General features: G+C 38.3%; 1 protein-coding gene across 1 annotated transcript; it reads left to right on the forward strand.

Annotated features, from left to right (window-relative positions):
- The first annotated feature begins 29363 nt into the window (after window positions 1–29363).
- SEMA5B (semaphorin 5B) lies at window positions 29364–217883 on the forward strand. The gene is made up of 21 exons (XM_070957086.1): window positions 29364–29520; window positions 55517–55616; window positions 69217–69262; window positions 104477–104539; window positions 112230–112328; window positions 113700–113913; window positions 118882–119167; window positions 125677–125812; window positions 128470–128677; window positions 136413–136620; window positions 174404–174521; window positions 181100–181281; window positions 186172–186315; window positions 190263–190410; window positions 193924–194149; window positions 196631–196849; window positions 197998–198168; window positions 198918–199067; window positions 200412–200456; window positions 204629–204834; window positions 217671–217883. The coding sequence occupies exons 1-21, from the start codon at window positions 29364–29366 to the stop codon at window positions 217824–217826; spliced, it is 3282 nt and encodes a 1093-aa protein (XP_070813187.1). The 3' UTR covers window positions 217827–217883.
- The last annotated feature ends 26092 nt before the right edge of the window (window positions 217884–243975 follow it).

Genomic DNA, 243975 nt, shown 5'->3' on the forward strand with positions numbered 1-243975 from the left:
GACTTCTGCAGGGTTTAAAGACTGCACAAGCAGCCCTCTCGTACAATCTCTGGAGAGTCCATTCTCACGCCACCTCCACAGCCTCCAAAAGTTACACAAGAATGGGACACGCTTTAGAGAATAGTTATTGTCATATGTTGGTGAATGCTACATGTCACGCAAAACGTGGTGAGTCATCTTCGACAAGTGTGTTACAGGTTCCCCATTGCTGATCTATTAGTTAATTTGAGCTGCACAAGCAGTGAGCTGGTGTGCACGTACACAGCTCAACTTGCACAAGCAGTGGGCCTGTCCCCCCCTCCCCGCCGCTGGGCTGCCAAGCCTTAAAGGTTGGGGACCGTTGTTTTAGACTAAGAATTGAATAGATTATTTTTGGAAATTTCATTACATTTGAAAGTAATGAAAAAGAATCTGATTACGTTGTTTGGGATCTGGCAATGTCCCTATTTTTAAGAAAAGAAAACTAAAATCACGGATCCTTACAGTCAGTTCATTGGGATAAACAAGACAGGAACCTCATTCTCCATATACTTGCTGTATAAAATTTCTCCTACAAAAGAGATTATTTGGCTCTCTCTGCTATCTCTGCTGTTACACAGAGTGTGTAAACTCTAAAATGTTATTTGTAATGTGAATGTTTGTGGGTTAATATTTATTTTACTGTTCATTAAATTCTGATGCTTAAATGGAGCATTGCATTGCATTTAAAAATCTTATGTGGCTAGAGTGACCGTAGTCAATTTGTGCTCCATGGGGAGCTAATGCTTTTTGCAGCAATTGTGAGAATTAGTTCTTCCACTATCAGCAAGAAAATAAGAGGCTGGCAGATCTGACCTCTGCCAAAACAAGAGACAGATGGAAAAGAAAACTGTGTATGTTTCTCTCTCTCTCAAAAAAAAGGGGGCCCAGGCAATCTTAACTCAGGGCAAGCAAGAGGAGTAGGCCCAGAAGGCGGTGAAGCACAAGCAATTCTGGAATTCTTTCATTGGGGAGTTCTAAACTTTCATTAATAAAAAGTACAGATCAAGAGTTCTAGAATTCTTGTGAGCTTGCCTAAATTGTTCCAGTCCAATCACCTTCCAGTTGAAATCTAACAACCATATTACTCTTACCTTGGTGGCTTTCTGAGAAAGCCTTTTATAAAAGTTGTGATTTTTTTAAAGTTTGGTTAATGAAAGCATTTATTATTTTGACTGTTCACTGCTTTTGGAAGTTCCACATTGGTCAGAGGTTTGGGATGAAGTATTAGTGGCTCCCTAAATTTGTGATTTGTTTCTACTGGGACCTGAAGACAGTTTATACAACTGATGTGAGTTAATTTGGCAAACTCTAGAATAATCTGGTTAGGCCTCCTGTTTTGGTAAATTAGCAGAAAGCTGCTTCGAATAATGGAACATTTGTTTCCTATGATTTTAAAATTATACACATACACACAGTATACTGGATACTGCTCAATGGGATTAATTGTGATTCCTATATTGGAGATGAAATTCAACAGTTGTAACATTAGCCTGTAACGATTCAAACTTGTCCTCATATTTCTATAGTTTGGACTGAAATGATTCATATGAAATCATTTCTGCCCAAACTGAAATTCATATGATTCTGAAATCCATTCTATGTGTTTCCTTTAGTTATAGCTTTAATATTTAGAATTTATCAAGATAAGCAATGTGGAATTTTGAAAGATGGAGGAGGCTTGCCAAAAACGAACAACCCATATAATATTAAAAAGAAGCAAATATACTTGAATTACTAGAGTTGAACAATGTCTGAATTACTTTATTCTTGACAAATGATTAAGGAACAAAACTTTCAAGCAAAGGATCAATGTTTCGAGGGCTCTTCTGTTTGTAATATGATTTTCCAGGCCTTTCCTCCCATTCCCCACTTTTCCCCCACCCTTTCCTTTCATTTGCAATCAATATTTTTAAAGTACTTATTAATGCCAACATATTTTTTGATATAATAACTGATGTATAAAATAATTAAACTATATTAAACACTTTACTGAAAATCTTTTTGATTGGTTTTTCTGAAGGATTAAAGTGTAATTCTTCCCTCCTGTTTTAAAGTGTGAAGATAATTGCTCTTTATCTGTTTGTATTGTGTGTGTGTGTGTGTGTGTGTGTGTGTGTGTGTATATATATATATATATATATATATATACATACATACATACATACATACATACATACATACATACACAAGATACATAGATATAGCTAACCCACTATTATATCTGATCCCACCTGCTTCATAGCTTTGAAGTTTGTTAGATGTTTTCTGCTGGCCTTCACTCAGTTGGCCGCTAAGATTAAAGGGAATTTGGTTTGGTATGGAACACTTATGTTGTTTGGCTTTATTGACAATGTATTAAGAGTTTATTGCATTTTGCTAATTTTCAAAGAGCAATTGAAAGTTCACCTTATTATCATCTTCTCTGTTCCGTTTTTTTGGGGGAGGGGGATTTTTTTCCTTGCAATATAATATTAAAATCCCACATTTCCACAAAATCGGAAATTGCTCAAGTTATTTCCTCAATTTGTGATTTCCCCCCCTTTTAATATGAAGCTCATGTTACAAAGGCACCCCAGGTGGACATGTTTAAATTAATCTTGTAATAATTGATTCAGGAGAGATTTGAAGGACGGAATTTGCATCCAAGCCATTATGAGAGCAAATCCTCTAAGGCCTAGCTGAACAGCTCAGCTCCTGAATAACTTACAACTTTGAAATCAATTTGGCTGTCTGTGCAGGTGGGGCAGAAGGACAGGAAACAGTTCAGATTTGAGAATCTGTTTGTGAAGAATGAACGGTAGCTGGCAGCCTTCAGTGATGGCTAGAGAAAAGGAAAGAAATATTATAAGCGTGTGTGTTCTCTGGAGTTATGACAGTGCAGCCCTCCATCTACAATTCTTTCCGATCATGTTTCCCTTTTGCAGCTATAGAAGGTGACTTTGTATAACATTTCTCCCCACTTTAGACATAGAGATTCTATTCATGTGCCTATAAATGGGCAGAATTAACTGCCCTAAAATGTCTTTAGACATAGCAAATCCATAACTGCATCATGTTGAGTGTGCAAATATTTTAAGTTGAGGTTGGTAGACACTTTTTTGTGCAGAATTACAAAACAAAAGGATGCTCTGCTAAAGCTACTTGAATTAAAGCTGAGATTCTAATTCAGGGAAATGAATACAGTGGTTAGTATTTTCTCAACTTGCCTCCCTGTGGGCTGCTTTTAGAGTGCATGTATGGAAAGTTTTTGGCAGTGAGCCAATTGCCACTTTGGAGACATTTGATGAAGTAGAGGGCTCATTTTCTGGAGCAACTATGTAATTTAGTCTTGATATATTGAAGGCCTTTAAAAGCCCAGTGAATGAAAATGTTGAAATCCTGATTGTATATTGCAACTCTACTGGGAATAATTCATTGCTAAGTACTTAAGCCAAAATTAGTGGAAATATTGAACTGGTGAGGGAAGACCTCAGCAGTATCATTGACCTTATATTGACTACACTTGAGAACAATTTTTAAAAATTAGAATGGAGAAGCTGAGCTATTCAATAGTTTCTTGAACAGAAGCAAAGGTTCTTTTCATACTAGATGTGTTAATCAAGTGACTTATACAAGAATGTGTCATAACTCTTTTGGGAAAGTAGAAGGTAATTAACGCTGTTGACTGTTCTCAGCCATCTACCTATTACATCAAGATAATTCTGTCCAATGAAGTGGATTCGAAATATATTGTAGCACAACAATTTTGCTAGTCTTTTAAATATTAAGAATTGGAAAGTAGTGGTTTTTAGCTATTGCATTTATAACACTTTTCAAATTATTTATAATTTCATTTTCTAGAGCCACACATCGTCACTAACTCTGGATGACTTGGGAAAATAAAAAGCAACCACCACCACCAAGTACAATATTGTCAAAATGCAAAAGTAAAGTAAAAAGTGATAGCTACCAGAGCAGGAGAAGGAAACAAACATGTTGTATATATACAGAATCAACCCCATTGTGGACATACCCTCTGACCTAGTTCACGGCCTGAGCATTCAGGCTACATTTATTAGAATTTCAAATTGCAATTTTGTTCAAAGTATGTTATGTTTCTAGCTACTACATGTTTAAAACCAAGTAGTTCATTGACATATATTCTTTGTATATTCTTTGCTTCTTTGTAGTATTGAGCATTTTATGAAAAGAAGCTGCCATAATTCCTAATGCTTCATCTGAGAAATTGCAGAAGTACATTTAATAGCAGCAATGGAGAATATGGAAACCAGAAAGGCTGTAGGATAATGCTGTTCTATTATTGGGAGGTTTATGTTTAATAAGCATTGAGTTTTATCTAATCATTTCTGATTAGATTCTGTGACCAATAGGAATTATTTCCATAAGCAAGCATTCATCAGAAAGAAGGAGCATAGTATTATATCAGAGCAGAACTCCTAATGCATCATGCCTCTTTCAAAAACAAACAAACAAACAAAAACTGGAAGCGGGTAGGCCTTCAAGAAGACAAATCCCTGATAAGTAAACAGAGACTAATGAAGCCATTCTAGCAACAGCTGTGTATTAAATGCAAGGACTATAAAGAAATATAGATTGATTTTAAACTCAAGTTTTAGAGTTTGTTGCAAAGAATCTAGCAATAGCACTTTGACTTATATACAGCTTCACAGTCCTTTGCAGCTATCTCTAAAAGGTTTACAGAGGCAGCATATTGCTCCTCTGGGTCCTCATTTTACCGACTTCAGAGGATGGAAGGCTGAGTCAACCTTGAGCCAGTGAGAATCGAACTGCCGAACTGCTGGCAACCAGCAGTCAGCAGAAGTAGCCTGCAGTAGTGCATTCTAACCACTGCACCACCACGGCTCTGTATATAGTTGAAAAGATGTCATCTGGGCTTCCTACTTGGCTGTTGAGAGTCAGCCCTTCCTTCCTTCCTTCCTTCCTTCCTTCCTTCCTTCCTTCCTTCCTTCCTTCCTTCCATCCATCCATCCATCCATCCATCCATCCATCCATCCAAGAAAATAAATGAAAATCACACTCTTTGGAGAGACTAACTTGGTTTCACCAGTGAAATAATTTTTTTAAAAAAACGTACCATCCCAGGCACGTTGGATTCTATTTGGCAAATCAAGAGTTGATGTAGTCATTAAGTTTACTGTATTGGATTTCACAGAACCATGGACAGAGAATTGCAAATTTGCAAAGTGTACGTTTTCATCTTTTCCTACTAAAGGAATAAATGGCATCCATTAATAAAATGGGGCAAAGGAACTATGAAATACTGATTTTTAAAAAAAATTATGAAAAAGTTTCATACATTCTCAACCAGCCTTTACAACACTAATATAGTTTATAAGAAGTGTTAATGAATGCATTTGCTTTATGACATCATTACATTATTCCATATGGTTTGTGATTGGCATTGTCCCATGTAGAGAAGGCAAGCTAGACAATACATTTCTGAAATGCAAGGGCAACAAAGAAGTTCTTTCTCTAAGGAAACCCTCCTTTGCACACGTACTTCTTTCTTCTAGAGATCTTTTAATTTGTAGGTTAGAGAGATCTTCTCTAGTTTTTAACAGGATTCAAAGCATTAGAACAAACTAGACATTGGCAGCAGCATTTGTTTATTGATAAAGATAAAAATACTAAAATAATATTGCATATAGCTAAGTTTTTCCCTTATCATCTAAGAAAATAGTAAACTTATTTTGTTGTTGTTGTTGTTGTTTCAAAATTTCTGGAAATGCTGCATTTCTTCAATAAACCATGATTCTGGCTTAATACTGTTGAACAAAACAAGAAATATATGTTATTGTCTATAACCGAAGTAGAATGTAGAAATTGCTAAATAAGGCTGTTGACAGAAGATCATCCATTCACACACATACCCCAATTCTGTTCAATTGTGTCCGATTCTCAGAGACTTTCTGGATAAGTTCCTGTGGTTTTCTTGGCAAGGTTTTTTAGAAGTGGTTTGCCATTGCCTCCTTCCTAGGGCTGAGAGAGAGCGAACAACTGGTCCAAGATCACCTAATTGTCACTGTGTCTAAAGTAGACTTAATCTCATGGTCTCCAGGTTTCTAGCTTCTGTCTTAATCATTACACCAAACTGGCTTTAACCATTAGTATGGATATAGATAGATAGATAGATAGATAGATAGATAGATAGATAGATAGATATAGATACAAATACAGATATAGATATAGATATAGATATATAATTGCTATTGCTATTACTATTCATAATTTGAAAAAACAAATAAAATTAATGATAGCTATGGTAAATTGGAATCTTGCTAGGGTTTTGTAGATTACTTTGTAAAATGGCATTTACAAGCAGGTCCCAAAAAGATATGGCTAGCTAGGATGTTATTTGTTTTGTTTCATTTGAGAGAAAAATAAAACTAATGGCCCTGTTAATCCCAATTTCTGTTATGGTGGACACAAACACACTCAATGGACATATTGTACAGCTTCTTTAATTATTTCTGTCTTAGAATGGTTTATTTAATGGTTGTAAAAAAACAGCTCTTAACACTCTCAAAACATAATGAAATATTTAAACATGTGACTTCTAAATTTTATTGTACTTGCTGTCTCATTTCCAGGCTCATTTTGCTACTGTATTTTAAAGCACTCTTCTTGACCCTGAGGGCTATAAATGTTCATACTGAATGAAATATTAGATTGTCTAGGTTTTTATCTGTTTTGTGAACTTTTGAAAATTACTTTTTAGTTATAATTAACCCAGCTAAGGGGTTAGGCGATCAGGGAAAGAGAATTATTCATTTTGGTTAAAATAAATTTTAATAATTAATTAATGCATTAATAATAAAGATGTAATTAATTAAGATATAATAATTAAGATGTAAGTTTAAGATTTAAATTTTATGTGTAAATTTTATAATACAATCCAACCAAGTTGTGAAGGCCATCTCTGACCATTTTAAGGGAAGAGCTATCCAGAGTCAGTTTTACAATCCTTTCTGTGGCATCATCTGTTTATCTGCAAGCATCTCATGTGCAACACAACACACATGAGAAGATATAATTGCATGGTGCCATAGCTCATGTTATGTTCCAGAGATGGCATTTGTGCATATTTATTTATACACAATGGTTTCAGAGCATAATAAGGAATATGGAGAAATTGTAAATATTATGGTTGATTCCATTGATTTTAATTCTTTGGATGGTATTATTTTACTAAGCTTTGGCTTTGGGTCTTTGTGACAGTTTTATAGGCAAGACAGTATGTGCCTTGGTGGCAAGGGGAAGCAATTTTGATTTGCTTGTTTACTGGCTGTTTGTCTGCAGGGCTATTATGCAACTGTGTATTTCCGAGGAAGATTCTCTCTGCTAAAATAATATCCAACCTATGTGCAATAAAGGATATTGTGGAAAGGCGCCCCATTGGCATGTCAATGCAGAAAGCTAATGTAGTAGAGTGGTCATCTGTTGCTGGAGAATCTACATAGTAAAACTGTAGTGCTGAGTATGACTGGGGATTGGGGTGAGGAGAATAGGAAAGCAGTTGTTTTGTTTACTTGTTTTTAAATGTGGCTCAGAGAATAATTTCAGAAGGTGATGCTGTAAAAACTTGATAGGCTACAGTGAAAGCCTACCTGATTGGAGCGTACTTTTAATATGAAGGCTTTAGCCCATGTGATTCAAAGTTTATTATGAAATAGCTGTTTAAAAAGTATTAAACTTGTAATTTGGCTTTCATGCATGTGCATCTTAATTTTCCTGAGCGCTGCTCCCACTATCCATGGCTGGGTAGTTCCTTCAGCTTTTGACAACAACTGAGTGAGAGCTAAATTCCCTTTCCTGCAGCTTAGCCACGCCCACAATCCCATGAATCCCCAGTCTTCACTCAGTTGCTGACAAACACTGAAGTGACTATTTGGATTTTTTTCCTTAGAAATTCCGTTTCTTTGTTTTCCATTTAGACTCTCCATCGAGTTTACAGGACGCCCTTCCTGTCGTTTTCTGCGCTGCCCGATCCTGTCTTCCCAGGAGCTCAATCTCCTGATGTCCCAGGAGGTTTCCCACCTCTTAAGCATCCGGGCCATAGAACCGGTTCTACCGAGCCAACACCGAACCGGCTTTTACTTGGTCCTCTTCCTCGTGCCCAAGACTTCCGGGGGTTGGAGGGGCATTTTGAACCTGAAACATCTGAATCTGGCGGTTCGCTACCGCAAATTCAAAATGCACTCCCTCCGCTCAATCCTAGCCGGTGTGAGACAAGGGGACCTTCTTCAATCGGTCGACCTGCGGGAAGCCTACTTACACGTGCCCATTCATCCCGACCACCGGCAGTACCTGAGGTTTGAATTTGCGGGACAGCACTTCCAGTATTGTGCGATGCCCTTCAGACTCTCATCAGCGCCCCGCACCTTTACCAAGTTGGTAGGGATGGTGGCTGCAATGCTCCGGCCTCTCCCGGTTCGAGTTCTCTGTTATCTCGATGATATCTTGGTCCTCTCGTCATCACAGGACCAGGCGGTCAAGGACATAGAACTCGTGCTGAAAGCCTTCCAAGATCACGGCCTCACAATCAACTTCGAGAAAAGTCACCTGGTCCCCTCCACACGACTCCTTCACTTGGGGGCGGTGATAAACTTGGTCAAGGGCCAGATGTTCTTATCTCCAGAATGGGTCCAGAGCATTCATGACCTGATTCGGCAGCTCTTGGCCAGGGAGAGAGTACCTTTACTACAGTTATCATGCCTACTAGGGAAGAAGGTGTCCTGCTTCAGCATCGTACTGTGGGCACGCAGACACTCCCGCTCCCTACAATGGTTCCTGCTCCCCTTCCAATGGGCGGGCAAATCCAATTCGAGACTGGAGGAGTTTCTGTCTCCTCAGGTCCATCTTTCCCTCAGTTGGTGGACGTCCCCCTCTCTTCTCAAGGGCTGCAACTTCCTGGAATCAGACAGACTGGTACTCGCCTCCGACACCAGTCTTCGTGGGTGGGGAGTGCACCTTCACAATCTGGTGGCGCAGGGCTGCTGGTCATTGAGCGAACGATGCAGCAGCATCAACCTCCTGGAACTTCGGGTGATCAGATTGGCCTTGTTCCAGTTTCGTGCGGCGGTGGAGGGTCATCACATCCTGATCCTCATGGACAATATCTCAGTCAAGGCACACATGAATAGAGAAGGGGGCACGAGGTTTCAGGCCCTGATGTTCGAGACAGAGGCCCTGTTCAGTTGGGCGGAGCAACACTTACTCTCGATCAAAGCGGACCATATCTCGGGGTCAGCCAATGTCAGGGCAGATTGGCTCAGCTGGGAACAGATAGATCCAGTGGAGTGGCAACTCCATCCTCTTCTCTTTCGGGAGGTCTCCTCTCGTTTTTGGGACTCCTGTGATAGATCTGTTCGCGTCCCTGGCCAATGCTCAGTTGCCCCGTTTTGTGTCTTGTTACCCATCCCCTCTGGTGGAGGACCACAATGTCCTTCGCTGCAAGTGGCCCAGCGGTCTTCTGTACACTTTCCCCCCTGATTCCGCTCCTGCTATGTCATATTCGGAAGTTGCTGTCCGAAAAGGCCAACCTGTTTCTGGTGGCTCCCGCCTCGACGACCGTGGTATGCTAACCTTGTGGCCCTCTCAGTAGACCGCCCATGGGTGATTCCACCGCACCTGATATCTCTGTGCCAGGGGGCCGTCTGTCATCCAGAGCCTCAGTGGCTCCGGTTGGCCGTCTGGCATTTGAACGGGTCATTCTAAAAAAGGACAACTTGTTGGATGGGGTCATCAGTACCATTCAGATGGCTAGATGCCCTTCAACTGCTCGTATCTACGAAGCTTCGTGGAGGGCGTTCTGCCTCTGGTGTTCAGGCCACAATGTTGACCCTACTTCTGCGAAGGTACAAGACATTCTTGAATTTCTTCAAGCAGGCCTAGACAAAGGTCTGGCTCCTTCTACGTTACGACGTCAGACAGCAGCCTTGTCTATGGTGATCATGTGTGCACCGTACCAGTCACTATCACATCACCCGTGGATCAGAGGGTTCCTGCATGGCACTACGAATTTGCGCCCTCCCACTGTGCACCATTATCCGACGTGGGATCTTCCCCTGGTTCTGCGGACGTTAACATCTCCTCCTTTTGAGACTTTGGGGTCCGTCGCTCTAAAATACTTGTCCATGAAGGTGGCCTTCCTTCTGGCGATTACCTCCATCAGGAGGGTTTCGGAATTGGCGGCTCTGTCTATTAGGAAGGATCTTTGCATCTTTCGAGAGGGCTCAGTGATCCTAAGTCTGGACCCTTCCTTCAACCCCCAAGGTGAACTCCTTGTTTCACCGGGCCCAGGAGCTCATCTTACCGGATTTCTGCCTGTCTCCTTATGACCACTGGGAGAAACGTTGGCACACTCTTGATGTACGTCGAGCCCTCCGCCACTACATTTGCCGGATGTCTTCCTTTCGGAGAATGGAACCACTTCTCGTTTCGTTCAACCCGGCCTCAATGGGTCTGAAGATCTCAGCTTCCACAGTTGGCCGGTGGATCAAGGCCTATATTGCCTTGGCTTATGACTTGAACTCCCGGCTGCTACCTGGCAGGATTCTGCCGCACTCCACTTGTAGTGCTGCCACTTCTGCGGCCTGGGCAACACAGGCGTTGGTGGTGGGCATTTGTGGGCGGTGACCTGATTGTCGTTTTCCCCGTTTGATCGCCACTACAAGATAGACACTTATGCTTCAGCGGAGGCCTCGTTTGGCCGTCAGGTGCTCCAGAAAGTTCTTATGGATGAGGACACTGGGGGCAGTCAGCCTCCCGTCCCTGGGGTTTGAGCTTGGGTATATCCCAACCATGGATAGTGGGAGCAGCACTCAGGAAAATGGACGTTGGCTTACCTGAATGTCCTTTTTCTGGGTGCTTCGTACGCTATCCATTCCCTCCCTTGGTTTCTTTTGGCTTCCTGCCTGGTTATTGGTTCCTCATTGTTGGTTGTTGCTGTTAATAAAGTTATAGTTGTTTTACCTTTTACCTTTGCAGTTTTCTGCACCTTCGTGTCAGACTGGGGATTCATGGGATTGTGGGCGTGGCTAAAATGCAGGAAAGGGAATTTAGCTCTCACTCAGTTGTTGTCAAAAGCTGAAGGAACTACCCAGCCATGGATAGTGTACGCAGCACCCAGAAGAGGGACGTTCAGGTAAGCCAACATCAGTTTTCAGGGGCATATTATTTCCGTGGGGTGAGATATTGTAGATGAAAGTGTTGGAAGAAATATCCATCTGGTTCAGTTCCAAGCTGGGAGAAAGACACTGGAAACATGGAGTCTGATTGGAAAGATGGTTTATTGATGAAGCAGAACCACATGGGTTTGTGGGCAGCCAACAAAATGGAGGTTGGAGGGGTTATACCTTCTTTGGGCTTTGTATTTGAGCTTCCTGTTCCTGTGCAAGAACATGTATTCTATTGGCTGTTCTCAGATTCCTATGGGGTCATGTAGGGGTTATGTAGGGGTCATAGCTGGCTCTATAGGCAAAAGGGGAAATGCAAATCCTAGGTGCTTGTCTGAGCTAATTTAGTCAGCCTCTGGTTTATTGTTTATCTGAGCTCCCAGGTGAAGTTTGGATTGCTCTGGGGTGATGCAATGAAGGAGTTTGTGTTCTGAAAGGGTGTTGGGCAATTCCTATTGTGCAGAGGTGGGATTCAAAATTTTTTACTACCGGTTCTGTGGGCATAGCTTTGTGGGCATGGCATGGCTTTGTGGGTGTGGCTTTGTGGATGTAGCAGGGGAAGGATACTGTAAAATTTCCATTCCCTCCCCACTCCAGAGGAAGGTTACTGCAAAATCCCCATTTCCTCCTGATCAGCTGGGACTCGGGAGGCAGAGAATTGATGGGGGTGGGGCCAGTCAGAGGTGGTATTTACCGGTTCTCCAAACTACTCAAAATTTCCACTACTGGTTCTCCAGAACTGGTCTAAACCTGCTGAATATCACCTCTGCTATTGTAACTTAATGGCTTTGTCCTGTTTTGGATCTTGAGTGATGGGCTAATCCTACCATTCTGCCGTTGATCAGACTTTGCTACAGGGAGTTTCAAAATATCCTGCCTTGAATGGATTACCAAATCTGCATTTCTAAAAGGTGCCTCCTCAGTTTCTGCTTAGGGGCAGGGAGATGCTTCCTGCCTCTAAAAAGCATGGTTCTTCATTTCTCATCTAGGAAAATATAATATTCTGCCGTTTTTAATATTTCTCAAAATATTTCATTCTTCTAGGAGTGAGGCTTTCCACAAAACTTTCTGTCAACCCAGTGAAACAATCCAACTTAGATTCTATTAACTTTTGAAATAATAGTATACCAGCAAATATTATGTCTGATGTTTGTTACTCTAAAAGCTATCTAATTTCTCTCAGTTTCTGTTAAGCACTAGTATAGTCTAGTACTTATGAAAGGAGTAAAAATTGAATGTTGTGTTGATAAATTATAGTTAATTTCAGCAACTCTCTGAAGAATTTGAAATAATAACACCTGTGAAAGTCTTATCTGAACATTTGTAACCTCCTTCCACATTTCATCTGAAGAAAGTGTATATATGTATACTCCAGGCTTTAACATAAAGTGACTTTAACATAAGTCACTGTTCTCCTCCCAGTTCATTTTAGGTTTGACAAAAAATTATGGCAAACTTAGAAGTGTGCCCAATGCTTTGTATGCTTTGAATCCGGTGAATAAAATTAATACCCTGGAATAGATTTGGGTGTTTTAAAAAACAAATTACTTTAAATTTGGTATGAAAAAGCTTGACTTTTTCACATAGTTTACTCCGTATAGATTATATTTTAGCTCTGGTTTTATAGCCATGCACTTCTACATTGCAGGCATATAAGTACAAACCTGATACCATACAATATGTGGAGGAATATAATGGATCACAGCCAGTAGTGGGTTCCACTTACCTTCACTACCAGTTCGGAATTGTGAGCACGCACTTGGCACTTCTGCGCATGCGCAGAACCTTCTGCGCATATGCAGAGTATCCGTGATGACGTCCAGGTGGGTGGGCGGAGCCACTACCGGTTTGCCTGAACTGGGGTGAACCGGTAGAAACCCACCACTGATCACAGCAGCTCACATGGTGAAGGCTGCCCCCTTTCAGAAGAACATGTTATGTAAGCCAAAATGTTTAGATTTACTGTATATCACTGATGTTTCTAAAAGAATGGATAGTTAGAGGGGGCATGAAGTGTGGCCAGCCATTTACCTGAATATGTTTATGCTCTGAAGTTAAAAAGATGAAGACCAATTGTTGCAAACAGCATTATATTAACCCTTTGTGATAACATTCATGCATCACCCTTTGTGATAGCATGCATATATATAAGTGTGTACTTTGGCAGCTGTAATAAACAATGTAATGTGCATAGGTGTTAGGGTGCTGGACTGATACTGGAGAGACCCAGCTTCAAAGCTTACCAGTTAGCCCTCGAGCAGTAACTCACCCCAATTCACAGGATGGTTGTAAGAAAAAAATGGGAGAAAGAGGTACTGTGTACACTACATGCTTCTGAATGGAAAGAGAGGTTTTTTAAGGTAATATCCTAGGTGAGATTTTATTCGTTTTATTTGAGGATCTTTGGCTCATTGTTTCCTTGAATCTAGTATATATTATGCACTGTATTTGTTGATATTTTTCTGGGATAACTTTTTGAGATCTGTAGAAAAGTTGAGGCATCCTTAATGATTCCTGCTGCCATTGGGGTTGGGAGATGTTTATGGGTTTTTATGTTGTGGATTTTAAATATATCCCGCCTGGAATCACCTATGTATGAGTTGGGCAGCCATATAAGTTTGTTAAATAAATTGGTAAGTGGTAAAATTTTCCGGTGGGTCTATAATTAAGTCCCAAGGGTGCTTTTTCAAGAGACAACTAACATCAACTTTTTTTTTAAGATGTTTCGCTTCTCATCCAAGAAGCTTCTTCAGCTCAAGAAGTTGGATGAGAGGTGAAATGTCTTCAAAGAAAAAACAGGAACGTCCAGTTGCCTCTTGAAAATACACCTTTGGGAGAAATATGACCTGGATGACTGAGAATCTCCATAGACATCTACAGTATGATTAAGTGTAAATATAAATGTGACAATAAGGAAAGGGTATACACCATTGGAAAAATGCTGTCAAGACGAGAGTATTAATATTTTTCAAACTATATTCCTCCTCCTCCCCCTCACTGATACAGTGATTTCATAAATATATAGAATATTAGGCAGGGATAAATAAGCAATTGGACTGAAAGCCAACTTTTTTTTTTAGCAAGGAACAAATTAGGAGGCTGGAACAGTTTGGCTGTATTTTAGTGCCTCTTGATCATACCCAATACCTTCTGAAATGTTTTACAATAGAAGCTTTCCTGCATCTTCAACCCTATTGATTTACAGGTCAGTATTGAAACAATGTCATTGAGGTTTTATGGTAAGCTGTTTAATTGTGTAAAAGCTAAAGTGAGTTGTGGTTTGCAAATTAAATTGGAGATGGATTTTCTGTGTCTCTCTCTGACATTTAGGCCTCATTGCCTACTTGGTTTTGCTACATTCTTCCTGGATTCCTCTCCCCCCCAAAAAGAACACTTTTACATTTGGATTCTCTTGCTTTGTAAATTTCTAAAAAGCTGAAACAACTAGCATATTTCAGCAAATTGTGTTAGGAAAGTAAGTACAATCCTGAGAATCCTAGAGCCTCATACTGTTACACAACTTGTCTCCTCACCCCACCACCCTAGGGCCGTGATGGCGAACCTATGGCACACGTGCCACAACTGGCACACGGAGCCATATTGGTGGGCACACAAGCGTTGCCCTAGCTCAGCTCCATCATGCATGTGTGCACTGGCCAGTTGATTTTTGGGCCTTCTGGGCCCACTGAAAGTCGGCAAATGGGCTGTTTCCAGCCTCCGGAGGGTCTCCGGGGGGTGGGGAAGGCTGTTTTCGCCCTGCCCAGGCTCCTAGAAAGCCTCTGGATACCGGGGAGGGCAAAAAATGGGCCTATCGAGCCCACCGTGCCATCACTTGCCAAAAGCGCGGGGGAGCATGGAGGCTCGCGTGCACATGCATGGGAGGGGCAGGGTGCATAGAGTTATGGGTGTGGGCACACGCGTGTGTGACCACCCTGCACTCCCTCAGCTTTTGGCACGCAATGGCAAAAAGGTTAGCCATCACTGCCATCTTTTTTGACTTCTGTATTCTAGTGGCTGGGCCTGACCTGTGAAGCAGCATCCCAATTTTAGAAGAACATCTGATTATTACCCCAGAGATTTGAGCCAGGAAGTTAGGTGATTCTGCTGGTGATTTTTTGTTGGGTAGGGTTCTTGTTTTAACCAAGGTATTGTGGATTAAAGCAGAATTACGAGATTTCATTTCATTTTAAGTGAGAGGGAATAAGAGAACAGGGTTCTAATTCCTGTTTATTTACAAATACACATATATAAAAGTTTGGAACAAACTGGTGCCCAAAACAGTCAGTAACATCTCTTTCCTGTCAAGCTCTACTTCTGGTGACTTCATACAGCTGTCATACAGTTTCCTTGGCAACAGTAATGGTTTTCCATTGACTTTTCTAAGTGTTGTCCAATTACCCAGATTAGCTGGTGTAGTCTTTCATCGAAGTATGACTCATGCCCAACCCTGTTGTAAGGAGAGTAGCTACATTTCAGGAGTGATCTAGTTAGCTTTGTTCACTTAGATCAGTGATGGCTAACTTTTTCCAGACCGAGTGCCCAAAGTGTGCGGGTGTGTGCGCCTGAACCCCAAAAATGCAATGTGCCCCCACATTTACCTCTGCACATGCGTGTGTGCCCCCTATGCATCCGTGTGTGCCCCCGTGCATGCACCCTGCCCCCCGCACATGCATGAGCGCCCCCACATGTGCTCTGCCCCATGCATGTGTGCATCCCCTGCATTCAGCCCCATGCATGTGTGTGCCCCCGCACGCACCCCACCCCCCACGTATACACAGCAGAGACCCGAAGACAAGCTGACTAGCAGGAGGCACATGCGCATGCACAGCAGAGCTGAACTGGGGTGACGGCTCGTGTGCCATCAAAGAGGGTGCTGCGTGCCATCACGGACCTAGCTCCTTCTGCCCAATTTCAGACTGGCTGTGCACTGTTATTTAATCTTTCTTATTAGCCAATAAGTATTATTTTCAAAGGATGGAGAGAAGAAGCTTCCAATCCTCAAGGAACTTTAAAGTTCTTTTGTGAAGCTCTTGATCAGCTATCAGGGTTCTCATGCAAAACCATTGTAATTGATCCATTCATGCTGTTAATAGAGAAAGCCTTAATTATAGTATTGTACCGAGCTAGAAAAATTGTATCTCAGGTTTGTTGCTGGGGAAAAAAAGGAGTAGATACCCTCATCAAATCTTTTTTCTTCAGTTGCAGTGATTGTGTGTTGCAGGATGACACAGAAAGTATATTATTCATTTGCTGGATTCTTGGGTATGGAAAATAGTTCAAAGAAGACTGTGACTGGCAGAAACTGTTATCCTAATACCGTTGAAAGAAAAGGAGGAGTTCTGCAGTGCTGGGCAATCTTTCACTTGTGACCTTTCCAAGTGATAGATATTATGTATATTATCCAGAAGGTGAGAAATCTCTTCTCCGCTAATTAAGGACTGGATGTTTTCTATGCCGATGTGGAGTCCAGCAAGTAACATATCTGTGCTGGCTCTTTCCATTCTATCCTCCCCTTCTGCTGCTTGTCACTAGAGCACTTCTGAAGTTTTCCAATTATTAATGAGGCTACTGTTATTAATGAGGCAAAAAGGACAACTCTTGAAAATTGCCCTATGTAAGTAGGAGCTCGGACTACCAGTGGAATGACATGGTTGAATATAGCCTTATGACACCATCCTAAGCTGTGATTTACTTAAAACTTTAGCTTGCTCAGTAAGTCCCAATATCTTTGCTTAGCATACCATGATAAGCCACAAATTGGAGTTTGGAATTCACGGTGGCCTGGTTACTAAATCATAGGCAAGCTACAATATTTGAACTCAGACTATGTATATGTATCTTATAAACATTGGATTTAAGATTGTAATACTCTAATTATTACTGGGTTGTCTTCTTCCTGAAGATGTTATTTATGTGGAAAAAATTATAGTCCATAAAACTAGAGATTAGTATATAGGTTCCCCGTTCACAGGTTTCCCTACCATCATGAGAAATATATGTATTTTAGTTTGCTGATAAAGGCAATCCTCAGTTAACTATGGCAATTGGGACTGAAATTACCATCACTAAGTTATATGGTCATAAAGCATGAAGTCATGATACGGTGCTGCTTAGCGATGGAAGTTCTGGCACTCCTGATTGCCATTGTTAAGCGAATCACTGCAGGATGTTAAGTGAGGATGTCATGTGGTTCAGTAGTGGGTTTCAAATCCTGTCACTACCAGTTCGCTTGTGGGCGCGTGCATACTCGAACCAGTAGCAACCCACCACTGATGTGATTGCTATTTGTGACCTCCTGCCAGCTTCACCATTGACTTTGCTTTTCAGAATAGCAATAGCACTTAGACTTATATACCGCTTCATAGTGCTTTGCAGCCCTCTCTAAGTAGTTTACAGAGTCAGCATATTGCCCCAAAACAACCTGGGTTCTCATTTTATTGACCTCGGAGAGATGGAAAGTTCTGTCAGCCTCAAGCCAGTTGGGGTCGAACTCCTGGTAGTGAGCAGTGAGTTAGCCTGCAGTACTGCATTCTAACCACTGTGCCACCACAGCTCAGAAGCCGGCAATATACAATTGGGTTTTGGAGCAAAAATAATTATTTCAGAAGCAAAATAAAAACAAGACCTTTCACCTAGCCCAGCAAGTAAGCAAGACTTTGAATCTGCTTGCATATCTGTTTATCCCATAACATTTGATAATAAAAATGACTCATAGCTCCTGATTAAATATAATAATTCAGAAAAATAACTTCATAGTCCTAGATGAAGTTTACTAGAAATCTGCAATGGGAAATAAATCTATCCTTATTCATAATGAATGTTACATTTTGGTGGAGTAATAAGAAAAATGATTGTTCATAACATGTCAACCTTATAACTAAAAGCTAATATTGAAGTGGATTTACCACTATTAGACTTGTTGCCTTTGGGGTGTGTTCTTGCATTAAATTTTCTATGCATCTTGTTTATTGGTAGCAAAACTCAGTAGTTTGACACAATATGCCAGTTGTTCGAGGCATATTGATGTAAACCAGAAGCATTGAATTTTTTTTATTTTGATGAACATCTTTTGATCAATGTCCATGCAGAATAAAATATTAAACTTTTATTTATGAATTTTATACCTGGTTTAAAAACTCATAGTTATTGCTGAGCAACTTATTTCCCCTCTCCCCCCAACTTGTTCTCAGGGTTGGATTGCAAAAAATGGAAATGTTTTAGGATGGGATATGGGGGTGAAGTTTGCTTATAGTTAGGAACAGGGTGGATTTGATTTAAATCATGATTTAAATCACTAGTGAAAAGGCTTGATTTAAATCAACTTGATTTAAATCATAATTTTTAAGAGCAACTGTCATCTCTGCTACTCCTTTGACCCATTGTTGACTCACTGATAGTCCCAGTGTTGCAGAATATACAGCCTCATGCTACATAACTAAGCTCCATTTCATGCTGAATAAACTAAATTATTTATGTATCTTAAATAGAAAACTATCTTAGATAGATTTTTTACCTCAAAAGTTTTTTATTAAAATAAATTTGATAAAAATCAAAAAAATCCGATTTAAATCAAAAAAATCTGATTTAAATAAAAAAAATCTGATTTTTTTTTAATTTTTTTTAAAAAATCATTGATTTTTATCCACCCTGATTAGGAAGGAATTCCTTTTCTAAGGCATCCATTGAGGAAAAGAGCAGTCAAATGACGAAATTGTCCCTGATGATGACATTGTGCATATTCTGCAACTTTCTTGCAACTGATACCTGATGCACAAATGGTATTTGTGTGATTGCTTCATCACGGAAGTGTTGTCATTCTGATGTCATCATGGTTTGCTAGAGATGCTACTCTCCTAGCTGTCATGAACAACAACCTTCTGCATTCATCAATTGTAAATATACTGATGATACTTTACACTGAAACTGCATATTTAAATATAACATAGTAAAACTCATATCTGCATCAGTTTAACCTTCAACTCACACAAGAAAGGATCAAGGTTATAAAAAAAAAGTTTCTGCACAGCATATATGGTAGATGAAAAACTCATCAGGAACAGTGATCAGTAAAGTGAGAAATGGCCAAACTTCCCCCGAGAAGGAGTGCTTACATTTTGGAGCCTTTATTTGAGCCTTTGTTTGAGATTAGGAAAATAAGATGTCTCCAAGGCCCTTGCAAAGACTGTTTCATAGAGTAATTTATTATTATTATTTATTATTCATATTTCTATGCTGCCCACATATTGCCCCCAACAATCTGGGTCTTCATTTTACCCACCTCGGAAGGATGGAAGGCTGAGTCAACCTTGAGCCGGTGAGATTTAATCCGCTGATCTGCTGAACTAGCAGTCAGCTGAAGTAGTTGCAGACAGTAATGAGACCATATGAAAAAAAAAAAAAGAAGTCCCTAGGAGCAACCTTAAAGGAAGTTCAACATGATTTTAGGGCATCATGCATTACTCCATGAATATGTTAAGTTGTTGTGTTGTTGTGATTTCTGCACTAAAAAATGTAAAGATTGGACCTGTGTTATGGATGAGATGACATTTTTCATACTTAACAGACTGCAGAGTGTTTTAAAATGGTGGTCCCCAACCTTTCCAGCTTGGCGGATCGGCAAGGGGGGGAGAGGGGATGGTTCCGTGTGAGCAGCAGGCGCATGTGTGCTTGCCTGCTGCTTGGGCAGCCTGGTTCCAAATGGGCAACAGCCCTGGGGTTGCGGAACCCTATTTTAAAACTTAATGGAGAACTGGAGATATTTTTATCCTGTTCTTCAGCAAAGAATTATGACTAGAGTGTGTTACATTTTCCTTTGGACTCATCATGTTCATAATCCAAATTCTACTTGTGTATCTGACAACCCTAGAAACTGGCTTAAAGATACAGTTATCCACTCACATTTAAGATTACAGTTTTTGGTGCTATAAATATAACTGCTGCTCAGAGTCACATTCTCAGGGAGATGGGCAGCATATGAATTTAATAAATAAATAAATGAAATTGATGTATTTGGTGTAGGAATGTACAGAAAATGCAAATGTGTTTTATTTTGAACCTGAAAAAAATACATTGTTTTTTGGAAGCTTTGCTGGCCTGTTGTTATTAGATTCTTATCCCATCTTTATATGGGCAGTGAACATATTTAATAACTCCTTCCTCCTATTTTCTCCACAACAATTTTTGTTTTGTTGGACTGAGAGAAAGGGACTGGCCCAAAGTCACCCATGCCTTAGGGAAGCCTAGAATTCCCAGTGTCCTCATTTCTGAACTAGCACCTGAACTATTACACCAAACCGCTCAGCCATTTGATTTGACATAAGTGAAATTTGGAACATTGCAAGAGAGGTTGTAAAATGGGGCAAAATACACTTAGCAATAGAAATTGTGGGCTCAATTGGGATGCCTATATCCCCTTATAGAGCATTGCACTTGGCTTTTTTTCTGCATTTCCCAAATGCTTCTGCCCAGAACCTGTGTGTTTTGGTGCGCAAAGGACACAAAGCTAGCTGTTCTGTGCATGGTGTGATTCAAGCATGGAATGTTTTTAACACCTCTCTGCTTTGGCACTTCATGTCTTATAATTCTTCTATGTAGCGAGACAAGTCATCTTTTCAGAGAATAAAACTATCTTAGGGTGAATGCATTATATTTGCCATGGTTGGTAGGAAGAAGAGGTCTTTTTTTCTGTCTTTGCTTTTGTTTTACAATATAGCTTTGAAAAGGGCTGACAGGAAGAGCTGAAGAACATCTCAATTGGTGAAAAATGGACACAGGCAAATCACCCCCTTCCCCCTTACCGGTGGTCTGTTTTTTTTATTAAGAAAAGGTTTCTTTTTTAAAAATCCTGTTCAGTTTTCTAGGTGAATCTGTCACTGCACCATGGCAAACCTGTCAGTTTTTATAATATTTGTATTTCTTCAGGCAATGAAGGTTTTTTTTTTTAAAAAAAAAACAAAAGTCCCTTCATTTCATTTCTGCCCATTTGTCCAAATATATTTAGCTTTAATGTCTGGATTTAAAACATTCATTCAGTGAACCACACAAAGCATCCTCTTTTGCTAGTCTTTATCCTTCCTTTCCTTCTTTTCCTCTCTCTTAATTTCAAAATGGAGCATACACTTTCCAATTATGGTTGAAGTCTTCCTATCCTATTGTTTTATTCATCATTGTTACGCAGAATTTATTAAAAGAAAACTGATAGGTATATTGGAGAAAGACAGGAGAATAACTATTCTGCATGTGAAATAGTGATTCAAAACTCATAAGAGTCAGCTTGAAATATTTTTTTTTTAATTCTTCTAATTACTTCTCTGTGAATGCCAAATATTCTTGATGGGTTTTTTGTTCTTCATTTAAAGAAAATTTCTTCAGTCCTAGCAATTAATATGTTACCTTTACAGACAAAATTCTAATTTGTTAGCTTTGCTTTATTTCAATAAAGGAATCAGATTAGTATATATAGAGGGGCTTTGATGAAATAAATGGGACAGCCTTATAGACCTGAAAAATAAGAGTTTGCTAGTTTCATCTAGTAGCTAAAATGACAAAAATGGTGAAATTAGGGTGTATTTTTCTCCCTGTTTGGCCCACCAGTAAAATGCTCATGAGTAGAAGCATGGATGAGATGCCCTTTAAGGACTCTTCCAGCTGTATGATTCTATGACCACAGGATGTTGCTTGCTCATATAAATGGAAATTGCAGGTCTTCATGGATCCACCCATAGAAAGAGAATTGATTGGTGCTTGTTTTCCTGGCATGGGTGGATTGCGTAAAGATGCAGGTGAGTCCACTATTGGGGTCTGTAGAAGCCCCTGACTATACAAAAAGCCGCATTGTTAACGTAATGGTTTTTTTAAAAAAAAACTAGCTTTATTTCCAGCTGCGTTCAGCAAAGGAGGCAAAATGTTTAAGGCTGCCACGTAGAATAGTTCAGTTTATACATGTTTGGCCTGCATGTGTTTGTGTATTGATGTAAATTTAGAAATGATTAATATAATTGAAATAGAAATGTGGTGTGGGAGACTGACAAAGTAACTATGAGCCTGTCTTCTCAGGCTGCTTCTGGGATAACTTCAAGGTCCCCCCTCCCTTTTTGGATCATTCTTACTGTTAAATTGGATTTGGACTAGATATTCTTCCAAAAAGTGTGTCTTCAGATAGAAAATAGCCCTAAAACAGCTTACCAAATGGAATACTACTAGTGCAGCAATAGCAATAGCTATAGCACTTGGACCTATATACCACTTCATAATGTCTTATAGCACTCTAAGGAGTTCACAATGTCAGTGGAATTGCCCCCAACAATCTGGGTCCTCATTTTATCAACTTCGGAAGAATGGAAGGCCATGTCAACCTTGAGATGGTCAAGATCAAACTCCCGGCAGTGGTGCAGAGTCAGTCTGCAACACTTCATTCTAACCACTGCACCACCATGGCTCCTTAGTGTAAGTTGATCTACAGAATAATTCCTGGTTCTTGAATGTTGAAATGGTAGACTTCAAGTACAGTAAACAGACACGGTTTGTCAATACATTTTGCTTAATCATCTCTAAGATTCCTAGTTGATTTTCTGCATTAAAACAGTCTTGTACTTTGAGGAGCATATAAATGAAGAAGCATTGTGTTTCAGCTACCACCCCCTCTCCCTAAAGAAATCCTATAGAATTTCCATATTTATCTAGTATATTTGTTTGTAGCTATACGGTATTTGTGTGTTGCATTTGAGAATTTCATTGTCTTGAGCCTTGCATTGACAAAGCACTGTTATGCACACTGCTTCTCTGGATTACTAAGCATGTACAGAAATACTGAGGACTTTGAATGAAGGCTGCAGATGGCACACGTCAGTAGGGAGTTAATCTTGATGGTCCAAATGTCCCCTTCTGATTCTGTGTTGATGTCATTTAAGAGCAGCACAACAGCTTTTGAATATGGTCTTTTTCAATTTAGGAGAAACTTCAGCACTAAAAACAAAATCTGAAAGGGCATAATTTCAAGCTATGAATTCTTGTCAATCTCAGAAAATTCAGCTTGCCCTGAGTAGTAGAGAGGAACAATTTTTTCATAACGTAATTGTGTCAGGGATCAATTTCACTTGTATAAGTAGTCCCACCTGAATTTGCTTGACAACTAATTTCTGCAGTGTTATTAATTCATTTTGTAAAATATAGCAAGAGTTTATACCTGCAGGTTGGACCTAATCACTTTCCTGAAAGAATTACTGCCATATTCAAAAACTGCTCCATAGAACCAGTCAATTAAACAGTCCTATCTTCATGTTTTGAACCTGAAAACACGAACTTAACTTTGAATGAAGAATTTTTTCTCATTAAAGGAATGCTTCAAAGGAAACATTGTGGTTAGCAGAAGCATATTACTTATTTAGCTTTTCTGTATTATTAATGAGCACATGGCAATGGTGGGTTGCTACCAGTTTGCCCTGGATCAGGCGAACTGGTAGCGGCAGGAGGCTCCGCCCACCTGCCCAGACACTTCTGCGCATGTGCAGAAGTGATGCACATGCAAGCACAAGCAAACCGGTAGCAAACTAAATTGATACCAACTACTGGCACATAGGCTATAGAGCCCTGACAGGAAGCCCTACAGAACAGCAGTGTGTCATTGTTCCTATAACTGTCCCCAGTCTTCTGAAGCTGATGCTTTAGAGATATGTTGTTTGCTGTCCTTGAATCCTGAGAACATCAAAGATACTGAACTTAGTGGCATTCATTGACTAAAACAAAAATAAAGTAGAAAGAATAGTGTTTTGGTGTAATTTCAAAGTCCTAATAGGAGAGAGTTACTAAATGTGAAACTTTGGTGGAGAATTAGTGAATACAATTATATTGATAGCAAAGTAAATCATCTTTTTACAGAGGTTCTGACTTCTGCAATATTTTCATTAAGGATCAGTTATCACTCTCTGGGGGTTGAGGAACTAATCTGGTCTTGGGCTAGATATGTCTGTTTCCCATGGGGACAAATATTTTGTGTAATCCAGGAGAATCCAATGTGTAAATGCTTTTACAGTATATTTCTTTTCAGTCTGTCCTGATGATAGCACAGAAATAAGATATGGCAATAAGGGAAAAGTAGAAAAAACCATTTCTGTTGTTTGGACTGGAACAGCTTTTGTCTTCTGTGATTTTTTTTGTCAGGATTCAGGCATCCCCTTGACTTGAAGGGAAAAGAGATTTGACTTTTTTTATAGAAGTATTTTTCAAAAATGGTGTTTAAAATAAATAAGCTATGCTTTTTTTGTTGAATTAATGTAAGTGGTTGGATATGTGATCCTGGCTGTTCACGCTCCAGTTATCTAAGCATTTTGGTGAAGTTGGAAAGATATATTCAAACAGGTTCAAATTAATGTAATTATGCTTATAAAATTATTTGTCATATACTGGTCATGAACATTATAGTTCTTTTATGAGAAACACTGAATAGATGAGCAGTATTTAAAGATTGTAATTATATTTTTAAGATGGATAGAATTAATTAATATATAATTTGGATATTCTTAGCAAAATGGAAAAGAAAATGACTCTCTCCAGAGAGAATGGGAAATTATATACAGTATAAAATTCTACTGTACAAGATCACAAATTATAAAGAAAACTTGACAGCCCCAGATTACAAAATTGTAACATTAAGAAATGAGATATAAATATTCTGGGTGTGAGATAAAATAAATAATTAAAAAGAATACAAGAAATTACTATTAAAAGTCGCTTCAGAAGGAACAATAGATCTTAAATTACTGACAATAATATCCATGCAAATGGTGGTGTTGATTAAGAAGGAAAATTAAAGGGAATGCTGAATTGATAATTAGTGGTTTAAATTATTCAGTGTACTTAATAATGATGGAATATTTTTATTTTTTCCACTAGTTTTTTTTTTTTTTTTAATTTGATTTATATGCCGCCCTTCTCCGGAGACTCAGGGCGGCTTACAATGCTTTAAGCAATAGCCTTCATTCTTTTGTATATTTTATACAAAGTCAGCTTATTGCCCCCACAAACTGGGTCCTCATTTCACCTACCTTAGAAAGGATGGAAGGCTGAGTCAACCTTGAGCCTTGGAGAGATTCGAACCAGCAGAAATTGCAGGCAGCTGTGTTAATAACAGGGTGCATTAAACCCTTGTACTATCAAGGCTCTTTTTAGTTGAACTTTTGGTATAATTGGACATTTATTTATTGGTAAACATTATAAGTATGTTAAAAATGAATAATCAGTGTGAGTACTGTTCTGAGAATTTTTATACAATTTGCACAATAACTAAATTGGTGTATTCCATTAAGCCAGATTTATTATAACGATGGTTTGTTGAATGAATCACAGTGGGAGTCATACAATACACAAAGTCCAAACCAGGTTATATCCTAGTTTTGTTGATAAATTGTAGACTACTTTTGCTGTTGCAACTTTTAAAAAAGGATGTCCAAAATGCCTCAAGGGAAAAGACCATTTTCTGCATTTAATTTCAGTTTCTTCAACGGTGTTTTAATCTCAGATGTCTGTTATTCCTTTTGGGAATAACAGAATTTTATGATCACTTTCAACACCATTCAAACTTGTCACCAGTTTTAATATCAGATGTCTGTTATACCTATTCCTAACTACTTTTCATAAGATCTATCTAAAATAAATAGAACTGTGGGCAAATAAAAAGAATATAAGAAAGGAAATGAAGAAGAGCAGATGTGTGATTGAAAAAATAAGGTGAAGAAAGGTGCCTTCAAAATGCTCTGTGAAAGTCAAAATCCATGGTACTATTCTAATAGTAGGAGATTGAGCATTCCAAAGATAGAGAATAATGCTTGAAAATAAGGCAGATATTTGTTCCCCTAGTTTTGCAAATGGGAGTGATGGCTTTTTAGGGTGGGTTTAGCTCTCAGTCATACCTGAAAGTGATCATAATTAATATAGAAAAGAATAACCAGTTAATTAGCTTGGCTATACATTTTTAATCTCACCGTTCTGACTTTTTTCCATCTTTATATTGATCAAAGTATTTATTTATTTATTTATTAGATTTTTATCTCAGCTTTATTGTTTTATAAATAACTCAAGACAGTGAACATACCTAACATAGCTTCTTCCCCCTATTTTCCCTGCAATTTTCCCCTGCTTTGTTCTTAGACTATTTGGAAGTAGAGCAAAACGTCAAGAAGGTGGCTTATGATGATGAGTTATTACCTTATTGTATCATCATTCATCATCATTTTAGCCATTGTCTACCCACTGCAGGATGATGGTCTGTTCCGCATGCTTCCAACCAATATGGTCTTGAGCTTTCTTTTGCCAATTGGGCCCACAATATTTGCTGATGTTGTCGATCCATCTTCTTTTGGATCTCTTTCATGGACACTTTTTATTATACCACCATTATTTTACAATTGCTTTCCCTTGATTTACAACCCACTTCAAACCACAGGAATTTCTTGCTTAATTTTAGTGGTTGGTAGCATCAGCCTTGAGTTCCTGTGGTGCCTTGTTATATAGGCATTTTCTTTGATACAGCTTTCAGAGGCAGTAGACCTTCACATGGAGAACTTCTCATTTATTAAAGTGTGTGGACAAAATTTGAACAACCTAGGTTACTCCCCACCCTCATCTGAATTCTATTTAAAGCAAATTGATGATGATTATAACAGTATAACAGTAATTATCACATTATAACAGTAATGTGAAGAATCTCCAGGGTTAGGATTTTTTTTTAATGAAAAAGCAAGTCATTTGGAATATATGGCAAAACTGAATCATATACCTTTAAAAAAAATGTTCCAACTAAGTATCATTTCTTGTTGCCTTTTAAAAAGAAATCTAATTGTCTTTGTTACTGGCACATATATTCAGCTGAATAGTGTATAGATTTTATCTATACACTATTCAGCTGAATAGTGTATAGATTTCAGCGCACAGCGCTGAAAAAGGAAGCTTAAGAAGGTAAGTAGAACAGCGAGCGGGGGGAACAGCTGTGCCGTGTGATTTAGATTTGTAGGATTTCCTGCTTTCTAGCGAATATAAATTGTGCGGCACAGCTGATTGTCGGAAATACTGGTTCATCCAAACGGGTAGCATTTTTTTTTACCTCCGGTTCACATGACCCAGTAGCTTTTATTTCTACCAGTTCTCCCAACACGGTCCAAACCGGTAGCATTTCACCCCTGTTCGGACTTCATGTTAAGGAAAACTGCAGTTTCCTTAACCATAGTTTTAGTAAATCACTATTGGCTATATTCATCCAACATGATAAGCTATAAATGGTGATTTGCAAACCTTAGGAGCTTGGTTTACACAACACCCAAATAAGCCCTGTTCTAAATTAATTGATGTATAAATTTGGTGTGTATGATTAACTAAAGTTTGAATGATTTTCCAGATAATTTGTGTTTGGAACAATAATTGAGAACCTGGTGGTGGATTGAATGATCTCCCAGTAATGAACAAAGTGATATCCAGGCAGATTGTGTTTTCCACTTCTCAGCATTATTTATTAGCAAAATTGGTATATCTTTCTCCTTTTTCTTTTCCCAGTTAGTCATCCTATTCATACAGTGGATGAATACACTTGTATACATGTCACAAATACCACTGGGTAGCTCTGAAGTATTACTGGTGACATGTTTGAATGGTGTTGATTGCTTTATGACTGTTTTATTTGAATGTTATCTAGCATCCCTGGCACTTGTATGCATGTTTTAAATCAGTTTGCCAACACTTACCTCATAGAAGCCATTGTTATTTTAGCAACCTTCACTTAAAAGTCCTGAGTATTACAATGGTTTCCATGCTGACAGCACATTGTCCTGGTGAACAAAACTGCCAATTGCCATTGTGGGTGTCTCCTTGCAGGATTCCTGATGTGAGGGCAGGATATTCATATTGTGCACAGGCCTTTGATTTTCTGCATTAGTCCCACAAACTCTAGACTTTGCAAGGTAAATTGCACTAATCTCTACAGTGGGTCTTCATGCAAGTACCAGTATTGTCCTAAAAAACCTGGATAGTTTTCAAGTGAAGATTATTTTGTCTAGCGTCTTTGATACGGGTGAAAAGTGTTGGTATCCTTAAAAATTTCATAAGGAGGTGTCTTAGAGGGTCAAAATGGTGACCTCAATACTCTTCTCTACTTTGGCAAAAATGGCATTCATTAATATACTGCTGTAAGTAACAGATACTTTATTTTTATCCTGCCTTTATTATTTTTATAAATAACTGAAGATGGCCAACATAACTGACATTGCTTCCTCCTCCTATTTTCCCCATAACAACAACCCTGTGAAATGAGTTTAGCTGAGAGATTTGCCCAAAGTCACCCAATAGTTTTCATGCCTAAATTGGGACTGGAATTCAGATCCTGATTTCTAGTCTGATGCATTAACTGCTAAACCAAAAATAGTTTTTCTATTTTTCCCTTTCATTATAAAAAGATGAAGGAATGAGTTTAAAATAGAGAAATGTTTGGCTCATCACTTACTGGAAAACCACATTTGATAGTGCTTCTGTAATTATCTTACAAATATTCCACACTGCAGTAAATGTAGTAATAGATATGCTGTCTTTGGGTAGGGTGTTGTTGTTTTTTCTGAATACAAAATGCTGAGTTTTGAAAGGGAGGAAATGGAATATTCTGTCAGCAATATCACACTTTTGACAGAATGAGTAAGCACTTGGAATGTGAGTTGAGAGAATAAGTGAATATATTTCACCTCATCCCCAAATTAATTGTGTTTTATTTATTTGTTTGCACAGCATAAACTAACATAAACTAACGTTGAGAGGCTTACATACGCTATTTATGTAAATAAGGTAAAAAAGTAGAGACTTTAAAGCACAAATAACAAAAAACAAAATACAGTGTCATTGATAAATAAGACTTTTCGTTCATTAAACTCCAGAAAGGGACATCTTACAGTATTTGTACCTCATCCCTAGTCAACTATTTAAACATTTACTATACTGAGAATTTGAATATCATTGTAAAGCATTAATGTTCCTGAGAACTGGCTGTGGAGGATGTAAAGCCAATTTAATTTGTATCATTTTTGTAAGAGTCCCTGTTTTTTTCCTTCTTAATGTTTCAGGTATCTTCGAGAGGCCTAATTTGGATGCCGTATCTGCAGCACCTCTTCAATCATGGCTGTTTCAGGACCAAAAGCTGTTCTACTGTCATTTGCAAGTCTTTTCCTTCTCACATTTCACCTCTCTGCGGCACACAGGATTCCTGACTACTCTGAAGAAGACGAGGAGAAGCAGTGTTCCAGAAGAGAGCACCCTATGATTTATTTCGAAGGTGAAAGATCTTTCTTTTTTAATTCTTCTGTCCTAGCTTGAGAAGTGGCAGTTTTAGGTCACTTTGGATTGCAACCTTCAGTAGCCTTTCCTGTTATTTCAATTACAATTCAATTTTTTAATGAAGTGCCAGAGTGGCATACTCTGTCTTGTTTTATTACAGCCATTTTCTTCTTCAGTTCTAAAAGGGCAGAACTTGCTCTTTCAAAAATTATACCATTCGGATCTGTATTTTGCTGTAGAAAGTTAAGCTTCCCCGCTTCCTTCATGAAATAGTGCCTATTTACAATCTGGATCTCTTTCAGTCTCTGCTGCAGAGAGTAATGAGCTAAGATTATTTCTGCAATGAAGTTGGTTCGTTTATGTATTACATTTATATCCTGCCACAGTCTTCCAGGACTTGGTGCTGCAGGAGTACAGAAGCCACTCAAACATAATAAGCTACTAGGTAAATTTATGACCTAGAGTTATGCTGAATGTCTGGGATGGAACACCTGGATTTGTGATGATAGAAGGGGAAGGGGAAGAATTGTGTGTTTTTAAGATTTTAATCTTTTTTAATGAAAATCTTAACACACAATTCTCCCCCCACACCCTTGCCATCACAAAACCTGGTGTCCCATACCAGGCATTCTCCAGAAAGCAACTAAGTTTTAAGCTCTAGAGAAAGGTCATTTCAAAGGCCAATGCCTCTGAGTCTCAGCCTCCCACACCTTCCGAAAGAGAGGAACTACCAATTGCTTTTCTTGGGAAAATCAAATGGATTGGGCTAATTCTAGCAAATGAATACTGTCTTGAAGCTAATCTGATGCCAAGGTATAAAATCACAGTTAAAGCATGGATGTGTATATGTGGTGGAGCATCTAACTGCACCTAGTCATCTGGTCTACCAAACAAAACTAAGCAGGAGTAGATTTTAAAGGAAGAACACCAGGGCTATAAGCTGTTCCTTAAAGTTTAAAAAAAACGCCCTTAAAGAAGGTTATGATAAACCATTTTTATAGTGAATACTGAACACTTATTAGATCCTATCCATATAATTACCAGAGGTCAAGCTTGTCTTGGCTTGTATATTTTATCAGCCCGTGTGGTGGCAAAGAATACTGATAGAGAATTAGGGTGAGCAAAGAGGTTTGCACCTGATACCGTTTGGTAAAATGAATATAGAGTCAGTAAACAGTTATAAACTGGAGGACAGCAGGGCACTGTTTTAAGGCACCATAAAAATAATATTTCCTAAATTTCACCAGCTATAAAGTTTTTTAAATGTTTTCTCCACAGCTACTGTTAAGGATATTCTAGGCTCATAATTGATGTTATGGGTTATTGAGCAGAGTACCTCTTGAGTATGCACATGAAAGCGGCTGAGAGTGAATAAGCACAGTTAATATACTGACACACTGAGTTGTGGTAGTCGTCTCCTTTTAGAAAAAAGTAAAGCAAAGTCCAATAACAATCCAATATACACAGATAAGGCGATAGTTAAAATATCAATTCAGGGATATTCCAAGTACAAAGTCTTCTTACCAGTTGTTGTCATTACACAATAAAACAGTTCTTCTTGAGTTTCAAACAGGAACAAGTTCAGTATTGAAACATTCAATAAATAGTAGAAAGCAACAAGTAGCAATGATCAAACAGTGATCATGCAGAGAGAACAGATAGAGAGTAACAGCAAATAAGCAGATAAAATGGTGTAGTGTTCTCAAGCCATGATTCAGGCTTCCCCTTAAGTACATTGGCTACAGAGCTTAGCCAATCAGGATACAGGATGATGCAATACAGTCTTAAAGCAATATAATACCTTTTGACAAACATGTATTGATAGTTTATATATTGCCTAACTAACCAGTTAGACAATAGCTATTTCCTAACAGCTACAAAAAACTAAACTGTTCCTTCTTTCTTGTAAGGAAGGAGAGAAAAAGACCCAGTATTTAGGCTGCTACATCAATGCTGGTCAGTTTTACCTAAATGGCAAACTACAGTGTTCTTGGCTGGTGCAAAAAACCTTATAAATCAGTTTGCATTTTATAAAAGGACATTTTCTTTTGGTCTCACTATGTAACAGGCAAATTTATGACCTAGAGTCATCTTGAAAATGGCCTTCGTTTCATAAAATGTTGCAACCTATCCTTTGGTGATATTCATCCGATGCTGATATTGTTACTTCCACAAATCCATTTTGAAATGAATTTCTCAAATAGTGAATTGCTAATTTTGCTTTCTGTTTGACACATGCGGATATATCAGTGATTATTTGTTCCTCTATTGAGAACAAGTAACTTATTTTCCCTCATCTTTTTGAGAATGAGAAGTTACATCTTGATATACTACCTGAGTCTTACCTATTGGCATGTGAACTGTTTGCATTTCACAAATGTCAGCAGCTTTTTCTTTTTACTTTAGTTCTTTTATTCTGTTAATTTTTTTAAATGGATTAAATTAAATCAGTGACACATTTGCTTCTGTATAATAACATTTTGTTCCTAACTTTAATTTTCTGGAACCAGGAAAACTTGATTTTTAGAATTGCTTGTTAAGTCACACCATGTGCTTTATTAGAGAAGAGTAAAAAAATAAAACTTATTGTAAGATTAATTGTAGGGGGAAAAAACTATGTCTATGTTCTTTAAAGAAAAAAATTACCCATACATTTGTTGAAACAAAAGGCAAGGCTTGTCAGCTTTGAGTTATCCTAAGACTATTAACAATGTGGCTTAAAAGGATTAATTTAGAACAGATACTCCTTTTATTTGTATTAGTTTTATGCCTCCAGTGAACACTGTACTGCTTTGTATTTATTGTTGGTTGGATTGAGCATGTTTTGTAAATAGCTTCTTAGATATCTGGAGTATCAATGGAAGTGGATAATTTATTTAAAATAAATGCATAAACAAACTACTACAAGCAACACATGCCATTTTAAAAGTAGTTGTTAGTAGAACTATTTATACGATGCAGGCACAGTTAAGTTGTACCTATTTGTAGCCTTCATAGTTACATGCTCTTTGCTGTATTTTCATGATAGAATATATGTGACATATTAGGTGTGGATTTTTTTCACGATCCTAGAAATTTGTTCTAGGAAGAATTGCAACAAGTTGCTAAAGGAATTAACTGCAGAAATCCATTGATGATTATCTGAGCAGAAGGATTAGATAATAAATGTATTCACGTAATAACATTTGATAGTCATTTTTTCCATCACTTGTTCAAAAAACCTAATTTGCACCACTATCTCAGAGATTTTCTTCGCGTCTGAGAAAGTCTTTACACCTGTTTCATTGTTAATTAAAATATAATAGTAAGATTTCTACCAATAATACAATATTATCAGGTTTTTCACATCCTTTTATAAATCCAGATTATGCTGCATGGATTATGGATAGTAATACCTTCTGTAATCTTCATATCAGAGTAGCCGTCAAAATCTCAGTATCTGTATCTAACAAAGATATTGGATGAAATCTTCCGTAATTTGTGGAACTTTTTCCTGTATTAGAATAATTGTTATATAAATGTCATAATCCCATGATTGAGGCCCTTTTCTCCAAAGACTTAATATATATCTCAATTACAATATCAGAGCCAACTTTTTCTAATATATTTTTATACCATTCAGGAGGTATACAGTTGTCAATTATTCCCTTCAGAATTACAGGAGACAGCTAACTCCCTTGAATTGGCATACAAAATGATTGGAAGATGTATTCCATTTTTTAAAATCTATCCACTAAGACAGTGATGGCTAATCTTTTTGCCATCGTGTGCCGGGGGGGAGCAGGGGGGTCGTGTGCGCATGTGCCCACACCCATAATTCTATGCGCCCTGCCCCTGCGCATGCGCACACAACCCCCCTCCCAGCACGGTGGGATCAGAAGTTGTTAAACGGGCTGTTTTCGGCCTCCGGAGGACCTCTGGGGGAGAAGGCCATTTTTGCCCTCCCCAGGCTCCTAAAGAGGCCCTGGAACCAGGTGAGAAAGAAAAATGGGCCTTCCCCAGGCCCTCTGGAGCAGGAAACAGCCTGTTTCCTTATTTCTGGTGGGCCCAGAAGACCCAAAAATCAGCTGGCCAGCGTGCACATGCGCGCCGGAGTTGAGCTCGCATGCCCACTGATATGGCTACGCATGCCACCTGTGGCAAGCGTGCCATAGGTTCACCATCATGGCACTAAGATAACGTTCTCCATTTGTAGAGAATAGTGCCATTACATCATCATGCACATGTCATCATTTTGTGTGCTATGGCTAAGAGTATTGCTAATCCTTTCATGACTTTCTGGTCGATTAAAAAAAATAATTCTGAGTCATCTCCTGGCTAGCTGTAATTTATTGAGTGGGGATTCAAAGGTAAGAGAAGTTGGGAATTTTTCTTCTCTGGCTTTTTGGCTGAGGGCCTCCTGGTGAAGCAGATACCTGAAGAGATTTCTTGTGACTGGACCTAAGGATTCAGGCCCATTGTCTAGGAAACTCTACTCTGTTTCCCCAAAAATAAGACATTCCCTGATAAGAAGCCCCCCCAAAATAAGCCCTCCCCGAAAATAAGCCCTTCCCGAAAATAAGCCCTCCCCGAAAATAAGCCCTTCCCGAAAATATTGAAACGCATGTGCAGCCGGTCCCCACCATTTTCTCTGGTTTAGGGTTAGGGAGACAGAGCTGGAAATCAGGTAAGATGGCAAGAGGAGTCCCGTCTTGCTCCATGCACCCCAAAATAATGAGACCTCCCCAAAATAAGACCAAGTGCTTATTTCAGGGTTAAAAAGATATAAGACAGGGTCTTATTTTCGGGAAAACATGGTAGAAGGGTAAGAACCAGTGAATAAAACTGGAAAATAATATCCAATTTAGACATGTGAAGAATTTTGAAATTTGTGTTCAGTACAAGATGCTCAGTTGGATGATATTCTACTTTTGCTCTAACCTTTGTCTTTCTATGTCTGTCAGTACTTATACATTGTTGAGTTCTAGGTTTGAAATGCAGACGTCAGCCTCATTAACTGGTTGCATTTAAATTTTACTCTCATATTGCTGTTCCATTGCTTTTATTAAAAATAAAAACTATATTCTTGATTTATTTAGCTATGAGTTTGTAATCCAGCACTGTATGCTCCAAAATCATTTGGGTTATGTGGCCCTGGTTGAAAGGGGAAATTTGGAGCCATTCTTTAAATGCTGATTCGTGGGGGAAGAGAGAGAGTCCATGTAGTGTCCCATCCAGATTCCAAGTGAGGGAAACATCTTCCCATTTGAAAACAAATGGTGAATATGTAACTTTTTACCTGGGCAGAACATTTTCACTGAGGCAGAGCCCAACTGGACATTCCATGGTTCAAGAAGACCAGATATGAGGATGAAGATCCCATGTAGACAGATTTGGGTATTGACATTCCTGTCACCAGCTTCTGAATTCCTTTTTTTTTTTTTGCTACAACTTTCCTTCATTCTTTGAAGGAGAAAGAATTTAGCAAGATATGTCATTAACTTCCTGGAAGTATCATGTTTTCAGAATTTACCGTATTTTTTGGACTATAAGACACATTCCCCTCCCAAAAAAATGGGTGGGAATGTTTGTGCATCTTATAGAGCAAATGTTGCAGAAGCCCCACCCACTCACCAGCCTCCACCCTTTAGCCTCTGCCTCCCAGCAATTTGCCTCCTTGCAGCAAACAGCAAACATCCTAGTCAGCTTTAGCACAGCCTGATTTAGTACGAACAGCTGATTGGTGGTTGGATCGGCCTCCTGGAATACCAACAATCAGCTGTTCCAGGCTGCGGGGATTGCTGCTGTCACCGCCCATCGCCACTGCTGTCGGCTGAAAACAGGATGTGCGGACGCCGTAAATGGGGCACGCGGAGGCCAAAAATGGGGCACATGAAAGCGGCGATAGACGATGGCGGTGATCCCTGCAGCCTGGAACAGCTGATCGTCATATTCCAGGAGGCTGATCCAACCGCCAATCAGCTGCTCATGCTAAATCAGGCTGTGCTGAAGCTGACCAGGCTGTTTGCAAGAAGGCAAATTGCTGGGAGGCAGAGGCAGATTTTTTTTTCTTGTTTTCCTCCCCAAAAGCTAAGTGCGTCTTATAGTCCAGAGCATCTTATAGTCTGAAAAATATGATACTTTGCTTGTTTTGGGCCTTTACTTATTTAAACCAAAGAAAGAAAGAAACTAAAGAAAGAAGACAGCAAAACAATAGTAAGGCTTCTTATTCATTGGTATTGGTGTATATGTGTGTGTACCATTTTCTGCAAATTAATAAAGAATTTACTATTTTTCACTGTAGTTATTGATACATATATGTGCCTATAAGATACTTATTAATAAAGTTGCGAGACTGCAATTTTATGGAATTTTATATTGGAGCAAAGATCAGGGTTATTAGTAATTGTTTTCACCTTTGCTGCTGATCTGTATTTATTGTGATGTTATTTTATGTTTTTAACTTCTGTTCAACAATCGTTAAAGATAGGGGAGGGAGGGAATCTAAAAATAAATTAAATATAGTTTCCCATAAGTTTTACTTTTACATTATTATTATTTTGCAGACGGTTCTTCAAAATGTACATGATTGCAGTTTGCAATGAAAAGCATGAGCAATCTGTCCTTTTCTCTGTGCTGATTAATCATGTGCTTTTATAGCTTGTCTTAAAAAATATCTAAAAACAACTTAAACTGCTTAAAAGTGCTGTAGGCATTCTTACATGTCAATAACTGCGCATAGCACTAATTAACTTGCTAGATTGTCAGGTTCTTGGAGAGACTGTTCATTTTATTTAGAATTTGTTAATTGAATTTTATTTGGGAATTTCACTTTTGGCTACCATTGTTGCTTGATAGAATGAAGATAATTCTTCTATTTAAGGTAGGCAGCAGAAACATAACTAGTGTATTTTTTGAACAAACCTTGTTTAGAAGAAGGTAGTTGATCTATGTGATATGACAGCTTTTTAAATAGAGGTGCAGGTGTAGGTGCAGGTTTGTTTTTTTAAATAATAATAATAATAATAAAGTTCTCTGCTAGCTTTTATTGGAGTATTGGTACATTTCTATGCTTGCTTACTAGTAAGAAAGCTCCACTGAAACAATTGTCTTACTTCTGAAGCTAGCATAGATAAGATTATCAGTAGAAAGGTATGGGGGGCACAGTGTATGTATCTTCTATGGTCTTCGGGATATAATTTTAGTGATAATCAGTTGAATGGGGGGACATCAGTGGTGGGTTTCACATTTTTTTACTACTGGTTCTGTGGGTGTGGCTTGGTGGGCATGGCATGGCTTGGTGGGTGTGGCATGGTGGGCATGGCAGGGGAAGGTTACTGCAAATTCCGCATTTCCTCCCAATCAGCTGGGACTTCGGAGGCAGAGAATAGATGGTGACTGGGCCAGTCAGAATTTTTACTACCGGTTCTCCGAACTACTCAAAATTTCTGCTACTAGTTCTCCAGAACTGGTCATAACTTGCTGCAACCCACCTCTGGGGGACATGTATGTGTGCAACTGCTTGGATAAATCCCTGTAGTTTTCTTGGCAAGATTTTGGTTGTGGTTTGCCATTGCCTTCTCCTTCTTTGGACTGAGAGAGTGAGACTGACCCAAGGTCACCCAGCTGACTTTGTGGGATTGGAACTCATGGCCTCCTGGTTTCTAGCCTGGTTCCTTGATCATACACCAAACTGGCTTACTTAGGAGCTTGTAATATACTGTGCAAAAAATAATAATGTGTAAGTAATACATTCATATTTTGTTCCAGAAATAAGTGCAGATAAAATAAAGTTTTCACAGGAGTCTGTACCCATCTTTTTGCAAACATTGCAACTTTTCTTATATATGATCATTTTACATTGCTATATAGCTAAGCTTCCTTCCCCCCCCCCATTTTTACAAAAGGAGGCAAGACTTCCAATGCTGTTTTTAATGAAAAAGCTGTTGTAATTTGGAGAAAAAAAGAAGGTGTGTTTTAGATGCTGTGGTAAAAGAGAAAAAGTTTTGCCTCACATAACAAGTGTCTCAAACTTAAAGGAAAAACAGATTGAGCCCTGCTCTGGTTTTCCTTTAGCCCCTCTGATTTTGTCCCTGAAGTAATATTATTGAAATATAGAGAGACAGGTGATGCTGAGGGGTCTAGGACTTTTAGTCTCCGATTCTTCATTCTCCTCGGGCGTTTCTCCTCCAGTGATTCTCCCCCGATTTATCTCCTCAGCTGGCATGCTTTCAGTCATTTACCCTGGGGAATGGGACACTGGCCCCTGCGTCCCACACCCTTCGACACAGCCCATTAGCAGAAAGAGGGTTTGTCCTGGGTGTTCCGCTCTCTGTGACAGTTACCACCAACCAATTGGCTAGAGGGGTGTAATAGAAATCCAGCAAAAGGAGAGAGGTGTAAAATAATTTGCCAAAATGCCTCCCACCCTCCCCCTCTCTCTTCCCCCCCCAATACAGGGAGGAACAGTTGGTTTACTGGGAAGTAAGCCTCACTATTATTATTATTATTATTATTATTATTATTATTATTATTATTTATTTATTTATTTAATTTATTTATATACCGCCTTTCTCCAACAGGACTCAGGGCAGTGAACAGCCACGGTAAAAACACAACATATAAAATTTAAAAACAATTTAAAAAACATTAAATACTTTTGGCCATCAATTTAAAATTACCCAATTAAAATCAATTATAAATTTAAAACCGTAAGGATGGGGTCAAGCCAGCTGGGCTAGATGGAATAGATGTGTTTTCAGGGCCCGATGAAAAGTCCGGAGGTCTGGTATTGCGCGTATCTCTGGGGGTAGGTTGTTCCAGAGGGCAGGTGCTGCCACAGAGAAGGCTCTCTCCCTGGGGGTCGCCAGCCGACATTGTCTGGCCGACGGCACCCTGAGGAGGCCCTCTCTGTGTGAGCGAACTGGCCGGTGGGAGGCTATTGGTGGCAGAAGGCGGTCTCGTAAATACCCCGGCCCTAAGCCATGGAGCACTTTAAAGGTGGTCACCAACACCTTGAAGTGCACCCGGAAGACCACAGGAAGCCAGTGTAGCTCGCGCAGGAGAGGTGTCACATGGGAGCGCCCTGTCGCTCCCATAATCCCCCACGCGGCCGCATTCTGGACCAACTGGAGCCTTCGGGTGCACCCCAAGGGGAGCCCCATGTAGAGAGCATTGCAGTAGTCCAGGTGGAAAGTGACGAGTGCCTGAGTGACCGTGCGTAGGGAGTCCCGATCTAGAAAGGGACTCAACTGGCGTATCAGGCGAACCTGATAAAAAGCCCCCCTGGCCACGGCCATCATATGCTCTTCTAAAGACAGCCGTGTATCCAGGAGGACGCCCAAGTTGCGAGCCCTTTCTGTGGGGGCCAATGATTCGCCCCCAATAACCAGTGATGGCGCCAGCTGGCTATATCGGGACGCCGGAAGCCACAGCCACTCGGTCTTGGAAGGGTTGAGTCGGAGTCTGTTTCTCCCCATCCAGGCCCGCATGGCCTCCAGGCACTGGGACATCACTTCAAGGGCATCGTTGGGGTGGCCTGGGGTGGAGATGTACAGCTGAGTGTCACCAGCGTACCGATGGAACTCCACCCCAAAGCCACGGATGATCTCACCCAGCGGCTTTACATAAATGTTGAACAGAAGGGGCGAGAGGACCGACCCTTGCGGCACCCCACAAACAAGGCGCCTTGGGGTCGATCGCTGCCCCCCTGCCAACACAGATTGCAACTGGTCAGAGAGGTAGGAAGAGAACCACCGTAAAACGGTGCCCCCCACCCCCAACCCCTCCAACCGGTGCAACATGATACCATGGTCGATGGTATCAAAAGCCACTGAGAGATCTAACAGGACCAGGATAGAGGAGCATCCCCTATCCCGAGCCCTAAATTCAATGCTAGGATTGCAGCATGAACTATTTACCTAGTATTTCAAATGGAACAGTTGGTTTACTCGGAAATGAGAATTCTTTAGAGGACAATTAATAGAAATCCAGCGAAAGGAGAGAGGTGTAAAAAATTTGCCTGCCTTCCTTCCTCCCTCTCTCTCTCCCCCCCTCCCACTGTTACTGAGCAGGCTAAAGCGGTTACTCCGCTCGGAGTGGGCGAGCGACGGCTCCGCTGGATGGGCATCAGCGTGGGGCACGTCCATTACTCCCAACCCAGCATGTGAAAAGACTGCGCAGTCATGACCTGGATGACTGAGAATCTCCATAGATAAATAATTAAAAAAAAAAAACATGGAAAAAGCTCATGCAGGGCACAAAGTACTTCAGAGTATTCATCAGCCTTACTGTAGATTTGTGATAGGGTTGTTTTAAAGATCGGGCACCATTTTGCTTAAATGCAGAAAGTCTGTTGGGTAGTATAAGAATTGGCTGTTTTGGGGCTTTGCCTTATTTCTTTATTTCTGTCCCTGTTGGTTTTAACACAATAATCAAATCAACGTAACAGATAGATGAGATTGCCCTCAAATATAACCAGTCAAAACCGAGTGATTCTTTCATCAGTCAGAAAAATACTTAAGTTCCTGCCATCTTACCGTAAGTCATGATTTTTGACATGCAGAGTAAGTGGAACAGCTGTCATCCAATAAGCATAGTTTCTTTTTCTCAAGAACCCATAAGAGAAGCAAGGAAAAAATGTATTTGAGCTCCATGCTGTGAGCTTTATTCTTTTCTTAGCCTTCACTGAACAATAGACCATAACCTTTGTCTTTGATGCTTTGGAAACTTCACAAGTGTAAAGGAACTTGGTGACAAATAAATGACTGAGAATCAACAACCACAGTAGGGATATGCTTTACCATGTGGCAGGCAGAAAGAAATCCTGAGGCATTTTATTACAGATTTTCTAGCCATTTACAAAACCATATGGAATGTTGTTAATATGAAAATAAAATTAAAATGAAAGAAAGCTGGTAATCCTTCTATGGTTAGAACCACATCTGAAACCATTCTGTGTGACTTTGGAAAGTTGGGAGAATAATTTTTTTGGCAGAAAAAAGTCAGTAAATTAGAATAAAAATTCACTAACATACCAATATATAATATTTTATATATTGTATGTTAATTTTTTTCAGTGCCTATCTCTGAGATTAATCGCATATTTACTTATTAAATTATACCGTGTTTCCCCGAAAATAAGACCCTGTCTTATAGTTTTTTGAACCCAGAAATAAGTGCTTGGCCTTATTTTTGGGGAGGTCTTATTATTTTGGGGCACGTGGAGGAAACCAGAGGAAATGGCGGGGACCGGCTGCACATGTGTTTAAATATTTTTGGGGAGGGCTTATTTTCAAGGGGGAGGCTTACTTTTGCGCATGCGCTCAAAAGCCCGATTGGGCTTATTATCAGGGGATGTCTTATTTTTGGGGAAACAGGGTATTTATTTATTAAATTAATTTGTATTATTATGATTATGATTTGGCGTACAGTCCGCCAGATGTTAAGATAAAAATGTCAAATTCAATCTAATCTATTGAGTTGGGTAGATGTTTAGTCGTGTTAAAAGTATTATCACAGGATGTAAGCTGTTCTGAGCAAAGCTGCCTTTTGCAATTGACTGGTGGTGTTCAAGTGGTGTTCCAGATGTTTTGGGATTGACCCCAAGGTCCCTATTACTATTGGTACTATCTCTGCTTACTTTTGGCACATTTGTTCTACTTCTATTTGAAGGTCTTTGTATTTTATGATTTTTCTCCAGTTCTTTTTCTTCTATTCCGCTGTCTCCAAATACTGCCATGTGCACTGTCCAGACTTCTTTTTTGTCTTTCTTATCAACAATTGTTAAGTCGTGGGTATTAGATGCCAAGTGCCTGTCTGTTTGAATTCTAAAGAGCAATTTAGCTTCTTCATTTTCTATTTCTTTCTCTTATGGTTCCACGAGTTCTTGCTTTCAGGCAAATGGTATTTCTTACATATCTTCCAATGCACTATTCTTGCTACTTTGTCATGCCATTGTAGTCAGTCTGTGTGATTTTGCCACAGCTAACCAGGTGATCTACTGTTTCTTCAGTTTTACTTTAAAGTTTTACTTTAATTTATATGCCGCCCTTCTCCGGAGACTCAGGGTGGCTTACAATGCGTTAAGCAATAGCCTTCATACTTTTGTATATTTATACAAAGTCAGCTTATTGCCCCCACAATCTGGGTCCTCATTTCACCTACCTTTGAAAGGATGGAAGGCTGAGTCAACCTTGAGCCTGGTGAGATTTGAACTTGCAGTAATTGCAAGCAGCAGATGTTAATAACAGTGCTTTAGTCCACTGTACTACAGGCTATTTGCAGAGACCACGTTTGCTGTCTATTGCTGTCGTCTCAATTCTGGCTTTGTATGCATTTATTTTTAAGGCTTGGTCTTGTGCTGCCAAAATTAACTCCTTGGTCTGTTTCTTCAATTTTCTGGCCCTTAGCCATTGCCAGCTCTGGTTATTATCTGCTTTGCCTGCAATTTTTTTTTTTTTTAATGTACTGGCCATGTAATACTTTTTCTTCCCATGTCTCTTTTCTATTCATTATGGTTTGTCACAGCCATCCAGATGTTCAGACTGTATTTGGCATTTTGGTCCACCTATCAAGTCCTTCCCAAGGACCTGGGACAGGCACATGTGGTGTTTGATGGTGTTAGAAGTATTGTCTCAGGATATAAGCTGTTCCGAATAAAGCTGCTTTTTGCAATTAATGGATGGTGAATTTGTCAATGATGATGATGTTCGAGTGGTGCTCCAGTGTTATTATTAATTATTTAGCATAAACCATGATGTGAGCTGATAGAAATAATTTGGCAAGCTGAGCTAGGAAGAACTCTAGAATGAGATAAATCTGGGGAAACTGTCCTTCATTCACAAAACCCCCTCTCATGCAGAGAATGAACTGCAAGCTAGAAATTTTAGGGCGAGCATTTTTAAGAAGGGAAATGCTTCGTGGAAGAAAGCAGGGATGAAATCCAGCAGGTTCTGACAGGTTCTGGAGAACCGGTAGCAGAAATTTTGAGCAGTTCGGAGAACCGGTAGTGGAAATTTTGAGTAGTTTGGAGAACTGGTAAATACCACCTCTGGCTGGCCCCAGAGTGGGGTGGGAATGGAGATTTTGCAATATCTTTCCCCCAGGAGTGGGGAGGGAATGGGGATTTTACAGTATCCTTTCTCTGCAGTGGAGTGGGAATGGAGATTTTGCAATATATTTCCCCCAGGAGTGGGGAGGGAATGGGGATTTTACAGTATCCTTTCTCTGCAGTGGAGTGGGAATGGAGGTTTTGCAGTATCCTTCCCCTGCCACGCCCACCAAGCCACGCCCACAGAACCGGTAGTAAAAAAAATTGGATTTCACCACTGGAAGAAAGTATTTCTATGATCAGAGTCAGTAGACTCCAAGCAAGGATGGAGGGAATAAGCCGGAAGAGGAATCACAAGGAAGCTAAAGAGGAAACATAGAGAAAAGTATGAATGGTAAAGTTAAGGAAAGGGAAATGTGAGTGATCACACTGCTTGTAACTGAAAAAGAAAGAGAGAAAATAATAAATATGGAAGTCATAAAAGATAACTCCCCTATAGATACAGTCTATATTGGAGTCTGCAGAAATTTTTATGCTGGTTTTCATGAAATATGGTTCGTATAATGGATGTCAGTTCAATTATTGGCTGTATTAGAAATGTAATAAATAGTTAAAACCCGAGCCTAGATTTGGAATGTTTAATATAGCCTTATTTTGTTACTGCCTGCCTGTAGTGAAAAGAAATCTTTAAAAAATGATGTTAACAGACCACAGTTCCAGTGAATGGAAGATTACTTTCTATAGATTGTGTGGATCAAGGCAATACCTATCAATATTTTATATGTTTAATATTCAAGATGAATCCCTCTCATTGAATAAAGAAAAATTAAGGATGATCAATTATGTGATTTGATTCAGGCCATAAACTGGGGATAATAAATAAATAAATTAGCTCATCAGATTTAGTGGGACTGAGAAAATAGGATTTTATTGGCATGTAACTCTGTATAGTCTTATGGAAGCCAATCTTGGCTGCAAAGGGAGAAAAAAGTTGAAAAGTAAGCTTTTTAGCATTTCTTGTGTGTATTACATCCATTTGATTAAAAAAATTATAAAAAGGATTACTATTATGTGCTCACTTATCTGGAAATAATCTTCGACTTAGTTACTTCTTCTTAGTTACTTTTAGGGTTGACATTGTAGGGCTGTATCAATAAAGACTGCTAGAAGAAGGTGACCACAAAGTATTTCAAGATATTGTGAATTTTGTTTAGGGAACATTGAGATAAAAAGTTTAATGCTTCATTATAATATGTACATTTTGTCATAGGAAACACAAAGGAAAAGTACATACTGAGTCGGAATGCAATATTAGATGGGGGCTGTGAACAATTTATAATAACAATAGTTAATTAAATTGGTATGTCCTCCTGAACTGTCAATGACTCTTGGCAGTTCATAACAACAGCAAAAAAAATTACAATAAAATCAAGTAAAGATAAAAGAATGGCCAGTGTGATAAAACAAGAGATCTCACTTTCCCTTGCCAAAGGCCTGAGTGAAGAGGCAGGTCTCCATGGCTCTTCTAAACAGCAGGAGTGGAGACCACTCCTGGATCTTGGGTAGGTACTGCTGCAGAGAAGATGCATTCCAAGGCCCCAGTAGTTGGTACTGTTTAGCTGAAGGAATCTGAAGTGTACCAACTCTGCAGGATTGAATCGACCAGGCAGATGCTAGGGAGACATGCAATTCCTCAAATAACCAAACCCAACGTCATGCATATAAGCAAGACCTCAGAAACAGAACTGAGGGGACAATGTGTTTGTATATTTTATGGACTAAACTACCCCCCCCCCAAAAAAAACCCCAACCCAGATACTCATTAGATAGAAAATCCCTTTGTAATGGTAAACCCCAGGTAGGGCTTGATTGGATGGAAGAATCGAATGAAAGTGGCCGTACTCCCTTTTGTAGCCTATCATATCCTAAAATATACGGATTTTAGCTTTTAGCTTTTAAATTTAGGATTTTTGGCCACTGCAAATGCTCTGAAAAGTATCAGACTAATTTTGGATGAAAGCTATCTACAATCCAGCTTTGATTCCCATTGTGTCATTTTTGCAATAGCTTTGTGATATGTCCTTAGTGATTCAGTCTAATTTAGACTGAACATTATTTTGGAATCTCAGTATGACATTACGTACTTTGAAAAAATGAACTTCTGAACTAAGATGTTAGCTTTTCAGAAGACATTAATTGTGAACTGCATGTATCATGATTGTTCTTGAATTCATTCACCCACTAAATGTAAATAGGTTGTTGAATATAAAACTTAAAACCCAAGTAGATGAAGGGTAGATGGAACTTGTTTCTCAGACATGTCAGTAAAATAGAATAGAATAACAGAGTTGGAAGGGACCTTGGAGGTCTTCTAGTCCAACCCCTGCTTAGGCAGGAAACCATATACCACTTCAGACAAATGGTTATCCAACAAATTTCCAGTGTTAGAGCATTCACAACTTCTGGAGGCAAGTTATTCCACTGATTAATTGTTCTAACTCATGACATTTCTCCTTAGTTCTAAGTTGCTTCTCTCTTTGATTAGTTTCCACTCGTTGCTTCTTGTCCTGCCCTCAGGTGCTTTGGAGAATAGCTTGTCTCCCTCTTCTTTGTGGCAGCCTCTGAGATATTGGAACACTGCTATCATGTCTCCTCTAGTCCTTCTTTTCATTAAAACTAGACATACCCAGTTCCTGCAACCATTCTTCATATGTTTTAGCATCCAGTCCCCTAATCATCTTTGTTGCTCTTCTCTGTACTCTTTCTAGAGTCTCAACATATTTTTTACATCATGGTGACCAAAACTGGATGCAGTATTCCAAGTGTGGCCTTACTAAGGCATTATAAAGTGGTATTAACACTTCACATGATCTTGATTCTATCCCTCTGTTTATGCAGCCTAGAACTGTGTTGACTTTTTTGACAGCTGCTGCACACTACTGGCTCATATTTAAATGGTTGTCCACTAGGACTCCAAGATCCCTCTCACAGTTACTACTATTGAACAAGATACCACATACACTGTACCTGTGCATTTTGTTTTTCTTGCCTAAATGTAGAACCTTACTTTTTTCACCATTGAATTTCATTTTGTTAGATAGTGCCCAATGTTCAAGTCTGTCAAGATCCTTCTGTATCTTAAGCCTATCTTCTGGAGTGTTGGCTATTCCTGCTAGCTTGTTGTTGTCTGCAAATTTGATGAGTTCCCCATCTATTCTCTCGTCCAAATCATTAATGAAGATGATGAAGAGTACTGGGCGTAAAACAGAGCCTTGGGGTACCCCACTGCATACTTCCCTCCATGTAGATGCAGTTCCATTGAGGACTACACGTTGAGTGCAGTTGGTCAGCCAGTTACAAATCCGTCTGGTGGTGATGCTGTCTAACCCACATTTTTCTACTTTATCTAATAGTAGGTTATGGTCTACTTTGTCAAATGCCTTTGACAATTAATCAGCAATTTGACCAGTACTTCATTAAGTACTTTTTAATGAGTACCAGTAATTCATTAAGTTCTTTTTTCTCCTTCTTTAAATATATTATTGTTACTTTGAATTATTATTTCAATACAGGGTGGCATACTTTGACTTTTTTAAAAAAAGATTAGCACTGTGCAGCACTTTGGATTTCAAAGGGAAATGTTGCTGAAATATGCAGGCATGCTGACATGGCATCTATTAGCAATTCTTTAAAGCAGCAGCCTCTTTTTCCAGTAGTGGATGCCTGCAATTGCTTTACAATCCTAGTAAAGTCATATTTAATTTAAAGAATAGCAGGTGTCCATACCTACTCCAAAACTTCTTTATCCCTCTGAATCCAAAGTGCTACATGCACATACAAACCACCCCCAAAATCAGGCAAAAAAAAAGACCAGGGCCACATGTGAAGTTCCAATTATTTATTATTTATTACTTATTACTTATCATGCCTCTGCACGGCAAAAAACATGGCCTGTTTATTGAAAAAGTGGGGAGAGTAAGTGAATGAGCTGGCCCTTTTCTTCTACCTTTTAATGCAGCTTTTAGATTGTGGGTTTCGTTTTTGTCTTAGTATCTTATATGTTTCCTTGAAATTAGTTACAGATGGCAGTAGAGACTGTCTAATTATCTGATTTCTAGTGATTGGCTCATATTCATTATCATTGGCCTATGAGCAACTGGGTGTCTTTTGCTCAAATGTATTTATTTATTAAATTTTTATACCATCCATCTCACTGGTACAGTGACTCTGGTCAACAAATGAAGTGGCTTCAAGGAGGAAAACTATTTCTTATAGTTCTTTGAGTATGAGGTATGAACATGAGTCTTGAGAAAGAGAATATACCAGGGGTGAAATCCAGCAGGTTCTGACAGGTTCTGGAAAATCAGTAGCATAAATTTTGAGTAGTTTGGAGAACCAGCAAATACCACCTCTGGCTGGGCCCAGAATGGAGAGGGAAAAGGGATTTTACAGTATCTTTGCCCTGGAGTGGGATGGAATTGGAGATTTTGCAATATCCTTCTCCTGCCACGCCCACCAAGCTACACCATGCCCACCAAGCCACACCCACAGAACCGGTAGTAAAAAAAATGAATTTTACCACTGGAATATACACACCATTCTTAGCTGCTGAATGGTTCTCCCCAAAAGGTTCACATCCTTAGTGACATGTAACTTGGGACTAGTCAGTTTCTGGTAGTGGCCATAGATTTGCAATTGAATGATTTATTTATAACCATTGGATCTGGCAGGCATCCAGCAGTATGTCCAATATGCTTTGTTTTATTGCCAAAGTGTTTATTGTCGAATCAGCCTTATTTCATAACTGTGTTCTCTGATATATAAATCTTTTGCTTGAAGGCTAATTAAAGGGTTTGCTAAAGGTGCTGTCAATTCTCTGGATTTCAGTCTTTAGGGGTTCTGGCCTTTTGATTTCTTACAGCATGTCTTTCAAGGTGTTCTTATTACTTTCATTATTCCTTTCGGCACTGGATTCTCCCCTCTTCAGAAGAAGGTATCACAGTCTGTGTTGACAGTTCATAAATCACAGACTTTCAGCAATAAAGCAGCTTTGGGTGTCCCATATAAGTTTAAGACAGATTTGAAAGGTACTTCAACACTTTGAGTTGGAAATAAAAAGTTTCCTCTTCTCAGTTGTAAGAAAATTGTAGAAACAATTGAAAGCCGTGAAGATACCATGAATTTTCATTTAGATTCTATGCATGATTACCCAGATGTAAGGATGTTAAAAACCTCTCTTCATACCTTGTGTATTTGACATATATTGGGTAACGAATACTAACAATACAATAAATCTGACTTTCTATGGCATGTGATGGGTAGGCATTCCAGGAGTAGGAAGTATCTTGTTAGAAGTTAAATTTAAATTTACTGACAAAGAAATAAAGGGAGACTAGTATAGCTATTTCAAGCTGTTTAGGTCTCATCAGCTAGCCATATCCTTCTGGGTTTCAAACCCGGGCCACTTGCATATTAGGCAAATGTAACCACCTAACTATCCTTTTAGAAGTGCTTCAGCCAAGGATTATAAAACCTGGATGTTGTTGTATAGAGAATATGTACCTTTTGATGGTCAGGGCTCAAACTGTAAGATTTTGGGTTATCAGCATGTTGAATAGGTATGAATGAGCATATCATCATCATTAATCATCATCATCATCATTTTAGCCATTGTCTATTCACTGCAGTATGAAGGCCTCTTCCGCATGTTTCCAACCAATATGATTCTGCTTTCTTTGGTCAGTTGAGCTCGCAATACTTGCTGAGATGGATACCCCTGACTAACAGTGCTCACATTTGCCAACCCACGTTGGACCAGCATCAGAGGTGGGTTTCAGCAGGTTCTGACTAGTTCTGGAGAACCAATAGCGGAAATTTTGAGTAGTTCGGAGAACCGGTAGTAAAAATTCTGACTGGCCCCACCCCCATCTATTCTCTGCCTCCCAAGTCCCAGCTGATTGGGAGGAAATGGGGATTTTGCAGTATCCTTCCCCCGGAGTGGGGTGGGAATGGAGATTTTACAGTATCCTTCCCCTGCCATGCCCACAAAGCCACGCCCACAAAGCCACACCCACAGAACCGGTGGTAAAAAATTTTGAAACCCACCACTGACCAGCATGGCAGATTATGGTCTATTCCTTCCATATGACAATACAACCTCAAAAGTGGCCCTCATTTCCCAGACGCCCTAGGCCAGCCACCCATAGCAGTGCCTGAAGACAGAGGGTGCTAAGAATGAGCATCTACAGTAGGTGTTAATGCTCCTCCTTATTGAACTATTGAAGACGAGCCAGCTAAAAACTTAAAGACACTTGAAAGACATCGTGTGAAATATGCCATAGTAATCTAAACAAAATACAATGTACATAAATATTACTGATCAGATCTGATGTATCAAAAATGCATTCATTTGCTAGTGGACATAGGCCATGACCTAGCTTCATCTTCCTTTTTCATGCTTATAAATAAATTTCAAAAATTGGATAATAGATGCCTTATATCCCACAAACTGAAAACCAGAAAGTATTGTACAATTTTCTTTTTTTCAGTCTTGAGAATGTTCTTTTCCAAATCTCTCTCCCTTTGTGTTTAGAAGTGAGGGACAAGGAAATTTCATAGTTGGAATGTGAGCAGGTCTCTATATTGTCACACAAACTACCTCCCATTTATTATAAACAGAGACTGCAATGATATATAATCATTAGAACTTTCTTTATCATTAAGTTCTCCAGATGCCTCTTTAGTGGCTGGTCATGTTGAGCTTGCTGCATGTAGTGGATGAAGGAGAGAAACACTGAGGGAATGTAAATAAATACATTAATACATAAACTAATATCTCATACATGATTTTGGAGAGAGGTATGAATTTGGAGGAGTAGAAAGTATATTTGCGGTCAGTGACACTCCAGATTAGCCTTTCTCAGATACAATAAAATGTGTGGAAATTCTACTCATATTTCAGGGGAACAGGAATGAGCATATCCTTCATGTTTTTTATGGAGAAGGCAAAAACAATGTGGAGAGCTTCCTCTATCCATGAAGCCTCTCTGTGGGATGCAGAACTCTGGTTTCTGAGGTCTTCTCACATTCCAAAAGATCCCTCTGATAGAAAAGTTCTGTACTACAAGCCATGGCCCACTACACGTTAAAGGGAAAAATGCAGTTAGTACATTTATTCTACTCCCCTGAACACCAATCTTGCTTTTTATAATAACTGAAGAAATAAATTATGTGTCCAATGTGAGTGCTAAAATAGAGTTCTGCAACTGAATATCATGGCATTTAGGGAACTCTGGCTCTTGTTCAAATAAATTTTACTTTTTTCAAAGCAGGACAAAAGATTTCTGATGACATCTGTCTCAGTCTTGAGTATTTTGAAGTACAGTGTTTTGATTATGGCTATTTGTATGTATCTGACGGATATACAGTTCTGTTCACTTAAAAGACCCAGAGGCTGTAATCAACAGCTTCCTTAATTTTGTTATTGAAGAAGGAGAAATAACTAGCTGATGCTGTATAAAAGCCTTTAAGATAATGTTGGACTAATATGTATGATAGAAGTTTTATGTCAGAACTTTAGTGATTTTAAAGTAACCAGACAATTAATCTGAGGATGTAAAGTCATGGGGCCACTTCATATTTTGTTCAATGGCAAGGGAATTTATTAGGGAGTTTACACATAACTTACTGGGGGCATGCAGTATAATAAGTGAGTTGGCAATCAGTTCTCATGGTTGATAGAGAAACTTACAAACTACTTTGTATAAAGTGAGGGAAGGGCATGGATTTTATCAGGTAAAATTTTCCATTTAATTTCTGGTGCTGTACTTGGAGGATATATACATTTGTTCCTCTCAATTCATAGAAGTACAAGATCTAGATGGACCAATAAAGAACAGAAAGAAATATATATTTCATTCATGGCCTCTGTGGCATTAGGAGAGTGATGGTGACTTCTCATATGTTTACATTCTGTGTGGTGTGCATATAATTGGCCACTGTAGCTGTTTTGTTGTGAACAGAAAAATCTTGTGTGTTTGTAGATGTGGTAAACCTGTGTCACAAATTTTGCTGCAATTTAAGTCAATTGCACCTGAGCAATATTGGGTACTGGAGCGGGATGGAGAACATGGCTATTTCCTCTTGGGATAGATTACAAAGACAAACATAAAGAATACTGAGTTGGATTTGTCACGAGTTATTCATTTCTAGGATTCCTGCTTTCTTCCAGAAAAGAGGTATTTTTAATTTTAATTTGTATGAGGATTATAAAGAGTTAGGTAAATGTGGTCTGTTTTTTGAAGGCTTTTAGTCAAAATCAAGGCATTGCTCTAAAAGGGGACAGAAAGAAAAAAAAGGAAGAAATTGAGGTAAGGGAAGCTGTCTCGCCAAGAAAGATGTGAGAGTTCATTGGATTCTTATATGTACATTTCATCTGGTGTAGAGAGGTAAAGTCATCTGATAGATGTGAGGTTTGTTCTTCTAGAAACAAGATGTGTGTTTATTCCCAAGATGTCTTTGGCATCTTGACATTTAATATGGGGTGTCCCCCAAGTGCTTGGTTCATAGCTGTCATATGAGTTTGATCCTCTCTCCCCTCAGAGAATAACATGAGTGCAGAAAGCCTGGTGATGGTGTGAATTGGGGTAACTGGTAGTTTGGACTATCAGGGAAAGACATGCTGTGTTTAATCATCTCCCAACTCTATAAAGGTTTAAATCTATGAAGTGACATGTCATGCAGCCTTTAATTTAGCAATCAAAAAGGGTTTCTTTATATACTTTGCCACCCATGGTCATAAGTAGAACACAGGGCAGTTACCTGTTACTTCTCTGCCTTGACTATCATTTTAAACTATCATAGAGAGAACTGAGCTGCCTACAGTGCACATATATTTTTCACCCCATAATTCTTTACTTGTAACTTTTTTATACTGTTTGTTGTTTAAAGATAGAGACGATAGGAGAACCTCTTAAGCTAATGTGTCAAATGAAAAACAAAGGAGTAGGAACAGCATTAAATTTTCTGCTGCCTTTTCAAAATGGTTTGTCAAAGAAAGGAAGAACACAAATCTATTGGAAATGATCAGAGAAATTGGAGCATTGGAATAGGATCCATAAAACATTTCATTATTTTGAAATGACCCTCTGATCAGAGAACAAAAATGCCCAAACTTCTGGAGAACACATGCATTATCTTGTTCTCCTGTTTAACGCATGCAGATTTTGATTATTAAGCTCCGACAGATCCATGCTTGAAATAAATTTATATTAAAGAATTTAAAAAGAAGGTTAATAAACTACGAGAACACCTTGGTGATATTTTGGCATCTGTTGTGGGTTTGCATATTGCTAAATGTCCTGGCAAATCCTGATGGATTGGAGGAAGATGGTTTCAGGTCAGCCTTGATGAGTTAGTCTCTATTACTTCCTTGTTTCAATTATGACTGCGAGGGCTTGAAAAATTCATGCCCATGGATGGAGAATTCTGAAACAGAGAGACTCACTTTACAATCTAAAGGAAGGAATTTTCAGACACCAAAACATCGTAGATCTAAAACAAGCCTTTTTGGGATTAAGGATTTACTAAATTCTACTTAGAAAGAGCTTCTAGTTCTGCATTTCTAATGTAAAAAAGATAACCATAATGTCATTCATATATATACTGCATATGCATGTGTATGTGTCAGATGGATTTTGTTTTTTAAAAAAGGTTGAATGAAGAAAAATGAAATATCTGGCTATTTTATAATAGTGTTATAGGATATCCTTTAGTTATTGATATTCATGACTCTTATTTTGTACTATATTAAGAGTAGCCAAAGGACACCTGGCATACTGCGAATAATAATTTGCAACACTATTTTTTGCACGGGTTGTCACATTGGGGTTATATCTGGCATCTGGATTCCCAGTTTTCCAGAGAATCACAGGAGTCTGCAATAACAGTACAGGGAGATGATTTAAGGACAGGCAAGGGAGTAGGGATATCCTAGAAGATGACAATTGAGGGAGAGATGGTTAACATTTGGGCATTGAAGCAGCTGGCCTCCCAATGATTGCCTCTAGTCTTATCCTTTAGTTTGTAAAACGGACATAACAAAAAAAAAATTGCTAGTAGAATCAACCATTTTGTCAATTTTTAGCAGCTTAATTTTGGTGTATGGGGTGGAGCTGTGTCAGGTAAATCACACATTTCTGTCTCTGATTTAGTATACTGTGACATACACACTGCTAAATTCATGGCTCTCCTGTTTTAGCAATTGATGGTTTTCTGGCTTCTGCAAATGGGATTCAAAACTCCTACAGCATTGCTTCATCATGCATTTTAAAATTCTCTAGCATCATTTTGCAGTTTCTGCGTGAACTGCATCACGGTTATTACAGAAGCTTTTATATGCAAGAAGTGTCAAATACAGGTAGTCCACAACTTACAACCATTTGTTTAGTGAGTGTTCAAAGTTACAACAGTGCTGAAAAAAGTGGCTTACAATCAGTCCTCACACTTAACAACTGTCACAGTCATGTAATCAAAATTTGGGCGCTTGGTAATTGGCATGTTTATATGACAATTGGTGTGTCCCAGGTTCATATATCACCATTTTTACCTTCCCAGTCAACTTCTGACAAGCAAAGTCAGTGGAGGAAGCCAGATTTGCGAAATGACCATGGCAATAAAGATCATAAAATTGGGCGTGATTCACTTAACCATTTTGCTTAGTGATGGAAGTTCTGGTAACAATTGTGGTTGTAAGTTGAGGACTACTGGTAATAATAAGACTTTATTAAGTTCCTCTTTCATGTGAATCTGTATTACAACCAGTCATTGGGAGCTTTTCAGTAAATCACCATTAGAAGGTTAATAATAGACTCTACTGCTCCTTACCATCCAGCCCAGATGGATAAGCAGATAGGACCTTAAAATATGACCTAAATTTGATAATTGGTTGTTTATGTCCAAATTAGCTGGAGATACTGTGGATAAACAAACATTATTGGGGATGGAAGTTCTCCTTTTGAACAAATGGATGTGATTTTCAACTGTCACAAGGAGCAACTCTAACAGGGAGCTCTTTCACACAGTTAAGGTTTGGGCCCTAGCAAATTTGATGACAATTATCTGTCAGATAGCTAGCTAGCTAGGTGGCTAGCTAGATGATAGATAGATAGATAGATAGATAGATAGATAGATAGATAGATGATAGAATTCTTTATTGGCCAAGTGTGATTGGACACATAAGGAATTTGTCTTTGATGCGAGGGGTCTGTAAATATTTTCACAGCCCTCTTTTTGACTTGTGCAGTATACAGGTCTTCAGTGGAAGGCAGGTTGGTAGTAATTACTTTTTCTCCAGTTCTAATTATCCTCTGAAGTCTGTGTCTGTCTTGTTGGGTTGCAGAACCAAACCAGACAGTTATAGAGGTACAGATGACAGACTCAATAATTCCTCTGTAGAAGGAATTGCTATTGACAAATTTAGTATTGTCGTGATTTTTCTGTGGGACTAACCATGAAAAATATCTAATAGTTGTTGGTGGTGTAAAAAGGAAGGCTGCTAAACATGCAAGATACAGGTACCATATGATATCCTGATATGTTGATTGCTCATTTCAGCTGTTAAATGTGAAATCCCCAGGGGATTAAGATAACATTTCTACCATTAAGAACCAACGTTAAAATGTGCCCCTTTAAAGGACACACAGACATAACCACACACCCATGGTCACCTTCTTAACTCCCTTGAAATTTGACCCATTTCTCTCAGCATTTAAAAAAATTGTAAGGACCCATCTTTTTTAATCAAGCTGTTGGTTGTTAATTGTTTTAGTATTGGAAACAATTTAGTTTTAATCTTTACACTGTGCCTGCATGTGTTTTAATTATACTAGCTGCCTTAAGTGCTCATCTGAGCAGAAAGACAAGATATAAATTGAATAAACAAGTGTTATACTACTTATAATAACCATGGAAAAAATTAAAAGCCCAAACCTCTTCTATTTTTTTAATGATAAGCCAACCTGAAAGTTAATTTTATTGGATTATTTCTTTCCTACAGGAAATAATGCCTTTAAAACACACACACACACACACACACACACACACACACACACACACACTACAATCTGTGGTAACATTTTGAATGTCAGTTGGTAATCTTGAAAATAATTTCATAAGCATTTCTATTTTTATGTGTTTAAGGTTGTTGCATAGGGTTGGATTTTTTATACATACTGTACACTACGCCTTTTTCCAAAGAATACGAAATTAAGACTTCATCTTAAAATGATTTGGTAATAAACATCTTTTAGAAATATAATATTCTACTGTTTTTGCTTCCCCTTAAATAAATCTATCAAACTGGAACACAGAAAATGAGCAGAATTTCTATTATCTTGAAACTGTTATCTTTTCTATTAATGCATGGGGTTATTGTTGTTTTCTTTTGCTTCCTCATTTGTTCCATCTTGGTCAGATCCTTTATAAACCAAATGCTATCTAAAGCACACTTTGAGGGCTTTTAATAGAACTCTATGTCCTATGTTTATATGTGGTAGTGCAGGGTTTTTTTTTTTAATCTTAGAGTGCCAAGAAAGCCTTGTGAAATTTGACAGATTTCACCTACTACATAGTTTAGAAGACTGACCATTGAATTGACTTTATTAGAATTAATTAGAAAACTGAATTGAATTATTATTATTATTATTATTATTATTATTATTATTATTATTATTATTAATTAAATTTATATATTTATATTAAATTAATTAGAAAACCGACAAACCTTGCTATAGTAGCTGCTACCTTGGTGACCCCCCCCTTTATATCAAAGTGGAATTTCATAGATTGTTAATTACCCACATATTGAACGATACTCCGTTGGAGATCCATTAGTTGAATGCCATGTGGAAATCTTGCTCACCAGTGATGTCATTGTTCCTCTATATTTTTTCATTTTTCTTTGCAGATCTGAAGCCTTGGGTTTCAAATTTCACATACTCTGGTGTACGGGACTTCTCTCAGCTTGCTCTAGATGCCAATAGGAATCAGCTCATTGTTGGAGCCAGGTAAATTAGAACCTTTTAATTGGAGCAAGATTGCTTCTCTAGTTCATTGCCTGAATGTTACTGTCTGTAAAAAGAGATTGCTTTTTTAGCCTGCGAGCACACTCCATGTTGCTTTTAAAGCAAAGCCTTAATTTATGTAGAAAGGTTTTAGAAATGCAGTAATGATGTTGAAGAGGAGAAAATTGCCAGTCATTCTTGTGGGGGAAAATGTAAGTAAAATGAGGAATTAATGAAGCAAAAAGCCGTCATTTCCCATGGATCACAAAGGCTATAAAATCTTTTCTCAGGGAGGTGGTGTCCACATGTATGGAAACAGAACTAGATGAAAGAAAGAATTCAGTGCATTAATGGAGAACATGTTCACATATTATGTAGGATAGCCTTAGTATGTCAGGCAATTTGCCTTGGAGAAGTTTTAGTTTGAATGAACTAGAACGATCATCTGTGCTATTGCTACAACACTTTGCAGAAAAGGATTATGCCTCCCCATAACTTTTGCATAACCTATGATTACTAATAATGCCACCTTAAAATTAGCAGTCCCTAGTTTATTCATAAGTAGCATTTATATCCTGACAGCATTTAAGAACTGAAATTACACCTTCCTAAATTCTTGGTATTTCTGTAACTCAAAGTGCCTGAGATATTATCCGGGTAGCATTTAAAGCAGCTCTCTGAAATAGCCCAATCTTCATATTATAGGTGAGATTATCCAAGGACACGTGAGAGTTGTTTAAGATAGGAACAGGTTCCTTCTTGGCTCTTAAATCTTTTCAATGCCTATTGCATTATACAGTCTTCCTCTTGCAAAAATGTTGCCCTGGAGAAAAAAAAAAGTCAAATATCCATTCGTCACATCCTGGTTTATTGCTGGATTTTGTCAAAACCTACTGTAATTGTGAATTCAGATAACTCTAGAATGCCACAGTACCACTCAAGAAGTTCAATATCTACTGTATGGAGTGCTCCATCCCTGATTTTAGGCTCTTGTCTTTTGGATCTGGCTTCATCATTCAGGTTCCCTTGAGGCTATTTGTCACTCTGAAAAGTGGCCCCATAGACCTTTTAAATCTACTTTGAGAGTTTAAAAACAGCATTTAATTCCTCGTTTGTCTAAAAGGACAGCATTTCCGAAGAGCAAGAAAATGACAATTAAAGGGTAGCAATGTGATATTATCATCTTGTTCAGATAGAGCTAATGCTGGGCAGTATGTGTCTAGTGAAAAGGTAAACATAAATCATATAGATGCCTTTTGATAAAGAACATATGTGAAAGATTACACATACTGTGCTGTTTTTTTTCCCTTATTTCTGATGCTTACGAATTGTGCCAAATATTCTAGATCTTGTCGAGACAACAACTAAGATGGGATGCTTAGAAACAAAATGCTTAAGCATGTTTGTATTAAATTGTGCGCATGTACTGGCTTAGACTACTGGATGAAACACTGTATTAATTTGTGGCTGAAACAAAAATGGTACGAAAAACTAAATCTAAGAAAAAAAAGATTTATTTCTCTGGAAAGAGCAGCAGAAGGTGTCATCTGGGATGTTAGATGGTTCAAGAACAGTGGGTAAGAGGACAGCCAGAAGAGATGCCAAGGAAAAATTCTGCAAAATCACTGCTAACTTAAAAGGTTTTGTAAAATATTTCTTTTATATAACGATGATGTATTTTTGGATGAATTATATGCTGCCCATCTCGCAGTTCAAGGTGACTCTGAGCAGCTTACAATGCAATAAAATAAACAAATACCAAAACAATTAACAGATAGTCCTTGACTTCCAACCATTTGTTTAGTGACCATTTGAAATTAGAACAACTCTGAAAACAGTTATTTATGACCGGTTTTTCACACTTATGACCACTGCAGCATTCTTATGGTCACATGTTCAAAATTTAGGAACTTGGCAACTGGCGTATATTTATGTTGGTTGTACTGTCCCGGTTCATGTCACCACCATTTGTAACCTTCCCAGCCAACTTCTTACAAGCAAAGTCAATGAGGAAAACCAGATTTGCTTAATAATGGTACAGTTCATCATAACTGCAGTGATTCGCTTAGCAACTGTGGCAGAAGAGGTTGTAAAATGAGGCACAATTCATTTAACAACTGCCTAGCTTAGAAACAAAAATTTTGGGCTCAGTGGTAGTCATAAGTTGAGGACTACTAGTATGACAATAAAAAAAAATTAAAATTACAAAAAAAAATTAAAATAAGCTAAAAACAAGAAGAACAAGGGTTTGGAGGGGAGAGATGGGGTGCTTTTTCCATTAATGTACCTCCAGCTGGCAGCTTCTTCAGGACTCCATGCCAGTCAGCATAGCCAAATTTTAAGGCTTTTCCTGAAGACTAAAAGGGTGGGGGGAATCTCAACTCTTGTGGCAAGATGTTCCAAAGGGCAGGGACCATGGAAGAAAAGATTCTTGTCCTGGATCCCACTAGCCAAAATTCCTTGCCTGATATGGTTTACAGTAGGTCTCTTCTGCAAGCAAGAGCAGGACGGGCCAATTTATAATATATGAAATATATGAACTCCTATTATGACTTTTGAAAGTGGTCCCAGGAATTAAATGTCTGCATGCTGCTTCATGTCTCTAGATTGTCAACAAAAGCAAACTGGATCAAGGGAACAATCTCAAATTTATATCTCTCTTTTCTTCCAGAAATTCAAATATATAGTATTCCCTCTTCCAGTATAATTTTTCAATTCCCTGGTGGCTTTTTGGCCAGTAAGGTTCTGATGAAAAGAAGTTAGACATTTCTATTTTGCTGGGCAGTCTTGGCCGAGAGTTCTAGTCCTTAAGAACTAAGGTTTGTTTTTGTTTTTTTTTGTCTGATTGGACCTTGGAATTCAGGCTTTCCCTCCCCAAAAGCCTTGGGACAATTGCAATTAATAAGGTAATGTTATCAGGGAAAGTAAAGACAGATAGGCAAATTACTCTTGAATTTTCATTTCAGTGCTGATAAGAGTTCAGCAATATAACCTTAATTTGTATTACCCTTCCTTGTCCCTCTGCTTGCTCCAGATCATTAAAAATTGCTAGCTTTGATATACAAATCTCAACCTCAGATACCCACTTCTGAAGCTTTTTCTGAGTTGTCATTCGTAAAATAAAAATCTTTATTCTTTGTTTGTGTCCTAATATAATAATAATAATAACTTTATTGTCATTGTATGTGTATACACAGTATACCCATACAACGAAATTCACTTAACACTCAAAGACCAAGTCCAACACAAATTTAATTTAATTTAATTTAATTTAATTTAATTTAATTTAATTTAATTTAATAATTTAATTTAATTTAATTTAATTTAATTTAATTTAATTTAATTTAATTTAATTTAATAATTTAATTTAATTTAATTTAATTTAATTTAATTTAATTTAATTTAATTTAATTTAATTTAATTTAATTTAATTTAATTTAATTTAATTTAATTTAATTTAATTTAATTTAATTTAATTTAATTTAATTTAATTTAATTTAATTTAATTATTTAATTTAATTTAATTTAATTTAATTTATATGCCGTCCCTCTCCGAAGACTCAGGGCGGCTCACAATACATTTAAAAAATCATTATAAAAAGACATTGAAAAATTAAAAACATTAAAAACTCATTCACACCATTCATGGCCGGATCTCACCAGATCACAAGAGCGAGATCAACGGCCCCAGGCCTGCCAGAAAAGCCAAGTCTTCACTGCTTTTCGGAAGGCCAAAAGGGTGGGGATGGTCTGGACCTCAGGAGGTAACTGGTTCCAGAGAGCTGGGGCAGCCACAGAGAAGGCCCTCCCCCGCGGGCCTGCCAGCCGACATTGTTTAGCTGACGGGACCCGGAGGAGACCAACTCTGTGGGATCTTACAGGTCGCTGGGAGCTATGCGGCAGAAGGCAGTCTCGAAGATAACCTGGCCCTGAGCCATGTAGGGCTTTAAAGGTAATAACCAACACCAACCATAACCAACCATAACAATCCCCAAACACCCCACCTACCCACCACAAATTCCCCACCCCTAAACCACCCAAACATCCACACAACAGACCATTCAATATCATTTAGTCCCAAACTACATTGGATCTGATAATAGTGTTAAAAAGGAGAACACTCAAGTCACTTATTTGAAAACTTGTTCTTGGCATAAAGGAATGTCTTCTCCTAACCCATCTAGATTCCTTCTTTTGACTCTTGCTTAATTCTGTACATGATGACCATTTTTCTGCTTACTTCCAGCTTCATTATTCCAGTTTTTTAAAATAATTATTATGCTAACTTGTTGATGTTGTGTAATAGTGTTACAAATAATCATAGAGCTGTTCCTTTTCTGCTTCCCTTGCCTCTGGTTAGAACATCATCTTGAATCACCATAATATTGATTGGCTTGCCTGGGTCTTGAATTGAAATTCAGTGAGTTCTTAGATTCCATTCAAGTATTGACTTTTGATAATCTTTCTCTAATAATGTTGCCCACTACATTTCTTCTGTGATTTTCTTGCCTGCAGTAGATCTGATAATCCTCTGATGTGAAAAGTGACTTATTATAGTCCATTTCAGTTTGTTGATTCTCAGAAAGGCTGTGTTTTGCCATTTTTGTTCCGGCCATATGAAATTTCATTCTTCTGACATTTCATGTACCAATGCTATGGATGTCTATGCTGAATTTTCTTTTAGCCTCTGGGCATGTTAGCATCAGGATATCCTTTCAGTTTTAATACATGTAGATCATAAACCCCCTTTCCCAGTAGCTTTCTGAATATCTTCCAACCTGGTGGCGGGGGGGACTTCCCTTTTGGTATCCTGCTGATGATAATTTAACTGAGATTTGAATTTACTATAATAGTCAAAATTAAATTCTGGAGCATCTAATTGGTCCAACTTCCCTTTGCATGTAGATGTAACTTTTCCTGAAAAAAAAAGTTATAGCTGATTATCTTCCCTATTGTCATTTCAATACTCAAGTACTAATAACTTCTTCTTTTGCCCTCAATCTTTCCCAGCATTAGGCTCTTCTCCAGTGAGTCCTTCCTTTTTATTAGGTGGCCAAAGTATTTGATAACATAACGCCACAGTAGAAAAGGCTCATTATCTGGGACCTGCCAAATGTAGATCCTTGGCAGATAGTATCCGCCTGTCTGCTGAATCTAAAAAGAGATTCAGAGATGTCCGAGCTGATATAATTTGAGAGAGGCAATGCCTCAGATAACCTGGTCTCATTACAATAAGGAGTTTTAAGTTTAAAATCAGCATCCTGAATTGAATCTGGCAACCCTCTCTTGAGTACTGTTGTTATTTCTTTCTTTAGTGTATTACCTTGCATCCAGTGGTGGGATTCAGCCAGTTCGCACCACTTTGGGAGAACCAGTTGTTAACTTTCTGAGCAGTTTGGCAAACTGGTTGTTGGAAGAAATCATTAGGGCAAAGAACCGGTTGTTAAATTACTTGAATCCCACCACTGTTTGTATCTAAATGTCAGATGGTGAGAGAACTCTTTGTGTTTGTTTGTTTGTTTGTTTGTTTGTTTGTTTGTTATTTATTTTATTTATTTATTTATTTATTTATTTATTTATTTATTTATTTATTTGACATAGTATGTTTGTAAATTGTCCAATGCATCTGCTCTGTACTCTTAAGTTATTTCCATACTACCAATATCCCAACCTAAAGATAAACAGCTAAACTGCCAATAGTCCCTGTAGCTAAAGAACCTTAGTGCCTGATGTTTTTCATTGAGTGTTTTCCTACAGAGGATGTTGAAGGATCACACCTTAATATTTGTCAGTGCTAACATTTAAAACAGTAAAAAAATGTTCATTTCCTTGTTCCATTTTGTATTATGCTACAGTAAGTTACAATAAGTAAACCTATAAACTGTGAAGAATTTTTCCCTAGATGATATATTAAGAATAAATCTCCAATACTACTAAATATACCTTTTTACATCTCTTGAAGATAGTGTCAGAAAGTTACTTAGTGTTATTTTCCATTTTAATATACATGATATATAGCTATATAAAAATCTTGAGTGCTTACTGGAGCAGAAGTAGATTATCAGTCAATCAAATAATTAATCGTTAGTACAACCACAACAAAATCTGTAATGGTTTGAAAAAGATGTTAAAATGAATAAATCATACAATAGCTTAGTAGCAGCAGATAATTAAGAAACAGCCAAAACTCCCATGATGAAGAAGGGAAAATGTAAAAAGCAGATGTTACTTTCTTTACTGAACACTGATATTCCACATAAGGCTTTTATCATTATATAATTTTTCTGACATTCCAAGAATATAACAAGGAGTCAAAATATCATCACCTTCTATTTGGAACCCTTTCAAAATTTCCCACCAGATTGTCAGTTTGAAATTACAACAATAATTATGTTAAGAAGAAAAAGTTAAAATGGTTACACAGTGCATGTTATTTATAATGTTATCGGAAGTGCCTATAACAAACCATATGAAATTTGTTTGATATGATATCATGACACAAACAGTATTGGACAGAAGTTTGTTTGAAATTTTTCAGAAGGAGTATTTTTTGATGCTGAATGTATGTATCAGCATTATGAGATTGGGTACCATATTTATTTGTTTGGAAATATCTAAACTACTTCAAACGCTGTTTACAAAACATAGAAATAAAACAATTAAAAGCAATTATCCTGTGCTTAAAACTTTGAATGAAACTATTTTGGAAGACCTTCTTAAATTGTTAATTCTTGTATTTAAGAAGGTGAGCCTTAAGCTTAACTAATTTTTATGAAGAAGCAATGCATATCACATAGAACTAGCTTTTTATAGATCTTGAAAACAACTTGGTGGCTTTTGAAATAGTTTATGTAACTCAATAAATATGTCTCATTTTTCCACAGTATGTATTCCTAAATAGACTTTGCACCAAACAGCGCATGTTTGTCACTTGATTGAGTGGGTAACTATAAAAATTGAATGGATGGATGGATGGATGAATTGAACAATCAATCAAACAATCAATCATCAGTGAGTGAGTGAGTGAGTGAGTGAGTGAACATTGGACTGTCAGGAATGATCTTTTTGAGCTATTTTTGAAATCAGAATTTATGTAGTGCATATACAGTAAATATAACCCATTTTGAGGAAATAATGTATAATTATTTATTAGTGTATGTGCTAAAAAATACATGGCTCTCTAAAAAGTTCAGAGGTCTTCTAGCTAGTTGCAGCTGGGTGTGGGTTTTTTTCCAATTCTAATTGGAAAATAATTATTTTGGGGGGGGCGGAATTGTTGCATAGTGAACAGATCAGGTTTTTCACTATTTTCTTCCTTTTTAAAATACAGTACATTATAGCAATGTTGGGCTCTTCACAACAATGACCCCCATATTGGCATTTCAGAAAGCATGCACAAAAGAGGAACTTGTGTTGGAGAGCCCTCTGCGGCTGCAAAAATAAATCAGGCTTTTTGTTCTTGCCATAGGATGGAAATCCACCATACCAACTTGCTCTTCAGGCATGGCTTCCAGGTATAACCTTATAGGTATTCCTGGAAGTGCTGAGTCAAATAGGTATTGACCTGAACACCCTGGGGCTGCCATGAGGTATTTTAAAAGCAAAGACACAAGTGAAGACAATTGTAGCAAATTAGAAACATATACCTGTACCCCCAGTGGATTTCCAAATTTCTTGTAATAGTAACAGTAATAGTAGCCAGTTAAATAATTTTTAGCCAGTATTTGCTAAATTGCATTCAGAGTAAAATGCTAACGTTTGCATGAAGTAGAATCTAGTGGCATTCTTTTACATCCTTTTTTTTTTCTTTTAGAAATAGACATCATTAATGCATTTGTTGGAACTTTGTGCAAAGTGCTCACTATTTCATTTTGAGAACTCGAGAAAGTCAGGAATGCAAAAGCATTTCATATTACGTATTTCCTTCTTCCGGGATTAGGACCTCTCATAGAAAACCACTGTGTGCTTTTCTTGGGGCTGATAGTGTGTGTTAGACTGATGTTTGGAAGAAGGCATTCATCTTCTTAAAGAAGAGGGGAAAATAGGCATTGTGGGAAAAGATCAAAGGTAAATTAATTGACTTTCTTTTCAGTTACCAATTGAGAAAATGTCTTTTTCCAGATCAAATGCTCTTCTAACTGGTTAGGCTTGAAAGGATGGTTGAGGGTTTTTGTTGTTGTTGTTGTTGTTGTTGTTTAGTTAAAAAGGAAATTGCAGCTAAATAACTGCCCCATTGCAAATGAAAGACAAGAATAAAAGTTCATTATGATTTCAGCTATTTACTCAAAATTCCGCCCCCCCAGGAGAACAGTCCAGTCATATTCATAGTTCTCTTTAACTTCTTCCAGAGATATAATTAATGAATAACTGATTAAAATCATTGATACATATTCTTTTTGAGGCATAAACTATGAACATATATGCTGCTATATGCAGCTCTATATGCTGCTATATAGATGCCAAAACACATGTAATAGCAGAGTTTAAAAATGTTTGGGCACTGGCAGAAAATTGAATATAGAATTTGGCAGAGTGAGATAATGATAGCATGATTGACAGAATCAAGATTTTGAAGGAAGTACACTGAGTTTATACAGCATAGGTCAAAATTAAATACACTAGAGTAGGATCATCTGATTTAATTCCCTGAACATTTTGGCTGAATGTGAATCAGAATACTGCCTCCTCTTAGAATCAATAAAGTACAGTAGGGATTTTTGTGTTCAGGAGCATAATTTCATTGTGTTAACGTTGACACAAGTCTTATGACTATAATACAGCTGATAATACACTCAGAATCTCTTTGGTAGTATCTCTTCTGTGAGAGTACAACTGAAGTCCCATAGTGCCTTCTGAAGGCAGGGTGCAAAGATGTTGGAAGAAATCATTTGGGGATGGATTCTTCGGGCTGCTATGATCCTATGTACTGATCATCCTTGACCATTCACTTAGCAAGCCTTCAAAGTTATGATGGCACTTTAAAAAGTGAATTACAACATCAGAATATCCCCATGGTTATGTGATCAAAATTTGGGTACTTGGCAACGGGCATATAATTAGAATGGTTGAATGTCCCAGGATCATATGATTGCCTTTTATGACCTTCCTGGGATGCTTCCGACAAGCAAAATCAAAGGGGAAAACCAGATTTGCTGAACAACTCTGTGATTTGCTTCCTAGTCACATAGCTGCATTTATTTCCTATAATTAGTATGCTATCCATATTGATATTTTTATTACTGTAGTTCTGCTGTATTTCCATCTGATAGCCTTGAAAGAATTAGCTTTAACATTAACATTATTTATTCAGTCAAAATATACAATGTTTCTAGGAGGCGGTCTGTTGCTAGTGCCAAATTCTTCAAATGGGTTATCCAAAACCAATGCATTTAAATAGCATTCTTAACCAGAATGGGAAGGCAAACCTGCTAAACCTCTGGTTGCCCTTCTTAGAGTGAACTGGGACCTGAGGCTTATAAATAGTCACATTTCCCAAGAAAAGTATATTATTTGCTTGATAAATTATGCAGGATAATATTTATTTGCAATAGCAAGACATGAGTGTACAGAAAATGCCCGGTTGAATTGGAATTAAAGCTCAAAGCTAAAAGTATAGTAAGTAAACCAAAATAGGCTCCTAGATTTCACATAAAAAGAAAAGAATATATGCTGAATAATAATGAAAATATAGCTTCGATGGTAATTGCAAAACTTCCACACTCAGAGAAACTGAAAGGACACTGATACTACAGTAGGTAATCATATTATACACACACAGTGGTATGAGTGCATGCACATAAGCACTTGGAGTTTCACATATTTTTAGAGAGTCGCTGAGGCCTCTTGGAGGTTTATCTGTGTCCTCAGGGTCATCTGAGAAGTGCAAATGGGTGTGGAGCCTTCTTGGTTGCAGAATGTTTTTCTTCCCTGTGTTCCTTCACTGTTGAAGACAGGTGCAGGCTGTTAGGGTTGTGTCTGTGTTGTCTGCATCTCAAACTGAAGTGCAAATGGTTCCTGTAGTCTGCAATTTTTTTGGAAATCCATTTATACTCCCACACCATTCGAAGGGTGTTCATTCCAAAGTGCATAGCTAAAAATCTGTGAAGGTTCTCAGTCATCCAGGTCATGGTTGTCCCAAAGGTGCTTTTTTGCTGTGCAATAATGTATCCTGAAATTTTCTTTTTTTAAAGCCACTAAAATAACCAATTACCCTGTTTCCCCTAAAATAAGGCATCCCCTGATAATAAGCCCAATCGGGCTTTTGAGTGCATGCGCTCAAATAAGCCCACCCACCCCCGAAAATAAGCCCTCCCCGAAAATATTTAATCACATGCGCAGCCAGTCCCCGCCATTTCCTCTGGTTAGGGTTAGGGAGACAGAGCTGGAAATCAGGTAAGACGACAAGAGGAGTCCCATCTTGCTCCACGCGCCCCAAAATAATAAGACATCCCCGAAAATAAGGCCAAGCGCTTATTTCAGGGTTCAAAAAAATATAAGACAGGGTCTTATTTTCAGGGAAACACGGTATTATTTACTGGTTAAATTCATACAGCATGGTAAGACATGTCTTATCTCTGGGAATGCAAGAAGCAGAGGAAATGACTCCAAGCCATGGTTTTAACTCTAAGAATACAAGAAACAAAAAAAAGGAATTGTTTTGAGCTTGGAATAAAATTGTTCCACTTGATACATTCTGGTTTCATTTTGTTAAGGGCTGAGATCTGCTGTTGATTGACCCTTGCAGGAATAAATAGATTATTCCAAAAAAGCAAATGAAACAATATAGCACTGCTACCTCAGACTCGGTTAGAAAAGAAATCCTGCCTCAATTTATATTCAAAGTGTAAAAGAAAAGAATGCATACTCCCTTAGATCAATCTTTTTCTCTTTTGAAGCTCTAACAGCACAGGAAAAAGAGCTCAAGAGAAAAAGAAAATCAGGTTTTGTCCGGAAATTATACCGTTTCCACATGACCATTCACAGCATGCAAACATAACAAAATTGAATGAGCTAGCCCAAACCAACATAGTTTTAGCATTTTTAAAATGCTTTCTGAAAATTCCACTGCTATAGGTCATTGTCCCAAAGTCAGCCAATAGGTTCCATCAGCGAGTCTCGATTTAAATCCTAGATCAACACTTTCATCATTGACTTAGACTGGTTGTATATGTGGTTTTATCCCCAAACCGCTAAAATTTTAACCTAAGACTGTCTACTGTTGACCTCACCCCATTCCTAAGAGGTCTGTAAGGGGCTGCATAAGAGCACCAGCGTGCCTACCGTCCCTGTCCTAATGTTCCCTTTATTTGTATTCATTTTATGTATTCAATTCATGCTTATACTTATATATATATTATCTAATGCACACTTGACTAATAAATAAATAAAATATGATCATTCAGAAGAAGCCAAGTCTTTAGTCCTTCAAATTGACGAAAGCAGACAAACACAACATTTTAAATATACAGTGTGCAAAAGAGGTGTATTAATTATGTGATGCAGCAATTGGAGAGAAGTTTGCAGGATGGGTTGACTGCATGCCCAGATACAATTTAAATGCAAGTAATATGCTTAGAACTTGAAATCCCAAGGGTGAAAGTTGGATTCATAAATCACAGCCGTGCTCTTTTGTAATACAGTATCCGGCACTTAAGCAAGTTTTCTTGGCTCTAGAAAAAAAGAGGAGAAAGAAGATCAGGAAGAGGGAGACCGATGAAATGTTAATTATTTCAGAATTAAGTAACATGTGGACCTTGTGGTAGCATTTCCTATCATCTTAAGCTTGGTAATTGAAAGCTGTTCAGATCTGCAGTAGAGACATATTAACTCTATTCTCCTTGTGCTATGGTTTCCATCTAAATGCTGTTTCCAAAAGCTCATATGTGCTTTGAAGGCAGAAAATCTTGGATATAAGAGCCCGGGCTCTGGGTAGTGAAGTAATTGATGGTTTTGAAAAGGTTTGCACTTTTCTCCAGCACTGCTGTCCAGATTCAAATTAGATGTTCCTTTTTTTCACATCCTTGCCTATCTAATTTTTAAGAAAACCTGACTGTGGATCTTCCATATCGAGCATATAATGTGGTTTGCATGAATGGAAGGTACTTAATATTTGGAGCCATTTTAAATTACATCCTGTAGCAGCTGTCTCTGTGTGACAAGTCATTAGTATTCATTTTATTAGTGAATAGAGCGGACTTCATATGTTGACCATCTGTGTGTACTTGACATAAAGAATGCTGTTGTCTTCTGCTTCTCACCCCTCCTTAATTTTTCTGATATTTGAATACTGTCTTTATTATGTGAGGTGGTGATGCTATATTTTGTATATCTTGGTAGACTGTTAAATAAGACTCTTCAGCTCATTGATGAGGTTTCAAACCCCCAAATAATAATGTATGAAAATAATTTGATAACTGATACTTTAAATAATAAACATGTTGATGAGAAAGACAAAAACAAGTTTGAATATTGGACATTGCAGTACCTGGAGAGAGCAGTAGAGAAGAAAAAGAATGGAGAAAATCAGAAAATATAAAGACCTGCAAATAGAAATAGAACAACTGTGTTAAAAGAAAGCAAAGATGGTACCAACAGAATAGGCTCCCTGAGTGCAATCCCAGAACATATGGAGCATGACTTGAATGCCATCAGTATGAGAAAACCACCATCAGTCAATTACAAAAGGCAGCTTTCCATGGAATAGCTTATATCCTGCAACAGTACTTTTAACACTTAAAAACAATTTCTGCCTATACCGAGTCCTTGGGAAGAAATTGATTGGTGGATAAAAATGCTAAACCCAGTTTAAATACCTGGCTGACTGTATGACAAATCATAATAATGGATAGTCTCAAAAAAATAAATCAATAAAACTTGATTAAAAAAAATAATGGATAATCTCATCAAACCTTGGAGATCAATATTGTTTGATTGTTGTGGGGAACCCCGAGTTAGATCTACAGTTTTTCTTGGGTACAAATTTCTTGGTATGGAATTGGAATGATTCTTAAGGCATCAGAGATTTCTGTTTCCTGTATTTGGAGGGAAAATTGTTCTTTATACATAGTGATAACTGTAATTTATTGTCATGATTTTGTTGTACATTGTGATGGGGTAAGCGCCCTTTACTTGCCTCAGCTCCTGCCCACCTAGTAGTTCGAAAGCATGCAAATGTAAATAGATAAATAGGTACCACTTCTGTGGGAAGATAAAGGCATTCCCTGTGCCTTAGCATATAGTCATGGCAGCCTCATGACCACAAAGCATCTTTGGACAACGCTGGCTCCCCCAGCTAGGAAGTGGAAATGAGCACCGTTCTCTAGAGTCAGACACCACTGGACACGGGAAATCTTTATCTTTTCACCTTGTATAGAACAGGATAGAGCCTTTCATAGTTTTCTTTATGTTACATAATTCATTTAAAAACCAGCTTTGTGTTATAGAGCAGTATATATTTGGAATTGTTTGATCCTTCAGGTTTGATTCAGTGCCTATAGAAAATTATGTTCATGTTTTATGATGGTATAATATTTGTGTTTCTTAACTCAGATAAAATATTTTGTATGACTAAACCTTCTCTAATTTCATCTGCTTGCTCACACAGGAACTACCTCTTCAGACTCAGTCTATACAATGTTTCTCTTATTCAGGTAAGTTCAGCCTTTTTCTGTCATTTACTTATTCTGATTATAGAATTAAAAAGCTACATAGCATGTTTTTATAAAATCAATGAACTATATAATAATGGTTATTGGGAATGTGAATTGATATAACCCCTGTTTTGGAAAAATTAGTCTGGTTGATTTGTTTGTAATGTATTTTAAATGTAACATTTTTGTCATTTATAGCCAAGTGTAGTTTACTCTGAGAAGGTAGAGCTGGAGTATGAAAAATGTTCTTGCCCTTTTCTAGCTCAACACTTTAGCTTTGGTCTGTTGACTCAAAGGGGGATAGATGGATGACAAGAAAGGACAACGTGTTAAAAGCAAGGAGGGTTTTGTGATGGATAGCTAGAGCAAGCTTAACTAAAACAATGTAAATACTGTAAATCCTTAGCTTTCCTTAATGCAACATCGGCAGCTTCCAAAGGAGGTCTTCTCTGTACTCGTTCATCATTGCTCTGAGCATTTGTTGGCCCTACTATGAACACAAAATGCTGAGGAGTGAGTTTTGCTAAGTTCCTCAGCTCCTCAACCTGTAAACCTTTCAGAAGGAAATACTGTTCACAGTATATGTCATTCCAGTACTGCCAGCAAAGGCCTAACAAAGTGTAGCAAGAATCAGTGGTCTGAAACTTTTGTAAAGTTTGTTCTGACTTGTTAAAATTATTGTTATGACAACTGCAGTTATATAAATAGAGCTAGGTCAACGTTTATGTTGTTTAATGTCATGAAACTGTACGTGAGTTACAGCTGTGCATGTGGCATATTCTATTGTTTGAGAATTATTGAGGTGGTGTGCTTCAAGCAGGTAATCACAACTCATATTCAAGCTTGTTGGATAGCTGTTGCGAAAGCAAGGCACAATCAGTATCAGCTTTGGGAGATAATAGATTGGTTGCTCTGTCTTGTTCTAATCAAGAGGAAAAGGAGACTGAATTTAGAACAAGATGAGAGATGGTTTCTGATAGTCAGCAGAACGCTGTAGTAAGATACAGATGAAGGCAAAGCTATTCTATAATTCCAGAAGAATGCAATAGTGCTGTGGAAATTGAAATATTTATCTTTGTTTTTTGCTTACTTGAACTGATTCTTAAATAAGGACACAGATTCCAGCACTGTTAATTAAGAATTTTCTGTCACAAATTCTGTCACGTTTGTTGGGAGTGGGTTGAGGAAGAGGAATAACATGCTGTGTGTTCACATACATAAAATTAGTGGAGTTTCTTTAGCTGCTCATTTCAGAAGAATTACTGTTCTACCACTGGTTTAAAATGTTTATTTCATATAAAGGCATTCATTGAATAATTTAATCCTTAATGCAGGAAAAAATTTATTTATCTTTAGCTAAGTGATAGAAACAGTTCTTATTTTTTTCTTGGTTACAATTATCAATAGCAGAGGTACTTGCATGTATGTTCCATGGAAGTTTGATATATTACTAGTAGATCTTCCTCATAACTCAAAGAAAAGTAGGAGTTGCTATTGTCTAACTACAGTATAAACCTGAGTCTCGGAGATCTGGGATTTCTCTTAGCATAATTGAGGCCTCAAGACATTGCATGTGGTCCTCCAACATTTTCTGTATAGCTTTCAGTTTCTAATAAGGAAGAATGGAAGGGTTTTAAGCACATGAAAAACAATCTTAACAACTCTATTTTATTTAATTTTATTAATTATATGTATAACCTGCCTTGTGTCCAGAATCTCCTGGCAGTAAACATCTCATTTCCTTCCTCAGTTTATTTTTCTCATACCTACTTAGCAGGGGTGGGTTCTAAATTTTTTTACTACCAGTTCTGTGGGTGTGCTTATTTTGTGGGTGTGGCTTGGTGGTGGGATAATATGACTGGGTGGGTGTGGCCAACTTTTTTTGTTTTTTTACTTTTAAAAGCATTTTTTCTACAACCTTAAGAGGTTGCAGAAAAAAATGCTTTTAAAAGCCTCTGACGATCAGGCAGCTCAGCTGGGATCGCCAGAGGCTTTTAAAGGCATTTTTTTTTCCTACAACCTCTTTGGCTGAAGAGATTTTAGAAAAAACGCTTTTAAAAGTTAAAAAAAAGCCTCTGATGAGGTGGGCTGGGTAAGCGAGCAGCGACTGGGTTGGGGACCGGTTCAGGGATGTGGGCAGCCAATGTTATTACCGGTTCTCCGAACTACTACAAATTTTTACTACTGGTTCTTGCGAACCGGTGTGAACCGGGAGCAACCCACCACTGCTACTTAGTTGTCTTGAACTATCAAAATGGTATAAATAGTCCACCTTCCTTTATGCTAGTGGTTCTTAAACCGTTTGACCTAATTAGTCCTTTCTCAATCTCAGATAACAACAACAACAAAAACACAACCTCCAAACAGACTCTGTTGTTTTACGTAAGTGCCTTAGCATTATCTGTTCCAAAATGGACCCTTAACTCACAAACAAGCAACAACAAATTGTGTAACCTCAGGATATTCCTAAATTACCCTCAGTTTAAGAAACCTTGCTTTAAACTCTCAGAGGAGATATAGATATTATGCGAAGTTGTACCCCATAACTGTATAGGTTTTTTCATTTCTACCACATACCCCTTTTAGAGAAAAGGGGAATTTCCCTATATTTATACAGTGTATATCTGGTGCAAGCAACCAGAACCACTCATGGATAGACCCAAACAGATATTTTATCTCGCCAGACTGCCTGTCTTCCCTTGGAAAATGACAGATACAGACTTAAGGATTTGATCTCGAACATTTGCTTCTCTGAATGGACTCTAAGTTAGACTGTCTCTTTATTCTCCCTGACGGCCCCCTCCCCTTCAGCCAGGACACTGAATATCCTATCTATCTTTTATTTACACTGGCTACCAGGAGGTACTGCGTGACCTGTTTGTTCTTAGAGATAATAATTGGGCCAAAGTCATCCAAGGAGCGTCCATGGCTGAAGGTTGGATTAAAATCCAAGTGTCCCCAGTTTTCATTCTAAGCTTTAAACACTACAGTACTCTGTACTTGATTTAATATCCTAAATTAAAACCAGTCTTTCTTCTATGCTAATGGCCCCCAATCTTTTGGGCACCAGGGACCGGTTCCGTGGGGAAAGGTTTTTCCACAGACCGGAGGGGGCATGGTTTTGCATGGTGCCTGCATCCCGCAGATGGGGCTTTGCTTTTTTGTGCTGTCTGGTTGCTGGCATGCCATGGATCAGTGCTGGTCCATGGACCAGGAGTTGGGGCCCCCTCTTCTATGCTGCTTAATTTTTAGTGTTATATACAGTCTCCAGCATGGTACAGCATAGTCAAAGGGGGCTCTTGGCCAGAAAAATCTTATGCTCTTATATCTTACTTTGGAAAAAAAATTCAGCTTGATAAGATCATCTGTGATTCAAGATCCATTTTATAATCCTTCAGGGGAAGAGATCTATGGCTATCCAATTGTTGTTGGAATACAATGTCCATCAATCTGACTCTTGATATGGTGTTTCTGGGGGTAATAAAAAATAAAAGATCACAATGGCAATCACAATTACACTTGTGAAAGTGGGTGGAATTTTAATCAAAAAGTTGGGGCTATTATCTTTTTTCTTTTTTCTAAATTTCTCACCCACTGGATTTCAATGTTCATTATATGTGGTTGAGGTTGATTTTGGCCCCAGGAAATCATTTAAATCTTACAGCATTGCTTGAAGCTCTATTTGTCTAAAACGGGTGTCGGCAACCCGCAACTCTGGGCCCATAGAGCTCATGCGGCTCTATGGGCCCCTTGCTGTGGCTCCCTGCCAAACTGGATCCCACCACTGGCTAGCCCTGCCCCTCGCCCTCCCCTCCCAGTTACTCCTCACTTGAGAAGATAAGGGTAACAGCGGCAGATGGAGACTCGCTCCATATTACAGAGCAGGAGCAAAGTGGCCCTGTATTTGCCTCTTCTTCCGGTCCTTGCTGGTGCTGCGAGTACCTCGGTTGCTCGGGGAGACACACGAATTCCTTTCCCCCCCGAGACACTGGCCCGGCCCGACTGTGGCTGACGCTGGTACTCTCATCGTCTCCATGGCCTGCTCACTGCTCTTGCAGCGCCTTGCACAGCACACTTAAATTTAGCGCGCTTCCTCCTGGAGCCCATTACAACGAGGAGCATTGCTGCAGCCGGGCCGGGCCAGTGTCTCAGGGTGGAGAGAAAGTCACGCATCTCCCTGAGTGACCAATGCTCCGCATCATAATAGGCTCCAGGAGGAGCAGGGGATGCGCCATGTTACTGGGTGGGAGTGAGTGATGTCGATTTGGCTACACCCACACAGGTTTTGTGGCTCCCAGTGTTTTCTTTTCTGTGGGAAACAGGTCCAAATGGCTCTTTGAATGTTTAAGGTTGCAGACCCCTGGTCCAAAACTAGTGAAAAGTATTAAAATGAAGCAGATGAATTTTGCTTAAAAAAAATCTTGTTTTATTAAAGGTTCTTGTTAAATTAAAGCACATTTAATATAGATATCATGTGATTTAAAATACAGTTTGATTGAGGCTTCTATTTTTTTTCTGCTAGAATATCCTAGTTTTTCTTGGGTGTTTAAAAAAGCCTTGTTTTCAGGGAACTTCCAACACTGTAAGTCGAGATTTTGTTTGTTCTTTCTCTCTCTCTCTTTTCTGAAAAAAAAAAAAAAAACTTAAAGAGAAATAAAGCAGTTTCAAGCACACAGCTGTCAAAGTAAGTATTTTGAAATATAACTGCTATCTATCAGAAACGATGTTAAAGCTAAGGCTGAGAGATCCTGTTTTTTTCTCCTTTAATCGGAAAGCTAACATTTTCTGCTATTTAGCATATGATAGTCATTCATCATACTTGCTGTATTTATTTATCCTCTCTGTCACTGGGGTGGTGGTGGAAGAACCTCATACCTTTGAACAAAGAAGCAGTGTTATTTTCCATAGAATGTTCCTTTTTTCTTCTAGACAACAGTCAGGATTGTGGTTGCTGTGGAATTTGCTTTTATTATTATTATTATTTTTTAACCCTAGGATATCTCTGACTTTCAGATTAGCTCCCACTCTTCCATATCGATGGGAATATGCCATACACCTCAAAATCCTAACAGGAAAATTAAATACATCCTGCACACTTTCTTCAGTGTGCTGAGGCTTTTAAAAGGGGGTTCAAACCTAATCCTTTGCATTCATACAAAAAGACATTTTACTGCAGGCTCCACAATTAAGAGATTAGTGGAAAGAGTACTTTGAAAACAACATCCTCCTAGCATGTTTTTTTAATGATAAAATTAGAATTGACTGAGTAAAGTGTGTTTTTAATGCGATACATATAAAGAGAGGTTCTCTGGTACATAATTATGTTCTTTCCTTCTGCACATCAGCCCACATCCTCTTGGTTCTTGATGATCATCTATTGGTGGGAGGGGCTGAAGCATGGGGTAGGTACAATCTACTCTCTCTCTTTGACATCTTTCTTTTTTTTTCCTTCTGACATCCTCTTCTCTCTCTTTTCTTTTTTTCCTTTCTTTCTCATCCCCATACATGCTGAGGGAAGGATCGATCACCCCTGCCAAAGTCCCTTGCAAAAGGATTTTGAAATTAGGCTGAGAAATAGTAAGTCTGATTGATTTCAGAAAGGTTCACTCTCTTGTAAATGTGCTCGGGATACAGCAGCCATGGGATTGTGTGAAAAAGATGCAGCTGCTTGAAGGTGCTGTAGACAAATATTGCATTCATACCACATTCATCTCTGTGCATGTTCATTCATTCATTCACACACTCACTCACTCACTCTATTCATTCATTCATTTACTCACTTCATTCATTCATTCATTCATTCACTCACTCACTCACTCACTCACTCTATTCATTCATTCAGTTACTTCATTAATTCATTCATTCATTCACTCACTCACTCACTCCATTCATTCAGTTACTCACTTCATTCATTCACTCACTCACTCACTCACTTTATTCATTCATTCAGTTACTCAATTCATTCATTCATTCATTCATTCAATAAATTTGTATAGGTGCCGAATCAAAATGCAACTCTGGGTACCTAGCAATAAATACAACAAATTTCATAATGATGGAAAACAAACATGCCTATATGCCTATTTGGTCATGCCTATATGACTAAAACTCCACAAAAAACAATTGGCACAATAAACTGCATTCTTGGAGACCCTTTGGGGATTGAATCTGAAGCACAGCCTACTCAGGAATACCACCTTAGGAGGAGGAAGGAGGATTTAGTATGCTTAACACATTGAGTTGTTTATAAAACTAATAAAGGCAAATAAATATAAACAAACTTTGCAAGGCTAAACTTCACATACTAAGATAGAGTTTCTTAATATGGAAACCTCGCAATAACAATGCTCTTGATAATAGATCACACGGTGTATTTGGTAAGGTTCCAAAAGCAGACATATTCATGGTGGGCAGCTAGTAGAACCCAAATTTCTTTTTTATAACCCGCAGAAGTCCTTTTGAATATGTTGATTTCATATCATATTAAGTTGAAAGCTGTCATGCAAACTAAAAATACGCTTTATGAAATAATAAATAAAAACTTTGCGGTCTCTTATCTTCTTTAAAAAATGCTCGGTCTCATACTTTGTTCACATGCCCCACTAAGTTTGCATCATTTCTTTGCCAACTTTGGCCATTGACATCTTCCAAATAATAGGGTGGCCTATGCTGGTTTAGAAGCATTCTCTATTGTTACTGTTTGCCTTCGCTTTGGTTTTAAATATGTTTGGTTTAATTCAGTGACTATGAGTGTTTGTTAAAATGCAGTCAAGAAGCGACACTGAATATCACTCTGAGTTCTTGTCTCCAGCTAGTTTCCTTGTAACCTTCAGGGTGCATTTTACCGCTTCCTAAGCAAACCTGACAGTCCTAATACCAGGTGGACAAGCAAATTGTCATATTGCCTAGGGAAAGAGAGTGGAACCCAGCTGCTGGGAGGAATGGGAGGGGGGTGATTGGAAAGGTCAGTCAGTAGAAAACAGTACCTGGGTTTCAAAGCTTTTTTTTTTAATCAAAAACCAAAAATCAAAGAGTGATTAATGGCCCAACTAATTTGGCTTCATCTACACATTTGTTTGGAGACAGGTCACGAATTGCTTTAAGGAAAAAAAAAAATCCCTATCTTATGGCATTTTTTTTCCAGAAAAGAATGATATTCTGAACATAAGCAATTACCTGAGACATAGCCACCCTTCTTTCTATGTCACAGTGAGTGATGATGCATAATTCCTTATCTAGAACACATATTTCTGTTTTCCCCCTTTGGCAATTATTTATTTATTTTCCCTGCTTCATTGTATTTCCTCATCGTACCTTGAATTTTGTACAAGCAAATCTTCATTCAAAGTCACTATTCCATTATCACTAAAAGAATTGTATCAGAGTCACTCTGAGAGTGAGATAGGTGGTATCTCAACTTGATAAATAAAATATAATAAGTAAATCATTCTATGTTTTCGTATATATTTAATTGGCTAGGCAAATAAATAAATATATCCACTCATGTATTAACAGCAGGAGTGTATTTGAACAGGTAAATGCTGAAGGTCACATATTTAGCAGATGTCCTGTGTAAATGTTGTATCATTTTCTCTGCTTCCACTAACAAAATGCAAATGATTTTGACCTGCACTGCTTTCTGGACCATTATTGTACCCTCTGCCATTCACTACCATTATCCCACCCAGACCATAGTATATTTGCAGGGGAAGGAGGCACCAAAGATCTTAAGAATCAGGCACAAATTACAAGAGTCAGTAAATCTGATTTATCCTATTTTCTTGTGAGTGAAAAATATATAGAACCTCTTTTGACTCTTTGGGATTTCAAGAATGTGTCCACCTAATTTTTGTGGCAATAATACAGAAGCTGTTCACTTTTTTTCTTCTTCTGGGATATTTCTTTGACTTTCTTGGGATTTCCTACTGGACTTACCCTGTTGGACATTTGAAATAAGCCAAATGTATACAGTACCTAGTTGTGAATTAGAAATGAGAGTGATGATAAACTTCATAGCCCTTGCTAGACACCACAAATTTTTCTTACACTTTTTCCTGATGCAAGGGAGCTAAATCATTTAAAGGGCTTACTTAGGCTCATTCCTGCTACATTTTACAAACTGTTTTTATTTGGTGAGCAAAAGGATTAGCTCCACTTTGTCAAAAGGATTTGTTTGAATCAGTGCTAAAAAGTAATTATGAGATACATAGGTTTGGATCCTCAGAGCTTTGTGGAGTCAGTAAGCCTCATTTATCTTATCCTGGTGGGACCTGAACTTGCACAAATGCACATCTGAAATGCTAGCAGCATGGCCACACAAATCCATTACTTATCATTATTAGACATTTTCTTCTGTCTAGGTCCTCGCCATCCACTGACTTGAAATAGTTATGTCTACTGTTAATTTCATTTAAATAACACTGAAAATGTCATAGACTGTCCTTATTCACCCAAAGCCTATTTTGTTCCCTGGAGATTTGTGCTCAGTCTTTTTCTTTTTTTTTTTAATTACACTAAGAGGTATCTATCCAATGTCAAATTTTAGTTATACAAGGTTATACAGCTTACTAGATAGGAAAATGTGACATGTGTAAAGAAAACTCAAATTCAACTAAACCTGAGAATCTAAAATGTTACCATTTCTGGGTTGTTTTCCTTTTGTCCCAGTTGTGATTTTAAAAACATTATTCATTTGCTAAATTAAGCTAACATGGGACATGCCCTTTAGTGACTCTGTACTATACAGTTGAACTTATCCCTTACTGAGTATTCAGTAACAATAAATTCTACACTAAATAGTAAGGTAGAAATGTAAGACAGAATTGAGTTAAATTCCCTCAGTACTGTTTCAAAGGATCAATCTTCCATCTTTACTACATTACATTTCAGCATGACCTTTAAAGGTATATGTTACAGGTATCTTGTTGGAAATAAGTGTGAAATTACAGCAATCTGATCTTGCTGTTTTGCAAAAATACACTTCTCAAAACTAAAATGAAATAAATCCTTAGTTTGTCAAGACACTTACAACTCAATGTCTGTCCTCTGTGTTTGTGTTTTTGGGTACATACACCCCCATATTCGTTAAGGTTTTACCAAAACTAACTCTTAACACAGCAACATTCTTATTTTAGTTGCACTAAAAATAAGTTTTACATATATAACAAATTTGCCATATAACTCAGAATAATAACAGCCTTTTAAAATAGCCTCCACATTATTGTGATTACAAACTTTTTGTTCTAGTTATATACGTACAAGATGTAACTTGTCAATTGAAAAACAGAAATTAAGTAAAACGAGCAGATTAAAGTTCCAGTTGTGTATTATCAATAATGTGTGTTTTGCTTCTTTGTCAATTGATTGGGTAAAAGGCTTACCCTCAATCTTTTAATAGATATTTAATAATAAACTTGCTTTTTTAATATTCAGAACTTCTCTACTTATTAGCTGCAATAACTTGGGTAATATTATTGCAGAGCTACATAATATATTTTGTTTTATAAGTGAAGCTGTTTTTCCACATAAACTGGCTGATTCAGTATTATATAAATGTATTCCATAGTACTTTATGCAGAAGATAGCCTCACTCTAATCACCGGGCCTTATTAGAAGGAAATATATAGGATTGCTATCATAGCCTGTAATAAACCAGTGGTTCTTTAAAGTTTGTCTCTTAAGCTCAGAGTTGAGTTCCAGCATGAAAATAATAACAATTTGGGGGTTTTTTTTAAGAAAAAGGACATACATATATTTACTGGTGTACTTTTACTATGGACAGTTGGCTTAGTTAACCTTGTGAAAGTGAAAATGGAGAAAGAAATGAGAGATTTAAGTCCATTTGGGATTGGCATTAATTTCCATTTGTACAGATCTAGAACCACAGAATCTCCCTCAAACCTTTTGGTTTGAAGAATCTCATATCTCTACAAGGTATTAAACAAATTACAAGGTCTCAGCTTTGTTGACGGTAAATACCATTAATCCTTCTCCTTTAATAATTATTTTCAAGTGACTACCTCACTTTGCAAGAATGTACTCAAAAATGTAGCATGAAGGTTCTCGGCAGATTGAATGATCAAGTGGGTTCTTAATATTCTGTAATTAATTGTACCAGTTAGTGTTGTGTTACCATTGTTTGTATATTAAAATAAGGCATATCAGGTAGTACTTTCTAATTTGAAATAACTAACCAAAAATGTTGTGCAAGATAAACTTTTGTAGATTATAGTTTTGATTTCTAGTGGTGTTGCTTATTTATCCTTATAAGTACATGAAAAGGGGAGAGTGAAGTAGAGGGTAATCGAGTATATCTATATGGGATAGTATTCATTATGAAATAGTCATAGTAGCATTACTGAAACCGTTACCAGTGGAAGAAAAAGCTGTCTCCTTGTTGATCTCCCTAATTAATAGAATCAAGCTTCCCATTTTAGTTCCACAAATCCATGCTGTTATTTTGCTTGAAATTCTATATTAGGAGATATGAGAAATGTTCTTCTTAAGAGATTCTGAAAGTTGCCCTTTCTAATGATGAATGTGTATCTGTTAATTAATTTTCACCCAGATGGAACTGTTTGCCCTATTTTTCCCTATATGGGACAGTGTGAAGATGACACAGTTATTATCTATTGTTATTTGTGAGTCTTCACTGTGCTTATTCTTCAATTAGGAGTTAGTGAAGATGTATGGCATTTGGCAGGCAAGGTGATTTTTAATACACAAGACAAATAAGTGCTACATACACCCAATCCCATTTCTGTACATAACTTGGCCAGGCACATTGGCTCCGGGGGTGTAGACATTTCCACTTAATACCATATATTATTCAAGTCACTCATATAGCCTAGATCCTACACCTCATTCACACTCTGCTACCCACCTAGAAGGTAAAGAAAAGGGTGGCAAATCATGTCCCCATTACAACAAGCAAGGTCATGTTCTTCCTGTCATTCTGTAGGTTGATATTGTTGACTAGGGTCACAAATCTTGGACTGAAGGTTTGATTAAAATGCCAAGAGGAAAAACAGTTTAAGATTATTTTAAAGGTGTCCATGTTTTTGAAACTCAGGTTCTTCTATCTTAGCTTTCCTATCCTTGCCCATAGTTTTTAAATGATGTCTTGTAGTCTGATGGCTGTAAGAGAGAGGGGGGAGAGGGGGAAGAGAGAAGGAAATAATTTCAATATTTACATTTTTTCCTAATTTTTTATTGTGCTCATTCAACAAAGCATAACTAAAACTGACTATGGCTCAATGCAATTTGGATTGACCCTAGGCATAATAGATCTTCTTGTCTTTTTGTATTGGATCTGTGGGCAAGTAGCAATTTGGGAAAAAATAATATGCCACCTTTTTCCAAATGGAAAGCCAATGGGGATATTAGATTTCGTCTGCAGGTGAGCTTAGTTCGTGGCTTCTCTGCAGAGTATAACAGAGTTGGAAGGGATCTTGGAGGTCTTCTAATCCAACCTCCTACTCAACCAGGGGACTCTATACCAGGGGTGTCAAACTCACGGTGTCAAACTTCACGGTGGCATCACATAATGGATCGGGACTTTTTTCCTCTTCGCTAAACCGGGGGTGGCCAGCACATGACGTATCTGGCCCACGGGCCAGGAGTTTGACAGCCCTACCCTATACCATTCTGGATAAATGGCTATCTAGTCTCTTCTTATAAACCTCCATGATGGTGCACCCACAACATCTGAAGTCAACCTGTTGCACTTGTTAATTGTTCCCGCTGTCATGAAGTTTCTTCTTAGTTCCAGGTTGTATCTCTTTTTGATAAGTTTCCATCCATTACTTCTTATCTCGCTCTTAAATGCTTTGTTCCCTCTTCTTTGTGACAGCCCCTTAAATATTGGAATATGCTATCATGTCACTCCTTAGTCCTTCTCTTCATTAGACAAACCAAGTTTCTGCAGCCATTCATCATGTGAATATCATTTTGAAAGACAAGAAATGAAAAGGACAGCTATTACATGAGACATTTTGGGGAAGGTGCATTAGCAAGCCAATTTGAAGAAATTAAGGTATAAAGATTTCAAGATCCAGTGAGCCACTTCGCTACAGGACTGGGCTACTTCAGTAATTGCCTTGGTTTCTGATGTACTGAATTTCAGTAGCATCCTTCCTTTCCTGTTTAGCTACTGATAGAAAGAGTGGATTAATTAAACAAGCAAATGAAAGAAACAAGTGATGAGATTTGAATGTGTTGAATAGAAAGGTAGTCTGTTACAGTGATTTGATTAAGTCTTCTATGTCTTTGAAGGGTGATACAGGTTCCATATAGAATATATTGACATTGTGGTTACAGCTGATTTATATTTTAAATCCAGTTTTCTTCCAAGAGATTAGTGAGTAATCTACTTTATATTCCCACAGTATTCTCTGAGTCAGTTTAAGATGAAAAGTACGGGAACAGTCTGAGATATTCATATGAACTTCATGGCTGAGTGGAGTTTTAAACAAGGGTGTCTCTTTTCCTACATTTGCCTTTCCCATCAATCGCCTTTTGTACCACTGAGTGTATCAATTGATGACCCTGGCCCAGGTACTTCAGCATTATGGAAGGCATGATTAGAGTTTTATCTGTGCTGAGTTGGAATTATTGCTGCAGTAAAGCGCTCTCCTTTTTGAAAACTGTGGTGATTCTTCCATGGTTAAAGCAGAAAAATAGGCACATATTCCATTGGATTCAAAAGAAACTTTGTAAATCCAAAGAGCTACACAATTGAGTTAAATATTTGCAATGTATGAAGGAGGAGAAAAATGTGATATCTTCCATTCTTTAATTATGGTTGCATGGCGCAGAGGACAAACTTCATATGGCTTTACTGAATATAACGTTTCCAAACAATTTTATTACATTTTACAAAACATACACTTTAAAACATAAATTAGCAATTAAGAGAAATAATAAAGAGCAAAAAGAAACAGGGGATAGAAGCATGAAAAAGTATAAAGAAAAAGAAAGGAAAACACACGTTTATTCAAAGAATAACTTTTGACTTCTTCCAAGGATATAAGGAATGCTTACGTTTGACTCTTAATTTTAAAACTATAATAAAGTGTCCATTTGCTCCCCACCCCAAAGGAAAGGAGAAATACATTTTAAAAATATATTTCTCCTTTTTAAATTTTAACAATCTTCAAATCCGTAAGTCAAAATTTGATTTTTCTCGACCTCCTGCAAAAAATCCAGAAAAGGACTTTTGTCTCATGCTGCTTTTTCAATAGGCAACCAAACTGTTTTTTCCTTTAGGTAGAAGAAGAGACAATTTTGCTTCTCATCCAAGGTTTCTTCTTCTTCCTCAAAAAAAAAAGCAGTTCGGTTGCCTATTGAAAAAGCAGCATGAGGCAATGTGACCTGAATGACTGAGAATCTCCTCAGACTTCCAATTACAAATGAATTTCTTAAGTGATTTTTCTCTCATGAGGCTGTTAGCTTGGCCAACCTTGCCAGTTCTGTCATCTTTATTAATCACAATAGAGGAATTGGCTTTACTGAATATAACTATGGATAATGTGTCAGAGATACATGTTTTATGAGATACCTGAGAGGATGAAGTGCTGGCAGAACTAAATAAAGGAAATAAAGGCCAGCTAAAAAAGCTAAGAACTTTTTTTTTGAAATTTTCTAAAATTGTGTTATCTTAATAAAAAATTACTTTGTGAAAGGAATTGCAGAAGATCCTAAGCAATGATTCATAGATGTACCAACTAGGATAACATATCAGTGTACATAAAGAGGCATGAATTTGCTTCAGAGGGATGACTATTCCATTTACTTCTCTCTTCTTTTTCTGTAGAACTATTAGCAGTTTTCTATTAATGTCTTTTGAGGTGGGCAGTTATAGTAAACATTAATCAAATCTGTTTTTATAAAAATATATTGGTTTAATCCATAATTTTCAAGTCTATCAACAAATAAGTTTGGCATTACTTCTGTTGATTAAGGAGCTATAATATAGGAAATTATCCTCCCCCATACGTATTTGTTTCCAATTATGTGTAGCAAGATGTCCCTGGGAAGTATATAGAGAATACTAGAAACAGGTTTTGCCCAGAATAAGTACTCTGCTTCTTGATGTGAACATTTTATGTACTGTAATTATTGCATATCATAAGAACATTATTTAGATTGTGCAGAACAGAATGGCCCAGTCCTAAAACAGACCAATCCAGATATTCAAGGGTAGGTTCATCTATTTTAAAGTTTTTTTTAGGGGAAGGGGTTGATCACATCCAAAATAATTTTACCTGCTTTCTATTCTGGAGTACAGTATTCATTTTGGGAAATAGCTGAACCATCTCTGGGACATTCAAATCTTTCCATTCTAGGTAGCAAATTAGATATTACAGAAACGAACCATGCTCTTTAGCACATAATTGGTATTTTTGGGGTTCCTGAATAAAAGATTATTGTTTATTGGAGTGAGTGTTTTGTGTTTCAATATCAATTATTCAGAATCTGAAGTTTAGCTGAATTCTGATTGGCTGTGGTGAGAATCCAGGTGTCCTCCTAAATGATTTTCATCCTGATCCAGTAGGCTGTTACATGTTTGACATTCAGTTATATATTTCAAACTCTAATATAGTTTGAGTTAATTGAAAGGAAAAAATAAATGTATTGCCTTTTCCAGCTTGGTGCCCAGTTGTCTAAAGTTGTCTTAATTCCTTGCATCTTGACTATTTTGGCAAAAATCTTATTTCTATCCACACATACTATATACCAGTGATGGCTAACCTTTTTGCCATCACGTGCCAGGAGAAGGGGGGCAGGGGAGGTTCACGTGCGCGTGTGTCCACACCCATAATTCTATGCGCTCTGCCTTTCGCATGCGTACGCAACACCCTGCCCCCCACTCCTGGCATGCGATGGCCTGATAGGCCCGTTTTTCTTTCTCACCTGGCTCCAGATCCTCTCTATGCATCTAGGAAGGCTGAAAACAGCCTTTCCCACTCCCTCGGAGGCCCTCCGGAGGCCTGAAATGGCCCATTTCCTAACTCCCGCTGGGACAGGAAGCCTCTCTAGGAGTCTCTGGAGGCTGGGGACAGCAAAAAACATCAGTACCTGTCCCACCGGGAGTTGGGAAATGGGCTGTTTCAGGCTCCGGAGGGCCTCTGAGGGAGTGGGAAAGGCTGTTTTCGCTCTCCCCAGATGCATAGAGAAGATCTGGAGCCAGGTGAGAAAGAAAAACAGGCCTCGCCCCCCCCAGGCCCTCCGGAGGCAAGAAACAGCCTGTTTCACTATTTCTGGTGGGCCCAGAAGGCCCGAAAATCACCTGACCGGTGCACACATGTGCGCCAGAGCTGAGCTGGCATGCCCACTGATATGGCTACGCATGCCACCTGTGGCACGCATGCCATAGGTTCGCCATCACGACTATATACTGTATACACTGATCCAAACCATTTTCCTCTTTCTTTGCACTCAGTCTTCTTTACCCAACTGGTGGTAATAAATATTTTTCTGTGAATTCCCGGGCACTACAACTATAGTTTTTGGTTTAGGGCATTTTTACTACAAATTCCTACAGATAAGTTTCTGTGAACATGTAAATCTGTCTTCCTCAAGTGACCTTCATATTGGCCTATTTCACCTCCAGAGAGCACCTGATATTGGCTGTGCTGGTTGGGGATTATGGAAGAAGTGATACATGATACTTGAGGAATCTTGGATTGATAAAATAAATAGCAACATGATATAAATCTAATAGAGTTGACCAACAAAATAGAGCAGGCTAAAGCCACATTAAGTTAGATTTTGCTGACATTTGAATTTCTCCCATACTAACATCTAAATTTGCATTTTGATTTTCTGGTCTTTGTCCTTCATTATCACTTTAGTAATATATATTTGCAAGTGAGAAAGAAAGATGGCAATGGGACTGAAGCAGATTATATGTAAAATTGTAACATGACATAACAGCATTGAGGGGAAAAAAGACCAAAATATTTGGCAATAAAAGACTTACAAAACAGCCTTGACATTACTGTTTCTTATCAAGAGAAGAAATAAGTATATTCCTTTCCTATTATTGGGAAGGAGACTAGTTTGGTATATGTCCATGATAGTTTTCAAAGAGAAGAGGATTATAAATTGGCTATTTCACTTAGCCTAGCCTATATTTAACAGATTGCAAAATTAAACTTGTGTGAAGTGTCTGATGTATCACAGAAGAATACACTGCTACTGTGTATGTCATATGGAAATGCATCAGGTCAATGATTGTAGCAAATTTGATTCCCAAAAGCACAATCAAGGAAAGATGGCATATACTAATCAATCCTTACAAAGCAATATGAAGTTTTGAATGTCACATATCTTAACCTTTAAAATTATGAGAAAATACTCTACAAATAACCTTTTAAATTTTTTATAGTTTCAGGGGATTTGGTTTGTTCCAGAAATTATTTTCACCCCTAAGAAATTACAACACTTGCGGTGTTGGACAATAGAATTCTCTTTGTTTCTTTACCCATTCCTATGTGTTCCTTTGGGAACCCAGAAATTAAGTTGTCAAACTCCCAGCCCACAGGCTGGATGTGTCATGTGCTGGCCACGCCCACGCCCGGTTTAGCAAAGGGGGAAAAAATCCCGATACGTCACGTGACGCCGCTGTGACGACATGAGTTTCACACCCCTGAGCTATGCCATGAATGAATTGTGGGTGTTAGAGCAAAATGTCATACTGACCGAAATTTTTGTACATTAAATTTTGCATTGGAAATCATTTTCTAACGGACATTAAAATATAGAATCAAGTTTACTAATACTTGATTTCATTCAGTGATATAGTGAGAGGGGATCAGAAATATGTCTTTAAAGAATGCATTAATCATTAAACTCTTAAGCAAGGATAAAATAGCCAGGATTCTCTACAATTGTGCAATACTTACTGTATGTAGCAGCACCATACCTGTGAAATATGAATTTTGCACGTGATTGAGTTTCATAACATGTTTACAACCAGGATGAGGAAGTTTGTATGCCACTGTGAAGATTTTATGCCATATGCTAATCAGAAGAGAGCAATGAAAAGAGTAGTTTAGTTTGCTTCTTTCTTTTTTATCCATTAAGAATTTCATGGTTTGCAAGGGAATACCATTATATCTTCTGTTCAAAAGAGCTCAGTGTTGATATTAAAACAAATTTAATACTTTTCTGTATTTTGGGATTAATAATGATATTGGGTAATTATATTGCCCTCTTACAAAATCACAAAACTCCAAATTGTAAGAGAGAACATTAGATTTTCCAGGAAGTTCTCCTAGTCATTTCTCTAAGCAGCTTCACACTTCACATAATCAATCAGAAATGTCCTCCAAGAATCTCAACCCAAAGCCAAGCTTTCATTTTTACTGGCACCAAACCAATTTCTCTTTTAAATGCTATAGGCACTAGGTATGTTCATTTTTATGCCCAGAAAATATATTCAAAATTCTAGTTTAGAATACACACATACATAGTCACAACAGAGTAAAAAGTAAGATGGCAGAATTAAATTGTTAACCAGCATTCTGGTTTTAAAAAATAATTGGGCAGAATTCAGTCATATCCGTGCAATGTAGTACATGCTTCCATGGCAAGCAAAATTAGGGTTTTTTTTAAAGGATTACTTGAAAGGTTAAGTGGAATTGACTTAACATGCATCGTCTTATGACTGAACCTGCAGCATAATGCAGTTATTGTGTATGCGGAACAAGGGCCCTCATGAAGTTTCTGATTTGTAACTCTCAGCATTTGTGATCATTGGTTGTAGTTCAACAGCCACACTTGGAAGACCACACTTTCCCCTATTCCAGAGCTACTGGGATTTGTAATAGAGCAAAGAGAAATGTGGAGCAGATACTCATGAACAAGTTCAACATCGCTCATCTTGCAGAGCAGCTTCTAAACCGACTTACTTAGAACAGAAAGGAATAGTCTATTTGGGATTTCAGAAACAATAATCTAAAAGCTATATAATCACTCCTAATGTATCCAGATTTTATTTACTGTTTCCTATCACAATCAAAATGCAATGTTGTTTTATTCCTTTAACTTTTGACTAATTATATATAATTGCGACACATGAAGCAAGTTATGTACAATGACAACCTCTCCTAGGCACATAAATGTTTCATTTCTGATTCAATAACCATTATTTTAGAAAAATATAACTTTTCTGATTTACGCATCAGTACCGACAGAAGATAATATTTGTAGCTCAGGGTTGAACTGTGGTATCCTTGGTGCTCTCTGAGATTGGTTGTTTTCTTGCAGATGTTTCATTATCAAACTAGGTAACTTCATCAGTGCTGGTAGGGAGTGAATTTTGCTCTCATTCTATATACTACTGTAGTGGTTTTCCCTGTCAGTGTTGGTGGAAATTATCTCGGTGGTTCCTTGATTGGACACACATCAGTCTTAAGTGACCAGTCGTATGTTGAGGGCTACCTGTATTTTTGCTCTTTTAGTTTTGCAATATTCTTGGACTTAACAAAACAACCTGTTTTGAGGACATCATGTCTTTTTAGATACAGCAATTTTGCTATAGAAGTATCATTTAATTAAGATCCTATATTATTGAAAAGAAAAAAAAAGTTTAATGTTATTTCAAATCATGCAGTGAACATGATGATCAACAATGAGAGCCAGTTTGGTCTAGTGGCTAAGAGGACCAGGCTAGAAACCAGGAGACTGTCCCACCTTAAGCATGAAAGCAGGCTGGGTGAAGTTAGACCAGTCACTATCTTAACACAACCAACCTCACAGGTTTGTGATTGTGGAGAAAATACGAGGAAAGAATAATATGAATGCTTGTCACCTTAAGTTATTTATTAAAATAAAAAACGTGCTAGACAGACAGACAGACAGACAATAGATAGATGATAGATAGAACCATAATTGCCTTTGCATCCTCTTAAGTGAGTTCTACTTATGTCATACAATAGAAAATTTTTGCCTGTTTAGAATTTGATAGATATTGCTAAGGAAAGTTAAAACATGGTAATTTTCTGCATACCCTGAAGAAAGTGATTATGTAACTCTGTACTGGTGAAAATTACATGAATCATGAATCTAGACCAGAGGTGTCATATTCGCGGCCCGCGGGCCAGATGCATCATGCGCTGGCCACGCCCACTCCCAGTTTAGCGAAGGGGGGAAAGTCACAATACATCATGTGACAACAATGTGATGCCGTGAGTTTGACATCCCTGATCCTCCCTAAGGGAGGCTGAATATAGTCCAACATCCATAAAGATTTTTATTCATATTAAGAGGAGACCTTAATTTTGCGTTGTTTAGAAGAAAGTTGTAAACTTGAATTATAAGTCATATCTCTTCAGTTACTATCAAAAAATAATATTTGAACTATTTATTTAAATATTTGAACTATTTCTTTGCTATCCCTCAAGAAAGTCACTGAATGTAGCAGTGATTTATTATTTGTTCAGTATAATATGTATTCAATTTATTTATGTACTGAGAACTTACATTAGGTTTTTCTTCCCTCAGGCATGGCTGTTTTCATTTCCAGATGGTTATGATTTTCTAAATTATTTCTGAAGAGCTGTAAGGTATAGGAGACAATCATGATAGATATTAGAAGAACATTTTGTTTCATTTCAAATGTATTATGCCAATGTTTATTTGCTTCATAGATTCATAATACAGAATTGAAAGGGACTGTTTAGGTCATGAAGTCCAGGTTCTTTCTTAATACAGAATACTCCAGCTATCCCCTAAATCAGGCTTCTCAAACTTTATTGTAACCCCCTAAAACAGTATTGTAACCCCCTAAAATGACAGATGTCTATGGTGGTCTTCATGAACACAACTAAAATAATATGTAAGCTTCATCCTAGCTTCTAGACTTAGTGTTATCTGCAGTACTCTCACTTGGACTTTCCTTTTCCACCATAACAGCCCAATTTCCCCCTCTCCCCTCCCCCCACATTTTGAAAGGCTAAACATTTAAAATTGCACATTAAAACTACTCTCTTCACTGAGACTTACCATCTCTATAGATTCTCCAATAATTTCAGATATAGTACTACATATCACATCAGGCATTGTCACTCTGGGCAGCCATTTTCAGATAGGTTTGTTATATGGCTAGACCAGTGGTGAAATCCAAATTTTTTGACTACCGGTTCTATGGGCGTGGCTTGGTGGGCATGGTGTGGTGTGGCTTGGTGGGCGTGGCAGGGGAAGGATGCTGCAAAATCTCCATTCCCACCCCACTCTGGGGCCAGCCAGAAGTGGTATTTGCCAGTTCTCCGAACTGTTCAAAATTTTTGCTACTGGTTCTCCAGAACCTGTCAGAACCTGCAGGATTTCACTCCTGGGCTAGACCCAGTTACAATGGTACCTTGGTATTCATTGTTAATTGGTTCCAGGAGATGTGATGAGTACCAAACAAATTTTTCCCGTAAGGAGACACAAGTTAGCCGACATTGCCAAGTTCTAGCCTGTGCATTGAGTACCAAACAAATGATGAGTACCGGGATAAAATGTGTTGAGTACCAAATTCAATGAGTTTCAAAGCATACCAAGAGTAGTTCCCTCTCAAAACTCACTCTGGTCCTTATTCCTTGCTTTGCTTGCAGAAGCACTCATTGAGCTTGCCAAGGCAAACCAAAATGAAATTTGTCTGCCCAGGTCCTGCCTGGACTACTGTAATGCTCTCTACATGGGGCTCCCCTTGAAGAGCACCCGGAGGCTCCAACTGGTCCAGAATGCGGCCGCGCGGGTGATTGTGGGGGCGACATGGCACTCCCATGTAACACCTATCCTGCGTGAGCTGCACTGGCTTCCGGTGGTCTTCCGGGTGCGATTCAAGGTGCTGGTTAACATCTTTAGAGCACTCCATGGCTTAGGACCTGGATACCTATGAGACCGCCTTCTGCTACCAATAACCTCCCACCGGCCAGTACGCTCCCACAGAGAGGTGCCGTCGGTCAGGCAATGTCGACTGGCGACCCCCAGGGGGAGAGCCTTCTCTGTGGGGGCACCTGCCCTCTGGAACAAATTGCCCCCCGAGATTCGGAGGATCCCGGACCTACGCACCTTCCGCCGTGCCCTCAAGACTCTTCTGTTCCAACAAGCTGGGCTGGCATGATTCCAATTCTTCAACTTTGAATCGTCATTTTTTAAGAATGGGTTTTTTAATTAGTTATGGGCCATATTGTTTAATATATATTTTAAATTGTTTTTAAATTTTCTATTTGTGTGTTCTTATTCTGGCTGTACACTGCCCTGAGTCCTTCGGGAGAAGGGCGGTATAAAAATTCAAATAAATAAATAAGGTGTTATAAGCTTTAGATAAAACTTGGGCCTTCCTCCCCACAGTTGCAACTGATCTTCGTAGAAAGTCACAATTCACAGCATAAGAATTCTTGCACAAAGTTATTGGTTTCCTGGTTGAACTGTGCTGACTGTTAGGAAGTTTTCCTTAACATTGAGGAATTATTGAACAATGCTGTAGCAAAGGACCTTTGCTTCTCGTTCTGTCTCAGTCTTTTGTTTTCAAATCTAAATATACTTCTCTTTCCTTGCAGCATTTGGTTCTCATCTATTTCTTTTGCTTTTCCCTATACTTATTTCAGCCTGTTTGAGTCATCCTTAAAATAGTCAGAATTGGACATTGTACTTGAAATGAAATTAAAACTCACACCTATTAAAGGTGCTTAAGGTGGCAATTTTGGTCGTGTTATTGAAAGCCTGAATTCTTGAGGACACATACTTTTAATTTACATTAAGTGAAAATTGAAGCCGAATATATTTTTGAATGTTTGAAAGTTTTTCTTACAATTACATAATGTTACATGTCCTTTCTAAATGATAATATATTTTACATATGCACGATACTCACGTATTGTAGGTGTTCACAGAAAGCACAGCCAATGCGACAAAATTAGTTCCAAAATTTTAATGGCTGATCTCTGTGGGATGTGCAAAATTTTCATCCCCTCCATACATGCAGGTAGGAATTTTAATTCGATCTTAGTTTCCATATGATTTGGAGAACATATTATAGACCACAGTTTTCCAACCATCATTTACCTACAGCAAGATCTACCACACCCACAAGTGAAGATAAAGCTCATGATTGCAGCAATTAAATCCTGAATAATTTAAATATCATTATTCTTCTTGTTATTAGTTACCCTGTTGAATAAAAGCCTTTAGAAATGTTTATAATATCTTGGAAAGATTGTGTTTTATACATAAAAATTATCAATAAGCATAAACAATCCTTCACCAGGCGCTCCTTTCTGTCAGAAGATTTCAGAGTTCTGCTGTAAATTCTCCAATGTCATGCTGGCCTCTGCCTGCTAGGGATTTTGGCAGCCCCCAGCTATCCTATTTATGTCCTTTTTTGGGGATCCAACTTAGAGCAACAGGAATCTTGTCTCTGAATACTTTGAATTAATATGATTAATTTCACGAAATCCTGCCAATTGAAGGAACTGTTTTCAACTGGGTCCTCCCTATGTGAGTTGCCAGAAATTCAGTCCACATAACAGAAGGTTGTTCTAAGGGATATGTAAGAAATAGTCAGCTTAGCATCTAAAATGAGTCAGTAATGAGAAGTGAACACCTTTGAAAAGACTAATCTAGTGGAAGATGGATATTTATGTTTTGAATCAAATACTGGAAACTATGTTTTGTTGTAGCTCACTGACAGAGATAAAATTTCTCCCCCTCCATTTATGTTTATAGTGCAATGTGTAGAAAAGGAAGCCATAAAAAAGAGCAGATACTTTGCCAGTCTCCTGTGTTCAGTTGCTGTCATATTACTCCACCTCCTGTCCTCCCTCACACATACATAACTCATTACAAGCTGATGATGCTGGCAACCAGTATTCTGAATTTCCTAACTCAAACAAGCATAGAATTAACATGCCCTGTTAAGCTTAAGCTTTTTGTATGCATTTACTGTGGATTGACTGAAAAGAAGAATGCATGACCTAAGAAGCCCACGGTAGGAGTGTTCCAAAATTCATACAATATGTTTTATTCCTCCCATTTGGTGGAGCATCTTACAAAAAACACACAGGATTAGGCAGAAACATGAATACATTTATCCACCCATTCAGATTCTTAGGGGAAGAGAGAACAGTCTTTTTCCAAACTTTGTTAAAGCTTACTAATATGTGTGGAAATACATATTTAAAATAAGCAAGAATGAATAACCTTGTAATTTAAAAGATCAGGAACTGAAAGTAGACTTTAAGTTCAGAAATATAAGCTTTTCTGGCATAAAATTTGTGACTGTATCATTGATCTCTCTTTTTTTAAAAAAATTAAGGGATGGTCAAAAATTCTTAACGGTGGTCAGAAACAGATTAAGGTGGGGTAAGCAGCTAGGTTTTGTTGTTTATTCTGATTTACATAAAACAAACCCCTAAAAATTAATTGTGAATTTTTGGATTCAAGAAAACCAGAACAGAAAAGTAGTGTTGTACTTCTAATGCAAATATATATTCCAATTCAAAGAGTTCTGATCCACCTGCTTATAATATTCAGCTGTCTGAATTTTAATTCAGTTCATGAAAGGTTTTTACTGTTTTGTAATTCCAGGATTTAAAAATACAAAGAACTAAACAAATAAACATTGGATGCTACTAGCTTATGCTACCTTCCAGATAGGGCAAGACACAACATTAACACTGCAAAGATTCCAAGAATGCTACTTTATTGTTGTTAGGAATAATAACAGAATCTTGAACAGTTGTCAAAGTTTCACTCAGCCCCATGTTAACACCACTCAGAGTGTCTTTCTCATTCTTTTCATTTTCTCAGTACTGAGATATCATTCTCTCTCTCTTAACAGGTTCCTGCCTTCATTAGGGTTATCTCTACAGTCCTTTACATCCCTTTCCATTCCTTTAGGCAGCATTTCCATCCTCCACGGTTTCTCCAGTGGTGAAATCCAATTTTTTTTACTACCGGTTCTGTGGGGGTGGCTTGATGGGAGTGGCAGGTGAAGGATACTGCAAAATCTCCATTCCCACCCCACTCCAGGGGAAGGATACTGCAAAATCCCCATTCCCCCCCCCACTCTGGGGCCAGCCAGAGGTGGTATTTGCCGGTTCTCCGAACTACTCAAAATTTCCGCTACCAATTCTCTAGAACCTGTCAGAACCTGCTGGATTTCACCCTGGGTTTCTCTAAGAAAGGAGTTCTCAGGTAGCATCCACGAGGTCCTTCAACTCTGTCTAGTACTGGAGATTTAAACTCATTTATGGTATTGTGAAATTTCACAGGTAAATCCTATATTTACTTTGAATTGCCATACTCTTTATGTCAGGCATTCTGTTTAGGTTCATTTTGCATTTCAGGAGAAGAATGGAACAAAACAGCATACAAAGACTTCTGCCCTCTCCTATTATGACCTGTTACTTACTACCTGATGCCACACTGCCAACTTTTCCAAACCTTGGGTCTGTTACTTTTGTACTTCCTCTTATTATTGATAAGTCCAAATAAGTTCTCCTTGCTTTTATCTTTCTTTTTGATCCCAAGTTTCTTTTGTGCTTTATCATTTCTGCATATAGATACTTTGCGGTATTCTTCTTTGATGAATAAATCTAACCTTTCATTTCCTGTGCATGTCTCGGTTCATCTTTAGTTCTGTCAAAAACTCTGCATTGTATGCATTGACAATGGTTTTCTTAACTGCCTGTGTTTCTTGAAAAGTTTCCAACTCTCCTATATTTTCTTTGATCTGAGATTTCTTGTCCATGGATCCTCTCTAGTACCTCTATTAGCAAAATTTAGTATTCAGGACCTATGCTCCTTCTGTAATAGTTTGAAATCCATAAGATGACATTGTCACTCCTGACACTACCCCCAGTTTACTATTATTTCAAACTCTTGAAAGAGTTCTTTCCTCATTATCTGGTTGGCTTATTATTTTGTCATCTTCTGGAAAATAAAACAGACCTCTGTAGAATTTTGGCTTCAGTTGGTCTTCAGATAACTGGAATCTCCAATTATTAGCTCTCTCCCTGAAACTTTTGTAATCTGGTCCTACCGTGTTTCCCCGAAAATAAGACCCTGTCTTATATTTTTTGAACTCTGAAATAAGTGCTTGACCTTATTGTCATGCACTCAAAAGCCTGATTGGGCTTATTATCAGGGGATGTCTTATTTTGGGGGAAACAGGGTAGAGGAATGAGAACTTCTGCTTAGCTTGGAGCCTACAGTACACCCTCACAATAATATCATTTCCCTGTATTTTACCCATGTACTCTAGAATGGCACTCTTATACTCTACATTCCTAGATTTCTATACACCGTCTACTTCCTTCACACATAATACCACCTCCTTTCCTCATGTCTTCACTATTTCTTTTGATTTTATCCTTCAATCCCTATGTAAAACAAACTATTAGTGAAGCAAACAAAAATATATCCACAAATGGTGACTTACATTTTCAACATAATTTTTAGCATACGGGATTTCATTCTAGCCTAAAGGAGTCTCTTTGGTGTCTGTGACATTTCAATCAAGACTTCTGTCTTTACTCTTATATTCTTATAAAGGCTATATTGAATGACAGCTTGTTGACAACATTATGTAAGACAAAATAACCCAAAGTATAACTGGCATTTTGGCTGAAGGAGGACCTTGGAGATATTGTGACAAAGGTTGAGTTCAAGTCATTTCGGTTGTCTGTCAAAGATGGAAAAGTCTAAACCAGATCAAGATTCTGGCAGCTGACCTTTACATTGATAGAATCCAAAGTTTCACAAATTACTATATAATCTCTGGTTTTAAAGCATGAGTCACGGTTTGCAATTTAATTTGCTACATAAGATATTAATTATATTATTTTAACTAAAATATATACACTGAATCATCTGACATAACTTGTAATTATCTTATCCTCTCCCATCCTAGTGCTGTTTGTGTTTGTTACAAGAAACTGCAAAGAAAAACAAAGCATCTGTAAATTGTGAGGAAGTGAAGAACTGAAAAAACCTAGTTTTCTCTTTTACTTTAAATGTAACATGAATTACCTTGAAAAGATCTACTAATGTAAATATTAATGGATATATATGCATAATTAAATTGCACAAGGCTTGATTGGGGTTTTTTGTCTCTCATTTCAGAATGGTAAGGCCTATCCATCTAGACAAGAATCGTACAATTTTGAATTTTCTTGCCTTTTACTATTTAAATTGTTCTGACTTCCATACAATACCATGTTATTTTTCTAAGCACAAATTCTCACTCCTCAAGTCATTTTCTTTAGTTTAGCCTGTTTGTCCTACTTGGAATGGAATGAGGTGGACTGTTGTGTATCCTGTTCAAGTAATACAGCTTTATTATTAAATAAACAAGATATCTTGTTAGTATTAAATAAACAGACATCGGGTGGTTGCAGTGGTAATAGGATCAGTGTCATTCTTTTTAAAAGAAACATTTCTGTAGACATAGCAACTGGAAACATATGTATTTCAGGCTGAAATTCTCAGGGGCGTAACAAGATCTTTCAGTTCATCAAATATGTGAAAATGAGAGTGTTAAAAGTTTTATTACATAATGGGTTGCTGAGGTTCAGTAGATCTAGTAGAATCTATAAAAGATATATACTAGTTTTAAAACAGTCTCTTGGAGGAACTTAAAGATATTAAAATGCAGAAAAGAAACAAGGCAGCCAAGGAAATAGGTTAAATGAATGAAGGTTATGTTTCCATGAGAAACATATAGATAAGAACTGACTGTACGTCAGTAGTGTATTGTGTGGAAAAAGAGATTTGGGCAGTTGTGCCATGTTTGCTATGTCATTGTTATGGTCAATACTCATTTGGTGTTTTCCCCCCAAGTGCATTAATATTCTTATTGAGTCCCAGAGTTTCTTAGTCTTTGGCTGTTTCCCTTACAACATACTCTAGGCATGTGCTGAGGCGTAGTAAAACATAGCTTGCCCTTCTTTTTGACGTAATTGTCCCCTTGACTGTAATTAAAGTTGAACTGAGTAATGGAGCAGTCACCAGCAACATGTTCCCATAATTTCCACCGTTGTCAAGGGTTTCTATTATCATCAGATTCACACTGGATTATTTGTTAGGCTAGAGGAATGGAATGGCAGTGTTGCTCAGACACAGTTGTGGGAATGCGGTTCCCTGACATGAGTCATGGTACGTGGAAAATGGTTTTCTCCCCTATAGAAGTCCTCTTACTTTCATTGGTGCAGTTCCCAGAGAGGCTAAAGTATTTGTCTTCTGAATTGTATTGATTGTTCAAAGTAATTTTTTTTCTTGTTTCAGTTTACGCTGTCAAATTCTGTCAACCTAAAATGGGTTAGTAATGGAAAGTGTAGCTCCTGGGTGTTTCTTCAATGAGAAAAAAAAACCCACCTCATGTCTAGTTGTTAGTTTCAAGGGGGTTTTTTTTCCTTTTAGCTTGTCAAAAATTGATCCAAAGTTAAAGTAGGTATATCACAGTTTGCTGGCAACGGATATGACTTTTAGGAAAATCTAATATTTTGTCTTCTTTTCCTTCTGCATCTGTTGAATGAGAAATAAAATGGACTTTTGAGCTCTTCAATATGGCAGATGTCCATTTTATTTTATTTTATTTATTTTACTTTTATCCCACCTTTATTATTTTTATAAATAACTCTAAAGCAGTGAACATTTAAATTGGGGAAAAATTTATTTCCAGAATATAGTATCAGTTGACGTCTCTATGCAGGGTCATAACTTTTTCAAAAAGATTTTAGTCATAAAATCTTTTTTTTGAAAAGTCAATGCTTTTACTGTTGTTGAGTGCCCAGTTGGAGAAGTTCATTATACTCAAGCTTTTTGAACCTCCCTCCAACTCTTAGTGAATGAGAGGCTATCTTTCTGGAGTAAACTAAGGGAAGACAGCTACGTTCCTATTCAAATTGAAGGAGCAAGGATTGGGCAATCAAATGATATGTTATCAAAACAAGGAGGACTTTAAATTGCATTGGATATTCTGCTAGTTGAAGCACTGGTGTAGAACTTATGCTTAGTTGAGTTATGTTCCCCCATGCTGGGTTAGGAGATGTTCTTGGATCCTTCAGTATTCCTCAGATAACAGGTATCAATACCTTTTACCAATTTTAACTTGTCAATCTACTCATGCTTTGAAACTAAAAATCCTTCTCTTGAATTTAATTTCGTTAGAACTTATGTGGGCAAGCATAAGCGGCAAGAATTTTGTTAATAGGTAGTAAAATTCTGAAATGCCTCTCCTGAGGAGACCTCTCATGTTTCTTATTTGACTGTGTTTAGGTGAGCAATACAATACATACAATATAGAATAGAATAGGAGTTCTAGTATGATTGGACACACAAGGAATTTGTTTTGGTGCATACGCTCTCAGTGTACATAAAAAAAAAGATACGTTCATCAAAAATCATAAGGTACAATACTTAACGATAGTCATAGGGTACAAATAAGCAATCAGGAAACAATATCAATATAAATCGTAAGGATACAAGCAACAAAGTTACAGTCATACAATCATAAGTGGAAGGAGATGGGTGATGGGAACGATGAGAAGACTAATAGTAGTGCAGATCTTTAAAGAAACCTGTGATTGGTAATGATTAAAAGGTAAAGGTTTCTCTGTCAGACTCGAGGGCATGGTGTTCATCTCTGTTTCTTGACCGAGGGAGAAGCATTGTCCTAAGACAATTTCCATGGTCATGTGGCCAGCATGGCTATACACCAAAGGCCCTGGAACACAGTTACCTTCCTACCCAAATGGTACCTATTAATCTATTCACATTCACATGCTTTCAAACTGCTAGGTGGGCAGGAGTTGGGACAAGTAACAGGGGTTCACCCTGTTGCCCAAAGCTTGGGTCCAATGATCCATTGGACTCCCATGTCAGTGATGATTGCCATATTTTTATTATAACCACTTTAAGCATTTGCTTAATTATGAAATGCGTGCTTTCAAATTTTATGGATGCTCATACTTTAAGAATTCTAAAGATGAATACACTGTTTTGGAATTGTTTTGTATGTTTCATAGAATTTTTGCACGGGGGCAGATAAACAGTTTTATAGATGATGCGTCCCTGCCAGACATAGTCTTTAAGATGTGTATGAATGCATATGTGTTTGTGCATATGTATGTTTGTGTGTATGTGTAATGATGGAGTTGCAAATCCCTATGCCAGGGACAGCTTCATGAGTAGTATAGATATCCTAGAATGAGATGAATGATAAAAACAGCATCAAATTGAAATTTGTAGCAATACAATCAAAGATTAGCACTACCAAAAAAAGTAAAACAAGAAAAATAAAATTAATAAAATGTGACTTCAGGGAAAACTTTTATCAGTTTTGTATTAATTGATGCCGTGTTTTCACAGCAGCCCTGCAAAATTTGGTTTACTGTATTGGTGAAAGCGTGACTGGACTCTCAGAGAAGAAAATTGGCATAATAAGCTTCTGTCATTCCTAGGAGGCATTGCAGCAAGGATAATGCTTAATTCCCGTGCAGATCTTTGTAGAAATCACAGAGAAGTCACACATGATGGACAGTTTCTATTTCCCCAGAGCAGGTGCATTCTATTAGTGGAATTTTGATACATTTGTCTTGTAATAATGCCAATGATGGTCCTTTGTGCCTGGCTCTGAAGAAGTCCTTCCTCAACCTGAAGGAGATTTAGCCTTGCATTAGGTTCCTCCTAATGGTATAAAAGAATTTTTGAAGCTGCTTGGACAATGTACTTCTGGAGGGTTTTCCAAGTACCCCCTGCATGAAAGACCACACCCAAATATTTAAAAGTACACATTTACAGGTAGTCCTCATTTAGCAACCACAACTGGGTCTGGAATCTCTATTGCTAAGCAAACTATCATGTAGCTGTGACACTTATGACATCATTTCCCATTCAGTCCCTAAGCCAGTCACTGGTTGTTAAGCAAGAGATGTGTCCATTACTTGCGATGTGTCCACTACTTGCGATTTTACTGCTAAATTCTCCATTAAATTTGCTTTTCAGAAGCTGGTGATAAAGCAAACAAATGATCATGTGACTGTGGGATGCTTGATGATCATAAATGCTCGCTGGTTGTGAAGCTGGGACAGGCTGGGACAGGCATAAATGCAAGAACTAGTCCTAAAATGGCTTTTTCAGTGCAGTCACTAAGCAGGGCAGTTGTTAAGCAAGGTCTACCTGTACAGGTAGTATTTAGCTTACAACCATAATGGAGCCTGGAATTTCCATCATAAGTCATGATATTGTAAGTTGAGGCACCCACATGATCAGATTTTATGACTTTTTTATGACTGTCATTAAGCAACATGGTTGTTAAATAAAAACAGTCACTGGTAAATGAAAACACCCTAATTGTTAAATGAATCTATTCCTGTGGGTGTTTTTTATTTTGCCAAAAACAGTCTCAAAAGGCTGAAAATTGGTAAACAATATCCTAAATTGTGGTCATGGGATCACAGAACGCTACAACCAGCTGTAAAAGTGAGTAAGTAGGTCCATTTCAAACAGTTGCAAATGACTGGTTATTAAGCAAAAATTATCTATATTCGATTCTATTTCTATGTATTAATTTATTTACCTATCTATCTATGTTCTTTGGTTTTCTTAGGATTACCATTTTTTAATATATAATTTATCATCAGATTATTAATTTTCCTATGTATTGGATTATGGATCTCATAGCCCTTTTAAGCCATTGGGAATGGGCGAGATAACTGCTGTATCATCTGCAAAGAAGGGAGGAATTCCATGTCATAAAATTTTAGGGACATGCATGTCAAAATCAGTCAGGCATTGAGCTAATATAAAAATGAAATTGGTCTGAAGCAAGAATACAGCCCGCTGTCCTCTTTTTCTATGTGTATGGGTCTAGAGAGTGGCCTGTAAGGGCAGCACCTGATTTAGGAATGGGGTCCAAGTGCAATTTTGGTACTAAGAATGAAAAGAGAGAGAGAGAAAATAAATCCTTTCCTATATTTTAATGAAATAGAACTAAAGTTAGCCTTAAAGTCACAAAGATCACATAGAGAGAGAAGATTTAATTTACTTACTACATTCAGTACATTGAGGCATCTGAAGTTAGTTGGGTCTTCTCTGTGCCTCTGTGTGTGTGTGTGTGTGTGTGTGTGTGTGTGTGTGTGTGTGTGTGTCCTAGTCTTTGGGCATATGCCTTGTCAATATTAGTAAAACAGAATGGAGGAAAATGTGTCCACTGAACCCACTTGTTTTTAAGTAATTTAAGTAGGAGACACTTGTTACCTGGAGTCTTTGTATTCTTTAAGATTTTAATCCATTTGACCATTTTAGAAGAAATTGGTGACCAGAAGAGTTCATTGTGAGTGATTGCCTGAATTTGACAGCCAAATTCTGCCAAACTTGTTCTGGGAATTGATACAGGATTTGTTCAAGATTTCCCTAAAAAAATTGGAGCAATGATTTTCCAGAAGAGGAAGGAGTTTCTTTCTGTAACTAACTTAATCAGCCCTTGCCATCCTTCTTTGTGGCTCTATTTGTCTCTCAGGAGGGATTTACACTGTTTTTAAATAATTAATTAACAGTTGAAGATGTTCCATGGAATGATTTAATCTAAACACTTGGTATGTTATCTTGAACTTCCTCTTGAGATGTTCATGCTCACTGTTGGTGTCTTTTTCTAGGATCAGAATGACTGGGGAAGTTCCTCTCACCAGGTCTATATAATGATTGTGCTCATTAATGTGTTGCTCATAAAGCTCTAAACAGTCATTATGAAGTTCCATTAGTTGCATCTGAATCCCTATAGTGATTGTAGAGTAGAATCCCTATGGTGAATATAGAGCAGAGCATTGCAGACAATGCTCTTAAGCTTATTTCAGTTCTTCTAACATGGATGACAGAATTTTGATTTTATAAGACTGGGACAAATTTTTACATTTTTAAAAAAACTTCATTAATAAGTGACACTCTTAATATTACAGGTAGTCCTTGGTTAACAGCAGTAATTGGGATTAAGAACTCTGACATTAAATGATGCAGTTGTAAAGGTGATGTCACATGATTGTGCTGAGTTACGACTGTTGTTCCAGCAATTCCAGTTGAAGTCATTAGGCAAATCCTACACAGCTATTAGGTGTGTTGTCACATGATCGCCATTTGCAATCTCCTGCTGGCTTCCCCAATGACTTTGCTTGTCAGAAGCCAGCAGTAAAGTTCACAAACGGTGATCACATGACCATGGGATGCTGGGACAGCCATAACTAATCAGAATACAGTGGGAAGGGACGTTGGAGGTCTTCTAATCCAACTCCTATACCCGGGATGGCGAACCTATGGCACGCGTGCTACAGGTGGCATGCAGAGCCATATTGGTGGGCACGTGAGCATTGCCCTAGCTCAGCTCCAGCATGCATGCGAGCACTGGCCAGCTGATTTTTGGGCCCAATGGAAGTCGGCAAACGGGCTGTTTCCGGCCTCCGGAGGGCCTCCGAGGAGGTGGGGAAGGCTGTTTTTGCCCTCCCCAGGCTCCTAGAAAGCCTCTGGAGCCTGGGGAGGGCAAAAAATGAGACTACCCGGCCCACTGTGCCATCACATGCCAAAAGTGGGGGGAGCATGGGAGGGTCACATACGGATGCATGGGGGGGGCAGGGCGCATAGAATTATGGGTGTGGGCACACACACACGCAACCACCCCGCACTCCCCCACCTTTTGGCATGCAATGGCAAAAAGGTTAGCCATCACTGCCCTATACCATTTCAGATAGGGGTTGTCCAGTCTCTTCTTAAAAATCTCCAGTAATGAAACACCTACAACTTCTGAAGGCAAACTGTTCCACTGGTTAATTGTCCTCACTGTTAGAAAGTTTCTCCTTAATTCCATGTTGCTTCTCTCCGTGATTAGTTTCCATCCATTGTTTCTTGTCTTGCTTTCTTGTGCTTTGGAAAATAACTCTGAGAACTGGCCATACGTTTCCTCATTCAGTGCTGTCATAACTTTGAATGATCACTGAATGAATGATTGTTATTGATTGTGATTCTGCTTTCAGATCATATAAAGGTGAATCCAGATGGTTCACCATCTATCTACTTTATTCAGAATTTCTCATCATTGCAGATTTTATCTTACAGCTCTTTTAGGAGGTCCTATAATTTTTTGGGCTGACAACGGTATTTAAACACTGGTAAAAAGCTCAATCAACTGTGTGCCTAATTCGGTGTTTCAGTCTACTTCAATAATAAGTACTGCTGTTGAGTGAGCAGTTTTCAATGTACCTCTGTATGTGCAGATAATAAGAAAGAGAAAGATATGCAAAGGAAGTTCATAATTTGCAATAAATGTTTGTGTCTTGCAAGTAAACTTTGACTCCTGGCAACTGCCTAGACAAGCTAAGCTGTGCTCTTGGCCACATTTTTGGAAATGGTTTGCCATTGCTTTCTTCCTAGGGCTAAGAGAGAATGACAGGCTCAAAGATGCCTAATTGGGTTTTGGTGGGGTGGGAAAAATATATACACACAACCACACACAAACAAAATTTTAGACTATATGTTTTCAATCAGCACTTTTTTCTTTTAATTTTCCTGATCTTCCTTAGATATTATTATATGCAGTGATGCATTTTAACTATGAGAGAAATTCTTGATTACTCATCTAATTATTTTCCTACTTGCCAGTTCCATAATTTTTAAATAGTTTTGTTGAAAGTGATAATTATTTTTGACATAAAAATAGTCAGAGGTTATAGTGTTGTGTTGGATGGGTCAAAAAGTTAACTTTAGCCTAACAAGTCACGGGTACAAGTCTGGAGAAACTAGCAACACTTAAAAATAATTTAATTTTAATTGGGTGACCTTGAACTGTCGTTTCTTGTTAGCTTGGAATACCTTATATGGAGTTTTTAGGTCAAAAATGGATAGAGTTCCTGATTTACTATCCTGTGAGATGCTTGGAAAATTTGAAATGAATGCAGCCATAAGCTTTTTTAAAAAAATCAGTCCTGTAAAATTGAAAGCAAAGTGAATGTACTGAAGACAAAAATATAATTGGTGCTGCAAGCTGCAGCATTCAGGAGGTGTAGAGGATATTCCCAAATAACTAAGGAATATAGTGATTCTAACAATTGGATCTGTTTTATCAGGTTCTGTCCATGACATATAATGTGTATATATCAGTCAGTTGTTAGGATTTTTTTCAATCTAAAATTAATGAAATTAAATAAGTGTATAACTTCATAAAACTCAGTTGCAGTTATTTTTGCTAACTGAATATGAGTCAACACTGAATTTGGTTGAGAGTTGAAATAGATGTTATATGGAAGAGATATATGATTATGATTCTCATTTGTTCAAATTAAAACAAATGGCAGTCACTGGGACCATTTATTAGTCTGAGTTTGAATGAGAGAACCTCTTCCTAAACTATTTATCTTAAACACACACGTACATTATACACCACAAAAAGTTATTTGCCCCAATCAGGATACAAAGATAGACCAAAATTAGTTTATAGATGCTCTCTGTTTGGGAAGAACTGACTTGGAGAACGTTAATCAGTTCATTTTGCATAATTTCTGTGACTACCAACTATCATGGTTTCAGGCAATCCCACACTCTGCAGTAAGCACCCCAAGCTCCATTGTCCCCATCTTATGGTGCACTAGCCCCTTGAACACATTTTCATGCCCTCCCCCATCCAGAAGCAGCCACCTCAAGCCAGCTCTTTGTGCACCCCCATGTATCCTTCCCTACCTGGCAGAAGCTGCTTATCTACTTGTTATGATTCACCTGTGACTTGCAATTTTCTGCCACTTCCCCACTGACTTCAGTTGTTGGAAACCAGCAGGAAGCTGTGAGAAAGTCCTTGCTTAATGACCCCTGAGCTAGCATTGGGGACTGCCAGATTGTTGTCACTAAGCAATGTGGGCACATGACATTGCATTTTATGATCACACTGTTTAGCAATGGAAATTCTAGTCCCAATTACTGTCATTGACCGATGATTACCTATATGGTATTACATTTACATGAAAATATAATAATTATTTTCCCTGTATTCCTGCATTTACTACCTTGGTCCCTAGAGGGTTGGTCTCTCATCTGCTGCCTTTTGTTTGTACTTCACAAGAGAACATAAAAAAGCAAGAGATCTATTACAGGGAACTGGCCTGCATGGTTCCCTTTTAAATGTTACTGTGACTCCAAAGGAGGCCCGACCCCAAGGTTCATGGTGCTGTTTTGGTTCCCTAGGCAACAGAATGGGGCTCAGATGAAGACACCAGGAGATCATGTCAAAGTAAAGGAAAAACTGAGGTAAGTCTCCTATCTACTTCTCCATACATATGAAGACCTCCATCGTTAACATTAATGATTTCATGTAATTATTTATTGGGAATTTTCACCTGAAAATGTATGGTACGAGGTGTTTAAAAGGATGGTATTATAACAAAAAGGTAAAATATGTGTAACTTTCTAGTGGCACATTTTCAGATTCTGGATTATAGTCTTTTAGGAGTGTTTTCGTGGAAATTAAAGTTAATCTCCAGCTTTTTGGAGCAGACTAAGAGCAATGGATTTTGGTGAGATAGATGGGTGCTAGCAAAATCTACTTGCAGGGTTTAGTTCATATTTCAGATTAAGAGTTGGTTTGGTTTTGCCATAATTTCAAGGAAGCATGCTTTTGGATTTAAATTGCCATGGTGCCCATCCAACCAATCGTTCCTTTTCTAGTGTTTCACTTCTGGTTCAGAAAAGTTACAAGGTTCACAGAATACAGTTCCTTGATTTGAATTAAATCTGTGACCTGTGCCTTTGTTTCCATGAAATGAGCCATTTGAAGTTGCATGGCGTAACATTTCCTCCTAGTTGATACTTGAATGGATTCTCCGCAAGATCCTCTGATGGTCGTATTACTGATGCTTCCACATTCAAGCCTCTTGGATCTTTCCTCAGTAAAAAATCAGATGCCTGTTTTATAGGTTAACCCAAAGAGGAAAATTTTCAGCAAATTGCATCCCAAATTCAAAACCACCCTATCATTAAAAAAAAACCTCGGCGGCTAAGATTGAACTATTTCAAAGCAGAGTTTGAACAACAGCAAGAACAACAACAAAAAATTTCCTCTGCCTCAACAAGTCAAGATAAGTCAGTTCTTATCTTCTCAGTTTTCCAAATGTTTACATTTCAGACATTATTTTATCAAGGTGGAATACAGCCCATATTCTCTGTTTTCCTAAAAAAAAATAATAACCTGCTTGCAAGCTTTAATAATAAAGCACAAAGAGAATAGAAGGGGAAAAGTGGTGAATCCTTCTGTATCTTTTGAGAGCTGCACAAAACTGATTAATAAAATTGTTTGTCTGAAGAAATAAACATAAATGTCTGAGAACATGTTAATAACAGTGTTTTCCAACCTGTAAGATACCCAAAAAGAAAATTAGGACAGACAACAGCAAATATATTAAAATTGTCTCTTCATTCCTGAATGAATCGACTTTGAAAAGACAGTGGAACATAGTCTGTCTCCTCAGTTCTTAGATACACAGCTAGACTTCCAACTAACTCTGGAGATTATGCTCAGTAATATACATAGATCATAAGATGGTGATCATCGCACTGCAATTCAAGCCCATCCTACTTTGTATGTGCCTTGGCATTGTGTTTAGATAGAAAGGAACACAGTGTTACTCACAATGCTGCAACTACCATCTTTCCTGTTTTGTCATACAGCTCTCTTTATATTGTTGCTGCTGCTTCTTTCTGAGATGCTAGTAGAAAACCCTTAATGGTATCTGATCTCAAGCAATGAGCCAGCCCCAAGATCCCATTGAAAGTGCCATCATCCAAACGATGCAACTCTAGCATGGAACCCATGACTGTCTCTTTTCTCAAGAATAATAAGCACTTTTAGTTCATCACCCTTATATACAGTTGCAGTAATCATGGCAGCAGTGCCATGTCCTAGAAAGATAAGAAGTTTGCTTCGGTGAATTGTGAGAACTTTAGACACCTGGTCTAAAAATGTGGTACCAATATCTGAATTAATAAAGTGGAATTTGTCTGTGGACTGTTAACCAGAGTGGCAATGACTTTCTAATGTCTTCCTCAACCAATGTGCCAACCAATCCATTAGGCATCTATATTCTGTTGAATTTTTCAATGCCACAAAGGAACATATCGCACAGAAAATATAGGACCCAAAGATAGGATCCTTATTTAGCCATCCTGACACTGACCAGACACTACTGGAAGTGAAAATACAATCCATGCCCACCTCAGTAACCTCATTCTGCTCCTAGGAATTAGTTGGCATTTATTAAGATGCTATAGTGCTATGAGGTGACTCATTCTTAAGAGACAGTGCTTGGAGGTACCCTCTTCTCTAATTGGCTGTCTCTAGGTTGAACAAAGATGGGAAGAGCAATTTGTTATACTGTCCTTTGGAGAGAACAAAGAAAAAAAAACCTAAATCCCCATTATCTGCTTCTTAATACATCTTTCTAAAGTCCTGATGAGCCATCAGACAGTACTGAACTACATAGTTCAGAGGTCCAAAGAGCATAAGACATAAGACAAAGAGCATAAGACAGTTTTCTAAGTGTCTTGTTAGTTCTCTTGTTATTAGTTAATAGGCAGTGGTGAGAAAGTGCCTTGCAATTCTTAATTATGTTTGAACAAGGTCCTGTTTGCAGAGGGATTTTACAATAAATAGAATGCTACTAATTTACAAAATGTCTTGTTCATAGAAGAAAAATTAAAATTAGTGGGACTCACCAGAAGATATCCTCAGCAGAAGACTCAGCAAATTCTTATGGCAGTCCAAAGACCAGCCAATTCATTAATACATACAGCAGTAGCACTTCTATATAATTTCACAGGGCTTTACAGCCCTTTCTAAGTAGTTTACGGAGTCAGCACATTACCCCCAACAATGTGGGTCCTCATTTTACTGACCTTGGAAGGATGGAAGACTGAATCAACCTTGAGTTGGTGAGAATCGAACTGCCAAACTGCAGGCAGCTAGCTGTCAGCAGAATTAGCCTGCAATACTGCATTCAAACCACTGCGCCACCACGGCTCTAACACACTAGTTCTTGAGTTCATTTCATCAGATGCATGAAATTATACATATGTTTGAAAGATATATATGTATGTATGTATGTATGTATATGTATATGTATATGTATATGTATATGTATATGTATATGTATATGTATATGTATATGTATATGTATATGTATATGTATATATTTAATTTTGATTTATATGCCGTCCTTCTCCGGAGACTTAGGACGGCTTACAATGTGCTAAGCAATAGTCTTCATCCTTTTTGTATATTTATACAAAGTCAGCTTATTGCCCCCACAACTGGGTCTTCAATTTACCTACCTTAGAAAGGATGGAAGGCTGAGTCGACCTTGAGCCTGGCGAGATTCGAACCTGCAGTAATTGCAGGCAGCAGTTCTTAATAACAGGGTGCTTTAGACCATTGTACTACCAAGGCTCATAACATATAACATATAACATATACTTGTGGGGCAGGGGTGAAATGCTCCCGGTTCGGACCGGATCACCCAATCCGGTAGTGATGGAGGTGGGTGGTTCGGAGAACCAGTAGCAAAAATCCCTGCCCGCCCCATGCCCAGCTGAGCCGCACAATCATCAGAGGCTTTTTTTTTTACTTTTAAAAGCATTTTTTCTACAACCTCTTCAGCCGAAAAAATGCTTTTAAAAGTTAAAAAAAAAGCCTCTGATGATCGCGTGGCTCAGCTGGGATCGTCAAAGGCTTTTAAAAGAAAAAAACCCTTTTTTTCTTTTAAATGCCTCTAACGATCCAAGCTGAGTTGCCTGATCGTCAGAGGCATTTAAAAGAAAAAAAGCCTCTGCCAATCAGGCAACTCAGTTGGGATCATCAGAGCCGTTTGAAAGCATTTTTTTACAACCTCTTCACCGAAGAGGTTGTAGAAAAAAATGGTTTTAAAAGTAAAAAAAAAAAAAAATGGCCATGCCCATCCAGTCACATTACCCCCACTCCCACCAAGCCACGCCCACAGAACCAGTAGTAACAAATTTTAGATTTCACCATTGTTGTGGGGGATATCTTGCTGTGCTCCATTATGTTCCAGGGATCTATTTAAATGTGAACTGTCTAAGCCAAATAAATCAGATTTTTAATTTTGAAAATTGACCATGACTTTGGTTTGATTTTTAAACTAAATTTCTGATTTTATCTGTCCATTTTATTCCTTAAATTTGAAAAACTGTTGTAAATTGTTTTCATAAGATCTGAATCTCCATGCCACTGCTGTCTAAATATTTATTGCAAATCTCTTTCCTTGAAGAAGACACAGATGGAAAAACAATCTTGACAGCTATCCAGCAAATCATAAGTAACATTGTATATATACGTTAAATGGGTATTGTTGGCTTATACTCAGCTAGGCAAGCATTTAAATCAAGTGCCAGTCCATTCTTGATATATATAGTATATGGCAGGGGTCCCCAACCTGTGGGCCGTGTCTCACTTCTGGGCCATGGGCTATTTGCAACCGAGCTGTATGAGCAGTAGGCCAGCACGCCCGTGCTCAGCCCTACTCACAGCAGGCGCCAGCACTCACAGTCTCACTCGCACAAGTGGCGGGTATGTGCACCCACCGCTTACCTAAGTGAAGCTGTGTGCACACGTGTCTGCCCCTCACACAAAACCATTCCCTCTTCCCCACCTCCCCCCCCAACTGGGCCGTCAACCGGAAAGGTTGGAAAACATGGTGTACATTCTAAATCATAGACTTGAACTGTTTATGAATAGTCCAAACTCAAACCAGGCTAAAGCTGTTTTCATAGAAGTGAATGTCTAGAATATTATGGAGCATCAGCAATTTTCTTTAATTAGCAATTAACCGTTGCTATTTAAACAGGACAAATATAACATTCAGAACACTAGGACAGTAGGACAGTAAATTAGTTACTGTTGATTACTAATAGAGAGTTGTATTTTTATTTTCTGCCTATGTAAAAGACAATTTGCAGGGAGCATATGAACACATCAGAAAGAAAAGACCAAACTGAAACTTTCCAGATTCTGACGAGTTACGCCACTTGCAGTGTGGTTGGAGGAGAATTAACCGGATGAGATCATAAAACTCAGCTCCAAGCGTGTATACTTTTGTTTGTCATTGCTTCAGTTGCTAGTTCTGTATAGAATAAACGACAGCTTATCTTTTTTTCTGAAAGATAATGTATTGAAGCTTTGCTTCCAGGCTGAGATAAATTTCAGATCTGATCCCTGTATATCTGATCAAGACATAATGGAAATGAAAAGTAAACCGTGTGAACCTCTCCAAGGAACACGGTGATTTTGACATACTCATTCTGTGTGCTCCCCAGGCCAACTCTGACAGTTCACATTCTGCTATCTGCTCAAATGAGTGCCTTAGCCTCCTTTATAAAATATATCCCCAAACAACAAGGACATCTGACATTTTGTTTGTAGGCCAGAAGTGTAGCACTTATTGTGGTTAATGTTTCAGTGAAATGATTCCTGTTTCATAAATGAAAGGAAGTTGTGATATCTGTAATTATGGAAGGATCTTTCCATAAGATTTGCCTGCAGGGTGGTTTGGAGTGGTTGTGTATTAACAATACCCTCTCCCCCCCAATACTGTAATGTTTTTCAAGAATTGCTTGCCTTTATGCAAGCTTCTGTGGTGGCAAATTGGAAACAATGTTTTTGACCTTCTGGAAGAGCTGGTTCTTTAGCTGCAATCTCTTGTTGGTGGCCATTTACATTCTCCAGATAATGAGAAAGAAATTGAACATAAAATAATTTGAACAAGTTACGTTTCCTGAATATATATCAAACTTAACCCCTTTCCCCAGAAGCTGCACAAATAGAAATCCATAGACTGTAGTTATTTCAAGCTAGAAGTATTTAAACAAGACGAAACAAAACCTCTGACCCATTGTATGGCTGCAATCAAAGTTGTTGACATTTCTTTATAAGATAACCCAGAGGGAAAAACAGTAAGGTATAGTTTTAATCAACCAGCTAATTTCTCTAAAATGACAGAGAATAACATTTATACAAAAGGTGCTATAATTTATGGGTTGGATAGGAAGTCTCTGTACATAGTAATTGGAGTGTTTTTGATTATGCAGTTTTATCAGTGTTGTGCTTCTTATATTTGGAGTTTTATTAAATTTCTGTAAAATAAATTGTTTGAACAAAGAGACTGATCATACTGAATGAAATAGGGTGATTTTCCTTCTCTGGTGATTGGATCATGTGATGTCTCAGATTTATGTTTATTTATTTTATTTATATTTCACACTTCTTAACCACCCATCTCCCTCAGAGAGGGGCTCTGAGTTTTCCCAATAGTTTTCCCAATAGCCCAGTTCTCTTTTACAGAATGTACTGCAAGTGGATTCTAAGTTTTATGAAAGTGAATTTTCCTGGCTTGCTCAATACTGAATTTGTAACCAATACTACAGCAAAGATTTATTTTATATTTAACTTTAGCTTTACATACATTGCAATCTGAATTTTGTTAATTGTAATTCAGCGTTCCTTGCAAGTGCTTTCTCTTCAGCTGGTTGCAACCCTTAATAAAGAGGGCAGTCTGAATCGGTCTAGGACTGTTTGTCTCATAGCCTTGGCTGCCCCTAGTTCTCTGCCAGCGTTCCTCCCTCGGGCAATTCCCCGCTGGCTATTCTCCTCGGCTGACACGACTCCATGATTCGCCATGGGCAATGGGCCATGGCCACTCTGTCCTACATGCTTCAGAGCGGCCGATACACAGAAGGAGGGTTCGTCCTGGGTTTTTTGATGCCCGGGACAGTTAGCACCCCACAAATCGGCTAGAGGGGGTGGAAGTAAGAAATTCTTTAGAGTTAATAGAAATCTAGCAAAAGGAGAGAGGCGTACAAGAGTTTGCCAAAATGCCTCCTCCCCCTCTCTCTTCCCCCTGCCTTCTCTCTCCCGCCCCCCCCTTTGGAATACAGATAAAGAGTTGCCCGAAAGCGTGGAATTCTGTGATTTGATTCCTGATGATAAATCCTGATGATTCCTCATAAGGATTCTGAAGTGGATGATGATGATGGGAGTGGAAGGGAGGAATTCTTTAGAGTTAATAGAAATCCAGCAAAAGGAGAGAGGCGTACATGAGTATGTACAAGAGTACTCCCTCTCCCTCTCTTCCCCCTGCCTCCTCTTCTCCCCCCCCTTTGGGGGTACAGAAAAATACTCCCACCCGTCTCCTCCTCCTTCTCATCATCATCATCATCTTCAGAATCCTGATGAGGAATCATGATTGATTGACCTTGATCTTTTGTACTTTACTCAACTTGGGAAAGTCCAATACATAATTTTGGATGTATCTGTCTTGAATTTAGCATGTCTGCCGCAGAACTGCTATTCCAGTTTCCAGCACTCCCATGCGTGCGAAGACCAGCTGGCTGGTGCGCCGGTGCCCAGAAGAGCAATGGGCGATGGCTGGCATGCCCAGAGAGATGGCTCTGCATGCCACTTCCAGCACGCGTGCCATAGGTTCACCATCACTGATATAGAGACATTCTCATCTGTGTTACTGTAGCATGATATTTACAACAGAGTGCGAAATGGAGGATATGTAGAATTCTTGAATGCAGCAACAGAGCATGCTAGAGAACTCTGGAATATTCCATTTTCCCCCAAAGCATACTGCTCAGTGGCACAGAAGTGGTTGCTGGAAGTAAGTCATCCAAACCAAAAGCAGTTGGAGATATTCTGGACGTGGCATTCTGAATAAAACAAGCTTTTTTTCAGAGCTAGAACACCTCTAGAAACTACTAAGCTATACAAGTATTTACAGTGTTCTTCAGAATGTTCCATTCCCAGATCAGCAGCAGATCCCAACAACAGATCAGTTACTATTTGATATCTTTGCTTGGAACTAAACTTTAACAAGTGTCAGCTTAGATTGGCTATCTTTCTGTAACATGTCTTTTCTTGTCTTTGCTTTAGGAGGAATGCCAAAACTATGTTCGTGTTCTCATTGTTTATGGCAAGAAGGTTTTCACTTGTGGCACAAATGCTTTTTCACCAGTATGTTCCAGCAGACAGGTAAATTGTACTCTTCCGTTTTCAGGATGTGCCAGAGAATAAGAGTGGAAGTATGATAAAGGACGCCCTGCTTCTTATAAATCATGCTAGAGATGAGATACGCCGTTTGTATTGCATTAATTGAATTTAATAGGTGCAACTATAAGAGAGAACAAGGAAAAAGTAGTAACAAAGGGCAGCATATGTTACAATACAAAGAGGACTAGTTGCAATTATTAACTAGCTGCAATTAATTAAAAAATTGTAAATAGTCCAGGTTTGTAGTTGGATTATCCAGCATCCTGAGGTGTACCTTTTTTGCAATATAAGTAGGTGGGCCAGTTCTACTTGCTACTAAAAATTACATCTGTATTCATTACTTTATCATGTCTGTACTGTTGTATAGAGCTGCTTGGGAGATGCTCTGGAAAATGCTAAAAACTACTCTTGGTCCAAAATGCTCCAGACAAATATTTAAAGTGAATAAAAAACTAAATTCAAAATGTAGGATTTCATAAAAGGAATATGTAATTCTGTTGCTGGAACTTGTTTCTAGTTGTTTCTGGGTTAAACCCAGAGCTTTGTGATAGTCATTAAGGCCCTTCTTCTGTGTGTCCCAGGATCCCTAGAAGCAGTCTTGCATACTTGGAATGATTGAGTGTATCTCCAGGAGTAGGACTTTCTTCAGAGCCCTGCCTGAGGGACATAACAGTACATTCTTTTCCCGTTTCAATGGAATATCAGGGGTTAGCTAAAATCTTCCATATGAAATATGAGCTTCAGCTTCAATGTATGAATGAAGAACTGAAGTGGGTGAACTACAGTCTTTTAGATGATGACTTAGATGAGAAGAATGCATTGGACCATTTTGAGAAGATGAAGATATGACCTTGGAATTGAGATAGATCCAGGGTCTGGCATAGAAAGTTAATCAGTTGAGAATCAGAAATAGTAATGGAATGAATCTTTTTAGGACAATAATACTTTGCCTGAGAATCCTTATAAAAGAGATGGGGAGCCTTGGATTTTCCAGATACCATTGACTTACAACATTCTGTTACTTCACCCAAAATTGCTAATAATGAATGCCGCTGGAAGCTGCTCAGTAACATCTGGAGGGCTATTTTCCCTGCCCTGCCCCTTAGGTCCTGGTTGTGCATGTATTAAAAATAAAAACATAATTAACTCTGTGCAAGGGCACAGATGTAGTGTGCTACACCATGGCAGATCATTAAAATCCTTTCATCCTAGTTCTTGTCCTGAGTACATATAGCATCTTCCAGAGTTACAGTAAAGTGAGATTTTACACATGTTTTGTTTGGTCAGCTGTGGGGGGGGGGTTTGTCACTAGCCTCATTGTTTTATCTTCTGCCTCCTTTTTTTGAAATACAGGTAGGAAATCTTAGCAAAATAATTGAAAAAATAAATGGGGTAGCTCGCTGCCCTTATGACCCCCGGCACAACTCAACAGCTGTGATCACATCCCAGGGAGAACTGTATGCTGCTACAGTCATTGACTTTTCTGGACGGGATCCAGCCATTTATCGCAGCCTTGGAAACATCCCACCTCTTAGAACAGCACAGTACAACTCTAAATGGCTTAACGGTAAGAACTCTTGGTGCAGTGAAGAGCATTTAGTTCAACTGGACAGTCTTAGAAAACTTAGTTTACCCTTCTATTATGATGAGATAAGAGGCAGTAAGAACTTTCACCCTGGCCACTTTCAACCTGTTGGTGCTTTGTCTTTCAGAAATACAGGATTCCTCAGTTGTAAATCTATTCAAACAGAGATTTCACCATTATCTTTTTTTTTCCAGGGGACCATATTTAGTTTTTGAGGCCACATTCAAAATAACAGTGTTTCAGACAGTGGTGGGATTCAAATAATTTAACAATCGGTTCCCTACCCTAATGACTGGCTGGGTAGGCGTGACTGGGTGGGTGTGGCCAACTCAACGTCACTTATCACACCCAGCCCCACCTCCTGGCCACTCACCTCAAAAGCCTCAACAAGATACAATTTCCCTCTCTATTTATTTACTACTACTGAACATCCAAAATACACTATTTAATCCTATGTATATATGCCATATGGGTACATATATATTACATAGTATAGAGTGTTCATAAGCATACAAAAAGATACATTAGGTACTATTATACTGTATGCATATGTACATACACACACACACACACACACACACACACACACACAGAGCTCTTCTAAAACTGTACACATACACTAACCCTAACACATCCAGAGTCCACTTTCTGCCATACATTTAACTATAACTTCTGTACATTAGAACATTATATACATTTTCAGATTTACTTCCCTAGCCTGCACATGACGATTAGAGCCAGAAGATGTCATGGGCATTGCCAGGGAACTCTGGGCAACGAAGGGGGTATCACTGACGGGTCAGTGGGCAACCAAAAGCACATGGCTGGGGCTTACACAGTCGCCCTCTCCCTCACCTTAATGAAGCCGATGTCGTCAATGTACTAACAGAAGCACTGGCAACACATGTTGAGGCCATAGTTGCTGTCCATGCCGGTTGGAGGATATGCGGCTGCGAGAGGAAGAGAGGCCAGGTGAACTGGACCCAGACGCTTCCCGGCTCCCCTTGTCCCAGAAGCACCAACCTCACATTCTCCACTCTCTGCTAGCAGACTCCCCCTTCTCCTTCTCCCTCCCCACTGCCGGACAATCCCATGTTCACAGCTGCCATCATTCCAGAGGGCAGGGGGGGCAGCTGGGAGGCCAGGCACTCCCACAATCTGACCGGGCAGGTGGGTGGGAAAGGGGCAATCTGGACAGTCAACCTCACAGTTCCTGGCTGTCCCCCTCTGCTGGCAGCTACGGTAAGTGAGTCTGGGCGGCGGCGAGATGTGGGCTGGGGGAGGGGGCTGAACAGCTGTGGCTCAACCTGGTTCATCTTCCTCTCTGCCACCAGCTGCGGGAAGGGCAGGCAGGGATCGGGGGCATGGCCAGCTGGGAAAGCCAAATCACTGCCCAGCCCAGAGCTCCCAGCGGGGGTGGGCAAGGCGGGGCCTGCGGGGCACCCTGGCTTTAAGTTCCCAGCCCTTTCTTTCGAAAACTGCCCAAAAGAGGAAGGGGAGGAAGGTCCCCACCTGGCCTCTTTGTCCCTGTACATGACAGCAACTTACCAAGCAAGCAATGAAGGCAGGCAAGTGGGGAAGGAGCTGGAGCTATACTTTTCCCTATAGTGAATCTGATAACCAAAGCTCCTATGCTGGACAGCTTGGCACTTTCATGTTATATGAAGTCCCAAAGGGTTGTTTTATGGTTTGTACCCAAGCATTGCAGAATGTCTACTTTATAACTGTGGTTTACCAAAAACTCTTAGTTTTTGCTCATATAGATAGATCTTCTCCAGAATAATCTGTTTGGCCCTTCAGGTTGGCCTTTTAAGTCTCTCAATGATTTCTCCCATTGCTGCTGAAGCAAGTCTTTTCACCTTGTTAATAGTTGTCCTTTTCTCCTTCATTCAACCTTTCTTAGCATTATTGATTGCTCAAAGGAGCTAGCTTTTCCCATAATGTGGAGCCTTTAATGCTTGATAGTTTCCTTGCAGACATTTTTTTTAAAGAAAACAAAAACAAAAACAAAACTTAAAAACATAATCATTCCAAACAATTAAAGACAGTGTATCAGTCGGTAACATTTTTTGTGCTCCTCCTCTCTTCAGTTTATCACTAAACATGCTAGTTTATTTCCAAAAGTTTCAACATCCATTTATATCACAATTATCTCCAATTCTTATTCTCCATCCATTGATAAAATAAATCCCATATCAAATAATATTGCAGACATTTTATTATGCAACTTGGTAACTTCATCAGTGCTTGCAAGCGTGAGGTTAATTCCTTGTTTATATACAGTAGCTTGCCTGCCAGTGTTGGTGAGGAAGTGGCTTCCTCCCTAGTAGCTTCTTGATTAGGGTATTGTTTTCTGCTCAGTTGTTTCTCTGGTATTAATCCCTGTTTATCTGGGTGTAAACTGCTGGAGAAGCTGTAATCTGATCTTTTTGTTTCCTTCTTAATTTTTTTATTGTCTCTTTTTAATAGTGCATAAATATATGTGTCAATTGATAGCTGGTTTGTCTAAATGCAAACTTCTAGGAATTCCCTAGGGTTTTATTTATTTAGTTTGGTTTAGAAGGTTCACAGTTTCCCGACCTGGAATACGCTCTCACTACTAAATCTGGTGGGGCTAAAATCTTCCACTAAAACCTAGCTGCTCCAGATTTTAGTGGAAGCAACACCCTTCCAGTGATTTTACATGGTTATATGACAAAGCTAGTACATGTCACCCCCTTTCTCCATCCCTTTAGAAATAAGTAAATCTGTTCTCCATAATGCCACAGTTGGCTCCTCTGCATAGCATAGGCATTTGTCATGTATCCCTAATTTAATATATTGTTTATATCCTAAAGATTCCGTGCTGACTCAGCTTTTTAAAGTTTTAGCCCTCTTTTCCTGAAAACATCTTAAATTTAACGTTAAGCTTTTTTTATTTGATATGAAGATTGCATAATATCAGGGATGCTTCTTTCATGATGTCAATATGCAACGTTTACACGTTTCTCATTACAATTGGGAACGTTGTACTTTAAATATGGATGAGAAAGCTGAGAAAAGGTTTTTTTGTTTTCTAAAATTGTAAATAGATACCTAGTTTCCATTGCTGTGGCACATTACACAGACATATGCCAGCCAACTAGCAGATACAAATTCAGAATTTTTATTCCTTAACTATTCTTACTTAACTATTCCATTAAAAGTTGACTCAGGCAAAAAAAAAGTTTTATAGGACCTCTCAGGGTTAGACTTTAACAAAATCTCGAGGGAACAGCCGTTCCTTAGGTGTAGGCAGCTGTTAAGAATGTTATTGTGTCTATTTTGTGAAAGTACGGTCCCCTTACTGAATCTTCAAGATTGTGCTGTATTGTGAAAGACAATTCAGAATGGCGGTTTCAGAATGGCAGCTCTGACTCAGGCAACTTCATCTGACTTTAGGAATTCTTTTTTTAAAAAAAACATTTCTAAATGTTTAGAAACAATTCCAGTGGGAAAGAGAGGAACTGAGCTTGCTGTACTGTTTGGCTGATTTATTCACTCAACTAACAAAGTGTTCTGGGTACTTTTTAAGACTGAGATGTTTTTAAAACCCTTCTGCTTTCTTTCATACTACTTTGGTCAATGTAATTTTCTTCCATTTTTTTCTGGTTGTTTTTTGGCTTGGGTTATGGAGACTTGCATTTAATTTTGCTGTCTTGAAAGAAAAATATCAAATCATCTGATCATTTCCAATATTAAATAATTACTTATTTGATCTCCTCTACATATGGGATCATCCCCCCAAAAGACATACTATGGGCCTACGGCTATCACCAGGGTGTTGAATTATGCGGCCCAAATAATTCAATAATGAAATAATTCGTGAGACCACTTTTTTGGCGAAAACTGCACCATTGGTAAATGTTTATGGAAATTCTTAGTCATCCAGGTCATGATTGTCCCAAAAGTGATTTTTAAAAGGCAACTGGACTTTGTTTTTTTTTCTTGAAGACGTTTCACTTTTCATCTAAGAAGCTTCTTCAGCTCTTGGTTGAAGAGTTGAGGAAGCTTCTTGGATGAGAAGTGAAACTTCTTCAAGAAAAAAAAACAAAGTCCAGTTGCCTTTTAAAAAGCACTTTTGGTGTAGCATTGGTACAGATCCCTGGGATATGGGAGAATCAGTGCAAATGATGAAAGTCAGGTGTTGCTGTTTATTGGAGGTAGCTGAATGCAAGGAAAAGAATAAAATAGGCATGGAATGAAGGTGCACTTGGCTACAGGCCATTAATGTATATTCACATTTGAGAGAAGGTATGTCTCGTGTATGTGTTAGTTGAAAGAATCTTGCAAAATGCCTTAAAATACTTGCCTGTTGTGATTAATGAGGCTGTTTAGTTTAATGGCTATTCATTTAATCAATTAGCTGGCTGAAAAGGGCGTCCCTCTGAGGCTTGCACTGTAGGAACCTTTCTCCTTTTGAAAATCTCCTTGAACTCTGGTGGACTTTGCTGGCAACAGTGTCACGTAGCTCTTCATATCTCCAGGGAATTTCTGTGCATCATCATTAACTACAAACCAACAGGCAAGCAAGTAATACTACTTGTGTTTGCTGTCTCTGTACTCACATACAGTATCCCATCATACATAAACCCTCAACCTAATGATTTAAAAATGAATGCACAACTCAACTCTGTGAGAAAAAACATCAACCAAAGAGCAAAAATAACAGTGAGATTGTATGTGTTCTGCCTCTATGTTTTGATACTGTTGGCTTATTTATAACATGTAACTTATCTCTTGATGCTGAGGAATCAATTATTGATGTGCTTTTAAGAATCAGACCATAACTTGCTTGTGTTTCTTAGATGTTCTGGAAAAGATTTGTTTTTCTCCTTCACGTCTCTTGTGAGCATTTGTCCATACTTCATACAGAAAGCCCAATTTCTTAATGTATTTCTCACTGTGTTTTATGGTTTAATTTTTCTCCAGAGCCCAACTTCATTGCTGCCTATGACATTGGTTTGTTCACTTACTTCTTTTTCCGTGAGAATGCAGTAGAGCATGACTGTGGAAAAACAGTCTATTCTCGTGTGGCCAGAGTTTGTAAAAATGACATTGGGGGACGATTTTTGTTGGAAGATACATGGACAACTTTCATGAAGGCTCGGCTGAATTGTTCCCGTTCTGGAGAAATCCCTTTTTACTACAATGAACTGCAAAGCACATTTTATCTTCCTGAACAGGATTTGATCTATGGAGTATTCACAACCAATGTGTGAGTTTGTTATTTCTTTTGTCTTCCCACTCAGTTGTTTCTAATGCTTTGGTGCTTTTTCCCCACTATAATGCTATATTTATTTTAAGAAGTCAAGGATTCCCCCCCAAAACAATTACCTTCAAATTATCTGTGTGTGTAAGAGAGAAAGAAGGGGGGGGGTATTGATTGTCTTACATTTGCTGTGCCTGTGCTTCAAATATCCCTTGCTGAAATGCATGGGTGCCTGCAGAATAACCTGAAGATAAGCTGCGGCTGCGGTGAATGTAACTCTTTCTGTAACATCTAAACAGGGCTTCGAGTGGGTGGGTTGGTTGCAATTACTGCGGGTAAATTAAAAAGTAAATTCAGAGGAGGAAGTTGGTAAAATGGCTAATGAGAATATCTGTATAGTACTAAAACTTTTCCTTCTGTATCTTTTACCTGGGAGAAATGGTGCATAATAGGGCAACAATTTTTGAACCACAGTACCTCAAATGAATTAACTGTGAGGGAGATGGGCGGTTTCAAAATCTGATAAATAAGGAAACTTACAGAATGAGTCCAAAATCTGGAACTCCTTGAGGGAATGAAATTTGGGGAAGTTGTGGCTGCTAGTCAGGTGTTCCTCATTTTCAGTGTTCCAGGACAGTTTCCAACTCTCACAAGACACTCTCACAATCCCTTATTCCCTCCCCCCACCCAGCAGCAGCCATTTACCAGCCTTCTGGAAATGTGGAGGGAGGGAGGGAAAGAGAAACAGGGAGGAAGGACCTCTGTACACTCTTCCCAGTCAATGCCACCTCCTTATGTACCTTTCCCAACTCATGCAACTCTTGCACACTCCCATGTAGCTTCCCTGACCTTCACCCCTCCCCAGTCTGTGTGGCATCTCCTGCACATGCCCACACAGCATTCCTGATCCTGTTGTCCCCCTGTGTTAACCCATGCACCACCTCTTAACCCCCCTTCCTTAACCCATGCAGCACCTGTTATGCATCCTCATGCACCATTCTCGACCCATGCCACTTCAACTTCACTGATCTATGCAGCAGCTCTTGCACACCTCTGTACACCATTTCCAACCCATGTTACTTAACCTGAGCGCCCGTCCCGACTTATACAGCACCTCTCACAGGCCTCCAGGTATGTTTCCCGACCCATATTTCCACACACATACACACCTTTGCTCCCTCCCTCCCTCCCCCAGCCAGCAGCAGACCCTTGCCTGCCTAATTTTGGACTTGTAAATTGTTGCTGGCTTCCTCATTGACTTTCTTTCTGCAAAGCTTCCCATAAGCAAAGTAAAATACCAGCAGGAATTTGAGGGAGGGAGGGAAGGAAGTTTCTTGTTGTGGCTAGTCCAGGGGTGAGTTTTACTACCATTCCCATCGTGCCAGTAGTAAAGGTAGCATGCGCTGGTAGTAAAGGTAGCATGCGCAGATCACTTATGATGACACCCAGGTCAGTGGGCGGAGCCTTCCACCAGTTTTACTACCAGTTCTATAAAACCGGTCCAAACCGGGGGCAACCCACCACTGGGCTAGTCCATGAACCATGAACCTTGGTTTTCCAGAAGGAATAAAATTGGAAATTGTAGTCTGATTTATCTGTGGATGTATCCAAAAAAAAGCTGTGACTGATATGGAGAAGCACAAAGCTTGTTCATATTTTGGTGTATTAAACTGAGGTGTGATTAGCTGGAAAGGATTCTTATTTGGTAACTATCCAAAATTGATATATCTGATGAATCCGGGAACAGTGTGTTTCTTTCATTGTTCAGTGTATAAATAGAAACTAATGTATTTTTCTCCATCTCACCCTTAATTGTTTACACTGTACTCTTGGTAGTAGAAAACAGGAGCTTATGTGCAATTATATCTTATTTTTTTCTTTAACCTGAGAAGAAAAAAGACATTAGAGAACACTTTCAGAAGTGAATAGGCAAATTATTATAGGCAAATTATTATTGATAATAGTTGAAGTTAGATCAAATAAGAATTTTGTGCTGTGACACAATGTTCTTTCAAAAATTCAAAGAAGGAAAAAATGTTCCAATTTGTCAGCCATCTAGATAAATAATGGTAATTATTCTTTTAACTTCTATCAGGACTTGTGTCATGCTTATGCTTTCTGCATATAAATTAAGCCTTGTGTTCACTCCAGTAATATGATTGATATATTAAAGGTGCCTTATTTGTATCTTAAAGCACACTTGCTTTTCAAGGATGAGGAAAATGTATCTGTACTCACAAATCTTGAAGCTTTTATTTAATGAGGTCAGTAGCAATTTCAAAACAAAAACAAAAGCAAAAATAAAACCCAAGGCTTCAGCCAGTTTGGTGCACTTCAATGTGGAAAAATGTGCTATATTCCAATTTATTGTACATTCTTGCATAATACAGAGCTAGGTCAGCAGGAAAAAAAAGGTATTTAGGGAACCAACTTATGAAATATTTAAACAGTTGTTATAAAAGTTTCCAGATGGGTCACTGAAAAACATTTACAAGCTTTTGGATATGTGTTTTCTCATCGGCCTATTAATCATTGGTGGGCTAGAAAATATACAGCCAGTCTGCCTTCTAAATGAAATGGTGATCAAATATACCCATAAATGCTGGAGAGGGACATTGTTGTGGTTGTTTGCATGTCCATTGCTTTCCCAACAATCTGTCACTCTCATCTAATGCGCCAATTCTTCAGAGACCCATATGACATAAATGTGATTATACAGTGGACAAAACTTAATAATAGTATATTAGAAAAGTCTTTCTTGGATTTCCTCTATATGTTTAGAGCTTTTCTTTGCAATTACATTTTGCAAAATGTATTGTAAAATAAGTTAACTTGAGGCAGTTGTATTGCCTACCTACCTCTGTATTTATACTGTATTAGCCAATTGTCAGTTTCACATCAAGAGTCCCCTTGTAGGGGAGATGGGCGGCATGAAAAATAAATAGATAAAATAAAATAAATGAAGAGAATGCTAAGTGGGTTCCTGTACTGAAGGAGAATGATTTAGAGCAGTGTTTTTCAACCTCAACAATTTGAAGATGTGTGGATTTCAGCTGCTAGAATCCCTCAGCCAGCATGCTGTTTCAATGCACATGCGCTCAGTGAACAATGAACATACATCCAGCATACTGGCTGGGGGATTCTGGTTATTGATGTCCATAGTCTTCAGGTTCCTGAAGTTGATTTATAGCCATTACATAGAGTTGGAGAATGCAACTTTTCTTGGCAAGGGCTCACGTTTACTTTTTGAAAAGCATGCTGATTTCTAAAAAGTTATCTCCAAAACTGTTCTCCCCAAAGAGTGATAGTAAGGCTAGGATAAAAACCACAGTTGATTTCCTTCACATTTGAATTTTGATGAAATCAGTTGCAGCTTGTAGGATAACTCTTTATGTATTTAATCAGTGTTCTCGGTCACTTGAACAAAGAATTTCTTCAGAACATTCTCAGTCTCTAGAGGCTGCAGGCATAGTTTTTGGGAAGCAATGTACTGCCCAGGTTGATACAGGTTAATGCGACAGTTGCTGTCATCCTTGCTCTTCACAATTCATATTCTTATTAGCATAGCTAGGAAAGTAGACTCTTTGTGGGCTGGGAAACTAAATTATACAGAGGTACTACATTTCAGCTGATTTGCTCAAGAAGTGTAGTTGGATAAAGATGTAGAGAATCCTGAGAACAGAATCTACCTCACTCCACATACGTGCAGTTCTTATGATTCCCCAAGGCAATAGCAGCTGATTTAAACATTTATTTGACCCCAGAAACCTAATTTAAATGATAAATGTTTAATATTGAAAAAAAGCTGACACTAACCAGAGTGTAGAACAACTCAAAGAACTAATGCAAGATCAGAAGATGTGGAGTGACCTAGACCATAGAATCTCCAAGAGCCAGACACTACTGAATGGATAACATCATCATCATCATCATTGGGGGAAAAATGTCACAATAATTATAATTGTAATAATTAGCCACTCAGTAAGATGGTTTGGAATGCTTTGCATACTGTAACACTATAGTACTTTTATACTTTTTCACTTGAAATTTTGGAATGTTTGAATCAGCAGAATATCTGTTTCTGAATCAGTTGTTTTCAGGGTAGGCATCTTTGTTTATTGTTCAAGCTCCAGTTCTGCATTTTTCAGCCCACAACTGCTGTGCATGCTGACAGAGTTGTCACTTGGCCCAATATGCCAGATCCAAAGACATAAAACTGTTGAATCATCCAAATATGAACTTCTGCTATGAAATTTGCTGCAAAGCATTCAGTGGCTTGCTTTAGAAACCCCATTCCAGCCTCTAACCATGCACAGGGCTTGGAGTTTTTTTTTTTTTTTTTAGACTATTATTTTGCTTCTCCACTTGTGCCTGAAGGCATTAGGTTGTCATTTGTCATTTGCATTGTCTAAAGAGCGGCCTTCTGTGAACATGCAACATGTCAGTAATACTTAGGCAGGAATGAAGAAAGGTTCATCATGCAGTGCTTTGACAAGTTCACAGCCAACTGCTGCATTGCTTAATGGAAGGGAAGGATGGCTGGGAGAGGAAAGCAAGTCTGCAGATTTATTCCAATCTTGCTTTTGCTTTGGCAAGAGGATAAAGGGATATTCTGCTCAGGTACAGATCAAGAAAGTTCTTAAGAAGTTTTGGATCCTGGAGGAGTCTTCAAAAAAGTGTGGTCTAACCCCTTTGAGAAGAATGTTAGACCCATAAGCAGTTCCTGCAGTGTATGCTGGAAGTTGCTAGGATACTAATTCAAATATCACACAAACTGCATTCATGCTTCTTAACACGGGTAAAGAATAATAGAAATGGATGTTTATATTGTTTTCTCCATTTCGTAGGATCTCTTTCTCTTTCCTTTTGCCAGGACCAGGGAAAGCCTTTTTAAATACTTTGCCCAAATACTTGTTTCCTGCATAAAATTTCACAACTTGGAAGGCAGTTGTTCCCATTGGTAAAGCATTGCCAGTTTAGTAAAAAAAAATATTCTTTTCATAGAAGTCCAAATTATTTCCAGTAACGACACAATATGAAAAGCAATCATTCAGATATTTGCACAGCAGGATGACATGTCTTTCATGCTGTTTTGAAAGAGCCTTCTGTATTTTTAGACACTTTTTAAAAACTATTTTGAACTCGCTGATTCTTCTTTGATGCTTGTCCTTCTTCCCACCACTTAAAATTACATAGAAATGTTTTGAATCTTCAGTTTGGCTCTACAAGTACTTTGTGTTAAAACTGATACTCTCCAAATTATAAAATCCCAGCTCTTTGTAGATTGCATTTGAATAAAGATAGCCTATCTCAAATAAACTGAAAAGAGAGAGTGAAGAGAATATTATGTAGAAAAGATTCAGCACAGTTGAAAACTTATGACAAATATTTTGTTTGGCTTTCTCACCTACTCTTGTATTTCAGCTGTTAGTTCCAATCTATTCTTAAACCTCAAAAATACATTTATGTGTTGTAATGGCTAAGTGGTTTCCTTTTCAACTATTAATCTGATAATGATTGACATGCGCATTAAACAAAGACCACAATTAAATGGCTGCAGTTCTCTATTTTAATGGACATATGTTAAGGAAAACTGAATGCATACTTCTAGAGATATAAATATATTGTAAAAAGCTTCATTTCTTTAAAAGGTTGCTGCTCTTTTTAATTAGCAGAAGAAGTGAGGCTCTGTAGAGATTTTGTTTTGTAAATCATTTGGATATTGAAAAATCTATACCAGAAACTTTTTGAATATACAAAAACATACAGGAACATTTAGCGAATAATGGGAATTACCTGGGAATAATCAAAACAATGTTTCTAGGAGACTTGGTATCCAGTAAGGCTTTGCTAAGATTTGGCTTGCTTCAGAGTTCTGCTTCAGTAGATCATATTCTAGGTCTTTGGAGTGTGTTCAGCTGCTTCTTCCCAAAAGTTACATATTCTGAAGTTCTGGTAGATAACAGTATTAGGTAAAAGATTAGACAAGTTCTGATTTCTTTATTCCTGACATGTCTTAAGCCTCTTATGCAAATAGAACGGCTACTTTAATAGATGTGGCTGGACTTCGTCAGAGGGTAAATTAATATCTTGCAATATCTTGCAATGGAACCTGTGGAGCTTAAAATTAAATCTCACCTTGAAAAATAAACTAGAGGTTTAAAAATTAAGCCCACTTACCACCAGTCAGGATTGATGGGGTATCAGTATTAATGTTCCTTGTGAATTAAACTGTGTGTGACTTTCCGTGTCAAAATTGCTTTTCCCAGTCTTAAATCACATGAGGTGTTCACGGGGGGGGGGGGGGGGGGGCTTTTCAACATCTCCTAATTGTCATCTCATCTATGTAGATTCTTTTCATCCCTTCTGAGACCTGTAGCCTTGTGTGCTGCTTCTTGGCAATCCATGTGTCATTTATTTTCCCAAGATTTGATGTCTGTTATGATGAAAGTGTCAGTGCTCCAAAGATTAAATTGATTTTCTTCCTTTCTCTTCCCTTCTGTCGTTGTGTCTAGAAACAGTATTGCTGCTTCAGCAGTGTGTGCCTTCAATCTTAGTGCTATTACACAAGCCTTTAATGGACCTTTCCGATACCAGGAGAATCCAAGATCTGCATGGCTCCCAACAATCAACCCAATCCCAAACTTTCAGGTATTTTAGGACAATCTCAACTCACTCAGAAACCTCTTCTGTTTCATCTGCAGTAAAACATTGGAATTAATCAGATTTGTGTGTTGACCAGTGTATCAAGTTGGGCATAAGGAATTTAAGTTTATGTGGGTAGGTGGCATGCATGAATTAGTGGATTGGAACAAAAACCATGATCTGGCTGTATATAAAAGGGTACTAGAGTGGTGCTATTTCTGTCATTTCTTAGCTTAATACAGCCAGGAAGAAGAATTATAGGAGGTAATATTCACTTATGTGTCTATTTATCTGTTAGGTTTATATTTCCCTTTTCCTTTAGGAGTTTGAGCTGACATAAACAGGATTCCCAGTTCTATTTTCATTTCCATAACAATACTTTGAAGCTGTTTAAAGATAGTGGCTAACCAAAAGTCATCCAATGATCTTCGAAAGTTGAATGTACGCTTCAGTTTTGCAATCCCAAATCTTACAATAACTAAATGTGCTAGCAGTAAGGAAAAATATGCATTTTTTTCTGGGTTAGCATTGGCCATCTCCAAGATTATATTTTTGACAGAAAATGTTCAATTCTGTTCAGTACAATACAATACAATTTATTGATTGACTCCCAAAAAAATTTGGGAAATTTACAATATTTAAAAGACAATATTTAATGTTTGAAAAGGGAGCATGGCCGCCTGTACAAAAACACATAAATAACATATAGGATAAAAAATTGCCACCACAATTTTCTTCTACAAACAGTCTAACCCCAGGCTAGGAACAAAGCCAGGTCTTCCGTGTCTAGATCAAACTTTAAACTGCCAGAATGAAGCCACCTTTGTCATTGGCCAAAAATAAGTCATTATCTTTATAAGTTTCTGGTAGTAGCCAACATACCAGCAGATGCACTCTGTCTCTCCACATTCACATAGCGTGTTGTTCTCCATTAAGAGCCTCCACTTGAGCATATTGTTTTTATTTAGGCACTCCAATTCTCCACCTATTCAGGGTCCTCCAGGCAGTGATGGGATTCAAAAAATTTTACTACCAGTTTTGTGGGTGTGGCTCGGTGGGCATGACAGGGGAAGGATACTGTAAAATCTCCATTCCCTCCCCATTCAGAGGAAGGTTACTGAAAAATCCCCATTTCCTCCCAATCAGCTGGGACTCGGGAGGCAGAGAATAGATGGGGGCGGGGCCAGTCAGAGGTGGTATTGACCAGTTCTCTGAACTATTCGAAATTTCTACCACCAGTTCTTCAGAAAAAGTCAGAACCTGCTGAATACCACCTCTGCCTCCAGGTAGTATAAGGGAGGTCAGATCCTTCAGCCCTATCCTCCTTTAATCTTATTCCTTGCTTGATGGTCTCCTTCCTCCATCTTTTAATTCGATTTTGACAAGCTTTTATTTGCCAGCTTTTAAGAGACTTCAGGAGTGGAAACCATGTTTATCTCCAAAGGGTACTTGCTGTTCCAGAAGGTTTCCTCAGCCCTGTGATATGACTATTTAATTTATTTATTTATTTTTATATGCCGCTCTTCTCCGGAGACTCAGGTTGGCTTACAATGCATTGAGCAATAGCCTTCATACTTTTGTATATTTTATACAAAGTCAGCTTATTGCCCCCACAAACTGGGTCCTCATTTTACCCACCTTAGAAAGGATGGAAGGCTGAGTCAACCTTGAGCCTGGTGAGAATTGAACTCTCAGTAATTGCAGGCAGTAATTGAAGAGATCAAGAGTGTACCCATTCTGCCTGCTCGTACCATTGTATTGCATATATCAGGTCACTTTGCATATATGAGGATTCTGGTAACTCAGCGTTGTCCGTTATTGCCAAGGTTGTGTTTCAGCAGAAAACCCACTGCTGTCCTACTATCAACTGTATGCCTGCTGCTCTATCCCTGGTTGCTGCCTGTGTTTGTGTTTGTGTGTGTGTGTGGGGGGGGGGGGGGTGTTGCAGACATTTGTTTGTTGATTCCATTCCTGTTTTTTATGCTAGATACCCATCAGATACCAGTTCATTGGAGATTTATTATGTCATTTGTTCCCAACTCAAGTAGCATTGTGGGATATTTTGGATATTCTGTAGTCCTTTTAAAAGAATAAAATTTGCACTGCAAAAGAAGTATAAGAAGATTACAAAGCCAAGTTGAGAATCTTATAAAAAGGAATGTAGTAATTTCCTGTTGATAACAGGTTTTTTTTTTTTTTTTAAAGAGAGAATGTTTCAAGTAGAGAAGGAGCAGAAGGTCAATGAAGCCTTCAGGAGATGATAAAGATAACATAGTGACTGGGGGGAAAAAATATTGGAGAAAAAAATAATTTCTTACTTGCTTTCAAGCAGGATGTTTAAAATGGAAATCTGAGAATTGAAAAATACACAAACATATTTTTTTTTTTTTGGTACACACAACCAATGTAATTAAGGTTTAAGAACTAAAATACAACCCTGCAGTTAAAGACATCCCTAGCCAAAAAAAAAAAAGTCATCTTCAGAGATGAGATATGTAAGGTAAGGAGATGAGGGATAACATTGAGGTAGCCTGCATAAACCAAAGGTACTTGCAAATGAATGACAGAACAATTTATTCAATAATATTTTAGGTAAACTTTTAAATAATTGAGTTAAATAATATGAGACTAAATACCTTTGTTCCTTTCTTCTTGTTCTTCAGTGTGGAGTATTGAATGATGATGGCCCCAATGAGAATCTAACAGAAAGGATCCTGCAGGATGCTCAGCGCTTGTTCCTAATGAATGATGTGGTGCAACCCGTCTCTGTGGATCCATATGTTACTCAGGACAACATCCGTTTTTCTAAACTGGTGGTTGATATTGTTCAGGGCAAGGATACGCTCTATCATGTGATGTACATTGGGACAGGTGAGTGAGCGTCATACCAGAGGAGCTTTTCTTATCTTCCATTGGTTCAGATGATCATCTAAATTCTACACTGAGGGTTTTCAAAAATAAAATGCTATGAAAATTGGCCTTTCCTTATATCAATAGCACTTAGACTTATATATTGCTTCATAGTGCTTTACAGCACTCTCTGAGCAGTTTACAGAGTCAACATATTGCCCACAACAATCTGGGACCTCATTTTACCGACCTCAGAAGGATGGAAGGCTGAGTCAACCTTGAGCCAGATCGAACACCTGGCAGTTGGCAGAATTAGCCTGCAATACTGCATTCTAACCACTGTGTCACCACGGCTCAGTGATGAGTGCTATCCTTACGAGTAGGATATAAGCCAACCAAGAATAAGAGATGATTTTAAGAAGCAGTGAATCCTGAATGCAACATATAATCTTAATAAAATAGTTACCTTGGTTTCTAGGGACCTTATTTTTAGATCATTATTGTTTCTACCAGCTCATTCCACTGGTGGTGATTGTAGTGATGGTAATTAAGGAGGTAAAATATGAGAGTGAAATTGAGTACAGGTAGTCCTCGAGTTATGAACAACAATTGGGACCCGAATTCCTATTGCTAAGCAAGGAGGTTGTTAAGTGCCTGATTTTTACAAACTTTTTTTTGCCACAATTGTTAAATGAATCACATGGTGATTAAACAAATCTGACTTCCCCCATTGATTTTTCATATTGAAAGCTGGCTGGGAAGGTCACAAATGGTGATCAGTGACCCCATGATGCTGCAGCTGTTGTAAATAAAGGCTGGTTGCCAGGCACCTGAATTTTGATTGTGTAATGATGGGGATGCTGCAACAGACGTAAGTGTGAAGGCCAGTCATAAGTCCCATTTTCAGTGCTGTTGTAACTTCAAACAGTCACTAAACAAACTGTGATTAAATCGAGGACTACCTTTTTATAGTAAGAGCTTGTCTGATCGATTACTGTAATAGTAGTTAGTAGTAGCAAGTAGTAGTAGTTACCTCATTGCATTAAGTTGTCTCATGAAATGGTATGAATACCCCCTTCCTTCACTAGAGATCTTCAGCTAGAGGCTGGATAGCTATCAGTCCAAAACTTATAGCAGACCCTGTATGGAACAGGGGTTGTATCCGGGTTTCCCCCTTTCACTGAGTCTGTGATTCATTTCTACCAAAATTATGGTTGTAGTTCTGCAGTTTAGCTTGTCCCGTTCTTTCATTTCTGGCATCCCTTTTGAAAGAAAGAAATACACCTCCCCAAAAATAAGCAGAGCCTCAATCAAAGGCTAATGGAGAAGAGACCAGAGGTGGGTTTCAGCAGGTTCTGACCAGTTCTGAAGAACAGGTAGCAGAAATTTTGAGTACTTCGGAGAACCGGTAGTAAAAATTCTGACTGGCCCCGCCCCCATCTATTCTCTGCCTCCCAAGTCCCAGCTGATCGGGAGGAAATGGGGATTTTGCAGTAACCTTCCCCTGGATTGGAGTGGGAATGGAGATTTTACAGTATCCTTCCCCTGCCACGCCCACCAAGCCACACCCACCAAGCCACACCCACAGAACCAGTAGTAAAAAAATTTGAAACCCACCACTGGAAGAGACCTACTATAAACAAAAGCAGAATCACCTAATATTTTCCCAAATGGGATTTTTATGAATGTTTTCCGAATAAAGATTCTGTTTTAGAAGAGATAACAAATAGATAGCAAGGTACTTGGGCGGATACACACAGAGTAAATATCTCTATGTTGTCAGCTTTCTTATACATACACCTAGGCTCTCAGATAAGGAATATTAAATTGCTTTCCACTTGGATGGCAATTTAGGTAAAAGCGTAGACAGTTATTGATTGTAAGAAGCATACTTGTGCTATTAGGAATACAGGAACTAAGGTAACATTTTGGTGATTTTTCAGTATTCAACAGTTGGTAGCAACTTAATTCATTAGTCATGCTGGCTGAGGCTTTGGGAATTTTAATTCAAAATATGTATGGAGCATTAAATTGCCTGACTTTAACATAATCCTGCTTGGTTTAACTTAATATTATCTATTCTAATTGGACAACTCTCCAATGTATTAGGTAAAGATCACGGATTTATTTCCCCCACCCCCCAGAAATTGAACTTGGGATCTTGGATCTGCAAAACATGCATTTTGCCATGCCTTCTATATCTCCTTTGACTAAAACATGCATGTCATATACAGTAGATGAACATTTACATAAAAATCCACACATACCATATTTTCCGGCGTATAAGACGACTGGGCGTATAAGACGACCCCCGACTTTTCCTGTTAAAATATAGGGTTTGGGCTATACTTGCCGTATAAGACTATCCCTTATTTATTTATTTATTTATTTTATTTATTTTCAATTTATATACCGCCCTTCTCCCTGAGGACTCAGGGCGGTGCACAGCCAGAATTAAAAACATGAAATACAAATATTAAAAACAATTAAAATCTATATAAATTTGGCCCAAAATATAAAAAACCACAAACCAATTAAACATTTAAAAATTTTAAAAAATTTCTTCCTAAGCCAGCCAGGCTTGCTGGAAAAAGTGGGTTTTAAGGGCACGGCGGAAGGCACTGAGGTCTTGGATTCTCCTTATCTCTGGGGGCAGCTGATTCCAGAGGGTAGGTGCCCCCACAGAGAAGGCTCTCCCCCTGGGGGTCACCAGCCTACATTGTTTGGCTGATGGCACCCTGAGGAGGCCCTCTCTGTGGGAGCGCACGGGTCGCTGGGAGGTCGTCAGTAGCAGCAGGCGGTCTCGAAGATAGCTAGGCCCTATGTCATGGAGCGCTTTAAAGGTGATAACCAACACCTTGAAGCGCACCCGGAAGACCACCGGGAGCCAGTGCAGCTCGCGCAGGAGCGGTGTTACATGGGAGCGCCATGCTGCTCCCATCACAACCCGCGCTGCTGCGTTCTGGACCAGCTGGAGCCTCCGGGTGCCCCTCAAGGGGAGCCCCATGTAGAGAGCATTGCAGTAGTCAAGGCGAGAGGTGACGAGGGCGTGAGTGACTATGCACAGGGAATCTCGATCAAGAAAGGGCCGCAACTGGCGAATCAGGCGAACCTGATAAAAGGTCCCCCTGGTTACAGCCGTCAGATGTTCCTCCAAGGACAGCTGCATATCCAGGAGGACTCCCAGATTGCGGGCCCTTTCTGTGGGGGCCAAGGACTCGCCCCCAATAGTCAGTGATGGAGTCAACTGACTATATCGGGATGCCGGGAGCCACAGCCACTCAGTCTTGGAAGGGTTGAGCTTGAGCCTGTTCCTCCCCATCCAGATCCGCACAGCCTCCAGGCACTGAGACATCACTTCAAGGGCATCGTTGGGGTGGCCTGGGGTGGAGATGTACAGCTGGGTGTCATCAGCGTACTGATGGTATCTCACCCCGAAGCCACGGATGATCTCGCCCAGCGGCTTCACATAAATGTTGAACAGAAGGGGCGAGAGGACCGATCCCTGTGGCACTCCAGGTCGACCTCTGCCCCCCTGCCAACACAAACTGCGACCGGTCGGAGAGAAAGGAGGAGAACCACCGCAATACGGTGCCTCCCACCCCCAACTCTTCCAGCTGGTGCAGCATGATACCATGGTCGATGGTATCAAAAGCCGCTGAGAGGTCTAACAGGACCAGAACAGAGGAGCAACCCCTGTCCCGAGCCCTCCAGAGATCATCAACCAACGCGACCAATGCCGTTTCCGTGCTGTGCCCAGACCTGAAACCCGACTGGAACGGATCTAGATAAGATGTTTCCTCCAGGAATTGTGGAAACTGTCGCGTGACCACACTCTCAACAACCTTCGCCATAAAGCGAAGGTTGGAGACAGGACGATAGTTGGCCAATATTGCCGGATCCAGGGGCGGCTTCTTGAGGAGAGGCCTCACCACCGCCTCTTTCAAGGCACACCAAATAAAAATTAAAAAACATCAACTGGCTCACCCACAATGTAAAAGCAGCTGTGCTAGATCCAAAATGGCTCCTGCAACAAGCAGGAACCTCACACAGCCACAAAAAGCCCAAAAAAACAACTTTCACACTTTACACACACAAAATTCCACATACAGCTTTGTGAGATTTTGTGTGTTTGTGTAGTTAGAGTGAAACACTACAGAAACACACTAAATCTCAGAAAGCTGCACAAATATTATTTTATTTTATTTTTATTTTTATATGAAAGCTAAATTTAAAACTTCCTAAACTTTAAATGGCTAGGTCTAAAAAAGAACAATTTAAAAAAAACCCAATTAACTATTTTTTTTAAAGCTCCCAAAGGGGAAAAAAACTTACCCAATAGAACAGGGGTCTCCAACCGTGGCAACTTTAAGAGTTGTAGACTTCAACTCCCAGAATTCCTCAGCCAGCTTTGTTTTGCTGGCTGAGGAATTCTGGGAGTTGAAGTCCACAACTTCCTGCCTGCTTGATTGCAGGCAGGGAGTGGCTTGCTGATGGAATGGATTCAGGCAAGCGAAGCAAGGTAAGCGTTGCGACTAGCAGCTAAGGTAAGCAAGCTGGAGGGGGAAAACTTTTTTCCTTTTATATGGCTCTGGCGATCCAAGCTGAGTTGCCTGATTAGCAGGCAACTCAGCTGGGATCGTCAGAGCTTGGATCGCCAGAGCCATTTAAGGCTCGTCAGAGCCTTTCGGGCTGGTCTGCCTGGTTACAGGAGAACAACACCCGGCGTATAAGACGACCCCTGACTTTTGAGAAGATTTTCATGTGTTAAAAAGTCATCATATACGCCGGAAAATACGGTATATACATCTCCTCTACATCTATTTAAAATTATTCTTGAAAACCACAGAACCATTTTCAATTCCTCTGAATTTAAAGTTATTTTAATGTAGTGATTAGTAGAAAGGCGTCCATGTTCTTAATAATTGCTACTTCTGGTGTAATCAGTGAAAGTTCCTTATGTGATGCTTGTTACTAAACTTTAAGTACTAGGTTGATCTTCAGTGTTGGTTTTTTTTTTAAGATAGAAGAACCTGGATAAGTCCCTGTAAAAGTAAAAATAATTTACTTTTGTTACAGAATTCAAGATTAACATTTTGGCAAAACATAATTTATGCTGTGGCTCCATTTTTTTTTTAAAGAGTATATATTAAGAGAAAGTTGATTTTATGTTAAGATAAATGACTCCTCTAAGTGCTACTATAATTTATTCCATGACTACACATTATTTTATTGAGTTGGAAAACCTAACTGAAAGTCATACTGTGTCCGTCTGATAAAAGAATATTTTCTAAACATGAAACTACAAGTAGTCTGCACTGGGACATTTTTTAAAGAAAGATGCAGTCCCAAACACAATGTTCCTTTTCATTGGTTTACTCTTAATAACCAATATGAGAAAGAGTCAAGTTGACAATATAAAATACAGTCTCTGTGTCTGTGTCTGTCTCTGTGTCTGTCTCTGTGTCTGTCTCTGTCTCTGTCTCTGTCTCTGTCTCTGTCTCTGTCCATCCATCCATCCATCCATCCATCCATCCTTCCTTCCTTCCTTCCATCCATCCATCCATCCATCCATCCATCCATCCATCCATCCATCCATCCATCCATCTATCTATCTATCTATCTATCTATCTATCTATCTATCTATCTATCATTATATTTGTCTCCCACACAGTCAAAACTACTCTCAGTTAACATGATACAGAAAAACAATTTAAAACACCTATGGTAATTGCAACAACAAAATAAAATAAAATCTCATTTATTATTAAAATAACAATTCAAAATAAGGTAAAAGAATTCACAAATAAAACAACTATAAATAAATCAACAAATGGAAATGGTCTGTTTCAATTAAAATGCTCTCCAGAATCTCTCTGTCCTTAGCATCTTTGTGAATGCAATCAGGGAGGGGATCAGCCTGATTTCTACAAGAGAGGGATAGGTAGATAGAGATGGTACTTTGTTCACTCACCATTTGTTCCTTCCTCCAGGTAGTACATAACATCCTCTGAGGTGGTAGCTCTTGAGAGAACAAATCTCCTTGTCTCTCAAGCTGTGTCTCTTAATTTAATTGCATCTATCCACTCTGTTTCTTCCAGGGAGGTGTCTGTGCCAGCAATTTGCTGTTTAGAATGTGGTTTGTTCCATTCCAATTTAACTTTTAATTAGGTCCAGCAACAACCTAAGCAACAGGGGCATAGATGCAGAGAAATAAGTTTCCATAAATATCTTGGACTTTAAATCTATAGTTTAACCTCATTTCCCCCTCAAAAAGACAGAAACCCTCCTCCAATCTCTGAGCCCCAATACAGGATGGATCGTCTTAACCTGTGACCACCAACTTAACTCATTTGATGATGAACTTTGACACATACTTTCTAAAATGCCACATATATAGTCTCAACATGGCTGCTCCATCCATGTAGTGCTGTGCTATCCCAGGAAAAAGTTGGCTGTTTTGAGGTGCTGCATACAGGTGTTTATGCTTGCCTGAGCATTGAAGTACATTCCCTAGATCCGCAAAGCCCTGTCTCTGTTTTGACTAAGACTCTCCTCTACCCCATGTTCTCTTTTAGATGTTGATCTAAGTTAACTGAGTTGAGTTCAGTAAATGTGCATAGAAGAGTAGCTGCAAATATAATTACAAATTTTATTTGATACATAATGCTCAAATCTGCTGTCATAATTGTCCATTCAAGACTAATGTCATAGCCATGTTAAGAATCAGCAAAGAGATCTACTACAATTTAAGCCTATATATAAGCTTTCCATCAGTTATAACACATGATTGGCCACTGGGCCATGTAAAAAACAGTTGTGTTTACTCTGTCCTAATTTCCAGGTGGAAATCATGTACAGTGCTCCTTTTGAATTTGTCATTTGTATTTCCAATGTTAGTATATTAGAGCAAAACAAATTGAGAACATACTAATACAGCTTTATCTGAGTTCTGCAGGATACATTTATGCTAGCTTGCAGTAAAGGAATACTGATAAATATAGATGCGTCCAATAGTTGGTAGTCTTATCCTTATCTGCTTCAGGGAGTAACAACTTTTTGGTACTCTTTGATTTGTTCAAAATGCTTCCCCCATATCTATGAGATGTGCTTAAGCCACATTATGCTTATAAAGGATATCGATTGTTAGGAAATTTAGTAATCCTATTTTATTTTCAAAAAATGAAAAATTACATTTTTAACCTCTATTTTTATTTGTACATTTAAAAAGAGAAGAAGCAAGAAATGAGAATGAATCAGGGTTGCAAAACAGGTGCATACAGACAGTCCTCGACTTATGACCACAATTGGGACCAGAATTTCTGTTGCTAAGCAAGGTGGTTGTTAAGTGAGGCATACCCAATCTTATGACCATTTTTGTCCCAATTGTTAAGCAAATCACTTCTCTAATTAAGTGAACCACATGGTCACTAAGTGAAATCAGCTTGACTTCGCTTATCAGAAGCCGGCTGGGAAGGTCCCAAATGGCAATCACATGATCCCGGAACTCTGCAATCATCATAAATATATGCCGGTTGTCAAGTGCATGTGATTGGGGGATTTCTGTGATAGTCTCAAGTGTGAGGAAGATTGTAAGCCACTTTTTTCAATACCATTGTAACTTTGAGTGGTCACTGAACAAATGATTGTAAGTCAAGGACTCCCTTGTAAATGGAATCTAGCTAATATCTCTATCCTGGACGTTAAAATAAATTAACACCTTGATTTGCTTGTGTTGTGTTTCTCATTTTGCTAGAGCATGGCACCATTTTGAAGGCACTGTCTACTACTAATAAGAGCCTGAGGAGTTGTTATTTAGAGGAAATGCAGATTCTTCCCGCCAGCCAAAAGGAGCCAATCCAAAGTCTTCAAATATTGCACAGTGGCAGATCGTTGTTTGTTGGTTTGAATAACGGAGTGCTAAAAATCCCCCTGGAGAGATGTTCAATGTACAGAACAGAAGGGTAAGAAAATTTATGGGTCGGATATATTTCACACTGTCTTAAAAAGAAAAGCACTAGGGAAACATATTGCTACTGATTCATTTTAGAATACCTTTCGTCATCATTCAAAGAAAGCAGAAAACATTGGCCTGAATGGATAGTTTGAAACAAAGAGAATAATTTGAAAGCAGCTCTCTCTTTTTTTTAGTGCATCTTCATTAGTCCCAATTAGAAATCGATGCAATGTACAAAGAACTCTGGTTTATTCCTTTTTCTTGTACATTCTGGAATCGACACCAATTTTATTTGTCTGTTCTGCATTACGCAAGTATTGTTCTCACAACTGTTACTCTGCAGCCCCAGTTATGTTATGAATGGATCTGATATAGGTATGACTAGACTTGCCGTACTTAGTGAAGTAGGAGAAGTTGCAGCAGTGGATAGAGTCATGGGTCACCTCTTTCCTACTTCATTGGAGGTTTGAAAGTTATCCAGAGTAATTTGTCTTCATTCAAATAAGTCATAGTCAACATTATCCACAGTTTGTTGCTTTGAATGAAAGGCAAAATTGTGGTTGATCAAAAGGCAAATCGGAAGTTTACAAACCACTCTTCAATGTTATGTTGGATTGCTGCTCTAATTTCATCTAATGCTAAACATTTCTGAAAGTAGAGAGTATCTTCGGCTTCATTCCTCAGTTCTTCTGGTTCCATATCAATGAGATTCAGAATTTCAAAGCAATTCCAGATGTTCTTCTTGAAAATGGTAGGTATGTGGTCAGTCTTGTACACCACCATGGAAACTTTCTTCTGCTGCTGTAGCTTGCCTTAGAACTTTCACAGTTTTGATCTGTTCAACAGTTCAGCCATATATTTGTTGTTATCATTGAGAATTTCCATCTTCCTGTAACAGTAATTTATCCAAGGTTACTTCTCTATATACTACCTGATGAAGATTATGTATATAGTTGCTTGAAGACTGTGTTAGCACTGAAGAAATCATTGGATTGGCAGAATTTGATAAGAAATATTCTTGCTTCATTTCAGGAAGCAATTTTATTGCCGTTATTATTTCCTCTGTAATGTTTTGGCATTCCAATTTTCAACCAACAGCTTGAATATTCTATTTAAAATTAAACTCTACCATAAATCTGGTTAACTTCATCTTCTTTTCCATCAGTGGTTAAAATTTAAACTTGAACAACTGTCCTATTCAACCATTTTCTGCAAAGTCTAATTGATATCATTTGGTCATTGAATACAATGTACCGTCCTTCCAGGATAATTCCTGATTATAAAAACACTGTTCTTTCTTTATTTTTCATGTCTTCAGTGTGGTGTATGATCTTCTGATTCAAAAGTGTTCAATTCCAGTTCATTTGAATTTCATTGATAACTCAAATGCCAAATTGTAATTGGTTTATGTATTTAATCTTTTATTGTGTTAAGTTTTTCCATAAACATGTTTCTTAAATACGTAAGCATACCATGCTGGATCACACCCCTAGTCTATCTAGTCCAACTATCTGTTTTCACAGTAGTCAAACAACTGCACAAGGAAGGCTATCAATCTCCCAGCAAATGGCCTTCAAAAGTAGTCACACGGCCATCAAGGCTAATAGCCACTGATCTCCATGGTCCCCACAAAGTAGTCCAACCCTTTTTTGAAGCCAGCATCTCATCTCCATTTTCCCACTAGAATTGTCTTCGCTGCTTTGGATTTTCTTTAACTACATGGCAACTAGATGTCCCACAGCTTTAATGTAGTCATGTCATAAGCATCTTTTGTACTCCAAAAGATCCTCATCTTTTCTTCAGTAGCCTGTTGAATGCCACAGTTGAGGAGCCCATCATCCGACCCTGTGCCCTCCATTATTTTATATTTTCTATCCATGTTGTTTTCTTGGCAAAATACAGATTGATTGTCCATAGCTTTCTCCTACACAGTGTGAAATGATGATTTTCTATCTACTTCCAGCATCTTCCCATAATGCTGCTGCCCAATATAAATGACTGCTTACATTATCTGGGTAGCTGGGATGACCTTTACACTTTGAGTGACCCTGCTGGGATGATGTACTGTTGACATACACTTCTGCCATTCTTTGCTCATCTCTCCAGAAACATCACTATTACAAAAATAAACACATGACTGTAGCGTATATGTGAGGTAACATGCCCAGCAATAAACATACTGCTTACGCATATTACATTTTTGTCTGAACAAATCCTCTTCCAGTTGAATGTTTAAAAATATGAATTGTATTGATGTAAAGTAGTGTTAGTAGATGACTATTCTGGATGAGACAGAAAGGAATAGAATTAACTGGGACTCCGTCATAATCTTTTAGCTGTCCAAGACAATAGTGTCTTTCAGTCTCTCTGTTTAAATCTTCCATAATATGACACCATAGTGAAAATGTTCTAAGCTGCCTGAATGTTTCCCTGCCAGCATCTACATGGGATATAGTTTTTCAGGTCAAAATAGCCATGCCAGTTTTTAAATGCATTTTTGAAGCCAATCACTTATTTCAGGCAAAGGTAACACTTGGAAAAGGAACATGTTTACATTGTCAGCTCAGAGATGGAAAGGAAAATGATTCTTTCTTATTTGCTTTCTTTCCAATTTTCGTTCCTGGGTTTATTCCTATTGCTCAGAAGCCTCACGGACAACAGATTTGTGTACCTTTGGTGACCTTGCCTTCAAGCCCTTGCAACAAAAAGCTGACAGGCTCTGAATTTTCACCTGGTTTCTAGAGATGGAAATGTTAGACATTTTTCAAGCTGTTTAAAGCTAGTCTCAAAAAACTAAGCAGAATTGGATCTGGCTAATACTAAAATGGACATCATCAGGAAATGCCAAGGCTATGGAAATTGAAAAGTATCCTGGAAGAAGGCAGTGTAAAACAAGCTACATAACGCTGCTGTTATTTTCATTGTTGTAGTTGTTATTACTATTATTAATTCAATTAATATATCACCCATCCTATTTAAACAACTCTGAGCATCTCACTATAGGTAGAAACAACATTCCAATAAAATCAAGACTAATGTACAAACATATAAAAACCATTAACAATCATTTTAAAATAAAAAGAAACTACAAGAACACTGCATGGAGTTTTATAAATATAAGAATTAAAGAACTGTGATTTTGTTATTAAATTTATGCAAGTAATTGTATAAATGCTCAATAGGTGTGTAAATAGACCTTATAATAATAGTTGATTGCAAATAGAATGTGAAGCAGAACTGTGATGTGGTCGCCAAAAAAAATCATATGTGGTTTTAGGCTGGGTCAGTCAAAATATATATTCCAAACTATGAGAAATAGTTATTCTACTCTATTCTACTTCAGTCAGAACTCACTCTGTCTATTGCACTCAGTTTGGGGCACTTTTATGGAGTATACAGAGGAATTAGAACAGGTTTAGAAAAGACCAGTGAATATAATCAAGGGACCAGAAATTAAAGCTTGTAAATGATTGAAGGAGCTGGTATATTTAACCTTGACAAAAGGAAACTAAGGGGAAATGCAGAACTTTTGTACATAATGTAAGAGAGACTTGAAAATATCTGAGAATATGTCCTCTTATTCCAGGCTATAGGATATAAAGTAATGGACTGAAATTGCCAGAGTGTAGATTCCAACTGAATTCTTTAAAAAGACAGTAATTGTGGAACCATTGCCCTCTCTCCCCTCAATTAGAAGTGTTAAAGTGAAAGCCAGATGGCAATTTGTTTAATGTGCTTGAGTTTAGATTCTTGGATTGAAACGAGGTTAGAGTTGTTGGTGTAAGAGGCCCGTTCCAACTCTATGATTATATGAAATATTGGGTTAATTTTTGGATCTGGACCCACTCTGTTGCTCTGTCTCTCACAGTATTCATAAATCTTTTCACCATGCAATTTTTGAAATCATCTATTTTCTCTGGTGTGGAATGGAATGACTCTGACTCTTATAATTTCAAAACAGAAGCAGGTATAATATTCCAAACAGAAGTACTGGGATTTATTTGTTTATCAAATTTATATATGATTACCCAACTCCATAGCTATCCTCAATAGCTAAAAACGAGAAGGAAAAATGATGTAACAAGGCAAAAAGAGCATGTCCAGAAAAGAATAAGAAATCCAAGCCAACATATTAGTCTTTTAATATCTATAGTTAGCCCAAGGTCCATGAGACAGATAGACAGCAGACCACGAGAAAGAACTGTAGACTCCACTGGGAAGATTTTTAAAAAATCCCAAATGAAGGCAGTAGGAAAACCTCTTTTGTATAGTTGTGAAGAAAAGTATTTGGACATTCCTGTTAAGTCATTAGAAGTCAAGCTTTACTCAAACTACTGCATTATTCCTATCTCTTGTTTCAGGCATCAGTTCTAAAAGATGGATATTGTATTGACAGTTCCCAATATACGATGATTATGGATACTGGCTAAATCTTAATTTTCAGTGCAGTCCATTAAAAAAGCTTAGAACTTTCAGTTGAGTAGGGATAGAATTATGTAGCTTTCTCAATTCTCATGGTTAGAAATCCTTTTCAGATGTAGTGATGCTTTTGTGAACGATATTCATTTCTCTTGCTGAATTGGTCAGACATAAAAGTTCCTTGAACTCAATTTGATCCCTTCTTTGTGATCAGGAAGAAATAGAGCAGCAATCTTAACTTTTATAAGTTCATTGTATGGTTGTGAATAATGGGGAATGCACTTTGCAAAAATTGCCATTTCTGCAGAATCTTTTAAGAAAACAAAGACAGACCTGCCCTATTTTGTAGATGGGGTAATGAAAAAAACTGCTTTGTAAGGATATTTCATTCAAAAACTTGGCCTTCGGGGGGAAAGATTCCTGCTATCCCCACCCCTGACAACACATATTCTGACTAGCTTTGTATTGGTTTCACACTTGTTTGTATCAAGAAAGATGTTTTAATTTCATCTATTGCTTTCCGCCTGGCATTTTTCCTAGGTAGTGATTTATAGCCTATTGTTGAGCCTATGTTTAATACATGCCAATAAATAGTTGCAGAAAGGAAGCAAGATATTCTTCCTCTTTTTCATACCTACTTCAGTCTCTGTGTGTGTGTGTGCGTGTGCATGTGTGTGTGTGAGAGAGAGAGAGGAGGGGGGCTTTTTACAGAAAGCCCATCCTCAGCAAATTAACTTTTGATAATTTTTTTTTTAAGAAAGAAACACAGTGGAGGACTTTGTGCCCCTAAGGCAGGAATACCATAACCTTGTTTATTTTCTTTGGCTTCATCTTGCTTTCAGGATAGCAGTGAGTTGTTTACACCCTCAAGGCTGATTAGAAGTCTTGATTATTCAGGATTTTTGGAATCCTCCCAATCTGACTACAGACGATAAAGGGTGGTTGGGAGGAGAGGAAAGCCGATCAAACCCAGGAGACAAATTGATCTTAACATTGATTAAACTTAGGCGCGCTAGCGTTCTCAGCAGATGTTAGGCTCCAGGATATCTTGGGAGCTCTCAGCGGTATAGTATGAACAAAGAGTGGGACAGACACTACGCTGTTGACATTTTCTCCTCAAACGGTTTGCTCTTATTTCCTCTGCACGGAATTACTCCAACGGCACTGCTTGATGATGTCTCTCTTCTGGCTTTGTTTTCAGAGCATATATCTGGCTTGATTTGACCATTGGACATTTGCTACTGGTCTGTAGTGGTGGGATATCTTTCATAGCCTCCCAGAGCTGCATTTTCAGAAGAGAGTATCATTAGGTCAGGAATCATGTTTATAAAGAGATATGTGGACCAGAAAATTTTCCGTGGAAATGTTTCCGCATGAGAATAATAAGCAGTACCCTGCTGAATCGGACTCCTGGCCCATCTAAGCCAACAGTCTGTTCTCTCAGTGGCGAACCATCTGCGCAAGAAGGCTGACCAGTTCCCAGCAGATGGCCTTCAAAGGCAGTCACACTCCCACCAAGGTTAATAGTCATTGATCCTATAACGTCCATGAATTAGTCCATCCTTTTTTTGAAGCCAGCCAAGTTGGTAGCAATGTCCACATCACATTCTAATGAATTCCAAAGCTAAATCGCAAATTGTATTTTAAAAACACAAATGTCTATCTGATTCTTTCAGGATGCAGTTTCATTTGGTGGTCTAATATTTGAGGAAGAGTAAAATAGCTACTCTTTGTCCACTTTATCCACACCATGCATACTTTTATACCCTCCAATCATGGCCCCTCTTCTTTGCCTCTCTTCTAGAATAAAAAGCCCCAAATATTGCAAACAATATTCACAAGATGTTCAGTCCTTACAGTCTCTTGATCATCTTAGTTGCCATCCTCTGAAACATCTCCAACATCCTTTTTGAGTTATGGCAACCAGAGCTGCACACAGTATTACAGATATAATCATGCCATTGATTTATATATGCACATTATGATATTGGCATCCCTAATTATCCCTAATGTGCTGTTAGACAAGTGTTGGCAAATCTTTTAGGCACTGAGTGCCGAAATGGGAGCGTGCACGCAGGGGAGGACTGGAAACCGGAAGAGCAGTTCCCCAGCGTGCACATGCACACCAGGAAGCTGAGCTTCTGGTTTCCGGTGTGTGCATGCATGCCAGTTACCTAGTCTTCTGGTTTCTGGTGTGCATGCGTGCATGAAGACCAGCTGGCCAGTACACATGCATGCACCAGAAACCGGAAGCTCAACTTCCAGGTGCGTGCATGCACACCAGGGAGTTGCTCTTCCAGTTTCTGGCACTTCCCTGCATGTGAAGACCAGCTGGCCAGTGCACATGTGCACACCGGAATCTGGAAGAGCAACAGGCAATGGCTGGCGTACCTGGAGAGATGGCTCTGTGTGCCACTTTCAGCACGTGTGCCATAGGTTCGCCATCATAGTGTTAGACCACTGCACAATGGATGCACAGTGAGTCAGCATCTTTGTTGAACTGTTCACCGTTATCAAAGCTCTCTTTCCTTATCAGCCATTGCTAGCTCTGATCCTATTAGTTTGTGTGATCTTCTTAGTTCGTCTACATAAGACAACTTGCCAATTTCAAAAAAAATGTGTGGAATGTGATTTTCAGGGGATTGATCTAAAAGTTGAAAAGGGGGGAATTCTCTCCCTTCCTCATATCAAATAATGGAGCCCAGATAATTATAGAAAATGATGAATATTGGGAGGGTTATGCTAATTGGAAATAATTTAAACAGGAAAATATTCCAATTCTTGGAAAACCTGTATCTCTATTTTGAATTCCAGCCATCAGAAAAAATAAGCTGCTGAGATACATTTGCTATTGTGTATTCTTAATATTGTAATCCTCTAATATTTTTGAAATAGTTTCCTATTGTTAATTTCCTTCATAAGGTATTTATGGGTCCATATAATCATGTTTAAAAAGGCAGCATGAACCAGCAGCATGAGCAAGACTTATCTGTTATGTGAAAAGTTTACTTGTGCTAATTGATACCATCTTCAAAGACTATTCCCAGATGTATGTTTTCTTGCATTTTTGGTTTATCACTTGTATTGCACATAGGAAGGAAGAAGCCAATTAGTTGGCCATTAGAAATAGACACCATTATTTTATGAGGCTAGCAGTCATGAGAAATAGCTCCCACAAAATCATGGGAAAATGGTCTAATGGGATACAGATGTGACCTTTCTCAAACTTTGTTACTTTAGTACTGTCTTGATTACACATCAGTCATATAAAGTACTTATCCTGACTTGACAAGGCTGGCCAAAGAGAGGTACAAGAAATGAGGTATAAGCAGTTCCAATGAAAGCATTTTGTGTAAGCTGCAAATACTCCTTAATGTCTTTAATCATACCTTGTCTCTCACCCCAGCCTATCTCACAATTTGTTGCTGGGGGGTGGGAAATGGGAGAAGAAAGTGCTGTGCATACTATCTTGAGCTCCTAAAAGAAAAGAAGAATTCAGGGATGAATTCAGGGATGTCAGGATCACCAACCCCTTTGTTGGTTTTTTATTTAGAATAATGTGTGGATTATGCCACATTATGTATAAACCAGAGTTTAAGATAAGTGTGGACCAGGCCATTGTGGCTTATTCAGCAGATCATAGTTAAATCGCCTTGAGTCTTCGGAGAAAGGCGGCATACAAGTTGAACAAATAAATAAATAAATAAATTCTTTGGATAGTTTGTCAATTGTAATATTGAAAAGCTTCCTGATTGGTGAAGATCGTTGAAAGACTGCAATAAAAAAGAATAACCCAGTATAATTATAAATTTCAATAAAAAATCTTTAGATATGTTCTTGATAATTGTCTTACATCAGCTAGTTTACAAACATTTGGATAACATACAGTATGCTGTCTACAATTTGTCAACAGTGCTGAAAATAATCAAATTGGAAGTAGACATCCCATGCTGAGGGGCAATACACCCTGTGGATTTTTGTTTTTCACCAACAAAAAAAAATAATAAAGAGAATTGAGCACTAATCACCAAGATTAAAATAACTAAATTTAGAGATGCTCCTATGGTTGCTTGATGGAGTAAAACATCTTTATCTCTATTGATAGGCTTATTCCCTGGAAGATATGTGCAAGCTGTATTTTAAAAGAATGTGGAATTGTAAACATGAAAGATGAGAGGCCCAACATACACAAATATAAATATGAAGGATGAAAGGGCCCTTGTTTCTTGTTTTATTTTAGCAGAAGCCAAATCACCAGACTGAATTCAACTGTCAAAAATTGTCTGTAGTAAATCTCCATTTATTGTACCAGCTTGGTAGATGTCAGAGGTTGAGCTGAAATGCAGTTTAGATGTTCACAACTTGACAGAATTTTGCTTCTGCGCAGAGTTAGTCACTTCTTTTTACTGTGGATGTCCACAGTAAAATGGGCAGCCACCATAATTCCCTATGCTGTAAAATAAAGCATGTACGTATGTGTGTGTTGAAATGACCTATGATGTAAAACAAAGCATGAATGTGTTTATTGTTGGCAGAGTAGACCAAATACTAAATTGTATCCTTGGCATTCCTGAGAGAAGATCTAGTAAGAGGATCCCATTTGTCATCCCAGTCTAAAAGCTTTCTCCTCTGACTTTATTCTTACCATTTAAAGTCTCATTCTTAGTTACTTTTGCTCCTAGGAGAAAAAATGTGGGTATCATTCTTATCAATCTCTCTTCCACCAGACCCATCCAGAAAATGGGATATTAGAAATATTCTTTTAATGGCATTGGTTTTCTTGCTTTTCTAAGGTTTTTGTTGTTGTTCTCTAGGTGTCTTTGTAGAGCTGAAAATCAATATTAAAATATTTGAAAATAATTTTTAAAAAGCATTCATTTAAACAACCAAGAAGGTTTGCTTTATCAGTCAACACCCCCCACACCCCCCAAAAAAACCCCAAACAGTTCAGCGGATAAAACAATAGCAATTTTCTTTGAGTAAAACTGATAGTTGAAATGTGTGCTATTTGTGCTATTTGACAAAACCTGGGTGTCTGGTTGTCAAAAAATCGTTCATAAAAGCAGAAGAAAAATGAAGGAGGATGAAGGAGGAGGAAATAGCTTCAAGAGGTTGGATTCTATGTATTGTATATTTCATGAGTTGTCAGATTGCTGATATAATGCCCATATAGATCAACCTAGGTGGGACAGCATTTTTTAAAAAGTTTTTTTTTTCCTGAAGATTGGAGGATTTAAAACTCTCCAAATGCGATTGAATTATAGTTCCCAATAGCCTTCACTGTAGGCCAATCTGGCTGGATATCCTATGTGTATATTTCTGTAATTTTTAACAAAGCACAACTTTCCTGCCTTGCTCTGCTCTAATTACAAACTACACGATATCACAAAGTTTATGTTGAAAAATCTTTATTGCACATTTCAACCGGACAGGATTATATGGAAAATTCAGATGTTCTGTTACTAGGCCGTTTAGGTTGCTTTGTAAATTTCTTTTCTTACAATTTTCCTCAATGGAATTCGGCGTCTTGAATGAGCTACTATAATGTCTCACTCTAGTGAACTTTGCAAGATGTCCCAGATATATCCAAAATATATTTACGTTTCCATCTGTCAAGTTTTCCCACAAATCCTCTGAGAGTTAGTGGATATATTCCTTTTTCTGGTCTGCTGAAAATAAGTATCCCATAAAATAGAGGTGGGAGCCAGAGGCCCGCAACAGAGTCTGGCTTATTAATCCATTCAGTTGGGCCCATAACTTATCTTGTAACATTTATCCCCCTCTTTTAGGTCCCATGATATCCCCAAGGCCTGCTACTCCATCTAATCTGATGCTCTGCTATTCCTTCTAGAGCAGTAGGAATGTTCCCACTATGCACAGTTGTTGCCATGTCTGAATGCATTTAAGTAATCCCCTACCCAGCATCGGCTCTGCTTACATGTGTACTTGGTGGTTTTTGCCAGCTTGGGCAATACTCACTTAAGGTAGCTGACAGGGACCACTGGCAAAAACAGGCTCAGAGGAGGAGGTGGGCTGAAAATGAACATAGAAAATGAACCATGGAGCTGAAAAGGAAAGCACAGGAGAACAAAGCAAATAAGAAAGATCTGAAGCAAGGATGGCTGTTGGAAAAGGAAAGAGAAAAGCAGAGGAGTTTGTATGTAGGGAGGAAATGGATAGGAAAAAAATTATATGGGTGAATGGAGGGAATAAGATGAAAGGAGGTGGAAATGGGGGTGGATGAGGGGATCGATGACGATTTGATTTAAAATTAGTTGATGACTCTTTTGTCAAGTCTATATTTTGGGGATGCAGGTAGTCCTGGACTTATGACCGCAGTCGAGCCCAACGTTTCTGTAAGTTAAGTGAGACATTTGTTAAGTGAGTTTTACCCATTTTGCAACTTTTCTTGCCACAGTTCTTAAGTGAATCATTGCAGCTGTTAAGTTAGTAACCCGGTTGTGAAGTGAATTTGGCTTCCCCATTGACTTTGCTTGTCAGAAGGTCACAAAAGGCGATCACGTGACACACACACACCCCCGAGACACTGTAACCGTTGTAAAAAGGAACCAGTTGCCAAGCATCTTAATTTTGATCACATGACCATGGGGATACCACAATAATCATAAATGTGAAGAACGATCATAAGTCACTTTTTTCAGTGCCGTTGTAACTTTGAACCATCACTAGTTGAGGGCTACCTGTGTAGAAAAATGAGTTATAAATTAAAAGAAATTTTGATTCCCCTGGTATTAGTTCCAACAGCCTGAAATATTTTGGAAATATAACGATTTTGTTTCCATCTCTTTTAATTCTCATTCACTTACCTGGTTGGAGGAAGTCAAAATTGAATTGTGATGGTAATTGCAGATGAACAAAATTCTACCCTTTTAAGATGACTAGGTTGGAACAGTTCACTTTTCAAAAAAATGTCGCAGCAGTTTTCATCCCTGAATTTCTGTTCTGCTGCCAAGGATGTTTTTCTGGTAAGGAATATTACATTAAGTTTTAAGGTTGTTGTGATCAGGAGTGGGAGTTTACTCCACTACTCAGATTGATGTATGTTTCCTTTCATTAATGCTTTTATGGCACCTGAATTTCCATTTGGATGGCTGCCCATATAGCTGGTTGAAGGAAGCTCACAACATCTCAGCTTTTATTAAGTGTTACTTGTGCTTGGCAAGGCAACAGGAATTTTATAGTGTTTATGAAACAGCATTTATTCATATATTTTTAATAGCTCTCTTTAGTAGTATAGATGTAAATCCAGATTAATCAGAATTTCCTCAACATAACTATTCATCTTCATATTCAAGCAAAATGCTCTTTGTGTTCCTATGTTCCTCCTTTAAACAGATAAATAAATAATCCCATGAAGAGCCTGTTGTCTCAATGAAATGATGGAAAGATGTACAGTATGTGGGATAAGAACTGGAATAGTTGAATAATTATATTAATAAATACACCAGAATATTGTACATGTGTGTACAAAATATGGAAATCCTAAAAGATTCAGAGAAGTTCAAAGGAAATGGAAATCAAATTAATTATGCACCATTAACTTTGATGCTTTTAATTGCATGTATCAAAAAGTTTCAAGGCCTGTCTGTAGACTTTTCATCTTCAACAGTAACTTTGCAATAAAAATATTCTTTTTTTAAAAAAAAAGTCTATCCATTTACCAGATGTTTTGTTTTCTGGATTGCAGTGATTCATTCTTCACTATCCATTTTCTTTTATTCCTGCCTCCACCTACTCAGTTATGCATGTACAGCAGTGGACAGTCCTTATGAATATTATACTATACTATATGAGCAGTGGTAATGCAGTGATTAGAATGCAGTACTGCAGCAGGCTACTTCTGCTGCCTGCCGGCTGCCTGCAGTTTGGCAGTTCGAGTCTCACCGGCTCAAGGTTGACTCAGCCTTCCTTCCTTCCAAGGTTGGTAAAATGAGGACCCAGATTGTTGGGGGCAATATGCTGACTCAGTAAACTGCTTAGAGAGGGCTGTAAAGTACTGTGAAGCAGTACATATGTCTAAGTGCTATTACTACCAGTATTATTAACACACAATTTTTGTGTATAGCCAACGCTGGGGTTAGCTATGCGTACTCCATTCTCCATTTAATGCTTTTTTTTATCAGCAACAGCTATCACGATTGTTACTTAGATGAGCTTGTTACTAGACAAGTTTTTGAGGTAGTGAAAAGCATTCGTAAATTGACAGGAAACAACATTGTTCTTATAGACAAAACCTCTAGTGACTTAAAATATTTCAATTTGATTTTTATTTTCTGTTTTTGTGTCAAGCTTAGAACTATTTCATTTTTCTTTTGTCGTGTTTTCTGATGGAGAGCATGGTTTTCTGTGCTTTAATTCAAGGCCTCCTTTATCTCCCTGGACTGTGGTAAGCTTTGTTGAAGATACAGGTAATCCTCGACTTACGACCACAATTGAGCCCAAAATTTCTGTTGTTAAGTGAGACATTTATTAAGTGAGTTTTGCCCCATCTTGTCACAATTGTTAAGGTTAGTAACCTGGTTATTAAATGAATCTGGCTTCCCCATTGACTTTGCTTGTTAGAAGGTCAGAAAAGGGGATCACATGACTTTGGGACACAACAATGGTCATAAGTATGAACCAGTTGCCAAGCATTTGAATTTTGATCACATGATCATGGGGATGCTGCAAATGTTGCAATTGTGAAAAACAGTCATAAGTCACTTTTTCAGTGCTGTTGTAACTTTGAACGGTCACTAAATGAATTGTTGTAAAAGGAGGACTACCTGTATATCCATAAAAATAGAATGACCCTTCCAATTCCTGTAGTAAATGCAATCTTGCAATTCCTCATTTACCAAAATGAGATGCAAGTTATATCATTTCGGTATGGAATCATTGCCTCCTTTCCCAGAGTCATAGCAGTACATTATTATATATGTTGATAGTACTTAATTAGTCAAGTTGCTATTGTAGCAGTTTGTGTTTATGTCTTTATAAACACACTGAGTATTTATCATACGTGTCCCTGATTCTTACATTATGCAAAAAAGCAAACAGCTGTCCTTTATTTACTGTACTGTAGCCAAATGTTTTATAATTTTGCAGGTTGTCATAGGATGGAAATTGTTCAGATGGGAAGAGAAAAGTTTGCTTAAAATTGTTTGGATTTCCATTTCATTGTTTATTTTCTTCTGGAGTTGGCATGTATAAACAGCCAACTATTGCTAATGATATAAGTGACCAGACCAGTTCATAGCACTCCAGTGTCTTATAAGAAGGAAACAGCAGTCTACATTACCAGCAGATGTATAAATATTGACTGGAGTATTAATGCTGCAATGAATTAACTGCTGTCAGTGCTGTGGCTTGACTTGCAAACAATATTCACAAGATGTTCAACTCCTTTGATTTTCACTTGGAGACTGGACTATCAGAAACTCTGACTTCCCCCCAACAAGTCCACATGATGAGTGTTCTGACCCGGCTCCCAAACTTGAAAAGCCCTTTGTAGTTAACGAAACGTTCCCTTTATTAGGAGTACCAGCAGCCACTCTCTCACGGCAGGCTACGAAGTCTCTAAATCCTGTGGAAAGGGACACTCACTCCCTTTCCCCCTGAACTGGTCCAACACACCAGGAGTCTCTCTTTCTCTCTCTTCCCACACTTGCAACGGAAGTCCTGGAAGGTGTGCTCGCTTTCTTCCAGCAGCAGAGACACACACACAGTCAGAAGGCGCTGCAGATTCTAAGAAGGATTCTGATAATTTTCAGACAGGATTTGGAAGTGCAGGTTATCAGTGGTGGACCGTCAGGGAGATGAATAATTGTCTGCAACATCTATTCATCTCTGCCCCCTGCCTTTTATCCCAGAGCTAGGGTGGGGCTTCACTAGCAGGGGTGGCTCTTCTGTCCCAAGGACCAGCCCATAGATTTCCACTGCTCTCCTCTTCTCTGCCTTCTGCACATCCACACATCAGGCACTGGACCTATCATCATCAGACACCTGCAGAACTGGGAGCTGTTGACTCTCCATATGAAGTCTGATGGATGGTCCAGGCTCCACCTCTGTCTCTATCTCTGACAGCTCCATTCCCTCTTCCCTCTCGGAGCTCTCAGGTTGTCTTGATGCTAACCCTGGCTCCCACGTCTCCTCCTCCTCCTCCTCCTCCTCCTCCTCCTCCTCCTCCTCCTCCTCCTCCTCCTCCTCCTCCTTTGATTCGGCTACTCAAGGGGCCGGCGGCCAACGGGCCACAACAATGAACTAAAAATGTAGGGGAAGAGGGATAGTGCTCACCGCAGTCTTGTAATGTGCCACATGTTAGAAGGATAACCTTTGCAGAGGGGGTCCCTTACTGCTACCCTAGACTCCCTTTAAATGGGGAGCTGAACTTCAGGATGTTGGGAGCCACTATATTTTTCTAAACTTATATTTGAGGTATTGGAGCATTCTATATAGGGCTTCCTGAACCAGACAATTAATACATTTGGATTGAATGTATTCTAAAACATTTGATCTACCCAGAATTCAGAATTTAATTCATTATGCTAATCCCATTGTTGAAACAGAATCAGTTGCCATTAAGCAGAACTGACTCTTGGTGTTTGATTGCCAGAAACATGTTGTGTTCTTTGGAAAATAAACTTGTTTCCACTTGACTGGTGTCTGGATCAGTTTTTCTAATTTCTGCTTCAGTTGGTTTTTCTGTGGGCATGAGGAGTGTGGTTTCTTTAAACCTTTTTTGGTTTAGTTTTATCTCTGCAATTTGGGTTTTGGTTTGGTTTGTCTGTACTTAAAAAATTGAGATTGTGGGACTTTTACAATTTTATTTTTCACAAGTCTTCAACATCTTTAGATTTATTGCCTGCTCTCTTTGTGACATCTGGTTTGGGGCCTGACATAATCTCTCAATTCTAAATATGGGTCATTGAGGCTGTCAGCAATTAGAATTTAGCTGGCTGAAAACTAATATGGTTGATTGTTCAGCTCATCCTCTCTTGCAGGTTGATATTAATAGCACAATAAACTAATCTTGTAAGTAGTACCTTTTTGCCAAGCTCAACTTCTTGTTTCCAGCTACTTAGCCAGACATCTAACACTTCTCTGTTATTTGTAAAATGTGTTTCTTTGGCAATAGCCGTACTGCTTTGTAAATGAATGCTGCAATCGGATTTTCTTCTTTCTTTTTCATTTTTATAAAATCTACCGTAACGTGATGTTACAATATGTAACAATTCTGCAGCAGATAAAAAGAATTTCAAATGAATTAAAATAGGAGTATGGCTATACGTGTTACAGTATGTGAGTTGGACTTAAAGAGGAGTGACAGGTCCAAATTTGTCCAGTGAGTTTCCATGGTTGATTATGGATTAGAACTTGGAGCTTCTGTTTCCTAAATCAACATTATAATCACCACATCAAACCACACCATAATGCTATCTTTTTAAGTCAGGAGTGCAATATAGGAAAAAATAGCAATAACACTTAGACTTATATACCACTTCACAGTGCTTTACAGCCCTCTCTAAATGGTTTAGAGTCAGCGTATTGCCCCCAACAATCTGGGTCCTCATTGTACCGACCTAAGGATAGAATGCTGAGTCAGCCTTGAGCCGGTGAGGATCGAACTGTCGAACTGCTGGCAGCCGGCAATCAACAGAAGTAGCCTGCAGTATTGCATTCTAACCACTACGACACCATGGCTCTTAATAACTACATAGGAATAACGTAATTACAGAATACTATTTATTATCCTTTACTGTATTAGCTAAGCTTGTATATTTAGATTAATGACATATTTTAAGCATAAATTTGAACAAGAGCAGCTAGGAGGCCTTCGTCAATTGTTCTAATGATGATTTTAAAATAGCATGGCTCCAGCTACCCAGTGATGTTGTTTATGGACACCCCAACTAACCTTCCAGAAGGAATTTTAGTGAAAAATAAATGTAGCTCCTGTGGCAGCACCTTCTCTTTTAAATTTAAAATGACATTCTTAAAATGTGATGAGTGTAACTGTAATTTGTCACCCCCAACCATGACTAGCCATACTTGGATTTCTGTGATTTCACTAAAAATCAGCTCCCCAATTCAAAGCTTTCCTTTGCTCTCATGAGGATTTAAAATCTCTTTTATATAACCATTAATTCTTTTAGAGGAATATTTTCTTGAGTTCCCTGTCAAACACACTGTACATCTATTTTTTTCTTCCTGAAGGGATGTTTAAATTTATTTTATTTATTTGCTGCATTTTAATGCCGTTTTTCAGCTTGTACCTTCTCAGAAGTCTCAGAGCAATTAAAAAATAGAGGCTCACAGAGACTAGACACACAACAGATGGAGAGTGAAGAGAGAAGACAGAAGGGATGTTCTTTAAGGCCAGAGAAAAGAATTGAGCTGACATTTATATGTAATTCCAGGAGACCCTGGCTGACTTCTCTTCTGGGACTTCTTGTTTGACCACTCTTATGGCTTCTGCTGAAGGATAAGGACCTCCAGGGCATCTCTCAGAAGAGGAGGAATAAGATTTTGTAGATTAACACCAAGAGGAAAAATGAGTTCCCTCCAACACTTCTTCTTTGGCTAGTATCGGAGACCAATTTGGTCTGTTTTCCTTCCTGTGATGTTCTCCCAGCAAAGCAAAGGGTTCAGCTCCTCCATGATTTTTGGTTCTCAGTCCAGTGGAAGTGGCTAGAAATGTACTATCTTTCTGCTCTCAAATCCCAGCACTAATAGTAGGAGAGAAGGAATAAATAGTAGGAAAATAGGTGAGAATTACAAGTACAATATTACATTATGCATCCTTATATAATTCTTTGAAGAAGACGTAGCAATTTGACTTGAATTATCTGGGATTCTTCAGAATGCCTAAGAATTCTGACAAATACTATGCTCTGTGTTGAGATCAGATGGGAATTTCCCATGATTCTAATTTCTGTACCCAGGATAAGATTCTGTGAGAAACCAGTGTTTTTCTCCCACTCCAGGACATTTTTCCAGTGGAATCAGCAGTCTGGGAGATCATTTTGGTGTACTAATGAAGGTAACAGACTAGAAACTGGGAGACCATGAATTCTAATCCCACCATAGGCATAAAGCCAACTGTGGGTGATCTTGGGCCAGTCACTTTCTCTCAGCTCTCGGAAGCAGAGTCCAGCCCAACTTTGGGTATTTTGGCTACTACCAGAAACATGTACTAATGTCTTATTTTGGGCCAATGACAAAGCCAACAAAGTGGCTTCATTCTGGCAATTTAAAGTTTGGTCTTGATGTGGAAGAAGAACAAAAGAAGAAGAAGAAGAGGAAGAAGAGGAGGAGGAAGAGTGCAAACCAGTTCTGAAATCTTGCCAGGAAAACTGCAGGGACATGCCCAGACATGGCCCTGTTGTCAGGAGTCAACTCCGTCTCAAAGACATACTCCCCTCACCCCAAAAAAGAAAGAAAGAAAGAACAGTCTACACCCTGTGTAGTTCAGATAGCCTTGTTGACCTGAGAGGACTGATAGATCAAGCAACTTGAGAGCAACTCATTCTCTTCAGAAACTATATCTGCATGTTCAGTCATTAGTTGAATAGAAAATGGACACCATATCTGCATATGCAAAGGAGAGGGCCTAGTTGTCTCAGATCCACTCACACGTTGGTTCAATACATGACCATAATTTTTAAGAAGGGCTAAAAGTTGTTGATGGCTTCCAAATGAAAACAGTTTTGGATATAATTGTGCATAGCTGCATGCTTAAGAATTCTTTGTTAAATTAACTTTCACCAAGTTGACACTCGTGCCCTGTCTGCTTTTTTCCTGCATTAATCTGAAACTGTACCTTCTGCTTCCATTCCCTTGCATGACTTTAGAAGCTAGGATAATCAGCCAGAAGAGTCACAGCAGCAGATGGCAAGAAAACTCCTGAGGAGCCAAAGTCCTATTTTCATGCAAATGGTTTGGTGGCTAAAAAAATAAGGAGCAGGAGGCAAAATCACTCTTATATTAAAGAGACGGATTCAGTTGTTTATAATAAACACCGTGCTTGAGATATACTTTATTAAGTATCTGATAAGTCATTTATTGCAAAGTAATGAACATGGGAATGAATGTCTGTTGATGTTAATTTTCTGTCAGAATAAATCCCATCTGCTAAGTGCTTTCTGAGAAGAAGTTTCTTGAATCCCCAATGAGTTAATAGCATGGTTAACAGTTAATTGGAAATATAAGAGGAATTACTATAGCTTAAATTTTCTAGCATCTCCAAGTTTGTTCTGAAAGGTTGCTGGTGTTTTGTTTAATCTCTTGAATAGGAGGCTAGACTAGTTGATCTCCAAAATCCCTTTCAGATCTACAATTCTATGATTCAACTATAATTCCACACTTTTTATAAATCTACTATGATACCTTTCACTAAATAGTTTCTGACAGCATTTAAATAGTCAAATATTTATGGAAGGGAGCCTAGACATTCTGGAATCTTTTGGATGATGGCCACATCCAAAGTTTACATGCAAAAAGCAGGACATCAAGGTTTGCCATATGATTAATTGACTAACTGATAACGTTCTTTTTCCAATTCTAAACATACTTATTAGAGGCCGAGAACTGTTTTGCTCATGGAATATACTTTCAAATGATCTTATTTACAAAGGTACTGCTAGTTAATTAAATTTAGATTAATTTGTTTATGAGTATTACAAACCACACCAAAGACAAAACATTTTATATTGTTTTTCATCTAACAAGAGGACAAAAATATTTTTGCTAGATAAGATGAAGCTAATGCTTTCTTTTAAAAAAAAATGTACATGCAACATTTTAATCAATTTGTAGATTTTTCTGTAGGGCTGGTCAGGTTAGAAACAGACACCACAAAAACTATAGGAATGCTCCATTTTTGTTGGTGGGTACAATAACAATCTTGAAAATCTGTCAGAATTTCTCTGTCCTATCTTAAAGAGAATCAAGACAGAGATATTTCGAATATCTCCTCAAACTCTTGCCTTCCCAAGACCGTCATTTATTTTCTGTTTTGTAAAATTACTGTTATTAATAATACTCCATTTTCAAATCAACATACATTTATTATTTTTATATTTCTTTTTCATTTTTTCTTGATGTATGGGAACAATTTAAACACGACAAATGAAAACATTATAAAAGGCAAAATTCTGTAATTACAAATATATTCCAGACTCATCTGATTTTTTTTTAAGTCTTTCAAAGGGAAAACCAAGCTTTCAATGTTCATCCAACTGTCCCTAGAATTTTTTCATTTGCTTTCTGTTAACAGCTCTTGCATGCCTATGTATTCTTCCACAGTAGCTAAAGTCTATCTATGAGGAAAATTGGAGAACCCAAAGAGTGGGATGGATGAGATGCATGAGTTAATGAGTACGTTTATAAGGCTCTGCAAGTTTAGTCACAAACTATTCACAATTTATTTTATTTTAACAAATTATATGTCATCCACTCCCATTTGTTGCTCTAGGGAAGTTAGTAATGTCAGTTTCCTGTTTTAACCTCTGTTTACTATGACATATAGATCTTAATGATGTTCAGTGATATGTGCATCCATTCAGATGGTAGTACAGTACAATTGTTTATTTAACCTTTTTGGTTACTGCCACACTGCACTGTATAAAAACCTTAACCCAGTGGTGGGATTCTGGGGGGTCTAGGGGGTTCGGCCGAACCTTTTGTTAAATTGCTGGCTCGCCCCGCCCCTTGCCCCGCCCCTCCACACTACTATTTATTCCCAATAAATGGGGCGAGCAAGCCAGCAATTTAACGAACGGTTCGGTGTTTCTTTGTAATTTATTGGCCCCGTAGCACACCGAACCGTTCGTTAAATTGCTAGCTCGCCCGCCCCTCGCCTCCCACCCACGCGGCGCCAGCCTACCGTAGCCAGGGGTAGGCAATTGTGGCTCTTTTACAACCTGTGGCCTTCAACTTCCAGAATTCCTGAGACAGCTTGGCTGTCTCAGGAATTCTGGGAGTTGAAGGCCACAGGTTGTAAAAGAGCCACAATTGCCCACCCCTTCCCTAGCCTGAGTTCCGCTGCCTGGGATCCACGTGGGCTGCCACGTGGTTCCCCACCGGCTCCGGACATAAGAGAGCAGGATGGAGAAAGCAGCTTCCGCACCTTCACTCACCCTCACTCTCTGCTCTGTTGGATCGCCGGCCGTTCGCTTACCCCGCCACTCCCAATCTATTGCTGCCTCCGGAGTCCCAGCTGATGGCTAGAGGAAAAAAAACTTCAAAATCTTGCCGCGGGGCTTCAAAGGGCCGCCCTATAGCCAGTGGTGCAGCCGAACCGTTTGTTAAATTGCTGGCTTGCCCCGCCCCTCCGCACCACTATTTATTGCCAATAAATAGTGGTGGGCGAGGGGCGGGCGAGTCAGCAATTTAACAAATGGTTCGGTGTTTTTTTGTAATTTTATTGGCCCACGGAGCTTCAGCATAGGCTAATTAGCCCCTTGATTCTATCGGCCTCCCGACTCTCAGCTGATTTGTCTCAGCTGTTTTGCTCAGGGCTCTTCTGCTTCCTTGCAAAGAGTCCTGGAGCAGATTTTTTTTCCCTTAGCTCTGCTGAAACACGAAACTGAAACTGCTTTGCTGTTGCTGCAAGGTTGGAAAATTAGGCAGGCAGAATTCTTTTCTTTTTCCTCACCAAAAAAGGTAGGTGCAAACAATGGGAAATTTAGGGAAAAAGAGGAGAGTTCAGGATTTTAAAACACAAAAGAAAAAAAGCTCTATTTAACTAGGGAATTGTAATAATTGAGATACTATTAATTGTATATTTCTGAAAGCAGAAATGGTTAAGTTGTGGTTTGGAGGAATATATGGGGGAAATTATTTGGTTTATTATTATTGGTAAATATAATTAATTGATTTGTAAGAAATTGGATTGCATGGAAATAATTGGAATATTCATGTTCATATTGATTAATATACAAAAAAGGTAGTTATATAACTAACTGATTTATATTAAAATGTTGAATTTATATTAAACAACTAATATTACATAATTAACCAATGTGAGGATGGATATAAAAATAGATGACAATGGGAAGGGGTATAATATAGAATAGAAGGGAAAAATTGAATTTGATTAAGATTACAGATGAGGATGAAGGGTAATATTGGTTTTTTACAAAAATAGATGAGGAATAAATATGGCAAAAAGGAAATATAGAAATTGTAAATTTAATTGAAATGACTAAACACTGTTTAAATTTGTGAACCGGCCAAATACTCTGTTCAAAGAAAATACATTGTATGTTTGTATGTGTGTTTCTAATTATTGTTATTTATTCATATTTGTTCTCTTTTATTCTTTAAAGTTTAACAATTCATTCTTTATCTTATTATCTTTATATTTGTTTGGGGTTGGCTTTCTTCCCTTTCATCTTTTTTATTGTACAGCAATCTTTCTCCTCAAACCTACCACCTCTCTCTTTTCTTTCCTTCTTACTTTCTCTTCCTCCCCCTCTTCTTCTCCTCCCTACTTCCTCTTCCTTTCTCCTTCTCCTCCTCTCTTCCTCCCTCTCTTATCCTCCCTCCTACTCTAATTTCCCTTCCCTTCCTTCATCCCTCTCTATTGCTGTATCCTTTTATGCATATGGACTACTCAGAGGGATGAAAAAGTTATTTCTCACTGGTCCTCGCACTTTTGACCAGTCCTCGAACTTACGACTGTCCTCACATTTTATGTTTTTGCCCTATCTTGTCACCATGGTGAAGAGAAGAGTTGTGAAATGAGTGACATGGTTGTTAAGAATGCTACAATGGGCATAAATGATGACCAGTCATAAGTGTGAAGACCGGTCAAAAGTGCGAGGACCTGTCAAAAATCACTTTTTTCAGCCCTCTGGGTAGTCCTTTTGTGCATATGGACTACTCAGAGGGCTGAAAAAGTTATTTTTGACTGGTCCTCGCACTTTTGACCAGTCCTCGAACTTACGACTGTCCTCACATTTTACGTTTTTGCCCTATCTTGTCACCATGGTGAAAAGAAGCAGTTGTGAAATGAGTGACATGGTTGTTAAGAAAGCTGCACGGGCATAAATGTGACGATGGTCATAAGTGTGAGGACCAGTCAAAAGTGGGAGGCCCAGTCAGAAATGACTTTTTTCAGCCCTCTGAGTAGTCCCTATGCACATAGCCACACCCACCCCATCACATGATGACCTAGCCATGCCTACACAGTCACGTGACCAGCTAGCCACGCCCACCCAGTCACATGATCGCCAAGCCACACTCCCAACTAAGCCACGCCCACAGAACCTGTTGTTAAAAAAATTGAATCCCACCACTGCCTTAACCCAATTAAATATGATCAAACATTTGTATCTTATCTTCACAGAGATACTTACAGAGCTAATAGATGAATGTTAGCTCCATACATGTCCTTACTTCATATTATATATATATATATATATATATTTATATGTGTGTGTATAAATAAAGCCAGAATGAGATCCATCTGAATGGATTAGTGGATCATCCACAAAGCCATAGTAAGTGAAATTGGCTCAGCTTTTGAATACTTGGGATGCATGAGTTAATGAGTACATATATAAGGCTCTGCAAGTTTAGTCACAAACTATTCACAATTTATTTTGAGTTTATTAAGTTACAATGGCACTGTAAATAGTGACTTAATGGCCATTTTTCACACATGGTTATCAGAGCTGACCAGAGCTGCTTTTAAACTGGAGCAGAATTCTTGTGTGAAGGTGTCTGTTGAATTTAGTTTCTATTCAGTTTCTCTTTTTCTCCACTCATGAATTTTCTTTTTTCCTCTCCTTCTCCATTAACTTTGGTTGGAAGGAGTGGGAAAAGGTTTGCTTTATAAGTGTGTAGGTTTCCCAGCAAAATTTATAACCATATTAGTGTATGTGAAAGGACGCGTATGTGAGCTTGTCGATCGAATGGTCGGCAGTTCAGTGGTTTGAATCCCTAGTGCCACATAACAGGGTGAGCTCCTGTTACTTGTCCCAGCTTCTGCCAACCTAGCAGTTTAAAAGCACGTAAAAACTGCAAGTAGAAAAATAGGGACCACCTTTGGTGGGAAGGTAACAGCGTTCCGTGCGCTTTTGGCATTTAGTCATGCCGGCCACATGACCATGGAGACGTCTTCGGACAATGCTGGCTCTTCGGCTTTGAAGCGGAGATGAGCACCACCCCCTAGAGTCGGGAACAACTAGCACATTACCTTTACCTTTAGTGTATGTGCCCCCCCACTGCTTATGGCTTTCCATTAATATCTGACCAGTCCAGATGGAAACAAAATGCTTGATTAAGTGGGACTTTGCTCAGTATCAGAGTGGTGCATAGGCCTGTCTGAATGAACCGACAAGGCATTTTTAAGCCATAATCAGACATCTCTGTAAATCATAGAATCGGAATTTATCCTTCCCAATCTATCAAATCCAACCCTCCTGTACACTCCAAGATTCCTGATACCATCCCCAAGAGATGTTTACCCAGCCTCTGTTTGAAAATGAAGAGGCAGAAACGTCTTCATGCCATAACCTATTCCACATCCAGATTTCCTATCCAATTATAATTTGTACAGGTAGTCCTCAACTTACAACTACAGTTGGGGCCAGAATTAGCATTGTTAAGCAAGGCAGTTCTTAAGTGAGATACACCTGATTTTACGATCTTTTTTGTTAAGTGAATCGCTGAAGTTAATTGATTATGACACAATCAAAAATCAATGAATGAATTCATTGAGCGACTCTGGCTTTCTCCATTGATTCTGCTTTTCGGGAGCAGGCCATGAAGATCGCAAATGGCTACTACTATGTTTCCCTGAAAATACGACCTACCCCGAAAACAAGCCCTAGCCTGATTTTCACACCTGTGCCTAAAATAAGCCCTACCCCAGTTACCCTGGGACGATGCAACAGTTGTAAGTGCAAGGACCAATCCTAAATCACTTTTTTCAGTGCTGTTGTAACTTCAAATTGTTGCTAAACAAATGGTTGTAGGTTGAGGCCTATCTATACACTTGTTTGGCTTGTGTGCTGCCTCCTCCATTTATTATGTAGCTAATACCAATGCCAGCCTGGATGCCTACAACAGCAGTTTTCTACTGATCCAACAGAGGGTTTCCAGATAAATTCAGATAAATTATTGTCCTGGAGACTACTACATTGGGTGTGATATCAGGCAAGATAAGCTCAAACTCAACTTAGTTTGAGCTTATTTTGAAAAGGTAACAGTTGCTGGACTGATAATATCCTAAATGTCTCCTATATTTTATAGACTTAAGAAAGTATCTTAATGGTTTCTTACACCCACTAAAGGCAATTTTTGTTCAGTGAGTAATGAATGCTCTAAGATCATTGGTTACAGACACAAGCCTTAAGGCTCAATTAATATTTTAAAGTCTCCATGATTTCACTCTGAACTTAACTTCCCCAAGGTACATTCCTTTAGTAAGATATTTTTTTTCCAGTTAAGAAGCATTTCATTTCTAATATCTAACATCAGCTCCCTCAGTCTGGTGTTTTCTAGATAAAAAAATTAGAACTCCAACTTCCAGAATGTCCCCAGTGTATCTAGAAGGATCAAGCTGGGACAAGCTAGTTTAATATGTCTCTTGGTGACCTAAACAGTTCTCAAATATTTTCAGCTATTCCACCAAAAATTTTAATTACATAAATTGATTTTGCTTTAGTTCTTCATTATAACATTTAAGACCTTTTATTTTATGTTATTGTTGAGAAGAGGAGCTAGTGTAGGCCACTTCCTTGTTATACATGATTTAATGTTCAAGGCAGGGGTGAAATTCAGCTGGTTCTATCCAGCTCTGGCGAACAGGTAACGGCGGCTGCGGGAGGCTCCGCCCACCCACACTGACATCATGGCATCGCTTTTTTGTGATGATTTTAAGCCTTTGTGCATGCACAGAAGGCTTTGCACATGCGTGGACGACGGTGTATGTGAGCAAAGTGGGGGCACGCGTAGCACATGCACATTTGCGAACCAGTAGAAAAGGTAAGTGAATTTCACCCCTGGTTCAAGGTGTATTCTTGGGCAGTCTGACAATTTATTCTGTATTTTGTAGAGAATGGCCTAAAAGATCAACATCTTTAGGGATTGTCATATACATATAGCTGCATGTGCAAGCATTGCAGATTAAAGGACAAAAACTAAAACTAGATTTTATGATCTTTTTTTAATGTAAAATTCAGACTCCAGCTGGGGTACTTCTTATTTATATATTTTCTACATGTTAAAAATTGCTTGAATATTAAAAACTAGTCACTCGCCTCTTTATTTTTTGCCTTTTTACCACATTATATTAATACTAATAAATAAACATTTAAAGCAGCAATATACAGGAGGAAAAACCCTTTTTTAATATAATTTTTATTAAAACATTTAAAAAAGAAGATAAAACAGTTGCAAAATATTATATAGGAAGGAAGGAAGGAAGGAAGGAAGGAAGGAAGGAAGGAAGGAAGGAAGGAAGGAAGGAAGGAAGGAAGACACAAGGCAATGGGTTCTGATATTCTTCACACAGTTATAAATTCAATTACTTTTAACCTCTGTCTTTAAACTTGCATCACATTACTCTTCTTCCTATAATTTATTCTATCTTAAAATCAACGCTGGAAATCATAAGTATATTTTTAAAATTTTAAACAAAAGTCCAAAGAATATTTATATTCCACTTTAAGCATTTATAATCCATAATTAAAACTAAGATTTTAGAAAAATGAATACCAATAGCACCCAACATGGAAGCATTTTCAGTGTCTTATTATGCCTGTTGTGGCATTTGTTAGGTCTCATCTATCATTGTCACTTCCATTTGTATTTCCTCCTTTAAAATTTTCCAAAAGATTTCTTCCTTTCTGCACAGAGTTCAGTTTAAATCTCTCATGTTTAAAAATAAAAATCACTCCTTCCAACCTATCTCATCTAGATGGAAGTTTCTTCTGTTTTTTTTTTAAATGGGAAAAATGCTCTCTTTTTTATTATGTAGTGCTCTAATTAGAATTTCTCTAAGTACAATTCCATCTATATTATCAGGGGGGGTGGGAGGGAGGGGGGTGGGAGGGGTTGAGGGGGGAAGGGTGGGGGGGGAGAAAATGTTTGTATTTCTTATATTATCAATTCTCAACCTAGTATTAAAATACTGCTGCAAAACTTGATCTCCAGCCTTCTACCTGACTAAGGGCACAAGGATATCCCGTGGAACCAGGGGGGAAATGCTCCTGGTTCGGACCGGATTGGCTGATCCGGAAGCGATGGAGGCGGGTGGTTTGGAGAACCGGTAGCAAAAATCCCTGCCCCCCCCCATGCCAGCTGAGCCGCATGATCATCAGAGGCTTTTTTATTTTTATTTTTAAAAGCATTTTTTCTACAACCTCTTCGGCCGAAAAAATGCTTTTAAAAGTTAAAAAAAAAAGCCTCTGATGATCGTGCGGCTCAGCTGGGATCGTCAAAGGCTTTTAAAAGCATTTTTTCTACAACCTCTTCAGCTGAATAGGTTGTAGAAAAAATGCTTTTAAAAGCCTATGACGATCCCAGCTGAGTTGCCTGATCAGCAGAGGCTTTTTTCCTTTTAAAAGGCTCTGACGATCCAAGCTGAGTTGCCTGATCGGCAGTGGCTTTCAAAAGAAAAAAAGCCTCTGCCGATCAGGCAACTCAGCTGGGATCGTCAGAGCCTTTTGAAAGCATTTTTTTACAATCTCTTCACCAAAGAGGTTGTAGAAAAAATGGTTTTAAAAGTAAAAAAAAAAAAATTGGCCACACCCACCCACATTATCTCCCCACCAAGCCACGCCCACAGAACCGGTAGTAACACATTTTGGATTTCACCACTGCATGGAACTTTCTTAATTTTGCAAAATGTATATTAATCCTATAAATCTTGTCCATCTTAGTGCCAGTGTCTTTTTCCTCCCAATCAAAACAATCAGAGACTTAACAATCCTTTGTCTAATATCTTCTCTGTGTTCTGGAATTGCTCTAAAGTCTAAACCTTAAACAAAATTCTTTTCCTCTCAGTTCCAGTAATACCATGTCATCCAAATCTTTCTCAATTTCACTATTTATAACTTCTATCTTTTCAAAACTTCCACTTTGTCAATAATTTGTTTTAAGTCTCCAATCAATTGCCCAACTTCAATCTTCTTAACTTCTTCTTTGACATCTTTTTTTATCCCTGCAAATCCTTTTTCCATTTCTGTTTTTACTGTTGCAGTCATCTTTTCGCCAAATTTTTCAAACATCTTCTGCAATAAATCTGGTGAAATGCCCTTATCTGTAAGCTGTTCTAATGAACCCCTCTATCCTTCTGCCAGGTTAGCAGCTTTTCTTGTAGTTGCCATGGGGAGAAAGTAAGAGCATTTCAGTTATTTTGGTGAAAGTAAAAGAAAGGCTGCTCTTTTTTTCTGTTTTGCTTCTCTTTCTTCCACACCTTAGTCTCAGTTAGCTCTCCATAGTTACAGTCCCACTCATATTATCACCTTCTTGTTTTAATAATAAATTAAAATCCTTGAAAATAATCATTTTTTAATTTCAAAAATAGAGAAAATATAGAGCTATTTGGGTCAGGTGGTTCAGGCACCAGGCTAGAAACCAGAAGAGTATGAATTCTAGTTCTGCCTGAGGGATGAAAACTGGCTGGGTGACTTTTGGCCAGTCAGTTTCTTTAAACCCAACTCACCTCACAGGTTGTTGTCATGGGGAAAATAGGAGGAAGGAGTATTAGATATGTGGGCAACTTTGAGTTACTAATAAAAATAATTTTAAAAGTGATAAAGAAGAAAGAAGACACTCGCCAAAAGCCTTTGATCTTCACAGCCATTTGGAACAGCTCTTTTAGGTTGCAAACTAATTAAATTGTAAAGTGATTAAGAAAGTGAGGCTTTTGTCTGTCAAAAGTTAAGGATGAACAGTGGTTAATGGCATATTATAGGTTAAGGACATGTTATAAGCTCAATTTGTGATCAACCACAAGAAGCTCAATTCCTCTGGTCTGTTTTTGAGGAATAGATCCTCCAGAGCACAAAGGGTCAATCCGAAAGGAAAGATCTTTCCTTGTCTCCAGAGAAATGTTTGTCAGGGAGAAACTGACTCCTGGATGGCAGTTCCATTGCAGTGCCATCACCACTCTCAGACCAATGCCTGACTCACCATCAATCCCCACCCAGACGCTGCTGAAAATAATATCAATAAAAGAAAACAAAAACAGTATATTAATAAGGCAAAGGTTTTCCTCACACATATGTGCTAGTCGTTCCCGATTCTAGGGGGCAATGCTCATCTCCGTTTCAAAGCCAAAGAGCCAGCGCTGTCCGAAGATGTCTCCGTGGTCATGTGGCTGGCATGACTAAACACCAAAGGCGCATGGAACGCTGTTACCTTCCCACCAAAGGTCATCCCTATTTTTCTACTTGCATTTTTTACGTGCTTTTGAATTGCTAGGTTGGCAGAAGCTGGGACAAGGAAGGGGAGCTCACCCCGTTACACGGCACTAGGGATTTGAACCACTGAATTGCCGACCTTTCGATCGACAAGCTTAGCATCTTAACCACTGAGCCACCACATCCCTAGTATATTAATAGGCCCACTTAAAATGTTGAAATCTGTCTACTTATCTATGGTTGCCAGATATCTCTTGTGATACTGGATGGCTAAACCACATGAAGCATTGGTCTGACCCAGCAGCTTCTTACACAGAGATTGTGCTAGCTCGACCTTCCTTGGCAAGGATTTCCAGAATATTTGAGAAGATCCATCCTCAAAGGTCTTCTTTCAGGCCTATTCCAAGTCAGTTTCAAATGTTGGCTGTGAAGAATGACTTCCATCAAAACAGGCATGCATAGAGGAATAACTTGTATTAAACTATACTAGAAAAAAAGGGGGGGGAGGGAGTTTCATGCTAAAAATCTGCTTGGATTGTTTGGAAGCAGTGAAAGTTTTGCAACATCTTAAAAAATGGATCTTGTGATGCATTATAATTATTTGAAAAATGATTTTCAAGAGCCTAAATAATTAAAGCTCTTATCAAAGTCACCCATTTATATGTATTTATTATTAAATTTATATTCCACCCATCTTGCTGATTGTGTGAATGCAGTAATTTGTAGACTTTTTAAAAAAAATGTTATGACCTGCAAGGAGATTAAGACGCACTGAGACTTTAGGAATTGGAGAGACGTTAATTTTCATTCCTACACATTATCCCTTGAACTTGCTGTTTTGCATTACAAGAGAAGCTGTTGGGACAATGGGTGATCAAAGGTACAGTGGGCCATACCCCATAAAAGAGGAGGTGGAGTTGCACTGTATATAAAGGACCACTATATTGCTATAGAACTGCATGAAACCAAAGACGAAAACCTCCTAGAATTCATATGGGTCAACACAAAAGACAAAAAGAATGACACGGCCCTAGGTGTCTACTATAGGCCATCCAATCAAGCAGAAAAAATAGATATCCTTTTTGCCAACCAACTAACAAATATATGTAGGAAACACACTACAGTAGTAATGGGGGACTTCAATTACCCTGATATCAATTGGAAAACTAATTCTGTACCAAGTGAAAAATCAAATAGGTTCCTAAACAACCCAGCTGACAACTTTGTTGTCCAAAAGGTAGAGGAGGGAACTAGAGGGACAGCCATACTGGACTTAATATTTACAAACAGAGAAGTGATAGAGGGAGTTGAAACTGCAGGAACCTTGGGTGAGAGTGACTATGTCATACTAGAATTCAACATAATGCAAACACAAGCAGTAGAACAAAATGATACCAGAGTATTAGATTTTAAAAGAGCTGATTTTAATAAACTCAGAGAGAACTTGGGAAAGATTCCTTGGATGAAAATCCTAAAGGGGAAAACAACTCAAGAATCTTGGGAAACTATGAAAAATACGATCATAAAAGCCCAGACCAGCGCAATACTGCTGACAAAGAAAAACAAAAAATCCAAGAAGAAACCAGCATGGCTGCACAAAGATCTCTCTGACAATTGAAAGACAAAAAGGACAAGTACAAAAAATGGAAAGAGGGACACATAATTAAGGCAGGATATCAGCAGTCAGCCAGAACCTGCAAAGACGAAGTCAGGAAAGCAAAGGCTCAGAATGAACAAAGACTTGCAACAAAAGTCAAAGATAACAAAAAAAGTTTCTTCCAACATATAAATAACAAGAAAAAAAACAAGGAAACAGTCAGTCCACTAAAGAGAGAAGATAGCAAGGAAGTAACAGGCAACAGAGAGAAAGCAGAACTGCTTAACTCATTCTTTGCATCAGTCTTCACGCAAAAAGAAACTATACCCCAACCTATCAGAAACATAACTGTAAAAAACAGACTGGAAATAAAAGTTAAAATAAGCAAAAAAATAGTAAGAGAACACCTGTCTGATCTTGATGAATACAAACCACCAGGACCTGATGGATTACATCCCAGAGTTCTAAAGGAGCTGGCAGAGGTCTTCTCAGAACTATTGCACCACATCTTTCAAAAATCCTGGAACACTGGGGAACTACCAGAGGACTAGAAAAGAGCTGATGTGGTTCCCATCTTCCAAAAAGGGGAAAAAAACAGACCCAGGAAACTACAGACCAATCAGCCTAATATCAATACCCAGGAAGATACTGGAAAAGATAATAAAAAAAACAGATCTGCCAACACCTAGAAACGAGTAAAGTAATAACAAGCAATCAGCACGGATTTGTTAAAAATAGATCATGCCAAACCAATCTTATTTCATTCTTCAACATAGTGACTAAATTAGTAGACCAGCAAAATACTGTGGACATAATATACTTAGACTTCATCAAGGCATTCAACAAAGTAGACCTACTTCTTCGTAAGCTAGAAAAAAGTGGGATAGATAGCTTCACCACCAGATGGATTCGCAACTAGCTGACAAACCATATTCAATGAATAGTCCTTAATGGGTCTAAGTCTACATGGAGAGAAGTAAGCAGTGGGGTACCACAAGGTTCCATCTTAGGCCCAGTACTCTTCAATATCTTCATAAACGACTTAGATGAGGGAATAGAAGGGGAACTCACCAAATTTGCAGATGATACTAAACTGGCAGGAACAGCTAACACCCTAGAAGATAGTCTCAAGATCCAGATGGATCTTGACAGACTTGAACACTGGGCCCTATCTAACAAAATGAAACTCAATGTAGAAAAAAGTAAAGTATTACACTTAGGTAAGAAAAACCAAAAGCACACATATAAACTGGGGGAAAACAGGCTTAATAGCAGTGACTGTGAGAGGGATCTTGGAGTCTTAGTGGACAATCAGCTAAATATGAGGCAGCAGTGTGCAGCGACAGCTAAAAAAGCCAATGCAATCCTAAATTGCATTAACAGAGGGATACAGTCAAGATCAAGTGAGGTACTAATACCACTCTATAAAGCCCTAGTAAGACCACACCTAGAGTACTGCATCCAGTTTTGCCCACCACACTATAAAAAAGATGCTGAGACTCTAGAAAAAGTGCAGTGGGGAGCAGCCAGGATGATTAGGGGACTGGAGACTAAAACATATGAAGAACAGTTACATAAACTGGGCATGGCTAGTCTAGTGAAGAGAAGGAACAGGGGAGACATGATAGCCGTCTTCCAATATTTGAGGGGCTGCCACAGAGAGGGGGTCAAACTGTTTTCCAAAGCACCTGAAGGCCAGACAAGGAATAATGGATGGAAACTGACCAAGGAGAGATTCAACCTAGAAATGAGGAGGAACTTTCTGACAGTGAGAACAATCATCCAATAACAGCTTGCCTTCGGAAGTTGTGGGAGCTTCATCACTTGAGACTTTCAAGAATAGATTGGACTGCCATTTGTCAGAAATGATGTAGGTCTCCTGCTTGAGCGGGGGGTTGGCCTAGATGACCTATAAGGTCCCTTCCAACTCTGTTAATCTGAAGCCATACCCTACATTTCAAAGAGAGGGCTACAGTAGATGGAGCAAGGAGAAAATCCGCATACATGGGGCAAAGAGGATTGAGACATCCTTTCTTAAAACAATTTTAAATAGTTAAAGCTAGTTTAAGGCTTTCAATATCATGTTGATTTGTTTTCTCCTCACGGCGGTGGGAAGCTCTACTATAATTCTTCAGCCGTTGTAGTTGGAAGGAGTTCATGGTCCACAAGTTGCCAATTGCAGGCCTCCCTCCTATAGTTTATAACTTCTCCATATGAGTGGTAATTCGGGATTCCAGACTTTATGCTTCTAAAGGGGGTGATAAATGTTTCCCTTTTGCTTACTGCTTATCCTTCTTGCAGCTCTGTGTGTGTATTAAAAAAAAAATCCTCATTTATTTATGAGATTTATAAGGCTGCCCAACTCAAACTGCCAATGTCTCTGGGCAGCATACAGCCCCAAAAAAACCACCTTTAACAATAAAGCAAAACATCCCCTTATCCATATACCATTAAATGTCAACAGTATACTGTGATATATATATTGTGATATATACGGTATATTGTGATATATGTTCCCCCACAACAGCAATAATCCTGTATAGTGAGTTGGGTTAGGCTGAGAGAGAGTGACTGGCTCAAAGTCACCAAGTTGGCTTTTATGCTTATGTTGATAGATACTAGAACTCACAGCAGAGACTGTATCACATATTTTTGTGGGTTGGGTTGGGCTGGGTTAGGTGGGCTGAGAAGCAGTGACTGGCCCAAAGACACCCAGTCAGCTTCCATGCCTAAGGCGGGACTACAACTCACATTCTTCTACTGTAGTTTCTAGGCAAGCACCTGAACCAGTACACCAAATAGCAGCAATGTAGACACCAAATCTAAGAGGTTATATCTCATTCTGTAAAATCTTATGGAGACCAGTTAGAAACTATTGCACACATGTGCACATCTTGTGATTTCCTGTATAAAAATGCATTTCTAAATTGCTTTAGGGTAACAAACCTATATTACTTCCTGAGGAGTTTTAAATAAGGAGCATGGAGTCTGATCAGTTTAAAGGGTCACTTTGTAAAAGGAAATTAACATTCATCTGAAAAGCTTGAACCCTAAGTAAATCTTTTATGAGCCCAAATAAAGATAATTGGTATACACAAGAGCTCACTACAGCTTGCATAAAGTTAGTGGTTGCTAGAATACTGAGACGTCCCCCAAAACCATTATTTCCAATGCTGAGTGGTGATTTAATTTTAGATTATTGGCTTGCACTGGCTCCCAGCTTTTGTTCAGGTGCAAATCAAAGTGTTGATTATCTCATTTAAATCTGTACATGGTATGGGGCCAGGACTGCCTGTCCCTGAGGGTATCTGGTCACCCATCCAAGTGGGCATGCTCTAGGTCCCTTCCTTTAAATATTGCCATCTAGCTGGCTTAGGAAGTGTGTCTTTTCTATAGCTCTGCGGAAGACCCTTCCCCTAGCAATCCAATGCGCCCACATCCTTTTAGTTTTTCCAAAGGTTATAAAGAATTGGGTGTGTGTGTGTGTCCCCTCCAGGTGCTGGGTTAGAATGAGAGTGTTTGGGCTTGGCTGTTGGGAACATTCCAGAAGGATGGCTGAGGTGTTTGCATCTTTGTTTTATGGGATTTTGTTTTTTGAGGAGGGGGGTATTATGAGCCACCCAGAGTTTTTCTCTAAGATAGGTAGCCATACAAATCTTTTAAATAAATAAATAAAGTTTTGATGTTTTATCTGTACTTGGGGAGCAAGACTGGGCTGCTTAGATTCATTGTTTTATAACATTTTCACTGATTGCGACACTGCCCACAATGAATAAATCAATTCACATAAAAGTACATTAATTTTATTTTCAAAGAAATATTTTATTTTATTATGTCCGGAATGTTCTTTCGGTGTGAAAAGGATGTGGAATGCCTCTTCTATGATGCCTGTTTAAGTGTATCTTCTGTGTTTTTAAAGTATGGGTTTTTAAATGATAAATTAGAAACCGACACTGAAACCATGATTTTCTGACATTTTAGTGCTATATTTGTGCTTTACCATTCAGCCAAGTTTAATCTGCTTCTCCACATTAAGACAATTATATTTTTTTAAGATACAGTGGCTGACCCCATAAAAGAACTATAAAGAGTTATTCTGATCTCCTCTGCCTTGCAGCTTCCAAGGAGAAATAAGTAGTATGAAATGTTATGCTTGGGAATCCTTGATTTTGCTTTGAGATTTGAAATTGCTCAGATGTGCTCTGTTCTCTTTCCTATTTTTTAATTACTACCAACTCATTTTTTTTAAAAAAAAAATGTATTGCCATCCCTTGGATGCTCAATGGGTATGTCTGCTTAATGGATTGTATAAAACTACTGCAATATGTGCCTTTAAATTTTGTGGTGACTTTTTGCAACCATAGGGATAGATTTTCTCTATGATGGCTGGGATTTTTGAGTGGAATTTATTCACTTTTCTACTAATTTTTCCTCCCCTTATCTTCAGGAGTCAAGTAATTCTGTCTTGGAACAACTAGGTTACTTCATGCTTCAAGGCCTGTTTGGTTATGCTTCTTCTCTTTGTCTGATCTGTCTGGTCAGTGACTCCAGGCAACTTCTTTCCCCCTTATTCTGTTCTAATTTACTCTGAACTGTGGATTAGAACAATATGGGCTGACCTAGCTTGCCATATTAGTCTACCCACCTCACAAAAAGCCCCACACACATTTGTTTGTCCTTGTGTTGAAAACCTTAGAAATTTTCTATACCGTTATTTATCCTTGATAGGTATGATTGAACTGAGCTGCCGCAGAAGGACCGTTTCTCCTTACTTCTTTATTCACATTATTGTGTTTTGTTTTGCCGCAGAGCTCCTCAAGGGCAACAGAGAAAAGTTTTGCTTCTTTTTGCTCTTTATTTGAAACTGCCAAGAGATTGTGCCTAAATTACAAAGTAGGGATCTCTTTTGAATAGGAAGAACAAATTGAAAACTCATAAAAGAAAACCCTTAATCTGGCAACCAAAGGGAATTGATACTTGCTTTCAATGTACTGTTTTTGGTAAGAAGTGGCATTGATTAATATTGGTATTAATGGTAATAATTGACATTGATGAGTATGGTATGGGTTGCACTGTGCTGTTCGAGACCAAGCTATGTCATTTTTAGTACCAACTCACGGGTTTTCAAATATTCTTGAGTATGCATGAGCGTGTATGTGAATGTTTAATTTATCATACCAATGTCTGCACTTGGAAAAATTCCCATTTTTCATTTTATTTCTCGAGTTGTATCTTGATTACTCCATTCCACAATATTAATGGTTAATGGCAAAATCTTTTGGGGTATATGGATTAGAACTGAATGTGCTGATTGAATTATTACAGGTCAAGCAAAAAAAAAAAGGAAAGGAAAGGAAAGGAAAGGAAGGAAGGAAGGAAGGAAGGAAGGAAGGAAGGAAGGAAGGAAGGAAGGAAGGAAGGAAGGAAGGAAGGAAGGAAGGAAGGAAGGAAGACTTAGAAACAGAATTTTTAAATTGCCTGTGTATTGTCGTTTGTATGTACACTGAGAGCTATGCACCGGAGACAAATTCCTTCCAGTCATACTCGGTCAATAAATCTATTCTATTCTATTCTATTCTATTCTATTCTATTCTATTCTATTCTATTCTATTCTATTCTATTCTATTCTATTCTATTCTATTCTATTCTATTCTATTCTATTCTATTCCATTCCATTCCATTCCATTCCATTCCATGGTGGGTTGCTCACGGTTCGCACTGGTAGTAAAAATTTGTAGTAGTTTGTAGAACCGGTAATAACATTGGCAGGCCAAACCCCCGAACCGGTCCCCAGCTGGTCGCCGCTCGCTTACTCCGCCCACCTCATCAGAGGCTTTTTTTTTTTTTTTTACTTTTAAAAGCATTTTTTCTACAATCTCTTCGGCCGAAAAAATGCTTTTAAAAGTTTAAAAAAAAAGCCTCTGATGATCGTGCAGCCCAGCTGTGATCGTCAGAGGCTTTTAAAAGCATTTTTTTCTGCAACCTCTTAAGGTTGTAGACAAAATGCTTTTAAAAATAAAAAATAAAAGTTGGCCATGCCCACTCAGTCACATTACCCCCATCAAGCCACACCCACAGAACTGGTAGTAAAAATTTTTAGAACCCACCCCTGATTCCATTCCATCCTCAACCTCATCCTCATCATTATTCTGCTTTCTGAATAATGAAAATTATTCACTTCTGCCTGTTCAGAAATGTGGAAGATCTTTATCCTTAAGAATAAAAAATCTCAGTTTCTGGTTTATTTTTGTTGTGACTTCCTCAACAGTGCTTGAGGAGGAACAGAACAAGGAAGATTACTTTCTGCCACCAGTAGAACCCGATTCCTTTTCAATGATGAATATTTGTTAAATCCCTTCCAGATTTGCTTGCTAAATGATAGGGATACGACAGAACTCTTATTTATTTAATTTTTTGATAAACCACTCTGTTTACTGTGTAGTCCTGTTTCTGCTCTAAAGTGATCTGCTTTGACTACTGTAGATTACTTATATAAATGGGTAAAGAAAGCATAAACTTACATTAGCCAAGGATGTATTTACAAGTGACTCTAAATACCAGCTTCAAAATGTATTGCAGTTAAGGTAGATGAAAAATCTTCTTTAGCAGCATCTGGATTCAATTTAAAACTTTCTACAACATATTAACCATAGTCAGAAGGGACTCATTCCAGGCTGAAAGTGTACTGGCATTGCTCACCTAAATAAGATCTTGTTTGACCTATGACTTTTACTGAATTTTGAAAGTTTTAACCAGTTATTTTCTTTAATAAAGGTGGCTAAAAATGGACCCCAATAATTACATAAATGAATATACCATTAAGTACCAATTCTTTTTATTTAAAAGTGATTAATTACATACTGCTTATATAATGTTACATTATAAAGGCTACTATTGTATTTTTTTAACTGATAATTTTCTATTGGTTTATTCCTGCTCCTTAAGTTTATCTAACCTTTATAAGTTGTTTCTCCAAAGTATGTTTATTTTGTTGGAAATTGGATTCTGCATATTATTATTTACAGCAAAATATTCTTTGATTAGATTGGTAAAGCAGCACTTTATTATTCTTTGGGTTTGGAATAAGAATGAAAAGCATGGGGGGTTGATTGTTTTTATTGGGGAGAATAGTGGCTTTCATTAGCCTGCTAATTTGGCCATTTTGAAACCTTCCTTGCAGGTGAAACTTCCTTCTAAAATAAATTTGTTTCTGCTGCTGCTGCAATTCGGCACAGTTGACAGCTATTGCATAAGAAAGTGTGTGTGTGTGTGTGTGTGTGTGTGTGAGAGAGAGAGAGAGAGAGAGAGAGAGAGAGAGAGAGAGAGAGGGAATAACTTGTTTTAGAACTTCCGGTCAATGAAAGAACACCAATCTCTTTATCTTTCCCCACCAGAGAGTGCCTGGGCGCAAGGGACCCGTATTGTGGCTGGGATAAAAAACAAAAACGATGCACAACCATTGAGGACAGCTCCAATATGAGCCTCTGGAGTCAAAATATTACCGAGTGCCCTGTAAGTAAAAACCTAAAATCAGGAATATAAAAATGTATGGCACATTTTCCTTTGAACCAGTCTTCATGAAATTGTTGCAGCATTGTTGCATTCATGGCATGTGGGATTAGCTGACCACTAGAATTCCAATATTTTCTGTTCATCTGCATGAAGACTGATGGGGGGAAACCTAAATGCATCCCATTTGCTTATGGTGTAGAGACCCAAGCATTATGGCAAACCTTACCACTGAGGTTTTGTTCTAACCCAGCTCCCAAACACGACAAACCTTCTCTAGTTTAATCAATGATTCCTTTATTAGGAGCACCAGCAACCCCGACAAAAAGTCTCTCTCTCACACAAGTCTGTCTGGCATGGATATGAATAGTTGTCTGCCACACCTATTAATCTCCGCCCCCTGCCTTTTATCCCCAGAGCTAGGGTGGGGCTTTGCTAGCAGCGGTGGCTCTTCCGTCCCAAAGATCAGCCCATAGATTTCCTCTGCTCTGCTCTCCTCTGCCTTCTGCGCATCTGCGCGTCAGGCACTGGACCCAGCTGTTCTTCCTCTTCCTCATCAGCCACCTTCAGACCTGGGGGCTGTTGACACTCCATCTGAGGGCTGATGGACAGCCCAGCCTCTGCCTCTGTCTCTATCTCTGATAGCTACATTCCCTCTTCCCCCTTGGAGCTGTCAGGTTGCCTTGATGCTGGCCTTGACTCCCATGCCACCTCCTCATCTGATTCGGCTGCTGCAGGGGCCGGGGGCCGGCAGCCGACAGGCCACAACAGGTTTGCATAACCTTTTCCTCAAGATCAAAAATAGCTACCTGTTTAAATTTGGTTCAAATTCCAGAAGTGAATTCAGTGTTGTTTAAACAATTACTTTCGGTGCATTTATTCAATTTTTTTTTATCGATAGCAATTGAATTTCTGGAAATTGGTGGGGGATGGGAGGCTCTTGAGATCTCATCCAAGTTTTTCAGCAGTCTGTCTCTAGGCCAGTGGCATCTAGTATAATTTATTGTGGTCTTTTTGTCTCCTAGAGGGAAAAAAACCAAGAAATAATTCCAGGCTTCTTAATTTATTAGACATTTTGTAAGATAGCTTGATCGTTTGGACTGATAATTGGTTTCAAACAAAGTGCTGAAATGGCAGAGTGGCATTAAAGTGGTATGATTTGCATGGGGCCTGTGAACAGTGGCTCCACCAACTGTGATCAGGAATTTGTCAGCGACTCCCTTGAATTTGTCTCATGGAGAAGATGGATGCATATTGGAGACAGAAAGGCAGTCTTTGAGAGGAAATGACTAGTATGGACAAGTCAGTTTCTTCCTCATTTCTTTTATGCAGAAAAATCCATTCTCATCACATGGACGTTGCACAGCAAATTCTATCTTCTGTCAACATTAGCATAGCCAGGCCGAGCTGTAGGTTGCAGAGGCACCCCTCCATTCTGAATCAGCCCCTCCCAGTAAAGGGTAGTGCATGTATGTTGGCTTGCCTAAGCATATATCTAATAACATAGATGTAATGAATTATTATTGATACTGTTGTTGCATTCCCATTATGCAGGGCTGATTGATAGCTAAATTGCAGAGATGCAGCTTGCCAATTTGGATTTAAAGTTGCAGTGCTGGGATTTTTCCTGTCCATAATAACCTTTCTCCTTTCCACCTCACTCCCACTCCCCATATAGCATTAGTCATTCCTTCTTGCTTTGCTTTTCCGTATGGTTTTAAAGTATTGTCTGCTTATAGCCTTCTCCTGCTGTTCTTGGGATATAATGTTTATTGACTGCCAGGTGTTGTTATCTTGTCACAGCTTAATGCCTCTGTCTGTTGCTAGGTGTATGAGGTGTTAATCCTTTCCCTGAAACACAATGTCTGCCCTAGCCTGTGGGAAGACCCCTCCTTTCTTAATCAGTCTTCCATGGTCACCGAAAATAGCCTGTTGCAAGTCATTTGGGTTTTAGAAATGACACAAGGGATGGGAAAGGTAATGTTTGGATTTTAAGACACAACCAATAACAGCTGCCTTATGTCTTAGAAATGGGGATCTCTAAGATGCATATTCAAAAGTTTGATCCAAGCGATTCTGCTTTGCCACAATGGATGGTGACTGGCTGGGTACAGACAATATGTGCAACTAAAAACCAGCCACATTTATGGCTTAAGCACAAGCAGCATCATGACCCCACTTCTTTTCTACGTACATCATGACATTGCAGCCCTAAAAGGGCACAGCTTGCACCGTGATGCTGCTTTCATCATACTAATGAAAGTGGCAAGAAGCCACTGGGCTTGAAGCAAAATTGTGAATTTATTTTGTTCTTATTTCTCTGATATTTATCCTGCCTTTCTTATTGTTTATAAATAATTCAAGGTGGTGATAATACTCCTTCCTCTTCCTATTTTTCCCACAATAACTCCATGACAGGAGTTGGGCTGAGAGAGAGAGAGAGAGAGTGATTGGTCCAAAATCACCCAGCCAATATTTCATCCCAAAGTGGGACTAGAACTAATAGTCTCCTAACCACTAGTCCAAACTTACAATTGCCTGTGAAGATGTAAAGTAGTGGTTCCCTAACCTTTCTGGCTCAGTGGACCAGCGAGGGAAAGGGGTGTGCCCGTGCACACCGCCTTCACAAAGGCAGCTTTGCATGTCACTCTTGCCCACCACTTCTGTGTCCCGGTTCCAAATGGGCTGCAGGCCGGCATCACGGGCCAGAGATTGGGGACCCCCGACGTACAGTACAGGAGCTATTTGTTTAGCATAATACCTAGGACAATACAAAAACTGTGTTTCTGATGCCACAGAGACAAGGTATGAGTTGGAAATATGATTCTGGGATGTTACAATTCCTAAGGCCTAATCAATCAGTGCATTGTCACCCGTGAGTACCAAACAGAATTGCAAGTGCTGTCTTACTCTTCTCACTTGGAACTTGGAGAAGGAATGAGAAAGCTGCAGCCGTTCTTCCAACCGAAAGGTTGGGGAAAGCTGCATAAGGGGTAATCACGGGAAGGAGGAATTCAGTGATACAAGATGGAATGCTCATTCCAATTAGAGTTCTGTTAATGTAACTCTCCTTGCTTCTCCTCTACATTCCATACCCAGGGCAGCAATTGCAAAGGCACCTTGTGCAGCCATTAACACATCAACTGGCAGTCATCATGGATTATTTCAAAGTGGATTAAGACTTAATTGAACAGCACTGATATGCACCGTATGTGGCTATCTCTTTAACCATCAGCAGGTGGGAAATTACTTAACACTGCTGTAAGGAAGAGTGGTCAAAAGAAAGGAAAACCTAGATGATGCAGTAATCTAATTCCCTACTTTGCTGTATAGCTACCCATTTTGCTAAGATGTGATCGGAGCTATGTGCAGAATACATGACTAGTAAAGGGAGACAAAAGACTCCCAGCTAGCACATATACCCATCAGTGCAGATTTCAAAACATCTTTAACCTAACAATAGATGAACTTTCAAATTGGGACTTGCTACTCATTTATTATAGTTACATTCCTACTCTTTGCCTAAAGCATCAATTCAATCTCCCTTAAATTTACAGAGCCAACCCTAATTTGAATCCCTAGGAAAATTAGTGAAGGTGACTTCAGACATTTTGGGGGTATCTGACTGGATATTTCCTAAAAGAATGGAGGAAAGAAGCCTTCCATGATCAGGAAACTGCTGGTTGTTTATTTATTTGCTTCTAAGGTTGTGTCAATGTTTTGTGATCAGTCGAAGACCTTCCTGGTAAATTCAGGTGACTGGAAAAGGACAGTTTTCTTATCTAAGTTTTCTTTCCAGGATCAAACTCCATACTAGATACAATTCTCTCATCCTAAAACCATATTGCATTGTATTTAAAAATTGCTCTTTTGCAATCTACTACCTAGTGTATTTTTTGACTGTGTGTGTTAGGCAAACATACCTCATAAATTATACTAATCCTTTGCATACTGGAAAATCCCATGGGGCATCATTGTATTAAAAATTGATATAAACACGGCTGAAAGGAGTGGGTTAGGTATTGTAATGAATCTTGCAAGAATGATACATTGCAATTGTGGATATCTTAGATATATCTTCTGTTGTGAAATGCTTGCCTTCAGATTGAGAACATGTTAGGATTTTAAGGTTATATTGAGGACATACAGGTTTTTTTTTCTTTTCCTAGACTGATTCACTATGATAAAATTCCCTTTTTATTTTTAGGCAACTCAACAATGACAAAATGTAGTATTCCTGAAGGAAGGGGGAGAAAATGAGCAATATTTGAATGCTGTCTAATCTATAACAAAGAAAATGCTCAAGCTTCCTTTACCAAAACCAAGGAAGAAACAGAAAATTCACCTCCTAATTTGTGTCCTGACATGTCCTTCCCAGTTGCATAATGTCTACTCAACTATGATTCTGGCCCTCTCTATAAATGTGGTTCTGTCCACCAAAAGGTCGCCCTCTCTGTCTTAGTTGATGGTGGGATACAAAAAGTTTTGTTTTTTGAAGACCAAAACTATAGAGAGAAAAATATTTTTTTGAAGATACTCAGACCTCAGAGCTAAATTGTTTTCTGAATTAATCCTGAAATTTCTTGCTTTCAAGTAGATAATCTGTGTTTCTGTTCCTCATTTCTGTCCTATAACTTGAACCTTGCCTCTGTGGAGTCCTTGGTGCTCTCTGAGCTTGGTTGTTTGCTTGTAGCTATTTCATTACCTGACTAGGTAATATCATCAGTCTTAGTGAATGTGGGGTTTGCTCATTGTGCATATATAGTAACTTGCCCTGCCAGTTGGTGTACTTTGTGTGAACCATGTGGGCCATTTTTGCCCTCCCCAGGCTCCAAGAAAGCCTCTGGAGCCTGGGGAGGGTGAAAAACAGACCCACTGGGCCATTGCGTGCCAAAAGTGGGGGGAGTGGGGGGTGGTCGTGCACGCATGTGCAGGGGGCAGGCGCAATGAATTATGGGTGTGGGCCCGACCGCCCTGCGTTCCCCCCACTTTTGGCACGCGACGGCAAAAAGTTTAGCCATCACTGGACTAAGGCATGAGTGACTCATGCATACAATTAATAACATATTCTAAATTCCCAGAAGACTTTTACAATAAAGATTGTACAACAGATCCCTCACTTAAAGATATATTAATTTCCTCCTATCACTATAGGGCCAGTGCCAATTTAGCTAATTTAATTTAGTTAGTCAGGAATAGCAGGGACTGAGCATACATTGCCCACCTTGAGCAGCCCAAATTGAAAAAAATGGGTATTGGTTAACTTTACATAGCTCTTTCCATCCTGCATGAATATGTAATATTTCTAAGCCAAGGAGTTCAGCTGAACAGTTGCTAGAATACAGCAGGGAAGACCGTGCAATCTTCTCTTTGTTTATTGTTTGCAGGCTGCTGAATTACAGTGTGATGAAACACAAAGCTTTGGGACAGATGTTTAAGGTCCTTCTAACTTCAGTGTAACAAATATAATGACAGATCTAAATTACTTCCATGTTATATCTTGTAGTTTTTAGATGCAAGATGGAAGCTCGAAGGAAGTGCCAGGGGAGAGCTTGGCCATGGCCAAGTGAATAAGTGCGAAATAGGAGAGAACAAATTATGATTTGCAATCCTTGTTTTGTAACTATTTGCCTCTAAAAAAGACTCCATGATGCTTTGGAGAGAGTATCTCTCTGGCTTTGACAAAAATAAGTAGCAGGTGCTATAGGGTAACGTCCCTCTTGTTTGCAAGAAAAGTAGTTATTCTTTCCTGCAGTTATGACTTCCAGACATGACTGTTCTTGTACAAATACTCTCCCTGAATTCACCACTTTTTTTCATAGAGGAGTCTCTAGACCTTATGATTTTCCTTTGTAACCTATATTTTCTTTATTGCTGCTTTCTCCCTCTTTTTTTCCCCCCTTACACCAAAAGTCTGTAAAGAAAAAAAAAAAAGACAGACTGGTTACAGGGTGAATTTGATTAGGAGTGCAACAAACTGTTTGTCCTGATCACCATCTGTGCTTTCTGGGGAAATCACTGTTGTATGTAGTGAGAAGATAAATGGATAAAAGAGAAAGGAGCCCATGGAGGATTTCCCTACCTTTCTTTGTTCTGGGGAAAGATGAAAGCAGTATTCCACAGGGGTGCGTTTTAGGAGTCATAGAAGCAATGGTCAATTTGATATAGCAGACCTAAAGGACTCAAGCTGTAAATATGTAAAAAAAAAAAGAAGAAGAAGAAGATTGTTGTCACTATATTTTTAACTTCGACACATGAAGTTCAGAATTTCCTATCAAAATTTGCACAGGTTCTTTAATCCGCCATAAACTACGATGTTAGAAAGTTCATTTTGGCTCTATCTTCAGTATGTATAAGATGCACTTGACTGTATTGCACGTTGCGAAGAATAATGGATGTTCTTGATTTGTTTTCTGATTATATCTGATTGTTTGCATGAGCCAAGAATGCACTGAAGCGTGGTATTGTCTGAAGAGTCAGAGGAAAGATTCAAGGCTTCCTGGCTTTAACCGCATAATGCCCTTATAGAAGTTTATGCACTGTGTAGACTCGCCATACTGATTTTTCTTTCTTTTAATTAGGTGAAAAATGTGATGGTGCATGGGCAGTTGGGGACCTGGTCTCCATGGCAACCATGTGAACACTCAGATGGAGATAGTACAGGTTCCTGCATGTGTAGATCACGGTCGTGTAACAACCCTCAGCCACGGTGTGGTGGACGTGACTGTGAAGGAGCCAGGATAGAGATTGCAAATTGCTCAAGGTACTTCAGAATGTTTGCATCTCGAGTCACCAGAAGGATGGGACTCTCCCTTTCACCAGAGTATGAATTTCCACTACATTACATCTTGATCCAACATGCTTATAGACCTTAAACCCGAGGAAGGCAGTCTATGGAAAACTATACAAGGCCACTAAATATTTATTATAGCAAAGCTATAGAGTTGGTAGAGTATTGGGAATTTTCAGTAGATTGCATTAGAACACTGCCTCCGAGCTAAATCTGCCTCTCATGGAAAGTAATCAGTACATTAAAAAAATAAAAATTAGCCACATCTTTTTTCCTGATATAATATCGCATCTTGTTACCAAGTGGCTTTTTTCCCCATGTCACGTGAATATATCCCAGTGTCTTTGCAATAGCTATTAAAATATTTTCTAAGTTTGCCCATTTAAGATGAGATACTTACTCTGGAATAAATACAACACTTAATTGTGTTCTCCATCACCACCATCACCATCAGAATTTCCAATCTCACCTACTTAAAGACAGCGTTCTTAGTGAGTGAAGGATTTGGAGGAGGAAAAGATGGTTTTAAAGGCTGTTCCAAACCACTGGGAGTCATAGGGCAGGACGATGTACATATTACTCCTGGCTTATTAACACTGGATAGTATGGCCATTGTATCATCAATCGTTCCAAATGATTTCATGCAAATAAATGAGCTGCCATGTTAAAACAGGCCATTAAATTCAGCACTCTAAAAAAACTATTTTTTAAGCTGTGTTATGTGAGACACTAGCATTGGGACTTCTACACAAAACTCTGGCTTCCCCATTGTGCTTGGCTGCAGAATTATTTTCTATACTATTTGGAACCATCATCATCCAACATAGGAACATTTTCCACAGAAAAAATAATGGCAGGGGAAAAGGTTAATGGACTCCATTAGAGCAGTAGTCCCATCCCAAATTAAATAATTATTATCCCAACACAAAAAGGCATTTTGATCTTGGCAAGGTGTACAAGATATTTTGTTAAGAGGCATTTTGGTTATGCTGAGTTTAGCCCACAATTGCATTTGATTAATTTATATTGATTCACTCATAACTACAGGGACTTAGTGGCTCAGTGGTTAAGTGGCTGAGTCTTAGACCGTTAAAATTCAAGGCCTGAATGCCGTGAAACAGTGAGCTCCCGTCACTTGTCTCAGTTCCTGCCAACCTGTCAATTCGAAAGCATGCAAATGCAAGTAGATAAATAGGTACCACATATAAGTATGCAGGGAAGTAATAGCATTCCATGTTTCACCATACTGTGCTGTGCTGTGGCATGATGTTATGCTGGCTACATGGCCGTGGAAATGTCTCCAGGCAACACTGGCTCTTTGGCTTAAGAAACTGAGATAAGCATTGCCTCCTAAAGTTGGTCACAACCTACCAGTTGAATCACCCTCCATCTTCCCAGGTCATTATTCCTCCTGTGTGACCTATGTCTCAGTATGGCTATCTTTTTCAGCAGGATTTCTTTATTAAATCCAAACCCTTTAAGATTTGAACTAGTTCCAATGTCTTTGATAAAGAACATGGTATTAGCTCCATTAACTGTATGAGTTCTAGCACTACCTCAGTATGAAAACAAAGGTAATGAGTTTGGTTTTTTTTTAAAGAAAAAACAGAAATATGAAAGACATGAAATTTGAAACTTGGAATATTAACTTTTCAAAATCTGAGACTACAACTTTGAGCGAGTAAAGGATATGGCTGTTATACCGAAGAATGGTGTGTGGTTATTAATGAAAAAGAAAGACTGGTCAATTTTTTTTCAGTATCACTGGTAAGGTGTTTTAGTACTGAAGCATCAGTTCAAACACATCCTTTCTGTTGGCCTAGGTCACAGAGATTCAGATTTAATTCTGTGAAGTACTGTACAATGGCTAGCAGATGCACCCAAGCGATTCTTCTAATATTACATATTTCTGACATGTATATGTTATCAGCTGATCAGATGATACATTTTAGAGATGAAGGCATGCATATCAATACGTAAATAAACACATTAAATGATGCACCCACAAGTGTGCATTTGCACCTCTCTTCTAATGCCTGTGCACTCTTCAGGTAGTTATTGGTGAAAAATATGTTTAGTTTCATTATAGCAAGACAAATACACTTCATATGCTGCCTTAGGTGCCTTGGCTGTCACACTTGAAGGAGTTTAATTCATCTCTCTTTAGGATGCTATACATACCTGTGACAAAATTAGCGGAGACATGGAAAATTCCTTCACAATGTGGGCAGTTCTTGTGGAGAATGTTTCTACATATATCAACCTAGATTAGTTCCTCTGCAGAATCTGTTCAGCCAGTTTTCACTTGACTGACATAAGAGCAGACTTGATTTTAATCTCACTGGGAAGGAATAGTTTTCCATCTCTTCACTAGAGAACATTAGCATTTGGAATAAAATTACTAACTGAGGCAATAGAACTTTATTAGTTACTTAGGCATAATATGCAAAGGTGTGTTTTGTGCTTATGAAAATGGTGTGATGGAAAATTATTCCGATTTTCTGAACAGAACCTGGTGCTGAAAAGATTTCACAAAATCTCCCACTGGGTTTGTGACTCACCTGAGATATGAATATCTGTCTTCTCTCACTCCAGGATGACACATGATTAAAAAAATAAAAGTTTGATTAGATCTTCTAGATCCTCCCTGGGTTGTTTTTTAAAAAAGCAGTTTATACAGCTGTTACAACTCCACCATGTGGAACATCATTTTCTCTGCAAGAGACATAAGAAACTTGGTGTCATAATTTAATTATTGCCAGCATTGTTGATCAGTTAAGTGTAGAGTAGCATAAGATTAGTCTGTAGGAAATAGATGAAAAATGTACTTAGTGTTAACATTTAGCAACTGTTAGGAAATACAGCCATATGATCATCTTACATTCTTTGCAGATCTACAATTTTCCATTTTAACTGGCTTTGTATGCCATATGATTCTTTTATTAGAATATTTAAAGGAGAGCTTTTACTAACAAATCTAAGATTTCTATTGAAAATGTCACTGTGATAATAAAAACTTTATTGAGAAGTGAATGTAAATCAAGCCTTTGTCTTTCAAGATCAGAATCTTTAAAAAAAGAAGTCTGAACATACAAAACTTTATATTCTGACTGCTATTCCAAACATATGTCTGACAAATGGTTGAATTATTTATATATGATTATATTGACATGGGGACACAGAACTAGCTAATAGTTTAAAATTTTGTGTATGATTTTGATTTGTCAATTTGTGGTTTTGTTATTTGTGTTTTTCCTGTATCATTCTGAACATAGTAAGCGTTTATCCATTTTTTGTTCTGTTTTATCAAAACATTTTTGATGTTCAGTTTTTTTCCTACTTGCTAAACAAAAAACAGGACTCAGTTACAAGGGGAAAAAGTAATTTTCAAAAATTTCTTGCCCTTCAATGAACGAGAAATAAAATACCACTGATCTAAAGTTATGCTCATTCCTATGAGAGAATGATAGAACAAATTAGGAAAGTGTAGACAAAGGTCAAGTTTAATTCTAATATTCCTGCTACAACAGGTGAACTACCAGCTACTTTTTGATTTCCAGGCTCTTCAGTTGCATCTGTTTCCCACATAAACATTCAGGAATCCAAGAAAGAACTTAGCTTGTGAAAAAGACTTGAGAGCAAACTTTTTTTAAAAAAAAAATTGACCTCATTTTTCAAGGTAGAGAAAACAGGAATGTTGGGATGATAGAAGAACCTTGTCAGTTCTATTTTGTGATATTTTCTTGGCTAGGATACAAGTTTGTTCCTGAAATGTATTTCCTATTGGGATTAAGAAAATGACGTATCTGTTTGAAGAATAGGAAGTACAACCTGAATCTTTCTCAAAGAAGTTGTTGCAAATATTGGAGTGATTCTTCACTTCGTTGGCTGGGCCTTAATATTAACACATGTTATGGGGAATCTATTGCCTTTTTAAAAACCTTATTGAAAAATCACACTTGCAAAGGGCATTTAGAAGATTCAAGTATACATATATTCTATTTGTTTCTATGTTAGCCCACCATTCATAAAAATACATGGAATGTAAAAATTACCTAAAGTGAAACATTAATAGAAACGTCAATAAGATAAATAAAAGCAATGGTAGCAACAACAACAAAAAGACCATAAAACCTATAATTTATGTTTAACCATGATGGTTGGCTTTTTAACCAATTCAAGTCCTTAGAGATATTATCTGAATCTTTTAAAATATCCATTAAAAATATATGTAAACAAATGTCCACTGTTCATCTGTATGGAGAACGTTGTTAAAATTCTGAAATAACAATGTTATGATTTTTTTAGGTAGCAATTTTTATAGTTTTTATCTTTATCTTTTAAAAAGTCCATAACCGATTCTAACTGTTCAAATGGATATACATATTGCAGAGTCACTGCTTTGTTACCTGAAACAAGTAATTGGTAAGAAATCAACTTCCAAAGCCAGGCTAACTTTAATCCTCCCCTTTCAACCTTGTTCTCCCTCTTCTTTTTCTGCAATACCATAAAGTGTTGTCACAAAGTTCACAAACATGAAAAATTACAGCAAGAGTGTAAATTCATGAACGATGAGGAATGTATGAGGACTTCGGTTTATAAAATCTAAATTTATTTGTGTTATAATTTACCTAGGCAGAAATCTGCTCACAATGAAATTACTACTTTTGAATTATCCTTATAATTATAAATTTTGTAGTTGGGGGTATTTAATTCTATTAATATGTTTTTAATAAACCTAGTCAGCTCTGCACACCTGCTGGTACCTCATAGCCAGTGGGGTTGAACTTATCATAAGACTGAACAAAAACATTAACCCGGATGCCATGTTTTATCTCTCCTCCTTTCTCCTCCTTCTGTCAGGAATGGAGCTTGGACCCCATGGTCGTCCTGGGCCCCCTGCAGCACTTCCTGTGGGATTGGCTTTCAGGTCCGTCAGAGGTCATGCAGCAACCCTGCTCCGCGATACGGAGGCAGGGTCTGTGTCGGACAAAGCAGAGAGGAGCGGTGAGAGATGTTCCCATCCCGAAACTTCTGTCAAAGTTTAAACCACAGCTCTGTGTTTTCTTTGGAAAGAGGTGGACACTATGTGGCACAATACCCTTCACAGCTGCTTTTACAGTCTAAATCTGCCCATTTATGGTGATAAATGTTCAGAAGCCTCCCATCTATGGCCCCTACCAAGGAGGCTGGGGAGCTGGCAACTGTCAATAGGACTATCCCAGCACTCTTATTTAGCACCTATTTTTTATTTTTACTTCTTAAATACTAATAGAAATTACACTGTTTTTCCAAGCCTTTTCTGAATGATTTTACAACTGTCTTTTACTCTTGTTATTGTTTTCAGTCATTTCATTTGTTTTATGTGATTTAATTTTTACTGTGGTTTTTTTTTTTTTAAATTGATCTTTTTATTATTTTGTTCCTAGATTGTAATCTGTTTTGCAGAACTCAGGGTGGAAATGAAGGCTAGAAATATACCAAACTTTGGAATTGTGATTAATTAAAATCAAACTCATACTGGAAAGCATATGCATCAGTGTTAAGTTGTCAACATTGCTGATTCTGGAAAGCAAAGTCTACAGCAGATTCCACTCCAGCATAATATACCTTTGAACAGAACCCAATAGCCATCCTAAGGCCACTTAATGCTTAAGCAAGAGGGATATTTCTCTCCAGTAATAAATTAAGGTTGCCAGTCCAAAGAGCAATGTGTGAGGAATAGCTTGTAAATAGAGGCATTGGGACTGGAATACTTTCTAAAAGTTGCCCTTTCTCAAATCCTCCAGAACCCTCACCTCCCAAAACATCTAACCTATTAAGGACTCAACATGCTGAGGCATTATAGGATGCTGAATATGTAAAAGAGGCATGGATCTTGGGAATGACTAGAATTACAGAATAACAAGAGTTGGAAGGGACTTTGGAGTCTTTTAGTCCAACACCCTGATCAAGCAGAAAACTCTATACCATTTCAGACAAATGGTAGTCCAATCTGTTCTTTAAAACCTCCAGTATTGGAGGCACCCACAACTTATAGCTTATTGGAGGTAGGCTTGGCTGACCCAAAGTCTGACCAAAAGAATTCTTAGGAGAAAATAATATTATAATATGGTATTGTGTTGTACAGCCTTGGTGGCTTCTAGTAATAATTACTCAAAAAGATAACATCTGGGAGTTGCCATAAAAGCAGCCACTGTTTTTACAGAAAGATACACTGCATTAGTGGTGGGATTCAAGTAATTTAACAACCGGTTCTCTGCCCTAATGATTTCTTCCAACAACCAGTTTGCCAAACTGCTCAGAAAGTTAACAACCCAAAGTGGTGCGAACTGGTTGAATCCCACCACTGCACTGCATGCATTGTGTGTTCAGGAAGTTGTTTTTAAATGCAGGCTGTCACTATTTGTGGGGAGAGGGTGAAACTTTTCTTATAAAGATACAATGAACCATAGAAATGATATTAAATGAGTTTGTGTATGATTTGGATCTGGGAGTGGCCTATTCCAGAATAAAGAGGATGTGGAACAACTACAGAGAGCCCATAACAGAATTATTATTAAGACCATGATATATGACTTTTGTATTTTTCCTACATACTATGTTGCTGAAATCCCAAGGTTTTAAAATATTTGTCAGTAATCCCTGAAACCACAGATTTACAAGACCCATGTACTATTTCTTGATTAAAGATAGTCAGCATAAGCATCTTTAGGAATTCAGAATGCAAAAGTCATTTACTCCATCGTTCTAGACATGTTTATGAGTTAACTTGTGACTAATGGGAGTTGCCGTAAAAACAGCCACTGTTTTTATGGTTTTCTTGTTTGCAATGGTTTTTTTCTTTGCTTCACTAATTTCCTTGAACTTAGTGCTCTATTTCTATTAAGGAACTAAGTAATTAAATTGAATTAGAATGTATTATTTTTGAAACAATCAAAAACATTGGTGTACTAATGGACACTGTTGTTTGACTCAGTTGAATATTATTCTTTTTTTGTTTGTTTGTTTGTTTGTTTACATTTTAGAGGCAAAAATAACTTTTCCAATAGCTTTTTAATAGCTTGTATAAAATGTTTATTTGTATAACTAAAAGAAACAAAAGAAAGGAATTCGGTATATATGTGTGGTTTCAGATTATTTTTTGGATACATAGGAAGGCAGAATAAAATTGTGGTCCTCTGGAAATAACCCCTGTTCATGTAGAGGTAGGTGCACTGAATTAAAGAATAAAAACTTTCTTGGAAATAAATCTTAATTAACAATGTCAATTTTATCTCTGAACAAAAATGTAATTTCAGAGTAGGTTCAAAAGGTAATGACAGACTGAGCTCAATTATACCCAATATATTGCTTTCTAAGCAATATTAAAGATAGCTTTCTTCTAGTATTGTAGCTCAGTTGCTATTTATGCCAATTTAATTCCAAAGAGCTAGTATTCTACATTCTGAACAAATTCCTTAAGGGTTTAATATGAAGCTAATTTGTAGCTCTGGCAATAAGCATTTGTAAAATGTTGATGAAGATTCTCAGTCATCCAGGTAGAGTTGTCTGGAAGTTGAGCCATGGCAAGTGGCAACTTGCCTACAAAAGTTGTGAATGCTCCAACACTGGAAGTTTTTAAGAAGAGGTTGGATAACCATTTGTCTGAAGTGGTGTAGGGTTTCCTGCCTGGGCAGAGGTTGGACTAGAAGACCTCCAAGGTCCCTTCCAACTCTGTTATTCTATTCTATTCTAAGTGGACTTCTTTTCTTGTTGGTTTGAAATGTGTCACTTGTAATCCCAGTATCTTCTATAATCTGAGCAAGTTAATTAGGGTAGTTTCATTTCTCACCCAATTTGAGTTGGCTTGTTAGGCTAGTAGGCAGAGAGTTGTTGGGATGTTGGAATATTTACATCCTGACAACTCTCTGCCTATTCACCTTAATGAACTTAACCAGAGATGAGAGATGAAAATACCCTTGCATTTTGGGGTCCCCCTAATTAACTTGCTCAGACTGAAGAAGCTATTTGGATGAGTAGCGAATTGTTTTGAACTATCAAAAAAAGAAATCTAATTACCATGACTCAGCTTCCAGTAAACATTTGTAAAGCTGCCTGTTTCTGAAATACATTTAGTCTATTCCAGTGGTTCTCAACCTTTTCTTCACCATGGACCCCCTTAAAATACCTTTTGTGGCCACAGACCATGGCCACGGGCCACCAAGATTTAATTCAAGATTTAAATCATAATATTTCTTCAAGCCTTTGTGGACCCCCAGGGTCCGTTGACCACAGATTGAAAACCATTGCTCTACTTTATATCCAGGCAATGAATGAATAAAAATGGTACAGCAATAAAATATAGTTTCAGTTTTTTATTATGTATATGCACCTCTAATTCCTAATAATCTGGAAAGCCTGAAGGAAGCACATGAAACCTGACAATCAATAATGTTGGATCCTAGCATGCTATACCAACATTGTTTCAACTTTCAATTAAATAATAATAATTGTAATCTTAATATTGAATCAAAGCAAAGCCCAAAATGGTCTAACAATACAAACTGGTAAACCCTATTCTAACCCACCCATCCACCCCACTACTGAAAAATACTCTGAGCTTCACCTATTATAAACTTGATATTATCAAAAGAGAGTTGCATTTTGATTAAGGAAATCATCTTGTATTCCAATTCAATCAGATTAGCCCAAATTAGTTGAAGATTTACTGATTCCAGTGGTTTAAACATGGTAACCTATGTGTCCCATATCTTTTTGTGCTGTTGCGTTTGTACTCAGACTGAGATTAGCTCCGAGAAGGATTTTGTCTTCTTGCTGGTATAAATAGATCTGAGGAATCATTTTCAACTTTTCCTTGTGCTTGGGTTAGGGTTAGGGTTAGGGTATGTTAGAGGCATAGAACACTGACTGTGTCTTCTTCCATTCTCCTTCCCATTTTTATTTGCATTCAGATTCTGCAATGAGAACAGTCCATGCCCATTACCAATCTTCTGGTCTTCGTGGGGCCCTTGGAATAAATGTAGTGCAAACTGCGGTGGAGGCATGCACTCCAGGCAGAGGTCCTGTGAGAATGGAAACTCTTGCCCAGGCTGTGCTGTGGTATGTTTTCTAGTTAAAACAGTTTGATATTGCTTTGTTGGATTTACTTTGCCTTTCTTCAAGATTCCCATAACAGCTTCATCTCAGACTTGCTACAGGAGGGATGGGGGGAAAGTATCTCAAGATGATGAAACTAGTCCTGTAAGACCCAGGAGAAAAAGAAAATAAAGAAAATTAGAATTAGAAAATAAACCAGAATTGCTGGTCACCAATTTCTTTTTATGGAGAGAATTTACCATCTCTCGACTTAGTTTTAATTAATTTTTAATTTCAAAATTAGTCTGAAACAAGTCTTACATCTTATCACAATGTAGAGCTAATAAACAACATTTCCTGGATATGTCTTGTTATCTTGATGGTCCTGCAAACAATCACTCAAATTGATTGTTGGTGATATAGGTACAGTTACTGCAGTCCAGAATTTTTCTCTTATTAGATATATTGAAAATAATGGAGAGTGAAGGATTGACCTGCTCAGGTGTTTTGTCTTGTTCCATCTAGACAGTCAATTCAAGCCTACATACATCTTTCAAGAGAAGATGCTATCCCAAATCAGAAAGTTAACTTAAAGAATAAGGGAGTCTCCTAAGAAATAATATGTGATTGGATGCAAACAGCAGTAAATTAATTCTTGAGATACAGGGAGGTTCTGCTGCTTTGAAGGAGACAGTGGTGTGTCATTTCTTCAATGGTTTAGATAATTTTTCATCCAATCTCCAACCTTCCCTTTCTCAGTAAGGTTGTTGAGAAGTTCCAGAGCGCCCTAAAGTAACAAATTATCTGAACCCATTGCAATTGGACAGAGACACATTTGATCACACTTGCTGATGTACAGCCAGGATGGAAATGGTGAAACTGTCTTGATCCTTCTTAATCTACCAGCAGCTTTTGATACCATTGATAATGGTATCTTTCTAGACCAGCTAGAAATCTAGGAATGGAAGGCCTGGTGTTGCAGTGGTTCTGCTCCTTTCTCCTTGGTCTTTTCCAGTCAGTGTTTTCAGGTGGGGAGAGATGCAATCTGAAGCTTCTGGGTTCAGGTTCTTCAGGACTTGATATTTCTTCAATAATATCAGTCTATTCACAGAAACAGACACCATTACTGATATTGTTGATATTATGGCTATTATTTTCTGATTCCATTCTTCAAAAGTCTCCTTTAGTATTTTCATTGTCATTACACTTTGCATCATCTGGCAGGTCTATATATCTTTCCTCCTTAGTCCCTTCTAGGGTCTAGTTTTTGAAATCATTAATTTCTTTATTTATGTTATGTAAAAATCAAAACAGAATCTATTTCCCGTGGGAAGCTGTTTATTCTTTAAAATTAATTCCAAAATCTTATTATATAAATTTTAATATTCAAATTTTATCTGGACCCTTAAACTGTTCGTAACTCTCTGGAAAAAAAAAGTGTGTTTAGTTTTTGCTACTTATTTCAAATTAAATTCTTAACATTATGATTAGCATTTCTTTTGTTCAGAATTAAAAGCAGACTTACAAGGCCTTTTCAGACTTGCCATCTTGAAGGTCTTTAGAAGTAGTTAATGAGTAATTTCCCAAAATGATCAGAAGGTGAGGTTTGCGAAGTTAGTTTCCTTTAAAAATCTCCACCATGGTTCTGAGCAATATGGCTAGTCCCGTTCCATTCAAACACATAAAAAAAGCATTATTCTGTAGTCTCCTTATGGGGAGCAGCCATTCAGAACACACATAGGTAATCTTCCATCTTCTCTTTATCCAGAGGGATTCCAAAGAACCGATTCCTTGGATTTTGCAATGATCATCGCTTCAGTTCGTCATATATTCCTCAGAAATCCCAATAGGGTTGCACTTCACCATTCAGAGCTGGTGCACAATTCAAGAATTCTCTTGGACCCACAGCTCCTGCCCAATTAGGAACTGAACTAGTTTTAATAGCACTACTTGGGGGTCGTTATATTAATTGATTAATTAAAATAAATAAATAAATAAATAAATAAATAAATAAATAAATAAATAATAGCAATAAATTCCTTCCTTCCCTCAACTGGGAATGTCCATGTTACTCCAAAACATGTTGTGTTTTTGTGCTAATATTTGGCCTATTAAATATGGCAATTAATGAAGCTTTTTAGCAGAGCTGTGTTGATTATGAGATGTTAGAGTTATAACAGTTATGGGCTGGAGAGTGACAATTTTACATGGAACTATATAAATGAGTTACTGGGGTTAACACGCATGTCTCAGTTTTCAGTGGTTTTTTTTTTTTTTTGGTCATAGGACATGTTTGAGAAGAACTTATTTTACAAAGCAGAAAGAATTTAGCACTTTTTCCTACTTCTCCCCAGGATGTTTCATATTCACAAGCAATATCTAGCATAATAAGGAATGTTCTGCTATTTTTTAACAAGTCTGAAATTCAACTGTGTTTCTATGTTACCTACAGTTAATTTGAAACTCGGGTCTTACTGAGAGCCAAAATGAATAACCTTTGTCTTCAAAGTGATATAAATGTTATTTTTGCTGTAAGAAAAAGGTATCCTCTAGAACAGGGGTGTCAAACTCGCTTCATCATGTTGTCACGTGACATATCGCGACTTTTTCTCCCTTCGCTAAAAGGGGGCGGGGATGGCCAATGTGTGACGCATCTGGCCTGTGGGCTGCGGGTTTGACACCCCTGCTCTAGAAGGAGAGTGATGAAAAATAATATTAGACTACTGGTTTTTTTTTAATTTGTTCAACAGAATAATAAGAGTTGGGAGGGACCTTGGAGTCTTCTAGTCCAACTCCCTGCTCAAGCAGGAGACACTACCATTTCAGGCAAATAGTTGTCCAATCTCTTCTTAAAAACCTCCAGTGTTGGAGCACCCACAATTTCTGGAGGCAAGTCGTTCCACTGATGAATTGTTCTGTCAGGAAATTTCTCCTTAGTTCTATGTTGGTTCTCTCCTTGATTAATTTCCATCCATTGCTTCTTGTCCTGCTTTCAGGTGCTTTTTTGTCATTTGTTTCTATCTTGTGAGTAGAAACTGTTTACAGCAATAAACACAACACAACTGCTTCTCCTATTCCTCTCTATCTTTAGATGGGAAGCTGGGTTTGACTTGGCATCAATATTTTTACCCAAAGATTATTTTTTCAAAGCATTAACAAAGAATAACATTCAATCATGAGAATCTGTGAAGTGACACCCCCCAATGTTTTACCACCTTAGTGAACACTAGGACTTGCCTATAAAACTTGTGTATATATGCCTGAGCAATGTATATTATTCAGCTATGGTCTGCCACCTCAGTATTATATTCTATTAATTAAAGCACTGGGAGCAATAAGAGAACTTGTTTTATATGCCTTCTGAGTTTTATTTCTGCTTCAACGATTTCTGTATTTTTAATCAAATATTCTAGATTTATTTTATGACTCTTTAACTTGTGGAGCACTCCAGGGTAGTGGTAAACTTGCATTTGCACAACCAAATGTTAAAGACTCTGGTTTGATCTCCCCCTTTTTTCTGTTTCTTGCTTTCTATAGGAATACAAAACCTGCAGTCCAGAGGCCTGCCCAGAAGTGCGGAGAAGCACACCCTGGACCCCTTGGACCCCTACCAATATTACTCAAAGCGGGGCCCGCCAAGAGCAGCGCTTCCGTTACACCTGTCGTGCTCAGCTGGCTGATCCCCATGACTTACAGTTTGGCAGAAAGAAGACAGAGAGTCGGTTTTGCCCCAATGATGGCTCCGCAGTTTGCGACACAGATTGTATGTCTTGCCAGAAGGCAGACCTCTTTAATCTCCTTGTTTCAGATAGTGGAAGCCTGGGTGGATGAAACAGAGGGTTGGATAAGCAACAATCTGGGCTGCTAGTAGATGAGCAGATCAAAGCCAGCTGGTAGAGATGATGAATTCTGGGAAATTAGAATACATGAAACTCACAGGATGCAGTGGGAGCTTCTTAATTTCTATGTTTATAAAGGTGCTCACCTCAAAATTCTCCAGAATTACTTTTACTAAGTAGAATTGCTCTGGGTACATAAGTTGATTAGCCGATTAATCATCCCAGCTGCTATTTGTGTTTACTTATTTTGTGAGTGTTTTATTGTTTTAATGTTTTTTAAATTATTTTGTTTTATAATTTTAGAATAGTAATTCACCCAGAGTCACTTGTAGGGTTGGGCAGCTATAGAAACTAAATGAATGAACGAACGAACGAATGAATGAATGAATGAATGAATGAATGATGCTACATCAGGTATCCCAGATAAAACTGTGGCAATGAGTGTGGCACTCTAATTACATGCAAAAGTATTGTAATCAGAATCATCTATAGTAGTGACCTCCCCCCAATCTTTTGACTGGTTCCCGGAGGACAGGTTTTCCACAGATTGGGGGGGGGGTTCGTGCACTGCCTGGATCCCACACGTGTGCAGATGGGGTTTTGCTCACTTGCACGGACTGGTTCCTGGTGGGCCATGGGCCAGTGCCAGTCCGCCGCCCCCATGGGTGTGACTAGATGAAATATTTTTGTTTGTCTACTTACCGAACTTCTGTTCTTTTTTCTCATTATTTGATGAGCAGAGCTTATATTTGAAATAATGTGCAAGTTTGCAGGCTCGACATGTTTTTAACAGGGCAAGGCTTCATTTTATGAGAACAGCCATGAGAAACATTTATGAATTTATATCTGATTGGGATTTCTTTGTCACTTAGATGACAAAGCACTTATTAACTCTCCTAATATACTTTGCAGAAGCATTCTGTCTCTGGTTCACGTAGGCTAGTAAACTGCATCCTTGGGGTCTCCTATTTATTTATTAAATCATTTGCAAATAGATAGACTTTGTTGTCAGCCACAGACCAAGAAAGACATTTCAAGATCATGATGAAAAACTCAATTAAGAAATCAGCTTGGTTGTGGAAAAAGCAATTTCCATGCTAGGAATCAGAAGGGAGATACGTAAAATCTTAGATATCAGTATCTTATATACTCAGTAGGATATATTTTCCACAGTTTTGGTTGCTGTATCTTGAAATGATACTATATTGCTGAAAGAACCAGAAAGGATTCCAAAGCAACCAGACAGCTGACAAAACTCCATTATAAGGAAAGATTACAATTTGCAGCTTTTAGTTTAGGGAAAAAAAGGAATAATGAGAAAATTATTAAATATTACTTATATAATGCTGAAACGTGTTTGAAAGATAAGGAGAATTTCTTAAATATTGTATACCGGTAATTAAGGTAGGTGTAATTATGCTGCCACAAGATTGTAGTATTAGTTTGCTTTCTGTTTGTTCCCCTCATTTCTGCTGGTTGAGTATTTTGGGAACAGGATAGTAGATGAGATAGTCATTTATCTTTTCCCCCAAAACTCTTAAATTTCGTCCTAGTTTTCCCCTAGAGGTAATCATGCCATCTTCTTTATGGTGTCTTCATTAATGTGAAGAATGGAATTCCTTTATTATCATTTTGTGCTATCAAAGCATAAAAATGTAGATGAGATCCTTTCCCTGGTGCTTACTCAGCACTAGACGTTGGCAGAAAGCCAGAACTAAAACAGTCCTTGCCTTGGGAGTGCAATACTAAGGAAGGTAGACATATCTTAGTTAAGAAGACCAAGCTGAATTTGATCTATGACATACTTCAGGAAGAGGAAATGGAAACTTTGCTTCAAAATTAAGGTAGCTGATCTATCAATATCTAATGAGATATATCATGAATTATTTAACAACTTATTTTAATTTATTATAATGGTTATCAGGTCGTAATTTCTGATTGCCTTTGTATGCCAGTTTCTAAAAAATGTAGGCACAAGCCTTTCCTCTTATTACTGACTTCATTCTGCCCATTTGTGTAAAATCAGATTACAACCTGGCCAGAAATTTGTGCTGCCTGGGTCAGAGACCTCCTTGCCTTGTTTTCAAGAAAGAGAGGTGGAAAGAGTATACCCTGTTTTCAGTATAGCTGGGTTTTATGGTGCCTTAAGTATTGCATTAAACTGCAAAACTTTGAACTTGGAGCAGAGTAAAAAACAAAACAAAAACGAAGAGGGCCAAGAGATTATTAACAATGCTTTGCCTGCTAGAAATGGAGACGAGATGTAATTCATTGTGTAATAGAGAAAGTTGTAGTTTGTCCTGTTACCAGGAGGATGTTACATGCCTGTCCTATCAGGTTTGTTTGGATATTCTGTGCCCTACTAGTGTATTTAGTTGCCACCTTTTATTTCTCTCCCCAACTAGCTCTTGTTGATGACCTTCTGAAAAGTGGCAAGACCTCTATCCGGATTATCAATGGTGGCTGGTCCTTTTGGGGGGGTTGGTCATCTTGTACCCGAGATTGTGAACTGGGCTTCAGAACCAGGAAGCGAATGTGCACCAATCCAGAACCCAAGAATGGTGGTGTTCCTTGCATAGGCTCTGCAATGGAATATCAGGATTGTAACCCACACCCTTGCCCAGGTAAGCCCTTTTTTGGTTTAGCATGTAATTTAAGAGCATTGGTATTCCAAGCATTGGACCACCTCTCTACAAAATGACTTATATTGCTTCACTATATCATCCTAATTTCCCAGGCTGCTCTAAAATATCCAGACCACTATGACAGCATACTGCCTGCATTTAAAAACAATATCAAACTTGCTACTAGTCCTGAATAGTCCAGATTGATCCTTTCTTTACTGGTATTGGCATTTTCACACAGAACAAAGTGTTTTATCAATTGCAGTGGTTCATACATTAAAATAATGATTTTAATCCTTAAAACTCAAAATTGCTTATGGTCAGATTTTCTCAAAGATTGCTTTCCCATATATTTTACCTACTTGAACTGTTAAGTTCTTCTTTTGAGGTTTTCTCTGAACACATTGACTAAGTGAAAAGAGGGAAATAATATCTTAGGCAGGGAAAATATGTTCAGTTGTATGACCTCAGGTTTATCGTATATGCATTAAAGACTAACTATTTTTGGAGGTAGTGTCCTTGTTAATTTAAAAATCTTCCAGAAAGCCTCGCATTATGGCATTTTGGGTACTTTCAGTGAAGATGCTTGTATTCACTCAAATATATTTAAATGCATGTCTTACAATCTCTTCATCTGAACATCTTCAGTGTTTTAATTATTTTTTAGTTTCAGTAATTTATAATGTTTTACGTTGTCTTAATATTATATTTTTCGATCTCTCACCTAGTGAACTTGTATTAATTGGCAGCTGTATAAAAATATAAAAAGTAAGACTAAAATGGTAACAATAGTACCACCTATCTGAAAAATCATTTCACTATAATGTTTGGTTTCTCATTAATAGCAATAGCACTTAGATTTATATACTGCTTCCCAGTGCTTTACAGCCCTCTCTAAGTGGTTTACAGAGTCAGCATATTGCCCCCTACAATCTGGGTCCTCATTTTACCAACCTCAGAAGGATGGAAGGCTGAGTCAACCTTCAGCTAGTCAGGATCCAAGTCCTGGAGTGAGCAATGAGTTAGCCTGCAATACTGCATTCTAACCATTCTAATCACTGCGCCACCACAGCTCTTATTGCTGTTATTTGGGTTGAAGTAGACTAAACTCAGAGGTGCATATTTGTTGTGTTCTATTTCATCTGCAGTGAAGGGCTCATGGTCCTGCTGGACTCCTTGGTCTCAGTGCTCAGCAACATGTGGAGGTGGACACTACCAGCGCACCCGGACCTGCACCAACCCAGCGCCAACTAATGGGGAGGATATCTGCATTGGGCTACACACAGAGGAGGCCCTATGTAATACACACCCATGTGAAGGTAGCAAGCACTTAATTTGTTCTTCAGGACCTGATAGTATAGTGCTTTCCAAGATTACTATGCAACAGTAATAACTACTGTTTAACTACTGATAAATACTTAGTATTATCTTTCCTATTGACATCCTCCAATTAGGCTGGAATTACAGAATTTCAATCAGTTGGAAGGCTGTCTTCTCAGCTGCTGATTGTCACCAGTTCTGGTATGAGATCTGATACCTTAAAAGCCCATTGATGGAAAATAGCTGACAGGATTCTGTCATGCCATCTTCACAGTTTTTTTAATTAAAATTAATACATTTAAAGAATATTCAGTATTCCACAAAGAGGGCAATTCTATTGATAGCCTTGAAAGTGCTGTTGAAAGAGTTAGTCATAAAAGCATGACTGTATATTATCCATTCCCAAATGGTTACTAAAAACAACTGTAGCAGGAACATTTTATTCCAAGTTGGAAGCTAAAGGAGGAGGTTTTGATTAAACTGAGAGAAGCACAGTAAGAGGTTTTAGCTTACTTTGCTAAGTGAGGATGTTCTGTAAAATATGTGCTAGGCATACATCTGAAAAGTTACGTTGATAATCATCTTATACTATCAATATGTTTTTGAACTACAATTCCAGAGCTGAATGTTCAGCTGAAGAATTTCATTCAAATCTTTAGTTCAGTGTTTAGTTCTTACACTTTTTTCCTAGCGTGACACTGAATCATCCTGCCTAATTTATCTTATTTCTGACATACATAATTTTAAGGAGGCTGGTCTGAATGGTCTGAATGGAGTTTATGCAATGAAGATAGCATCCAGTATCGTAGTCGTTTCTGTGAAATCCACAGCCCAGGATCTGTTCAATGTGCAGGGAACAGCACACAGTACCAAGAATGTCTGTATAATGAAATCCCTGGTAGGTAGATTTTCATATGTTTTACTACACTAGAGAGGCAAGAATCTGACTAGTTGATTAAATTTTTTTCCCATATGGAAATTTTTTTTTTCCCATATGGAAAAAAAAAGTGATCGCTGCTAATATCAATAGGATGGTGTGTGAAGCTGAACGAATGGTTTCTTTTTCATGTTTCATAAATTTACATTCATAAGAAGATGGCATTTGGCAAAGTAAATGCCAAATAATATTTGTATAAATAATATACAAATTAATGCATGATTATAGAAGGTAGGTACAAAAGAAATAATTTAGGAATAATCTATACTTTGCAGGAGTATAATCATTTTGCAAGTGGTTATGATGAGTTTTAGCCATGGTTGATTAAACCATTTTCAAGAAGTTACCTGTCTCATGTAGAATTACAACTAACATCTATTTTATTTAGCGTATGGCTAAAATGTTAAAAAGCACATCAGTTACATGCTTAATGAGCAAATGTCAAACTATTTTCTCTATTTACAAATTCAAAAGTAGATTATATATTTAGGTTTATATGGGTGGGAAGGATCCAATGATTCATAAATACAAGATATTCTGCACTACAAAACAATTAAGTTTGCATTAAAGTAAGATGAACTTAGATGAATCAGATCAGTGACTAGCAGAGGTATGCTAGTCACTGGTAACATGAAAATAAATCGTTAGAATACTGACATATCTTTGTTCATTGCTTTGTCTGGTGCAGCAAATTCCAAGAATACTATTATTCTTCAGTTAAAAGATGTGAAATTAGTAATATCATATAAAGCATAATAAAGGGTGGGTTAGGGTGTTTTAACAGTTTTATTTATATGACGAATCTTTTAAAATTTTAAATGTTTAAGTCACCTATGCATGACTTTGGTGGCTATATAAATTTATTTAACAAATACTTAGCTAGCTTGGAGTCGGGAGACAAAAAGATAGTACGTATGCTATATACTATGTTTTTGCCTTCCAACTCCAAGCTAGCTAAGTATTTATTAAATGCAACTTGAATTGTTCTACTCATTTCTTCGAGTTTTTATATATATATGTCTATGATTTGTGCACAGGTCTTTCCACAACAGAATACTTTTATATTTGACTAGTTCTCAATCTGATCCACATTTCTATGATAACAGGAAGCATGTTCTTTTCAAGAAGGATTTTTTCCCCTGTATAATATTTCATTCTGTATTTTTCACCAGATCTCTGAAAGAGTTTCTTGTTTGCAGCAGAAATTAACATGCCACATAGTGAGCAAAATCATTTTAATTGCCTGTACAGTGTCGCAGATGACAAAAGTGATGTTTCCCCCTCCCTTTTTTTCATTTTGTTTAGTAATCCTGCCAGCATCAAGCATTGATGAGAGCACGAACTGTGGAGGTAGAGTACAGCTAACTATAGATCTTGCATTTATCTTAACATGCCTACTCTTTTCTGGGATGCATCAACCAAACCATTAATCTGTGTGATTCACATCCTGTTGATATCCCTAATTCCATTGGAGTCTCCTTGTCGGAGTTGGGGAGGGAAAGTTTTTGTGATATGGTTGTGAGATTCTCAGAATAATTAATTACCAGGGAAATCAGAAACTTTTCTGGTGTAACTCCTGTTTCATTGAACTAAAAAAGATTCTGTGTTTTTCTTAGTACACTCTTAATTGTAGAGTTGTCACTGGGTGTCTCTACTGTTCTCCAGTTCAGGTTAAACTATGGCTAACTAGGTAAAAATAATTAAAAAATTATTCCTCTAAATGGCAAATCTGAGGTCAGTTCTGTAATATTTGTTATTTTTATAAAACAGGGCATGTTTTATTTAGAAATTCACATTCACTTACCGTAGTTATAAATTGTTAGTGTACACTAAAAGTGATTAAATCAAAATACATTCAACTGTTGAGATCCCCTCCCAGGCCTCTCTCTTTTCCTTCTACACCCTTCATTCTCTTTCTAGTTAACTTCATTAACTATCCTAGGTTCCAGAATGTCCTTCACTCTTCCCTATTTCCCATTATCAAGGGACCATTCTAAAAATCCTGAAAATTGTAGCTCTCTACATTGCTTACTTCTTTATCAAATTTATTTACTATCCATTTTGCGGTTCTAAGAAATGCCCACGTTTTCTGAAGAAATAAATCGACTGAAGAAAATTTCCTTGGACATTTTTGTCATCTTCCATTGCAGAAAGCCTCAATACAACTCCAGTGTTTTTTGGAGTGGTAACTTAGCAGATGGGGGAAAAAATTGTCTGCTAGGAAATCAGGCACCATGCTTACCCATGCAATGGGTCATATGCTTTTTTTTGAAAGCCTCAGGGTGGGAGGAAGCTTTGGGTCAACCCTTGTAAGCAGGCAAAGCAGAGGAGGAGTAATTGGACTCAATAGCCATGATGCTTTAAGAACAAAAATGGCAGGGAGCCTTCTTTGGCCTGCAAGAGTGAAGTTTTTTATTTCGATTTTCCTTCCATGGAACTCTTAAATGTGCCTTGTGTTTTAAATATTCTTTTTACATTAGCCTTTGATCTACTTAGGTTGCTTATCACAGTATTAAACCTGTTACTGACAACAGTAAAAATACTAGCTTCTAGGATGTGAGAAGCTGGGGACGTCAGGATAGTTGATATAATCATAATGCAGTAAGTTTTTCAGGTGCCTATAACGGTGGGCCCTTCTTTATCAAGGTGAGAAACATCGTTAAAAATCTACCTATAAATCCCAGGGGTACCAAGGCAAGGCAGCCCTTGTAAGATCTGAATTGCCTTAAAAAGTTGCCAGTCACTAAGTTTTATCTTCAGGAAAAGTTCAGGGAAAGGCATTTTCAGAATCATTACTCTGTTCTCTGTAGTTACTTGTAAGTTATGACCAAAGACTTTGAAAAGGGCAGAAGAAAAATTGGCTTTTTATGTCTCCCAGCATAATCAGCTGCAAATACTGATGGCTCTTTTCCCTCTGCTTTTATTTTAGGTGAAAGTTGCTTTTTAATGCATGTGGTATTTCATGACTGGTAGCAGAAAAAAGAAATCTGCTTATCTACAAACAACAAACTTTATTTGGTCCTTTTAAAGTTTTGTCCCTTGTTAGATTCATGAGATATATTTGCTCAATCCTTTCAGAACAGTTTAATAAGCAATTTCTTTCTCCGGAAGAATCTTTAAATTGTAGATCTGAGATTGGGGCTGAAAATTCTCATTTATCTCATCAAGCTATAATATCCATGAGAAGTGCAGGGGCATAGAACTATTGCATTTTTGTAGTTACAATGCCCTTGAAAATATTTATAATATTGTGTGCTCCTTTGCTGATGCTCTAATGTACTATGAAAGAAAAAAAAAGACCTTCACATGCCACAAAAATTTCCACATGAAAAAGTATTGTTCTTTTTGGAATTTCTACTGCACATTTAAAAATTGGTTTAGCTTGCTCCCCTCATCAACAAAGAACTGTTTCTGTGAGACAATTGTGAGGGTATGTTGAGAGGATGTTTGTTGCTCAGAACATTTGTTATTCTGTAACTCCATGTATTCTTCAGCTGATCACACAAGGACAATCTTACCATTTAATAAAAGTGCATTTTTCTTTTCCCTTTCAACAAAATGACCCTGAAGGTTACACAATGTATTAGGACTATAATTGGCAGGAACAGTTTTAGGGGCATCAAAAAACATCTTAATGCCAGCTCTTGCCCACCACAGTCACACTTCTTAGCAAGTCTCTTAGACACAGCCTAGACACATATATTCAAACTATCATATATGAGGGAGCAAAGCAATTGAAAATAACCAAATGAGCCAAAGTCAGGAGACAAGCCTTAAAGTAAAGGAAGTATATATGCATGTGCATCTTTGAATCAACATTGATGCCTAGCGTGTCTGGATAAGTTCCTTTAGTTTCCTTGGCAAGATTTAGGAAGTTGTTTGCCATGACCTCCTTCCTAGGATTGAGAGAGAAACTAACCCCAAGTCACCCAGCTGGCTTCATACCTAAAATAGAATTAGAAGTCCCAGTCTCTCAATTTCTGCCTTAACCTGTCACCAAATTGGCTCTCTAAATAGAGAAGGCAGCATGGATAACCAATGACCGATCTAGGATCAATTGCCCATAAATCCACAAAAAACATATAATACACAGGCAAGAAACTAGGCTAGGGTTCAGATTTTGAGACTTTGACATCGTGATGAAAATGGCACCTTTTACTCCTTACATTATTCCTAACCCTGCTAGGTCAGTCGGAATTCTGATTGATATTGTTCCAGAGTCATTTGTTGAGATGCAAGTGACATTCATACAACTGGACTAAATAAATAAATAAATCACTGGGGGGGGGGGGGCATTAGGGCAGCCTTCCAACTAAAATATCAGGAGTCAGCCCTTTTTTATCATCTAGTTTATTTTATTTCCTCCCTGGCATTTTAAGCAACCCTGAAGTCTGTTTTCCTTTACAATTAGTGAAATGTGCTTTCTATGACAGGCCCATTCTTTAGATGCGTATTGTTTGTAAGCTTCATTTTTTCAACCTGTCAGCTTTAATGTTTAGTTTCAGTTTCAATCAAAGGAGAAAAACTTTAAAAAACACACACACAAGGTATGAGTCCATTAATACAGAATTGCGATGGTCAAACTAATAGAAAGGGAGTAAGATATATGCAATGTCCTGGGTGTTTTCAGAATTGTGTTTTGCTTGTACCAAGGGAGCAGAAAATTATTCTGAGGCCTTTATGCATTCAGTAGCCATCCAAATATCCATTTTTATGATTGTAATGTATGAGTATTTTTTATCAAGGGGACACCTGTTATCCAAACTTTTGCAGATGAAATCATAGAAAAAGAACTGAGGTAGTCTCTAGAGCCTCTGAGAAGATACAAGCTTCATTTAATATGTCTTTGCCATACAGTTCACTTCTCTATATAATACTGATTTTAAGGGAAGGGTAGAAGGGATATATTGAGGTATATATACACATTCAGGCATATAGACATAAAACTTAGAGTCTATCTGACACCATGTCATTCTCTGTGGCTTATAGTGTTTAAAAGCAGGAAGCAATAAAAACTTGGCAACCAACCTATCCCAAGGCCTGGGAAAATAGCCAAGTTTTCAGTGACTTTTTGAAAATCGAGAGGGTGAAACCCACATGGATCTCAGGACGGACAATGTTCTAAAGAAGTCCGGCTTCCTAAGTCCCAATAAATGGCATTATTTCATCAAGGAAACCTGGAGCACATCTATTCTGTCCATGATCAGAAACTGTTGGAGATAGATGGTTCCTCAAATTAAGCCCTGGGCCATAAAAGACTTAAAAAGTGGTAACCAGCCCTTGAATTTCACCCAGAAGCCAGCTGGCATCCAGTCAGCAATGAATATGATAGCACAAGTAGCCTAGATAGTAATGGACAAGCATACTGTGAAAGAAGTGCCAGCATGGTAGCAATGTATGAAACCTTGCAATACTTTGTTTACAAATTGTAGTACAAATGTTGCAACTTACGGTTGAGTAAAGTGGTGTTTTGCCATTTTTGTGTCACTGATCTTAGCATCCTCTTAATACATTTCTTCCAGGTTTTAGCCTCATCCACCTCATTGCCACAGGATTATCCTGTTTCTTTGGCTCTAGCCTCTTAACCTTTGTGATCTACGTTTACTGTCAACGGTGCCAGAGACAATCTCAGGAGTCAACCGTTATCCACCCCACCACTCCCAATCATCTGCATTACAAAGGCAACACAACTCCCAAGAATGAAAAGTACACGCCTATGGAATTCAAGGTAAGAGATTACATCCATAGATTGATCTCCTTTAAGCATACTTACTATTCATTTGCAGCAGAAATAGATAACCTGTGATCTTCCAGACTTAATAAACTACAATTCCCAGCGTTTCACTATGGATTGTGCTGGTTCGGGCTATTGAGAGTTGAAGTTCTGCAACTTTGTATGCAATTTTCTTGTTTTCTTTTGCAGTACACTTTGAGTTGAATTTTATAATCAGTAAAATCATGTGGCAGAACTATACTAGCTACTGAATCTCCTGATACGTCTTTGTCTAATCAGAACCTACCACATAATTCTTCTGATTCTGTTACTCATTTTGTGCTTCCTTTTTAGGCATGGCCTGAACGGAGAGATTTGTTGTGGCTTTAAAAAATCTGCTTTCCCACAGAGGATGGCCTTGTTTTGGCTCATCACAGTCATAAACATAAACTTGGTAATATAACTGAGACATATTTCTGAAGGGAAGAGCGCTAGTGGATATTACCAAGTCTATGTTTATGACTGTGATGATAATTGGATAATAAGCGCAGCCTCCTATTAAAGGCCAAATATTCAGTTATTGACTGTGCTTTCTTCCATTTCCCTGTTTTTCTTTAGATAACGCTGTTCACGTCAGGTTCCTCTCTTCATTCAAATTTTAATCAGTGTCAGAAGCGGTCAGAAAACAGTTTATTTTGTTCAGAGGTACACCTATAATACATTTGGTGAGCATAGGAAACACCATGTTGAAATAACCAAATGAGTTGTTTGTTTGGTAGGCTTATTCATAAGAAAATATTCTCTATTGTGTATGCATTGACTTGGAAACCTCTTTTTTTAGTTTTATCTGCAGTTTCCCTGATCAAGAAATGATCCTGGGAAGCTAATAAATATTGCAGTATCAATTAACACATAATAAAGTATCTAGCAACTCCAAGCAATAAAGTTTGGGGACTTTATTGATTGGAGACTTTGTCTTTATTGGGGACAACTTGGGGACAAGGGAAAATACCTTCAAAAGCAACTGATTAACTTGCAGAGATTCTGGCAAAGTTTACTATTCTTTGCCTGTAGTTAAACAACAAGCAAAGAAGTAAATAGGGAGCAGCAGGGGTGAAATACTACCTGTTCATACCAGTTCTCCTGAACCGGTATTAATAAAAGCTACCAGTTCGGGTGAACCGGTAGTAAAAAAAAATGCTACCGGTTCGGGTGAACAGGTATTTCCGACGATCAGCTATGCCGCCCAATTTAAATTCGCTAGAAAGCAGGAAATTCTGCTTTCTAGAAAATCTAAATCACATGGCACAGCTGTTCCCTCCCCCCTCGCTGTTCTACTTACCTTAGAAAAGGCTTCTTAATCCTCCTTTTTCAGTGCTACATAATAGCGCCTATGGTGCACATGAAGCGCACGTTTGGCCCGCACCACACATACGTGCGCGAAGCGAACTGGTAGCAAAGCAAACCAGTAGCAGACTTCAGAACATTTCACCCCTTGGGAGCAGGTACAAAAAACAGTATTTTTTTTGTACTATTTTTTTTGTACAGAGGTGGCGCAGTGGTTAGAGTGCAGTACTGCAGGCTACTTCTGCTGCCTGCCGGCTGCCTGCAATTTGGCAATTCAAATCTCACCAGGCTCAAGGTTGACTCAGCCTTCCATCCTTCCGAGGTTGGTAAAATGAGGACCCAGATTGTTGGAGGCAATATGCTAATGCTAATGCAATATGCTAATGTGCAATATGCTAACTTTGTAAACCGCTTAGAGAGGGCTGTAAAGCACTATGAAGCGGTATAGAAGTAAAAAAAAAAAGTATGCACTTAAAACCAATCCCAGTTGGGAGCCTCCTTGGAAAATCATGCTGATAATACAGCAATAACAATAGCACTTAGACTTATATACTGCTTCATAGTACCTTACAGCCCTCTCTAAGCCATTTTACCAAGTCAGCATAATGCCCCCAATAGTATTTTACCGACTTCGGAAGGATGGGAGGCTGAGTCGACCTTAAGCTGGTGAGAATCGAACTGCTAGCAGTTGACAGAATTAGCCTGCAATACTTCATTTTAACTGCGCCACCACGGCTTCTTCCACAGATTTTCAAGTTTTCAAATTGCATGACAACAATTTTAAAATAATATTTAGAGCTGGAAAATAGAATTTGTCATACAGTATCAGTCCTTCAATCTATCAGTCCTGTTTGCTTGTGTTTTGAGCCCTGTGAGTCTTTATTCAGGCTTCCCTTGCCCTATAGGTGCCAGATTGCCCATGGGAAATCTACCACTGCCAGCAAACAAATGGAAAGGAAATACTCAGTTCTACTGGTACATAATTTCACGGATGCATGCATGATCAGTTGGTATGCAGGCTAGGTGCATCAATAATAATTTTAGAATCTGGAAGAACTAAATTTATATTGAAGAGATGGGAGAAAAACTATCCCCCAGCAGAGCCTCATTATATCCAGGCTGAAAGTGGAGTGTCAGCTCTTTCATTCATGTTTTAGTTCCTTTCTGTGATTTAAGGAGTTGCATATTTTTCCTCTATACAGAATGCCTTACTTGATCCTGTACAGAAAAGGTGTTGCAAGAGGAAGATTACTTGTGTCCCTGCTACCCCCAGCCCAAAAACAAGATTAAAACCTACCTTAGAAGCTATGAATAGCCAGTTTTGTCTATAGGGATCTTGATCGGCCATAGAAGGAAATATAGCATATTGCTTTACTTCATTTTTTTGGATGATGAAGCAGAGCTAAATACTATTTAAAGTCTTACAGTATACCTAAATTGGGATCCTTGTAGCTTAATAGCCTATTTTGAAAACTAATTTGCTGCTTCTTCTCTAAATCTTCCAAATGCAAGTGGAGATTGCAAGACCAGACACTTTTCATATCACATTCACTATGTCTCAGTTGGCTAAGTTCTAAATTGAATTAGAACTTTTCTCCATGATAGGTTATCTTCTTAATGCAGGAAACCATTTACAAGTAGTCCTCAACTTATGACCATTATTGGGACTGGAACTTCTGTTGCTAAGCAAGATGGTTGCTAAGTGAATCACGCCTGAATTTACAACGTTTTTTTCCCATGATTGCTGATTGAATCACTGGTTAAATGAAGCAAATCCAACTTCCCCATTGACTTTGCTTGTGGGAAGCCAGCTGAGGAGATTTCAAAATAGTGATCAAATGATCTTGGGATGCTCCAACGATCATAAATTCATATCTGTTGCCAAAGGCCTGAATTTTAATCATGTGGTTGCAGAGGATGCTATGGCAGTCACAAGCATGAAAATCAAGTCGTAAGTCATTTTTTTCAGTATTGTCATGTCTTCGAACAATCATTAAACAAATGGTTATCAATTGAGGACTATCTGTATGTTAGGACTACATGCTCCTCTTCCAATTGTTGCAACTATCTGTGGATTTTCTTTTTGTTGCTCTTTGTTACTTTTTTATTGGAAGATCCTTTGGACAGCTTTCATGAGGAAATAATGTTGAAATAGTTTGAGTATATAAAGAGCATGTTTCATTCAGTTCTTTGCTGCTACCAATAAGCACACCAACTCCTGCATGTAGGAAAATGGCTAAGCTACTTTCTTTGGAGAGGCCACTGTTATATCTACCGATTGATTGATTACATGCCATCAAGTCATTGTTGATTCATAGCAACCACATAGATAAATGTTGCTTCATGATGATCTGATTCTCAAGCTTCGTTGTTATCTCCAAATAAATGAATTTCCAAACGCCCGATCTTTGAGGAAATTCTAAGTTGATCCTTCAGTTCATCCAACAGTACATTCATTGCAGGGGTGAAATCCAGCAGATTCTAACAGGTTCTGGAGAACCGGTAGCGGAAATTTTGAGTAGTTCGAAGAACTGGTAGCAGAAATTTTGAGTAGTTCGGAGAACCAGCAAAAAACAGCTGGCCCTAGAGTGGGGTGGGAATGGAGGTTTTGCAATATCCTTCCCCCCAGGAGTGGGGAGGGAATGGGGATTTTGCAGTATCCTTCCCCTGCCACACCCACCAAGCCACACCCACCAAGCCACACCTAGAGAACCGGTAGTAAAAAAAAATTGGATTTCACCACTGATTCATAGCTATTGGAATGGAGTCCATCCCACTTGCTGTCTCTTCCTCTTCCTGTCCTGTCCTCTTCCCTTTCTTTCCACTTTTTCCAACATTGGAACTTTCTCCAGAGAGCTGGATCTTTGCATAATGTATCCAAAGTAGGATAATTTGAGTCTGGTTTTATATCTATATAGATATGTATATGTAAATATATTTTGGGTAAGGAAATAATACATTTCTTTTTCTTTGAGCAAGGACTGTATTCTCAAAGTGGTAAAGCCAGAACAAAATGAAAACTGTCAAAAATCTCCATTCCCTAAATTTTAATGCTAGTTCTTTGCTTACTTTATAAAACAGCCTGAGTACGTTGACAGTTCCTGTTTCTGCAGTAGGTTTCTAGAAATACTACATACGCGTCACTGAGAATGAGCAGAGCTGAATGTCATTTGGTCTTTGGAGCAATCCTCTTATGCCTGTGAGCTTTTTGTGAGATACTCTGATTTGTGGGGGAGATAATAGCTCTGTATTTTCAGTTTGCCTTGAGAGGCACAAAGCCTTTTCATATCCTCCTTTTTTCTCCTAGTCCTTGACTACATGTCAAATTTTCCAAGTCATGCAGTCAGGAATTTGCAAAGGGTCATAGGTGGAGAGCTAAGGAAGTTTACCCTGTTTGAACATGAATACCTTGAAATAATAGAAAATACTTGTAGCTTGGGTTTTAGATTTTGGCAGTGGTTTGCTCTCCAAGCTTGTTTCAATTTAGTTTCTGAACATTTTATTATGAGACTAGGTAACATCATCAGCAGGATTTTCTTGTCCTATTCTCTTTACCTTATAAATGTCTTGTCACAAGACATTCATAAGTTAAGGAGAATAGGACAAGAAAATTCTGCTGATGATGTTACCTAGTCTGGTAACAAAATGTTCAGAAACTAAATGGAAACAAGTTTGGAGAGCAAACCACTGCCAAAATCAATATCTCGAATTTAGGATTCTTCCTCATCATGGCTATTTCAGTAAGCAAGTCTCAAAGACTGGTGTATTTTGTGTTTCCTAAATCGTGAATTCAGTGTGGTGTATACCAATTAGTATACTGGTTTGGTGTGTAGCAGTTAACTCTTACCAGTTCTAAGCCTAGAAACCAGGAACCTGTCAGTTCTAGTGCTGCCTTGGGCATGAAAACTGGCTAAGTGACTCTGGGCAGTCACTCCCTCTCAGCCCAACCTGCCTCACAAGGTTGTTGTGGAGAAAACAGGAGGAAGAAGAAGTATTAGGTATACTCGGCATCCTGAATTACTTATAAAGTAATAAAGGTGGAATAAAAATCTAATGCATGCATACATAAATAAAATTTACATATTGCTTAGCGCATTGTAAGCCGCCCTAAGTCTCCAGAGAAGGGCGGCATATAAATCAAATCCTCCTGGACGCACGGCTGTCTTTAGAAGGGCATACGACGGCCGTGGCCAGGGGGGCCTTCTATCAGGTCCGCCTGATATGCCAGTTACGCCCCTTTCTGGATCGGGACTCCCTACGCACGGTCACTCAGGCACTCGTCACCTCTCGTCTGGACTATTGTAACACTCTCTACATGGGGCTCCCCTTGGGGTGCACCCGGAGGCTCCAACTGGTGCAGAATGCGGCCGCGCAGGGGATTATGGGAGCGACGGGGCGCTCCCATGTGACTCCTCTCCTGCGCGAGCTACATTGGCTCCCGGTGGACTTCCGGGTGCGCTTCAAGGTGTTGGTGATCACCTTTAAAGCGCTCCATGGCTTAGGGCCGGGGTATCTACAGGACCGCCTCCTCCCACCAATTGCCTCCCACCGGCCAGTTCGCTCCCACAGAGAGGGCCTCCTCAGGGTGCCGTCGGCCAGGCAATGTCGGCTGGCGACCCCCAGGGGGAGAGCCTTCTCTGTGGTAGCACCCACCCTCTGGAACAATCTACCCCCAGAGATACGAGTGATCCCAGACCTCCGGACTTTTTGTCGGGCTCTCAAAACCTATTTTTTTCAGTTAGCCGGGCTGTCCTGATTTTATGATTGGTTTTAAATAATTTTGATATGGTTTTAATTGGAATGTTTTAAATTAATGGGCCAAATTTATTTAATTATTTTAAATTTATTTTAACTTTTGTATATAAAATGTCTTATTTTTTGGCTGTTCACCGCCCTGAGTCCGAAAGGAGAAGGGCGGTATAGAAATTTGAATAAAGATAAAGATAAAGAAATTAAAAAAATAAATAAAAAATAAACATCAATTCGCAAATTCCATTGTTATTTGTGGGTACAGATGCAATTAAATGGCTACGGATGAAGGGCATTCTATTGTCCTTTCCTGTTTATTGAACTCCTTCCAAAACGTATTATCCGTTGTTTTTAGGTTACAGTGGCAGAAAGTTGTTTGCAAGTTAATGCGAAAACATTTAATTAAATCCATGTTGATTAATGCAGAAATGACACATCCTGTTTGTTTCAGGAACAGCTTCATTAATTGAGTTTCCTGAATTTCCACTGTCCTAAAAATATTAGCTTCTTTCTGTTCCATTATCAGAGGGAGTCCCTTAGAAAGCACTAAAATGTTATTTAATGCCAGGATGGTGTTGAAGGCTACACTGAAGTTTTTGAAGATGATCCACTGAAATTTGTCTTCTACCATAGATGCACAGTCTGAGAGTAAAAGATCATGGGTTATAGGGATGGGAGGGAAAATTAAAATAGGCAATAGGGGTGCAGTTAGGCTGAGTTTAGAAAAGCGGGTCCTTAAAAGAGAAAAGTATAGAAGAGTCATGTTGGGCTACTAGTAAATGAAGGTCCATTTAAAAAACTGAAAATGATGCTTAGAAACTCACTGGCAATATACATGTGGATTAGTTTTCTCCTATCACAGCTTCTCCTATTTGAAGAACTATAGTTTAGTAACTGTTTATCAGTGGTGATATATCTATTTTCCTCCACCACAGAAATTCAGTCCCCCGGTTTATTGGGAGAATGATAATTTAAATAAAGTAGGGAAGTTAATATAAATGTAGATCAGAAAAGTGGAGCCAGTAGATGGTGAGCATAACATCTGTAAGGGGAAATTAAGCATCTGTTCTGAATTGGTGGATGGAGGAAGCGTGAGATGAAAGAAAGACCGAAAATAAATTCTGTTTATTTCCCTGCACAGGTGAAGAATCACCTCATTCTCCAGATATTGCTAACTGCAATTTGGGGGGGGCGGGAGAACATTGTACTTCATCAAAATCTAGAGGACCCCCCACTCTCTGACCTATTCAACAACAGAGTGAAAGGATGAATAAGTACTGTTGAAATTAGCAGAACCTTTTATGAGTATGTGATTGTAATCTTAATGTCATAAGCAGTGCTGAAAACCTTCTGAGGAGGTTTTTTGCAATAATCCTCTCTATGATATGAATGGCTAATGCATTAGTTCCACCACATTTGAGATGTCCAGTTTAGGTCCCTCGAGCTCTCCTCTCCAAAAGCACAGATGAATTCGAGATGCTGAAAAGTAGGGCATCTGCTGTAATTAATGAAGTGGAAAGCTTTCAGTTTATTAGGAGACCTAGTCAACTTGGGCATTATTTAAATGACCCTGTAGAAGAATATGACTGAATATTTTGTAATTACAAGCTTTTGTTTTAAATGTTTGGGAGAAAAAGCTGTTAGACTGATTAGTCACAGCCACAACTACTGCTATAGGTTCTCTCACCCTACATTTTTCTGCTGTTGTTGTAACCCTGAATTTTAAAAATAAAAGGCATAAGGAGAGTAACCAGAATTCAGGAATGACAGAATATAAGTAAAAATGAGAACCCGGAGCTGATATATCATGTGCTACACTAGTGACATAAAGGACTGTAATTATTCAGACAAACCAGTTCCACCATTAACGGAGCAGAAGCATATTTTTGACACTGCATTTTCAGGTGCATGTGTTGTGAACATGTGGAGCATGGAAGAGAAGCAGCGAGCATCTATATCAAGAGCCACAATACATAAAAAAAAAACAAGGATACCAATGATAACTTTATTGCCCATTTTTCCATCGTCAATCATTCCCGTTCACCAGTCAGCCAAAAGGTTGATAGCATTGTTTATGCTTTGAATCACAACATTAGATAAGGTTTAATTTCAAGGAGATTTTACCTGCCTAAGCATTAAGTTTCCGTGAAAATTCATTCAGCAGAGATAGAACTACTGCTGATGGCAGTAGTGTTTCAGCATTTTCCAGGATGATAAGAAGCCTGGGCACTTTACAATTGCAAGATAATCTCACCCCAGATTCCCTTCTCCTCACCACTTTCCCATTATTATTATTTTTAATAATATTCTAGGTTGTGTTGTCAAATCTTTTAAGAAGGGTAAGGAGAGCCTTTTTCAAATCATCTCCTCGGCATTTATGTTTATTATATTAGCTACAATTTATACAGCACTTTGGCAGTATGGTGTTATGTTCAGCATGAATGAACATCGTAATACAAGCTATTTACATCATGCATTCTAATAGAATTCCTTACATCATCATCAGCTCAACCAGATTGTTTGGATTGTGATACCGCAAGCTATTTAAAATTTAAAAAACTCAAGCACTGCACTTCCAGCCACTGCTTTTTAATGGTCTTCCCCACCTGATGACCTCTTGATGTGTTGGATTACAACTTTCACAATTCACAATTCCTAACCTGCAAGGCTGCTCTTAAAAGAGCAAATTCCAAAAGGCTCATGTACATAATTTATGTTATAACCCATCCGTTAGTCATAACTATTATAATTTATTTATTTTGTTATAAAATTTATTGGCTGCCTATTTTACCATACGGTAACTCTGGGCGGCTTTGCAGTCATAAAAATGTTTCTGAACATATATATAAAAACATAAATAAAATAAAACCAAACATTAAAATCTAAGGACACATGGGGGGAGAGGGGAATCAGTTGTTACTCAATTAACCATCTCTCCTGTACTGTTATCCGATTGGGGCCCCAAACCAGCTGGCAGATGTCTTTAGGCCCTTATGAAATGATCGGAAAATTGGGGACCCACCTCACATTGGAGGGGCAAGTTAATCTAGGATGGCTGACCGATTTTAGTTTTAAAAAATACCAAATTGTTCTGTGGATCTCTTAATAGAATCTGAATCTCCACTAACTATGTTCAGAATGCTGAAATCCCAGCAGGATCAACAGGATCTGTGCTGATTGCTCCATTTGAGGTTCAAGCTCTGGCATTGGCAGTTAAAATTTTTCATGGTTTTCAGGTTTAGACAGACTTCATTTCTGAAACATTGGAAAACAGGCCACATGAAGTAGATTGAGGAGGCTAAAGGGACCACATTACTGAGAGCACGAGACACTTGAAGTGTTCCCTCCACCCAAGATCCATCTAATCCATAATGTCTGTCTAACAATGGTTAGTCCTATGTTTCCAAGAAGACTCAAGCAGATAACTTCCTTTCAAAACATCCCACTGTCAATTCAATACACACACACACACACACACACACACACACACACACTCACACACACACGTATTTGCATTGAGCATGCACAACAGCCATTTCATGGGAAGAGATGGACTATTTTGATCATATTGGAAATGTTTTGAAGTAGCATGTTATACACTCAAAATAGTTCTGATGTAACCAGGGATATTTCAAATTTGAAAAATTTTGCAGTCTCATAATTCTGTCTCTGTTTTCACTACCTAAAATGGCTATGCAGAATAACTGAAACTGAGATAAAATATCGAAAGGATCTCAGAGGATTAATGACTCTTAAACCTGAGTCATGGGGCTTAGATCTTGTATTTAGTGTTCGGGGCAATCTTACTTTGAGCATCGGTTTGCTGGGAAACATTAAAGGGACGGTGCACATCCAAAACGTTGGCTTTCCACAGTCTAAGATGAAGGAAAAGGTTGACTTTCTGCATGATCAGCACAACTCTAAAGTGCTCTCGAGGCAGTTAAATATGTATTAGCCAAATTTGAAATATTCAGTGCAAGTACTTTTTCACACACCATATAATTTAATCATGGTTGCTGGTTTATAGGTGGTATTAAAAAAAGGGAGCAGGCAATGGATACATCAGTGTTAAAAAGAAAATCACACCCATTAGTGCTGGCCATATAGAAAACATTCTTGGAATTACTCAGAAGGTGTAAAGGAAAGTCTTTAATGAGATTGGCCAAAGAGAGGAACAATTCAATTAAGAAGAATTCAAGGAAGAAAGTAGTCACCAGATGCCCCTGGTGCTAGCCATATATTTAGCAGGGAGGGGAGAGCTGAGCTTATAAATGAAAGGATGAAGATGATTGAGTTTAAAAAATTGCAATCTGGGACGACTTAAGTGTAGGAAATGTCAGCAACTCTGAATCAAGCAAGATTAAGCAGAAGAAAGGCTTGTCCGTCGATGAAAACCAGACTTATGACATTCATAGAAATGACATCCTTAGGCATAGAAGGAATGTTAATGTCTCTGTAAGGTAGCCTTCCCATCATTAACAATATGAGACCTGTTTTCATCTGGTTAGCACAGTATGAACTTCATTCACCAATGAGAAACATTCATTTGCCAATGAGAGACATTTTGCTGTAGGCAAATATCAGTGCCATGGACCAAAAAACATTCTCTGGTGTGTTTTTTCCCCCTGTATTTCTATTTGGGAGGAAGTTGAAATCTTAGGGGGAAGAAAATCAGTGGATTTTTCAGCTGGGAAATGAGAATAGAAGGAGAATGTGATGTCGCTTGACAGTGTCTTGTTCCTGGCAGGTCGTCATTTTGGCTGCTCCCAAAAATAATATTTATTCTGCCTCATTTTGCATGATAGCAATAGCAAAGCAGTTTTTCCATTTCCAGAAGTATGTGACTGAGCTGGGCACGTATTTGTAGATAATTTGTTTTGCCCTTCCAAATCACACTTTCCTCTCTTTTAGCTTGCTCTTTTCATTGTCACTGCCTTTTCTTTAGAAGTAGTAGTCATCTCTCTGCAGTATGCCCAGATGATCCATGAAAGGCATCAAGAGGGAGATTGTCCCCGATTCAGCCACTAGTCCAAAGCTGATGAATTGCAGCAGTTTGGAAAACTACCATCAGTTTCTCTTTGACGCCATTTTTGCACCACCCTCTAAGCAATCCAGACTGTTTTGCTACTCATAAGTTGCATTTAGAGCAAAGGATTTCCCCCCATTCAATTTAGAAAGCGTTGACAGATAAAATGGCAAAGCAGATGTTGTCAAGGGACAGAGGCTGATCTGAAAAGAAAAGGGTTTGGTGACAGGTTGAAATGGCTCTGGGGGACAGAAGCTGCATTCTGTCTATGCTCTCATCTTGCAACACTAAATATCCCTTCCAGGGGCTTTTGATTTATATCATGTCAGCTAGGGAAGGAAAGCAAGGAGTTAGCAGTTCGGCTCAGTCGAAAGCCATTAGTGCCTTCTCCCAACCCTCTTTTAATTCATTGAGCAATCAGCCATGCTAGGAAGGTGTGGTCCCCATGCAATGAAATTACTCTGGCAGAGTAGTGATACATCTTGCAGAGGTGTCATTAGCCTTATGGCAGGAGCGGCAAGCCCGGTAGACTTGTCACATTTTTTAATATCAGCGGATGCTGCTACTTAAGCGTTTGAGTGTATGGTTGTCTCATGCTCTGCAGAATAATAGCGAGCAACCTTTCATTGGCTTCAGCCACTTCATTGATTGATAGAATATCTGCTATGAAGTGTGGGTTTATAGCCACTTGCTGGGGGTGGGGTGGGGGAGGAGGAGGTGTAAGTAGCAGAATAAAATGGGAAATGTGATAAATGAGCCCTCTGTAGCTTACCATGCCCATCTTTGCAGTCATTTTGTAAGATTGCCCACAGGTGGCCTCCAAATTCTAAATAAGCTTGCGTACCCAAAATGTTTTCCAATTTCTCATCAACATTGAAATGGATCTGACACCCAGATTTCGATCTCTGTTGTACTATCTGAACAGAGATAGAGTTAAGCACAAGAGTAATCAGGAAAGAGTAAATAGGCTAGTTGGAAAGCTTGGGCCATTGCCATCGAATTGTTTGAGGACAGGTATGTTCCTGCCACAGTAGGATTATAAATAGATTATAATTTGACTTTTGAGCTAGAATTTTCTGAAAAGTTCCCTAAACTTGGAAGAGTAATCTGGTCCATAGTTTAGGTAAAGTTTGGCCTATTTCCAACTAATCCTAACTTTTGTTATTCCGCCCATAATGTTTCTCCATAAGTGTAATTCAATACTGTTTAAACTTTCTAATTTCTACTTGTTTTATATTTAGTAATGTTAAAAAATAACCTTGGATTTAAATGTTGTCCTTTATTATACTATTCTTACTGCCAAGTACTGTTTGGGATGAAAAAGTAATTGCCCTTGTGTTTTTCTGAAGGAAAGAGAATAGTAATGTGTTTTAAGTTTTAAGGAGAGAGCAGTTGAGAAACCGATCGAGAGCCAGATTCAGGAATTGGAGTACCACTGCCCAATTTTTCTGTTTATCTTCAACAGTTTACAAAGTGATGATAGAGAATCATCTTCCAAATACAAAAATACCTGTGGGTCTTGGTTTTATAAAAGTGGTAGGGCTCAATTTCTTCAGAGCCAGAGGCATTGTATCCCAAGCAACAAAAGGTTTGTACAGAGAAGTAGAGCTTAGCCAGAGAGAAATTTATAACTGGAAGTGGTACTAGAGAACAGAAGAGACAAGCATTGTAACACAGATAAAAAGTAGGATGAAACTAGATCTAAAATTATTTTGTTCTTCTTTTACAGACACTGAACAAGAACAATTTAATACCAGATGACAGAACCAACTTCTATCCTTTGCAACAAACAAATGTGTACACAACAACCTATTATCCCAGTACACTGAATAAATATGAATACAGGCCCGAGGCCTCTCCTGGAAGGACCTTTACTAATAGCTGATGACGATCTGCCTAAGAACTGGATTACTTCCTATATGATTTTTATTTTTAAAATTGAGTTTATGGACCAAATATTGGCCCAATCTATAGATGTAAATATTATAAGTGGGCCTTTTATTTTCTCTCTTATCGGTGGTTTTACTTTCAAGTAGCACATCTCCTTAAGTGGATCTTCTGCTTATGGATAATGGGTGGTCTAGGATATTTGAGGAGTATTCAGCTAGAGATAGCAGATCCTGTTATGGATATCACAGTTTGAGTTGTCCCTTCGGTGTCTGATACCAAGATAATCCTGGAACCAGCCCTAATGTTTGTGTGGAATGATACGACTACCCAGTACAACTTCAGAAGTTCTGTGGACATTGGAAGAGAAATCCTAGCAAAGCGCTGAGACTTATTCTTCATATGCCTACAGGTTAATAGTATTAGGAACATCATCCATCAGACAGACTTGTGGAACACCATATTCAAGAGTTTGGCTTTTAAGCTTCAGGATCATCAGCATTTTCTGTGACATGGCGAAATATATGCAAGCAACCTTTAATGGGAAAAATCCTGTCAGATTTATAAAGCAAATGAGATAACTTCACACAAGAGAAATGTTTTTAAACATTTCTAAGGCAAAGTGGTAAGACTTTTTAAGTTTGGATACATGAAGCATGGGCTTTGGATACACAAAAGATGGTTGATTCTCCTGGACAATATGAAGAGAATGAAACAAGAGCCATGGAAGATTCTGACAGAAACTTTCCTCTTCTTGCTTTGATTCCAGGAGATTCTTAAGACACCGTTGGACTGATGGCCCTCTGCCCTTGTTGAAATTACCAAGCTTTGTGCTAATGCTGATTTTATTTTTTATAATTTTTTATTCACTTGAACAAAGAAAAGAATATTGATTTCAGTATGTCGCTAAAGAATGTCTCCATAGTGTAGCCTAACCCAGAAAGCCTACGGCAAAGTCCTTTAGTGTCTTCCAGCCAAGAAAGAAATACTGTGTACATCAGTAGCTGCCATTGTTCACTAGTATTGGAGCAAGAAAGATAATTATTCTGCTCCAATTAAAATAAACTGGGGTCTGTAGCATTTTGAAACAATCCAGCCCAGCCTTCAAAGGTTATCTTTTATGCTGCGTTAGACCAATGCGTCTAGTTATGTCATTTTGGGCTAGATGAGTCTCTTGTTAATGATACCTTCTAATCATCTAATGTATAAACTCTTGGTGCTAAGCAGTGAAGATGGCCGCAATATATATAGCATGTGATAAGAATGTAAGCTAGTTCCTACATGAATTCTGATCTGTTTGGTGTTGCTGGGTTGTCCGTGCTTTAAGCCATTGGTTTCCAACTCAGGTTGACTAGCATTGAACAACGAATGGGCAGCTGCTGGTAGTACCTTCATCATTATCTATTGGAAGAATTGTCTGAGAGGTGGCACAGTCCAGACCCTACATCCAAGCAAGAAACCCAGACTGATAAGTGACTCTAAAATGACTCAGGATGCTGTTTTAAGTGAGAAAATGATCCAGGGCTGATACCAGCGTCTCATTCTACCTTACAGAATCAGAAGTCATAAAACAAGCATTAGTGCCTAAGCTGTGAAAAACCCTGGCTGAGTGCATGGGACAGATACGATTTAGTGATTTAGATAGGATGTCCTCTACGGATCTTTCCATTGGCTAATGAAAGAGAGAGAGTGATTGGGCAGTCAAATTGCTACAGGCTCCTAACCCAAGCTAGACCCTTATAGGAAGGTGTGTCAAGTTCCTGTGAGAGCAAACTGTGTAAATTTCACCAGCAGATGATGCTGCTTGTGCAGATCTGTAATCATTGGGATACTTGTTATTAACTAATTAACACTTGAGGTCTGTAAGAAATTGTTGGATCAAGGCCAGAGTGAAGCATTGTTTCAGACAGAGTTCTTATTATTTTTTTTTTTTTGCAAGAATTCATTTTGCAGCGGTAACTGCAAATTAAGCATTCATTATCCTGTTGTTTTGCTTGATTTTTATTTTTAATTTTTTTTTCCCCATGAGGGGATCCAGGTGGATTTTCTTCAGTGACTTAAATAGTGGACTTTCATTCCTCTTACATATTTTTTTTTCTTCAGATATCAGAAATCATGACATGTTTCAGGGCAGGGATATTTTTATGTACTCTATTGCAATTCTTTCTTCCCAGGGACCCAAATGTGAAAAATGATAGGCTTTCAAAAATAAGAACAACCATTCTTAAATCAGTTGCATATGCTCCTGAAAAGAAGAAAATCGAGGGAAGCAGTGGGTGAAAAGTAATCCAAGCTATTACCACACAGTGTCTGCTTGAGCATGGCATTTTTTCTAGCCCGCGTTAATGTTCCCTAATTCACAGGGAAGACAATTGACATGAACATTCTTCTGTCTCCAATGCCTTTATGTTTTAGGCACAGGCTGCTGCTGGTTCTTGGTGATCAGTCCTTTCCACTGTGGAGGGATTGTCTAAATGCTTGCTTTTCCATGTGCTGACTGCAATACCAGCGCAATGGGAATTTCATGCACTTTGCAAACAACGTTCTCCCTGAAAGAAACAAAGCTCCGGCCCCTCTGTGGGACAACCAGATTGTCTGGCCTTTGATGTGGCAACAGGCCCACGTGTCTTGAGGTCTACTTCAGTCTTTTGCTGCATGAGAAGAAAGCATTCCCACGCTGACCAGATCATTCTTCAGTGCTGCCCAGAAAGCTGCTTTGGAATCTCAATCCAGTATATGCAACACCAGGGAGCGATGTGGGAGGGGGTGGGAATTAGTGAAAGTGAATTTTAAATTACATTAAATGCAAGCTTTTGGGAACTGGGTCTTAATATTCTTATGGTCAGGCATCAAGGAGATGTTCGCAAAAGTCTACTATTAAAAAAGCACTAGAATGAAAGCCAAATGGATTAAAGCCTTCCCATTTCTTACACTTGATAATTTTAGCCGCCTATTTGGGTGACTTTAGGTGGCATCTGCAAAATCTAACCAAGCAGCTGTGAAAACTAGTTACTAAAGCTAGCTATAACTAATAGTTATTTCAAAGGGCTGTACGGAGTCCAAGTAAATGGCTGAAGGGAGCACCGCAGCCATTCAGGTGTTTAGAAGTGAGGTTTGAAACCTTTTCATTAATTCTGATCTTCACTTACTAGTTTGTTTCCTTCATTAGAAAGGATTGGAAGAGGGAGGGAGTTTTCAAATTTGGATAGGACAGTCTATTAACACCTTTCTTTTTTCATAATTAACTTCTGTGATCTTTTGGGTGTGAGAAATTATTGCTATACGTGTTTCATTATGGATCATTATCTTATTACATTAGCTTTTAATAGATACGGTTTTTAGAGATTTGGCAATTTGCTATTACACACTCTGGTTCAGCAATTCCTTACTGGCAGCTCTAAAAACTTTCTTCCCAGAAGAGCTGATTCATTTAAATGGAATTGACAGCTCCTGCTGCTGCCATCCTTCCAAGGAAGCCATATTGACGAGAATGTGAAGTACGCATCTTGGAAAACCTTCCAGGTTCTGAATTGGAGCCAAAGGGTCCAGTGAGTCCAAGGAGGAAGAGCTGATCAGCCTGTTACAAGATTGTCCTTCAACAGTTTCTCTGTGTTCCTGTGGTTTTCTTCAGTGTTGTCTTCTTCCATCACAATAGGAATACAGAGCATGTTTACACTGATAAAGCAACCAAGCTTCATCACAATTCTATGCCAACCATGTACTTACTCTGCTGTCTATTTCTGCCAGGGCACCAAAATGCAATGTGGGTCATTTGTGTTGTCTCTTCTCTAACTCGAGGAAATACGGTCTCCTTTGAACTGTCGTGACGCCATCTTGAACTGCCTGCTGGTCTAGAGACTGCTTCAGAGCTCAATCCTGAATTGACTGCTGGGAGTTCATTTGATGCGTATTGTTCTTAAATAAAGATGCCTCCGATCACGGTATTAAGAAAAACCTGGAGAAGGAAATGTCATTCCAAGGGAGAATGCGTATTTCTATGACTCACCCACATCTGAGATACACATGTATACCTATTGCCTTATTATTTTTTTTAGAGAATGATACATTAAATTAAGATCTATATAAGAAGTGGGAATGATTTGAATTCTTTTCGAAGCATAATTTAGGACTATAATTTCCTAGCATTATGAAATCTATTGTGACAAAAAGATCATTCAGAGTTTAATCTGTGTAATCATTACTCACACTGAATGTGAAATTTTCTTACCCATGCAAACTATAAATGCCATGAAATCCTCTTATTCAAACACTGGTAAATATATTGTTATATATTTATAACAGAAATGTTATATATTTACTGCTGAATGTCTAAAGATAAATTTAGAATAAAATGAAAAAGAAAAAACAGAAAACGGCAGCACTGGACTTTCCTGATAGAGTTAAAGGAAATCCTCCCCCAGCAGATTTTAACAAAAACTTGATTTTTCATAGATCAATGATTTTTTTCATTGTTTAATGAAAATTGAAAAGTTGACTTTTTAACTAGAAATGTTCATCTTTCCCTGAAAAAAAAAATCCATTCCTGTTCAGAATGGCAAAGTAAACAATGTTTGTATTTGCTCATACTTTATGAATAAACAGCCCAAATTGACTTAATACTTTGTTGCAATTGTCTTAATTATCAATAAATAGATGTGAAGCTAGAACTACAAAGTTAACCATTCAAGCTTCTTTTCAGTTTTGTTTTTGTTGTTTTGTCGCAGAGAGCTATGGCATTTTGCAATCTCATTTGGCATGCAAAATTGACCTAGAAGAGTCTAGTCATGACATTAGTTGGGGGATTACTTTCTTTGGTTTGCTGTTCAGAGCTACACAGATGCAGCCATTCAATGCTGCCTGTTGGGAGATGATTCCCGGTTATGTGTATTTGACAATGAGTGGGGTATGAGTGTGCAGTGAAAGCCAGTTTGGTGTGATGGTTAAGGCACCAGTTTAGAAAGCAGGAGGCCATGAGTTCTAGTCTTGCCTTAGATCAGTGCTGGGGTTCAAATTCTTTTTCTACCAATTCTATGATTGTGGCTTGGTGAGCGTGGCATGGCTTGGTGGGCATAGCAGGTGAAGGATACTGTAAAATCTCCATTCCCTCCCCACTCCAGGGGGAAGGTTACTGCAAAATCCCCATTTCCTCCCAATCAGCTGGGACTTGGGAGGCAGAGAATTAGATGCGGGCGGGGCCAGTCAGGGGTGGTATTTACCGGTTCTCCAAACTACTCAAAATGTCTGCTACTAGTTCTCACGAACTGGTCAGAACCTGCTGAAATCCACCTCTGCCTTAGATCAGGGGTGTCAAACTGGTGGCCTGAGGGCTGGATGAGTCACGCATAGGCCATGCCCACCCCAGCTCTGCAAAGAGAAGAAATGTTGCAAAATGTCATGTGACAGCAACGTGACATTGCAAGTTTGGCACCCATGCCTTAGATGAGGCCAGTTTGAGTGCCCTTGGGCCAGTTTGTTTCTCTCAACCCTAGGGCACAGTTAAGGAAAGGCCATTTCTGAAATCTTGCCAAGAAAACTGAGAGACAAATCCAGGCAACCACTAGGAGTCAAGAACAGTACAGAACAGAACTTTATTGTCACTTTAAATGTACACTAATCAGCATACATTAAAATGAAATTTTGTTGCATTCAGCTCTCAAAGGATAACCATTATGCATATACCCACATACACACACAGAGAAACATCCCAGTCTGACTTGAAAGCACAAGGAAAAAAGTGTCTGTGCACACTACCTGTGTCAATAATCAGAAAAAATGTTTTAGGGCAGGGCTGTCAAACTCCTGGCCCATGGGCCGAATGTATCACGTGCTGGCCACGCCCACACCTGGTTTAGTGAAGGGGGAAAAAGTCCGATAGGTCAGGGGCGAAATTCAGCAGGTTCTGGAGAAATGGTAGAAATTTTGAGTAGTTCGGCAAACCGGCAAATACCACCTCTGGCTAGCCCCAGAGTAGGGTGGGAATGGAGGTTTTGCAGTATCGTTCCCCTGCCACGCCCACCATGCCATGCCCACCAAGCCATGGCCACAGAACCGGTAGTAAAAAAAAATTGAATTCCACCACTGCAATAAGTCACATAACGCCGACATGACTACATGAGTTTGACACCCCTGTTTTAGAGAAAGGCAGCTGAGGCAGTTTTAGTGTCAGCGTCTCACCGCTGATATAGAAAGGAAGATTGTACAATTGCAATTACAAGATAAGCCCTGGACTTTTGCCTGCTAAATCTCTTTGAAGCTCGGTCACCGTGGAAATGAAGGGGGGGGCATTCCTGTGAAATGACGAGACAAGAAGTCAGGAGAGTGACTTGGAAGATAGCCAATGAGAAGCAGATAATTGGGGATCGGAAAGGGAAAGATTGGAGGGCAAAAGGTCAGTCTTGTCCGCATCGAGTCATGATCCGGCTGCTGTGCTCGAATAAAGAAAAGATTTCCTTAAAGATTGGCAGTTTGGAAATTCATTTATTTTGAGATAGCATCGAAGTCTGACATTTAGTTATATTGAATACTGATGATACTCAGTTGCAAAAGCTTAAGCCACCATAAAGCTGGTTGCCTAATACAATCTTTTTATTCCTGTGCTAACAGGTAATAAACTTCTCTGTAATTAGAAGGAAAACCAAAGGTGAGACTTTTCTTCTCTCCACTAAAAGAGGTAGCAGCAGTAACACTTTTAAAAACTCAGTCAGACCCAGTTTACTTAAATCTGCAAACCAGTGGTGGGTTGCCCCCAGTTCAGACCGGTTCACGAGAACCGGTAGTAAAACTGGTGGGAGGCTCCGCCCACTGACTTGGACGTCATCATAGTTGATCTGTGCATGTGCAGAAGAGCATGGGCTCAAGCGAAGCGAGTGCGCGGGTGCAATACGAACCGGTAGTAAAGGTAAGTACAACCCACCCCTGCTGCAAATATAGATCAGGGCTTCTTAGTCTCAGCAATTTTAAGAAGTGTGGACCTTAGCTCCCAGAATTCTGGCTGGGGAATTCTGGGAATTGAAGTCCACACACCTTAATGTTGCTGAAGTTGAGAAAACACTGATCTATAGCGACACAAGCTCAACTAAATAACACAGTGATACAATTCGCACAGTACATTGGGCTTATAAAAGGAGGTTTGCTTCAGGTTTCGCAGTTTGAGCTCCATTACCGTGCCTTAGAAATGACTTGTATTATGAATTCCAACTATGATGGCTTGATGTGATATTTTATTCTAATTTCCCCTTGAACATCCCCCCCCCCAAAAAAAAATGGCAGTGTGAATTGCTTTTGGGAATTTAGGCCAGAAACAAGTATCTGGGAAAGATGGAGTGACATTGTGTGCATCATGATGTTGTATGCAAGCATGATATAAATTACCTATTTATTTTATTTGCAGAAAGATGTCATGATTAAACTTTTGACATAATTGTGGTTTCTATCAAATGTCTGGGACCGGAAATGCAAAGGAAATACATCTAAGCTATGTTTTAGTATTGTTGATCCTCATTAGAAAACAAGGGCATTTCTATTTAAAAATTTACACCCTATGTATGTTTGCCTGCAATAAAACACCTAGAGGACATTTTTTGCAAGCCTGCATGTTAATTTAGGTGCAATCAGCAGGTTCTGTGCATCTAAACCATTGTGGTCCCACTTTTATTATCTCATTGGAATTCATATAGAAAAATCCTGCGGCTCTGAAAGATATTATTTTTATAGATTAATATTTTAAAGTAATAACGGTTTCCAGAAGATAGCAGTGTTAAAACACATCTCATGCTGTCTTCAAAACTGAAGCCTATTTTCATCAATTGCATGAGGTTTTATCTCAGAAATAGTTTTTGTTGCAATAGTTCAACCTTGGAAAAATATGAGAAAGATTTTTAACCATTGCTTGGCCCAGCTCCCATCCATGCAAATGATGGCAAAGGGAAGAAAAAAGAAGTGTGACTCGTTTTAGGTACAGATAGTCCTCGATTCAACAACCACAATTGACCCCAAAATTTATGTTGCTAAGCAAGACAGTTGGTAAGTGAATTGCACTGCATTTTATGACCGTGTTTTTTTTTTTTTTTTTGTTAAGCAAATCTAAGTGAATCATGTAATTGTTAAGTAAATCTGGCTCCTGACTTTGCTGGTTGGAAACTAGCTGAGAAGGTTACAAAGGATGATCACGTCTACCCAGGACAGTGCAACTGTCATAAATACATGCCAGTTGCCAAGTGGCCAAATTTTGATCACATGACCATGGGAATGCCGCAATAGTCGTAAGTGTGAAAAAAACGGATCACTTTTTTCAGTACCATTAAAACTTTGAACAGTCACTAAATGAGTGGTTGTAAGTTTACAACTACTTTTCTGTATACTTACTAACAGCGGTGAAATCCACTTACCTTCGCTACCAGTTTTGGAGCGGGAGTGCACTATGCGCACGCATAGCGCAAATCATAAAAAAAGGGACGTAATGACACGGAGCCTCCTGTCACTGGCACTACCGGTTCGGCAAGCTGGATAGAACCGGGGGGGGATTTCACTGCTGCTTACTAAAACCAAGGTATTAACTCTGTTACTATAGAATGAATTTATTACATGTTCCAGTATAATGGAAACAAAGTGAAGATTTTGGTGAGCTACAAATATTTTCCATCATTTCTAAGTGAAGATTCTCTGCTTATATAAATTGATGAACGTACAACGTTATTCAAGGACGGTTCTTGAAAGTATCAAGAAAGCACTGACAAGGAATATGTTACTTGAAAAATACTCCTTAAATAACCCAAGTAAAAAGGCGCGCAAAGAAAAATGAAAACAATTTTGAAAACGGTGAGCTTTCCCACTCAGTATTTAAATGGATATATACAGTACCTGAAATCAGATCCGATCCATTTTCAGAAGAAGAAATAAGATCACCCAGACTACTATTTGTCTCTGCAACTAAAACAAATAGGAATGACTGTTGAATTACATAAAGGCAAACAAAAGTAGATAATGCCTTGTGAAACAGATTGGGAAAAATATTACCAGACTGATATGGAGGCATTGCAGAGTTTGTAACATCCCTTTTGCTATAAGATGGCGGTGACATAACTGCTGCCTTTAGACACTAAATTTTGTGGAAGAGCTGGAGCTATCCCTCTAGTTCGTTTTATTTATTATGTAAAGAATATTTCAAACAGAAAATCCAGCCAAACTGCTAAACTCCAGATTTCTTTGACTGTAAAAACACAGAATGTTTCAGTTCTGTGTTAAGCAAAGGTATATTCAAAATCTGTTTTATTTTCTTAGAAATAAATTTGTATTAAACCATGTAGTGTCATGGCCCCATTGGAACCCAGTTCAGAGGAGGAGGAGTTGGAACTGGGACTGTCCAACGGGGATGGCACATCTCCCTTAGCATGTTTAGAGAGGCCAGGGGCTGAGGATAATGCTGTCCCAGGCTCCTCAAGCATTGGGGGAAGCGGTCGACCAGATGGAGAGCTGCCTGCCTGCACAGACACAGGGGAAGATCGGCTGCTGCCAGGCAGTGGTGCTGATAGGTGGCAGATCTCTGATGAGGAACAGCTGCCTCCTCCACTGATCCAAGGGCACTGAAATCTGACTAGGTGTCGGATCAGAAAAGTCGGCAGTTCGGCGGTTCAAATCCCTAGTACAGGTCGCCTGCATGAGCAGGGGGCTGGACTAGATGACCTCCACGGTCCCTTCGAACTCTGTTACTGTTACTGAGTGTAGGCAAGCCCAGAGAAGGGCTACAAGGCTACTCATGAGGAGGTTGCCCCACCCTTCCTCACAAGGAACACCTTGAATGGAATAAGTTAAGGAGAAGCCTTGGGGCGTTAATCTTTGCCAGGGACAAAAGTTTGTTTTGGATTACACTCCCTGGGCTTTGACTCGTGCCTTTTTCGCCTTGCTTTGAGGACTGCCGTTTGTCTTACCCTAGCCCTGTGGACTTTACCTTCAGAACTGCTTTTGCCTTGTACCCTGTCTTTGCTTTGAGGACTGCTATTTGTCTTATGCCTGGACTTTACCTTGTGGACTTTCCTGATAATATATGGGCTGTTGTTTGGGGGGGGACTGAGGGTAGCTGCCTTCAGGATGGTGTGGGGTTGAGCCTTGGAGAGACATCTGTTGAACACTTTTTGAGGATAATAAAGGACCCTAAAGGCCTGCTTTGCCTTGACCACCTCAGTCATAACACATAGATCCAACATACTAAAGGATTATCACTGCACCTATCAATCATCATGCATGGAAAGTTTAAGAGGCCCTGCTCTATAGACTCCTGGCAAATAGATGGAGAAGAAATGGAGGTAGTGACAGATTTTATTTTCCTGGGCTCCAAGATCATCGCACATGGGGACTACAGCCAAGAAATTAAAAGATGCTTGTTCCTGATAGGGTCGCGATGGGTCGGACACTACTTTGCAACTAACAACAACAACTCTATAGACCCACATCTTTAGAAGCTAAGAATCTGGACACCGGATTTTATGCTGTAGCACCACGCAGGTTTAATGTCTTCCACAAACTCTCTGGTTTTGCCCAGGTTAAAAATTGATTGAATTTAGTGTTACTCTAGCAAATGAAAAAGGCAGGATCTAATAAATATCAATTTATTATGGGCATAAATCCCATTGGCTCTATTACTTAACATGGGGAGGAACAATATTTGTAAGAGTTGGTTCTCAGATTGCTGGCAATTCAGGAAACAAAATTCTCCTTCTTAATCCACATGGCTATATATCCATTCTAAATTAAATATAAGTCAGTTGTTGAATTCTTCCTGTTTCATCCATCTCTGTTAGTCTTGCTAAATCAAATTTTGTGAACATTGGGTTTACAAAAGCACTACTTTCAATTTGCATGGCAAAGAAACTGACAGTTCTTTGCAAATCATAATTTCATACCGTCCCTTTAAGTAAGATAGAGAAGGATTCAACCAGGTTATCTGCCTTCATCAAAGCCCTGCCACCCTCAGCATTCCCTGTGAACTGGAAGGATTTGCACATTTCAGCCAGTTGTGCCATAAACACACAGCTAAATCCAGCAGGTGCAACGTAGTCTAGTCACGTCAGAATTCTGATGTATTGGAAAGGGGTCAAAGAAATGATCAGAGAACATGGCAGAGGGGAGACATGACAACACTTTTTAAAGAGGTAGCGAGTTGACATGCAGGAGAAGATTATCAACCCAGAGTGCAGGAAATGAAAGATCAACTTGTACTTTCAATTGACTTTGAGGGCATCTCTACTTATTTACTAAATTTATGACAGCTGTTGTAAACTCTGGGCAGCTTACCAGGTTTTCCAGCTCTTCTGGAAGGCCAAGTGGTGAGATTGGATCTCACCTCAAGGGGTATGATGTTCCAGAGGGCAGACGCTATAGAGCAAAAAAGACTCTTCTGGACCACACTAGCTGGAATTTCTTAGTTGACAAAGTCCACAGCATGCCTCTTCTGCCAGCATAAGTATGCAGGGCCATTCCCATAGGGGTGAGACCAGGGGTGGGTTCTACTTACCTTTACTACCAGTTTGCAATGGGAGCGCATGCTTGTGCACATGTGCAGATCGTCAATTATGATGTCCGGGTGGGTGGGCGGAGCCTCCCGCTGCTTTTACTGCCGGTTCGCAAGAACCGGACAGAACCAGGAGCAACCAACCACTGGGTGAGACAGTGCCTCAGGTAACTTTCTAATGGCAAGACCAGTGTACAGGACGGAACCAATTGCCTAAGAAAGAAGTCTTAATGATTGTAGTAGAGAAGCAAAGATTGGATATTACTATCTGGGATACTTTAATTTGGATTCCTTGGTTGATAGAGGACTGGATTTGATAGCTGGAATGGGCTTCTATCATTTTAAATTCTGTTATTGGATGCCAATCCTGAGTGCTGTCTGGATGGTCTACATCGTAATTTTAAATGCTATTTTAAAAATAAAAATAAAAGTGGGAGGGAGCTCTTTACGAGGTATATTATACCTTTTGACTCCCAAGGGACAAATTCTAGATGGGCAAACAAAAAGGATTTATTATCCAGACTACAAGGCTAGTAAATACGCAACTGAAGAAAGGAGCTGGCAATCTCCTTCCAGCCCTGCAGGCATAGCTGAAAATAATACATTTTTTTTCCTCCAAGCAGACTGGACAGAGAACATGAGATCAGTGATGCCTTAAAAAGAGATAAAAAGTAAATAGTGAGGCAAAGAAGGCACTTGATCAACCTGATCCTTGATAGAATTGAGAGGGTGGGGAGGGGTGGGGGGGTGGAAGTCTGAAATGGGTAATAGAGGTTGTTAAAACTCTACCAAAAGGGCTGATGGGTTCACAATAGCCGCAATATAATTCTGAATAAATGTAGATGCTGAGAAGTCCTGCGTGCCATTCCATCTGATTTATTACTACATTACCATTAAATTTGAATACAATTTAACATATTTTTTCTCATCTGCCTTAAACGACGAAGAAAAGTTACCTCATCTGCACCCTTTTCTCTTCCAAATGGTGTCTTCTATTTGGAGTTATAAAATTCCTCCCCGATGTTTTTATTTCATATGCTGTCAAGCAAAATTATGATGTACCCTTTCCAGAGGTACAATATATTCCTTGCCATGTATATTCTTCTACTTCATTCTCTTGATGGATACACAGGTTTTTTTTAAAAAAGTCCTCAATGCATTCCTAAATACCTACTCTGCATAAAACCCCTGATTCAACAGAATTATATCCAGGTAAGTGGAGGTAGATTTATATGATGGCTTAATAACACCCATCAAATTAATAATCAGTTGAAATAATTATTTTAAAACCTCGCTATTAACTAATTCAGATTTTAGCACGAACTAGAGACACATGATCTCCAATCATTATTTACATAAGAGACTACTGGTAATCATAACTATGAGCCTGCAATCTGCTAAACAAGTTAATACATTAACTGGTCTATTATTTTCTCTCTCCATCTCCTCCCAATTAATTCACATTTTCTAGGCACCCTAATGTGTAATCCTAGTAATGGAGGTTTCTTAATGAAAACAGTCCAAGCATGTCTAATGTTTTACTGAAAGCCACCACATTTTATAAACTGACTTTTTAACTGACTCTCACATTTAACCCTCCACTTATTCAAGAGAACCAATAATTGGTAATTTGCAAGATGCAAAGACTGGACTTTCAGTTGTTATGGACTCTTGCCCCAGAGTTCTAGGACCACAGCCTTGTTCCCAAAGAATAGATTTTTCCAGCCAGAAAAATAGGAGAAATTCTCCCATCAAAATATCTTCCTGCAGCTCATCATCTACTTCAGTGAATCTAAGTGCAATCTGAGCCCCAGGACTGTTGTCTTCATCATTCAAGATTAGAGCTTGCCAAAATGTAGCAGTTGCCAAGTTGGCAGGATGAGGAAAAGTATCTCTTCTGGTTATTTGTCCACCAAAATTTAATTTCCATACTCAACTCCACAATCTCCGCTGCTGATCAGACCTTCTCAACCTATGCCCAATACATTAGTCGGTGTTTAGCACCACTTGTAAACATGGAATTTTCTGGGGCGTTTCCCCCCCCCCCAATTTATGGCATAGAGAGTCTCCATTCACAGATACATTAGTATGATGGCCCAATAATTTTTAGCTGTATAGCCTGAAATGCAGTTTATTCAGTTTCGACATGCACACCTGGATTCCTCCAATTCCTAACTGTCACATTTAAACTGAGGCAATCAATTTTTTTCAATGTTCCCTTGCTGACAAGTTGTACTTCCATAAAATAAATTGGTTGTAGAAAGAAATAAAATATCAAGGCTTATTCATTATTTCAGCATTAATGTATTGTGATGTTAAATTTTGATATCTTCTTACTCCCTTAAATCCTGACTTCTAAATACTGACAACAGAAATATATAAAACTAAAATGAATTTAACAAGATGTTTGGAATTTCTATCATCTATAAAAACTAGATCATTATGGTCTGAGTCTCCAAATGTTGAGCAAGAAGCATTTGAAGTCAGTACAACTGGTTCAAAATGCAGCAGCACAAGCAATCTCCATCACTTTTATTTAAGCTTATATGTCACTAGTGCTTTGCGAGCTCCATTGGTTGCCAGTTGGCTACTGGTACAATTCAAGAGGCCACTTATAAATATTATATAGAAATAATAAACATACATTGTGACACCTATAAAGTCCTTCATGGTGTTGGACCTGGACACAAGAGAGGCCACCTAACTATTGTTTCTGCCTGCCTGATACCTTCAGGTAGAATAGGCGCACTCCAGGTTCCCTCAGATTATAATCTAGTAAAACCAAGGAAGGGATCCTTCTCTGTTGTTGACCCCGCCTTCTGGAACAACAGCACCCCCCTGGCACAAATGGTGCCTGCTCTTCTGGGAGTTCAGAAAGCCCTTAAAACCTGGCTCAGTTCCCAGGCCTGGGGTTGTGAAGCCCCTTGTGAAGCCCCTTCAATGTTTTATTGTTATGGTTATAGTCAGGGGTGAAATCCAGCAGGTTCTGACAGGTTCTAGAGAACCAGTAGCGGAAATTTTGAGTTGTTTGGAGAACCAGCAAATACCACCTCTGGCTGGCCCCAAAGAGGGGTGGGAATGGAGATTTTGCAATATTCTTCCCCTGGAGTGGAGAGGGAATGGGGATTTTGCAGTATCCTTCCCCTGCCACACCCACCAAGCCACACTATGCCCACCAAGCCATGCCCAGAGAACCAGTAGTAAAAAAAATTGAATTTCATCACTGGTTATAGTTGTTTTTAATCCAGGATATCCATTTGCTTTAACTGTTTTAACTGCTTATTTATGTAAGTCACCCAGGGTCTACTGAGTAGGCAGACATAACAAATTTAAACAAATTAACAAATAAAAATAATAAAATGAAGGTTAAGATTGAACCACCTGACAATGATGCCATTTGATAGTATCAGACCATTGACTAGGTTTTAATAGAAAACTTGGTAAATTAAGAAACTATGTACTGGGTGAATCACCTTCACCAGGGGTGGGTTCTACTTACCTTTACTACCAGTTCGCAATGGGGCCGCACTCTCTTCTGCCCATGCACAGAAGCATTCTGATGACGTCGGGGTCAGTGGGCGGAGCCTCCCGCCGGTTTTACTACCGGTTCTATAGAACCAGTCCGAACCTGGGGCAACCCACCACTGACATTCACCTATAAACTATTAAAGCTAGGAAAAGCATTTTGAATTTTGGTGAATTGGAATTTTAAACAAGGCTGGTTTTCTGGCTTCAGCTTTGTTTTCTGGTCTCACTTTGCATTTTTCACTCTTGTAATGAAGTCGAAGGACTTGAATTTTTAATGATGCTTTCCAAAACCCAAAGCTACATGACTCAAATTTACAGGCTGAAAGATTAGTCCCAATGGACCTGACTTTTCATCATTGTTTCATATTACTAGAAAAGACCCATATTCATTGAGAGTGTTTTTATTGGCAAAATGATGTTAACGCTCATTTATTAATAAAACTAAAGACCATGGAAAATGACAAGGATCAGGGACACATTAGTTTACATTCCACCATCTGATGATTTATATCATGGTCTTGTACTAAAAAATTACATCATAATATAATAAAAAATAAATTGGCTTTCTAATAACCCAAACTCAGCTATACCTGCATACATAATGCCTCATTCCTGGTCTATTACAAGATATAATTTTGCAAGTGTATTAAGAAACATTTCTTGTTTTTAAATGCAGCCAATTACAGTACAAAGTAATTGAGAGACATCAGTTCAGGAAAAATAGAGTTAAGATTTTTCTCACTGGAATGATTAACCCTTTCCTGCCAGATTTCTAAGAACTAAGTTCTTAATCAGGAATGTACCAATATACTAATTAGCATCGTTATGAACCTAGCAATAGCTCGTCTATGATCTAAAGTGCACTAATTTGCATTTTATTTACACCCCGGTCTAAGATATTTATAATAATTAAATATGAGGACTAAGAAAAATATCTCAGACACTTTGTCTCAAGTCAGACCTCTGTCATCATAAATAGAGAATAGAATAGAATAGAATAGAATAGAATAGAATAGAATAGAATAGAATAGAATAGAATAGAATAGAATAGAATAGAATAGAATAGAATAACAGAGTTGGAAGGGACCTTGGAGGTTTTCCAGTCCAACCCCCTACTTAGGCAGGAAGCCCTACACAACTTCAGACAAATGGTTATCCAACATCTTCTTAAAGAGCTCTTGTACAAGATTTCAGAAGCACATTTTGTACATTAAAATATATGAACACAACTGGTATTTAAAACTTTTAAGAGTTTTAAATGCCAGTTGTATTCTCTGCATTAATGCAATGGAGAAAAATGATTTTATGAACTACATGAGACCATATTCTCATGTTGTTGTCTGTTGCATCAATATTTCCTGGATAAGAAATATCCCCAAATCATTCTGTATTCAGATAAATCCTGTGCAACTTTATAGTTGTGTTTCATTTAGTCATGTAACAGTTGCTGTAATAAATTGAACCACATCTTTTATTAATTGTAGTAGCATCTTTGGCCAATATGGCAATATCTCTTGAAATTGGAGAACATTTCTCTAGTATATGAACATACAGTACACAGTATCTAATTTCCTACTATTCCAAGTATCAATTATACTTTCTTGCCTAAACAGCAAATAAGCCTGGCTATATACATCGTATCACAAGCCCGATCGTTGAATTTTTGAGACCTGCAGATTACTGTAGATCAGAAGAAAATGGGAATGTCAACATACTTTTGTAGTCATTTCTCACATTGAAAATAACTTAGTGGAATAGGGATGATGCCATCTATTAGTTCATCACCTCTAAACCAGTTTGTGAATTCTAAGGGATTTGTGAATTCTACAGAGAGGTATCTTAAAGAAGCAGTTCCTTTACTCTTTTTTTTCTTCTACTCCACTTGTGTGTGTGTGAGAGATTCCTTTTACATCAAGAAAACAGAAAATTAGCAAATTTTGCAATTACACCTACAGGACCAGTGGAATTTCTGGAAGAGGGTTCACATAAGAATGACTAGTAAGAGGAAATTCTTGCAGATCGTTCCCCACTCCCAATTCCCCAACATACAAGGCAGGTTTAGAAGGTTGAAGACTCTCCAAAGTAGATTCAGAGAATTAGCAAATCGTCTTCTTGTAGCATAGGAGTTAACCACAAATCTTGCAGGCACCAACATATTTCCCAAACACCAAACAAACCCTAATGTCTGTGCAAGACCAACAGAAATTAAAGACACCATATTAGCAGCATTTTCATGAAATTGCCAAAATTTTTAGATTTCTCACAAAGTCATAAGCAAAAGGTGTAAAATCTTGCAGGACTTTTACACAAGATTATAGGACTGTGTTCATAAAATTCTTGGCCATTATAGAAAAAATGTGGTGCCGTGTCTTGAGAAAGAATTCCGATCTCTGTTGAAACAATTGGAAACAAAAAATGCCAAATCTGACCCATAGATTTAATGCTCTAAATAAATCAAAAGTTGAGATGTCTAACGACTGAGTCACATGAAATGATTAACACATTTCGAACATAACTTGGAATAGATAGCTGTTTAGAAAGAAAGCGAATAACCCCAGGATGAAGCGATCTGCTTACAAAGACTTTATTGAAAAAATAATTCATTTTTTAAAGATTCCTTGCCAGATTCTAATGTTTATGGGGGCTGGGGGTGAGTTTATTACTGCAACCAGAACACACACTTGAAATTTCAGTTATGTGGATTTCTCAAAACTGTAATCCCATTATTTCTGAGTTCTATAGTATGTACCGTGTTTGCAAACAAGAACCTTCGTTTTGCTTTATAGAACTGATTTTTCCAGAACATCTTTTCCAGGCAGTTTAGTAAAGATTGTCTGATGGATTAACAAAAAAGGGATTAAGTTCTTTCCCCACTCCTTACATGATTTTTTAAAAATGTCTTCTTTCTGGTGAGGAAAGTTCTTTTATCCAACTGCTACTAAAAGTTTGTTGTGGAGTCATTTAATTTTTGTGAGTATGTCAGAGCCATACAATTTTGAACGAGTGCTTGATATTTTCCCATTTTTTTCTTATGTCAGTATGCAAGCGTGTAATTAAGATTTATAGCTTGACAAAACCTTTATAATGTCCTCTCTTGGTCACTGTCAATTTTATAAATCAAAGATTTCCTCCTGTTGAAAGACACAGTATCCAGAATATGGAAATTTCAGTGAAGGATGAAAAGTTGTTCTGAAAAGGTGATTTATGAAATTGTTACATGGGGGGAAAAAACTCTACAAAATGTTTAATGGTCATGGCAGTTACCAAGATTTGCAAGGTGACCTGGAAGATTTCCCTATTTTTAGACTGGTCTTAAATTTAATGTTATACATGTTTCTTTAAAAAATGTGACTGACATGTTCAATGAGCAAAACCAGGTATATCCAGTTTAAATAAAACTATCAGCTACAATATTCTTCCTCCTCCTCATTTTAGCCATTGTCTTTCCATTGCAGGATGAAGGCCTCTTCCGCATTTTTTCAACCAATATGGTCCTGAACTTTCTTTTGCCATTTGGGCTTGCAATACTTGCTGATACTTCCACATACTAATAAATAATAAATTCTTGGATACGATCTTGTACTTGACAGGAAAAATGATTCACAGGCCATAATTAACATCTTTTAATGCATATCAAGTATTACACATATTAAAACACAACATTTAACAGTAAGATTATGGCATTAAGATAGCTCTAATACAGGAAGTTTTATTTTTATAGTATATTAGACAGTGGTTTTAAATAACTTCTCTTTATAAAATAATAGGCATTTTAGGCACAACATATGAGAACTCTATCCTGCTAAAGTTCAAAAAATAAAATGAAGGAGGTAGGGCTTTTTCCCAAATTTCAATGAGATAAAAGCAGGATGTGCTTCTGACAGATTGTGCCACATGTCAGTACATTACTTACAAAAGTAGAACCTTAAAATAAAAGTTTTTTTTTTTTACAAAATTACAAAAAGTAAATTATTACAAATCCTAATTTAATAGTTCTCCCTTCCTTTAACAATATCAGGCTTAATTTAACCCCCCATCCCTCCCCAAAAAAACAAAAAGAATTGGTATTTTAGTTTTTTTATATTCACGCCACCAGACTTTGTTAAAATAAACCAAGTAAAGTAATTAACACAACTGTAAAAAACATTTCTCAAGAAACAGTTAGAAATATTGCACACAGAAGAACATGCAGAATTCCAACAGGTGAGCTTATACACTTGTTTATAAAGTATTAAAATAAAATTTAAAAAATGGCAGAAATAAGTGAAAGGGGATTGGAAAAGGGATTGTTAAATGTTAAATTAATAAAGCATTGAAATTAACTTTAAATATATTAGAATTAACCTAGGTTAATTCATACATCAAAGGATTTTGTAGGTATCTAGTAAAAAAAAAAGATATAAATTTTTGATCTTCCACTATAGCTCAGAGCTGTAAGTATTTATAAAAAGATGAAGTCATTTATGAAAACTTTTCCATTATTTAGTGGATGGTAGGTATGTCAGAACAAGGAGTGCACATTTAACAGAGAATAAAAATTAAACTTAAGATGTCAGATGGATATCCAAAACTGTAGAAATTTAACACTCTCAAAGTACCAAGCCACCAAATGACACGAAGGACAGTTCTGGTTTTATTAAGACATGATTGAGAATGCATTAAGAAGAAAAAGTATAATGTTTCCAATGTCAGAAAAAGAACAAAATAAAATTTCCTTTCTGAGAAGGGAAGGAGGTCTTTGATACCTCTTTATATTGTTTCCTGCTTAGTGGAGGATAGATAAAAACCATACAAAATGGAACAGATTATGCAAAATAGAAATTAGTTAAATTGTTGAACTACAATTAGCTGTAGCATATTATTTCTTTACTCAGAGGTTACACATTTGACACATGTTTTCAGGTCAGGTAAAACAGTTTTCTTCACAACACTTCACAAACCAGGACAGCTGGTAATGGGCAAGATTTCTTATTTTCTCAATCAAGTTTTGGGGATCATGCCACCTTTTCTTCCTTTCCATGTATCACAGGCTCTGCACATTGCTATAGGCTCAGTGTGTTTTGTATGAATTTGTGCCAAAATCTGTAAGATTGAAGTTATGGAATCGAGATACCCACCCTTCCCTTTTGTACCCATATACAGACAGATGTACAAAAGGACAGGGCTTGGACTGTGATACAACACCCACAAATCAGAGATACCACCCCCAGAAAACAGGCCAACTAATCAAATTCATTGTACCGTTGTAATAATGGGCATAATTTGTTCCTAATATGAAGGCTGAATTGGGTGTTGGGTACAATGCATTTCTTACTAAAGCCATTGAGCAGCTGAATAAATGCACACCAGAAAATGATTTCCCCAAACTAAAAAACATATATTTTAAAATGTGTAGTATACATAGTCCTTGTTCAGTGACCACAATTGGGATCAGCAACTTGGTTGTTAAGCAAAGTGGTAGCTAAACAAAAGCTTAACGGTGCTTACGATCTTACTTACACAGTTCTTATGCTAAAGAACTATGAAGGCTGTAAATGCAAAGATTGGTAGCAAATTTAGTTTTTTCATCACCCTTATCTGCAAACTGTCTCTAAATGAGGAAATCACCAAACAAGGACTCCTATAGTACTCATCCTGGAATAAAATTATTCTCTCACATATATAAAACAATTGTTCAAAGATAAATCTCTCCATCTTTAGCACTTACAAATATTTTAAGTCCTCAATTTTCACCTTTACATCTTTGTATGTACAGTGAAGTCACATGACTATAATTTTTATCTTGCATGTAAAAATACTTTGCTGCTTATTTATTTTGTCAATTTGCAATGCAAGGATGGAAATCACTGGGCATTGACAGAGAACAGGTTTGTTTAGGTCAAAAAAAAATCCTCTTTGCATCTAAACTAAATATAATCTGTTAATATATATTCCTGAGACTTCTGTTACTTCAATAATAAATATACATGCTTGTAATTAAGTCCTTTTATTTATTCTGATATCAAACTAATCAATAATTCAATATTAAAGTAATCAAAAAAGGAATGCCTACTGGCTGATAATGCATGTAGTCAGAGAATCTAGATAGAATTAAACTGAGAGTCAATATTCTTGTGTAATTCAAAAGAACTGCATTTTTTTCTACTTATTTTATTCAGAAGAAATGTAGCAGAGAATGAAATAAAAGTTTATATCTAGGTACCTCTCTAACAAAGGCAGAGATGAGATACGGTTCACTGAGATACATATAGTTCTCAATTTATGGCTGCAATTGACTCTGGAATTATGGCCATAAGTCATGGCAGTAATCAAATAGTTAACACGACTGTGTCCAATTTTATGACCTTTTTTAATGGTGGTTGTTAACCAACCTAATGGGCATTTTTTCCCCAGAAAGCAGAAGTAAATGCTGGTTTCTGGAAAAATGCTGAAAATCACATGACCATAGGACACTACAAATGGCCATAAATGTATGCTAGTTACCAAGAACCCAAAATGTGATCATATGATGGGGATGGGGGGGCAGATGAGCAGCCATTAGAATTTCAAAACTTGGCTGTAAGTAGTTCTAGGTAGGTTCGTTCTAACTTCAAGTGATCGCTAAGTGATGAGCCGTAAATAGACTATTATCTGTACTTCCCTTTAGAAGTTGTATGGAACTGCATTAGGCTAAGATCAGAGGACTTAGCTACTTCTAACTTTTCTAATTGAGTTTGCATGAGAAAAAAAAATGCTATGTCTATTTAATAGTTTATACAGTGATTCTTCTTCTACCCCTTACTACATATGAAATATGAGAATTTTTCATGCTGCTGCTGGAAAATAAAATATGATGTCCATTATATATATAACTATATCACAAAACCCCAATTTCTGCCATGCCGGCAAATTAGACTTTCGTTCTCCATGTCATTATCAAGCAAGATAACGAATAAATCAAAATTGCAACTATCAGAAATCTTTACAGACAGTTTAGAGAAAGTGGTTAAGATATTACTTAATTTCAACTAATATGTATTTAGTTCCATTTTTAGTAAGACACATAAAGAAAATCCTGGTAAGAGAAATTTGTCTGTAGACTGTTTTAGCATTCTTTATATTATATCTTTTCACAATATGCATTTTTGAATATGAGACCAACCAATTTGTTGAAAAGAAGAAATATGCACTATATAACAGATCAACAAGAGATTATCGCATTATCCTAGACAATGTTATGTTTTTTAGGCATCAAATAGCAACACAGTTTAATTTACAAGCATATCAGAAAATGCCAAGCTGAATGCTAAGGGTGTACTGGTAGCTTCGCTTCACTGAGTTGAAGATTCCTTTTCAGGAATAATCGAGAATTGTGAACAAGGGTGCTAAAAATTCTTTTGCTGTGAATTGCACCGCTTTTATACATAAGACATCTTTTTCATTGTGTTTTGTAAGTTTAGTTCTTAAATTCATTTTTAAATAGAGTTCAAGATAAAAACAATAGAAGCTTTAACACACTTTCTAAGTAACATATTATATAAGCCAGAATAGACTGCATGATACCAGGGTCTCCTATGCAACAATTGTCTTTAAAAAAAGAAATTCAAATACGAAAAGCTAAGGAAGACTAAAAATGCTTAACTCTTCATCTACTTTTCTATCTGTTTTTTTTTTAGAAGTCATGGAGGAAAATAGCACAACTTAACAGAATAAAAGCATGGAAAATGTTTAGCATTCCTTCCCCCGTCTCTAGTGACTACTTTGTTTTCTTTCTTTCTTTTTAAGGCCAAGAGTTCTCTGCGTAAGAGTAGCTTGCAGAGAAGTTAGTATAAAATGTTTTATAGTTCTAATCAGTGGTGGGATTCAAGTAATTTATCAACCGGTTCTCTGCCTTAATGATTTCTTCCAACAACCAGTTTTCCAAACTGCTCAAAAAGTTAACAACTGGTTCTCCCGAAGTGGTGCGAACTGTCTGAATCTGTTCTGTCCCCGTCCCACACGCACACACACCAACAGACGTCCAAGAGTTAAAAAACAAACCAGCCGACAAAATCCTTTTCCTTATGATAACGGAACTTGGTAGCAACCTAGTGGCTGCCTGCCAAGAATTTATTACTCACGAAGAGATAACGTCTCTCCGCTTCTGGTACATCAAAGTAAAATGTTCAATAATTACAGAGTAACTTAAGTTCAAATATAATTCAGCAAAGTCTATAGCAAAAGTCCGGCAATGCAGAATGGCGTGGAAGCTTTCAGTTTTGTTCGACACAAGACTTGACTGGCCACCACGCTCCCGTTTATATCCTGTGGGGTGTGGTCCAGTGACTCAGCCTAATCTCTGGCACGCCTTTTCTTCTGTTGCGCGCGCTTATCTCTGTGACACTGTCGAGGATCCAGCCAAGACTCATTACTCTCATCACTGTCCACCTGTGGCTGCGTGGACGTGCTTGGCCCCGGCCCTATCTCTTGCCCTTTGGCGGACACCGAAGGCATTGCCAAAGAGGAGGGTCCTGGAGAGGGAGGCCTTGCCAACTCCTCTCCTTCACTCTCGGAGTCCTCTCCTGCCGATGACACAGGCTCAGGTAACGGAGCCACAACAGAATCCCACCACTGATTCTAATGTATTTTTATACGTAGAAATCACACACATCTATGATGGCAAGCTTGCAGAGATTCCAATAAAAATTATGCATTTTTCAAATCCTACTAATTTCATTAGGATACATTAAAGCTAAAATAATAAATTAGGTAGTAATAAAGTTCAATAAATAGAATGGGATTTACCTCTCAGCAAATATATTGCACTGTGAAGCAACGTGAAATGGTTCACACTAAGTAAAGTATTTTTAAATTCTTCACTATGACTAACTCATCCTTTCAATACTCAGCTTGCCTCCTGCAACAAACTACAGTAATTGTAATGACAAAAAAACCCTTATTCTAAAAAAAGTACTTTTTCCTTTACTGATTTATTTTAATGCTAATAAAATTGTCACGAATGCAGATGGAATTCAACAGTACATGAAAAGGTACAGGTTCCCTAATTAGTTATATATTGATTAATTATGTATGGACAAAACTGATCCTAGAGTGATGCATCATGGCCCAACCCAATGCAAATGTAATCCTACTTATGTTACAGCACAATCTTACGCTGATTTATACATAAATTGTACTGAGTCAGTAAGTTTCCAGCCTTATTAATCCATTCGCTAATTATTAATTACTTTAATTTTAAACTGGGTAAAATGGTGCATATAAACTAAAGGAATGCCAGTTCCTTTTGTTATTAAGCTGGGGGGAGGGGGGAAACAACCAATCCAGAGATATAAGCCTCCCTGGGCTTGGCCATCTTCACAGGAATTGAAATTTGGCAAATTGTACAAAACATTTTATGACATAAACGTAACAGTTTATGACATAATACAAAATGTCATAAAACATTTCTTGTGCTGATGTTGGTGCTATTACAGTTCAACTTGGGCTATTTTCGAGACAGATACATACATCTCTGAATGGATGCCAAGTTTTCTAGTGAAGAAAGAACATTAGAAGTTGTGTCACTGTTGAATTTGGTAAGGAGATATTTCTGAAAGGATGAGCCAGCAGATCATGGGTTGTTTAGTAACACAGACATTATGGAAGACTATGATATTTATGCACAAAAGTAATTTTACTCAGTATAGCATATTGCTGCTGATCTATGCAAATTATAGATTTGGGTTAGAACTAATACTGGACCAGGCCCTGGGAATTTGAGAATTCAGGACTAACTTGTCAAACGATGCAGGTTTTTTAAAAAAATTAATTTTACAGAATCATTTATAATTAAGCTTAAAGTTGCTCCATTTGCGGATGTTCTGAAATTAGACCGGACAGTCAGCCATGGTTATTCAGTAACAATTACAGAAAAGCTAGTCAAAAACTTGTGGAACAGCGGCATAAAGCTATCACAAACTGTCAGCTACTGCTTAATAATGTGAAATATTTCAAGTTTGAATTTCCCTGACCTCCTGCAGGGAGATCCCCGACTGTAGTGCTAAAGTGCCTTTCCCTGAAGCTCCAGTAACAGAAATGGCAGAGAATGCTGATGAGAGAATATTTAATACATGAGCTCTAATCTGATACGAGGGAGCAAACTGAACAGAAGCAAAATGAAACATAACAAATGACAGAAAGTTTATGTGTACAATAAAACATGGGCTATTTCTATCATACATTTAATATATATGGCTTTACTACAGTCATAATCCAACTCGGGCTTTTTTGGCATTGCTCTATCAGGCAAAGTCTGCACAGCAGTGGTGGGTTGCTACCAGTGAACCGGTAGCGGCGGTGGTGGGAGGCTCCGCCCACCCACCAGATGTTTCTGCGCATGCGCAGAAGTGTTGCGCACACATGCCCACAAGCAAACCAGTAGCGACGGGATTTGAAACCCACTACTGCTGCCCAGCCCCTTATTACTGTATAACAATGATGCAGCAATTTATCTATTGATTGATTTTATTTATCTATATCCCACCTTTGTTATTTTTACCAATAACTCAAGGCAGTGAACATATCCAACACACCTTCCTCATCCTATTTTCCCTACAATAACAACCCTGTGAAACAACTCGGGCTGAGAGAAAGCAACCGGTCCCAAGATCACCCAGCTGGCTTTGTAGGCTAAGGCAGGACTTGAACTCGCAGCTCTTGCTTTGTAGCCCGGTGCCTTAACCTACCTAGACCAAACTGGCTCTATTTGTTGAAAGGTTGTTAAGAAGATAAAGCTTATTTATCATCCACAGCCTAGTTTTATCCTTCTTGTTTCCCAAAAATGTGGGGTGTACACTATGAACTACTAAGCATGGCTTACTTTTTATTATTGTTATATTATAAAGCCTTTTATCTTTCATGAGTTTCCAAGATTCAATTCATACAACCAGCACAATTCATCCTTTAATGTGGCCCTTGACAGCCTCCATGGTAGCCCAGGGCACCAAGAGCCAGGGCATTAATGCATGAAATACTGCCTTCCTTGTAGCTAGCCCATCAAGTACTGTGGCCTTATTCTATAAAATGCATCAAGTAACTCAACTAATGTTCCTGAAAGTTAATTTAAAGAAATAGTTCACTTACGTATAGGAAAAAT

Source organism: Pituophis catenifer, unplaced genomic scaffold, assembly GCF_029215685.1.
Source record: "Pituophis catenifer annectens isolate HBS135680 unplaced genomic scaffold, rPitCat1.0.hap2 SCAF_1, whole genome shotgun sequence".
In the NCBI taxonomy this organism is placed as follows: Eukaryota; Metazoa; Chordata; class Lepidosauria; order Squamata; family Colubridae; genus Pituophis; species Pituophis catenifer.

What these genes read in the sequence shown, in the direction of transcription:
- SEMA5B (XM_070957086.1), top strand. Translation starts at nt 29,364, where the DNA reads ATGGCTGTTTCAGGACCAAAAGCTGTTCTACTGTCATTTGCAAGTCTT. An exon ending in CAGCTCATTGTTGGAGCCAG is followed by an intron (nt 55,617 to 69,216) that starts GTAAATTAGAAC and finishes TTGCTCACACAG; the next exon opens with GAACTACCTCTTCAGACTCA. An exon ending in TAATACACACCCATGTGAAG is followed by an intron (nt 198,169 to 198,917) that starts GTAGCAAGCACT and finishes CATAATTTTAAG; the next exon opens with GAGGCTGGTCTGAATGGTCT.